General features: G+C 51.3%; 9 protein-coding genes and 1 pseudogene across 52 annotated transcripts in view; 4 read left to right on the forward strand and 6 right to left on the reverse strand.

Annotated features, from left to right (window-relative positions):
* The first annotated feature begins 671 nt into the window (after positions 1-671).
* On the forward strand, positions 672-11,831 carry GDPD2 (glycerophosphodiester phosphodiesterase domain containing 2). Of its 6 annotated transcripts, XM_054839919.1 has the most exons (16): positions 672-893; positions 3,042-3,190; positions 4,359-4,462; positions 4,536-4,629; positions 4,881-4,940; positions 5,307-5,405; positions 5,780-5,873; positions 6,291-6,436; positions 6,941-7,023; positions 7,576-7,726; positions 8,278-8,493; positions 9,332-9,483; positions 9,857-10,004; positions 10,241-10,323; positions 10,785-10,813; positions 11,110-11,831. In XM_054839919.1, exons 2-16 carry the CDS (start codon positions 3,077-3,079, stop codon positions 11,160-11,162), a joined length of 1,626 nt encoding a protein of 541 aa, XP_054695894.1. In that variant the 5' UTR covers positions 672-893; positions 3,042-3,076; the 3' UTR covers positions 11,163-11,831. The 6 variants fall into 6 exon arrangements, with proteins under 6 accessions (XP_054695894.1, XP_054695888.1, XP_054695893.1 ...); XM_054839913.1 differs by lacking the exon at positions 10,785-10,813; XM_054839918.1 differs by lacking the exon at positions 10,241-10,323.
* A 456-nt stretch (positions 11,832-12,287) lies between these two features.
* DLG3 (discs large MAGUK scaffold protein 3) lies at positions 12,288-95,271 on the forward strand. Of its 12 annotated transcripts, none has more exons than XM_054839894.1 (25): positions 12,288-12,501; positions 14,588-14,719; positions 21,879-22,027; positions 23,584-23,739; positions 51,361-51,414; positions 59,002-59,052; positions 63,288-63,412; positions 63,901-64,070; positions 64,443-64,579; positions 64,914-65,058; positions 65,192-65,351; positions 70,014-70,170; positions 70,657-70,759; positions 76,245-76,359; positions 79,883-80,059; positions 80,751-80,826; positions 81,437-81,536; positions 84,446-84,487; positions 85,191-85,241; positions 86,023-86,124; positions 86,317-86,489; positions 87,033-87,142; positions 88,074-88,165; positions 89,943-90,072; positions 95,137-95,271. In XM_054839894.1, the coding sequence occupies exons 1-24, from the start codon at positions 12,486-12,488 to the stop codon at positions 90,047-90,049; spliced, it is 2,700 nt and encodes an 899-aa protein (XP_054695869.1). In that variant the 5' UTR covers positions 12,288-12,485; the 3' UTR covers positions 90,050-90,072; positions 95,137-95,271. The 12 variants fall into 12 exon arrangements, with proteins under 12 accessions (XP_054695869.1, XP_054695868.1, XP_054695867.1 ...); XM_054839893.1 differs by lacking the exon at positions 95,137-95,271 and adding an exon at positions 90,172-92,605; XM_054839892.1 differs by lacking the exon at positions 95,137-95,271 and having other exon boundaries at positions 89,943-92,604.
* Positions 95,272-95,365: 94 nt separating this feature from the next.
* On the reverse strand, positions 95,366-134,376 carry TEX11 (testis expressed 11). 8 transcript variants are annotated; one of them, XM_054839906.1, is made up of 27 exons: positions 134,205-134,376; positions 133,896-134,104; positions 131,686-131,770; positions 130,384-130,463; positions 129,871-129,951; positions 129,669-129,788; positions 127,333-127,413; positions 124,735-124,820; positions 122,472-122,529; positions 121,575-121,670; positions 119,957-120,038; positions 118,210-118,288; positions 117,308-117,459; positions 116,365-116,450; positions 114,559-114,696; positions 111,643-111,728; positions 110,985-111,038; positions 110,173-110,213; positions 108,835-108,921; positions 107,136-107,206; positions 106,461-106,577; positions 105,497-105,569; positions 103,415-103,564; positions 102,354-102,462; positions 101,251-101,326; positions 99,292-99,456; positions 95,366-98,256 (listed from the first exon to the last, which is right to left on the reverse strand). In XM_054839906.1, exons 1-27 carry the CDS (start codon positions 134,233-134,235, stop codon positions 98,182-98,184), a joined length of 2,568 nt encoding a protein of 855 aa, XP_054695881.1. In that variant the 5' UTR covers positions 134,236-134,376; the 3' UTR covers positions 95,366-98,181. The 8 variants fall into 8 exon arrangements, with proteins under 8 accessions (XP_054695881.1, XP_054695880.1, XP_054695882.1 ...); XM_054839905.1 differs by having other exon boundaries at positions 101,206-101,326; XM_054839907.1 differs by lacking the exon at positions 129,669-129,788 and having other exon boundaries at positions 101,206-101,326.
* A 75-nt stretch (positions 134,377-134,451) lies between these two features.
* LOC129211992 (nuclear cap-binding protein subunit 2) lies at positions 134,452-137,936 on the forward strand. 2 transcript variants are annotated; one of them, XM_054839922.1, is made up of 4 exons: positions 134,452-134,654; positions 134,892-135,073; positions 135,899-136,037; positions 136,711-137,936. In XM_054839922.1, the coding sequence occupies exons 1-4, from the start codon at positions 134,568-134,570 to the stop codon at positions 136,807-136,809; spliced, it is 507 nt and encodes a 168-aa protein (XP_054695897.1). In that variant the 5' UTR covers positions 134,452-134,567; the 3' UTR covers positions 136,810-137,936. The 2 variants fall into 2 exon arrangements, with proteins under 2 accessions (XP_054695897.1, XP_054695896.1); XM_054839921.1 differs by having other exon boundaries at positions 134,516-134,654; positions 134,897-135,073.
* A 5,670-nt stretch (positions 137,937-143,606) lies between these two features.
* LOC129211901 (serine protease 23-like) lies at positions 143,607-144,334 on the reverse strand (annotated as a pseudogene).
* Positions 144,335-147,613: 3,279 nt separating this feature from the next.
* Positions 147,614-164,868, reverse strand: SLC7A3 (solute carrier family 7 member 3). Of its 13 annotated transcripts, none has more exons than XM_054838990.1 (17): positions 164,156-164,868; positions 163,961-164,080; positions 163,438-163,538; positions 161,349-162,315; positions 161,066-161,137; positions 155,022-159,168; positions 152,706-153,114; positions 152,364-152,522; positions 152,097-152,277; positions 151,883-151,995; positions 150,774-150,996; positions 150,443-150,582; positions 150,261-150,363; positions 149,747-149,958; positions 148,916-149,082; positions 148,545-148,653; positions 147,614-148,438 (listed from the first exon to the last, which is right to left on the reverse strand). In XM_054838990.1, the coding sequence occupies exons 7-17, from the start codon at positions 153,073-153,075 to the stop codon at positions 148,305-148,307; spliced, it is 1,911 nt and encodes a 636-aa protein (XP_054694965.1). In that variant the 5' UTR covers positions 153,076-153,114; positions 155,022-159,168; positions 161,066-161,137; positions 161,349-162,315; positions 163,438-163,538; positions 163,961-164,080; positions 164,156-164,868; the 3' UTR covers positions 147,614-148,304. The 13 variants fall into 13 exon arrangements, with proteins under 13 accessions (XP_054694965.1, XP_054694967.1, XP_054694969.1 ...); XM_054838992.1 differs by having other exon boundaries at positions 152,706-154,662; XM_054838994.1 differs by having other exon boundaries at positions 154,528-159,168.
* Positions 164,869-165,071: 203 nt separating this feature from the next.
* On the reverse strand, positions 165,072-169,965 carry SNX12 (sorting nexin 12). Of its 2 annotated transcripts, XM_054839003.1 has the most exons (4): positions 169,524-169,755; positions 167,651-167,746; positions 167,312-167,436; positions 165,072-166,860 (listed from the first exon to the last, which is right to left on the reverse strand). In XM_054839003.1, the coding sequence occupies exons 1-4, from the start codon at positions 169,686-169,688 to the stop codon at positions 166,758-166,760; spliced, it is 489 nt and encodes a 162-aa protein (XP_054694978.1). In that variant the 5' UTR covers positions 169,689-169,755; the 3' UTR covers positions 165,072-166,757. The 2 variants fall into 2 exon arrangements, with proteins under 2 accessions (XP_054694978.1, XP_054694979.1); XM_054839004.1 differs by having other exon boundaries at positions 165,072-167,436; positions 169,524-169,965.
* A 635-nt stretch (positions 169,966-170,600) lies between these two features.
* Positions 170,601-192,751, forward strand: FOXO4 (forkhead box O4). Of its 3 annotated transcripts, none has more exons than XR_008578962.1 (4): positions 170,601-171,139; positions 181,288-182,529; positions 183,686-183,755; positions 187,445-192,751. XR_008578962.1 is itself a non-coding variant. In XM_054839355.1 (3 exons), the coding sequence occupies exons 1-2, from the start codon at positions 170,738-170,740 to the stop codon at positions 182,509-182,511; spliced, it is 1,626 nt and encodes a 541-aa protein (XP_054695330.1). In that variant the 5' UTR covers positions 170,601-170,737; the 3' UTR covers positions 182,512-182,529; positions 187,445-192,751. The 3 variants fall into 3 exon arrangements, 1 of the variants encoding a protein (XP_054695330.1); XR_008578963.1 differs by lacking the exon at positions 187,445-192,751 and adding an exon at positions 185,010-185,060; XM_054839355.1 differs by lacking the exon at positions 183,686-183,755.
* A 4,168-nt stretch (positions 192,752-196,919) lies between these two features.
* Positions 196,920-204,674, reverse strand: LOC129211996 (sestrin-3-like). 4 transcript variants are annotated; one of them, XM_054839932.1, is made up of 9 exons: positions 204,516-204,666; positions 201,303-201,506; positions 200,919-201,101; positions 200,568-200,804; positions 200,370-200,481; positions 200,017-200,120; positions 199,407-199,597; positions 198,922-199,066; positions 196,920-198,372 (listed from the first exon to the last, which is right to left on the reverse strand). In XM_054839932.1, the coding sequence occupies exons 1-9, from the start codon at positions 204,579-204,581 to the stop codon at positions 198,283-198,285; spliced, it is 1,332 nt and encodes a 443-aa protein (XP_054695907.1). In that variant the 5' UTR covers positions 204,582-204,666; the 3' UTR covers positions 196,920-198,282. The 4 variants fall into 4 exon arrangements, with proteins under 4 accessions (XP_054695907.1, XP_054695905.1, XP_054695908.1 ...); XM_054839930.1 differs by having other exon boundaries at positions 200,002-200,120; XM_054839933.1 differs by lacking the exon at positions 204,516-204,666 and adding an exon at positions 204,043-204,252 and having other exon boundaries at positions 200,002-200,120.
* Positions 204,675-206,041: 1,367 nt separating this feature from the next.
* The window catches only part of IL2RG (interleukin 2 receptor subunit gamma), a 4,715-nt gene continuing 568 nt past the window's right edge, over positions 206,042-210,188 (reverse strand). The window contains exons 2-8 of one of the 2 annotated variants that reach the window (XM_054839998.1): positions 208,974-209,064; positions 208,543-208,727; positions 208,242-208,384; positions 207,970-208,132; positions 207,409-207,517; positions 207,253-207,337; positions 206,042-207,150 (exon numbers count right to left, since the gene is read on the reverse strand). In XM_054839998.1, the coding sequence (XP_054695973.1) occupies positions 206,947-207,150; positions 207,253-207,337; positions 207,409-207,517; positions 207,970-208,132; positions 208,242-208,384; positions 208,543-208,727; positions 208,974-209,064 (980 nt within the window). In that variant the 3' untranslated portion in view covers positions 206,042-206,946. Of the gene's footprint in view, positions 207,151-207,252; positions 207,338-207,408; positions 207,518-207,969; positions 208,136-208,241; positions 208,385-208,542; positions 208,728-208,973; positions 209,065-210,188 lie in introns of both variants that reach the window. The other variant, XM_054839997.1, reaches the window with a different exon arrangement.

A 210,188-nucleotide genomic window follows, 5' to 3' on the forward strand; every position in this document is an offset into this window, starting at 1 on the left:
TTGCAAGTGGCAGATCACATAAGTTCCCCAAGATCCCAGGCAATGATGGGGCAAGTCTCTGACATGGAAAGGTCCGAGTGCCCATCCTGTCTCACCAGGGGCTGCATCTCTGCTGAGACCTGGAGGGGAGGGTGGGGGGGTGCAGCTGTGCCATGCCACAGGGAGGGATCTGGGTAGATGGAGGGCATCGCCCCATCCATCTGCAGGTGGCATCAGGCCCCTGTCTTGGGGCCTCCTTTCATATGCTGCTTTAGCAAAGTTTGGATGCGTTGTCTCTCAAGCATTTCTCTTGGCTCAAGACAAGAAACCACTTTTACCTCTGTGCTTCTGCCTTCAAAGCATGCCCCAGTGAGTGTCAGCTGGGGCAGCTCTGGTGGCCTGGGATGCGTCCGTCCCAAGCTTCCTCTGCAAGGAAGGGAAAAGTCTTCCTTTGACAGAGGGGCTCCTACAGCCTGATGCACAAAGCTCTGCCTCCATCTGCCTCTCCTGCTCCTGGAGCCTTAATCTGTCTGGAGCGTGGGCGGCCTGCAAACTCCTCCGTGCTGCGGCGCATGACACCCCCCTGGGCCCCTTCTCCGCTTTCCCAGCGGCCGCGAAGCAGAGGCTGCACCGAGGTCAGCGGGGCACAAAGCCGGTAGCGAGGGCCCGCCCTGACCCTCGGCCCTGCCTGCTGTGCCCGTTGCGGGCAGCCCGCCTCTGCCGACCTGTGCAGACCTGCAGGCGGTATCGGCAGTCCTGCCCGGCCACAAACACACCCAGGAGGGTGTGAGCAGGCAGCAGAGGAGCAGAGCAGTGCTCTGCCGCGCAGGGACGCTCAGCTGAGAGCCCATCCCCAGCACTTACCTGGCCTGCCGGCGTCCCAGCTGCGGGAACCCGACGTCTGCTGGGAGCAGGTATTTTGCCCGCTTGGCTCGCTGCCCCGGGGTGGCAGCCCATGGTATGGGGATTCTGTCCCGTGCTGCCACAGGAGCTGTGGGAGAGCTGGCAGAGTGGCAAAGGGGGAGGTGATCATCTTGACCCTGCGTGCAGCTGCGGGGGGGAGGGAAAGGAGCTGCCCGCGCTGTTCCCACATTCCGGAGAGCGGGGATGGGGAGCCCAGGGCTGACTGCACAGGGGAGATGTGGGGTGTGAGGCTGGGAGTGGGGGGGTCTGAGGCAGGCTATGCTGCTCTTGCTGTTTTGGGGTCACCCTGTTCCCTATGCTGACCCAGGAGCTCTGCCCTCCCTCCTGTGGTGTCAGGGGACAGTGGGGCTGGGCATCAGCTCCTACTGACCTGCCCAGTGGCACACAGCCTGGGCTGGCTTGGCTCTGCAAGAGCAAGAGGCTCTTGCCCTGCCCATGGCCCTTTTTGTCCTGTGCTAGCACCTCCAGGGCACAAAGGTCCCTGCAGGGCTACAAGCACATGCTGCTATGTCAGTGACTGCAGCAATGGGTTTGTCACCCCTTCAAGCTGCCTGTGCCTCTCACACTAGGACCAGGGGTGTGTGGTGGGGATTGTTTGGTAGAAGCTGAAGGAGGGCTCCTTACGGACACCCAGGTCCTGCTGTGCAGCTCTCCCCTTTGGAGCTGGAGCAGAACCTGAGCAGGCTCTGCTATACGCCTAGTCCGGCTGTTTGGGACCTGTGTCCTGAACAGCTGTGTTGCACAATAACTACTGCTGCCACTGCTGCAGTCCCAATCTGAGCTGGGGAACAGGGTGGCATTTTTCCTCCAAATATCACCACTGGTGTAGATTTGCGGCCAGTCCTGGGCCACTGCTCTGCCAAACTCCAGTCTTGGCAGCAACAGCCTCTCGAAGCAGCTGAGTGCTGAAGTTTGGCTGGTGCCCACAACCACTCCTACTGTACTTTGTACCCTGCGTGGGAGCCAGCCAAGGGGGTGGTAGGGTTTCCCTGAGCAGCTGCTGGCACCAGTGCTCTGCCAGTGTGCTGGTGTGGCTGGCTGGAGCTGGGAGGGCCTGGGCTAGCTCTGTTCCCCCTCTCCAGGGCCCAGGTTGGGATGGGAAATGGCCCTGCTAGGCACACCCTTGCCCACAACATTGGAGAGGATGTGGCTGGGAGGATATGGTTGGCTAGCTCCCATGCCTGGCTCAGTGGTTGCAGTGAAATCAGAGTCTGGCTTAATCTGCAGGGTGATAGTGTTGCGTGGGGTGCCTGGCCTGTTGGGGAGGTTGGGATGAGGAGAAGCAGCAGCTCTGCAGCAGGACAAGCAGTAATAAACATGGGGTTTCTTGGGGTGGATAAAGGGAGACCTTGTTTGGGGCTGCCTGCTTCTTCCAGACAAGCACCAGGAATCTGAGAACCACAGCATAGTGTCCTGGCCCTCTCCCCTTCCCAGTGGTAGCCCTGTACCCAGCCTGGGTGTCCGCAACTGTAGCAATGGGTTTTCCCCCATAACTGCAGCTCTCCCCCTTCTTCCCCATAGTGCTTGGACCAAAAACCATCCAGCACCTGCTCAGCTGCAGTTCCTCCAGCTCCCTTGGAGACCCCTTGCTGTGCAAGCTGAGCTGGAGGGCTGCCAGGATGGTGCCACCTCAGCGAGGACCTGGGCTTAGGAGGGAGGATGGGGACTTCCCAGGCTGTTGCACGTACCTCCAGCAGGAGCCCTGGGTTGTGACATGGGGTTGCGTGGTCCTTGCAACTGGGCTGCTCCCCAGGGAGCCTGGGTGCAAGGTTGTGTCAAGCTGGCCGGCAAGGCTGCCAGCCCCTGGAGCCTGCACAGTGCTCCTGGCTCCCAGGCAGAGCGCTGAACTCTGGGCTGGGGTGCAGGCCCTGCTCCCTGCCAGCTCTGGGCTTGCTCTGGCTCATTGAGCAGAGGGTCCCAGGGCAGCCCGCTGAACAGGTTGGGATGCACCCTGTGCTCCTGCTTTCCCTGGCACCATGCCTTGCCTGGGGACACAGCCAGCAGCCCAGCTATGTCCCAGGGCTCTGGGCCAGCCGCTTGCCAGGATACCCAGGATGCTGCAGTGCCCCATCCCCACGGCGCAGGGGGTGGTGTGTGTTGGGAGATCTGTGCCAACACGCTGTGTGCATCCCCCACAGGACGCCTGACCTTTGGCCTGGGACAACCCAGCACTATGGCAGACCCCCCTGGCTGCTGCCACCCCTGTGCCACCTGCCTGCTCTGCCTTTACAGCTGCCACTGGATCACTGCCAAGAAGGAGAAGAGGAAGGGCCTGAGAACCACCAAGGTGATACCATGGGTGATGCCGAGCTGGGGCTGGCCAGTCCCTGCATGGGAGGCTCAGAGTGGTGGCTGGGATGGGGAAGGGTTCTGGCTGGGGGGCTCAGCCCATTGGGCTTCTGACCCCTTGCCACTGGTCCTGCTCCCCAGGGCTGAGCCCCAGGAGAGCTGGCATGCTACCTGGCACCCTCTCTGTCCAGGGACTGCCCTAGCCTGGAGCAGTTAGAAGGTGAGAGGGTGAGCTGTCTGTTCCCACTGGGTGACAAGAAGGTCAGAGCAGCATGCTGGCAGCAGCAAGGCTGAGCCATGACTGTCCCCTGCCCAGCCGAATGTGTATCTGTGGCAGGGCTCACGTGTGCCTGGAGCAGAGTGCTGTGCTCCCCAAGGGCTGAGCGTGGCAGGCAGGTCCCGGGGTGCTGAGTGCATGGCAAGGCACATGGGAGGCACAGTTTCTGAGCTGGGTGCGGCCCCTGCCAATGGGGTGATGGAAGGGGGTGTCCCCAGCAATTTGTAATCTGGGAGGGGTGAGGCCCTGAGATTCTCTGAGGTCTCCAACTCCCATGGGAGCGGCTGTGTCGCTGCTTGTCCTATCTTGCCTGGAATGTGCAAGCTGGTCCAGGCTGCCAGCTGTCCCACTCAGCACCTGTGGCACCCTTCACCTCCCTGTGTGTGTGGGGCTGGGGTCTAGAGACCCTGAAGTTGGACTTGGCGTCAGCTGGGCAGTCTGCAGGCTCACTGCTGCAATGGCAGCTCTGAGGCATAGCACCCCTCTCTGCCCAGCCTATAGAGATCACCCAGCTAGAAGGGAACAGGACCTCGCTGCCTGCCCCTTCCCACGTCCGAAGTCCCAGCCTGCTCCCAGGGGCTGCTGCATGGGAAAGGAGGCAGTCTTGCCACAGGGGCTGTCCTCTCCAGCCTGGCATAGGCAGCTTTTTAGCTTGTTGGAGGAGATGCTGGTCCATTTTCTTGTAACATAGGTCCAGCCAAAAGGCTCTCCAGGGGAGTTCTATTCCCACTCCACGGAGCAGCTCAGTGCCTGGGCCCATGAGGCCAGTGCCTGCTGTGACCCCCTGTGCACCCTGCTGCAGGCTGGGTGCTTCCCAGGGGTTTCAGCAACCCAGCCAGGGGCTAGGTGCCCTGCAGGTGTGGGTATAGCTGTCATCTTTGGCTTTCAGTGTGACTGCAGCTGGTTCCTTTTCCTCTTCTGCGTCTTCCTCTTCACACTGGTGTGGCTCTACTTTGCCATCATCATCCTCAATGATTTCCACAACTTCAATGAGTGAGTAGGATCCTGTGTCCAGCCTTGCTCCCCATGTGCCCCCTCCCCTTCTGACCATCCCCTTTGCTGGCAGGTTCATCTTCAAGCAGAGGAAGTTGTGGCTAGACTGGTCCCTGGTCCTGCTCATAGCTACGGCCATGCTGGTCACTTACTCAGCCACACTGCTGGTGAGCCTCACTGTTTCTACCTGGGTTAGTGGGGGTACGGAGCTGTGCTGAGCACAGGCTGGCTGCCGTGCCCTGTGCAGAGCCAGGTGGAGCCTGCAGCATCCAGCCTGCTGAAGCTGCGTCAGCCTGAGCATGGCCAGAGGCCCTGCCTGTGTTAGGGTGCCAGAGCTCCTGTGACTGAGTCCTGTGCTCTTAGGGGGCTGAGGTGTGGGGTACAGTCCAGCTCTGATATCTCCTTGTTCTTCTCACAGGTCCTTGCTTTGTGCTTGCAGCTCTGCGGCCAGCCCTTGAAGCTACACTGGTTGCACAAGGTGAGGGATTGGTGGTGCGGGGAGATGGTGGCTGGCCTGGCTGCCCTTGCACCTTGGGAAGCTGCAGCTAGCCTACTGGGGCAGTGTACAGCTGCTGTGATCCCACTGAGTGGCTGTGTGTCCCCACTGAGCTGGCCTGCAGCAGTTAGTCCCCCAGCTAGATGTCTCTGGGATGGGAAAATTCCCCTTGCTCAAAGCACGGGATACAGAGCTCAGCTGCAAACCCAAGTGGGTGAAGTGGGGTCTCAGGACTTGCAGGGACTCAGGAGGAAGGGATGAAGACTCTGCCTGCCCTGCCAGGGCAGAGACCAGCTGGCCTGCAGGATGCTGCATGCTCCCCTAACTGCCCTGTGCCCTGTCCCACAGACTCTGCTGATCTTAACTGCCCTGGTGGTGGCTGCAGCCTTCACAGGGCTGGGAATAAAGTGGGCGGAGGAGTGGAGAAGTGCACGTGTCTCCCTGCAGGTGAGTCACCTTGATACCAGAGACTCCTCCACTGTACCCAGTACCTGGCCTGTCGGGATGAGCTGAAGGGTGGTGACTGGAGACCCCAGCATGGCTCTGTACCATGGGGGTTAACTTCTGCTGCCTGTCCAGGCAAGGTGCTCCTCCTGCTCTTGCAGTCCTGCCTGGAGCAGCTGCAGTCAGGGTGATGAGTGGTGGCTGGACCAGAGCAGGGAGTCTGTTCAGTCCCCCTAGGAGCCTGTCCTTCCCTCCCTGGCACTGTGGCTCTTCCAGCAGTGCTGGCTGCAATGGCAGATCCCTGGCATTGGAGCATGTGGATTTTGGGGACAGGGGCTGGGCTGGTGCCAGCTGACACCCTGCCTTTGCCTCCCCAGGCAACAGGTCCCTTCCTGCACATTGGAATTGTGGGGGGAATGACGCTCCTCGCCTGGCCACTGGCCAGCTTCATCTACCATACCCGCAACACAGGTAATCCCCCTCTAAGGTCTCCACCTCCCCCCTCAGCTGGTGCCCTGCTCCCTACCACCCAACCGAGTGGCACTGGTGGCAGAGTGGTGCATGGAGAGCATCAGTGCCATAGGAACAGGTCCCCAGGACTGTCTGGTAGTAACACCTGTTCTTGGTTGCCCTTGGTGCAGCTTCAGCCCTCACTGCTTTGCAGCTGAAGGAGGGCTATGGATGGCAGACTAAGTCCTGCAGAAGTGTTGTATTGGGGTGCAAGGACATGTAGTGGGCCAAGAATAAATCTGCAGCGCTCCTTAGGCTGAGGATGCAATGCCTGACCTAAGGCAGTTAATGCCAGGTGAAGCAGCCTTGGCTTATTCCTAAAGGCCTGCACAATACTTCCTCTGTACCTCACCCCTCAATCTTTATCTCTGCCTGCAGGTCTCATGTTGTTTCTGCTGCTTGTGTACTGCATGGCGATGATTGCGCTGTATCTGGCTCCCCTGGGAATCACCTCCCCTTGCATCATGGAGGAGAACCAGTTGCCCCCCAAGCCAGCCCTGGTTGGCCACCGAGGAGCCCCCATGGTGAGCGACCAGCACTGGCAGCATCCTGCCATAGTAGTCAGGGTGGATGGGGCAGGCTGCTCCAGCAGCAAAAGCCAGACTGTGCCTAGCCGTGGGGCACCAGCATCAGACCCTTGCTGCTGCAGGCCTAGACGAGCTCTGGCCAGCCTAGTAGAGAGGGGTCCCCACACCAGCCACACAGCACGTGGCAGGAGGATGGGTGAGCACAGGGTGAGGAGGGTGGGCACAGCAGCCACAGGGCAGAGCTGCTTGCTGAATGCTGCTGGACCAGGAGCAGGCGATTCTCAGCAGAAAGCCTGGCTGTGTAATGTGGGCTGGGAAGCACGGGCTAGGCAGGCTCTGGCTGTCTGCACCCAGTCCTTTTCCATCCCCACTCTACCAGGGCCACTCATTGTGGGTGCCCTGGAGCACAGCCAAGCTGCTGAGTGCAGCCGGGCAAGGTGAATGCCTGCCTCCTGCCCCTTCCTGCCTGTGCCCTCTGCAGTAACACCATTCCTTTTCCAGCTGGCCCCCGAGAACACCATCATGTCACTGCACAAGGCAGTGGATTGTGATGTGCAAGTCTTTGAGACAGACGTCATGGTGAGGTAAAGGGGCAGCAGGGATTTGGAGGGAGGGTGGAAGGGGCCTGTGTATCCTGGGATGTCACCTCCCACATAGGGCATTCTGGAACACACCTGGAGGACTGCTATAGCCTGCATTTGGAGGCAGCTTTGTTCAAAGGGCTCTGCCATTCCCACCTTCCCAGTCTGGGACTGGCTCCAGCTTGGTATCCTAATGATCTGCAAGAGGTACTGGGTTTCTGTCCTCCCCATGCAGGTTGCCTTCCAGGGCATTAGGAGGGAGGCACCATCAGGGGAGGGGCACTGCTTGGAAAACAGACCCTGGCTCTAGTTCACCTCATGCAATCCTGCTGAGGGGACAGCTGTTGCAGTGAGCAAGGAACTACTTGGTTCCTGGCTTGGTCTCTAGGCACTCTGTGCTTTTTGGACACTCACCTTTGTCTGTAGAGGACCACAAGTAGGCATAAGGGTGGGGGTTACCCCAGCAGTGTGGCTGGGAGGGGGCAGAAATGCCAGGGCTGGGATAGGACAGAAACAGTTTGCAACACAGAGCTTCCCTCTCCGCTCTTTTGCCAGTGCTGATGGGGTCCCATTCCTCATGCATGATGAAGAACTCACCAGGACCACCAACGTGCAGGTTGTGTTCCCCAAGAGGACTGCCCTGAACAGCACTGCTTTCAACTGGACAGACCTCCAGAAGTTGGATGCTGGCAGCTGGTTCCTGGAGGTCAAGATGCCCCTGGGGTGTCTTGTCAGGGATGGGTGCATTTGTGGGTGAAGCATGAGCCCTGCCCTGGGGAAGGTTCCTTCTAGAACGCTGGTCCTGGCAGACACATGGCCAGGGTGCAGAAGCACTTCCATGCCTGCACAAATCTCTTGGGTGTGGTTATGCCCCAAGCTAGGGTTTGTTCTGACTCCTCAGCTGAGTCATGGAGGAGGCTGGTTTGAGGAGAGATGTCTCAGGCATTTGCTCTGAGCTGCACAGCCTGCCTGGGCTTGGAGGCAGCTGTGTCAAGGCTCTTCCCAAAGGGTGACTAACCAACTGCTGAGCTACTGTGAATGCCCACAGGTGTTTGGGCTGTTTGAACTGTGCTGTTAGTAGGGAGAAGGGTAGAGGTGCCCTGTGGATGTGCAGGCGAAGGATCCCTGTGCCTGTCCACACTGGAGAGCATGTGGAGAGGCCAATGTAGGAAACTGAGAGCCAGAGATGGGCACCCCTTTGGGAGGTGGAAGCTTATGGAGGTGTCTGCCTACGATGACTAACTCTCACCCTTGCAGCAGAGGCCATTTCCCACAGTGCAGAGTCTTTCTGCCAGCGATCGCAACCAGGTGACTGAACAGAGGATCCCATCACTGCAACAGGTGCTAGAGGCAGCCAAGCAGAGCAATATCTCCATTATGTTTGACCTCCGGCCTGAGAACCACAGTGACTACCAGAGCTTTGTCAATGCCACCCTGAAAGTGATCTTACAGTCAGGCATCCCACTACAACAGGTGAGATGGTCGCTGCCCCATCACCGCTGGGCCCTGCTGTCACACCCCTGCCATGGTGGGAGATGCCCTGCCAACCCCACTGAGCATCCTGCCACCCCATACACTACATCCCTGCTGGGGAACCCTGTCCAGGTGTGAGGTTCTCTAGCTGGAGAAGTTGCCAATAGTTAGGGGTTAATGCCTACAGCTTCAGACTCCTCCAAATACTCTGGTTTCCCAGCACTGGCCACCCTGGTGTGTAAATAGTGACTCAGTCTAAAGAGGGGACCAACAGGGCCAGGAACAGCAGGAAAACAATGCTCAGACTTCCACCTCTCCACGCTGTGCCACACCTCTCCCTGCAGCTCTTGGACTCCTTCTGCAATCTGCTGTGTTGTCTTTGCACTTCATCCAATCTCTGCAGCACAGGACATGTGCCGCCCTGAGGGGATAAATTAGCACCCAAATCACTTTCCCTTCTTGGCTTTTTGGGAATGCAGAGCAGGAGGGGACACAGCAAAGACTTGTACTGTAGTGCTGATCCAAGGTGCATTCTTGCTGCAGAGTTAAGTCCAAAAGGATGCACTGCTTGATCCCAGAAAGGACAACTGCTGCAGCTTTCTTAGGCTGGAACTGCTTTCTCCCCTTAGTGGGGTCTGTTGTGCTTACTTCTTGGCTGGGGAAAGCTCTTAGGAGACTGTCCTGGCTGAGATCCTCATGGAGGAGCTGAGCCTGGAGATGGGGGACAGGAAGCAGCTGTCGGAACAGGATGTGTGCCTGGATCTGCAAGGAAATATCAGAAGAGAGCAAGCTCCCTGGAGCACCTCTCCTCTGCATGTGCTCTCTGGCTTTTGCCTAGGTCCTCTGGCTGCCAGATGGGTTCAGGGAACAGGTCAAACAGCAAGCCCCAGGTGTTCAGCAAGTTTACGGCCGGAAGAGACTCCAGAATGAGAAGGAGCCACTGCTGCATGTCAATCTGCCTTACCAAGACATGAGCTCTGAGGAGATCAGGTGAGAGCCCTGTGCGCAGCAGCCTGGGAGCTGCGGGCTGTGGGGCCTGGGCATTGTCCCAATTCTGTCCTGGGGCCAGCAGAGGTGAGGTCCAGCTGAGGCTGAGTGCTGACACGCTGCTGGGAAGGGCAGAGTGTGTGCTACAGCCTTGCAGACAAGCATGCCTTACCAGGCAGAGCTAGTGCAGGGGATGGAGCTGGCTGCAGTCCTCTGCTTTGCCAGCAAATCTGCCCTGTGTCTGGCAGTCCAGACAGTTGCTCCATGTGGCTGCAAATGCTGGATCACATCCCAGATATACAGTCCTCTCTGGCTGTACACTGAGTGTGCCGGCACCCTGCTGTCTGCTGCTCTGACCACGGCTGTCCCTATGCAGGCAGTACCGCCAGGACAACATCTCTGTCAACTTGTACGTGGTGAACCAGCCCTGGCTGTTCTCCGTGCTGTGGTGCTCTGGGGTGAGCTCTGTCACCACCAACGCCTGCCAGGTGCTGAAGGAGATGAAACACCCTATCTGGCTGCTCGTAAGTGACCTCTCCATCCTTCACCCTGGCCCACAGCCCTGTGCCCCAGGCACTTGTGGGTCCTTTTCTGCAGCAGCCCTGGGCAGCCAGCTGCCTGGAGGGTGGCTTTTGCTCAGTGCTGCGCTGGCAGGGGAATATGTGACCCTGCAGAAGTGACTGCTGGCACAGCAGGCTGGGCTGTGCCACCAGCACACCAACCCTGGCTGGTGTTCATGGCTTGTCTTGTTGCCTTGCAGCCCAGCAGCACATACCTCATGATCTGGATTGTTGTAGACTGCGTGTCCTTCCTTGCCATCCTCTGGGCCTTCTTCTTGCTGAAGTACATTTGATCCCTTTCCTCCTCCTGGGGCAGGTCTGCTGGGGGAGGCTATAGTGTGCCCTGGGTGGCTGATACATACCCAAACCCAGTCTTATCTGCTGCCACCCCCCTCTGGACTCAGAACCTGGCAGGTCCTCTCCTGCTGGCTATGTGAGAGCAGTGTGTGGAGGCAGCTTTTATCACCAGATTGCAGCTAAAAATCTGGCCTGACCCTTCCTGGAGCTGCCGGATGCCTTAGTTCACACTTACTAGGTCATTCTGTACCCCAGGGCTTGGTGAACTGAGGCTGGGGGACCTTGCCCTTTGAGGCTGTTCCTTTACCAGTACTGCAGGCATGGAGAGCAGATCCCTGTGGGACTGTGTGCTGTGGGGCCCCACAGTCTCCTACAGTCTGGGAGCTATGGGGAGGGAAGGGGGAGGCCAGATTGACATGCTAACAGCAATCCTGTTCCATCTCCTAGGAAATGCTCCCAGAGAAGACGGCCCATGGGTGAGTGTGCACAGATGTGAGCTCCCCTCCCTTGGAGCCAGGTTGTGCCTGCAGGACTGTCTCTGACAGGCAGGCAGCTTTCTCTAGCCAAACATGACAGTGGTTTGGGATAGCCTAGGGAGGGAAGGGAATCCTGGCCCAGTGAGTTCCTGTCCTGCCCTTAGCAAACAGCCCTGTGGGACAGTGATGGGGAATCCCACATTCCCCAAGTCTCCTCAAACCTGCTTTTCAGGCTGCTCTGCCTGTTACTGCAGGATGGTGGCTGCCTTCTGTGACTGTTTTTTCTGTCTCCCCAGAGTTGGAGACGGACGTGCTGCTCACAAAGATCAACAGCTTGATGCAAGAGTGACCCCTCCGGCCTGCATCAGCCATGAAGAGGGGCAGCCAGAGCCCTGCACAGCTGAAGTGGGGACCACTCCTCAGGCCAGCTTCAAGGCTCCTTTCCTTTGCAGACTCCTTCCTGAGCTTCCTGTCCCCTATAGCCTTCCTGGCTCCTTTTGTGGTGCACAACTGCCCTCAGCTGAAAAGACCTGGAACTGGGTTCCCACTGGCAGTGAGGAACTAGAGCCTTTGCAGAGGTTTTGTGGGGCTGATTTGTGCCTGGGGGCTGAGTACTTAACCAGGAGTGCTGGGGCTAAGACCTTGCTGTGTGGTTTGGAGACTAGTGGGGATTTGAGTTGCTGTTTGGTGCAGGGGAAGGGCAGCCTCTGTCTGTCAGCAGCAGCTCTACAGCCAGTGATAGGAAACCTTGTTTAAAGTGCTGCTGCCCTGGGGGCTGCCCTGCCCCATGGCTTGAGGAATAGGAAAGGGGGTGCAGCGGGTGGTTTTTCACAAGATGGAGGGGGAGCTGAGCTTTTCCCACCCCCATGCTGGACACATGTCCTGCACCTTCAGCTGGCTTCATACTTGTGAGTCAGGGTGCTGGCACCTCATGCAGCAGTTAGTGCCTTTTGCTCTGGGGGGAAAGGGAGCAGGGGCTGGGGGTGGAAGGTGTCTGGGGCTGGCAGGACCATGGTCACACTCCTGTTGCTGTAAGGCTGCAGAGTTGTGCAAGGGAGGGGAGCGGTGGGACTCGGGTAGGTCTCTTTGCAACAGGGCCTTGAACTTGGAAAGGGGTATCGGGTCAGTTTTACTTGTTCCTACTTATTTATGTCAATAAATCAACGGAGCGGTAGACACACCCCGAAGGGGTGAGTTGGGCATAACTGCTTCCTCCCCCTTGCCCCTACCTTTGCTGCCTGGAGCGCTGCCGGATCCCGGGCAGGCGCAGCCCAGCCGGTAGCGGCCTGGGGCAGGCGGCGATCCGCGGCGCGTCCGTGCCATCTAGTGACAGCGTGGGGAAGTGGTGCCGGGGGCCGAGCGGCTCCTCCGGGCCGGGCCTTCCGCAGCGGGAGGGGGGGAGGGAGGGGAGGCCGAGCCGGGCGTGCCTGCCGGGGTTCACGGAGCGGAGTGCGCACGCAGAGCCGCCCCGGTAACCCGGCGGGCTACGAGCAGCCGTGCCCCGGGGTAAAGCAGCGGCTGCGCCCGGGTGCGCTCGCGGTGCCGGGGCGCTCCCGGAGGCGGTACCGGCGGGGGGCGGCTCCTCGGCCGGTTCCCGCGGGGCGGGGCGGGCGGCGGCTCGGCCGTTCGCGGGCTGGCACCGACTGGAGCGGCCGCCGGCCACGACGGAGCTATGATCCGACGGCAAGGTAAGGACCGCCCTGCCTGCAAAGCCAGGCACCGTGGCCCGCCGCGCTCAACAAGTGTCTGCCCTACCGGCACCGGGATTGCGCCCGGTGCCCCGCGCTCCTGCCGGGCAGCTCCCGCCCTCCTTCTCTTCCTCCCTCCCTGCCACGGGCCGGGGGGCCCTGTCCGGTGCACCCCCGGGGTTGAGACCTTAGGACCGGGTGCCCCGGCTTCGCACCCTCCCCGGGCTGTTGTGCCACCGTGGCTCGGAGTGGGTTGGGATGCTGTGCTTGCAGCACCCGTGAGTGCTGTGGGGAGGGCAGGTACAGGGATGTGGGCCCTGTAAGGAGGGATCTCTTGTCAGTAGGTCTTGCACCTTGGGGCATGGTGAGATGGGCCCCAGACACCACGTGCTCTTTCTTGGGTGCTGCAGGAAGGGTGCTCCAGTCTCTCCCCTGTGCTAGGGGCACAGCACTTACCTGGGTTTGGTGGTCCAGGGCCAGCACTCACCTGCTCCAGCTGGCCATCACCCAGTGCTGGCGGCCAGCAGCACAGGGGTCGGCGCCAGGGTGCGTGCTGCTGTTTCAGTGCAGGCTGGACTGCGGTGGGTTGTTCACACCAGGTTTGCAGTCTTTGTGTCCTGGTGTGGTGGCCCTGGTTCTCTACCTGCTTCTTTAGCTTCTGCTAAGGTCAGGAATGACCAGGCAAAGATGACTCAACCCCACTCACAGAATGCTGGGCAGCATCTGAAGCCACTTTCTGATCTTGCAGAAAAGGAAGCCCTTAGCAATAACACAGGGCTGGGATGCCCATAAAGCCCAATAAATCTGGAGCTTGCGGAAGTCCTTGCTTTTCCTGGAGACAGCATGGAGCCCAACCCTGTGCAGAACCTATTCACACTTCCCTAGGCTCCTTTCTCTGTTCTGCTCCCACAATGAGTCAGTGTGGGCTGGTAATGCAGGCAGGACCCCATTCCCCTTTCAGCCAAGGAGGAGCTGGGGGGAGCTGGCTGGGGGAGCTGGAACAGCAGGTGGCATGCACCCCAGCAGACACAGGCCCCCTTGTTTGATGACCTGAATTCCCTGCCGAGAGCCCTAGGATGAGCAGGGTCATCCTTTCTGCATGAGTTCCTGGGTTAAAAGATGAGTCCCCAACAGTGGCGGGATGGCTCCCCCACCTCCTCACAGAGACACTCTTTGTCTGCAAGCTACCTGAGTGACAAAGGGAAATATTCACTCAGGGCTGGGACGGGCTCAAGGTCCACAGGAGCTCCCCACCCGCCTGAGAGATGGCTTACATCTGGGGCTGGAGCTGGCAGCTCCGGGCATCTGCCCAGAGAAGCACGGAGGTGTCCTGGCACAGAGACATCACAGCTCCACTATTTTAGGTCCAAAGTTGTCTCACAGCTGTGGTGAGACCAGTCTTTAACCAAAGCATTGCTTCATGGCAGCCTCCAGCTCCCCTCCTGGCCAGCATCCCTCCTTCCTTGACCCCAAGGCATCACGTTCCTTTCCCACTGTGTCTCCTGCTGACCCAAGGCTGCTTGCTGCATGGAGCAATTCTTACGTTTCACCCTGTAGAAACCTAAGTTTTGCCACTCATGTAGCTGAGCTGTTTGCAATATCTTGCACTACATGAGTGTGGCTACACTCAGCTTTGCTGCAGTCATCTGGCCTCACATGGGAGACTGCAACTCCTGTGGTAGTACTCAAAGCCCTGTGCAGCTGGGACACGTCCAGCTCCTGAACAACTTCTCTGCCTGGGAGGCGGCAGAGGTCCTCATGCTGCCCAGTGCCACAGGGTTCGGAGATGAGTCAACCAGAGTTAACCCCTGATTTTCAGGGCCAAGGAGGGCCAGCAGACAGACACCTCCAGCCCCTGCCCGCCTCTCCACTGTGGCTCCTCTGCACCTTGCGGCAGGGTTAGCTCTTCCAGGTATGTGCAAGGAGTCTGCCTTTGTGGCTGTTAACTTAAAAATCCAGAGCTGGAAGGCAACTTGAGGCATTATCCAGGTGAGCTGTGGCTCCAAGGCTGCACTCGAGCCTTCCCTGATGATATCTGTCCATCCTTCAGTGTTAATGCTTTGTTACTCCTGTGTCATCTCTGCAGACACTGAACGGGCATTGGAAATTCTGACCAGATATCAAAGCACCCTGCGGTCCCCGGAGGAGCAGGAGCTAAAAGCCTCCATTGGAAAAGTCTCACGCATCTTTCAAAGTGAACTCTTCCAGGCTCTGCTGGGTAAGCCCCTGCCTTGTGATCCCTGGGGCATTGTAGTCAGTGGGCTCTCCTGGGGGCCTGATCCTGCACAGGTGCCTGGCACTGATCAGGCTGGGTGCATCCTGTGCAAACACATGGATGTCTGTAATGCCAGGGAGCTGGGCTGTCTTTCCCCTCCAGGGCTTGAACAGGAGATACCAAGGGTTGGGGCTACAGTCACTGGGTGTTTGTGATGTGAACAGGATTCCTCAATCGGGTGATTGTGGACAAGGGGTAAAGCCTTCTTCGTCAGATCTATCCAGCACCTGCTAAAGGATACTGCGATGTCATGAGCACCCTCTGTGCAGTGCAGGTGTGGTGTGTCTGCAGCCACTACTGGGTTTCCAGCTCTGCTGCCATACCAAGGACACCCCACCACGGGCCTTGCTCCTCCCTGTGCCTCTCAGCCTCACACAACCTGCTACTTTCTATTCCTGCTGCCAACCCAAAGGGAAACTAAATTTTTCTTTGAGAGATAATCCACACGTACCCAGCTCCTTTTGGAGTATCCTGGCCTTTCTTGCACTTAGACCCACGAGCACTTGCGAGTACCACACTGTGCGAGTGGCTCCATTTCACACAAGAAAAAGACTTGACAGCAAGGCTCATCTTGGAGCTGAGCACCAGAAAACGTTATTTTGAGCGTAGCGTAAAGTTCTTCATGTGGATTTAGACAAATACAGCTGGAGTCTCACCAAACTGCACAGCTTCTCTGTGCAAGATGCATGGCTATCTCACTGAACAAGGTAATTTGAAAATGCACTTTCTTTGCAAAGTATTTTTTTTTAGAAAAACAAGATTTGATGGTTTTGGACTCTGAAGTTGCTCGGCCTCATTCCCTGCCAGAGCAGACCAGATCCTGGCTGTGCGGGTTCACTTAGGGCACTAACTGTGGAGGTAATCCCCGAGAACCATTTGCAGAAGCTGCAGTGGGCCAAGAGGGGCAAGAGCTCCCACTCAGCTCCTCTCCTTAAGTCCTGCTTACTGTGGGCCTTGAGGCAGCATGCACAGCCCTGGCTGTTTCCATTCCTGGGTCTTCCAGGAGAGAAGCTGAGTTTCCCTGCTGGGAAGGAAGGGAAAGCACCCCAGAAGCTCTGCAACCCAGAGGAGGACCCGGACTCTGGGGTGCAGAGCTCCACACATGATCGCATGTGCCTCATTCTCGGTGCGTTTTGACCCATCACCATCACTCTCCTCTCTTGGCAGCTCTCGCCTTTGCTTCGTACCTCTGCAGCCAGAGACCCATTTCTGTGCCTGCAGAGCCCTGAGTTGCCAGAAGCTCCTCTGTGCTTCAGGTTATCCACTGAAAATTAAATACAATCATGGGATGAGTGGTGTGTCCTGAGCTATTTTATTATCTCCTTTCCTTGTTCTTGCTGTTGGACCATCACCCGGTGGTTTTCAGCCCCAGCACATTCTTGTGCAGGGCTTGCGCTGGGATGACTGTGCCATCAGCAGCAGAGACACATGGCAAGGGAGGGCGCCCTAGGGCAGGGGCCCCCATACTGAAAGGACCAGTCTGCATCTCCTTTCTTGCCTCTTCATTTATACAACCCGCTCTCAAAATGGTCCACAGCCCCATGCTGGAGGCAGTGGTGCCCAGTAGGGTTGTGATCACCTTGGCAAACCTGACACGAGGCCAACACCCCTGGCTGCTTTTGTGTGTTCCTCCAGGGGCTGTGCAAAGGCAGCGAAGCAGCTTTCCAAAAGGCCAGAGCTGTCAGTATTAGTGCAAAAGTGTTGTGGAGAGAGCGTAGCTGGAGAGAGCACATCTGCACGCACGCTGAGTTGGTTGCAGTTTGCGTGCTGGCACACGAACACTGCACAGACTTCCCAGCTCCCTGCTCTAAGCTATCTTGGTGTCAACGCTGGCATGAGGGAGTGTCGCTTGATTGCTGGTGACCTTTTCAACTAGTTTAACAGGATATTAGTTTCCCATGCCAGAGCTAGCTTTCTCTAGATGTGTTTACCTAACTAGGAATTTGCATTAATTACTTCCACCCCCGCCTGAGCCTGAGTTTGTGAATTTCTCTATCCCTGCACGGACATGTGTGATGCTGTGTCCGGCTGCGTGCTCGCTGTGCCTGCACACTGCCAGCACACACTAGGATTGCTTGGTTTCCACAGTCCAGACCCGCTGGAGCATGGTGACAGCTCTGGGAGGGTGGTGGAGCATTTCTATGTTATTTGCTTTTCACCTCCCCTTTTCCCAGTGGGCTGCTGTGTCTGAAGTTTGCTCAGAGTCACGGAGCTGGTTTGGAGTTTATTGGATGGAGGAGGATTTGCAGGAGAGCCATGGGTACGGCTTCCAGTGCAGAGGCTCCCATCTCACTGCCCCACACCATGCCAGACGCTTCTGGCTCTGGGGAGGTCTCAGCCTGCAGAGGTCCCTCCTCTTGCAGCCTTTCAGCAACATAGGCCTGCTTTTTTTTCAGCCCCTGGAGAACATGAATGCTTGAGCATGGTACATCCCTGTCCTCAGATCGCACGGTCCTACAGGTAATGCTCTCCTAAGACATGCATTGGTCAGCTTGAGTTTGAAGACTAAAATGCATTATGCCATAGTAGAGCTACCAGAAGTGCCAAACATCATGGCGTTTTCCAAGTTGGTCCACATGAAAAATGCCAGGGATATGGCTTTCCATATGCTTTTTTTTTTTTAAGAATAAGCTGTTTTGTGGACTCCAGAAGTCCCAGTTTGCCCACCTCTAAGGGAGGATCTGCTGGGATGTTCAGACAAAGCCTGTGTAGTGTCCAGGGCTGGATGTATCTGTCAGCATGAACATGCCCAGTGTTGCTCTGCACGTGCACCATTTTCTGCCAGACTCCTCTGAGCACAGCACAGCCCCTTAAATCCGTGTAACCACCATCCCAGACTCAACTCCCTCTCCCAGAGGCTGCCCGTGTACCAGGGCACACTGACTCTGCCTTGGTTGGTGCCATGGCTGGCTCAGCACAGTCCATCAATGCAGGAGCTGCTCCATGCTGGAATGCACCAACCTCTGCTCTGCCCAAAAGAAATTCCTTGGCGGTGCAGAGGGAAAACAGGCTGTGCTGGCTCCCTCTTCCTGGCCCCTCTCTCCCTGCGTCTGAGGCCGTGCAGCCAAGCGTGTGACTTGCAGGGAAACAGCCTGGCTCTCAAGGAGCCTGGGCTTGGGGACACTGTGGCTGGGCTGGGGCGATCATGGCCCTGCTTTCTCTCTGCTCCCTGGAGCCCCTGGGGAGGTGCTTGGCCTTGTCTTGTGCCACCGGGTAGGATGGGGCTCACATGGAGAAGCAGGTCCCTGACCTTTCCTTCCCGGAGCCGGGGCTGAAAGGGGCCATTGTGCCCTTTGCAGCGGGCAAAGCTGGGCAGACAGGCAGGGGTTTTGTGTGCTCAGCTACCCCAGCTGCCAGCAGCCCAAAGCGCTTCTCCTGAAAGCCCTCTGGGGCTTGGCTTCTCTCCCATGCCCAAGCAGTGGCTGGCACAGACCCCATTGAGGTCCTGTCATCTGCTCAGGCCCCCAACCCTCCCCTGCAGTTCCCCAAAAAAGGTTCCTCCTGGAGAGCCCTGCTGCTGCGGAGGCACAAGGAGAGGCAGGCCGTTGCTGACCCATGGTGTTCCCTGAGTGCAAAACTCCAACTGGGAACTCGGCTCGCCAGCAATGCTAGCTACTAGGGATCGCAGTCATGGCTTCACCAGGTGGCTGCAGGAGCCAGGGTGGAAAACTGGAGGAGTCTGGAGGATTCCCAGCCCTGAGGACTCCTCTTGTAAATTAGCCCTTATCCAAGGATGGAAACTAGTAGCTTGCTTGAAAGCTCTGCTGTGGCAGCCACAGGTGTGACTCTTCCCTACAGCAGTGGGGCTGTGGCTGGGAGGCTGGTGTGAGGCTGGAGTTTCTGCTTGGGGTAAATCTGCGGTGACACAGCTGATGACAGTGCACGCATCAGGGAAGAAATGTCATTTTCTGGAAGTGCACGTGCCAGCTGGCACAAGGGTGCAGCGTGAGCCCTTGGATCCTGGTGCTATAGAAATACTTAATGACATTTATTTGGCATATTGACCCCAGGAGGAAATTGTTAGACAAATTCTAATCTCTATAAATCTTTAGTTACTCTTCCTAATTAGATCCAGAGCAGATTTACACTGTCATCAAACAGAAATTGGGCTGTAAGAGAGAACATGCAGCATTATCTTTTTCTACCACAACGTCTTCTTACTGAGGCTTTTCAGGTAGTCCTGCTCTTAAAGTGCACAGGTGAAGCAGACTTGTCTGCAACTTTTGATGCCCATAAGAAACGAAGGAAACCAGCATATATTTAAATTATCTTTAATGCCACATGCACGTGTGTCCTAAAATGTACTCTTGTCACAGCCACACCCTTCGCTGCCTGAACTCCGCCCCCCAATCCTGAAACTCCTCTAATCCCTGGTGACAGCAACGATTCCTTCTCCTGGCAAGCGTCTAAAATGAGCTGAGGGTTTCAGAGGTGGAGAGTGGCTGCTTCAGAGGACAAGCTTCCTGCTCTGCAGGTGCCTTACCAGTTTGGCAGCCCAAGGCTATGTTTCTGCAGCAGATGAGTGATGAATGGGGACACCGGCAGCAGTGCACTCCCATGACAGAACTGTTCAAATCCTGTTTTCATTTTTTGCGAAGTTTTGTGCATTCCAAGCATAATCCACACAGCCAGCAGCCTTTGCCATCCCATTACGCAATGACTATTTTCATAACCAGAGGGAGAGATGTTTTTGCACAAAAACAAAGTCCCGTTTGTCTGGCTGTGCAATGACTGCTTGCCATGACCTCATGTCTCATTTGGGAGGGTTTTGGGGGCTGCCAGCAGCATGCTTAGCACCTGGGGAGCTGCAGAGGGGATGCCCCAGGTGTGGTGAGTGGATCTGGGGACTCTCACTCCTCCCGTCATTGCTGGCTGCCCCATTTCTCCCTGGGGCACAGGACAGAACCTGGCAATGATGCAGCACGAAGCAGCATCTCCAAAAGAGCCATCGACGCTGGGCAGTGGCATGGTGCTCCCTGGACTTGGGCAGCCGCACAGCCTGGCTGGGCTCCCTGTGGACACAAAGCTGCTCTGCCAGCAGCTGAGATTTATAGCAGCTTTCTCCCTGCAGCTGGGAGGTCACCTGGCCCCTAGGAGCTGGATGATGAGGTTCAATGCTGCTCCCATCTGCAACATGAGTGTGCTGCTGCGGTGCATGGGCATTAAGCACAGGGAGAGGATGGGGACTTGCGTCTGGGGGTGCAATGTTGCTTTGTGAAAGTCTCCCTGGGAAATAGCCTTGGGCAGTGCTCAGCATGTCCCTGCTTACACTGCCCATGGCTCACCAGATTTTCTTTGCAAATCTTTATAAAGTGGGCATTTAATACCCTGTGGTACCTCGGTGTGGCATAGTTTCAGGCAAGAAATCAGACACTGAAGGGCTGGCGCAGCTGCTTCATCCCTCAGCTCCCAGCGAGTGCCGGGGGAACGGCCACGGCTGCCTTGAGCTGAGACCCACCACTTGCCCTTGGAAGTTGCTCACAGAAGAGGGGCTCTCCAGCCTCCTCCACAGCAGATGCAGGTACAGAAAATGAACTCAAGTTCCTGCTGCAGCTTTCCCCACTCCGAGTGCTTATTTATGATGCTGTGACATTTTGGCCCTACCAATTCTGCCAGACTCCCTGTTTCCCAGGTGCTTGAAGGGATTTATTACTTTTTCATGCCTTTTGCAAGGCGTTTACCAGACTCTTTTGGCCGACCTTTTGGAGCTTTACCTTTAACCTGGCAGCATTTACCATCCTTCCTGGTTTTCTCATTTGGACACAGCTTTAGCTGTTTAAATTAATGTCTTCTGGCTTTTAGTAGCCTCCCTTCCCCTATGGTCCAGCCTTGCTTTCCTCCCTTTTGCGTTTACAGTATCCTCCAACCAGGCGCTATGCATTTACTCTGATGTCCCAGTGGGGTCTCTCTAAATATGCTCAACGCCTCCCACAAATGTTTTACCCTTTTTTTTACCCCTTTCAGTTTCTTCGTAAAAAAGCTTCTCACTTTTGATGTAGTTCCCTTTCTGAAATTAAACACTTCTGCAATGGGTATATTGGCTTTTGCTGCTCCTAAGGAGGTGTCTGACTTGGCTCTGGAGATGAGTTGGGGGCTGCTGGGGGCTGCCAGCTGTATGAGTGCACAGCAGCAGGTGCTTCCTTAGGGAGGAGCGAAGCCCACTGCAGCCCTGCTGCTCCCTGCAGTCCTCCATGTGTGACCGGGAGATGGCAAAATACTCCTGGCAGGGTTAGGAGAGGGTCTGGGCTCCCACAGCCTCTCTGGGGCTACCCCCAGGCAGCAGCTGCCATCAGGTCCCGCTGTCACCCCATAACTGTCTGTGGAGCAGTGAGGGCTGGGACACCCCATTCTCACGCCCCTCTCCTGAGCCACTATGATTTACAGCAGCAGACTCAGGTCTTTGGAGCCCAGAGTGAGGATCTGGCACTGCTTGTGGCAGTGTGCAGGTAGTATCATGCCAGGTGGGAAGAAGGAATGTATCAAGGAACGATCTGGAGATAAAAGCCATCAGTTTTAGACCTTGTACAGTGTGAGCCTGCTGTTCTACTGCCCTGTGCCCTCTCTGCCTCTCCCCATGGGAAGGAAGCCCCCCCCGTGGACCAGAGGTGCTGGGGAGCAGCGATGGGGAGGGAAAAGCTTGGCAGCATCAGGGCCGGTAGGCAGGCAGGGGCTACCTGGTGCTGGAGGCTTCTTGGAGCAGCAGGGACATGGGACCACACATGGGGCTGGCACACACTGGAGGAGAGAGGGATGGGGTGGGTTTATGATTGATGTGCTGAGCATGGTTTGCTCTTAGTCCATGTGAAACGTGTGGTCATTGCTCAGTGGAAATGCCTGTGCCTTCCACAGCCATGCTGAGCCAAGCACCCCATTACACCTCTTGCCTTGGGGGGTGGGGGGGCATGGTGGGCAGCACAGCAAGGGTGGGGAGCCAGCGGAGCCCTGTCCCAGCCCATCATCCAAGTGCCAGCCTCTCACAGAGGGCTCAGACTTACAATGCTCTGAGGGCAGAGCAGGTGGGCACAGGTGCTGCACCCCACGCAGGCCACTGGCATTGGGCTGCCTCCCCAGTCCTGTGGATGTTTCTGGCACTGTTTTGCAGATATACATGAATTCTACGATTTCACACTGCGCTCCGTACCCCTGCAGTCTCCCAGCCCAGACACATGTTGTGGCACATCCAGGCAGCAGCATGGGGCCAGTGAGCCCACGTCCACGGTCACACCCGGAAAGCCCCAAAACCTCTTTGAGGTAAGAGCTCTGGCATGATGCTGCGGGGCCAGATCCTGCATGCTCCTGCACCAAGGGGGAGGCAAGGGGCACAAGAGGCCGCTGGCCATTGCAGCCCAGCCAGTTTACACCAAAGGTGTTTCCATGCCTCCTCTGTCATAGCTTGTCTCATTAATGAGGCAATTTCTTTAGTTCATAAGTGTTAAATGCATTACTCCTAATGCAAATAACTTCAGCTCCAGCTCTGGTTCCTGCTCTGCTGTTGCAGCTGGATTAGTTGCTCCTGTCTGACGCTGTCTCCCGTGGAGACGTTTTGGCTCTCTGATCGAGCCACCTTGTGAGCTGCTTTTGATAAGTGAAGTAGGTTGAGTCTTTTAAGTTTCCCTTTTCAGGATTTTTTCCAGCTCTCAGATAACTTCTGTCTCTTTTATTTGCATTCTCTTTGATTTTCAACAGCCTTTTAAAAGATACGGCACCAGGTGGGGAGGCAGGAATTGGGCAGTAGGGTCTCAGATATCTCAAAGGCACCGAGGTAAATAACATTGCCTTGTGCCTTTGCAGGCCATCTTCCCATCCCTTTCTCAGTGCCTTGTGCCCTGCCAAAGGATGCTATGGGATCCCTCTGAACTGAGGATATAGGAACCTTTGTGCAGAAATGCGAAAATTCAGGGATTCCTCCTTTCAGTGAAATAATCCTATCAGATAAATACCATATTTCTGCCTCACGGACTGAAATGGCTTCCCATCATATACCTGTGAGGACACCAAATCTGAGTGGCACACAGGAACGATGGACCTGAACAATGTCTCCTAACGAGGAACACTTGAAAGGAGTTTGATGATCAAGAACAGGGGAGACAAAACTGCCCACAATCAGTGCAGGAGCTATCTGTATCCTTCTGATCAGGAACCATTTTAGTCCCATTTTTTCTTGACCCCGCTTACATTGGCAGTCCCTCTAGTTAAAGGCAAACCTGCAGATCTACTCTGTTTATGAATGAGTGTTTAGTAATGTTATACTGTAGGCAGTGGGATCCCACTTTGGTTTTTTGGGTCTCCTGTAGCCTTGATCCACCAACCTGCAAGCTCTGCTGGCAACAGCTGCCAGTCTCTGTGGCCAGTCCATGGGGCTCTGAGGAGATGAGACAGTCAATAAGGATATTTAAAGATAAATGTGGAAACAAGTGGGGAAACAGCTGTGGGCCTGGCACAGCTGGCATAAGAGGTGCTCCTGCTCCCCCCACAGTGCCCTGCACGCAGCAGGGGATGAGCAAAGCAGACAGTCTCAGGGCTTCCCTGCACTGAATGCAGCCCAAGGCCATTGATGCCACCAAATCCCTCCTCCTTTCTCCAAAAATTGTGTGTGAGGCATCTTGTGTTGCTGAAATGTGAAATGCAACAGGGAGCTGCCCATGGGGCCAGTGCCAGGGCAGGCTGTCATGGGCAGTGGGATGCTCATCAAAGACAGTATGAGCCCCCTGCATTGGGGAAGCTCATTTTGGCCCTTCCAGAAGTGGTGGGAGGGCCTGGAGGAAGCTGGCCTGCCCTACCTGCATGTACCGCCTGTCTCATTTCAGGATCCGTCCCAGGATGGTGAGCAGAGGCTTCCTGCAGGGGCTGGGGACAGCACACTGGGGACACCACCGCGCCTGGTGAGGGTGACAGCACGGACAATGGAGGCACCAGCCAGCGTCTGCAGCCTGGTGCTCGGCTCTCACAGCGCCCTGCCCCAGGTGAGCCTCCGTACACCCCACGCTGCATCCCACCCTGCCAGCCCAGCTGGTGGCTGGCACTGAGGGGACAGCACCATGGGGACAGGGACAGGGAGGTGTTTTCCTCCCCTGGGGCTGGCAGTGTTTCCTTATGGCTATTCTGATGATGCTCAGGATATGAAATCTAGCAGTCACCTGTTCCAGGGAATGGATGAAACCAAAATCATCCTCTTGCGTTAGCATTTACCATGGCCTGGTGTCAGTCTTCAGGGCTTGGAAGGCAGGTGGATATGGCGCAGAAATAAAGAAGCTGCGTGGAGCTGGAAATCCTCCCAGCCCCGTCCCTCTCGCCCCCAGTGCTGGCAAACTCCCACATTGCAGATTTCCGTATTTTTTTCTCTGAGCTCTTAAATGGCAGGTCCATTCCTCAGCTTACTGGGAGCTTTTCTCTGCTGTCTTATTTACCTGGAAACACCATCTATTTGCATGTGCATCGTAAATCTCAGCTTCCTCCTGATGCGAGTGCATTGTATAGGCTACACATTTGAGGGGAGTTTTAGGTACGAGTGAAGGGGAAAATACACTTTTGGGAGGGATGAAGTGGCCGGGATGAATGGAGCTCACCACAGACTGAAAATGTTGTTTTCTTTGGCATAGTTTGAAATAATGCTTGTTTGCTAAGACAAAGTCTTCTTCCAAAATATTCTAAATACAAATATTGCACTGCTTCTTTTCCCTCCTTTTCAAATGTTTCCCTTCTTATTCTTGACTGCAATAAAATGGGTAATGGCCCATTTTTTTCCCTTACTGTTTAATTTCTCTTTTTCCTTTTGGTACTCTCTACATTTTCAAACATTCACCAATTCTTTACCCATTTTGGAATGGCAGGACAGTGGTTTTCTGAACACAACAGGAGAATGAGCTCAGCTGCCAGTCTCTGTTCACCAGTGGGAGGGAACCATGACCACAGATGGGAGAGTCACAGGGCAAAACCCACGAAGGGTGAGAGCCTGATCAGTTGGGAACAGTAAGATTTTAAGGGATTTTCTTCCTAACTGTCCCAGGCTGTGGAGTGCGGCGGCTCTTGCATCCAGCCCCAAATGTCTGGCTGAGTTGCTATGTCTCCTTTAGCAGCAGCCACCTAGCTTTGATTTCAAGACTTCATGTGATTGGGAATCTGCTGTGTCCCTAGCCTGGCTGGCCTGATGGTTATTTATCTTTTCCATTAAAAATTTGCACTTTGCTCTTAGCCTGGATTTCTCTCGCTTTAGCTCCCAGCCCCAGGAAATTTTGCTGCCTTTGTTTGCTAGGATAAAGGACCGTGGCAATCAGAAATGTTCCCAACATGTAGGTATTTATAGATGCGTCTAAGTTCCCTCTTAACTTTCCCTTAGATAAACTAAACAGATTGGCTTCTTCACTTGCTCAGTGTGAGGCAGGTTGTTCCAGCCCTGAAATAATTCCTGTCATTCTTTTCTGAAGCTTTTTTTATTTTCAGCCTCCTCGTTTCCTAGCCTGTGTCAGTACTGGTCAGGAGCTGGTCCTCAGTGCCAGGCCCTGACACTTTTGGGGTCACCCATCCACAGGGACCACAGCTGCTGGCCCGGAGCAGGGCATCACTGCCCCAAGTGGGAGGGGGCAGTGGGGACCTGGGTGGGCAGGACAGGGTTCTAGGAGGGCTGTGCTCTGGCAGGGCTCTCTCATCTGCAGCCTCTTTAATCCCAGAGGATGGCTGCTTTCATCCCACAGCCTGGCCACAGGCAGAGCAGGGACCTGGAAAGGAAAATCTGTCAGGATGGTAGTGTCAGTGCTGGGCTTAGCCATGCCTGTAGTCCTCCCTGAAACTCTGCTTTCTGTGGAGAGCCAGCAGCTTTCCTGGAAACTGGGACCAAGCAGTACTCGAGAACTGCAGGCTCGAGAACTGCTCCTCTGCGGCAGCCCCTGTGCTGGGATACAGGGGCCTCTGACATGACGGTGAGCCTGTTCCCCAAGATGACATCTTCATCGCTGAACACAGGCCTTGCCCTGGCTGAGCGGGAGCATTTCCAGCAGTCCCCCATGCCAGCGATCCAGACCATGACAAGGGATCAGCCATGTGTGGGGGCAGACTGTGCTGATGGACTGCAGCGCGGGCCCTGCTTTGCGTCCCTTGCTCTTGCATGAAGGCACTGAGGACAGCTCAGCTCCTGCCCAGCATCGCCTCCTGTGTCAGTTCTCAACAGCCCCAATATGCAGGACAGCGTCAGGGCTGGATAACACCTACACACCCAGCTCCTGCCCACCTCCATGGTGACCTCTTGCTCCCCAGATTTTGGTGCATACTTTTTGGCATGTCCAACGTGGGTTTCAGTAAAACAATTGAGATGGCAAATGGCACTTGGAAGAACCAGGGAAGCTTTTATAATAGGTGATATTTAATGCTAGGGCAGGAGGGCACCAGCTGCAGGCCAGAGCAGATGCCCCCTGGTGCTATCAGCCCAGGAACAAGAGCTCTAGTGGACACTCTGCCACTGATAAAAAAGCAAGATGATGAACTGTCTTGTCCTGCCTGAAGTAAGTGCAATTCTCTTCTTGCATCTGTCAATGTAAACAAGTTTTCCGTTGTCCTGGCTTTGTCATCTCCCCTTCTTGCAGCTGTCCCCAGCAGTGATAGCAGAGCAAAAGCCACCATAATATGCTTTAGCCAGGAAGACGCATGAGAAATAAATTGCCTCTTCGCACAAATGCTTCCAGGAACAGGAAATTTTCTGTCTGCTGGCAAGGATGTGTGTGCACTCCAAGTAGCCCAGCAGTGTGCAAATGGCTGCTGCAAAGGAAGTGGGACTGGTAAATACAGCTGGAACATGTGCTTCCTGACGGTGAGGCTTAGTGGACTGAAACCATCCCTCCATGGGAGAGTGGATGTTCAGCCCTCAATGGAGCAAGAGCAAAGGGACTCAGCCAGCTGAAATGCCCTGTTGAGGCACTCAGAGGCACAATCTTGCCTGAGCTCTGGGGTTTGTGGGGTTTTATTTGCCAAATCCTCCATTTCAACCTTTCCCCAAGCCCCGTGGTTGCCTTAGCAGGGCTGCTCAGGGTTTGTGTGCATCTGCAGTGGGAAGACCCACGAGGATGCTCACATGGCCAGTGCTGCTTGCCTGCACTCACAAGCTGGCAGGAAGGCTGCTTCTCTCAGTAAATGCCGTTCTCATCCTCCATGCAGGGAGCAGAGAGCAGCCAGCTGTAAAGATAAATGAAAGAACAATGCCACTGATGAGCAGAAACTCTGCGCCTGTGAGGAAGTGTTGCTCTTCCCCTACCAACCTCTCCTGCCTCCCACATGGCTCTGCAGCCACTCTGACTTCATCCCTGTCATCTCGCCAGTGCTGTGCTGCCCCTCCCACAGTCACCTGCCTGTGCATCCCTCCCTCCCTCCTGCTTGCCAAGAGTTTCTTTGCTTCGCTGCCCAACGCCAGTGCTGCAGCTCTGTCCTTGCTCAGCCCAACAGCTGGCACTGAGCAACAGCAGGTCTTAACGTGATGGAGAGAGCAAGCAAGATCACTTCAGAGGACAGACATTCCGTGCATGCTCTGAAATCGCCAGTGAATCAGAAACCTCACTGGCAGGGGGTGCTGCTGCTCTCGTAGTCTGTGGGTGCGTGGGATGGCACTGAACGTGCCTGCAGCATGCCAGGTGCAGGCTGTGCTTTAAGTCTGCTGGGCTGAGGCCAAAAATGTCCCCTTCCCTCCCTGCGTCCCAGCGAGGACACAGCCCAGCTCTGCATAAATGCTGTGGCAGAGTGTTTGAAGCCCTCCCTGCTGCACTTGCTGCTGAAGAAGATGTGTCCATCTGCCCTATAACCCACAACTCAAGTGTCAAAAAGGTTTGTGGAGCTCCCCAGAGAATTTGGCAGAGAAAGGCAGGCTGTGCCGCCATTGTGGCAACCTGCTGTCTGCTTCCCCCATCCTTTTCTCGAGTGCTTTTTCCTCTTTCCCAGTTTGCCTTTGGCCAAAGAAAAGGGCATTCCCATGCTCTGTGTTTTGCCTGGCTGGAGCAGCTCTGGGCACTCGCAGCAGGTTGGGATGAGACTGGCGTGTGGTGGATGTTGCAGCTGCAGAAATGCCCACTGTGAGCTACCCACTCCCCCCTGCCTTGGCTGCAGCCCCCACTGCTCTTCATTTTCTCTGCAACATGAGAGGGGAAGCACCAAGTAGCCGTTTGCTATTACAAGGAGCATCGGGGAAATGAAGCAGGTCCCTGATGCAGGCGAATGTCTGACAATGAATGCAGTCTCCCCAAGAAGCCCCCCATGAGGTTGCTTGGTTGCATCTGCCCTGCTGTCCCCACCACCCCACTCTGTGGGATGGCTGGGGAGGCAGTTGAAGCCATCGCTGCAGGCCAGACTAGCCACTGCTTTATCTCAGCTTGAGCCCAGCAGCATCAGCCCTGGAACCCCAAAATCCTGGGAAGTGGCTAATGCTCAAGCAATGGGAGCAGAGTAGCAACCAGTTCCTGGAGGGACACACACCCCTCCCCCCCCATTGCATCCCCATGCGCCTTTGAGAGCATGTTTAATTTTAGGAGAAGCAGAGAAGAAAAGCAGCAACCCACAGCCCAGAGGCCCTGGCTGCTGTCCTGGCATCACCTGAGCCACTTTGCGCTTGGAGGTTGCTTCAGGGCTCTGCATTCAGATGCTCTCCAGCAGTTTTGTGTTTCAACATTGCAGATGCAGGCTTGAAAGCTAAAGCGCTGAAGCCGAGAGGGTGTCTGTCTGCAATAACACGCTCAGACTGAACATCAGCCCTGCACAGCATGGACACCTGGCTGGGCAGCCAGCTGCCTGTGTCCCAAGGATGCTGCTGCTCAAAGAGGGGTCAGCACAGGCTGTGTCAGTAAGAGCTGCCGCTTCAGTGGACGTTTTGGGGTTGAATGGCCTCAGTTTTACTAGAGGCTCTTGCTGTTCCTGCTTGTGGAGATAAATAAGGAGATGCTTAGACCTCAGTTCTCCCAGCTGAATATACAGCTTCAGCAAAGGATGAAGAAGTCAGTAGAGCCACGAGGCTGTCAAACCAAAGACTTATGCGTGGCCACCTGTTCCTACTCTATTTGAGGACTTTCTGTCTAAAGCCAGCAGCAAAAGGAAGATCCTTGGCAGACCTCAAGGCTTTTGTGGCTGTGCAGTGTAGGAAAGCCCTGCCAGACATAAGACTGTTGGTCTGTCCATCCATGTCATCATCACTGTTTTGAAGTTATTTTGTGATGGTGCAAGCGTGTGCAGCACTCCCCGCACAGTGGCAGAAAGGGGACAGTGAGGGGAGGCTTTGGGGAGTGTCCTGCAGATGGCCACTCTCCAGATTCATCCAGATGAGCCTGGAGTCCATCCATCCTCCATCCAGATTCATGCTCCAGCTTCGTTTGCCTCCATCTAGTGCACGTGTCTGCCCATCCCCAGGGAAGCACAGCTGCTGGAGTGGCTCGCACACTGAGATTCATGCTGATAGGTTTCATGCATAGCTCTGAAAGCAAGAACTGAGACCATTCACAGGCATCTCAGTGGGATGGGAACTGAACAGGGGCCAGCCCCATCAGTACCGGCCAGGAGCTCCGTGAGACACTGCGCTGTTCCAACTAGGTCTCTGTCTGCATTGCTCATCAAGTTTCCAAAATGAGCTGGTGCAGCCTCAGTGCAGAGTCCCCACAGCAGCACCCAGGTCCCTCCTTTCCTGCTTTGCCTTGTCGGGAGACTGACCACATTCTTTCTGCAACCAAAGTGAAGTGTTGGAGGCTGTCTCCCATAGCACAAACCAACCAGGGGCTCTCTCAAAGTGCAGAGCCTACATGCCTACAGCACAGGATGTGCCTCCCTGACCTCCACCCATCCAGACTCTGCTCCCTCTCACAGCCACCCCAGTATCTCGGGAGACTGAGGACAAATCTCCTGGGTGTGTTTCTGCAAAACAAACGGGCTCTCCTTGCCATTTTTTAAAGGAACAAGCCAAGCTTGAAGGCAGAGCCTGGCAGGCCAGCTGATTTCTACCTGCAGTGCTGGAGCTGGGGGAACATCACTGCATCTTAATGGCATCAGGCTGGACAGAAATCAGGATTCTGGTGGCAGAGGCAATACCAGCACTGTTATAAATAGAGCAGCCACAATAACAGCTCATGAAGGTTTTTAGTCTTAAAGATTTGGAGGATCAGCATCAAGCTACACTGAGAGACCCATTATCCATGGCATTGGTAGGAGCTAGGGGAATTGCAGGGGAAGGAGGACAGTGGATGAATGTGGCTTTGGGAATCATCCCTCTTGTGAAACCAAGTGTGAGCCCTTTGAAAGGTGCTCTCTGCTGTGTGCTACCTCCTCTTGCTTTGCTCTGCCTGCTCTGGGGGGTTAGACCATGTGTGGCTGCAGCAGTGTGAGCATTTCCAGCCAACCTTCATGCTGCAGGAAGCGAGGGTTTGCTGCAGGACAGCGCCCACCGGAGCCCTGCAGCCTGCAGGTACAAAGCACCTTGCAGGAGCCTTGCTGGCATACTCATAGACTGGTTTGTGTTGGAAGGGATCTTCAAAGATGATTTAGTTCCAACTCCCCTGCCGTGGGCAGGGACATCTTTCACTAGACCAGGTTGCTCAAAGCCCCATCCAACCTGACCTTGAATACTTCTAGGGATGGGGCATCCACAACTTCAAAATTGCACCTAAAAATTATTCCAAGTATTGAGACTCAGGCAAAGGCCTCCTGCGGTTTGTGGCCTAGATAGCTCTTGGGGCTGGCACCACTCAGGCACACCAGCATCTGTGCCCAAAGCACTGGCATGGAAAGCATCATGCCTGGCCAGCGTTGTTTCCCCAACCTCACAACCAGCTTCCCACCTGCATGTGTCCAGGAAACCTGGCAATGTCCTGCCAGGCTGTCCCCCCCTTTTAAGGGTATTTTTAGACCAGATTATTTTACAGCCCAGGCTACAGCAGACTGCGGGAGGAGCTGTGGCAGAGCAAGCAAGGGAGCACTGCATTGCGGTGCGAGGGGCAGACCCAGGCTGGTCCTGGAGCTGGATTCATTGCTGAAGCCAGGGGCAAGCTCTGGCCGCTGTTTCACAAGCATGTTGTAGTCCTATTGCTGCACTGTTCATTCCCACTCCCTTGGCACATACTGCACAGCTATTTCCCCTCTCTGCGGTGGTAGGTTTTGCATAGCTGAATCTCACAGGGTGTTTTTGCGGGGAGGTTTTGTAAGCTTTGGGGCTCTGCTGCTGTGGGAGCACTCCCACGTTACTGCTCTGGTTCAGAAAAAGAGCGTGGTGGTGAAACCGCTCTCCCAGCTGCCTGCTCTCACCAGACCATGGCTTGGTGGCAGAGCTCATGGCCTGGCTTCCTTTGGGGTGAAACTCAACCCACCTGTGTTCTCTGGCCCCCGTAGATGCCCAGTCCCTGGGACCCAACTATCCTTTGTCCAAACCAAGCCCTGAAGCCAGAGTGAGGTAAGCAGCACGTCATCCCTTGATGTCATCTGTCATCCAGGGCTTGCTTGCATTGCCAGTGTGCAACTCCTGAGGAACACAGGTGTAAAGGGTGAGCCTGTGCCCTGGGGGACACCTCCTCACCCCACGGCTGGGACCCAGTCACCTCGGGGCTTCTGAAACGGTTGTGTCTTCTTCCAGCATAGGGGCGGCAGAAGGGACGGGCGGGTGGCCACAGTGCGCCTTTAAGAGAGGTCCGTGAGCCGGCTGCGGCCTTGCAGCGCGCACGCTGATTGGCCGAGCGGCCGGTAGGCAGGCCGGGGGCGGGGACAGCCATTCAGGTATTTCGGAGCAGAACTTTCTCCCTTAAAGGAGACAGAGTAGAGGCAGCAGAGAGGGCAAGGGCTAGCCAGGTGGCCACCTCCCAACCACCGCGGGGGGCCGGGGCTCCCAGGGACACCAGCATTCATTTTTCTCCCCGAGGTTGTGCAGGTTCCCACACTGGAAAGCGTGTCCTGGGGCAGCACAGCCCAGATGAGGTGCCATTGTCCCCTTGAGCTACTGGCTGGGGGCAGTGGGAGTTGCTGAATGGGCTTTGCTCTGTCTGGAAGGGGCAGATTGGAGCAGGGCTGGCCAGGTGAGAGAGAGATGATGTGGATCCACAGAGCTTCCCTTCTTTTCCCCCCACATAGGGTAGGAATAATTGAGGGAAGGGTATCCCTGAGCCCTGGATGTGGGGAAAGGTCCTTCTGGGCAGGTGTGCGCTGCCCAGGGCAACCCCAGATCTAAGCAGAACAGTGCTGAGCCCTTGCAGCACTTTCAGAACCACATGTAGACCCACTCTGAGGGTAGGACTGGTTCCTGCAGAGGTGGCTTCTGGTGGGCAGCCCGTGAGAGCTGACTTGTGGGGTTTTGTGGCCTAAGGACATATCAGCTCGGGCAGGGCTGGCCAAATGTCCAACAACCTTCTACAGCACGAGTGGGGTGTGTTCAGCTGCCACTAAGTCTGAGTATGTAAGCACACCCAGGGACAGCTTGGTACTAGTGAAAGATGCAGCGAAACAGGATGTCTGGTGGCATCACACTGGGCACAACCAGCTGGAGATCAAGGTACAGGACCAAAAAAATATCAACCAATTCCCTTAAAGACATGAGACTTCGAATTACCTCACTCTGACTCTGGCTTGGAGTGGTGAAGTTGTGCCCTGATCACATTTTCAAACCTCCCTCTGCTCCATCAGGCTGTGAATGTGCTTTATTCTAAAGCAAATGAAGCACACACAAGGACTGGGCACCTACAAGGCACAACAGTGCTGTAATTGCCATGCCCATGCAGCAGCAAGGCTCTTCCTTTGCACTCAGGGAGGTGCCCCAGGAACGCAGCCCACGGCCAGCCCATGCTTCAAGTGCTCCAGCGCAAGGCAGAAGCCTCTCTGCCAGATGATGAGGAGAGTGCTGTGAGGCAGTCAGGAAATCTATAAAGGCTGCTGCAGTTGATTGCTATTAAATAGAGCCTCCAGGCTCTCCTTTACAGGGAGGGAGCCTGGGCTCTGCTGCAGGGACCTGTCTCAGGTCTCCATTGCTCCTCTCCCCCACCAGTGCAGCCATGAAAGGCATTTAGTTGGCCATAATTTCAATTGCAGAAAGCAGCCGTGGTGCTTATTGAAGACCCCTGTGCCATTGCTGCCACAAGTGAGGATATTGGAACTGTGGAGTGGCACTGGGCAACATATCAGGGATCATTAATAGAGTGAAAATGGTTTTTCCCTGGAGGAGAATAATTTCTTTAGCAACTGCCCTGAGAGCTATTGGTCCCTTGGTATACCTGGTTATTATTATCCCAGCTGCACATTTCCCAACATGAATTGCTGCTGGTGGCAGGGAGGAACAGTCTCAGCATGAGATATTTGTTATCCTGCTCCTTCCCACTCACCCGTGACTGTGCAAACCCTCCAATGCTCACAGGAACCGCCGGCCCCATTTGCCCACTTGCTGTGCAGCTGGCTCTGCAGAGTGCCTGTTCAAGTTTCATTTGACAAGCCCCAGACACAGCAAATTGCAAATCCCTGCTGGATGGGGGTCTATGGTAGTGCTAAGGAACTGACTGATGGACTGGGCTAAGCTCACTTGGTTCCTCCCTTTGTTGCTCATTTCCCAGTGGCTTGCTCCCCCCAACACACTTTTACCTCTCAGTGCTCCTTGCCCCCCATTCTCAGCTGGGTGGCTGCAGACCCTGCTGTGCTTTGGACATTGGATAGCTTTTTGCAGGTGATTGCAGTTGAGGGAGGTACCTCCCCCATGCAAAACTGTCCCCCACCTTATCCTCCAGCATTACGAAGATCACACGTTCTCCATCTGCACCCAGGCTCAGAGCTAACACATGACTTCAGTTCCTCTGGCAGGACCCAGCTACCACTTGGGCTAAAGGCAAGGAGCAGTGTGACAGTGCTTGCGTGACCATTGTCTCTGCTAGGAGCTGGCTGCCTTCAGCCTGCCCCGTCTTCCGCTCCTAGAAAGGTTGTAGGTGCAACAAAACCCCAGCTCCTCATCCTTCACACTTGCCTTTCTCTTCCTGCAGGACTTCATATGAGAGGAAGGAAGCAACAACAGTGGCTGAAATGCCAGCAATGCCAGATAAAACCTAGCTACGTGCCCCTTCGTGCCATGTAAATAACACCATCTCTGGGGATTTCTTGACACTTTGCTGAAATTAACACCTGTAAACAGAGCAGCTGCCAAAGCTGAATTTAAATGTTAGGCAGGCTTATGGTAGGAAGAGGGTAGAGGATGAGAGCTCTCTTAGTTTCCTTGAATTGCTTCCCTCCATGAAGGCATCTGCCTGGAAATCAACTCCCAGCCCCTTTAGCCCTGCTGAATGCCCACATCACTAGGGCAAGATGCCTACAGCTGCCTGAAGGCACTGGGCACTGTGCCTGCCCTGCCACACCCAGGTCTGGGCACCCCAGTGCAGGTGCCTGCACTGTTTGGGCTCCAGCAGTACCACTCCCAGTAGAGAAAATGCTTCCACTCACTGAAGCAAGCTTGAGAAGCGCAGGATGTGGATGCCCCTGGCCAGCTGGTCCTGGCCTCCTCTTGAGCTCAATAACCCTGCAGAGTGTTAGGGAGCATTGAAAGCAGGTGGCAGCAACCAGGGATTTTTTTTTTTTTCCTTTTAATTGTGGATAGCAGGCAGCACATGCAGTTCACTACAAATGAGTAAGAATTAAACAACTCTTGTGGCAGTTAAGTGGGACATGCAGGTTTTAAGAAGGGGAGCTGCAAGTGGGTAGGGAAAGGCTCCATCAGAACTGCAGTGGTTAAGGCTCAAGGCCCCTCCATTTGCAGGTGGTGATGAAGCACTAGCAGATAAGAGAGCTGGGGGAAGAAGCAGAAGGTCTTAGATTGTGGAGTCATCCCTGAGTTTGTGAGCTGACAAGCAGAATGGGTTGGAGCCAGTGATGCTGGCACTCTAGGGCTGGCAGCAAGGGTGTTTCCCATGTGCGGATGCCCATTGCATGCATGGCTGCCCCACCTGCAGGGCTGCTGGAGGCAAAGGAGAGGACCAGAGACCTTCCTCGTGGAGGACACACTTAAGTCTGCCATGGGGGGAAAAAATAAATTGAATGCTTCTCTTAATTGTTCACTCAGCTCCTTATTAAAGTATTTTCCCCTAACAGGTCTTGTCCTTTGCTTTTGCACTTCCCCCTAAGTGAATGCCCATGTCCCTGCCTGCCCCCACCACAGGACTGAGTGAAAGGAGGAGACATCTCTGGAGCAGGGCAGGTGCGAGCAGTTGGGGTTACAAACTCCTTGTGTACCCTTTCCCAGTGCTATCCTCCCATCCAAATCAGCCTCTTCCAGACATGGGTCTCCTGTCTGACCTTGACCCAAAGACGGCTTTGGTGGAGGCTCATGGTAGTGGAGGGGGCCTCACTGGGTGGCCAGTGGGGCTCTGCACACTGCATGGTCCCTGCAGCCAAACCGTGCCATCCTCAGGTGCGAACTGCAATGGAAGAGAGGTTTGCAGCTGGGCTGGAGCAGTAATTAGTTATGGTTGCATTACAGGTTCTGGGCACATCTCGTTGATGAAGTGATTCAGAGGTGCCACAGGGTGGGTAGCCAAGATGGACTTCATGACCTTTTACTCTCATGCAGGAGACACAGGCCACCAGCTTTCTTCTACAAGGCTTATTGCTCTGCTTTGGTGCAGCAGTCCCCTACCTCAGCTTCATTCCTGCCCCAGTCCCTCCCCTTGTTCCCACCTCTGCCCTCACTGCTGCAAGATGCCCTCTCCCCACAGATGAGATCCCCCAGATCCCTGGTCCACGCTGGCTGGTACAGGTACAGGTGGACCAGGAGGTACAGCATCTCCCCAGAGCACAGGGCTTGTCAGCCCAGCATCCTCCTGCAGGGCGAGCCCCATGTGCTCTGGGAGATGGCAGAAGGAGCAGTACAAGATGTGGAAATGATCTTAATTTCTTAGAGCCTGAAGTGTAAAGTTCTTTGTTAATGCCAACACTGCATGCTTTCCTTCCATGCACACAAACACAGTTTTTCATTCATTAAAGTAATTCTGAAAAAGTTTGCTTTGCATGCAGGCATCCAATCCTTCCTTGCCTTGTGAGCTCCTGGGGTCTGCAGTGTCTTGTGGGACTGAGCTCTGCAGGGCAGCAGCACTTTCTTATGTGTAGCTGTTGGCTTCATCTTGCTGCGTCTTTGGGTCAGTGCCACAGAGCACCCAGGTCCCATAACTGTTTGTCAGCGAGAGCCCCTGGGAGCAGCAGGGTGAGGCTCACCTGTGGAGCTGTTGCCGAGGGCTCAGCAGCAGTGCTGTGCTTGGCTGCTTGAGGCCAGCATGGTGGGGGCAGGCTCTCTAGACTCGCTTATCTGGGAACATTATGACTGTCCTAAGTGTGCAGCTGGGGAAATTTTCATGTAACATATCTGAGCCACAACACTGCTCCATGGCATTAAGCATGAAGCAGCACATGATCATAGCATCCATCCTGTGATGGAGGTAACCTGAGCAGCTCAGAGGCAATGAAGCACAGGCAGTGCTGGAGATGACAAGCTCTGCACCATGTGGTGGGGACCGTGGGGCTCGGGGACAACACGGATCCCAGTTATGGGGTGTCTTGTGCCCCCTTCCCTTTGCCCAGAAGCAACTATTTCACTTCACCACTTGGGAGCAAACACTGCAGGAGCACCTCTGTCTGCAGTGGTCAACTGCAGAAGTAATTCTGTATTGTGGTTTAACGAGCTTAAGAAACAAGAAGCAAGCAGGGGCATTCATCTGACCAGCCGTCACGCACTTCCTCTTCCCACGGCCTTGCTTGTGAGCAGGGCCATGTTGCGCCAGCTGCATGAGGCCAGCAGGAGCCTGCAGATCTTGCAGCCTCAATTGGGGTGTTGAACCACCTCATCTTGTGGCCCTCTCCTCCTTCTGTCTCATTCCTTTACCTGTGTCCTGAGGGACCCCTATTGCACACCTTTTATTGCTCTTCTACATATTTATATACCATTTCTTCAAATAATTCTTCACCCACCCTAATGTTTATTACAACCCTTAAGCATTAGGAGGCCAGGTTCAGGTTCTAACTGGTCAGATGTGGGTTTTTGTAATGCTTTTTGTTTCTACCCTTCAATTTGTGTGGGTGACTCTCTTCTGAACATCTTCTACCCTGGGACTTCTGTTGCAAGAGGTGAGGGACTGCCTGAGCTGCACTGGGAGCAGGGTCCTTGCCCTGCTGCACCAGCAGGCATTTCAGCTCTGCTTTTACCATCCCCTAATGGCAGTGGGCAGAAGGCCCAGGAAGGGCCCTTGGGGTTTCTACACCCCCAATGCACCCATGGCTCACGGGGCAATGGCAGCAACCCCAGGGTGCTGGGCTGGAGCGCATGGTAACATTTCCAGCAAAGCAGGGTGAAAGCTGACGTGGGGATGCAACAGAGAGATTGCTGCCAGGCTGGTGACCATGGTTCAGGTCTGGAAAAATGATTCCATACTCCAGCGCGGATCACAGCTGATGCGAAGTGAACACCTCTTGGTGTCAACCACAAAGCTGCATGGGCCGCCCACCACCATGCTGGGGCTAGAGGAATGGAGCTACACAAGAGCTGCCTGGTGCATCTGGGCATGGGGACGGGGTGAGGGCAGCTGCAGGAGCTGCACGAGGCTGTTGAGCAGAGGATTTCTGTTCCTACTGGATCCTGCTAGCGCAGGCTGCCGGGGAGCAGCAGGGGCCGCACGGGCACTCCCCGAGGCCCGCTGTTCGCAGGCGGCTTTCGGACCCGCTGCCCGGAAACTGCCCCGTCCAGTGGAGGCAAGCGCGGCCGCGGGGCACGGTGAGCGGCTCCCCCTCACCCCCCGCGCCTATCGGCGGGGCGGGACGCGGGGGCTCCGCCGGCGCGGATTGGCCGTCGGGGGGGGGGGGGAGGGGGGAGGAGACGGGGGATGCTTCGCGCCGCCGCAGGTGCCGCGCTCCGCGCTCCCGAGTCGCGCCGGACCGGGCTGAGCCGAGCCGGACCAGGCTGAGCAGCCCCATGCAGTGGAGCGGGATGGAGCCGCTGCCACGCGCCCCGCGCCGGGAGCGGCCCTGGGACTGAGCGGCGCTGCGGACGATGCCGCGGCGCGCCCCCGCGGACATCACCGCGCTGTAAGACCACCACGCACCCCCCCTTCCTCCTCCCGCTCCCGCCCGCGGGGCCGGGGGCGCCGAACGGGCGAGGAGGCGGCAGCGCGCCTTGCGTGGGGCGGGGGCCGCTGCCGCCCCCCGAGCATCCCTCCCTCCGCGCCGCCTCCCTCCCTCCCGCCCTCCCTCTCTGCCGGCTCTATGGTGTGAGGGCAGCGATGCACAAGCACCACCACTGCTGCAAGTGCCCCGAGTGCTACGAGGTGACGCGGATGGCGGCCCTGCGGCGCATGGAGCCCCCCTCCTACGGCGAGTGGCAGCACGAGCAGTACGGCTACGGCGGGTACGGCTCGCAGACCCTGCCCGCGCACGGGGGTGCCGCGCCCGCCGCCCGCGGCAAGGCCAAGCTGGGCCCCCCCGCCCGCGACCCCGCTGCGCTGAAGCCGCCGCCGCCGGGGAAGAGCGCACCCAAGGTGAACGGGAGCGGCCCGGGCTGGTGGCCCGAGTGCACGTGTTCGAGCCGCGACTGGTACGAGCAGGTACGGGCCAGCCCCGAGCAGCGGCTCCCCGGTGAGGGACGGAATGGGACGGGGCGGGCGGCTGATGGGTGTAACCTGGGGAGAGTGGCAGGGTCGTGGCAGGGTGCAGCGTTACCCCGGGGGTGGACTCTGGCGTTGTTGCGGTTGGCCATCATCGTTGCTCGGGCTGGCTGCCGGCGTCACTCAGGTTGGCATTGCTGTTGCTCAGTCTGGCCCCTGCGGTCCTGCCCAGCGTAGGAGCTCTGCATTGGAGCAGCCTCCCAGGGGCCAAGCTGGGCCAGCTGGGTATGGCTCAGCACAAGGTGGGCATCAGGTGTGATATTTTTTGGACACCCCACCCGAGGTCCTCGCCGCTTACAGTGCTGTTGCCTGAAGCGCCAGCATTGTGGAGGCCATCCCATCATACTGTGTTTAGCAGGCGTGGGGCATGCTGCCTGCTGAGCAGCCTCATGGGCTCGCGGTGCCGCTTGTCAACGCTCCGAAACTGGCACCTGCTCTCCATTGAGTTGTGGTTTCCTTGCTCTGCTGCTACGTCCCTGTTCCCCGAGATTATTACGTAACCCTGCTCTGGTCGCTGGCATGCTGTGTCCTTTCTGCCCCATTTCACTGCCTCCATTTCTTCCCACACACATTCATTTTATTAGTGTTCTCCTCCAGGACCCATTCTTAGGCTGTGTCTCTCTTTCTCCCCTAAATGGAGAGACCAGTCTTGTTTTGAACCGCAAGCCAGCTTAGAAAATGGTTGGAGCTGTTTGCAAAGCATTAAAATGGAGGCTAGACCCTGCCTGAAAAACAATTTACCCTGCTTTAGAGAAAGGCATTTCAATTTGCTGCTTCTGCCTCTTTCATTCATTATCTTCAAACCTCATATGATTTCTTATTGATCCTTCTAATTATTATTTCAAGACACTGTACCAGGCAGACACACGGGAATCAGTGGGAATTCTCTCCTCCTTTCCCCTTGGAAAACACAACCCTCTTCTTCCCTTCCCCTGTTTTTTCTTCATTACTCAGTCTGTAGCTCTGGTTGAAATAAATAAATTCAAAGCTGATATGCTCAGATGATGTTTATAGAAAGCACCCAAAACCCCAGCCACCTTCCTATCAGCCTGGTCCTGCTTTCTGCCTCTTTCTCTGCCACTCTTTGCATCAAAATCAGTCTCAGCTTGCTCTCGCCTGCTGATTCCTGGCAAGCATTCTTCCATCTTTCCTTTGCTATTGCTTTCCTTCCCCCCTATCCAGAGCAGCAAGCTCGGGGAGCTGGGTAGGAGCAGGGAATTGACGTATGTCTGGTCCCTACTTTCCACTCCTGCTTGCATGAAAGGTCCGGTCCAGGGTTCCTGGTAAGACAATTGCAAGCAGGCTGGGAAGGAAGCGATGCCAGCTGCATTGCTGCTGTGGCAGGCTGGGCAGGGGAGCCTTTCATGTTTTTGTGATGGTGGAAGAGAAATCATTGTCTCTTTGTGGTGCTGCCATGGAGCCCTGGGGCTTGGGCTGCTCTGAAAATCCACGTTGGGAATCTCTGCTCAGCCTTAGCCTTTTGGAAGATGAAAGAAAAAATAAAAATCAAAAGCTCCTCACGGCATTGCAAGTGACAGAGGATGCCAGTATGTGAGGCTACATGAGCATAGCGGGATTTGCATGTAGAATATGACGCGTGCAGTATGTGCCCTGCCTGTATCAGACCAGGCAGGATTGCTCCCTGGTGTGTAGCAAATGCAATGAGTAAAGCTTTGCAGCAAATACCTCAGCAATGCTCCCCTTCTGATCCAAGGGTGCAAAGTGCCTGAGCCATCAGGAATCCATGTTCTTCCCAGTCCAGTGGTGGACAGAGGGATGAAAGGTGCTAAAATGGAAACAGCTGGGCATGGCTTGTGCCCAGGCAGACGGGTTTGGCTCTGGGAGGCTGGGAGATGTCAGGCTCTGGGTAGATTTGGCTGGATGCTGCAGATGTAAAGCTGGTCTCTGTCCTCAAGAGCCTCGGCTAGAGGCAGGGCTGCCATTTTTCAGGGCTGCCCCTTTAAATGAGCTGCCTGTCCCTGGAAGCACTTCCAACAGCAGAGGTGGGAAGGGGTGTGCAGGCCAGGAGGCTTCCCCAGGAAAGCAGGAATCTGTTCACCTCCCAGAGAGCTTCACCACCTCTCAGTTAAGTCTTTTTTTCTCCACTTGCTTCTTCACACGAGCAGAGGAGAGTGCACGCCGCCTGTGTGCACTGGCGCGGCCGCGGATGCTCTGACATTGGAAACATGCTCACGACTGCATATGGTGGTATATGTTCTCTGACATCATGCGTACTCTCAGACCTTGTGCACAACTCCATGGCATGTGAGACGTGCCCACATGTGCTGCCCAACACACGGCACAGTCCCAACGTCAACCCGCACCTCCTCCCACTTCCAGTGCCCCATTGGTTCTCTTCTCCTGCCTCTCTCCTTCTCTAGGATGCAAATTAGCTTGCTCAGGCAATGCCAGTAACTGAGAACCCCTAATCCTGACCATACACGGGGAGGAAATATCTGAGTGCTGGGTTTCTCATTTCTTTTTTTCTGTCCCTCAGGGAAGGTCTGACCCTGTGACATAGTTCACCCGAGGTCCCTGGTGCCGGGCATGGTGGCCAGGGCAGGGCCCCCCTTGAGGGTCCCAAGGGTCTCACCAGTGTTTTCGTGTGCATTTGGGGTGGTTGGGGCACGGGCACCTCCTCTCATGGCTGGGGAAGGGGCCAGGAGCAGTTCAGGTCCCCAGCATGTGGTTGGGAAGTGCCCTCCACCCCCAGGGCTGCCCCAGGGTTGCTGGCCCTGCTTGTCCAGAAATGCAATGTCCTGCTGTCCCCCCTTCCTGTGGCCCCTTTCTCCCTCTTGAGGGGTCAGGGGGTGCAGGGAAGAGGTTAGAGCAGGATCACAATGAGTCCCTGACCACCTGCAAGTGCCTGGAGCATGCCAGGCTTGCATGGCCCTCACCCCCAGCAGAGGTGTTTCATGGCCAGGCAAGTGGAGGAGAGGGACAGGTCCTCCCTGATTGTCTTTGGCAGTGAGTGTTTCACTGAAGGCGATGTTTTTCCATGGACAAACATTGCTTGTTATTGTTCCTCCCATGCACTGGGGAATTACCTGAAGCTCTGGTGAGCACAGGGCAGCTTATCTTGGTGGAAGCACCAGCCTTCACCGAGCCTTCAGGTGCTGATGGATTTGGGGCCTCTGGCTCTTGGGGCATGGGTGACAGGGGGAGGAAAGAGCCTTGGGGAGGCTGTGGGGTTCAAGGCTGGGTTTCTGAGCAACGGGCCAGCATGGCTGGAAGGAAGGAGGGAGACCACCGAGGGGGCAGGCAGGAAGCCAAATGCAGGTTGCTTTGTGGGAAATGGCTGAAGCCCCAGATGTTCCCTGGGGAGGTGTGAGGGAGGGTGAGAGGAACGGGGTACTGGGGACACAGAGGCAATGGAGGTGGTGAGGTTGGCAGGGTGATGTTGCTATGGCTACTCCGGTGCTATTCATAGAAGAAATTAGCTAAATCTTTGCACTGGAAGGTGGAGGAGGAGAGAGGAGGAAGGAGTTCTCCGCATTTGGAGGGAAGGAGAGAAGCCAAAACAGGAAGGGGGGTGAAGTTTTCCTCCTTTGCTCTGTGCCTGTGCTGTGGAGGGGCATTTGGGGGAAGCACTGCTGCCTGACCTGCCCAGCCCAGCACTGACAGAGCACTGGAGGACACAGGCAGAGAGGAGCTGTCCCGCGGGAAAGCCTCCCCACAGAGTGTCCATGCAGAACCCCACGTGGCAGGACAAGCTCTGCATCGTTCCAGGAGCACAGGATACATTCTTTTAATTAAAAGACAACCAATCTGTGAAAGGTATTTTTGGCAACCTAAACCTAGATAAAACTGTAGTGAAAGGCCCTTCGCATCTGGCTCTATCGCTGAACGCGGTGCTTGTCTGTTCCTGACCCCATCCATCTGAGTGGCCCCTGACAGTCGCTGGTGGTCCCCCTGACCTCCCTCCACCTCCAGCATCTCTTTCAGCATGTCCTCCTGCCAGTTGGAGTCCCAGGAGGGTCTTCCCTCTCCACCACTCCTCATCACACTCCACTCCCTCATTGTGAGAGTTTGATTCCCATCCCACAGACCTGTTTGTCACCTCCTCACTCATGATGTGTAAATCTGTGTGTCTGTTCCTAATATATCTCCCTCCATCTGATTTCACCTCTCAGCGTGTTTCTTGGGTTTCTCTGTCTGGTGATCCTGCTGTCATCACCCAGTTGAGTTGCTAAAACCAGGCGCTGAGCTGCTGTCCTTCCCCCAAACCCAGCCTTGTGCCTGCTCTTGGCCCCTTGCCCCGTCGACCTGGGAGGCAGCTGGTATTTCTGATGGTCTTGACCTTCCTTTCCTGCTGCCTAGCTGGAACCGCTGGAACCAAGGCCCAGTTAATGCTTTATAAATTCATTCGCCCTCCCTGTGCGTCTCCTGGGGAAACTTATGCCCTAACACCCAGATGCCAAGTCAGCCAGTTCCCCTCTCCCACCCCAGGACCATCCCACGTCCTGCTGTCAGCCATCCTGTGGACTGGGCTGAGGAGGGTCAGATGTTCTCAGTGCTCTTTCCCAAAACATATTGAGTTCATTTAGGAGTGGACAGCTGAGGACGTTTGTCTCCTTGGTTTCTTTATTCACCTGTAAGAGTTTTCCCCCTTCCCCTGAGCACGTGAATCCCTCAGACAGGGGCTGTGCACTTGTGCTTGCTGACCCCTCTGACATGTCCCATTAATACAGTAAGGGATAACATTGGAATTAGAATGGGGAGTTGAAGGACTGAGCTTAGCTCCTCTTTGGGCAGATTACCAACTGTTGCCCAGATGTGCAGGTCGTGGCCTCAGAGCTGCACCTCACTGCTGGTTTTGTGGTGTCAAGCTGCCGGAGCGCCCTGGGAGCAGCACAGGGAGCGGCTCTGCAGCTGTTGTCCAAACTGGCCATAGCAGAGATGTAGCTGCTGCTGTAAAGGCAGTGTCTGAAGCCACATAGGTGGGAGAGACCCTATCAGCACAACAGGTGGAAGAAGAAGAAGAAAGTACTCACCAAAAATGGGAGGACATGGCCCTGCCACATTACCAGAGGAGGAGGAGGAGAGTGCATATGGTGAGGCAGCCAGGGCCAGGCATGGGCAGGTTTCATCAGGGGTGTAGCCAATGTGGAGGAGGTGACTCCTTGTGAAGAACCTGGGGGTGGCAGGAAGACTTTCAGCCTCCACCGTGACAGCACCTGCCCTCAACCCCTGCCAGAGGGATGCTCCCCACACCCCCATGGCTGTGCTTTCCACCTGACTCTTCCCCCATGGTTTTGGGTGTTACATGGCTGGGACCTGCCTGAGCCTCATCCTGACCAGTGCTGGGGATTTGGTGGGGATCTGCTGGCTGTCCTCAGGGTGTGCTCAAGGTAGGAGGATCCCACAGATGGTTGCATGAGAGGGAAACCCAGGGGATGGCTGTAACAGAGGTTCCATCCAGGTACCCTGGGTGTGGAGGTGGGTGGGAGGTGGATGGAAAGCAGAAGCCGTCACACTCCCTGGAGAGCTGCCTCTTTTGGGTAAGCTCCTCAGCATGTCGTATGCTGTGATGGGAGGAGAGGAGCTTCCACTCCTTCCTTAGCTTGCGGATGCTCATTTAGAGAGAGGAAGTCATTAAGACTAATCAGGCCATAATCAGCCACGGCCATGGCTGTCTGCTGGGTGCCCGCAGCGTACAACCCCAGGCAGGATGCTCTCTAAGGGGACTGTGGTTTCTGGGTCCTGGGAGAGAACAGGTCCAGCGCTGGTCTGCGCTGAGGCACAAGGAACTCAGTGTGGTTGGGGCGTGGGGACTCTGCCTGCCATTCCAAACCCTGTGTGCTGGCAGGAGGGGTGGTGTGTCTCTGGCTCAGAATCGCATCTGTGATTTGGGAATGGGCATAACCCTCGCTGTAAGGTTGTGCCAGTGCTGTGGGTGCAATGGGCTGTGCTAATGCTTGCAGCTGGTTTTAACACATGCAAAGATGGGATGATGCAGTGATCCCTCAAGGGCCCTCGTTGCAAATCCAACAATATACTATGAACATATAGCAGGGACTTGGAGATGAAAACTTTCACTACAGCATTTAACAAGTTCAGAATACCTGAAATTGAAATGAAGTTCACAGTTTAGTCTGCAGAAGCTCACTTGGACGGGGCTCACTGAAGGACTGCTTAGAGAGTGTAACTATTTTTGGAGACATGTGGTGCTCCAGAGTGCCCTGGACCAGGCCCTAAATACCCTTTTGTCACCTTCGTATTAATGGGAATCTAGTTTGAGGTTCTGTAGTTGGATCTTGGTTTGCTTTTGTCCCACAAAAACATGTTTCTTAACCCTTTGTAACTAGGTCTGCACTGGAATTGACTGAAGAGAAGAAAACAGGGTATTTGAATCCCAGGGACCAAAGAAATTTTTATTTTAACATCATCCCTTATTCACTCTTTTTTTCCCCCCTGTACATATGTATTTGTTTGAAAGGGGGGAAAAAAGCATGTGAGTCTTTCAGATGATAATAACTCTTCCTGTGAAAAAGGAATTATGTCAATTTTATTTGGTACCGCCAGGTCAGAGGGAAGCTACCGGAGCCCAGCACCTCTGCAAATTGGGTCACTTATTTTAGCAGGCTGAGCTTGGAACAGGATGTCTAACTTTCAAGTATGAACACACTGGCATTAATGGTTTCTAAATGGAAACTTAGACTTCACAGATCTTCTGTTTGAGGAAGATTTCTTCCTTCCCTGCTGGGTGAAGGCTTTTTCCAGTCCCTATTTAAGCTTATGCTTTTTAAAAAAAAAAAGGCACCAAAACAAAGATTAAACCTTCAGTAGCTGCTTGTATTTGTACTACATTTTGGGCACTTCAGTGGCTTTGCCAAAGATCTTTGTGACCAGGGACCTTTCAAGTCCCGCAATCCTCATTTCCGGATGGCTGTGGTGCTTTGAGCCAGTGCCAAGATGCAGTTGCGGGGCAGGGGCTCTGCTACCACAGCCCTGGAGCCTGCTTATGCTGCCGAAGCAACCCAACTCTGACAGAGGTGGCCTGGAGAGGAGGGATGCTCTTGCCCACAGGTCACCACGCTGGCTGGGAGCCAAGCACGGGGGCATGGGCAGCAGCTGGTGCCTGGCTAGCCAGCACCGATACAGGAGGTCTGGGCACACGTAAGCTCCATAGTTGGCCCCAGCATCATTTCCTACGTCGCTTATGCCACATTTTGAGCTGTGCAGAAGGAAGGCATGGGGTCAAGGTCAGCCTGTCATTCCCCTTTGTGCAGGCACACTGTCAGGTGGTGTGTGCCTCCCCCTGCCCAAACAGTGTCAGCCAACAGGGTCGCTCTTGCAGTGGGTGAGAAAAAAATGCAAAGAGAGTTCTTTTGTCCAGCCCAGTTAAAGGGAAGGGAGACTCATCTCTGGCCATTAAATTTTTCAGTCTCCAGAAGTTTCCAGCCTCCATTTTATCTTGGTTCCTTTCCCCATCCCAGCCCATGGGAGCCCTGAGGGATGCAGCTCTCCCTCGGGGCTCTGCAGCCCTCTGATGTTCCCAAGCACCCTTAGCTCTGGCCACCGTGTAAAGAGCTCGTGAAGGCAAAAAGAGGTGCTGTGAGAAGGAGACCAGCCTCTGGCAGCAGTGTGGTACCTCTTCCCTTGAGAAGGGAAGGGATGGATTTGTTATTGAGATGTAGGAAAAGCCCTGCATCTTGTGAGCCAGCTGGGAGCTAGGCTTCAGTCTGGGAAAGGATGTGCCATGCATTCTTTCTTAATGGGAGGTCTGTGAGCTGGCTTCCCTGGGTACAGCCAGGTGAAAGCTGAGGTGGTCAAGCCAGGGCTTGTCCCCTCCCTTGCCTCAGGCACAGGAAGCCTCAGCAGTGGGTTTCTGTCCTGCCTTGACCTCAGAAGTGCCCACAGGTTGCTGTGGAGGAGTTGTGTCATCGCAGGTGCTTTGGAAGGTGATGTTTTTGGCAGCTATATGTTGTGCTCTGGGTTGGTGCAGGAGGCAGCCCCAGTATTGGGAAAACCAGCATGTGTGCAAAGGGCAGGGAAGTCTGGCACAAAACAGATGAGTGTGTCGGTGCTTATCAGGGAGAGTGGTGGTGAGCACTGGCTTGCCATGTGTGCTGCACCAGCAGGACCTGGGCTCGCTCCTGTGAAACTAATTCATTAGCACAGTGCAAACCTGCTCCCTCCCCAGCAGTGGAAGCCTATCGGTGCCCAGGCATCCTGCAGCTAATCCCGCTGCCACAGCAGCATCACAGCAATCCTTGGCATCCCCAAGCTGGTACCTGTGTGTTCACAGCTAGCACCTGCCACAGAGCAACTGCTTTCATATCTGTAAATGCACAGCTTTCTCCATGGTTTAACACCCTTTAAAAAAAAAAAAAAAAAAAGAATCAAAGCAGATGGAGGCAGAGTACAAGCAACCCAGTGTGTCCACCCTGTTTTGATGCTTCTATTGGGCATCTCACCACTTGGCCTCTGCCCCTGAGACCTCTTAAAAAGATGTAAAGACTGAATTTCACTTATCTCCAGAGCCATTTCCTTTTGAGTGTTACTATTATACCTCAGATGGTATGAAGCAAAGGATATTAAAAGGCAGATTGACTTTTCAGTCTGATCCAATCTGGGAAAGTTGTAGAAATAAAGGAGTTAAGTTAGTACTTTGCTTCTCATGTGACACTTTTGCCCAGTGTCACAAATAGTTACCCTGTCTTGTGCATGCCTTAGTGTGTGACACATGCGGCACACCGGCCTCCCATGGAGACCAGCTCTGTGTGTTAGGCTTGGTATTTGTCAGCTCTGGAGGCTCCTGTTTGAGTCCTGTTGCTTATTAAGATGGAAATGGGTTTATATGTGGGCAGAATCCAGTTGCCATTGGGCTGGGACATCTGCAGCACATTTATTTTGTTTGGAGGATGTATGTAATTCCTGACCTCTGTGGGCTGGCCCTTGTGCCAGCTCTGTGGAGGATGTGAAGCTGTTGCAGAGCTTTGGGATTTCAGCTCTGGAAAGAATATTTTGAACTTTCAGTTCAGAGTCTCCCCACTTGGCTCACGTGTGCCAGCCCTGAGAGCAGTCCTTGGGGAAATGCCACAGGGCCAGGCTTGGCCCTTGAAAGCAAGCTAACAAACCTCCTCCATTTGCATTTAATTGCAGCTTTTCTTTTGGTTGGAAGTTTTGGAAAATCATCATGTTTTGCAATTCCTATCTTTGCCCCAGCAGATAATAGAAATGGAGGTGAAGGGCGATACCTATAGATGTTTGGGGCTTGGCCACCCCCCAAGTGACTGTGGCTGACCCCTGGGCTGCCGAGGCCAGTCACTCACCAGAAATACAGCCCAAAGAGCAGCGGTCCCTCTCAGATGACTGTCCAGAGGTGATACCTAAAGCTGTTTCTGAAAGGCCACATCCTGCCCCTGAGGTGTGTCCAAGCGCTGCCAATGGTCTTGCCGCTCCCTGCACATGCTGCAGTGGAATTGCTCCAGTGCAGGTGGGGCTGCAGGCTGTTGGGGAGGAAACATCCATCCTGCCCTGCAAACAGACCTGCAGCCTCCTCCTGGCTTTAGCCATGGAGACAGCTGCTGCCAGATGGGCTGTGGGCTCTCCCAGAGCCTCTGCAGGGAGCCAGCCCCTTGCTGGGGGCTGCACAGGGCAGGTTGCTGCTCCCTGCATTAGGACCTGGACTGTGGCTGCCACTGGGACTGTTGTGAGTGCTGGTGCCTCGACACAGGTGAATGTGAGGCTCTGCTTCTCTCAGCCCCCATGAGACCAGAGAGCTCTTGAATCCTGACCTCCAAACCTCCTCCCCCTTCACCACTATTTCCTTTGACTCCTGTTGCTGCCCAGATTTTCCCAACAGCTGTCCTCTGCCTCACTGGCTTTGTGCCTAGATCAACCTCTCCGCATCTGTGCAGTGACCCCCCCACTCACTCCCCAAGGTCCTCCCTGAGTCCCACCTTTCCTGCAACCTCCAGCCCCTAAGCCCAAGGATCTGTGCAGCCCCCTGTGCCTCTGCCTGATAGAGGGAATTTGGGACACCTTGGCTTTTGTGGTCCTGCTGCCATGGGGTGAGCACTGTAGGGCTTGGACATCTTCTCATTCCATTTGTAAACCCCTCAAGTGCAAACAGGGCTTGGTAAATAATAATAGTGTGATGAAGCAGTTTAGATGGAAGAGATCTGACAGCCCCCATTGAATGTGACCTGAATGCACAGCCCTGTTCCCTATCCTCTCTGCATGCAGCAACCCCCTGCTCCTTAGGCCATAAATTACTTACCATTCACTATAGAATTGGGGGCATGGTTAATTCACCAGCACGTTCCTGCTGCCCAGCAAAAAATGATGACATTCTCTCTTCTCCCCTGGCTAGCAGAGGGCTCGGTACATGTGCCTGCCTGACAGAGGGAGGAAGAGGCATTTTCAGGCCCTCTGCTTATTTCTGAGTCTTAGGTCTTGGCTAACTCTGCAGCAGAAGAGGCAAGGTACAAATGTTGGAATATTTGCAAGTGGAAGTCAGAGCTAATGTCCAAACACCTTTGTAGTAGCTGGAATAGCTGGCCACAGGAGGCAAGAGGGAATTTCCTGGTCTGAGTTCCTCCTGATCATGTGTGACTCTGTTTTAAGCAGCCACTCACATTCGACATCTCCTGGGTCCCATCTGGAGCCTGAGTGGGAAATTGTGCTCCTAGCAGTATTTGGAGATGTAAAAAATCACTGGTGTGGAATGGCTGCGAAGGATGCTCAGTGCACAGTGAACAGGCTAGACAAAATATGTCCTTAGGGCTCACCACAGTGTGAGTGAGGCAATGTGATGTGTGATTTGTGGGCTATTAGTAATTCAACAAAGAGACCACGGTGGGGCTCAATGGAGAACTCGGGCTGGGCCTGCAAAAGCGTCTATAACATTATCATGCAGAGTACTTCTCCCTGGGAGGGATCCAAAGCATCATTTGTGGAGTTGAATTCATGTCATAAATCATGGGGCACGTGACAGGCTACATTCACTTAGGCTGCCTCTTCTGCATCCTTCCTGGAAACTCATCTAATAAGAGCTGTTCTGTGGCACATGAAGGTTCAAATATCCATCGTTTCTTAATTGCTGGCAGTAGAAGTGCTTTTTTGCCTTGAAATGTGGAATCCCTTCCTAGAATCGCACTGGGGACTAATAAAAGCCAGTGCCAGGTTTAATATATGCTATCTCACAAATTATCTGGATTAAATACAAGTACTGTGTACTGCCAGAGAGGGGATATTCCCAGCTTAACATTGCTTCTGGGCCATGGATATCCCAAGACATTGGACCTGAAAATTGTGATTCTCTTATGTGTGTGGGAGGAGTTTGGCAGGAGTGCTTGAAAGTGGTCATATTTGCCTGAGCTGGAGAATTAATTGCTGTAAAAACTATGGTTTTTGCAACTAGTAGTTACGGCTGCAGGAAAGATCAGAAAGCATCTGAATAAATGAAATTAACTACCTCCTGCTCCATGTGAGAGCAGAACCTTTCAGGGCAAGATTTAAACCACATTCCTGTTGACCCCTAAACTCTCCCACCTATGAAATGAGCAGAGTGAACAGTCCAGAAATATGATCAACTGAAACAGGAGACAGTGGTGACAGCAATGATGGATTATGTGAGGACGTTGATCTTTGTTGTGGGTGTGTAAACTCAGAGGAGGGCAATGAGGAGGTAGCCTGCTCCTGCAAAAATATCAGACTCACAGAGACCATTGGGCTGTGCAATCCAACCACCCACGTTACTGAGCAGACAGTGGTTCCTGTTAATTGCTGCACTAGCCCACACCTTGACTTGCTTGCTCCTGACCCTGACTCTGATGTTTCTGATGCCCTAAGGCAGAGGGTTCACGACCCCGTGTAGCTCATGCCTCTTAGTGTTTCCCCATCTTGCTCTGGCTATTGTTCTCCACATGAACCTTGGAATGATGATGTGAAACCCAACTCAACCCTGACCTTCCAGATTTTGCACTACTTGCTTTTGCGTGTTGAGCCTTGTAATTACTCTTAAATTTTTCACTTTTTGCCACTTCTCCCTCACGCTCCCGCTCAGAGACAAACGCCTCCCCCAGCAGCCGCGCCGGCAGGGGTTGCTCCGGCGGGAAAGGGCTGCGCTGCGGCTCCGCGGGGCACCGCGCCTTCAGGAGGGTTGGGGCGCTGGACAGCTCCGGTGCTGTGGGACTCCGCGGGCGGTGTTCGGGGGCCCCGGCTGCCCCCGTCCCTCCGGCCGCCGGCGCTCCAGCTTCCCCTGTGCCCTTCTCCCAGGAGAGCCTCCCTCCCTTTAGGGCCTCGTCCCTGCCTTCTCCTGTTTACGCTTGCCCTCTGCGCGTGTGTCCCTCCTACGATGTGCAACGAGCTAATGGGCTGAGGGCAGCCCAGGAGGAGGGGGACCCGGAGAGAGGTTTATCAGGAGCCCTGCAAGAGAGGGGAGATGCATGTGGTGCTGTGGGGGATGAGCCAAGCATGCTGAGCAGAAGATTTACCCCAAGGGTAACAAGAATGAAGGACGAAACGCTGCCACCTCTCCAAGGGCATGGTGGTCCCATGCTTAGGAGGGGCAGCAGCAGCTGCTGGTATGTGCATGAAGGCCTCAGGGCTGATCTGCTGGCAATAGATCCCTCCCTCAGAAGGACTTCCTTCCCTACTCCTCCTATTTCCTAATCCCTCAGTAACATGGATTTCAAGTAAATTTTGGTGCTGGTGGGATTCTGGTCTGAGGCTGGCAGAGTTTCCAGTCTTCCCTGTCTCTTTCCCAGCAGCTGAAGCCATGGGGTGTTTGGGACACACCAGGCCTGAGGAGAGGACCAATGCCCAGAGCCATGCTGTGGCCCTGCTCTTGTCCCAGGGCTATTGGGTGCCCGGAGGAGGGACAAGAGCAGAGCCCTTCCTGAATTGCTCTCTTCTGCCTGGCCTGGAGGGTCAGTGGTGGTATGGCCAGGGGAGAGGCAGTGCACCACGAAGGACTTGGTTCATCGCTCAGCTCAGTGACATCCCACTTTTGTCTCCTCACAGGCCAACCCTGCTCCTATTATCGTGAACACAGACTCGCTGGAACAAGGGCTCTCTGTAAGTCTCCTGGGTTTGTTTCGCTTCCTTTGAACAAGCGGTGTGTTTTCCCTGTTTGGCTGTGCAGGAAAGGCTCCTCCAAGGAGGAGCCTAGTGAGGTGGCAGAGGAGCCTGGTACCTGCACCATGTCCCCATAGCACATCCCACTCCCAAACTTTGCTTGGGTGACGCTGAGCAGAGCCAAGGCTCGCAGCAAGCAATGCTGGGGGCTCCAGCACAGGGAGGGTACAAGGCAGGAGGCATTTGGAGGGGCACACTGTGAGGTAAGCAGGCATCAGAGGAGCAGGGGCAGCTGGGCTAGCTGTGTTCAGGGTTACCCCCACAGCCATTTCCTCAGCCTGCCATGCAGGGTGGCTGTGAGACTCTGCTGAGGCATCCCTTACCTTCCTGCACTGCCTTATCCCTCTTCAGCAGCCCCAGCCCCTCAGGAGGGAGGCAGGGCTCTTTGGGTGCTTGCTGGAGTCACACCCACTGGTCCTCAGGGCAGCAGGACCTATCAGTTACTGCTCCTCTCCCAGTGAAGGCTGCCAGCAGCTGAGCAGTGCTTGGTGACTGTTTGCAGCCACAGTGCATTTGGCACTCTTGGCCTAGTATAAAGATAATCTTCCTTGGTTTGTTGCAGAGAGGGTTTGCACGCTTCTGCATTCCTTCCCAGAACATTTGTTAATCCTTCCTGCTGGGGGGATGGAGGGAGCAGGGTGGCCAGTATGGATTTTTGCAGCACTTGCTCCATGCTTATGGGGTGCTCCCTTTTTTTCCCCAAAGGAAGCTCAGTTGATAACTTGCAAGGGCTGGATCCTTTGCACCTGATTGTCTTCTAATGCAGCAAATTTCAGCTGTCTTCCACATTAATGAAGCAGCATCAGGACTCAGAGCTGGGGTCGGTTTGTCTTTGCAGTCATGGTGGAGGGCTGCAGGTGACTTCTGGTGGTTGAACCTTCCTTGTAAAGAACTGCACATCTCAGCCTACAGACTGTGATGGGGTCAGTGTGCATCAGAGTTGTGCTGGGCTGGTTGGGCAGGGCTATAAAAAGGAAAGGAAGCCCAGCTGAGACCTCTGCAACCCTAGCTTTTTGGTTTAATTACGCCTTGGGTGCTGAACCAAACCCACTTGGCATTGGGGAGGAAGGTGTTGGTGCCTCCCTCAGCATGGTGGGCCTGGGTTCAGCAGCCTTGTATGAACGTGAGAGAAGAGAGTTGCTATCCCCAAAGGTTTTCTTCTCCAAATGCATGGCATGGCAGGATGTTTATGGGGTTGGAGGCTTCTTGCAGTGTGCTAGGCACCCCAGCTGCAGGGCAGTGCAGCCTGCTCTCTGTGCTCACCTGGCTGGTGCCATTCTACAGGGAACTGGAAAAAGGGTGATGTCTCCTGGAGGGGAAAGACACACTGCAAGTTTGAACTGGGGCAAGTGAGTGGTGTGCTGCAGGCAGGGCAGGGAGGTATTAATGGATGGAAAGATTGCTTTCGCATCTGTTTTGTACCCTCTCTCCCTTGGAGGAACATTGCCTACTTGCTATTGCAGCCACCAGTGCCACATACTTTGCCAGGCTCCAGCTGTGCCTGTCCCTCCTTGCTGTCTGTGTGCCCAAGGGCAGCGAGAGGTGAGCCCGAGGGCCAAAGACAGACTCTGTCACACCAGGCAGGCTCCCGAGCCCTGCAGAAGCCAGTAGCAGGGATCCCGCCCATGGCACTAGCTGCTGCCTCCTCCCACCACAGTGCACTCCATTTTCTTGCCCTCCTGGCTGCCTCCCCCAACTCCGTCTCATTAAATCCATATCCCTCCTGCCCCCTCTCCCTCCACCTTGTTAGCTCCATGTCCCTGTCCACCCCTTTGCCCTGTGCCTTGGCTGCAGCTCCTTCTTGCTCTGGATGAGAGCTCCCTTCCTGCAGCCCCTGGGGTGGGTTTGGCCAGGTTTTGGGTGCTGCTCTGCACCCCTGGCAGGCACCAGCATCAGCCTGGGGATGGCAGTCACCTACTCCATCCATCCATCCATCCAACCCCAGCAGCACATGCTGGGGGGGGCAACTGTCTTGCAGTGGTCAAAAGGAAGGGGCAGGTTGTGGCTGTCGTCTGCTGGGCTGAGTGGGGTCCACCAGCTCCATGCCCAGCCATGTGCCTCCTGCGGGGTGCCCGGAGGAGCCCGTGCCCAGGGCAAGGGAGACACTTCACTTTGATTCCTCCCAGCCTCCAGCCTGGAAACCCTCATGCCTTCCACTTCATGTCATACCAGCACAGAAATGAGCCCTGCTCCATCCTTTCCTTCTCCAGGATGCAGGGCTCCTCAGGCTCCAGGGAAGCCACCCCAAAACCTCCTGTTCAGCAGTTTCCCAGATCAGCAAAGGAGGCACACCAGGCACTTGCTGCAGAACAGCACACTGAAATGGCAAATCTGAAAGCATGGAGTTTTTTTTTTACAAACCCAAAAGCTGAAACCTGTTGGTACAGTATGTATTTGGAAGGGTTAACGTCACATATTCCAGTCTTTAATTACTTAACTATTCAATGCTTTCCTTAATGATAAACAGATGGATGTAGTCTAGTTCCTTCCTGTTTTAGCTCCATTGATTGCATTGGACTAGCTGCTGGGCTGAATTTGGCCCCGCCTGTTTATCAAGAAGTCTGCTCCACATTTCAATCTCTCTATCCACCCACCTCCATCCCCAAGAGCACCAGCAGCACTGTAAGGTATGAGCTGCAGCACCAGGTCCCACTCACCACTGGGGCCAGGGCTCAGCTCTGCTGCCTGCAACTTGTGCATAGCCCAGCACCCCCAGGGTGTAAAAACCCAAATAAATCCCTATAAAATTCTTGATATCTTAAAAGCATCCCTTGAAGCAAAAGGACAGGTGCTGGGGGGGATCACCTGTGCCAGCTCCAGGCTGATGCTCAGTTTCACCCCTTGGTGTATTTTGCCCAGCAGGTCCATAGCAGGGAGATGGAGCATCGGAAGCACAGTTTCCATGGTGGAGGAAATTTCCGAGGTCTCTGCAATTCAGAGCTCCCCCTCTGAAGCTGACACAACTTCTTGCTGCCCAGGGTGAATGGGAACTGCTGCCAGGCAGTCCTAAAGTGAGCAGGAAAGGTCACTCCAAAGTCTTTGAGGAGCTGAAGATTTCATAGCCTGGGTCCTTGAAGCCCTCCTGCCCCACTGCCCAGCAGTGAGGTGCCACCACCTCCTCAGTCTCTAAAAGCCAGGTCTGAGGGAGCCAAGTGCTTCCCAGGCCTGATCTCATCTAGTGAGTGCCACAGAAGCCCCGGGCTCTGCCACGAGTGAGTGCAGAGGCAACTTCTTTGTGCAGCACTGACTCTGCTGCCAGGGTCCCCAGCCGCAGTCATTGCGGGGTGGGGGGGCAGCAGAGATGTCCACCACGATCCGGTGCCTTTGAGCAGGGCAAAACTTGTTTTTAAGCCTGAAAAAAACAAAAAAAAAATCAAAACTAAACTGCCACCCTCACACTTTGGTCCCAAGCACTGGCGGTGTGACATCTCACTGCCAGTTCCCACAGACATCATGGCTGCGGAGGCCTCCCAGCTGGTGTGCTGGGGCTGTCAGGCTTCAAACCCCTTCCCTCTGCCCAAGCTCAGCAGGCTTATCCACATGGACCTCAGCAAAAGGCTGACCAGAAATATGGCATTTATTTACTCTGTGCACAAGGCCAACACCGTGGGCAACGCACGCAAGGGGGTTGAGGCCAGGGGTTAGCTGGAAGTGAGTCAGTAGGTCTTGGTGCTGTGGCAGGACGTATGAACGCAGGGAGGTGAAGGGAGGGAGCTCTTGACCTATTTTGTCTGGGCCCCCTGCCATGTGCAGGCAGGGAGAGCTCTCCTTTGCCAGCACTGCCGGTGCCCACGCCAGCGAGGAGGTGCCCATCACACCTGCTGCCCTGGCACAGGGCTGCTCTCCTTTCCCCTCACTGGGGCAGGTGTGAGGCATCACCAGATGCCCTCCACCCCTGGGTCCGGCAGGGACCTCTGAGGGCTGACCCTCCAGCCTTCAGACTCTCTTCATTATGTTGATAATAGTGCTCCACCACCAGGTCCCAGTGCCTGTCCTCACCACATCCTAACTACAAGATATGGGGTAGATCCTGCTCAGAAAGTGGTTGCGGGTAGTGATATCCTTCCTGCAGGTTATTTCTTCTTGTGGCCTGGTGGGCTAGTTGGGTTGGATTTGAGGAACCCCATCTTAGTCTTCTAAATTTGGCCTCCTTTTTTTATTTAAAAGAAAATCCTGACTCTCTAGCAAATTGCAAAGCATGTTCCATGTGCACTGGTGCAGTGTTGGCCGGCGGAGCCTGCAGACAGCTTGCAGTAGCTCTGGAAGGTGTGTGCTCTTCTGTTTATCAAATGAGTGTTAACTCTGCAGCCTTCTGTTGATGATTTAAATGTCATCATAGCTAACTATTTCCCTGCTGCTCAAAACACGAAAGGGAAGTGAAGGCCAGCAAAGGGGGCCTCTTGTTGAGCACTCAGGTGGGCTTGCTGCATGGGAAGGGCTTGGAAAAAAAATGCCCTTACTCTTGTCCATGAGAAATCAAATGATGCTTAGGATCAAGATACATGGGGAACAGCTAATTATCTCCTGGCACCCCAGTTAGCTCTGCAGGCGTTACATGGGGAGATGGCAGCAGGGTGGGGTGTGCTCTCCCTGGCCAGGGGCGACGGAGCTGAGCATCTCCTAACTGAGCCTGTAGCACTGAGACGGCCCCAAACAGGAGCTGGGGAGGAGTGCAGGGCACTGGCGAAAGATAGTGCCCTGTAGCAGAGCCAGGTCACGGCGGCTCCAGTGGGTGCTGCAGGGAGGTTTTGCCGTCAGTGAGTGACTGGTGTTTAATATTCCAACTCTGGAACGTTGCTTTGTTGGCTCGTTCCCTTGGTTACATGGTATATATTAAGTTTGCCATTTGGCCTCCTTATGCAATTAACTGGCATTCTGTTGCATGGATTTTGGAAACATAAGCAGAGCTAAAACTTCACGGTCAGGCCTGGCTGTCCCTGGCATGCCTGGCCAGAGCAGGCTGCTCCTAACACACGCCACGCCGGGTGAGTGCCAACATCGCTTACTTTCAGAGAGTGATGCAAAACACTGCTCAGCATTGGCAGCCCCAAGATTTGGGAAGCAGGGCTGCCCCAAACTCGCCTGCCTGGTAGCAGGGTGCCTGATGGGGTTGCATGCCAGGGTGTTTCTGTGCCTGAGGTGCTTACCAGCAGTGGCCACTTGCTTGGTGGGACTCACGCGCTGCTGGCTCTCTCCGCAGCTCACAGATTGTCAAAGATTTCTGCACATCCTCATCCTGTAGGTATGTATGTGCTGTTCCTCTGCAGCCGTGGGTGTGCATATGGCTGGCTGTGTGGCAACTGCGTTGAATGCCAAAGCAAAGAGGACAATGTGTGTAGTAGCGAAGGGTGCCAGGAATCCAAGTTGCTGGAAAGCCAGGGAGAGGCAACACTGCACCCCACGCCACTGGGCTACCAACTGCAGAGACGAGATGAGCCTGGAGGCTGCAGTGAGGGAGGCTGTGAGGGCGGCACGGGCCAGTGAGCTGGCTCCACTCGGGATTAGTCAGTACAGCAAGGAGGGAAACAACCCATGGCAGAGGGGGAGCCTGTAGTGAGGAAAGAAATGCCCCCCTGCCCACAGGAGCACGGTCCAGGGCAGTGTTGTGGCAGGAGGTGGCACTTAGCCACATGTCTGTCTCCCTCTGAGGCTGTCAGGGATCCTGCTGTGGGTTAACACCACTACTCCCAGTGCTTTTCTGCAGAGGGGTCCTGTTTGAGAGCTGACCAAAGCCTTTCCCAATATGCTGGGAAGATCAGAACATCCTAATATTGGAGCATCTGGATATTCCGACCCTAAACCATGCCCTGAAATCTTCCTGTGGCTGAGAGGCACCAGGCACAGAGCACATCCGAGGAGGGACAACCCTTTCAGCCCATGTTCCCTGGAACCCCCATAGTGTTTCTCTGCTCCAGACTCTCCCCAACCTCATCCTTCCTGAAGCATGGTACCCACAACACGGTGTGGGATTGCTTTGGCCTCAGCAGGGCTGAACCAGGCAGGGAATGAGGGGGTGTGTGTCGCAGGGGTCACAGCCCCATCCCAAATCCTGGCATGCAGAACTGCTTTTTCACCTGGGCACCTGATTATTCACACCTAGAAAACCTTCCATTTCTTCTTCCTACCTATAAATAGGGCCTCTTAACTGCCTCGCTGAATTTCCTTCCACGGTGTCAGATGATGGCTTTAGCATAAATGATCATTGCTGTCCCCTCCATCTCATGACACTGTGGGGTTTTGGAGGGTGGCTGGGCTGTGCCTCCGCAGGGGCAGATAGCAGAGAGCTGAGCAAGCAGGACACAACTGTTGTGCTGGTGCCACATGAGGGGACCTATGTCCAAATGAAGCCATGGCAGCTCTGGTTTGGGATACAGAGGGTATACAGGAAGTGGCTCCATATGATCTACAAGCCATCAATTAATGGTGGATGTAAATTCCACATGAGGAACCCTGCATGTTGTCCAGGGGTCCCAGACAGAGGCAGGGCTGCATGATGGGAGAGGCGTTTGCCTGCTGAGCCCTGGGTCCTGCCGCCTCTGCTGTGCCATGCAGATCTGCCTGCGTCCCATCCTTTGTTCCCCAGAGTGACTCAGATTCTGAGGTTGAGTCCAGTCCCCTCCCAAACTGTTGCTGTTGAGTGTAACAGCTCTGGATGTTCCAATAGCCAATTGCTTTGCAAACCTTGCTAAATTTTAGACCTTGGCAGCTGTTTATGGCCTGATCCTGATGACCTGGAGTGAAATTGCTGCCTTATTTTCCTGTGCATTGTTGCTTATGGGGAAAATGGAAGGTTTTGACCTGTATGTTTACCTTTCTTATTTTAGAACCTACAGTTGCATCCCTTTTGTTTCAAGCCATTACATTTCCCAGAGCTCTGCTTTGACGCTCTGTGTATGGGAGATTTTTAAGCGTGGGGATCAATATGGTGTACAGCATTGAGACAGGCTACACCATTTCTTTTATATAAGGGCATCACAATGTTTTCCCCTCTTATTGTGCCCTACACTCGCACCTTGTTTCCTTTGCACCCAACTAATTCAGTAGAATAAATTATTCTGAATTTCCCATTAACACAGTCATGCTACTGAAAGATTTAAAAGATATAAGCTCCTAAAGGTGTTTATTATGTTATTATGTACAAACATTTTTTTTCCTTTAAATGGACCAACCCCCTTTCTTTCCTTCCTGCAGCAGTGAATTCCTGAGGTTAATTACATGCTGCATAACAAAGGCTTTATTTCTTTTTGTGTCTTCAGTGCTGTTCCTTTTCATGGCTGGAGAAATGAGCCAGTAGAATAAAGCTTTGTGCTGAAGTGCATTAAAGTCAGTTGGCTTTGGCTCATGCCCAGAAAGAAAAGCAGTGCATGGTTTAATTCCAGGGTAGGCTCAAGCAATTGCATTTAAGGTTTTTACAGTGATGATGGCACAGCTTTTAGGTTGGATTCTCAATATTCAGCTATCAGGAGGGAAAAGCAAATCTCCCCAGGACTGGCACAGAGCCATAATGTGCTGTCTCCCTCTCCCCAGGTAAATGGCAGTGATGGGATGTTCAAATATGAGGAGATCGTCTTGGAAAGGGTAAGTACTCTTTACTCACCTGCCAGCAGCCTTTGCTACCTCTTCCCACTTGCCCTCCCACTGGTGCAGCCGGCACCCCCCGCATCCCCACACCAGCTGATGGGGAGAGGTTGGTCTCTGCTCCCTGCTCCCTCCAGAGGCTTTTGGGCATGTCATACTTGCCTTCCCCGCATGGCCTCTGTGACACAGGGAGAGGTGGGCTTGCTGCTCCCCACCCTGCAGACCCCTCCAGAAGGGAGAGAGGAGGGCTTCTCCCTTCCCTCCCTTGTTCACACCCTCGCCCCCACAAACCCACCAGTGCAGAGCCGGTGGGGAGGCTCTTTGTCACTGCCTTTGCCAGAAACTGGAGGTGCAGGGAGCTGTGCTTGTGCAGGCATGTGGGCAGGTGCACCCCACAGCTGGGCATGGGGAAATGATGCTGCCCTGCCACCAAACTCCCCATTGCTCTGGGGTACACAGCCCAGGGATGCTAAGCAGCAAGGACAAATTTTCTAGTAAACCAGACTGCAACAGGGGGAGTTTCTGCTCAAGCCTTTTCTTGTCTGTTGGCAATGCAGAGCTGATGGCGTGCACCACTGGCCGTAGCAAGAATTAACTCCTCCCACAGATGGGGTTTATCCAGGGGCAAGCCAGCACGGCACAGGGCAGGGAGAGCATGGTGGGTTGACCCTGGCTGGAGGCCAGGTGCCCACCAGAGCTGCTCTATCACTCCCCCTCCTTAACTAGATGGGAGAAAAGGTATAACGAAATGCTTGTGGATTGAGATAAGGACAGGGAGAGATCATTCACTAATTATCGTCATGAGCAAAACAGACTGAACTTAGAGAAAAATTCATCTAATTTATTATCAAGCAAAACAGAGTAGAGCAATGAGAAATAAAACCAAATCTTAACACACTTCCCCCCACCCCTCCCTTCTTCCTAGGCTTAACTTCGCTCCTGGTTTCTACCTCCTCCCCCTCAGCAGCACAAGGAGACAGGGAATGGGGGTTGTGGTCAGTTCATCACACATTGTTACTGCCGCTCCTTGCTCCTCAGGGGGAGGAGTCCTCACATTCTTCCCCTGCTCCAGTGTGGGGTTCCTCTCACAGGAGACAGTCCTCCATGAACCTCTCCAACATGAATCCTTCCCACAGGCTACAGTTCTTCACGAACTTCTCCAGCGTGGGTCTCTCCCACAGGGTGCAGACCTTCAGGAACAGACTGCTCCAGCGTGGCTCCCCCCCGGGGTCACAAGTCCTGCCAGCAAACCTGCTCTGGCGTGGGCTCCTCTCTCCACAAGTCCACAGGTCCTGCCAGGAGCCTGCTCCAGCACGGGCTTCCCATGGGGTCACAGCCTCCTTCAGGTGCCTCCACCTGCTCCAGCGTGGGGTCCTCCACGGGCTGCAGGTGGAATCTCTACACCCCCTCATCCTTCCTCCATGGGCTGCAGGGGGACAGCCTGCTTCACCATGGTCTTCACCACAGGCTGCAGGGGAATCTCTGCTCCACCACCAGGAGCACCTCCTCCCCCTCCTTCTTCACTGACCTTGGTGTCTGCAGAGTTTCTCACATCTTCTCACTCCTCTCTCTGGCTGCAAAAGCTCTCACTATGTTGTTTTTTTTCCCTTCTTAAATATGTTATCACAGAGGCGCTACCACTGTTGCTGATGGGCTCGGCCTTGGCCAGAGGCAGGTCCATCTTGGAGCCGGCTGGCATTGGCTCAGTCAGACACAGGGGAAGCTTCTAGCAGCTGCTCGCAGAAGCCACCCCTGTAGCCTCCCCCCTGCTACCAAAACCTTGCCACACAAACCCAATACAGAGAGCTTTCCCCTGGTATCCAGGGAGCAGCAGGGATGGAGAGGAAGTGGTAAAAGCTGGCCCAAGGTTTCCTCCAAGAAGCGGGCACAGCCCTCCTGATAGAGGATGACCAGAGCGGGAGGCTGCCTGCAGCACTCCATGGCACACCTTGCCTCCTCCTTGCTGCCGCACCGGTTGGCTCGGCCTCGCTGCGTGGCTGGCGTTGCAGGGGAAGATGCATCACTCATTATTCTGTTCCTCTCTGCCTTTAGTCATCTCCCTCCTCCCCTTGGCTCTGCATCATAGAGGTGGGTGTATGGAAGGTTATCTGGGGCTGCCGCCTCACCCACCGCTTCCCCGGCGTGCCTGACAAAACCAGCCTAGGGGATGCTTCCTTTTTGGGCTCAGCACTTCTCGCTGCAGGCCCAATTTAGAGGCAAAAGCCTTGTTTTCAGGGATTCTTTAGAGCATCCTCTGTCCTCAGCCCACAGCAGGAGCAGGGGGAGTATTGGCAGGGTTGCATGGAGAGGCAGCAGTCATTGCTGCCCCCGTTTCACAGGGCCTGGCAGTGATTCCCTCTCCAGCAGTGAGAAACCATGAGGGAGTTTCAGTGCTTAGCAGCCAACACCAGCATGGACCATACCCAGGTCCTTCCCTTTCACCTGGTCCCCAGTGGGATCCAACAGCCCCGTCTTACTGCAGGAGAATCACCCTGGTGCCTGCGGGTGAGGCTGTCCCCTTGCTGGGGTGTTTGGCTCCCAGAGATGACCTCAGTGTACCCCAAAATTGCTGGTCTGTCATTGTTATTAATCCTTGTCCTTGTTGTAAGGACAAGGGCAAATGCAGCAGTGTTTCGGGGGCAATAACTGAGGAACTGCTGTCTGTAGAGGGACATGGCTTTAGGTTTACCCACCATACACCATACCGCAGCAGGAATTGCCCCAGTGTCTATGTCAACCCCCATGCCAGCTAAGAAATCCCTTGAGCTCCATTTCAGGGTTTATCAAAATAAAAATAAACACCTCCTGGATCATTTCCATGTTTTGTAGCTAGCATCGAAGCACACCCTTCCATAGACAGGCGCAACAAATGGCTGGAGACCGTTTTGCACAGTCTTGCTTGCTTTGCTGGGGCCAGGCTGGGTCTCCAGTGACTGTAAGCAGCTTTTCTGAGCTGGGCACGGGGTAACCAGAATCCATCTTAGAGAAAGGAGAGCAGCCTCAGACCTTTCACCATTGAGTGCCTCCTTGTCACGTGCTGGCCAAATCCCAGCCGGCAGGAGAGTGTTGTGTAGTGAAAGTCATTGGTGGCTCCTGGAGATGCCATGTGCTGTGTCATGAGTGGCATGAAGTCAGAGTGGAGACCTCTGCGTCGCTGCAAGAGCTGATGCTGAGCCCATATTGCTGTGGGAAAAGTATGAGCCCCAGCCAGCTGCTAGTGCTAGATGATCCCAGGGACCCTGAGCTCCAGGGTGGCCTTCCTGGCCACAGGTTCCCCAGAAGGGCAGAGCTCCCCATCACCTAACGCTGAGTACTGGGGCCGTGAGCAGCCAGGAGAGAGCTTGGCCTGAGCCCATTTCTGTACAAGAGAGGCAGGCACGATATGATGTGACTAAGTGTCAGCTCTTCTGCATGAGAAAACAAGGCAAGGAGCCATCTGATTTTCAAGGCAGAGCAGAAAAACCAGGAATTGTCCACTTGCATCAAGCATGGAGCTGGAAGCAGCATCTGTGAGTGTGTCACTAATGGGGATCCTGCAAGCGGGGCCACGGCCACTCATCCTGGGATGCTGCCAGCATGGGGCTGGGGACACAGTACGGCCCCTGGATTCTCCCTGGGCAGACTTCAGCAGGACGAAAATCAAGTGATGCTCCAAGCATGTCTGGAAGGAAGAGGAGGCAGAACTGGAGACCCTGCTCCATCCTGACAGCCCCCTCCACCCAATCATGCAAATTTTGGCATCAGCACTGCTGGTCCTTGGGTTGGCTCCATGCTGGGGCTGCATCCCAGGGTGCAGAGGGCAGGGATGGGGTGCTGGTGACTGGCACAAACCCCACTGCTCCACACTGGCTGCAACATCGGTGTCTCCTCCTGGGAAGCAGCCAGCAAGGGGAGGTTTTCTCCGCCAAGGACCACCCCCTCTTCCCCAGCTTGCTGCCTGCCTCAGAGTCTTTTGGAGAAGACACAGTGGAGAGGGAGGTCCTCAGTGGCTCCCACTCTCCTCCTCCATCTGTTCGGTGCTCTGCGCTGCTGCATCAAGTGCCTCAGCTGATGAGCACCAGCCTCCCCTCCGGCCGCGCATCCCTCTGCCCCCTGAGCTGGGCACCCTGGGGTGCAACAGATGCTGTAAGGGCTCCTGCGTCCTGGGCAGCTGCAGCTGCGGGGGAACCACTTCGGGAGGGCCGGCAGCAAGCAGTTGCCCGCAGGAGAAAGATGCGGTGTTTGATTTCCCGCAGGGTAACTCTGGCCTCGGCTTCAGCATAGCGGGAGGAATCGACAACCCCCACGTTCCAGATGACCCAGGCATCTTCATCACCAAAATCATCCCTGGGGGAGCAGCAGCCATGGACGGCCGTCTGGGGTGAGTACAGGGCCAGGGAAGCAGCCCCATCAGGGTATCACCTGGAATCTCTTCAGGGACCCTCTAGGCTCCTGCCCCCCTCCTCTGCCATGGTTCCTGCCCCCTCCGGTCCCTTCCCCACAGCCAAGTCCCCTCAGTGCAGAGATGCCCATGGTCCCCTGCCACCAGCCTCCTGTCTGCAGCCACCCCTCCTACCCTCCCTGCACCAGGCTCTGGCTCCCATCCTTCCCCCTGCAGCCTGGGGTAGATCCAGCCTTTCCCCTCATCTCCCATCTCCACCAGGGTTGCGCTGTGGGGACAAGCCCGCTGCCTTCCCCCTTTGGGAGGGACCCTGCTCTCACCTTGGCAGGGCAGGATCTGGCCAGCTTGAGCAGCTCTCCTTCACACAAGGGTCTGCGCAGTCAGAGGAGGGTGGCAGAGGTGTCTAGAGGAGGGTTGCACAGGCTGGTGGTTCCCCAGGGGAGCTCACGGCCACCCTGTGCCCACAGGGTGAATGACTGCGTGCTGCGGGTGAACGATGTGGACGTCTCTGAGGTGGTGCACAGCAAAGCCGTGGAGGCCCTGAAGGAAGCGGGCCCTGTGGTGCGGCTCGTGGTGCGCCGCCGGCAGCCCCCACCAGAGACCATCATGGAGGTCAACCTGATGAAGGGCCCCAAAGGTGAACCCCTCATTCTGCTCACAGGACCAGGGTGCCCTGCTGCCCCACAAGATGGTGTGGGGTCACCCCTTGGTGTGGGATGCCACGAGGTGGAAGGCAGCATCATAGGGAATGTGGAATGTGAGGTGGCACTGCCACGGTGCAGGATGCCACGATGTGGCCCAGTAGTGTGGGATGCTATGGGGCATGGGGCGTGGGGCAGCCCCACAGCGTGCAGTGGCTGGGCTGTCCCCACACAGCAGCAGAGTGGCCCATTGCTGCCAGATTTGGGGCAGGCTGGGGAGCCCAGCGAGGCAGACAGGACCATGGTGCTAGCCCAGGGCTCCGTCTGTCTGTCCCTCACCCCTCACCTGCCTTCTCACTCCCCCTCAGGCCTGGGGTTCAGCATTGCAGGGGGCATTGGGAACCAGCACATCCCTGGGGACAACAGCATCTACATCACCAAGATCATCGAGGGAGGCGCTGCCCAGAAGGATGGGCGCCTGCAGATTGGGGACCGGCTGCTCGCGGTAAGCCCTATGCCCACAGCCAGCCATGAGGTGAAGCCGGGCAGTCTCCACCGTGCCACAGTGCCGATCCTGAACCCCAGCACCCCTCCCACTGGCAGCCCTGTGCCACTCCCTTGGGGTCCCCGCTGGAATGGTGCTTTGGGGGGGGGGGACAGGTGCAGTACCAGCTGCAGGCAGGAGGGCCAAACCCATGGAGATGGGACCCTGTCTCCAGAGCTACTGCAGCACCTACCCTGTGGGAAACCACTCCACTCTTGCAGGACTGCATTGGCCCCTGCCCTCCTGCCTGCCCTCCTGCCTGCATCTGTGTCACCCAGCCCCTTCCCTCTGGCAGGTGAATAACACAAACCTGCAGGATGTGCGGCACGAGGAGGCGGTGGCTGCCCTGAAGAACACGTCTGACATGGTGTACCTGAAAGTGGCCAAGCCCGGCAACATCCACCTCAATGACATGTATGCGCCCCCCGACTATGCCAGCAGTACGTACCGCTGTGAGCCACTGCAGGGCTGGGGGGGGCAGAGCATGCTGGGGTGGCGGGCAATGCTGGACTGGTCTCCATGTCCACGTTGCGGATGGATTTCTACTCCTGATGCCCTTTTCCTCCCCCGCAGCCTTCCCAGCCTTGGCTGACAACCACATAAGCCATAACTCCAGTCTGGGCTACTTGGGCAGCGTTGAGAGCAAGCCTGCCTACCCTGTCCCTCCCCAGGTGACTCCATCCAGGTATTCGCCCATCCCTCGGCATATGATTGGGGATGAGGACTTCACCAGGTGAGTACCAGGCATGAGCATCCCTAATCCCTGCTCCCTCTCCATCTCTCTCTTTCTCTCCCTGGCTGCTTGACCTCATCCCTGCTGCCGGTGCATAACCTTGCCCGAAAGCCCACTTGTAGGTGCATGGTGCAAAGCTTGGGGCCCCCACAGTGAGCTCTGTGTTCACTCTCCCTTGAGACCAGCCCTGCTGTGTCGTTCCCTGGCTTGCTGCATCCCCCCTTCTCCATTTCCCCTCCTGCTCCTCCATGAGCCTTACACATCTGCATTTCAGCTTCATTCGCTTACTTGCTTTACAATACCTGGAACATAAGGTGGTGTTCCCTGCCCTTACCGTGCCATCTGGTGCCAGCAGTGCCACAGGCTCCCAGGCTGCAAGGCGGCTGTTCCCGAGTGGAGCTGTGCTGAGGGTGAGAGGCCAGAGGGGGCACAACTCTGGGTACAAGTAGGGCTCCTCCTCCTGCGCTCCCCGAGCCCAGCATCCCAAACCACCTGCACCCGGGTGCCATTTCACCGGCTGCCAGCCCTGGGTTTGACAGCCTCCTGCACAGCCCTGGCACAGCCCCCTTTTCCTCACTAGCATCATTTACGCTGCAGAAGCGTAATAAAGGAAATAAAGAGGATCACAAAGGAGACATTGCTCTGAGCCTAAATACAGTGTAAAACATCTCCAAAGGACAGGAGCGAGACCTGGCTGGTTCTGCTCTGCTTGCCCGGGCTCAAGCTTTCCCTCTGCTTGCAACAGCCTCGGGGCCAGTGCTGAGCCTGCTCTGGGTTTGGTATCCCTAGCACCAGGGCTGCAGGGCTCAGGCTGTATTCTTAGGACTGACACTTGGGTTAGGCTTAGGGCTGGCTCTGCCATTAGGAGCAAGGTCGCAGGCTGGTTTCGGAGTTGCATTTGCAGTGGAAGATGCCGTAGCCTTGGCTGGGATTGTCCCGTTCTGCAGGGCACTGACGGATGCTGGAGCAGGAGACCCTGACTTGCCATCTGGCATCAGGTCCACTGTCCTCCCAGAGAGTGGCTGCACTCACCTTTGTCACAGGGATTACTCACTTCTTGGTGCTCGGCTGCAGCCAGGTGCCTCTGTGCACCATGACCTGTGCAGCACTGGCCTCCGCCCACGCCTCATCTCTCCCACCTGGTCTCAGCAGCAACGATGCCAGTTCTACAGCCTGTTCCTAGTGCTGCATCCTTGTCAGGCATAGAAACTCCTGTGCTGTCAGGGCACTGGGGGATGATGCCATACACAGGAGCAGTGCTTTCTGCCATTACATTCCACCACAAAAGGGACTTACTCCCAGTGCTTGGAAAATGCACCATCTGTCTCTCACCAGGGACCCTGGTGTCACCAGAGTGTCCCTTCCTACACGTGCCAACATCCTTATTTGCGGACCAGAGAGTGGAGAGAGCAGCCCAGCCCGGGCTGGACACAGCCCAGTGGCAACGACATGGCGATGTCTCAGCAGTGGCTCGGCAGTGGCCCTGGTGCAGTACATGCCAGTGGCCACTAGAGGATGGTGCTGCCTTGTGGAGGGCCCCACTCAGACACACCGGCACCACTTGGCCAGCGTCCCCAGCCACAGGCCCCTGCTCCCCACCAGATTTGCAGCCCGCAGTGGGCTCAGCACCTTCCTCAACCATCCCAGGGCAGCGCTGAAAACCTCATGTGCATCACCGACCCCCCCAGGACAGCTTCATCGCCACAGATCTGTTGGCTCATGCATCACCAAGACTGCAGTGGGACCAGCGTGGTCCAAATGCATCTTACTGGTGTGGGAAAGGGCAGCAACTCCCCTGAAAAAGCAGCTGTCTCCCAGGAGGCTCCTACCAGCCATTCCCCAGGAGAAGCAGAAGTCTTGGCCTGGATCCAGTATCAGTCTCTTTCCCTCCTGCAGGCACAAGTGCTGATGCAGATGTGGACGTGGCTCCAGTGACCCTCATGTCCTGCAGCACCCAGGGCCAGGGGACCAGAGCATCAGTTTTCCAATGAGCTCCACCACTACAACCCAGACATGGCACAGCCCCACAGGATCCACACAGTTCCTCTGTGCCAACGTCCCAGTGTTAATGCTGCAACATCCAGTGTGGGATCTGCCTGCAGGATCCATGTCCTGCCTCCCAGGATGAGGATGGAAGCAGAGAGTGTGCGTCATGACTGAGACCTGAGATGTACCTGTCTGGGCTTCATTTCCTCTTCTTGGTTCCTGTAGTGTCTCTCTACCTTCCACCAAACTGTCTGGTCTTCATGGGTGCTGGGGATGCTTCCCCCCAGGCCAAGTTGGGGTGGTGGTTCCTGCACTCTGCACAGGCAGCAGCAAAACCCAAGGGGCAGAGCAAGTTCATCAGCTGGTTGGAGACAGGGTTTTCTGACCCAGAAATCTGACCTATTTCTTCCCCTGGGAGAGCTCTAGCCCCAGGCATAGCTTTGCTGCAGAGGGGCTGATGCCTGCAGCCCTCCCTGCTCCCTCACAACCACCCCTGAGCTAAACGCTGGTGGCATCCTGAAGACTTGGGTTTGAGCCTCTTTTGACGCCAATGGCATTTCCATGGTGTTCCCCCAGTCTTATCCTGGTCCCAGTGCATCGCAGTCCTGTGCTACAGTCCAGCTGAATCCTGAGCCCCGCTTAGCTCAGAGCTCAAATGCATCCAAAGGCCATAAGGATAAAGCAGGTATTTTCTGGAGGTCACAAGGTAGATTCAGCCTCTGCCCCATCAGAAATGTGTAGCTGGAGTTACGACTCTGCTGCACCTCTGCGTTTGAAGGCAAGGGGTTGTGGTGATGCATGGTGTGTGGAGCTGCAGGCACAGGGAGTTGGGCTGCGAATTTGCCCTCACTTGAGTGCTCCCTCCAGCTGGGCTGTGCTGTCCATGCCTGCATGGGGCAGGAAGGAGTTAAGTCTGTAGGGTCTAGCAGAGCAAAGGTTTCATCCTTTCAGTGCTACCATAAAAAACCCTGTGTGTGGACTGGGGAAGACGCCGACCTGCAGCTGGCAAGAGGAAGAGACAGCACGGGACCACCACGGAGCATTCAGAACATTCCTGCCCCTTATGCCTCCTGGCCAGCACTGCCAGCAGAGTGTGCCACACCACAATGTTCACCATCAGTGTCTCATCGTCCATGTCCTATAGGGGACAGCCATCCCTGTCCCCTTCCAGGCAGCGGCGAGGCCACAGGAGCAAGTGTGACAAGAGGTAGGGGACCGGGATGCTGCTGTGCCTGGTGGGAGGTGCAGGGACAGGGAGAGGAGTGGCTGGGAGAGCCAGGAGGATTGGGCTGTGCTGAGCCTGGGGTCTGGGCTGGGCAAGAGCCCACCAAGACCTTCTTGCAAGGCATCCTGCACTTCTGTCTGTCCATCTCTTGCTCCTATTGCTCATTATAAGGTGGTTGCCTGGAGCTAAGTGACATTCAGTCCATCAGGACTCCCACATGGCGAAGGATGGTGGGAGACTTCCTGAGGCACTGGCATGTGTCCCCGGACGTAAATCCTGCTGCCTGCATCCGTGAAAGTACCAAAGCCTTACCCCAGCTGCCCAGGTGATGGCAGTGATGCTCCAGCCTGGCCCAGGGGGCTGAAAAAGATGTTTTCTTGCAAGAGAAGCCTGGGAGCATGCTGCCAGGCTGCAGGGCTTTGTGCTATCTGCTCAGCCAAACTTTATTCCTCTGGGTCCCCACTCTGCTCGTGCCACCTGAGCCCTGCTCCTTCCCTGGCTGCCAGCAACAGCCGGGGGGGCCAGCAGGGCCAGCCCCCCCGGTGTCCGAGGGTCCCCTTAGCACAAGTCTGCCAGCATTTTAGGGTCCACCGTGGGTGCCCTTGGGCAGTACCCTGTCTGCGGCTCCAGCATGTCTCCTACCATGTCCTGGAGATCTCCCTGTGCTCCCCAGCAGGTGCAGCATTGATCAGCCTGATGAGCTCACTGGCAGGTCCTCAGTCCTTACCCATACCCACTGAAACACCTGGGACTCAGCTGGTCACTGCAGCGGATATGCTGATGGTCCCCAGATGGTCCCCAGTGTCGTGTTGGCTGACAGTCACCACCAGCCTGTGCTAATTGTCTGGCATCATTTATTCTTTCTTATTTTAATCCAGTGCTTGAGCTGGGAGCTGCCGTTGTTCCCATCAGACTTGAGGTTTTTTTCCCAGACTAAAATTGATGCAGAATTTTTGCGATGCCAGGCAGTCTTTCTGCCTTTGCCTGCCTGTTGTTTGAGCTGTGAAAGAATTAAGTCATCATTGAAAAATTTAGGACTTCTGTTGAGCTGCGCATGGCCTGTGGTGTGGGGGTGTGTGGGGTTGCAGGCATGCTTGCCGTGCTGCACGGGTGCAGAGAGGCTTGATCCCCCTTTCCTGGCATGGCCGCAGCATCCTCAATGCCCAGGCTTGTGGCATCCAATGCCACCTCACAGTCCAATGTTTCTGTGCATGATTTCACAGCAGGATGCTCTGTCTCTGTCCATGCTCTGTCTCTTGCCACTCATGCAACTGCCTGCACCTCTCCCGGTTCATCAGTCTCCTCAGTGCCGAGGGCTGAGTCATGCCAGGTCATACTTGGGGTGACTCCAGACCCACCAGTGTGCTGGGAAGCCCAGGCACGGCCAACCCTGTCACCAGCTTCATTGCTCTTCATCCTGATGTCTCGCTGTCCCGTGTCTATCCTTCCAGGGAGCCCCGGAAAATCATCCTGCACAAAGGCTCCACTGGCCTAGGCTTCAACATCGTTGGAGGGGAAGATGGTGAGGGGATCTTTGTGTCCTTCATCCTGGCTGGAGGCCCTGCTGACCTCAGCGGGGAGCTGCGGAGGGGAGACCGCATCCTCTCAGTGAGTTGGCAGGGCTGCCCGCTGCCCTCCACAGCCTCTCAGAGCCCCGGCCGGGCACCCACAGCACACCTGTCCCCTGCCACCCGGGACACTGTTCAGCAAGGTCCATCCCCACTGCCAGTGTGGATGTGGTCCCTGGGTGCGTAGAATCGGAGCAGCAGCCTGCCCAGGATCTGCCCTGGATCGGAGCAGGGGCTGGCCGGGTCCTTGCCCGCCTGCCGGCAGAGGGCACCCTCGATGCCAGGGCTGGCCGGGGGCGGTTACCGGGGATGCCAGTACTAGAGATGCCGGTACTTGGGGTGCTGGTACTCCGCCCCAGGTGTGGTACCGGGGACACAGGGGCTGGGTGACGAGGCAGAGAGTGTGGGTACCGCATGTACCGGTACAGGGGCGGGGGCAGCGGTGCCGAGGGCCGGGGCGCAGGGCAGGCCCGGTCGGTGCGAGCCTCGGTCGGTGCGGTCCAGCGGAGCCGCTCTATCTCGACAGGTGAACGGCGTGAACCTCCGCAACGCCACTCACGAGCAGGCGGCGGCGGCGCTGAAGCGAGCGGGGCAGACGGTGACCATCATCGCGCAGTACCGACCCGAAGGTACCGCCACGGGGAACCGGGGGCGGGGCGTCGCCTGGCGCGCGGATCTGGAGGCCGGGGCTGGGGGCGGCCGGCGAGGCGCCGATTGGGACGGGGCGGGGCCCGGGGGGAGGGGCGGGCGCCTATTGGGCGGCGAGGCGGGGGGGCGGGGTGGTGGCGTCCCGCCGACGGTGCCTGCGCGGCTTTGTGTGCGGGCCGGGCGGCTCTGGGGCTGCAGTTGAGCTGCAGCCCCTCACTGGCCTGCAGGTGAGCGCGGCTCCGTCGACCTCGCCTGCACACACACACACCCCCCCCCCGACCTCGTGGCTGGCGCGGCGGCACGGGCCGGACCGGACCGGACCGGGCCGGGCCAGGCCAGGCCAGGCCAGGCCAGGTCGTCCCCTCGGGGCCTGGGCTGGCGGTGTGCCTCGCCGGGAGGTGGGTCATCTCCGGTGGGGGTGGGGGGTGGAGGTGTCTGTCTGCCGGAGGCGTCGCCTCGAGGCATCGGTCCGTGGAATCGGTCCGTGGAGTCCCGTGGGCCTTGCTTGGGGTCCTGGGGCTGAGGGGAGGCTCCGGAGGGGATCGCGAGTGCGGCGGTCGCCCCAGGACATGGTCGCCCCCCCCCCCCCAGGTGCGGTGGGCTCCAGCGACACACCTCTGCGACCGGCGGGCCAGGGGCTGGGAGCTGGTCCTGGGGTTGCTGCTGTGCTGTTACCGTGTCCCAAGCAGCACCATGCCAGGATGCAGCAATTCATGTCCCCTGATGAAGGTGTCTCCTGGGCCTCGCTGGTTTTCTCTCCCAGCAGCTCTGGTCCTCTCTGCTGAGGCTAGCATGCTGGCCCTCACCTGCCCTTCACCTTGTGCCTTGGTGGCATTGCTGGGCAGTGCCCTGCAGGTCCCTGTCCCCACCGTTCCTCCTCTATCCCATGGCAGAGACCATTGGGGCACAGAGCAGTTAGATCCACTCAGGGGTGTGCTGTGGGGTTTGTTTGTTTTGGCTTTTTTTTTCTTTCTTTCTTTCCAGGAAGCACTTAATGTTCTTATATTTCTGGCTCCCTTTGCCACTTGAGATTTGGCAAAGACACCAACCACAAGTGGTTCCTAAATGTCAGACAGGACAAAATGTTTTGAAACCCCTTTAGGGCAAGGCCAAAATTTCAGTGCTTTGTAGCCGGTGGCTTTCCGTGATAGCTCCTGGCACATGTGGGCAGCAGCATCTGGCACACAAGCTACAGATGTCCTGGGAGGCAGCATTGCTGCTGTGAAACACAGAGTGTTGTATCTTGGGAGTTGACCTCAGTGCTCCAGAGGCTTGAAGGCCTGGGAGCCCAGGAGAAAGATCTCCCTGGCATGAACCCCGGGTACAGGTGGGGCTGGGTGTCCTCAAGGGAATGTGTGCTCCCAACTGTTTACCTTTTCTGTGTGCATCATGGCTGTGGAAAGAGCAGGAAAGCTGGATCGTAGGATGCCCAAAGGAGGAGATGCTGGTGGAAAGGGGCTTTGAGAAGTTCCTCCCTGGTAGCAGAAGTGGAGGATGGCACCTTTCTCTCATATGTGAGCATGGGTAGGGCTTGCCCATAGGGTGCTGGATGAGTGCACACGTGCTCTGCATCTGACCTCACAGGAGCTCCAAGGGAGCAGAGAGGCTGCTTGCACAGGTCTTGGGGGGATGACGTGCCTTCCCTGTGGGGCACTGCCTGGCACTGGGAATTGAAAGAAGACAAAACCAGGGAAGGACAGAAAGAGGAGCTGCTGTCCTGCCTTTCTTCTGAGCACCTGCACCTGGCGCAGTGCCTCTGACCACTACTGCACTCCGTCGAGGAGGAGGTGGCTGCTCCCTATGATGGTGCCTCTGAGCTGTTTATGAGGTCCCTTCCCTTTGAGCACTTCTCCCCTTGACCTTTGCCTGCTGCTATCACCAGCGTCTGGGTTTGGCAATTCCCCTTCTTCATGCCTCACACAACAAAGCCTTGATATTCCTCACCTGAAAATACAAAAACTTGTGTGACAGCAGTTCTCTGAGCTGGCCGTTCAAAGGGAAGTGCCAAGGCTGCATGGTGACTTTTAAAAGCCTTCAAGCTTTCCCCATTGCTGTGCTCCCTTCTGCTTGCCTGGGCCTGTGGCACATGTGCCCTGTGCCGGGAGGTGTCTGTACTTTAACCCTGCATCTGCAAGGGGTGTGGGTTAGGGTGTTAAAATGCCAGGCTGGAGGGGAATGACGGACTGGGGGATAGTTTTTGCAGGTGGCTGGGTTGGAGCCTATCACTGAGCATCCCTGGGCTCTGCTGATGGCCTGGCCCTGGGCAGGCAGGTTTGCATGCCAGAGAGAGCAGGGCATGCACATGAGGCTTTATGTATGCTCAGGGAGTTGCTTTCCAAAGTAACCAATGCTTTCCCCTCTCTACCAGTGTCTTCTTTCCTTGCACTGTCTCCTGGTGCCCAGAAATCAACTGCAGACCTGCCATCTTTTTGGCTCCACAGGGTATACACACCACATGACCGTGTGCTGGTGCTGGGGATCCTTGGTGCAGGCAGGTGATCCCTGTCTGATCTTAATGGTCTGTGACCTGCACGTGCTCGGGCGTGCAGGGCCGTATCCCGTTCCTGGTGCTGAGTTCACCCCATGGTGCAGGATCAGGCCCAGCTCCAGGGGCACCCACACCTTGGGAAGGAAAAAGCGACGGGAGGGTGGAGCAGTGTTTTTATCGAGTTGCTGAGAGGGAATAGCAGCACTGCAGTGGCACTTGCAGCAAGAGGCACCAGGTCACCTGTTGTGTGTTTTTTCAGCCTTGATAAGCATGTCCTGAACATTTCCAGCACCTGGGTCCTGTGGGAATGCCAGGGAGGTGGGGATTAGCCATGGCTCAACTCCCTGCTGTGCTGTGGCGAAGTTTCCTGGGCAAGTTTTGGCTGCACAAGAGATCTCCTTCCAGGATATGGAGGCAAGGTGGCCATGGGGCAGGGCAGGAGCGTTGCTTGCTGGGGGTTATGTGCTGGTAATTGTCTCAGAGGCTGCTCCAGCATGCAGATAAGGGGGGGCTGGTGGCAGCTGGGAGCATCCTGTGCTCGCACCCAGGGTAGCCTTGTCTCCCCTGTGCTGAGAGGAAGGTGGCAAGTTTACTTTTGGGGCTGGCTGCTACTGTGCCCTGTGCCCTCCCACAGTCAGAGCAAGCATGGGTTGGTGGCTCCTTGGGAGACTTTCTGGGATGGGATTGCATTTGCACTCCAGGGGATAAAGCCAGCGCAGCCCCTGTGTCCTTCATAAGTTTGCTGCATCCAGCCTGGTTTGTGCTTCTTGTGCCATCAGGCTTTTCCCAGCCCCTCCAAGCAGTGTGGCCTCTCCAGCAAAATTTGGAAAGTCCATTTCCATGGAGTGCCCCGGATGAGGTGGGGGGTTTTGAGAGCTCTGCCCTCGGGTCGCGTGCAGGGGATGTGGTTGCTGGCAGGGCGGTGGCACCCAAAGGTTGCCCTCCCGACATCCCTGCCCTGATGCCAGTGGTGGCTAAACCTGCTTTTGGCCTTTGCCACCTGCCTGATCTGAGGTGGTGTGTCCTCCATGCTGGGCCTCTTGTGGAGAAGGGTGTCACAGCAGATGTGTGAGCCCACATGGTGGGGAGCAGCAGCCCTCTCAGTGCAGGGTGTGCAGAGAGTCTGTGACACTGACGGGGTTTGGGATGACTTGGGACTTTGGGACTTGGCTGGGGATGGGGGTTGTAGGACCCAGCTCAGTAGCTTTCCAGGGGAAATAGCCCTTCTGTACCAGAGAGGGTTTACGAAGCAGCTGTACCCACTTCAGACAGATGCTCCTCTGGGATGTAAGAGCCCATGGACATCCAGGGGCAGAATGGGCTGTGCCACAGATGCTGTGATCCACCCTGGTGTGGGGAAAGAGGTGTGGAGCGGGATGAAGTTCACCTCCCTCTGCTGGGAGCTCCATAAAACCTTGGTGCAGGTTGTCGAGTGCAAAAGTGCTGCTTTGGTGTCAGAATTCAGTTTTCTTGTAAAATAAGCTTTGCCCATGCTTGGCTGCTTCTGTTTCCCTCTGGTAGCATGAAGGCAGGCAGGGGCAGTGGGTGTCCCTTGGTGTGGGGCAGCTGGGGTTGGCGGGGGTCTGGTGACCTCTGCACTAAGCAGCTGACCCTGCCTGCTGTGTGGCACTTCTTGATGTCTCGCAGCAGGGAAAGGGGCTTCATGTGGAGTTTCTGTGTGCTGCTTGGCAGTTTTTGTGTGTATCACCTTTTCCTTCAGTCTTTAAGTAAAAATGCATCTTTGGCAGCTGAGTGCAGAAGGGGGATGCCCAGGCGGGTCTGGCTGCAGAATGAAGGACTGGAGAGTCAGGAAATGCTGCAGCTGCATAATCCCAGCCCCATGTGTGTCTGCACTGACAGTCACCTCTCCCCTTCACTGTGAGGGGCTGGCTGTCAACACAGCCCACGGTGCGTTTCTTAGCAGTGTGGTGTTCCCACCACCTCTGTGCCATGCAGCTCTGTAGGCCAGGCATCAGCCGGCACAATCCCCTTCACTGCTGAGGCTCTGCTCTGCAGTGAGCGCTTACCTCTGCTGCTCAGCTGCTGTGCTCCATTTCACAAAAAAACCCACCCCAAACCACATCTGAATTGCTGGGTTGTGGAGAAGGCTTTCTAGGCAAGACTTACAGCAGAGATGAGACTGGTCCCCTCTCACCGCGATGCGGGGATGTAACTGCAGGGTGTGCCCAGGGGACAAAATCAAGGGTACCAGGTGATAACTGCTGGGGTGGGTTGTGACAGTGCTGGCAGCTTCCCTGGTGCTGCAGTTGCTCACCACCCTGGGTAAGCAGGGCTGGTGCCTCCACCCTCTGCTTGCCGGCTCAACCTTTACACCCGGCTGAAGGTTGGGCTGGCGTGGCAGCAGGTGCTGGGGTGGTGGTTGCTCCTGTCCAGCTGCCCAGCAGGGAGGTGCCACTGGCTTCTGGAGGGTCCCCTGGCTCCTCCTGCAGGTCTCTGCTGCCAGGATGTAGGAAAGAAAGGTGAATTCCTCCTCCTTGCTCCCCTTCCATGGGCAGGGACAGCCATGCTTTACCTCCCCATGCCTGCAGGGGAGCGGTGGGTGGGGACCCTCTGATGATGCAGTCATGCCTTGCTGCTCCAGCCAGTGGGTGACGGTCTCCTGGAGGGGCTCTTGTTCTGTGCACATTTTGAACTGCTCTGTAGGTCAGTGGCTTGCTGAGCCCAGTTGTTCCTTTGCTGAGCTGCAGCTCAGGAGCTCCATGTACAGGGGTTTGGGGTGGGTATGGGAGCAGCCAGTGTCCTGCCTGCTCCAGGTACTGTGCCTGGACTCCGACAGGGTACTGTAGCCTCTTCAGCTTTGTCCTCTCTCATGTGCTGGCATGGACGAGCTCATGGGCAAGATGCCCCACAGACAGGCAGTCATTGCCTCTCTCAGTGCTTACCAATTGCACCTTGCTCAGTGCAGGGGGGTGGCTCAGGGGCAGCTCCTGCCTGCACTGACACCTATCTCCCTGCAGAGTACAGCCGCTTCGAGTCAAAGATCCACGACCTGAGAGAGCAGATGATGAACAGCAGCATGAGCTCTGGCTCCGGCTCGCTCCGTACAAGTGAGAAGAGATCTCTCTATGTCCGGTAAGGCTCAGTCTCTTCTGCCCCCTTCCTACAGGCAGCCAGAGGTGGGTAGGATGGGTATATCTCCACAGTATGGGATGCAGGGTGGGACGGTACACCTTGGGCCATTCAGCACCTCTGTGAACAGGTGTTTTGGAGGCCAGGGAAATGAGTGTGATAGATGCATCATGAAGTCCGGAGGGTCCAGCAGGGAGAGTGGTGCTTTTGCACTGGTTCGCTAGGGCTGACTGCTCCGCACTCCAGTGCGTCTTCCAAGGGCTGCTCTGCTTTGGAAAGTGCTGGTGCCAGCCCTGGGCTGGCCCGCTGGGAATCAGGGAAATGCCAGGCATCCAGCAGCACTCGGGGCAGCATTCAGGGCACTCTCCTTGAACCACTCCCTGCTAACAAGCTTCTCCATCTCGCCATTCCTGCAGCAGGATCTGGCTGGAGGGGAGATGAGCTCTTAGGAGGATTATTACTCTGAGCCCTCAATGCATTTTTGTTCCAGAGCCAGGCACAGGGCACACAGGGGTTAAGCAGCCATGCAGCTCTAACTGCTGCAAGTCCTGCACCACCAGGGCAGCCTCTGCTCGCTGCCTGCCTCCTGCCCACCACCGTGCGAGTGGGATGACAGCTAATGAGTAATTTAAACTTGGTAATTAAAATAATCGTGTAAATCCTTGCCCTGCACAGTCTGTTGCAGGTGGAGGCTGGCAGGAGCAGGGGTTGTTTCTCCTTCCCCATGGGAAGGATGACAAAGGCTGAGGCTGCATCAGCTGCGGTTTGCATCTCCCACTGAATGACTGCTCTGCGCAGAGGGGCTTCAGGCTGTTGCTGGACCCAGTGCAAACCCTGCCTTGCAGGAGGGGGGAGCTGCAGCTCTGGGTTCTTGCTTGATTTAGCATCTTGGGGCCCCGTGCTAGAGGTGTGAAATGAGCTAGGTGGCATGCTGAGTAAACATCATCTTGCTAGTCCTGCCCTTGCTCCCCTGCTGTCCCATAGATACTGTTGTGGGTGGACCAGGATTTAGGCTGGGTCCAGCTATAGTTGAGCCTGTGAATCTCCTGTTCCCTGAATGGATAGGTGCTGCACGTATCAGGGCATGCCTGCAAGGCAGAGAGCTCCCCACTGCCTCCAGGCCGCTTGTAGCATCTCGCATCTCTTGACGCATCCTTCCATGTGGTTTTGGTGGCCGCCGCAGCACTGTGTCCCCTCACATACACCCAGGTGGCTTCAGGTGGGAGCTGGGCAGTGCCTTGCTGAGAGGGTGATCCCAGGGGAGAGCTTTCCCTCAGCATGGCCCTTCCCGACCCTCCCTGGCTCTGGCAGCTGTGCACCCTGCAAACGTGCTTGCAAGAGCCACCAGGCACCTGGGCTGCCCCAGCCCTTCTGGGCGGGGTAGTTTCGAGTACAGTTTACCTGAAACCAGCTGAGCTGCTGCACTGCAGACAGGACATCAATTACAGAACTTGCTACCCAACTGCTTGAGTCAGCCCCGTGAAGCTGTGTTGCACCTCACGTGCTGTCAACAGGGCCAGAGCCAGGCACTCAAGTGCCTGCTGGAACCAATTTGGCGGTGCTGGTGCTCACCGTGTGTTTTGGAGCTTCAGCTGTGCAGCAGGGGCAAGGCAGGTTCACCTGCTGCCTGCCTGCCTGTGCTGCTGCAGGGCAAAGTCCACAGGCACTGGGGCGGGGATGGGGGTCAGGCAGGCGTTGTGCCTGGGCACCAGGAGGAGGCCGTGCCGAGTCCCTGGCACTGCTCCCTGCCCTCCAGCCAAACCATCTGCTCTCCTGGCTGCTCATGCTGTGTGCCTTGTGCCTCTGCTTCACAGGTGTCTGGCCCCTGCACAAATCTTGCTGTGCCTGCCCTGGGATGCCCATGGCTGCTGCAGTAGGAGGCAGGGAGCTGCGGCCTGCACCACTCTGCAGGGCAGGGTGTGGGCAGGATGCCCTGCAGCCTGCCTCGGTTTGGGAACCGGCCTGACCAGTTCCCCAGGGCCTTGGCTCCTGCTTTGCTTCCGGCACTACTGGCCTCGCAGGGGCCCGTCGGCCACGTGCAGCCTTATCTTTTGGCCAGGAGCTGCCTGTGAGGGTTGTTTGCAACCAGCCAAAGCACACCGTGCTGGTTTGCTGCTGGCTTTGGCATGCCGGGGGCCACGCTTGGGTGCAGAGAGACTGAGTACGAGAGCTGCCCCAGGCCTGAGCAAGCTAGGAAAGGGAGAGCAACCTGGTGGCTGGATGCATAGGGCTGCATCGGGTCTCATCCCAAAGAGCCCTCCCCAAGCCACAGGGCAGCCCCTCATTCTCCTCCTCCCCATTTGAGACCACCTGCTTTGACCCAGTCCAAAGTGACCCAAAAGGTTTCATGACCTGACACTCCCCTGGCAGGGAGCAGGGATCTGGCTGAAGAAGTGCCCTCCCAGCTCTGCTGCTCCACGGGGACTTTGCCACTGTGTGATTTCAGACCACCTTAGGAGTCTCTGCAGTGGAAAGGGGAAATGAACAGAGCAGAGAGTGTCTCTCCTGGTTGAGGAAGGCTTGTTAGTGCTAGAGTTAAACCAGCAGCCAGCCAGTGTTTGTAGTGCCAGGGCTTGTGTTGGGTTCAGTGTCAACGGGGCCAATGTCCCAGGAGTGAATACAGAGGTTGTGCTGCTGGCAGTGGTGCTTTTAGTGACTGTTCCCTTGGTTTGGTTTGTTGCAAAGTGGTGGCATGGTTTGAGATCTGAAATTAGTAGAATGACTTGCACGTGAAGCCACTGAGAGCAGCTTGTGGGAGAGCAGCTTGTGGGTACAGGCTGCAGTGCTGTGTGCAATAAAGTGTGAGCAGGAAGGGTGTTGGTGCTCCTCTAGTTTAAAAAAAAAATCTTTTCTGTAGCTGGTTCGTTTAATGTTGAAGATAATTTTAAACTAAATAAACTGTTCTCAGGGGAAGTATTTAGGAGTCTGAAAAGGATCAGCTGTGGAAGCAGATATATATACACTCAGATGTGTTGCTAATTCACAGGTTCTAGACTAATGTACTCCTGTACATAAATAAAGCGTGTGCTTAAAGTGCCCCAGGGTCTCTGCCTGTGCAACCGCCCACCAGCAGTGGAGCCTGGTGTTCTTCATCCCTATCCTTGGCCCTGCGGCCACTCGGGAGGGATGGTGGGGAGCAGCGCTGCACCCCAGCTCCCCACTGCCCTCCTGCATGCTGCTGCTTTCTTGAGGCCACATGAGCTTTGCCTGCTCACTAACCACATCTGCCTTCAATGCATCTGTGGTTCACGTGCCTCTCGCAGCTAAGGTCAAGAGCAAGTTGGTTTGGTCCAGCACTGTTATTCCTGTATTGTGCGCTTTGGGGCTTGTGTTGAGCCCGCCAGTGGGAGGGGTGTGCTGGTGGCTGCACGGCACCGCTTGCCTTGGCAGGAGGCTTCCCCAAAGTTTGGGTTTAAATCCTTCAAGGTGTGAAGGTGGCAGTGCCCCAGGAGGTCAGCAGTGCTGCTGCCCTCTCTGCCTGGCCACGCTTAGGAAAGGCATTGCTCTTCTCTCTGCTCCTCCGCAGAGCCCTCTTTGACTATGACCGGACCCGGGACAGTTGCTTGCCCAGCCAAGGGCTCAGCTTCTCCTACGGGGACATCCTGCACGTCATCAATGCCTCTGATGATGAGTGGTGGCAAGCCAGGCTTGTCACGCCCCACGGCGAGAGCGAGCAGATCGGGGTCATCCCCAGCAAGAAAAGGTGAGTGTCTGTCAGCAGGAGCTCTCATGTGTGGTGCCTCCTGGAGCTCCCCAGCCTCTGTGAGCCTTGCAGCCTTTGGGGTCTGCTCAGGATGGGATCTCCTTGTGGTCCCAGCCCACCTGCCCCTCTGTGGCTGTGCAGCATGAAGGGCACCACAGCTGCAAGCTGGGGCTGTGTGCAGGTCTCCCTAGGAGATATTCTCTAAAGTTGGGTGAGACTCCAGGTGAGCCCGGGAGTGCTCAGCCCCCTCTGTTGTCCCCGTGGGGATGGAGAGCCAGTCTGGGGCTCTTAAGTGAGAGCAGAGTCACAGCAGTGACTGTGGGCTGCTCTTTGTGTCCTCTTGACAACCTGCTTAGCTCTATGAGCCAGGTCCCATGAGATGGGAAGGCACAGAGAGCAGAGGAGCTGGCTGCTACTGCCTTCAGGTCAGTGGAGCCAGCCCCATCTCTGTCCTCCATCCCTCCCCTGCCAGGAAGGCTGGCTTGTCTCCTCTGCTGCTCCTGCAGACACTGGCCTCGGCCAGACCCCAGGCAGGCAGCTCCACCTCCATCCCTCTCTGGGAAGGAGCTGCCCTTTGCCAACAGGGCCACCACCCAAGGGTGCACGGAGCAGCCTGGGGAGCCATGTTGGTGGAACGGAGGGTGCATGCAACAGGACTAGCGGCTCTTTCTCCCCTTTAACCTCTGATCAGGGTGGAAAAGAAGGAGAGAGCGCGGTTGAAAACAGTGAAGTTCCACGCCAGGACTGGCATGATTGAGTCCAACAGGGTAAGTGCTGAGCTGGGGCTCAGTGGGGTGCTTGGAGCTGGTAGCTAGTGGGGGCAGGATGAGTCCCAGCAGCCAGAGCTCCCAGTGGTGTGGCTGGAGCAATCCCAAAGCAAAGAGCAGCGCAACTGGACCTGCCCCAGGCCCGCACCTGCTCGGTATGAATTCTCTGTGACTGTGCAGGGGGTTAGCAGAGGAACCCAGGATGGTGCAAAAGTTCTGGGGAAGGACCTCTGGTTGGAGTGGCGGGGGAGCAGAGCCCATCCCACTGCAACCTATGGCTGGGAGCTGATTGCAGGCAGCTCATGCAGGTGCAGGTAGCTGCCCTCACCCCTCCTGCAGAGCACTTAGCGAGTGGACAAGGAAGGGAGAACGTCGTGGCTACCCCTGCAGAGCTGCTGATTGCCCCATCAGCTTCCCGGCATCCCTGCCACGTGTTTTTTTTCCATGCTTAATTTTTTTCCTGCATTACAGTTTTCATGTAATCTCCATGATTTCATTTGAGGGTAACTGCCCTGATACAGCTCCTCATTGTCTCTTCATTTTAATTTTTCCCACGTGCATTAAACACCATTGTTTTTTCTGTCCTCCCTTCCATCTCCATGTTCTTCAGTTGATCAAAACGAAACATAAAAAGAGTTTCCGCCTCTCTCGAAAGTTTCCATTTTACAAGAGCAAAGAGAACCTGGTCCAGGAGAGCAGCGGACAGGAACGTAAGTAGCAGCTGGCCAGAGAGGGCAAGTGTGTGACCCTCAGGTCCCTTGCCTTGAGGGGAGAGATTTGGCACATTTCTGTAGCTGGGGTGCTGGCATCTGCCCACGTTCGGGTTTGTGCTCCACAGTTGTGCCAGTAGCTAGGGAGAAACCAGAGCTTGAAATGAAAGCAGTGGCTACAGGCTGGTGCTCTCTTTCTCTCTCTCATGTTCAATGTCTTCATCCTTTCATCCAGCTTTACACCCACCTGACACCCTGCTCTGCCTCCCCCTGCTCTCCCCTCTCTGCTGTGGGCTCTGCTCCCTCCGCCTGCCAAGGGCTGCTCCCCCCCAAGTGAGGGGCTGCAGAGCTTCTGTCCCCATCAGGACTGAGGGCCTGGGGAGGTCCCAGCTGCGTTTCTCATCTCCCCTAGAAGTGACTCACAGCTATGTATTCCCATCTGAGAGCCGTTCCCACAGGTTGAATCCTGTGGGCACAGGGGAGCTATGCCCTTGCTGGTGGAAGAGCCGCCCACCTGTGATGAGGCACATCTTTGGTAGTTTTGCAGACATTGCGGGGGTTCCAGTTCTCACATGCAGCACCCGGGGGCTCCCAGTGAAGGCAGGGCATTCAGCTTGTTGCCCCAAATCGTGATGTGGGCGGCAGTGGAGCTGCTTGCTGAACACAGCCCCGCCTCCTTCCAGATGCTAAACTGCATCCACTCCTTCGGCAAGTGTCCAGACAGAGAACCACAGTCCTCACACCTTTGGGAAGAGGAGGTGGGCAAAGCAGAGCAGTGTCTCTGCCCTGCTGACAGCACAGCAAGCAAATCCCGTCCTCTCCGGTGGCTCTCCTGGGTGTGATGCAGAGGCAGGAGGTTGATGCTGGGCTGCCCACATCCCTCTGCTGCCCATGCCAGGCTGATGCCAGCTTCTAGTGAGCTTAGCGACCAGCACAAGCCTCTGGCTTGTGATGAAGGTTGTCTGTGTGTCCAAGTATCTCTTATAGTGCCTGGACGTGGCTGGGCTCCAGTCAGCTCTGTGGTGGAGCTGGGGGCTTGCTGGGGCACTGTTCTTGGCCAGCCCTGCAGTGCAGTGACATATGGCATGGGAATGGGGCAGGCAGCGCTCTTCATCAGCCTATGTCACAGACCTGCAGCCAGCACCCTCCGCATGCTCTGCCACTGTCCATCCCAGCTTGCAGTGGAGGTCCTTCCCCCGTGTTTCCACATCCCGTGCAAGCCCTGGAGTGTGGGCAGCTAACACACATAAGTGGGGAAAATCATGCCCCCCTGCTACGAGTTAGAGGGCTGACTGTGTCATGTCTGCCCCCAGAGTGGCTGGGCTGTTCCAGGGCAGTACAGAACTGCTGCACCCTGCCAGTACACCCATGAGGCATCACAGAGAAACACCTCGGCCCTGCTTGCTAGCAGCTTGGGGCTAGAACCACTTGGTGCCAGCAGATGCTGCCATGGCTGCCCTGTGCTCCCCAGACCCAGGGTGGCCCTTGAGGACTCTTTGGCAAAGAGGATGAGCTCAATGGGGGTGTCCAGCTGCACAAGGCAAGACGTTGGCAGTGGGCTGATGGCGTCAGCTCTGAAAATACTTAACTTCACTTGCAGTTGCAGCTCTGGGCCGTTCTGCACTCCTGTCACTAATGCTGGTCTGGCTCTGTCTCCCCCATCCCTCTGACTGCCCTCTCCCGCACTCTCTTCTCTCCCTCTCTTCCCCTTGCTGTCTGTGAAATCAGGACTTCCCTGGGTTAAGTGACGATTATTATGGAGCAAAGAACCTGAGTAAGTTGAATTTTGATGTACATTGTTCACTTTCCATGGCTGGCATGCCTGCTGGCGCCTGGGGAATGGCTGGGCTCCAGCTGGGGCAGCTGCGCTTCTCTGGGTGTGGGGAAGGAGGAGCCCCGCGGGCGCTGCTCTTCTGCTGGGGAACGCCGCTTCTGCTGGCAGAGGCTGCTGGGCTTGAGGACATGTTGCTGCTGCACGTGGGAGGGGATGGGGAAAATTGCTTGGGGATGTTGGCTGTGCCCTAAGCGTGTCCAGCTGAGGGCTGCCCAGTGCACCTGGGGTGAGCTGCACCTCCTCATCCTTTTCTTCCTCATGCTCCTACCTGGGTTGGCTGCTGGTTTAGTGCTCAGAGACTCAGAGTCATTGCCAGTGCTGGTGGGAGGTGGCTGTGACCGTGACAAGTCCCCTCTGAGTGGGGCGGGTGACAGTGTTTTGAAGTGTTGCCACCTTCCTCTGGGACACCATGTACCCAGAGCTGCAAAACAACAATGGCGGAAGCGCCTCCTCGCCCCTCCTGGCTGCGAGTCCCCTGCCAAGCTCTGCAGCCCCCCTGACCAGTGCAGAACCCAACTGGGCACAAGCAGTGGCCAGCAAGCCCCTGTTGGGTGGTTGCAGCACTGCGATCAGCCTGAGCAAGCAAAGCCCCAAACTCTGTCCCATCCTGTCACTGTCTTGTCTCTGTGAGTCCCAGCCCCTCCCCAGAGGTAGGCCCCCCCCAGTCCCTGTGCTGGCATGGAGCCATGCCGTTCCATGCCCCCCATGTGCATGCTGCACCCGCTCCCCCTGCCAGCACCCTCCTCCCCATGCATTCCACCTTCCCTCCCTTGGCCTGGGAAGCCCAGTGCCTGCACATGCCTGCCCATGCCTGCCAGGCAGCCCCTTCCTGGCATCCCTGCCTTCTCCTAGGGTAGCCAAGCATCCCCCTGCATGTTCCTGGTTTCCCAGCAAAGGGCAAGGATGCTGTCCTGCCCATATGGCACAGGCTTGTCCCAGCGGGTGCTGGGGTGTGGGTTTTTTGGGAGGCCAGTGCTGCCCTGCCCTGGCCTAGTAGTGCTGGGTGACAGCCAGGGTGCCCCCGTGCCTTCCACCCATGTTCCTTCTAAAGGGGGTCTCTCTGGTTGCTTTGCAGAGGGCGTGACATCAAACACCAGTGACAGCGAGAGCAGTTCCAGTAAGTGCATCTCACCTGCTCTCCTACCTCTGTGCACGTGTGTGTGTGTGTGCATGTTTTGGCACTTCCATCTTGTCCCGGTGGTGGTTCTGTTTGGAGGCTGGTCCTGAGATGCTGCGGCCAGTTCTTTCCTCAGGGGTAAGAGGGAAGCAGGGGCTGGGGGGCAGGAGCAAGCCTGCCTGCTTCCTTGTTCTCTGTCCTGGCTGCAGGGCTCCGCTCCAAGGCTAGGTAGCAGGTTCCCAGTCCATGGTAGTCCCCCATCCTCAGTACCTGTTGCGGGAAGCAATGGCCAGAGACCGGGTCTGTAGCATAGGTGGCTCCTGGAGCCCAAGCCTGTACAAGAGCACAGGGGTCCAGCTGCAGTGAACGCTGTCTTTATCCCCAGTGAGTGCTCTAAATATCTGCAGCACATCTGCTGTCCACCCATCCTGAGGATGGTGTGTCTCAGTGGGCCCTGAGCCCACAGCAGCGGGGAGGGAAAGAGGCTTGACCTAGAGCTGGGACATGAATAATTAATGTGGATCAAGGGCTGGTAACTGCATGTCCGTGACACTTCACGTCAGCTGGTGGCATGATGAGGGCAGCCTGGAGGTGTCCCCAGGGCTATGGGAGGCTGGTGGGGGCAGGAGCCAGCCCCTTATGGGTGCAGAGAAGCTGGAGAGCTGCTGCAAGCACTTACTTGCCTCTCCCTGGTCTATTGCAGAAGGACAAGAGGACACCATCCTGTCGTACGAGCCGGTGACGCGGCAAGAAAGTAAGTCCTGCCACTGAGCTGCCCTGTGCCCACTCCAGCATGGGCACCTGTGTCCCTTGCACAGCCAGGGCAACCAATGTGCCATCCTGTGCCATATCAGCACAATGCCAGGCGAACACAAACGGAGCTTCTTGTCCGTTGCCTGCAGCAGGGGTGCCAGGCATGCACACCACCTCACAGGGCTTTCCCTGGCCTTGATCACCCCTTTTTAACCAACAGAAAAGACTTGTGACCTGGTCTGCAAGACCAAGGGAGAGATCCAGAGCTAAAATTAAGCTGGGCTTTAGTCCCCAGCTGAGGATGGGATTATCCCTCCCTGCCTCAGGCCGGGTCACTGCTGCAGAGCAGCCTCCCAGCCCTCAGCATTTAACCCTGCTTGATGCTCAATCCCTGCAGATCCTTTCACAGGCTGAATAGTCCCAGCCTCAGTGGTCTCTCCTTCCCAGAAGCTGGATCAGACTCTTAGGCTCCCATCACTCCCCCACCTCCGTGGCATCCTCACCCAGCTGTCTCAGTTGTCTGGCTCCTGCCCTGAGCAAGGGAGCAGCTTTGCTCATCTGCAACCCCAGAGACCTGCAGCACCTTCCCGGGGCTGATCAGATGGTGTCAGTCAGATGGGAAGGAGATGTGACCAGGAGGAGATAAACTTGCACAGAAGAGGCACCGTTGGGTGCCCATGTGAGCAGGAGCACACACTGCCAGCAGGGAGAGGGCAGGCTGATGCCAAAAGTGGCCATAGGGTCAGCTGCCTGCAGCCTCAGGTTGTGGCTCTTGTTCACAGTTCACTATGCGAGGCCAGTGATCATTCTGGGGCCAACAAAGGACCGAATTAATGATGACCTCATCTCCGAATTTCCACACAAGTTTGGTTCCTGCGTGCCACGTAAGTCCCAGCTGGCACTTGGTGCCCTTGCTGGAGGGAGGGGAGAGCAGTGGCTCTGCTACTTGCAGGGTCTAAGGGACCCCCGCCCCCTGCAGCATGGGGGGGAGCTGGGAACATGGGTGGGTTTTCTCCCTCCCAGGAGATTTGGTGTGCAGCACTCCGAGTTCATTCATGATGCCTGCTCTCCTTCAGACACTACCAGGCCTCGGCGTGAGAATGAGGTGGATGGACAAGACTACCACTTTGTCGTATCCCGCGAACAGATGGAGAAAGACATCCAGGACAACAAGTTCATAGAGGCTGGGCAGTTCAACGACAATCTCTACGGGACCAGCATTCAGTCAGTGCGGGCAGTGGCAGAGAGGGTGAGTGTCGGGTGGCATTCCTGGGACCAGGACACAGTTCCCCTCCTCTCATATTATTAACAAAGGACTGTAACCACATTAAATAAGCATGGAACAAGCCCCTCCTCCTTCCAGAGTCCTGCCAAGCCACATGGCTGCTTTCCTCAGCCGCAATACTCCACCTTGGTGTCATACCTCTGTCATCCAAACTCCACCTGAAAGCCCGGCACTGGCGGCACCAGCCTTGTGCTTGGGAGCTCACAGGGCAAAGGTGCCTGACTGCACTCCTTGAAGCAGTGGCATTTCCTCCACAGGAGTACTGCAGTGTACCAACGGCTTGTAAATTGTTTCACGTGTTCAGAGAAAGATTCCGTCACTTTGCATTGCTGCTGCCCTACCCTAAGCAGGCAGGAACATAAGGCCACTGGGACTTGGCTTGTGTCTCAGGACTGGTGTTGCATCTCTGTGGCTCCTCTCTTTTGTAAGCACATCTGTATAAGCAAGCTATTTTCTGCATGGCGTAGACTGTGTGGGTAGGTCTGATTCCAATTGTCTCCTTTCCAGGGGAAACACTGCATCCTGGATGTGTCTGGCAATGCTATCAAGAGGTTGCAACAAGCACAACTTTATCCCATTGCCATTTTCATCAAACCAAAATCCGTTGAAGCTCTCATGTAAGTGCAATGCCACATCTTCTGTGCCTCTCCAGGGCGAGCAGCTCTGGTGCGTCGGGGTATGTCTGCTGCCCTTGCCTTTTAGAAAGCAGTGGAGGTTGCTGCTGGTGCTGAACTTGTCCCTTGTTAAGAGGAGCAGGGCCCATGGATTGCTCCAGCTTAAAGCCCTTCATTCGCCCCAAAAAGGATTATCCATGGGAAATCTAAAAATGGTCCCTAATGTGCCTGATGTAACCTGCTCACCAGGGCCCTGAATCCAGCCAGGAGAGTTGCTGACAGCCTGTAGTGGTGGATCACAGCTGGACAGTGGCTGAGCCAGGACAGCTCTGGGGAGCAGAGAGGAGACATTTCCTTTGTGCCTAAGGAGGACCTTCTGCTTGTCCTGCTGCTCCTGGCCCTAGGGAGCGCAGGGTGGAAAGGATTTAAGAGCTGAACTTGCAACTCTTCCAAGCAGCAGCAGAGAATATTATCTGTGAGGAGATTCGGTAGCTAGAGATGGACTCTGAGATCAGAAGAGACTCTGCTGGCACCGAGGGGACTGGGAAAACCCTTTCTCAAGCCAGAAGGAGTCAAATTGTGTATTTGGATGTTGATGAAGATGAGGCAACCTAGGCAAGAAGGGTGATGACAGGCTCTGGAAAAGCAGGGAGACTTCTGCAGTGGTCTTGCAAATTCAGAGGTCTGGATTTGAGTCCACTTCTGTGCTATGGTGGGGGGGGGCCATTATGGGAAGAACTGTTGGAAGTTGAGATGAAGTGCCAAGGCATCAAAGGAGGTGTGGGGCAGGATCCTGCCTTTGAGAGCTGGGTCCTGCAGAGCTTCCTTTCCTGGTGTGCAGAGGCTTCCCAGGCACGTTGGTTCCACGGGGGATTTTTGCATCTGTTCGTTGCTAAGAGAAAGAGCTAAGTTTCTATTTTTTTGTACATGGCAGGGAGATGAACCGGAGACAGACGTACGAACAGGCCAATAAGGTCTTTGACAAAGCCATGAAACTTGAGCAAGAGTTTGGAGAGTATTTTACAGGTGAGTGTCCTGAACAGGCTTGTATCTGATTTATTTTATTTTTCCAGCTGGCAGCTGTGTCCTCTCTACCAGCACTGTCTTACTGCAGGGTCATGGGAAAAAGTCCAGCTTCATCGAAGCAAAAAGGAAATGGCACTTTGCCAGCAGGGCTCTGCAAAGGAACTGCTTCAAGATCAGTGGATAAGAGTAAACCAGCTCTGGAGAAGTAGACAAGTTGTCAGGCAGGATTTTCTGAGTTTGTGAAAGCTTATCACCAACTTTAATAATAATAAAAAAAGAAAAAATCTGCAGGCAGGGGAAACGTAGCATAGATTCAGGGTGCTACAAGGCTACAGGAAATAAAACTCCCTGCACAGGGGAAAGGGGAGTGTTTTCAAAAAGAGAAAAGAGTCATTTCAAAGAGGAAAGATAAAAAATTAGTGACCTAAATGGTGTAGACTATCCTGAGTTATTTCAAAACATCTCCCAGAAAAAAACTGGAAGTTTGGCTGGCTTCCGAAGTAGTCTTTGCTGAAGAGCCAGTCAGGGGATGCCTGGCACTTTGTGCCAGCAGAGATGAGCTGCTTGTGACACGGACATCCCTGTGCATTAAAGAACCAATGTTTGTAACGTTTAATTCTGGATAACCATGGACAGGCAAAAAGGCAGAGAAACTGGTCTTCTATCTTTCCTCCAGTGCAGTAACTGTTTCTCCTAAAGTTGAGGAGTGATAATCCTGCCAAACCCTGTATTACCCACCTAACAGCTACTGGGAAAAATCCCAAGCAGAATGTTTTCAAAAAATGGATCTCAGCTGAGGAAATGCATGGGTACAAACAGTGTAAAAGCTTTCCCCAGGCCTCCTGTCCCGGTCAGCAGTTCTAGAGCTGCCAGCTGCTCTTCCAGGAAAAGCACAAAGGAAGCACATACTGCAGTTTTGCCAGACCCTCAGCATGCAGTTGTGTCCTTGGACAGTGAGTTTGAAGTTGACCTGGGGAAGGAACACTCTTTGTTGAAACTCATTGTTGAAAGTGGGTAATGGGCAGAGAGATGGTCGCTGTAGCAAGTTCTGTGCCAGGAACGTCTAGTGAGGGAACAGAGATGCTGGAGGATGGTCCTGGCTGGGCTACAGAGGCAGGCTGAAATTACCAGAAAGCTTTGGCCCTCCATGTGCATCTTCCCCTGATGTAGGAAGCACAGTGAACTTCTTCATGTTGTGTCCATACTAAGCAGCAAGACTGTCGCTGGTCTTTGGGCGAGAGTTACTGCTGGGAGTGACAGCCATAAGCTGGTCTTTTCCAGCCTGACAGTGCTGCGATTCTCACCGCACAGCAGAGGACGCAACAAACATGAGGAGCCCTCAGCAGCCAACCAGAGGGGATGGACAAATACAGCACCTCAGGGTAGATGCTCAGTGCATACCAGCTAATCCGTATGAGGCCTTCCCATTCACTGCAGCAGTGCCGGGGCCAGCTGCCCATAGCCTTGGTGCAGTGGTGTGACACAGTTGGCAAAGCTGATTAGCAGCAGTTGTGGAGAACCTGGCTGGCATGTCACACATGTGAGGAGCTCTGCCAGCACGGGATCAGCTCTTGCTAATCCCCTTGGACATGCTGGGCTAACCCTCTGTGTCATCATGCACCTGTTACAGCTCCTTTGACATGGGTTGTTCATTAATTGTTGGCTGCACTACATCAGCCCCTTTGGTGCAGAGCAAAGGCCTTTCCTGAAGCTCATGGCAGGGGAAGGTACAGTGCTGCCTGCTGCTCAAAGTCTTGCTTGTTCTGTCCTCTTCCAGCCATCGTACAAGGAGACTCTCTTGAAGAGATTTACAGCAAAATCAAACAGATCATTGAGGACCAGTCCGGGCACTACATCTGGGTCCCATCCCCAGAGAAACTCTGAAGATGTCTCCCACCTGCTTTCCTGTGAGCAGAAGATCTCCGAAGTCCCACCCCACCCAAGCCCTCTGCCCGAGGTGGGGGGGGGGGGGGGGATGTGAAAACTATTCCTGCCCCCTTTTTTAGATCGTCGCAAAATTGAGTTTTCTAGTCCTGTTTCTTTTGTTGGGATGAACTCATCTCATCCATCACGTGACTGTTCCCACTGTTCCTGCATGGACCTTCCCACTGCTCCATTAGAGACAGATGAGAATCCATTCAAGGTCGTTTTTTTTATTATTATTATTATTGTTATTATTATTATTAACTAAACCAAGAATCAAGATGGGAGGAGGCAGCTAAGGACTAACGTAAGAAACAAGTGAAACAATGGACTCTGAGCACATGAGCTGGCATCAGAGCTCCAGGGGCATTTGTCCAAGTGTGACTGACTGTCTAGCAGCTCTGAACAGTGCAACAGAAAGGCAGCAGAAATAATTTTATTTATCTGTATATGTAATTTATATATAATATATAGAGAGATATTATATATATATTATATATATATGTATGTGGACTAGGAAACCTGAGGGACCTCTCTTAAAAGTATTGTATTGTTGCAAGGATCTTTCAGTTTCTCTGTCCCAACCACTGGGCGTAGGGAGTCCACTTGGGCAGGAAGAGCTCAAAACGGTACCAGGTGCATTGGAAGCATCTCCCCTCGGGGCCAGCCTCCTGCCAGCCACCCTGGGTCTATGAGCAGAGACTGGTACACTGCCTGTGCAGAATGAGCAAAGAGCAGCAGCTAATCTAAGTGAGGCTGGGAGACAGAGACTGAGCAGGAGGCTAGAGAGCAAGAGAATGGATGATACTACACATTAAATTGCACATTGTTTTACACACTACCTTATGTGTTTGCATGAGAGGTTTCCTCTTGGTTCTATTTTTTTAAGCTGATTTTAAACCAAAACCATATTGTGTTGCTGTGTTGGCGCTTTTTTTTTCCTTCATTATTTCACTTTTCTCGTTAATGAACTGAATGGGTATAAAATCCAGGGTTTTTTTAACTTAATTTTTAAGCTGGCTCTTTGTAAATAGAATCTAGATCTGCCATGTTTAGTGAGGACATACTCTACCAGCCACATGGAACAAATGTACTTGCTATCCTGTGTTGCTGTGGAAAACCTGGGATGTTGGGCTGGCCCTATACCTGTGGGTGCAGGTGAAATGAGCCATTCTAGTTTGTGGCAGCACGCTGGCATTCCCTTCTGCATTAGCCACTGGCAGGAAAAGCCCCTAGCTGTGCCTTGGATGGATGTTCACACTTTTCTAAATCAACTTCCACCCTCTCTTCCCTGCTCCATGCCAAATTCCTGGCTCTGCTGCATGCAGATGGTGGTTGTGGCCTTCCCAGGGGCAGAGCCATCCTTCCAGCACAGCAGGGACCACATCCGATACTCTGGGAACTTGAGCTTGGCACATGAATGTACAGCTGCCTCACCTGGTTCTGTCTCTGACATCTCTGCATAAATCTCTTTCTGAAATTTGGCTCTGCTCCCTCTCAAAGTCACCTTAGAAAACTGAATTGGGTGCCCTGTGCTCACAGGCCTGTGGGGCAGGGGGATGCAGAGCTGCACCTATCTGCTGTGCATTGGGAGTTTTCAAGTGAGGTAACTGTTGGTGCTGAGACATTTGGCCCTAAGCTGAGAAATGTCTCTTTGAGGACACTTTGGCTTCCACACTTGAATGGGGCTCTGTGGGAACAGATCCTTGTGTGAAGTGAGGGGAAATTTGCACAGTTTTTGAGAAGGAGCTATGTTGCTGGGTGCTCATAGTACAGGTAAAAGAACGCTCCCACCTTGCAAAGAACTGGCAAATGCTGTTTCTCAGAAACGGTGCCAAGCACCTGAACAAAGGAGGTCACTGTATGAGCACAAGCTGGTAAGTCCTGGCCCATTCTCCCTCCCTCTACTTTAGAGGGGTAAGTGAACACACGGGGTGCTGGTCCTGTTTCCTGAAGGTCATGGTTATTGGTGCGTCAGTCAGTCCATGGCATGCAGACACTATGGTTTTCATTGTGAATGAGAACTGTTGTAAGACTGCACGTGTACTGTTGGGTGAGAAGCTGTCTTTACTCATCCAGCATCACAAGGAGACCTGCAGGGACCAACCAGCTTCCTGGGACAGAAAGCAGCGCCGCAGAAAAGATGCGGCCGCTAGCATAGTGGAGGGCAGGAGGGATTCTGCTGTCAGTGAGACCTAAAGGAGAGAACTTTGGCAATGGATTCCCGTTTGGCATCTAGGCCCCTGCCCCACTGGTCTTGCTCCGGCTGCTTTAAACATTGGTTCCTGGAGAAGTGGAGTAAGTGAAACAAAGTTCTTAAGATGCTAGTCACATGTTCCTCTTTTGTTTCCCTTTTTTTTTCCCCCAATAGCCTGTTTCCCTCTCATCAAGTCACATGGAGAAAAAGATTATGTGCTCCATGACATAGCTGACAGTATCGAATCGATCATGACAACACTAGTTGGTTACCAGTGTTTCTTCCAAGGAGACATATATTTTTAATAAACAGAGAGTTGCAAAGAACTCTGTCTTTGAGACCTTCTTGTAGAGTCCGTCATTGTGTGCCAGATCTGTTTGGCACTGATCTTAACAACTGCTGATATGGTCTCGCCATGGCAAACTTGAGTGTTGACAGTGGTTTACAAAAAAAAAAAAAAAGCTTTTTTTAGTATAAGGTGGTCCCTGAGAACTTGCCTAACAAGAAAAAGGAAATTTAAAAGAAAAAAAAAAAAAAAGGAAGTGGCCTTATGTACAGCTGTAACCAGGCCACCAAAAAGCTCTTTTGGTTGGGTTGTTACAAAACAGGTTGACTCTGGTCTGGTGACCTGACACCATAAATGTGTTTTGGGTCTTGGCTTGAATTGTAGGGAGTTTGCTTTACAAGTGCAGATCAAATAATAGGGTTTATATGCTGCTACATAATTGTTCCTGTATCAGATATAAAGACAGCAAAGTAACTATATAGTTCAGCTAATATATAGCATCTTTTTACAGTTTAATATGCTGTTTATATAGAAAAGAAGAAAGAATTTGTAAAGACAACTAGTATCTTTTTCTAATACCTTTAAGTGCAGAAAACAGGAGTGTTCGCTTGAAGACAAATGTTGTTAATGGGGTATCACTATACATTCCTGCCTGAATCTGCTTTGTAATGTAGCTGAGCTAATTGAAAGGTGAGAGGATTTTGTTTTTTAAATCCTGAAATTTTTTTTTTCCTTTCAAACAGCACACAAGTAAAGTGAGATTTCAGGGGAGTGGGGGTATTGTACTGAGCACGAGCATACAGCTTGCAGACAGTTCACAGTTTATGAAACTCATTGGACAAATAATACAGTTTAGAAACTCCTTTAACTGATCAGATCAACAGTTGTCCATAAAACACTGTAAGATTAAACAGTTGCTAAGCAGATCTGATGTTAGCATTACCACTCCCAAAATGTCAGACTGTTTCCTTACATAGTGATGGATTTGGAATGATGAAATTGTTGAAGTTAAGCATCACAGGAACGTTGTCCGTTAATGGCTGCCATGGTAGCTGCCAGGCTTCTCCATCCAGTCCGCAAAGTTAGTTTCAGTAAGTCTGAGTTGCAGTAACTCTGAGATGCAGTATGTAGATCTGCAAACACTCGTGCCTAGACAATGCATGATGTGTCTTGAGTTGATGTGTCATCTTGATTGACAGTGAAACGTTAAGGTTCCAGTGGGGAGAGGAATGTGGGGTTACGTTCTCAAATCGTGCCACTGCTGTAAAGTAGAGACAACCACTGGAAGAGTAACCCACATGCTAAGAGAATGAGGGTGGTATGAAGGGAAAAAAGAAATTGCCCTTTTGAAGCTTTTTAACAAGCTATTTTTCTGGCTAAAGACAAATTGCTCTGCCTACCAGGACCTTAGCAAAGTCTTTCTGGACCTTACAATAGCAGAGCATTGTCCTGTTAATGGTCCTGCTCATTGTGAAATGTACAGAGGGGTGGTTCTTTTCCCTCCCAAGATGTCCTGCTACAGATGCCTGCACTAGGCATGAAACTAATCTGCCCTAAGACACTTCTAGAAAATTAGACCATAAGCTGCTTGTACTATAGAGAAACATGTCTATGCTTCTGTCTGCAGCTCTGGTTAACTGTCTTGGCCCTTGTTAAGCAGAGAGGCACAGAATCTGTGAGGCTACTATAAGAGGGGTTTTAAAGGAATAATAGTTTTCTCAAAATTTTTCTCCACATTGGTGCCTGAGATACAGGCACCTGGACAGCTGTCTTAGACGCAGCTTTTCTTGCTAATGATGCTTGGCAGCATAACCTTCAAGGATTGCTCTTCTCTGCTTTCCTCAAGCTGTCACAGCAGGATTCACTCCACTAAAGCATCTGCTGCAAAGCAGGTAAAGTTATCATGTTAAAGGCCTCTCTTTCCTTGAAGAATCCTTAGATACCCCCTGACCTTTAGTGTTTATTTATATCCCTTGCCTCCAAAATGAGGATCATGTTGTTTGACTTTAGGGTTTTTTAACCCTAAGGAAAAACATTGATTGTATGGGTCAGTCAGTGCAGCATGTTAATGGTGCAAGCACACAGGAGCACTGTGGAACTAGCAGTACCTTGCTGAGGCCACACTTGGCTCACCTACAGGGCTGGCAGTGGTATTTCCTCCCTTAGTTCCAGTGCACTACTTGACAAAAGCTTCTGCACAATCCTCTAATGAGCTTCAGCCCTCTTCCAATTATCTTGATTACTGTGATCACTTCAATTCTAAATGCCAGTAGCCAGACCAGCCCCTCTTGCTTCCTGCCTCTCCAGAATGCTCAGTGCAGCCACAATGGAGCCAGTGCTCCTCCTGCAGGTGCCTCTGGGTAAGAGGTGGCAGAAGGGGCTCCAGGACTCAGCAGCTATGGCTCTATCTTCTCTGCCCTGCTCCCCTCCCAGAATCCTCTCAGCAAGGACTTTTTTTTTCCTGGGCAGGTTCCCTGCAGCCACATTCCTAGGGGCTGGGTGGTAAAAGCACTCTCTCCCTAGACACATTCTCCAAGTCACACTGCATTTCCCTTGTTCCTCTAGGCTGTTGCTGCTCCCCAAACAGTTAAGAAATCAGCACATCAGGAAAAAAGACAGGCCATAAAATACAGGTGGGGGAAGTTTGTCAACTACTGCCCTAGAGTATACACTTATGTTCTCAGAAGCAAGGAGGAACCCTCCAGTCACAGAGCAAGTGTCCAGCACATGCTGTAGCTTCCACAATGATGTGTAAATCAGAAACTACTGCTGCAATGCCACCCTCTGGAGCAAACCATTACATCTGAGCATGAGCACCCAGACTCTAAGCTGAAACGATGAGCACCCAGACTCTAAGCTCCAACAAAACAGTGATCAATAAAAAGAGAAGACAGGGAAGAATGAGCAGCACTGATTTTTTTGTTTTTCCAGATCAGCTATTGTTGGCTTAAAAAGATTTATATCCCACAGTCATCCTAGCTGGGCTACTTAACCATCAAGCAACATTTAACCTAGGAAAATAAACACTGGACCAGCCTGCATCTACACTAGCAAACTCAGTGCACAAACATCTGCAAAGCAGAGTGACTGCACACAAACTACCTATTGGGAATGGTCACTGGAAATCCAGCTAATTAAGGTCTGATTCAACTAGGAGATGAATTCTTGCCCTATTTAAAGCCTATGGTAAATACTAAGCCTGGAATAAAATGTACAATGCAAAAATGTGCAGAGAAGAGGTGAGAAGTGCTATCAGCAGTCTGTACCTGATCTGGACTCCTTAGTAAAGTCTGTAGCATAGAAGAAATCAAACTGAGCATCTCCAAGGAAAAAATTCAAACAATTCTGGCTGTAGGCAAAAACACATTTAATGCTTGCTGCCTTCTATGGCTATATTTAATGACCTGCTACACTTACTAGGCAAACATGACCTTCTCATCTGGTACAGTGTGACACCTTTACCTGTTTATGTATTTGTGCAAGTCAGAACTGAGAACAGTAATTAAAACCAGCCTGGCAGGCACCAAGGAGATACTACAGGCAGCAATGGATGCCTTTGACTCTATCGTATCATTTACAGTCCCTGCATTAATGTGATGCAGTATGCATTTCCAAAACTGTTTGAGGCATGACTTTTTACGGGTTCAAAGGCATTTCTTAGTTAGCACATTGTGCATTAAAGATCTGAAAGCAGAAGCTCAAAGAGATCCAAATTAGACCTGGTGAACTGAGCACACTAGGTGCAGAATTTACTCTAAACAGGTCCATCCTCCTATGTCTGTCTCACAGGGGCCACCTGCGTCAGGCAGCCTGGGTGATTTTTCTGAATACCATAAACAGAATGCCACTGAAGTTCAGTGGAAGTGGCTTCCACTGCTTATGCTACCTCAGCCTGAAGAATAAAGGTTCTGTGGTAGACCTCGGGAATAAGAACACGTACATAACTTCCAGCTGAACATAAGTATTTTTACTTTCATCTTTGCATCCTGCTTGGCTATTTCCACAAAGGTACCTTCCTGTTCCTACCAATACATAGTTCTATCTAGCTGAGCCTGAAGAGTAAAAAGACACTTCACAACAAACTCTTTAGCAGGGGCACAGCTCAAGCAGCACCAGTCTCAGCTGTAGCATCCAGTATCTTGCTATCACTGGCACCAGATGCTATAAACTTCCCAATACTTCCCTGGTTGCCACCTTCAATATAATTCACTCCTTGAGAGAGTCCCATTCTCACATTATTATCCAGAGGCTGATACTAACCTGTACAGTACTGCAAAGCATCTAGTACTCAATGTTCCTACTTAATGCTGCTGTAAATGCCACACTGACTTACATGTCTGCATGTACCTGCCTTCAGGAAATGATCCTGTATCCAGCTGCACAACAGACATGAGGATGTGGCAGCTACGCTAAGGGCTGGTTTCTAGCTTCAGCCGCAGGATGCAAAGTGGTGCCTGGTGTGTACAAAAAACAGAAATCACTAATATTTGATTTACTCAGACTATGAAAAGACAACAGACATGGAGCATTGATAGAGACTGCAATGCAGCTGACTTTCATTACTACTTGGCCCTGACCACAGCACTAAGCACACTACTCAGCTCTTCTTCCAGAGCATATCAGGCTTTCAGAATGGACTATGACTAATGCAATTTCTTCTTTTCTGTAGTCACCATGCTGCTGTTAGCGGCCCTGTTCTCTATCTGAATAGGCTTTAATAATCTGGTTCCAAGTAAAATATATTTTTAAATTTTAACAACAACATTAATCTTCATCTCAAACCAGATGATTTTATAATGCTGTCCATCAGCCCTGCCTTCCATGTAATGTCTGTAAAGAATAAGCAGAAAAGCACTTTTAGCTTTCTAATAAGCAAACCAGAGGACCTGAAATGACTTACAGTGTTCCGTAGAGTGCCTGAATATCCTTTTAAAGGAACAGCAAAAGAATCCACTTGTAGGATGTATGCCCAGTTATAGGTTATGCAAATGTATGTGGTCTATCCAACAAAAGACACAATATATTGTCTTTACTTTGACCTGCCTTGTACCTGCTTCCCATAGTGCAGCAGCCCTAACTGAAAAGCAATCAGTATACATCTATCAGCTTTCGCTTTTTCTGTGAGCTAAATAGTACCTGCTTTTTTTTATTTTAACTAATTGTGAAACTGGCAAACAGCTCTGAATTCTTGTCCATACCGAAATGGACCAAAACCTAAACAATCTGATAAATATTTATGTAGCAAGGCAGCTATGACATCCAGAGAAGATGCCTAGTCTTAGAATACTTTTCTCATTGCCACTTACTACTAAAATCAGGTATTTAAACCAACCTGTTACACAACAGCAGACGCATCTCATGAAAAAGTTATGTATTAATTTCTAAGTGTTATATAGCTCCAGAGAATGAAAGTTATTCCCTAGAGGAAAACAATTACATTTATTCAATAAACACGTCCTAAAAAGTACATATCTTAATTGCCAGTAAGGAGGAGATCCTGGTTTCTTTTCCACTGCTCCCATGACCTTCACAGAGCTGACAGCCTCTTTCATTCAGCAGAATGTTTCCAAGAGAGACTGCTGTCCTCCTTTTTTGCAGTTGTGACTGTCATTATTCTTCTTCATTTGGAACAAATCCTTTTGCTCTGTCCAGTTTGTCCAGAACCTCACTGTAAAGGCCAATCATCTAGAGAATATAAGCACCACAGTTGTCAACAAGGATGGATAAAGTTCTATCATTCAACTAGATAATATAACAAAGTGACAGGGAATAGAAACAAGGGAATGGGTGGGAGACTACCACCAGTTTCTAAACGTAAAATTTCAAATTCATGTACAGATTTTACCAGAGATTTAAATACAGTGGTTTAAGAGAAAAAAAAAATAGTTCAATCAGTGCAACCTAACAAAGGTGGTTTTAATTATACTGACAAAGCACAGTTTATAGCTGGGTCTTACATCAGTGAATAAACATATTCACAGAATCACAGAATGGTTGAATTTGGAAGGGACTGATCTCAATTCTTATTGTCTTAACTGATGTACTTAAAATGGCATAAAAGTTGCAACCAGCTCTTGATTGCCCAGTTTGTGCATATGAGAATGAATGATGACTGCATACACCAGCCAGGCTGCACTGTGTTGCAATCAAGGTTGGAGCACCAGCCAAAAACTCTAGAGAGCAGCTTACTTGTGATAGAGTAAGAAAAAGTGTCATTGCTTTTTACAGAGAAACTAGCCCTGACATTTCTCCCTCACAAGAAGTGGCTAAGCTACACCTGAAAAGATAAGCTTTAATCATTTTATTCACATCAGCTTAACCCCTGTTTAGAAGGCATTAGATTATACTAGAAACCAAGCTTGAAAGTATTCATATAGCTGATTTAAGTAAACTGGTACAGCACCTTGACTTTAGTGAAAGCAGGCAAGGCACAAGGGTTCTCCCACGGCCACAAACAGTCAAAAGTTTATTTCCAATCAGCCATTTACACTATCCTTCCAGGAAAGGAAGGATACATTACTCTTTCTATTGTCTATCAAAACTTTTCTGGCCTCACTTTGAAAAAAATCTTTTCACATCAAGCTCCTCCAAAATATTTAGGCACCATGCTTCTTCTGATTTAAAGATCATCTGTAGTGGATCTTCTTCACCCAGATCCATATCTCAAATTCAGACCAGTCATCCAATCCCACATCCTCAAACCCATCTGCTTACACTTACATGGCCTTCATAGCTTTTCTTCAGAGATCCTAAGTGATTGAGGAAACGCATTCCTAATCCACACCACTGCTCAGCTTCCTTATATTTACCAACAGTATACTGAAATATTCCTGTATTCCAGGCTCTTATCATCAACCAAAGGATCTCCATCTCTGGGTAAGCATCCTGGAGTAGCAAACAAGAAACAGCAGCTCATCAGAAAATAGACTCTTCACTTTAATGCACTCTTGACTTGTCAAGTTTAGAGTTCAGTTTTAGAGTGGGCAAACAGTTGGATTTTTTTCTCCTAAGCAAAGGACAATTCCTTCAGAGCCATCCTGTACTTCATAGTTCATCTGCACTACTGTCAAACAGCTTGTTTCCAACATGGTCAAGTCACGTAGCAATTACCTAGTGGTAGGTCAGAAAATACAATTCTGTGGGACTGGGAATGATGCTAGAATGGAAGTATGCCTTCCAACAGTCTATCTGCAGACAGGCTGAACGTGCTGCTGCAGTACTTTCCAGTTTATCTAAACAGTACTGAATAGAAGGACATAGTTGCTCACTACAGATTAAAAGCAGCAGTTCTTATGTCTTCAGAAATTCTCTATGCACTGTGGCAATGGCTTGCCAGAATGAAAGCTGCCCTTACAACTGCAGAACAGAAGCCAGAGTACCCAAGAATACTTTGAACCTGGTGGGGAAATGATTCAGTCAGGGAAGGGAAGGACAAGAAATTATTTGCCATGCAAATCCTTAAGGTGAGGCTGGAAGGATTTCTTTTCCCTCTTTGATAGATACTTCTCATCCTAAGAGGGCCCAAAAGTGTATTTCTGAACTGCAGCATAGAAGGTATAAATCATGAATGGTGTACCAGCTTTCTAGACGATAATGTACCGCTTGATGCCCCAATGTCCTTCTCCTAGCATGGTACCAATTAGTACCTGCTGCCATGAGCAAGACTGCAAAAGAAGGCCTTCTAGTACTGTGATATTGTGCTGTTATGAGTATCAGTCCACATTAACATTTCATTTGTATCCCTCAACAAGAACGTTATAAAAGTTATAGATGAGAACTTCAGTGAAAGGCAGGCACGAATGTGGACACATTCTTTTTCGGGAAGTCAGGAACAGTGGATCTTTATGTCACATTTATGAAAGAAGAGACATTCAAACCTGACTAAAGAAACAGCCATGCAATGGAATGAAGCTATAGTATTGGTTTCATTAGTCCTGAGCAGAAATACTCCTGAACTGATTTTTACCTATGAAATTCTAAGAAGTGTCCGAGTTCCTCAGTACAACTGCCTTCACTGTACAGCACTATGCTTCAGACCTGAAAGGAGCAGCAGAAATGCTTACTGAAAGAAAAATTTTACTCTCCATATACCTGTCCTTACAGAAACAAGACACATGGTGCCAGAAGTACTGACAGCACAGGAATCTAGTTCTGGGTCATTTGGAATAAATAGTAGTGTAGTAAGTTCCCAAATACATTTAACAAAACAGAGCTGAGAAAAAAAAAAGCAAATCCAAATTTTAGCTGGCTTTAAACTGATCTGGAAAAGTAATCTGCACTTAAAAAAAACATATTCAGCGTAAGAATATAGAAAGTAAAAGAAAGATGGATGTTATAGCTCAAGATGTTTCTAAAATACGCACTGAAAATTTGGCCTTAAATGTCTCTAAAAAAGCCCTTACAAAATCCAGGGAAATTCATAATTCAGTCATAAATATCCAAGAGGCATTTCTTTTGAGGTAATTTCAGTCTATCTTTTACTGAAGAAGTCTTAGCTGCTCCACATCTAACACTATATAGTGTTCAGTCTACTAATTATTCTCAGTTTGATGATAATTTTTTTTAAATTATGATAATTTTTTTTAAAATGTGCTCAGGATCATCTCCAATCTCTTATTTTCCTGTTCAACTTACTATGCTGCTGACTACACTCAGAGCATCTTCAAAGTAGTTCCATACCTCCTGCAGTACACAGTCATCCAAGTCTGTTAATCCAGTTGGCAAAGACAGATTAATCAAACTATGTAAGCATTTGCTGAGAATTGAAACAGAGCAAAAGAGGAAACATTAATACTATGTGCAGAAACAGCTACTTTTTAGTATCAGCAGCACACTGACTTATGTCTCTATGATTGTCAGACAGCCACGTCCACCTTCGTACTTACTACACTCACATTCTTAGAGCAGAAACACACGTTTTCCTAGTATCAGATCTCATTCATACAAACTATGCAAAAAGAGAGCCAACAGCAGCAAGTACTTCATTATTTTCATTGCTGGGCTCTAAAGTAACACAGAAAGACAGACATAATATTTTCTAGGGTGCTACACATGACAGCAGGGAAAAAGTACCTTTTCTAACTTCACCAACAAGAACTAAGTAGTCAGCATCCTCAAAAAATCAGTAACAAATACATGGTTTCTGAAAACAGGTCTTTCTCCGTGTGAAGTGAGAAAGGCAATATTAACAGTTGCCTTTGCCCAGTGGTTACTGCAAGGAACTTGGAAAGGAGGAAAAAAATCCATTATGGGATACAAGTGAGAAAGGACACACACCAGGTTGTTTTTCAGATTCCATAAGGTACAGCTATTAGACAGTCAGTTACCCAGCAAAATAAATCGTGTATGACATCATATCACTAACTTATCACCAACATATCACTAAGTTATCACTAACTTAACTAACATTAACTAACTCATGGCTTTCTTCTCAGCCCTTAATTTCTCTTCACTTCATTGTCTTTGAAATACCTAGTTCACTACTGCAGGGTAACATTTGAAATTAACACCTTCCTCACAAGAGCAGCCAGAGACCTCTTCTGGATCCAATTTTCATTTTTCTTCCTCAATACATTCATTTATTTGAAATATAACTGTTTCAGAAAATATGCCAAGTAAACAAATTGCAGTTAACACATCTATTAGACAGTCATACTTGAGAGGTACATTGGTTGGCCAGCAAGAATTGGAACCTTGCACATAAGCTAAAATCCACTTTTTTCAAATTCTTTGTCAGCATTTCCAGTCACAGGCTGATGGCAAAGCTATGGGATTACACTAACCTAAATTTCACAGCATCAATGACAGTCTGCTTTCTGTGAAGATTTAATGCACTCTTGAGAGCCTTCTTACACAGTACAGGATACCGAGCTGGAGATTCCATTGCTAATGCTTAAAAGCAAGAAAAATAGAGAAGAAAGAAGAAATTACTCAGGCCAGACTTTAATCTCATTGGTCACTAAAATAAACTACAGCATGTTGCCAGACTCCTTGTGATAAACGACTGAAAAGAGACTTGCATAATGCCTGGGCTAGTCACTAGCTAGTGCTTCTCTATTACTTTCTTACTGTGCACATCATCAATGAGGACTACAAGACAGAAGCACAGTAGATTTCATAATTTACAAGTACTTTCACTGCTGTTTATTCCTGGTGCAGTAACCCAAACATAAGGGGTGGGGGGGGGAAGGTGCAGCGGTGTCTAAAGTAAAGAGTATAAAGAGTATTGTTTTGTCTCCTTGAACATGAAAATCTGCATGGAAAAATTAGGCAGGAATGGGATGTCAGTATGGTGTTTCCAAGCTCAGGTGTGTAGTCCCTCAAGACAACAGAATTTACTCATCTTCCTTGGATCCTAATCTAGATTCTCAAGAAGGCATGACTAGAACTTTGTGATGAAAGTATTGTACAGCATAGAGAAGTGCTATTTACAAATTAACTACACTAACTTGAAGTTGAAACTGCATTATCTACCCAAAGTCCAAATCCTAAAACTTCTGTACTGGGGCATGAATCAGCTAAGGTCATTCTCTGGCCTTTGCCAGTTTGGAGCTTATCTGAATAATCTTTTCCAGACTCACAACCTATACAAATGTCTCACGGTCTAGAAATGGAAGGACATCATAAATTTCTGGTTCACCATCCATGTAATATGGTATTTCAAAATACAGATCTCCTACTGTTGCTGAGATCCTAAGCATCTTTGCTTCAGGACAAAATATATATGGTTAGACCCTGCATGCTGCACAATACATTATAAACCTGGTCACCCAAATGAACATGAAAGAGCAACAGAAGCTGTTTTTCATGACTTGAACTATGAAAGTACAAATGCAGTCCTTACATGCAATGATTTCTAGTGTCTTGACCTCTATTTGTGGTTGTTCCCATACTGACTCCATAAGGTTGTGTAGTGTTGGATCATTCAGTTTGGATCTTGCTTCAAATTCATAAAGCAGCAACAATGTGTCTGTTGGGTCTTTACCAAAATCTCCTACAGAAGAGACAGAATTGCTTGTACGTAATGATTCACTTTCTTAAAGCCACATGGTGTACCATAAGGTACAAAGTTTGCTTCCAACAGGCAGGAAAACCATTAAGGTACTTAAGATTTAACAGTAGAGCAAGTGGAGCTCTGAAACAGTCTTGGACAGAAGCCTCAGATATGCAAAGCACCACCCCACTAATGACCATGCCTCTCCTCACCCCCCCCCCAAAAAAAAAAAAAAAATCTGGATTGTCTGTAATTGGCTAAAGTCATGCAACCCTCCTAGACAAGATAATAGCTATTAGTAAAGCCATTTTCATAGACAGGTAAAACACATAACAGAAGGCTACCAGCTCAGAAGGTCAACTTATGAAAGAAGTTATAATCAGCTTCAAAATTTTTCTATAGGACTTCATAGAATCATAGAATGGTTTGGGTTGGAAGGGACCTCAAAGATCATCTAGTTCCAAGCCCCCTGCCATGGGCAGGTACTAGACCAGGTTGCCCAAAGCCCCATCCAGCCTGGCCTTAAACACTTCCAGGGATGGAGTCTCCACAACCTCTCTGGGCAACCTGTTCCAGTGCCTCACCACTCTAACAGTAAAGAATTTCTTTCTAACATCTAATCTAAATCAACCCTCTTTTTGCTTAAACCCATTATCCCTTGTCCTATCACTATGGTCCCTAATGAACAGTCCCTTTCCTTCTTTGCTGTAGGCCCCCTTTAAGTACTGGAAGGCCACAATTAGGTCTTCCCAGAGCCTTCTCTTCTCCAGGTTGAACAATCCCAACTCAGCCTGTCCTCATAGGAGAGGTGCTCCAGCCCTCTTGGAGGGCAGGACTTGTCCTCTTTTCTGGTAGAAAAAACCTCAGGAAATCCTTAAACGCAGAAGAAGGGTGGGAGAACAGCAGAACTGTTAGGAAGGTGTAAGCCTGATACAAATGCCAAACAATCCTTTACTGAACTATCACAAAGACCTTTGTTTTTACATCTAAAAGACATTCTCAGCTTCCTCCAAGGCAACAGACTTGTCAACACATTGTCCAAGGTCTTGTGAAGAAGTGAAGGAAGCACCAGGCTACCATTCTACAAATGGTGAACTCCAGTATGTCCCTGTCCTGAGATAATCAACCCCTTGGGATTTTAAGAATGGAAAATTAAAAGGGAAGAAGTCTTCCTGAGTTATCTTGCCTTTGGTGCAAAATGGCAAAGAGAATTCCAAATCCAGGTCATATAATGAACCTTTCATTCTGAAATTTTAAGGTGAAAAAAACCCAGCGAGTATATATCTTGACAGAAGTTAAATACTAATGTATCTTACAATGGAAACTCCAGAGTGTCCCAAACCTATAACTGAAAAGAAATCAGACTACAGGCCAGATGAGGCGTATCTAAGGGAATTTTTCTACCAATATACTACCAAAAAAACGAAGCAGGCATCCTCTAGGCTAACAGTCACTCAGCATCTCAGCTGTCAGGTGAAAGCATGCCAAGTCTCCAGTAATATCTGATCCAAACTGACATGGAATAGTCCACGAACAAGAGGATAGGTTTTAGCACTTCAAAATATGGTAGCAGGACTTTCTGTATTCTGAAATACCTAATATGGGAAGAGGCTACTAAAACTATTAAAACAGTGCAAGAACAATCCCACTCTAAAGCAAATGTTAAGAAACTCAAAGCTTTTAAGACAGAACAGTCAACTAAACTTCACTCTGTAAGACTTCCATACTTCACAGCATCTATACAATAGAAAGCCTGCAATGACATACAAAAAAACCAGTAGTTGGTTTTGCCAATTCTTTTATCATATTGCCATATATCTGCTTCAACACTCTTCAGCTGAGACAGCAATTCCATATGCCCTGTATTTTTCATGAATACAGTGACTAAGTCTAAGAGTTACATGTGCTGAACAGACACATTTTGTAGCTTACCTGTTAATTTCAGAATTTTCCATACCTCCTTGCATGCCTGCAGATGTTGAAGGGCCCGAGTCAAAAGCTCCGTCTATTTTACAAAATGTAAGAAGTTCTTTTTGTCATAGTTTTAAAAGCAAAAGGAATATACCTGTCACAACTAACAGGATCTTTATACCTAACTATAAAATAAATTAAGAATCAGCCTAAATAGTACATCATCTACACCAGTTACTAGTTTTTGGGGTGGCTTTTTGTGGGGTTTTTTTTTCCTCTCTCTTTTTCAAAGACCTCCACATCCCAAAGTCTCTTCACACTGAACATTCTATTGGTCCAGAAAGAAAAGGATGCATTCATATGGGACATCATTTATTTTAGCTCCCAAACATAAAATAGTGCTATTGAGACTGACAAACCACTAAATCCCACAACACAAATTGCTGTGCATTGCTCTCCACAAAAGTAAGTTTCTACAACAATCACTGTACAGCAGACTTCTGTACTTCCTTCATAACCTCTGTACATTTTCCTTAATCTTCTTACCACAGTACCACAGTAAGTACAACATCCCAAAAAAGGATGTATGCATAAAAAACAAAAAAAAATTGTGAGCTTTATCACAAGCATACCGCTAACTACTTTCAGCAATGGCATAATCCTAAAGATGCAGTAATTATCTGCCTGACTAACCAGTGTTTAACAGCAGACTCCTTATATAATATAAGGTAGACTGAAATTTCTCTAAGAGAAGGTACTGCCATGACCCCTTGCTGATACAAATCTCTTCAAATCCACTGAAGTCAACAGAACTAATTTACGTAAATCCAACATTTACCATTCTCTGGAAAGCACTAGGTGCATTGATTCTAATTAACTATGAACGGTTCCCATGCTTACATTCTCAATATCCTGTTCTGACTGAAACAACTAAGACTTCAAAAGAAAAAAATGCTACACTGATACATACAGAGCAATGCCCTACCTGTTCAGAAGGCGTTACTTGTTGTCTCCCCAATTCCAGATCAACTGCTGCTGCCATTAACAGGCATGTCTTCCGAGCAATTAGAACAGCTTTGTCGGAAGGACAAAACTGGGACAACTGACACCAAAAACAGGAAAAGGTCATGAGAATTCTGCCCATATAAAACAATTTGCTCATGAACAAATGATTGCTGAGTCTTCTCTATAACACTTTTAGTAATCAGTCATGAATAGTATATACTCATATTGCAATTTTACTTGTACAATTACACAAGATTATTTAAATATAACATGTAAAGCAGTGTTGGAGTCCTCTCTCTACAAACACATACAAAACTGACAGTGTTGGTAGAAGTTCTGTGTGGAGATTAGGACTTGAGTACTTAACATGTTTGTATTAATGATACAGTTTCCAAACATCAGAATCCATTTATTTTAGAAAGTTCTCATTGAAGTCTAAGTTTCTTATGACATTTTTAAGCAACAGAATGTAAATGATGACAATAATGCTTACATTTTGTATTACAAGTCAGTCTCCTTCTGACAAAAGTGCTCCATCTTCAGAGCATACAAGCATGTCTCCAAGGAGATACCTGGTACATGAGTGTAACTTCTAACAGAACTAGACAGATGACAATATTCCTCAATCAGAGATACTATTAGCAAGAGTATGTACCTTGAAAGACAGTAGAAAAAAATCCCTCATCTTTTCAGGGCAGCTCCTGAACTGTACAGCTAAGTTCCAAGCTAACAAAGACATAAAATATGAAGACTAGAATAAAAATCTTCAATGTTACAGGTCTACCCATCTAATCTCTAGTAACCGGCAGTTCACATTCTACAATTCAATTTCTTAACCAAAATATCATCAGCAGGTCATTTAACAACAGCAAGAAATACTGTTATTAGTGATTTATTAAAATGGCTTATTCATGCTTTCAAATTTTGTCTTAATTTCATCACAACCAAGAATCCATTCTACCACATACCCTACTGACAAGAGAATAAATTGGAAGAAACATTTTCTGATGTTGGTAAAGAAAACTAGTAACTCAATAAAAGTGTTGAACAATATTCCCAAGACAATAAAAAAAAGAAAAAAAAACCCACAACATTTTGAAACATTTTCCATTTTACCCCAGCAGGGTCAAGTACGTGGCAATTAAAACACGTAATCCTGATTAGTAAATGGATGAGCCATCTAAAGACAATCTAATACTTTACTTATAAGAATCTGACCTAATTAAATGTTTAGATTATACTGTGACTTCACAGATTCTAATCTTCATGTTAATTTATTCCCTAGGACATGTTTGGTTTTTTTTAATCTCTGAATTGTTTATTCTGTGAGTGAGAATGCTGCCTTGAAAAGGTCATGGTCACCACAGACTCCATTCACACTCATTTCACTATATTTCACCTCCTCCACTTTTCTCCCCCCATTGCTACTCTTTATTGGAGCACGGCTACATTATAAGAATGTGTGCAAAAGTTCATCATGGCAGATGTCCTCTGTTAAGGACTATTTTCTCTCCTCCACGCTCTGGCAGAAGCAAAAATCTGAAACATTGCCTCAACCCATTACCCTACGCTTATATTTTTATTTATAGACAGCAAATGCACTGACTCCTTTACCAAAACACAGTACTGAAAACTACTAAATGAGGATCCAGAGACAAACTACAAATAGTGCTTAGGACAGCTCCATGGGAGCTGCAGTTCCCACTAGGAAACACTTTATCTATGATAATGTTTGCTGGTTAGATTTCAAGGCAAACTCCAGGACTGCTGATTTAAGGGACTAATAAAGACAGTCTATCCAGGTATCAGAAGTAAGCTCATCCTGCACCAATCACACCAGTACACTCATCTGAACTTCTTAATTTTTATTTTGCCTGCAGGAGAATATGCATATTCAGGACTGGCAGTAAGGGGTTTTTTTATTGTTCTTAGCAGGACTTTTTTCCCAGACATTGAAGAAAAACATTATTCTTTCTATTTTCCTGATCTTAAGTTTTACTTCTGTAACAGTCTCAGTAGTGAAGGGCTAAGAGAAAAATGGTGAACTCTGAAGAGTTGTATCATGGCCACATACAACAAACAATGCCTGTGGTGAATGGAATAATGTATCAGCTATCCCATCAAATAGCCTTGTGCAAGTATTTGTCTTGATAACTGACTTAAAACATGAGCCATATCAGATAGTGTCAGAATACAGAAAATGCAGCAGGAGAACTTTAAGACTAGTTAAGGCAGTGATTGCCAAAGGTTGCTGTTTATAAATCTGCTACATCTTTAAAAACTTCTTTCTTTCTTAAGGTCTGGCTAAGTGGAGGTAGAGGGGATTCAGTTTAGATTTCGAGAATGCAACCTACCAACTTTTCTAAACCAGTGAGCTTCAAGGATCCTCATGTCCCCTGTAAATTTCTCTTCTGTGAAAGACTCAGCAAGTCTCTTGTGAGCTGCAGAAAATGCATTGTTCAATACATAAGTAACGCTTTCTGAGCAGAATAAAAACATTTCCAAGTCTAATAACTATGCTACAAAACAGAGGTTTCCAAAGCTCCCATATAATTCCTGATGAAGACTTATTCTCACAACTCAAATCTAATATGCTTGACCAAAGAAGCTTATTAAAAAACCCCACAAACATCAAAAGGTGCCTCAACCAGCATTTTAGATAAGATATATAAGGCTGCCAACAAATACTGCCTCTTCAAAGTTTACTGACACTGAAGTCTAATGCAGAAGAGTTTTACTTAATTTCACAAAAAGTTGAAGGTTTTTAAATTTAGTAACAGGTTTGAGGCCTTTCTTCAAGGAACTTTTAATTAATTTAATTCTAGTCTTCATTATTTTCTAGCTGCAGTAAGAATGGCTAGTGTAGAAAAAGTTCTAGAATCACATTAACTTTCTTGTCCAAGATAAGAGAGGTAAAAAGAGATTTAGTGAAAATAAGCATTTCTTCTGATGGAGAAAAGTCCCTGTAAAACTCCTGTACCTTTTCCAACGCAAATAAGAGAACTCTTTTTCAAAGGACAGTACAACTTAAAGATGGGAACCAATTCTGACAAGCCTCTCCCATCTTTAAGCAATTTGCTATTACTCCTTGCAGTTTTCTAAGCCTTCTATGGCAAAAAAGTAGCATTAACTTAATTTAAAAAAATACTCCCTCTTAAACAGCTAGAAAAGCAAAGACCACCATTGGCATTTAATTAATGCCAGTAGAAAGTTACACCGTTAATTCAGTTTACAAAACCAAACTTCTTCTTTTGTGGCAGCCCTGCTACTAAAGATACGAACTTTATTCCTCCCAGTGAGGTGAGAGTACGAGACTGTCACTTGAGGCCAACCAAGCTGTGGCTTGTACACAAGTATCTGTTGTTTGCATGCATGGCCTTATGAAGGACTAAAGGAATACTGCCTAGAAGAAACTGCCCTTTTGTTTGAGAAAAGCTCTCAAGTACAGGCTTTACTAGAAACATTTTTTACAACCCAAGCCTGCAAGCTTTCCATAGCAAAAACCTGTAGCACTGAGATCCACCTTCACAACACTGTTGAATCTCCAGTTTTAATTTTCACTGATTTCAGTGGGAAGTTGAGAACCTCAACTGAAATAAGGAGTCCAAACATTTAGTTGGTATGGACCTAGTCATATCATAAAATGTTCACAGATGGAAGAACTACAAAGAATGTAAATTTAAAAAGCATACCCAAGGTCAAGTAAGTCAGGATTGAGTTGATATCTTCATGTCTAGAATGGAGGAAAAATTAAGTTTTAGAAAATGTTTGATTAACTTTCTTACAACAGAACACATTATTTATGTTGGAATACATCATCTCTGTAATATATATTTATATAATTATTTAATATAATATATAATCATTATGTAATATAATATATAATCATTCTTCCCCTGACAAACATCTTGGGCATTAGAAAATTCTAGCATTTGAAAATGCAGAAGGAATACTGAAGTCCTGCAAAAAGTTTTATTGATCTGCAGCAGAGAAGGTCGTTGTAGAAGTGCAGCTGGAGATTCTTCTCTGTTTTTGGGGCTGCAGGTTAAACTTCAAACCCCACTGACACTACATTTTCTTGATAGTCAAAATCCAGCAGTACAGTTCTCCTGCTTCTAAGCCAACACACGATTTGCAAAGAGGCTAGTCTTCAGCAAGGGAGGTCCCACTCTGAAGTTCTCACTCAGAACTTCTGGAAGATATCACATCCTAGTGTCAAAGAGGTTGCTTACCTCACATTCCCCATCAAAAATACCTGACAGTCTTATGCATTAATAAAAGAGGAAGGCAAAGAGCAAATATTTAAAGGAAAGGTTATACAAGTAGAAAAGATGTTACTATGTGATGTCATTAGGTCAAGTTGGGAAGTCATCTGGGTGGACTTTTTACTACCATAAAAACTAATGTCTTGATTATTCTGCAAGAAAATAAGCCCAGCAAGAAAATATTACATCATTTGTACAAGATATCCACCATAAGAAAATGGTTTTGCAAATGGACTCACCTTTTCTCTTCATCTTCTGCCATGACCTTTGACAACATAAGACGAACCAAACATCTAAATATGAGAAAAACAAGCAATGAAGAAACAATTTTTTTTTTCCAGTGTACTTTGTCCTCATTTTCCAGAAAGGATCCTACTTTTCTTCCTTATGCCAGTGTCAAACTGAGAATAAGATTATACTGTTTCCCACCCTATTGCCTTATTTTGTGTATCACTTTGTTAAATCAGGTAAGTAAATAAATGCGTTTTTAAAAAGGCTTTAAGCAGATATTGGAATAAATACATCTGTCTCACAATATTTGTTTTTATAAACATGATGGAATATTTCACTAAGAAGATACCACTCCATCAGAGGATACAAACAAACTGGTATTTTCACCAAATGTATTGTTGCAGTCTCATTAGAGTTGCTGTTGGTCATCTGTTCAAAGCACAATGTAATCATAAAATTCAGAGCAACCAATACTATTTGCTTGGGAGAGACTTGGAACATCTGTAGGTATTAAGACTTCAGGCTTGAGGTACATCTGCAGCACCAAAAAGACTGCGAATTAATCTTTCATCTACTCCGTTTTCCATCTTCCTCAATGTAATAAATTCTTTTTGAAAAAGAAACCAGAAAAAATTCTCTTTCCTTGTAAATATATTGAATTCTCACTTTAAAGCAGCAAATAATTGTCGGCAGTCTTGTAAACGTTCAGACAAATACTCCAAAGCTTTGATAGCCACAACTTGTTGTTCATTCTGAAAAGAAATTAAAACATGTTTTGTATAAACTGCACTACCTCAGTTGCCACAAAAAAACCCCATCACACCAAAAAACCCATCCAAAGCAACAGCATATTCCAAAAGTCTGCACAGCCTACTAGCAGGAAAAAGAACAAAGGACTCTGAACAGAAGAGCCTCAGAGTCAAGAGAAAACCATAACGAGTGATCATACAATTTCATGCACAAAGAGCCTATGGCAAGAACAGGATCAGCACAGGTTGGCAAGGCTTTCATGCCTTACAGTGCTATGAAAGCCCTGAAAGGCAACCAAAAGCCTCTTCTAACTATGCCAATGTAATCAGTCAGTTCAGACATCACTCAGGCTACCAACCAAGAGACAAACAGGAGCGACAAGTGACTTCTCAGTCTTTCATCACTGACTTACGAGTATTTTGTAAACAGGCTGCCCCTAGTACATCAAAGATCAAACCCCAGAGGCAGAAAAAGACATAACATTTTGCTAAGCACAATTTTACAGAAACACACCATGTAATTTCCAGATACCAACATGTGTAACTCAGAATCCTTTATTTTCCTGAAGAAATATTCAAAAACACAAACTGAAATCAATTTCTTCTTTGCATTACACAACACATTTGACTGAGACCTTGGTCACAAAAGCATGAAATACTTAGAGATGCAGGAAATACATAGAAATATTAAAAGTCGGCCAGGTTACAGCTATGATAGTTATGTCAGTAAAGCAAAGTAAAGACAACATTATCTGCTCTACCTCTAAAGCAATTTGGGCAGCTAAACTCAGGATGTTAGTGCCTGTATTTTCATCCACTCTCAGCTTGTCTTCATGTTGAGATGGCTTTTCTGCTAGCTTCCCTATTTCAATAACTGCTTCCACAGCTGAAATATACATAGGGGAAAATTATTTTTTTTTTTTTATAGAAGCAAGTGGAAGGTGGAAAGTTCTACTGTTTTAATGAGGCTTTAGAAATGACCTATGAAAGGCTGTATTTTTTTTAACATGAAAAACCAAGACAAGAAAATGTGACCATACCAGCATTTCTCCACAATTACACATTTCTTCCCAGAATGGTGCCAAAAGGCTTTCCAAGCTACTAATCTAAAGAAACAAGGATGCCATACAAATGAAACTCTCTCAGATCCTTAATTTTGTTCTGCTAAATAATTGTCACTGAAGACAGAAGACTTGCTCTAATACATTGTCTGTAATTCCAAACTTGCACAGCTTGGCTTATGCTAAGGGTGCTGCTGCTTTTATGTTCACACTGTGCTGTGATTCCCACTCTATATTATGTGAACGAATTATGCTGTCATTAAAAAGATGTATAGAGAACAATTAATTGGCACAGAACTTATCAGAAAATAAGCTTTGCATGTTACTCTGTATGCTAAGTAAGTATAGACTGTATTTCTCAATTACTTGAGCTAAGATTCTCATTAAAATATGAAATGGCAGAACGCATTATAAAGAAGAGTCTACACAGATATGTCATTCTGTAAGTCATCTCAGTAATTCATGTATTTTCTGGTAAATTCAGGCTCTACTTGTCCAGAGAAATTAAAAGCAGCAATAATGGTTCCATTAAGGTTCATTAAGCTCAGTATGCTTTTTTTATATTGTATACGCATACAAAAGAATATTATAAACAGTAAGTATACAATGATTCTTACCCTGGGATGCTGCTATAGCTTCTGCCCATGAGAAGATTAGAGACCTCCTAATCAGAAGCTCCATCCAGACAATATCAGATATGGCAACGGACTCCACATCTTAGATATTGTGTGCAAAAAGCATCCCACTCTGACAGTTTAAATCTATAGCCTGACAGTTTCAATGACTTTATAGACCCTTCTTCTAGCTTCCCTCTATTGTGTCTTTCACAAGATGAACAGTCCAAATCTGCTTAGTATTTTCTAATATATTTGACACTTGTGCTCCTTGTAGTGGACCCTTTATCTTTCAGATTCTACCTTTATCAGTATCCTTCTCCATCACTGCAATCTTATAGACGCTGAATTTAGTAAAGATGCTGTTTGGATCACACCTCTCTGCTGCTTTAACTGCCTCTCTAGCCTATTCACAGAAGAGATTGAAGGAAATCAGTACAATGACATCTTCAAAACAGTAATATAATGTGCAATATGATAGATCTAAAAAGATACACAAAATGTTGATGCTTACATTGTTGATATTTATAAAATTACTCAAGCAGTTTGGTTTGGCAACACCTTCCCTGGAAAGAAAAGTGACAAGAGCAGAAGATGGCACCAAAGGCTGACAATAACCAAACTGAGGAAAAAAGCCAATTCCTCAAAATTAGAGCTACAGAATCAGAAAGCAATAAAAGCCCTGGGAATGCTGAAAAATTACACTCCCTTCTGTCACTTTTAACTATGAAGTTTAACATCCCCAAACCAGAAGGCCCGGATAGGTAAAGCAGGTGCACTTCTCTGCAGAGGTGAGGGCTAACATACTATTGTGGGAAGTTCTAGTGAGACACATCAGGTATTTTTCCTGCCAGGGCTAATCTGTCTTGAAGAGAGGAGGACCTCTAATCTGAGAGGAAACCTGAAATACTGAGGCATGGTCACACAAATTGTGGACTATTTCCATCATTAGAATTATAGATGATACAAGAGTCCCACACAGCAGCTAAAATGATGAACAACATTTCTTCCAAATGATGCAAGATAGGCAAAGACAGTTCCCTCTCACAAAGCAGAAGAGGTACAATAACAAAGATTTAAATTTAGTCTCAATGACATAGCTACAAAAACAATACCAATGCAAATAGATAAATATGTATACATATATATTATATATACCTTGTCAACTTGTTTCAGATGAAGATAGCAAGAAGCCATATTCCTCTGCAGCTTAGCCAAGTTCTGATCTATCTGCCCAGGCGTGTAGAAGCTGACAGAATAATTGTACCAGTGAAGAGCTTCAGAATAGCTTTTTGCCTAGGAAACGCAAAAAAAAATTAAAAAAAATTTAAAAAATAAAAATAATTAAAAAATTAAAAAATTAAAAATAAAACCCTCCACCATATTTGGGTGATTAAACTATTTTCCCAAATTTAAAAAGAAAAATTAATAGGAAATGAAAGATTTAGATAATCAAGTATATTCTGGTGTAACCTTTCCCCCAGAAAAGCAACCATGCAGGTAATATTCATTAGGAGAACTGACACTACCTATTCCTACTCTTTCCTTATTCTTACAGCTATTATCAAAGACAGGACACTGGACTAGATGAGTCATTCATCTGACCCAGAAAGAACATTCTTATGACTAAATACAAAACAGAAATACTATTTCAAAAAACCTATCTCTTCATGATACAAAGCAACTGAAACTAGGAGAAAAAGACAAAAGTGTTTATCCCATTTAGACTGTGAACCTTGATGATATCAAGCTGAAGATGGTACTCCCAACTGTAGTTCCAATTTGGACAGAGAATTTATTTTAAAATGAGGAGGAAGGAAACTGTGTCATTAGCAAAATTCCCTCTTGACTAGTTGGGAAATATTAGTTGTCAAGCTTAGCATAATTGTTGGCATAACTAACTTAGCACAAGTTGCTATATTTGCCAAAACTGCAGGCCACAAGCAATGAACTTTCACTTAGATATATTGAACTTTTGCTGAATCCTTTCCTAATTAAGTAAAAGAAAGACCTAGAGCCGATTTAAGCTGGAAAATGAGACTACAACCATCAGCAGAGGCAGCAACCCTAGAGATGATAAGCAGCCCACCTAGAGAGAAAGGACCCAATGGAGAATGTGAAGACCCCAGATCCTAGTATTACTATTGGTCTGAACTACCATGTGAGAGGAGGGGAACTTAGATTGTAAGGGTATAATTGCCCAGGAATTTCTTTGCTCAGGGTCCCTTTGCAGAGGCACCCAGCTCAAACGGTTACAACTGCTGTTGTACCACCCAAATAAATTATCTCATGGGATTTAGAGCCTGAAACTGCCGTGAGAAACCTAGAGTGAAGAAACTTCCTTAACAGACTACACAGATGAGAGGCAATAAAATGGCATGTGTGTTTTTCTTGATTATATAAAGAAACAAGAATATGACAGAAATACAAGAGTAGAACATGGGCTCATCTTCCCCAAATACTGAAAGAATAAGAAAGTATCTGGTTTTGAATCACAGAACTTACATACTCTCACAGTACAAATGTATATGAACTAAGATACAATGTAAGCATTCAAAGCTACTTTATATAGCCTAAAAAGAAAATCAGTGTACAAATGATAACACTTCATGCTCCTTAAAGCAACAACTGACCATCAGAGGGTAGGAACTGTAAAACGAACAGCTCAGAGTGAAGAATATTTTCAGGTTTTTGTACCATTCCCAGGACAGAACCAGAATGATGGGCTCCACAAGTTCCTTGGCTGTTCCCACATACAAACCTTGAAAGGAGGCTACCTGAAACTTGATGTTGTAATGGAAAACAGCACCCATCTGGATGAAAATAAAACTAGTGCCAACTGGAACAGGGATCTTAGTAACAGCTTGCACTCTAACCAAAGATAGACACATACCAAAGAGGTCAGAAAAAGCAGATCTTCATTTTCACTGATACAAATAACAACACTACTGTTTGGTCCCAAACCTCATAATGTTTGGCAGCTCTGTCCCACAAGATGACGTGCAGCTGGTTTAAGGCTTCAGGCAACAGCTGTTTCCCAGTGTAATGACCTGAAAAGATATTGCAAATCATCACTTTACAAGAACTTAAAGCAGCACACTAAGATGCACTTAAGAACTATCTGAGAAAGACAGTCCCATAGCCTACAACAAAAAACACTGAGACAGCAATAGTTTCAGCCAGGACCCAGTGTTTTATATTCTGCTTCTGGGGAAAAAAAAACACCAAACAAAAACCAAAACCAAACACCACAACAACAAACAAAACAAAAGAAATCCAAACAAAAAACAACCAAAAGACCCCATCCCAAACAAAAAAAAAACCCCACCAAAACAGAAAAAACCCACACAAAAAACCAACCAACCAAAAAAAAACCCCACGGTGGGTAAGAGAATAAGTATTTTCATGCTTGAACAATGTAAATGTGGCTCTTGCACCTAGCTCAATGCTACATAAAATATGGTCTGCTTTCCAGCAGACCTGACAGTCAAAAAATACTACAGTGCTAGAGGTGCAACAGACCTGAAAAAAGAAACTGTCATTCAGCTGCTCAAACAAGGATATGTAAGCTGTTTTAATCAACAAACAAAAATGCATTGGGCTGGACGGAGAAAGTACTAACATTACACAGAACTTCTCATAAATGTTTCTAATCCTACATGTATCAGTCACACAGAGTCTACAGTAAGAAGGAAGAATTGTTCTAGCAAGTGGATTTAATCCTGAGCTTTATCATGACTGTCATTCATTATGAAAGTTGAGAGTTACCACACAGAAGAAACATAAGGGAAAACAGACACAAATAGAAAGAAAGAGGAGAATAAGCAAAAAAGTGAAAATCAGAATTGAAGACTTCAGCCAACTAAGTCTAGTTTTCAGTAAACAGAAGCAAAAGATGGATACAGACCTAAAATAATTTCTTCAACCTTTTGCTTAGCAAGCAGCTCTCTCCTATTCTGCAACAGGAACTCAATGTGGAGCAGGGTAATTTTTCCAAGGTCAGGTGAAGATTCAAATCGTTCAGGAACAGATTTCAGAAAATCTAAACCAATTGATTCCCTATTCACACAGAAGCATTTTTAAGAGACTGTACAAGAAGAGCTGTTAATTTTCCATTCTAAAGAATAACATATTCACACCGTACAGCATGTTTCTCATTAATACTGCTGGCACACTATCACACTGACAGAGTGAGTCAAGATACGTATGAATTTACTGCTTGTGCTAATAGGAAGTTACTACTGAATTAGCATATGCTGGTCCCACAGTATTCACAAGACAATTTACTCCTCAAAATGAAAGAGTAAGAATTTACTGCAAGGTAGAAGCATGTGCATAGGTAATTATGATGGTGCATTCAACAGTGTGAAATTCCATGCCTCGATTTTTTTGCAGTAACTTGTTCATCCTTATACTGTTTTTCACAAGAATGAGTCTAGGACTCCAAACTCTTTCATTCTGAGGGCTGGTTAATATGGAAAAAATATTTCAGTTAGGTAATTCCAGACTCATATATATATTATTCCAAATATATATTAACACTACATAGGGAGAATCTTAAGCATTCCAAAGTAAGGCTACAGCATTGCAAATTGCCACTCAACATTATTTCACACGCTGTTCTGCTGCTGCCATAATCTGTATCACCTTGCTATAGAAAAGACAGGCTCCCTCTCAAAACTGTTTAGCTACCTCTGTGAGTTTTTATTTAAAATAGAGCATTATTGTATAATAGATGTTCTTTACTTATAAAAGAACACCTACAAAGCCAAAATAGTGTGTTCACTCCACGTAGTGATGCTTTCATACCTTCCATGCTCCAGCAGCAGTTTGGCAGTATTCAAACAAAAGTCTAAAGACATTTCATGGTGCAAGAATTCTGCAACAGCTAGACAGAACACAATGCAGTTGAGATTATTTAGTCAACTTAGACACTTAACTGCTCAATTTACCATTTACCTCTGACAGCTTCTTTGAAAACAAAAGCCAATATAATAGTTCTAAAACAAAAAGAAGAATAAAACATGTCTATTGTGCTTTGACTTTCCTTTCACTGTACAATTAACGTAGTTCTACAAAAAGGGGACGGACTGATAGCCCTGGAATTCTAGCCCTCTGTCTCTTCAAACAGGAACAGCATAGGCATTAGTAGCACAAACTTTTGCCTCAAGCTGCTTTCCATCAAAATGACTCATTCTTATCCAACAGGAACCACTTAAGACTGAGGTCAGTGCTCAGGCTGTGTGGTGGTATCACACTGTAATGAGAACTACTTAAGCCTAATGCATTTTAGCATCAGCTGTTGAATTGACTGGTACTGGTAAGTAGGTACCACGTTTAGATGACTCAGATAAAGTTTAAAAATTGCTAGACTGTGCAGGATGGTTAATAACAAGATTCATACATTTGTAGCTTGGATTAGATCAGAGAAGGAACACATAGGGACGTGATTGTAACAGTTGTTAAAGCGAGCACTTCCAAGGCACCCGTGCACAAGTGCACAATACGAGATTTTAGTCAAATGCCTAAAACTTAGCAAGAACCTTCACTCAAAAGAAAGAGAGGTTGCAGTGCATGGATACAACACTCTTTTCTGCCAGCCATACACAAGACAGACATCCACTCATTAATAAACTTGCTTGAAAAACTGACTGGAGTCTTAGTGCTACTAAATATAAGCAGAGTGTGTTTTGATAGGGAACACTGTGGCTTCATAATTCAAACCGCAGAACAGAAGCCAACCTCTGCAATGGTAAGTTTTGAGTAACTGTCCACTTCAAAGCTGGTTAAAATTGCCCAGGAGCAACCTGAACTGGAGTTTCCATTCCTGCTAGTCTGGCAGCACTCAGCTCTCTGCAAGAAATTCCTCATCTCATCCTACATTTATTTCTCAGAGCATTCATTACACACTTGATACTTTCCAACCATGAAGAGTAGAAAGCCTTTCTTCCTTAAGACGTCATTATTTATGGAAATAAATTTCTCCTGATACTTTAACCTTTCTATATTAAAGTCCCCCAAAAATCTTTCTTCTCCTCTCAAGCCAATAGAAAAATCAGTTCTCTTCAACAAGTTTGAGGAACAAGGAGAAAAGAGTTTATGCCCTAGACAAGCCCCAGTTATAAACACAGGTTTATAACAACACACTGATCAGCACTTGATATCTCTTGGCCAAAATCTGCAAAATCACACCTTCATCCTTTTTGAGTAACCTTAGGCATATGTCTAAAATACACCATACCTTTATATTGCTATATTTTCACTGTCTTCATTCTAACAGGCTTCAGTGTCTTCTTCCTTCCCTGTTTCTAGCAAGACTATTTAAATTCTCAACAAAAATAAAATCATGCTTAATTCAAGCTTACATTAGCACCTGGGTAACTCCTCTGTGAACACTGACTGCTATGACTCCAAAACCAGAATGACATTTAGCTAATGAAGATTCCTCTAGAACAGATGAGAAGGGGATTTATTTTTTTCTATCTACAACTCAGGCCATCTTCTTGGATATGGAGTACTAACACCTTACTATGGAACCTATACAGAGCAGTGATACCTGAGTTGATATCTTCATCTGATGCTCCACTTCTAAGAAGAATTTTAACTTTCAAATAAAACCCTGCTGGATGCAAATTCTCCTGCACAATGTAAAACAATAGATTACTTGGACAGCTGTTTGTAGAACAGAACATTTATAACACAGACAAATATCAGGAAATCACATACACTCCACTGTCTTCTTCAGTTCCATTCTAATGATTGAAGCAATAGGTAGGCAACTGGTAGTATTTTCTTCTTAAATGCAACGTGCATCTTTATTACTTATACCGCCAAAAGACCATGAGGACAATGAAAGCAAGAGATACATGATTCTCATTTTGCTGTGGCCCATTTCCAAAACTTTTAAATAGAAGCTCAACAATACTGAAGGATAGAAACATTTCATGTTTTCCTCTGTGTGAATTGGCTGGATTACTCTAGAATTAATATGGGCAGAATTCATAGCAGCTTATAATAAGAAGAAATCTAGGAGAGAACAACAATGGGAGCAAATGGAAATAATGAAGACTCTATACTATAGCTCTCACTAAAACACTGCACATTTCAGACTCCAAAATAAAAATGTTATTCTAGTTTTCTATACCCACATACAATATCAAAATATAGATTATAAATCCTTTGCACCTCAAAATGTTTTGCAAAAGTAAATACAATAAAAACTGCAAAAGGCTTAGATACTGTAGTAGCATGTTACTTAAAGGATTAAAATGCACTGCCTTTTATCCTGACCTTGCGAGCACATGCATCATCATCTGTTTGAATGTTTTAACAGCAGGTACAAAACTGAATTTGAGCTTTCATTTAAAACAGGATTTTATACTTAAAATTTGTTTTGTATAAAAGAGATAATGGAAATTTAGAAACAGTCAACCAAAGACAAATATATTTTTTTCAAATTTAAGTTACTCTAAGTAACCTGAAAAGATAGAAGCACAAAATTCAAGTCTTTGTATGAGAAACAGAATTTGTACAAGAGCAAGAGATCTCACTGCAGTGACTGCTTAGAGATATATGAAATTTCTTCAGGGTAGCTGTTATGTTTATACAGCTCATTTTTAGGTTCCCAGAAGAAATACAGTGATGTTAATAAAGTGCAATAGCTAAATTAATTGTTTGAAATAAGACTGATGTAGCATGGCTACGCAGCTTTCAAAACTGAACTCTGGTGCTTGCTCAAATATTTGTACAGATAATTAGACGGGGACTCAAAATGTAGTATGGACACATCCATTATAACCCAAAGCAAGATAAAAGGTCTGGTACATAAAAAGCCAGCTGCTATAAATCTCAGATGTAAACCACACTGTAGTTTACTCTGTTTATGCCAGAATACGTGCCAGAAAAATTTCAGTCATATCATTATCAAAGGACCTCACTATTAAGAAATATGAGGCAGCAAGACAGCTCTACATCTACATGCAAAGAAGTATTTCTCTATAAAAAAGCTGAGAACACCAAAACATACTTATGAGTATGAAAACCAAAGCAAAGAGAACACACCTCCATCTGATGTCAAGGTTAACACACAGTGGTTAATGTGGTCCATATTATTATGTTAATAAATGCCTGAGTTTCAACTATTGCACACCATAAATACAGTAACACATTACTACCTGATTTGCCAAGCTTATAGCTTTCAATGCCTTGTCAAGATACAGATTGCAATCCCACTCAAAATAGGCTGTAGCTAACAATCGCAGCACTTTAGCCTGGAAAGAAAAACAAATTTGAAATTTAAATGCCATATGAAGAGCAGAAAAAAATAGCCATACATGAACATACATATGAATACAGAAGACTTTAAATGTAAGGTCATGAAAAATAAAGGCTCTTTGAGTCAAAAGAATGCCTGCCTGGTATCAGACATATAAAGTGACTGCTCAGTTCTGAAGCGTACCCAGTCTTCAGCACTGCAATTCACACAGGACGTGAATCAACTAGGGTTCAGAGGAGAACAGAAGGGTAGCAAGGAAAATCAGAGATCTGGACAAAACAGAATGAAAGAAGAAATTGAAGGAGCAGGAAGTACACATTTCATTGAGAGGAAAAAAAAAAAGGAACACAAAGACATACATGATAATGGCCTTCAAATATATAAATGATTTATATAAAAAGAGATTAAAATCTTCTCCATATCCACTGTGGATAGTAAAAGGAGACAGACAAACACCTATCAGAAATGACACAGATGTAACTGATGATGCCTTGAAAGAAGAGGGAGAAGGGAAGAAGAGATGGCCTTTCAGGGTCTACTTCAGCCCTATGTTCTACAATTTAATTTCTGTGAAACAGTAGATTCAAATGTGATTTAAGGGCACCCATCAGTGACTGAACTCTCAGAGTGACACTCAGAGCAAGTGAACTTGCAACTTTTCCAAACTTCTTAAACAGTACTAAAGAGGAGGCCAAAGAATCACTGGTCAGGTTTGGCACAGCAGAGGCAGACGATACAGTGGAGTCAGGTTAACAAAATCCTTTTATTTGTAAACAGCAATTTCTCTATTTCTTACCTGCATTTCTTTGCCAACAGAATATTTCTTGTCCATCTTCCCAATGTCATAACTCTGGCTATCAATTATAATTGAAAGTTAGAATTAAATGGGACGACAGAGATAAATTCAGTCAGTTGTCTAATATGTGCAACATTCCTATCCTTTCCTATCATACAGGTGTGGCTTATGTGAGAAGCTACTAGAAGCTTCCCCTGTGTCTGACAGGGCCAATGCCAACTGGCTCCAAGATGGACCCATCACTGGCCAAGGCTGAGCCAATCAACAACGGTGGCAGTGCCTCTGGGATAACACAGTTAAGAAGGGAAAAAAAACAACATAGTGAGAGCTTTTGCAGACAGAGAGAGGAGTGAGAAGATGTGAGAGAAACAACTTTGCAGACACCAAGGTCAGTGCAGAAGGAGGTGCTCCAAGCACCAGAGCAGATTCCCCTGCAGCCTGTGGTGAAGACCATAGTAAAGCAGTCCATGGAGGATGATGGTGGAGGACCCCACGCCAGAGCAGGTGGAGGCACCTGAAGGAGGCTGTGACCCCATGGGAAGCCCGTGCTGGAGCAGGCTCCTGGCAGGACCTGTGGACTTGTGGAGAGAGGAGTCCACGCCAGAGCAGGTTTGCTGGCAGGACTTGTGACCCCGGGGGGGACCCACGCTGGTGCAGTCTGCTCCTGAAGGTCTGCACCCCATGGAAGGGACCCATGCTGGAGAAGTTTGTGAAGAATTGTAGCTAGTGGGAAGGATTCACGTTGGAGAAGTTCATGGAGGACTGTCTCCTGTGAGAGGGACCCCACACTGGAGCAGGGGAAGAACGTGAGGAGTCCTTCCCCTGAGGAGCAAGGAGCAGCAGAGACACGTGATCCGCTGACCACAACCTCCATTCCCTGTCCCCCTGTGCCGATGGGAAGGAGGTAGAAACTGGGAGTAAAGTTAAGCCCAGAAAGAAGGGAGGGGCAGGGGGAGGTGTTTTAATATTTGGTTTTATTTCTCATTACTCTGTTTTGCTTGATAATAAATTAATTTTTTCCTAAGTCGAGTCTATTTTGCCCATGACGGTAATTGGTGAATGATCTCTCCCTGTCCTTATCTCAACCCACGAGCCTGGGGGACACCTGTCCAATTGAGGAGGGGAGTGATGGAACGGCTTTGGGGGGGCACCCGGCCTCTAGCCAAGGTTAAATCACCACAGTCATACACAAAAGTTATACATGACCTGGTCTCAAGATCACAGTAAATCAATAGCAGAAACAGAACCTATGAGTCATGCTTCCCCATTCTTTTTCTAAAAGTTAAATGACAGCACGAAGGATCACCCAAGAGAAAACACAATGGTAATTCCACAAAACTAGATTTGATTGCAAATGCTGTGAATGAAGAACTGTTAGAAAGAAAAACAGTAACTGGGCATTTCTTTCCTAATCTATTCTCAGCACAGGGAAATCTTAACCCACTAGATGGAGCTACATGTCTTTCTCCAGATAATTATTTGAACTTTGCAAAATTTATTTCCTCCTCTAATTTTGTCATAAGGAATCACTATTTAATTTTCCCACAAGAATAAAATATAAAATAATCTCCAGAGCACCAGCTGAAATTAATTCTAATCATTTCTACTAATCCTCTTTGACAACATATGCGACCATAACCATTCTGAATTTGATATGTTGCCTTTCATTTTCAGAAAAAGAAATAAAAACAAATTTTCTGAGCTGAAGCTGTGACCTTGGCATGAGGCTCTTCCCAATAGCCTTCATTTGTTCTTCCTTAGTAGTAAAATACTTATTTGGATACTACCCAAACCATCTCTTAACTATTCCTTTTTCACCTTGATGTTTGTGTCTTTCATCAGTCAAGGACTTGCTCTCAATGAAGCACCTCCTTTACAAGAAATTCAAATGCTGTTTAAAACAAATCCATTTAAAACCTGTCAGAAGAATTTGTCTACTCTTTTCCAAAGATTTCAAATCCCTTCACTATCATTTATGAATGGCAAAAGAACTGGGAACAGCATCCTCATAAGCTCTTTGGAAGAAGCGTCAGGGAGAGAATGGACAAGAACCATGGAAAGATGACTTTCGTTCTAATGACATAAAAATCAATGTGGAAAGCAGATAAATGTTAGGCAGAGTAAGACAGTCACTAAGTATCTGCTCAGCTAAAATCTCGTTCTCACATTTTTAATTTAATTTCTACTTTCCCTTGTTCCGCCCTCTCCTTCACAAGTATTTTTACATCTCAAACACAGGATTTTGTTTGCCTTTGCACGTTACCTGAGCCAGAAGGAGCTCTGTTCATACCTCTTCTGTTCATAGGTTTCCACTCCAAAATTGTAACAGAGGATTGACAGGTAACATGTCTGCAATAAAAGACTCCTGCTTCTATATTGTTCTTGCAGAAACATCATTACATCTATGGCACTCCAGTCTCAGGTTCTTTAAAACGCATTTTACTTTGAAGATATATCCACTGTTATCACTTCTGACCTTATACAAGGGGATATTTAACATGACTAAAATGGAATCATAATTGTCTGGGAAAGTGAAGCATCATTAACCAGTCCAGGACACGCAAAACAGTGGGATTCTTGAAACACATGAGGTAGAATAGTTCCTCAAGAAATCACAGTGAAAGCACTAGAACTGTGGAAAGTAAACAATATAAATTAAAACTTGAGAGGAAAAACTGGAATATTACAACTTTATTTTTAAAAATGACAAAAAAATTTTTACATAGTTAACTGAAGAGACTACCTCTTCCATGGTAGGCTTCTTCCCTGCATGCCTCTTTGGTGTTAAAAAAGGATTATCCACATCGCAAGTTTCAGGAGAAAACTGTTTTTGAACGCTTGGCTATTCACAGCGCTGTTGTTTTCTGCTTTATTAAGTCAGGCCTGACAATACCTGTTCGTAACAACTTGTCTTTCCTTTGAAATGATTTGCAGCCATCACATGTCATCCAAAGAAGAGACAGAAAGGTCATTTTATATGCTAAAAGGCTGCCAATATTTACATCCATTTTGCCTTTTCCAAGTATAAATATATTTCTTGCAAGTGACTAGAGATTTCAAATCCTCAGGCAAGAATGACAGAGGTAGCACAACATCTTGCTTCAAATTTATTATTTATCTCATTGCAATCCAGATACAAAAGCACAGATACAGAATGCAGGAACAAAAAACCCGATCAATCTCAGATGTGAAACCCTTATTTTTCATAAGTTCATTTCTGAACATTTTCTTTCCAGAACAGAAAGTTTACTGTACTGATAGGGCTTCATGCAAAGTGTTTAGCATAACACAGTAGGCATACTGTGACATACATCAGTCATTTACTCGCATGCTTAGAAAAGTAGTACTTCAAAGGATAATTAAAATACTATTTCAGTGAATGACTGTTCCAGGCATCAAATGTAACACTAAATATCCCCATAAACCTGGCACCTCTTTGAACAACAAGGGTTTGGAACAATTCTGGCATTTCACCCTCTAGGGCAAGAGTTCCTAGTTATGGTTCATAGTCCAATGATGATCCACGAGCTGCAAATCCTCTCCAGCTGATCTGTGGTACCATATATTACCATAATGCAATAATCTCCTTGTGATACCCTGCAAGTGCTCTCTAGTACAATGGGAACCTAGAAGAGTTAAGGACTGACAGCTACCTAGTGGTCCAAAAAGTCACTCAGCAATCACTAGCTCTTCCCTTTTTTCTCATTGTTTAAATACCACTCTTTAAACCAGAAGTAAATTGTATCTCTCATGATGAGTAACCTTTCCTTGTCTGCATCAGTGTTCCTGGTTTGTGAAGAGCATTCGTCATGAGAAGTTTAGTATTATTTAATGGAGGAGTTTAAGCAGAAATCATTAAATTCATTTAAAATGAAATGAGGAACAGTAATGCAAAGAACCCAGTGAACATTTTCAACAATTCACAGTGAAAACCTCTGCTCTTATGATTTAAATCAAAGCTAGACCCCTGTAACTGCCTTAGCCAGATGCACTGAACAAAGCCTTGCAGATCATAAAAAAACCAATTTAAAATTGGTTGGAGTTTAATTGATTAAAAACCCAATTAAACTCCAACCTTAATTCCCATATTTCCCTTTCAGAATTCACATCTACCCCTTTGAATTTTATTACCTGTACCACAGAGACAGGAACAAAATGTTTCCTAAATTTTGGGAAAATGTTAAAGTAAGTACATGAAAATAAGTGTGGGTAAGTTTATTCTGATATAAACATATTAGACTTTTATCGTTAAAAAAAAGCACTAGTCTGTATATGCTAAAGTTTGTTTTCTTTCGACATTTTGTGACATGAACTACAAAAAACAGTTTAGTACAATGGGAAGCCTCTAGCTTCATTGTAGAGCCCATAGCTCTACAGCTTCATGAAGATAAAGATTAGTACTGAGGGTAGTGATAGACTTGCGTATAAAAGCTTAGTGACTCAGCTCTTCTCTTGTCCCATCTGTTTCCAGACAAAAGTTCACATGGGTACAAATGAACAAGCAATATACAAGATATAAAATAGAGCTGGTTCTGTAGGAGAGTAGGTAGTATATTCAATGTAGAAATCTTTTTGCCTTGCTTGCTGATTTGTCTTCTCTCATTCTTTAGGAAGAGTTTATCATTCTATTTTGAATGATAAACTATGGGAAATGAGAAAAAAAAAAGTTTGAATAAAACCCCTACTTTTTTCATGCAAAATTGTTAGGGAGAAAATCTCAAAGAAGCGAAGAACCACAGAAGAGACACACAGCTCAGAGTACTTTTCAAAATGTTATATGGCATATGTCGTTCTTTAACATATAGAGAGGAAAGCAGATTTTCAAAGCTTGGAATGATAAAGAAGGGATGATTTCACTTACCTCTTTTGGCAATTTCATCAACATATCTTTGCAGCGCTGCACACATATCACCGCTTTCTGAAAATCCCCTTGAGCAACTGCCTAAGAAAGCAGTAGAGTATGCCAACAAACTGTTAATAAGCAACTTGTCTTAAAAATTCATTAAAAGACAGATTCTCTAAAACAGGACTTGGTGTTTTCACATTCAGTAAAGCCAAGTTTGGGATTAGGTATCTGTCCTTACAGTACTACAATAATTCTGTATATTTCTATATATTGCCATATGATAAAGACATCCAGAAAAAACCTGCAGTCCTTAGGTAGTGTGAAAAGGCCAGATGCATGGGACAAGTTCATTCAGATGTTAAGATGATAAAAAGGTTAAGCAACTCTTAAACCGCTTCTCCAACAATTTAAGGTCCTCTTTTGTCTCCATGATCAAATTAAAAATTTTGGCCACTGCTTTGGCCTGTTTAGGGAAGCTCTTCAGGATTTTGGATAGTACTCCCCTTCCAAATACTGAGGTCAGTGGTGTTATCAACGAATGCAGGCAACCACTGTTGAGGGATATTTGTTGTTTAATGTAAATAAGTAGGCTTTAATTAGAATAAATTACTTAGGATTATAATAGAGTGTGATTAGTGCTGTTTGCTTAGCTTTACTTAGCATGAGTGGCTGGATTTGCTGAGGCCTTTAGGCTGTGACAGAGGTATTTTTCTCAGTAATTTTCCTAGTAGTTTTCCTAACAGCTACTACAGTGCTATATTTAGTCTTTTAGTATGGGAAAGTATTTTGATATCACACTAATGTCTCAGTAGTGTTTCCCTCAGGTCTGGGACTCTTCAGTTCTCCATGTTCCACCAGCAAGGGCAGGTGCACAAGGAGTGTAAACCAAAGATATGGAAAATTTCCCTTTGGGGAAAACTGTGGAAACTGCAAGTCAACGAGGTAAGAGCCTGCCTGCCTGGACACAAAAGACGACTCCAATTAGATGTTAGAAGACCCCAGGCCAAAAATCACCATTGGACTAAAGAACACGTGGACAGTACATGAAGGGCACGTGAGGGGTGAGTGTATGGGACCCAAGGGTATAATTGCCCCGGGATTTCTTTGTTCTGGGTCCCTCTCTTTGGAGGCACCCAGCCCAGGCTGATCCTGCTGCTGCATCTTTCAATTAAAACTATTTCATAAAATCCGATGCATGACTCTGCTGCAGGAAGCCTAGGGTCAAGCCTGAAGAAGGAGGAAGCGTGCCCAAAAATAAGTGCGCGTGTGCATGCAACACCATGAATGGTAAGTGAATGCTCGGGCAGCAGCTACTCCTTTAACAACTACATTTTCTCATATTTACACTTATATGTCTGTGATAATCGACAGCATTGATAAAATACTCAGAAACTTCAGTCAATCACAACAATGCCCTACAAAACTCAGAATTTCTAAATTACATACTACAAATTGTTGTTGTTGTATTGTTGATCCCCCTAGAAAACCTTCAGCACTTTTTCAGACTCCTCTCATATTGCACTACGCTTTTCTTTTTACAGTTATCACCACAATTCTTACCTCATTGTATGATGCCAGAAAATACCAAATGTCATGGAATTCACTGTTTCCAGATCTTGTAATTTTATACTTATTTTCCCCACTGTTTAAAGCTTTTATATGTGAAAAGCAGCATGTATGAGGTCATGGAAGAGAGGGTATTGATATATAAAAAGATCTCTGTCTGATAGCATATACAATTAATAGCTTTGATGATGTTCATGAGTTTGCAGAGTCATGAAAGTTGTAAGTTACAGAGGACTTTGTGCCCATGGCTTATATCTACTTGTTAGATATGAACCTTGGCTGTTTGCAGCCAAGATGAATACTACCTTCATATACTTTCAATCAGTCTAGCTGCAAATAGTATCACAGTATGATGACTGTTCCAAAGTGACTAGTCTTGCTGTGTTCATGCTACACAAATGAAGTTCGGGGTACCCAGGCTCTACACTAGTCCTATCCCTCCTTCTTCAGTCAAGCACAAAACACCTTTGGACCTGACACATTTATGATTCAGAAAGGCAGCTGTTTATAAAACAGCCACACTAGCCAAATCACAGAGCAACAAATCTGAACTAGAAGATGTAAACACCACAGCAGAAATGACTGTGATAAATTAGGCAAATTAAAAATCATTAAGTGATTGCAACACTGACTGCAAACACGAGATGTGCTATCTTACATCTAAGTGAAGGAAATATATCCCCCAGCAAGTCTTAAATGCTAAGCATTCATACATTTAGTAAGTGGGTCAGAGTTTCCCTCTATACCTCTAGTGACTTATAAGGAAAACTGGGAAGAACACATACTGATTCAGCCTGATAAGAGAGTACTTTGAAGAGGTTCTTCTCCACATCAGCTTTGTGCACGTGAATATCTGCTTCACCATGGCTCCCCTTAAGTAACTTTGCATACAGTTTTTCTATACTCTGGAAAACAAAGCATAGGCATCGCCCACGGAACTTACAAATAGGTGTGCTTGTAAGAAATTAGAACTGGAAAGGAACTTACTGTCATGGCAATCTCTAGAAATCCATCAGCAAGACCAGCTTTTCCAATATCTATCCAGCCTTTCCCAGTTTTCATACACATCTGAAGGAAAAAATGTAAGTGCTTTGTGAAAACACAGTCATTTTCAAGAAAGGCAATGTGAGATCTCATCTTGTTGATGCACATATCTAACATATGAGAGGAGTATTTCAGCTCTTCAATTTCTGACAAGCATCTCTCATGTCTGAATGAAGACCTTAACACTTAGGTGCAGCATAAGACTTATGAATATGCTGGTCATATAACATTTTACCGTATGACAAAGATGTGATGCTAACCACATTGTCCAGAAATTCTTAACTGCACTGGCTCAACAAGGTATCCCTGTGATAATACAGGTCCCCCTTCAGCATGTGCATTCCCCAGAACTACAGGTATACTTCACTCCCTTTCCAAAATAGGAAGGGTAACAGGGTTTGAAGGTTTCCCTTGGTGATCAATTGTACTTCATTGCTCACCCACCATTAGCCTTACCAAAATCTGTCTTCGAATAGTTCCCTCCGGAGGATCACTGCCTTCACAAAGGCACACCAGTCTGCAAGCAACAAACCGTACTGCAAGAAAGCGGTGCAGACATTCATAAGTTCCCTTTTCTCTCTTGGGTTTTGGTTTTTTTTTTTTTTTTTTTTTTTTGGAAAGTCAGGCCCTGCCATATCTGAAAGACTTCCATTTTAAGTTAGAAGAGTAGAAAAATTTGAAAGCTTCAGGAGTCAAAGCAGTCTGAATTTTAGCCAAGCTGCTTAAAACTGCTTTTTAGGCAGTAAGGAAAAAAAAAAAGGATATTCTCATCAAAATACCTATTAAACACTTCAGAGAGAGTTTAAGTTAAATGGTATTCAAAGACATAATTACATTGCAGGTGCTTACAGTAACATGTCTTGAGAACCTCAAAATAGCCTTCAGCAAAACATGGAAATTAAATTTAATAACCTTTACATTTTCAAAGTAAAAAGCAAAAATATTTTCAGGCCTTCCTTACACATCAGGGATGGAAAAGACACCACTTAATGTATTTAAAATAGCCTCTCCCTGGCCCTTCAGCTGTGATATACAAGATCTGAGAACATTACGCTCTACAATTACTACTTATTTTGTGTAAACTTGCCCTTTTCCCTTTACCTGATATAATTTATACGATGCAGATTATACATAATTTTGACTATAATCCCTCAAGACAAAAATCTAGGCCAGATATTGCAATCCTGCAGAACCACATAAAGAACAGGTTGAGGGTAAAGAACAAAAGCTCACTTCTGCTTTCCCCCAGCCCTGCTCCTAGCTCTAAGCAGACCCAAAAGCCACGTACATGGCTAAAGCAGAGAAGTAAAAAGAGGATTTAGAGGTTTTTTGGTATGTACATTGTTTCTTTAATCTAACTCTCTCATCACTCTCACTTGATATAAATTAATTGACCAGTAGCCTAAAATTTACATCTATATTATTGCCATACATTTTTAGATTAAAACCGTAACATTAGAAGGCAAATTACAGCTTCCTTTGGTCCCATGACCTCTTTACTGATGCTCTGGCATGGAAGAGGGGAGTGATAAGAATGCCTACACTGATTCTGTGTCACAAGAGATCACTATTACACCAGGATGCTCCTTCCTGAACTGCTTATATAAGCCTGGCTGTGTATTTTCCTCTGTCTACACCCTATCTGCAAAGATCCAAACAAATCTACAACACTACATATATGCCTGTCAGGAGAGAGTTTTCCCTTTTCATGCTAGATCACACAAAACACATTTAGGAAGGTATAGAACACATACATACATTTAGCTCTTTGCTCATCATTGACAACAGAACCCGTGTGTTTGGTCACAGCCCAGTTCCACAGGCTTATTGCACCCTCTTCAACCTGAGTAGGAGAATTCCATTAGATTTAATTTTGTCCTAGATTTGGGTCATATTGAAATTTACTGCTGGAAAAGGAACCATCTTTCATGCGTATCACAGTAATGACCTGTCCACATGTTTGTGCAGCTTCCTTTTATGTTACAGTCAAGGGTGTGAGTTTTCCATTAAACTGTTATGTGATCCCACAGGGAGATCTGGGACAGTGACCTGAAAATAGGCATGCTGAATGGACCACATAGCATTTCTTCAGCTAAAAGTATGGATCATTCTTTTCTATAGATCCATTGTTTCAGAAAAATTATAAGCAGCTGGCAGGAAGCACATACTCTTTTCATAAGTATATTTCATAAGATATATTCAGTCTTATAAAAGATTTTCACATCTTCTAAAAACATGAGAGCACCTTTAAGATGAAGCAAGGTAAGAAAGAATATGACTATAAATCCAAGGCTGACAAAACCTGAAACTAAAAAGAACTAATTAATCATATGACCAATAGCACATATGTCACATCATCCATCAGTGCCTTGAGCTCCGCTTTGAAATTATGCATAGTAGCAAATTCTGATAGTGAAGTGGTGGACTTCAGAACATTCAAATATGTTCCTGAACAAATCCCATTAATCTTTCATATTACTGAAACGTCCTAACCTGTGTTTCCACCGAGTCCTTTTCCAAACTTAGCAAACCATGACCTCACTTACCCTATCAATCTGGGATGAATTTTTCTCACAAACACTCATAGATACAAAATTTGTGCAATAGGACATCGCCATATCCAAAATACAACTGATTCACTGGTAGCTTTCAGAATACATTATGTAAATTTTAAACAGATGTTGAAAAATTTGAAGGGATTAGAAAACAGCTGTAAGAATTGTATCAGGTTTGAAAACATACCTATAGTAAGGCTTCACCTCTTTCGCTTATCAAAAAGAAAACTAAGTATAATTTCTTTAAATACCTACACCAGGAAACTTCTCGTATTAGGAAAGAACAAAGGCTACTGACTACACAGTCTCGTTAAAAAGATGATGCAGTCCTACGAAAAGGCAATAAGCTCCTTTAAGAGCCCACTTTGAAGGGCTGTACTTTCCATCACTTCAAATCCTAGTTTCCAAGGCAGATCTTGCCTACAAATACACTCTGGCCTAACTAGAAGACATTTTATGGCCCCTTTATTGAAGGGATCAGATAACAAATTAATGATTTCTCCTTTCTTTAAAAATAATTTAGCCCGACTGATTCTGGAAGAATTGAAGGATATCAGTTTTATGGTCCTGTATTTCTTTACAGACTGCACTAAGCATAATTTCTGCTGTTATACCTGCTAATCTGTCTTGCTCCTTGTCACAAATTTAGGACTTTCAAAATCAGTCTTCCTTAGATAATAATTGCTGTAAGTTGTCTCTCTTCAAAATATAATTTTGTAGGAAAAGGTTGGACAATATCTCAGCTGGTCTTGTTTTTATTCCAGATTTACATATTTCTCATCAGACTTCTTTCTGAAAAATGCCTTTTAAAGTAGACATTTACTACTTTGTAAGTACCCCTCTAGAAGAAATACATGGAAAGAAAAAAAACCCCTAAAATTAAAAACATTATAAACAATAACCTAACTCACTTTTCTAATGTATGAAAATGAGTACTTCCCACTCTAATGTGAATGTACTGGGTTTATCAGGCAGTTAAAACAACATGCTTGCTTTTCTTCTTCCTCGAGTATCTGCTATCATTATCAGAATCCACATACCAGAAGAACCTCTCCTCTAACCCAGTACCAAGCTCTTAATGCATCAGCACTCTATGCTCACATTTTTACTTGAAATTACAATTAGATACTACTAGAAAGCTGAAATAATAAAAACCTTAACATTACTAAGATACCAGTAACTTTTGCCATTATGATGCACACTTTTACATTTAGGATCAACATTTTGCATTGACTTTTTAAATGTAACATTTTTCACTTTATTTTGGACTTTCACGCTATCAGGTTAGAAGATGAAAGAATAAACTGTTCTGTTTACATTCCAGTAACGCTTGAGTTAAACGATTAGCTTCACCACAAAAGATGGGAAGCAAGAGCACGTGCTCGGAGAGCTGCAGGAACCGCAGCCACCAACCTGGGTGAGAGCTGCTGTGTGGTGCGAAGCACATGAAAACCCTATTTCTTCAGGCGGGCTGGAGAGGGGCACCGGGCCGGGAAGCCGGGGGTCTACCTCAGTCGCCCTTTCATCCTCCTCAGAGATGCTCCCCGCCGCCTGGAAGAGCTCCTCGGTGAGGGCGGCGATGCGGGACGGGGCGTCCTCCCTCAACAGCTCCCGCACCAGCCCTGTAAGACAGGACGAGGGGGGCGTGATACAGCCCAACAACAGGCAACGGCTCCCAGGCGCTTAGCGGAAAAGGAGTCCTCGCCCCACGGCAGGCAGTACCTTCCATCACCACCAGTCGCGCTCCCGCCATGGCTGAAGCAGCCCCACAACGCCACCCCCGCGGTGTGAGGAAACCTGAGGCGAAAGAAAGACGCCTCGGTGCATGCGCACCGCCCGCCCTGCGCGCGCACCGCCGCGAAGCATGCCGGATTCTGCGCCACGGCCGCCCCAAACCCAGTGCTCCCGGCGGCTCCGCACGTCGATTGGCTGTCTGAAGCTACCGCCCCGCCTTCCCGCCCCGAGCGACAGGCGCCGGGGCCAATCGAACGGTACGGCGGATCGGCTCCCCCGTTTGCTGTCCGGTGGGCGCCGCGGCGGTTCTGGAAGGATCCCGGGAGCAGAGCCCGGCCAGGCGCAGGCGAGATGTCGGGGCTGCTCCACACCACGCTGAGCGGGCTCAACAGCGACTCCTACTGCGAGATTAGCCAGTACCGCGACCAGCACTTCCGGGTGCGCCCGACGGCCAGGCCTGAGGCGCGAGGGTGGGGGTGACGGGGCCCGGCCGAGGCGGAGGGGTGGAGCAGCGCCTGAGGGGGAGGGCTGTTGCCGGGGCAAGGCCGTGCGAGGAGTCGGCGAACGGGAGGGCACCACATCTCTGGGGCGGCGGGAGGTGCCCGTCAGGCCCTGGCGCCGGGAGTGGAGCGAGTAGGCGTGCTCACCTAGCTGCGTACTCCCCTCTGCCCTCAGGGTAGCAGGCAGCTGCAGGAGAAATCCCTGAAAATTTCCTCTACGCTGTATGTTGGCAACCTGTCCTTCTACACTACTGAGGAGCAGATCCAGGAGCTCTTCTCCAAGTGTGGAGATGTCAAGAGGATTGTCATGGGGCTGGACAAGATCAAGAAAACCCCCTGTGGTTTCTGCTTTGTTGAGTATCCTTTCTGGTTCCTGGCTACTGTCAGCCTGTGTGTGGTTGTCACCTTTAGTTCCTCCCTTTACAGCAAAATTAGCTGTACTGCTGTGGCAAACCTGAGAAGGAGTGATAGTGAAGTGCTTTCTATCACACGCTTGCCTTGCAACTTTCTACCTTGCTACTTCCCCACCACCACTTTAATTGAGAGACAGGCTGTACAGTGGTGCCACAGGTGAAAAGGGCTACTGCTGCTGTACTTTCTGGAGGTATCAGAGCTCCTTTAATTTGTTTATTTCTTTAATGATTTTAGGACCAGAATGAGAACTGTTACAGTTGTCGGGCTGAGCTCTTGCATGGCCAGAGCACATGTTCACTTTCTCACCTTAATTTCACACCTGAATGAAGTTGCAGAGTAACCCATGGCGGTATTCCCAAGCACAGGGTACACGCTTGTACAAGTTGTGCCATGAACTGTCTTTGCAAAGCTTTCCTGTGAGGCCTGCACATTTTGTTCAAATTCAGTCAAGCTTTATGTAGTATAAAAAGGCATATTACAGATTTGTTCCTCTTTCAGGGCTTTAATGTGTTTGTTTCATCTACTTGTGAAATAAGTGATCCAAAGCTACTTCCTGTCTGTGCAGGTACTGACATTAAAGTTCAGAATCCTTTCTGAGTGGGAGCTGGTTTTAGTCTGGACAGTCTTTGATTCCATAGAGAAGAGCAGGAAGAGTAAAAAGGCTGGAAGGAAAGGTTTTTCTGCTTCTCAAATACAATAGTTCTGTCTTTTTTTCTTCGCAGTACCGGACAAAATAGCACACTTAGTTCTCCTTATAGTATGCTTTAGATACTACACAAGAGCAGACGCTGAACATGCAATGCGATTTATCAATGGCACACGACTAGATGACCGCATCATTCGAACTGACTGGGATGCAGGGTTTAAGGAGGGACGACAGTATGGAAGAGGAAAGACTGGAGGACAGGTAAAGGCAATACCAGTTCATACTTTGAAATTGATCCCCCTAAGACTGTGTACTGCTTTGCTAGTTTTGTCTCATGCAGAACAATGTGTAGAGTGTAAAGACCTGATAATGAACTTCAGCCACTCCCCAGTTGCTTTGGTAACTGATGCCTAGTGTCAAAAGCTAGAAATAGAACTTAAGGCCATTTCTGTCTAGGATTCCAAACTTCCTGTAATGCAAACAGAATGTTCCCTAATCCAAGCTTGTGCCCTTAAAATCATGCAGAATTTGAATGGATGGGGGCAGTGTAGCTGCTAGGCCAATCTCAATGCAGCGGTTTGCCCTGGTGCAAAGGGAAGGTTCCTTTGCGGATTTCCAGGGCAGATGGGAGAAAATGTTCTGGAGGCCAAGCCTGGCAATTCAGAAAGCTGGACTGCAAAGCTGAATGAAAATATTTTGGGGTCTTCCTTGCTTCTTGTCTAAAAAGACCTCAGCCATCAGATATATCCTCATTTGTCATTTTCACCATCATTACCACCTTTCGATTATTTGAAGAGATTTCAAATGAATCAAAGTGCTTCTAACCTGATCTTCAGTTTCTCACCAACTGAGCAAGGAGGTGATGATGATTCTGAAGTCTAGCAGAAGACAGGCAGTGTGGGGTACTAATATCTGTGTTACTGCTGTGCCTCAGGTGCGAGATGAGTACCGAACAGACTACGATGTGGGAAGAGGTGGCTTCGGGAAGATCATTCAAATGCAGAAGGCAAATCATCAGCCTGCGATCTATTAATTGCTTCATGGGTCCTAGCTCATAGAGGGCTCTGTCCTTCCAGAGCTAGCCCTGTTCTCGCATTTTGGATTGGGGTAGGGAGTGAGATCCAAGTTCCAGCAAAAGGTGACCCTCCTTAAACTGTGGATATACATGTATTCATTCCCCCTTCCTTCTGGGCTAGAGAGGATGTTCTGTGCTGATACAGGACAACAAGGGAAAAAAAAAAAAAACAAACCAAAAACGGACAGCTCTGCAGGATTCTGGGTAAGCAGAAATGCAGCATGTCACACACACTTTGTGCTGTGACATACTCTTCACGTTGCAGCTAAGCAAGTGGCTTCCTCCAAGCTGCGACTGCAGCCGTGGTTGCTCTCAAATGGAACTTCTTAAAAACTTACCACCATCAGAGCCCTCCAGGTACCTGGGCACCTTGTGGGGATGCACAAGAGATTCGGGTTTCTAATTTACAACCTCATCTGCTTACAAAACAGTATTGCTGTTTGGATTAGAGAAGTGGAACAAAGTCTTATCATCCACTTGGAGGTGCTTGTCTGCATATCTAGCCCTTGGGTTGTTCAGGGCCTGCAGAGCATTTCTCTTTATGATCCCCCCAGTGCTGCCTGGCTTTTCAGAACCTCACTGTTTGGCGTGATTTTGTTAAAAAGTTTATTTTAATTTTTTAAATAAACAGTTGTATTGGGTCTGGCTGAGATGGAGTTAGTTTTCCCCCTAGCAGTCCTCATAGTGCTGTGCTTTGTATTGGTAGCTAGAAAGGTGTTGATAACACACCAGTGTTTCGGCGACTGCTGAGCAGTGCTCCCAAGGTGCTCTCTCCAACGTTTTACCCCCTTACCCAGTAGGCTGAGGGTGGGCAAGATCTTGGGAGAGGACAGAGCTGACCCAAGCTGACCAAAGGGATATTCTATAACATATAACATCTGCTCAGCAATAAAAGCTAAGAGAAAGGGAGGGACATTTGTTATTATGATGTTTGTCTTCTGGAGCAACCGCTACACCTACTGAAGCCCTACTTCCCAGGAAGTGGCTGGACATCACCTGCTGATGGGAAGTAGAGAAATCTTTTGTTTTCCTTTGCTTCCACACACAGCCTTGCTTTTGCATTATTAAACTGCCTTTATATTGACCCATGAGGTTTTTTCCATCTTATTTTCTCCCCCCTGTCCTGCCAAGGAGGGGAGTGATAGAGTTGCTTGGTGGGCACCTGGCACCCAGCCAAGGTCAACCCACCGCAGTCCTTGGTGCCCAGTGTGGGGCATGAGACAACGACAGTTTTGTATTGTGTGCTATAGAAATAGTAGTTATTAAGTAGCAAGCTTCTGTGCAGGTCACGGAGTTTTTTGGCTGTACTGCTTACCTCTATTTTGCTGAGCTTGGGAACATGCTAGTACAAACAATGGCTCTGTGCTTTGCCCCGGCATTGATGGCCTTGCTGTGGTGGAGAGCTGGGGGAGCTGTCTCATAGAGAGGATGAGAGAATACATCTTCCTTTTCTTACTCAGGATTGATGTCGATGGTTTTATTATGCAGGCTTCCAAGGTTCTTGCTCACCCTTACATGAGCAGTTTAATATTACTGATTAACACTGTTGGCATATTATGGGGTTTGTGGAATCTGGTGTCATCCTGGTGTAAGAGAAGACAACTTCTGGGTGAAGCAGTACAGAAATGTGCCCTGTGGTGGCCAGTCCCTGGGTGGCAGGGTGTGTGGAAGGATTTGGGCAGGTGCCTAGGGCAGTTATCACCTCCCATGGCCTGGGACTTTACACCTGAGCAGGCAAGTAACCCTGGCAAACTGATGCGTCACCTGACAGAAGGGTGCCTTGCCTACCCCAGTGAAAAGCAGCAGCTTCTAGCACTGTATTGGGGCATGGCCTGTGCCTACCAAGCCACAGTTCAGTACTATCAGAGGACTGTGGTTAAGGCAGGGACCCAAACCACTGAGAATACTTTGACTGAGACTAGGGTGCAACTAGATCTGAGGACATGATCATAGAGATCGGGACCCAAACAACAACAACTACAATTGCCCCAGTAGTGAAAAGGAAACAGTGGACATGGAGGTCAATGGGTCTGTATCGTTGATTGGTAAGGGAGGAGTAAGAAGAGGAAGGATTTGCTGAAGAAGCTGGTCCTTCGGGAAAGAAATTGGAGGAAGGAATGAGAGAATTCAGACAAGAAGTGGAAGCTACCCAGTCTCTGACCTCATCAGAACTTTGAGACATGCAGAAAGATTACATCCACCAGCCAGGTGAGTGGATTGCTGCCTGGCTGCTCTGACACTGGGATAATGGGGCCAACAGTCAGCAATTGGAAGGTAGGGAAGCCCAACAGCTGGGATCCCTTGCTAGAAACTGGGCAATTGAGAGAGGATTTGGAAAAGAGGCAGCGATTTGCAGTCTCTGGAGACAGCTCCTCTCAAGTGTGAGGGCAAGATAGCCATTCAAGGAAGATCTTGTGAACTCCCCAGGAAAGTGGACTACCGCAGATGTAGGCATCCAGTACCTGAGAGAATTAGTGCTGAAAGTCATCTGCAGTGATCTAGATGATGATGAGGTCTCCAAAGATCCAGAGGATGTCCTGTGCACACAAGCCATGTGGAAGAAGGTGATTCAAAGTGCCCCAGTGTGTATTCTAACAGCTTGGCAGTGATGTGTTGCCTGGATATGGATACACCAACTGTGGAGAGAGTGCTTTCTTGGCTCCAAAATGTTGAAGAAAATTGGTCCCTCCTCATCCCTACGGGCCAGTGCCTTGGCTGTCAGGGGCACCCCAAGAAGTCAGTCCCCTCCTGCCCCAGTCAGAGGGAAAGGGAGCCCCAGGCGCATGGCGCACTCTGGTTCTTCCTCTGTGACCAGGAGGGAGGAGTGGATTGGTGAACCCACCCTTAAGCTGGAAGCCCATGTATGCAAACTGAGAGGGAAGATGGCTGTTAAGAAGGGGCCACCCAAGAAGGTTGTCAGCATAGCTGCTATAGAGACACAAGAAGGCAATCAGCAATCTCCCAGATATAGAAGGACTGAGATTACCTCCCTTGATCCTGGTGAGGGGACTTCTGGTCTGACACTGAAAGGGTCAGACAGTGAATACTCTGACCAGGAACAGGAATAGAAGGTCCCTGCCTTCAGCCAGGGGAGGAGAGGGATGGCTGGGTATACTGGACTGTGTGGATTCGATGTCTCAGCACATCAGACCCACAGGCTTTGGTAGACACTGGTGCACAGTGTACACTGGTGCCATCAGGGTACAGGGGCACAGAACCCATCTGGATCTCTGGAGTGACAGGGGGATGCCAAGAATTGTCTGCGTTGGAGGCTGAAGTGAGCTTAAAAGGGGACAAATGGCAAAAGCACCCCATTGTGACTGGCCCAGAGGCTCCGTGCATCCTTGGCATGGTCTCTCTCAGGAGAGGGTACTTGAAGGACCCACAGGGTACCGATGGGCATTTGGCGTAGACACTGTGAACACAGAGAAGATCAAACAGCTATCTACCCAGCCTGACCTCTCAGAAGATCCCTTTGTTGTGAGATTGCTGCAAGTTGAAGAACAGCAGGTGCAAATTGCTACCTGGATAGTGCACCAGCGGCAATATCACATGAACCAAGACTCCCTGGCTCCCACGCATGAGCTGATTCATCAACTGGAAAGCCAAGGAGCGATCAGCAAGACTCACTCACCCTTTAATAGTCCCATATGGCCAGTGAAAAAGTCTGACGCAGGGTAGGGGTTAACAGTAGACTATCATGGCCTGAACGAAGCCATGCCACCACTGAGTGCTGCTGTACCAGACATGTTCTAACATGCTCCAGTATGAGCAAAGGCAGCCAAGTGCTATGCTACAATTGACATTGCCAATGCATTTTTTTCAGTTGCTTTGGTAGCAGAATGCAGGCCACACTTTGCTTTCACATGGACACAGTGGTGTCCAATACACCTGGAATCGACTGCCCCAGGGGTGAAAGCACAGCCCTACCATTTGTCATGGACTAATCAAAACTGCACTGGAAAAAGGGTGATGCCCCTGAACATCTGCAATACACCAGTCACATCATCACGTAGGGCAGCAAGGCAGAAAAATCATAGAATCATAGAATGGTTTGGGTTGGAAGGGACCTCAAAGATCCTCTAGTTCCAAGCCCCCTGCCGTGGGCAGGGACATCCTCCACTAGACCAGGTTGCCCAAAGCCTCATCCAACCTGGCCTTGAACACTTCCAGCGACGGAGTCTCCACAACCTCTCTGGGCAACCTGTTCCAGTGCCTCACCACTCTAACAGTAAAGAATTTCTTTCTAACATCTAAGCTAAATCGACCTCTTTTAGTTTAAACCCATTATCCCTTGTCCTATCACTACACTGATAAACAGTCCCTCTCCAGCTTTCCTGTAGGCCCCCTTCGGGTACCGGAAGGCTACAATTAGGTCTTCCCGGAGCCTTCTTTTCTCCAGGCTGAACAATCCCAACTCTCTCAGCCTGTCCTCATAGCAGAGCTGCTCCAGCCCTCTGATCAACTTCTTGGCCTCCTCTGGACTAGCTCCAACAGCTCCATGTCTTTCTTGTACTGGGGCCCCCAGAGCTGGATGCAGTACTCCAGGTGGGGTCTCGCAAGAGTGGAGTAGAGGGGCAGAATCAAGAAGTGTTTGAGAAGGGGAAAAGAGTAATTCAGATTTTTCTGAAAGCTGGCTTCGCCATAAAAGAGGCAAGGTCAAGGGACCTGCACAGGAGATCCAGTTCTTGGGAATAAAATGGCAGGATGGATGCCGTCATGGCCCTATGGATGTGATCAACACGGTGGCAACTGTGTCTCTACCAGCTAAAAAGAGGGAAATACTAGCTTTCCTAGGCTTTGTGGGATTCTGGAGAATGCATATTCCACGTTACAGTCAACTTGTGAGCCCTCTCTATTGAGTGACATGAAAGAAAAACTGTTTTTAGTGGGGCCTTGAGCTACAACAAGCCTTTGAGCATATCAAACAGGAGAGAGCTCATGACCCTGTTACTGGGTAGTGTTGATCACGCAACAAGCTCAACTGGGGAAACCCAGTAGCCTAGGAATCCTGGAAGAGATCATGGACTGGCCAGAAGGCAGAGATTTTGAAGCATTGCCTGAGGAGGTGGCTCATGCCCAAGAAGCACCATTGTATAATGCCTTATCAGAACATGAATATGCTTTCTTTACTGATGGATCCTGTCATGCTGTAGGAAATCACTGGAAATGGAAATCTGCTGTGTGGAGTCCCACACGACAAGTCACTGAATCCATTGAAGGAGAAGGTGAGTCAAGTCAGTTTGCAGAAGTGAAAGCCATCCAACTAGCCCTAGAGACTGCTAAACAAGAAAAGCAACCAGTACTCTATCTCTATACTGACTCCTGGATGGTGGCTAATGCCCAATGGGGAAGCAGCTCTGGAAGAAAACCAATTGGCAGCACAGGGGTAAACCCATCTGGGCTGCTGCATTGTGGCAGGACATCACTGCCTGGGAAGAAAACATTGCTCTAAAGGTACATCATGTAGATGCTCACATGCCCAAAAGCCGCACCACTGAAGAACATTGAAACAATGAACAAGCAGAGAAGGCTGTCAAAATTGAAGTAGTTCAGATGTACCTGGACTGGAAGCATAAGGGTGAGCTATTTGTAGCTTGATGGGCCCATGAAGTATCGGGACGTCTAGGGAGAGATGCAACTTACAAATAGGCTTATGATCAAGAGGTGGACCTGACCATGGAGGCCATCACACATGAATGGGAAACGTGCTGTGATTAAGCAAGCCACACGAGTAAAATCTCCCTGGAATAGAGGGCAGTGGTTGGGGTTGCAATATGGTGAGGCCTGGCAAATTGACTATATTGGACCACTGCCACAAACATGCCAAGGCAAGTGTACATACTCATCATGGTGAAAGCAACTACTAGTTGGCTGGAAACATACCCTGTAAACCATGCCACTGCCTGAAACACCATCCTAGGCCTTGAAAGGCAAATTTTGTGATGACATTGTACCCTAGAAAGAATTGAATCAGACAATTGGACTAATTTCCAAAATAACCTCATAAAATCCTGAGCCAAGAAACACGGCATTGAGTGGGTATATCACATCCCCTATCACCCACAAGCCTCTGCAAAGATTGAGAGATATAATGGACTGTTAAAGACTATGTTGAGAGCATTGGACAATGGGGCATGGAAGCACTAGGATGTAAATTGTCTGTCCTGGTCCTGCCCAGACAAAACCCCTACATACTGTGGGAGGAGATAAAGGTCCCTGTAGTGCACCTAGGGAAGTGGCTGGGGAAGGTGGTGTGGGTTGCTCCTCCAATGGGAAAAGGCAAACCCATTCATGGGATTGTTTTCACCCAAGGACCTGGGTGTACTTGGTGGGTATTGTGGAAGGATAGAGAGGCCTGTGTGCCTCAAGGAGATTTAACCTTGGGGGAAAAATAATCTGATATGAGTTGTATGTTGTAGGAAGTGATGTAGCAGGAACGACCAGCAGTTAACATGTTGGAAGCAGAGGCCACTTTCCCTGGCTGACAGCCAGGCTCTTTTTAGAAAGAACCCTGATGCTGAGTTCATGCCAGCATCAACCAAAGGAGCTTCCTGGGGAATCAGGACTTGGATTCCAGTAAGTTTCTTCTGGATCCCTTGTGATCTGTGGAGACATGATAGAGAATAGAATAAAGTGGAGCAGTTTTGCCAGGAAACACTGCTCCTCCTCAGGCTCCTCAGCCGCGCTCTCGCTCAGGAACACCACACACAAAGCCATCTGCACTGGGGAGGGGAAGAGGCAGGCTGCGGTTCTCATTCAGCGTGACAGCTTTTAGAATCCCCTTTGATCCAGTAACAAATTTGAGCAAACTTTAGAGCGGTCAGGCAAACAGCAGCATTATAGTTGTGGTGCTCCCCAGCCACTTCCAGCCAGTGATGCCCTGGAAGACCCTGATCACCTTCGTCTCCCATTTGTGTCATACAGGGTCCCACACTTTGCCATACACCCCAAAGCTTTGCATTGCATTGCTGGTAGATGATGTGGACCGTCTCATCTTCCATCCCACAGAAGTGGTAGACCAGCTCACCCAGCCAGTCACTGTCATACCCTGGGAAATTAATGCTCTTCCCAGCCATCTCCTCTGCTGCAGGAGCTGCCATCAGCTTCACGTGCAAGTGTCAGTGTGTTCTGCGTGCAGTCGTAGTCCACGCTGACAAGCTGGGGTCCCAGATCTAGCCCATGGGCACCTGCATGCACTGCATCTGAGCCCAGCACGTCGCCAGCCTCCGTGTCCCTGTCCTGTTGCCAGCCCCCTGTGCCGGTTTCAGGAAACCCACCTTGATCTTCTTGGCCCCCTTCATGTAGTCTTGCTGTCGTGAATTCAGTGGGAAACAGTGACGACATGCTGCTTGGACAACAAGAACCGCCCTTTGGCTAGTTGCAGTGTGGACCAGGAAACAAGAGTGGGAACCAGGTCACCAGCTGCAGCACTGGGAGGAAAGGAGAGCAAGAGAAGAGCAACCACCTGGCAGCAAGTCATTGTGCCAGACCTGCAAAGGCAAAGGAAGGAGAGCATTAAGCCTGCATTAGAGAGCTGGCCACCTGCTCAGGCTCAGAGCAGGGAGGATTATCAGATGCATGAAGCCTTGTGCCAGCTTAAGCTGTTACCACAGAAAGCAGAAGGGTTGGAACCTGCCTGGAGCCAGCTGAGTAAGGAGTGATAGGAATCTCACCCAACAGTGGCTTTGATCTCCTGGAGCTTTTCTGGACGGTGAGGCCCCTGCAGTGCAGCTGCAGAAATATCACAAGCTGATGAGTTTGCTCTATCATGCCAGTAACCCCATTTGCACCACAGTGGATTCCCTGGATTCCAGGGCTCGTGACCCGCTGATGGATGCATCCCACCGAGCAGCCGTTGCAGCTGTACTCCACCAGCTGGTCATCTGCAGGGAGGAGGATCTGAAGGTACCTGCTCACTGGTCCTACAGGGAAGAAGGCGGCACGTTAACTCCTCAGGTTGAAGTATTTGCTGTCACAGAGCAGTGCAGACCAGCCAGCCTATTTTAACTCCCAAATGGATCATTGTACCCAATTTAAAATTTAATCTGCTGCTACATCTCCAGGTGCCAGGGCCACTCCTGTTCTGGCCGGGGAGCAGTGCAGGGGGCAGGTTCTGCAGTGCCAGCAGTGCCTCCAGTGGCTCAGCAGCACAGCCCTCTAACTCCATCCTGCCCCGGGCCTGCATATCCATGTGCTCCTCTCAGCACCACCACCCCCCCAGCCTCTTCCTCTGCAAGCAGCTGGTGTGCAGAGAGAGCTGCTCGGACACTGCATCCCTCGAAGGCAGCCAGGGTCTGCAGTAGACACATGGCAGTGCATGCGGTTATGAAAGCCACAGGGGACTGGGTGGAGCCAGGCAGAGAGCTGGTGGCTCTCAGCCTCCCACCTTCACCCGCCAGTGCTGCATCCCCAGCATGGCCCACAGCCAGAGCTTGTCATCAGCCAGGCCTTCGCTGCAATGCTGCCCCAACTGGCTGCCCCCTCAGCATGGCTTGGGCCAAATGCAGCCAGAGCCAACAACCCTCCAGCTCTGCTTTAAATGCAAGGGGGATGGCAACAGGGAGATCACAAATCAAGCCCTGGCTGTAGCTCCCAGGGGGGCCTGCCTGAGTGCTCCCGCCAGCACTACAGCCAGCAAGATAGCACTGAAACAGGCGTCAGCCCTGCCTCCCCTGCCCATGCTCCTGCCCATGCTTGTTCCCAGTCTGCCCAGAACGCATGCAGCGGCAGAGGCACAAGCAGGGGAGCAGCTTCAGGCTTGTTTGGTTCCTTCCAAGGCTCTGACAGATGCTCTGCTGGGGCTGGAGCTGCCCCTGGGAGGCCCACAGTGGCGTGGCAGGCAGGAGCACAGCTTGTGCAACACATCCGGGTAGAAACTCCGCAGTTGGCAGGCAGGGCAAACCATAGTCAGCTGTGTGCAGGGCTGGGGACCAGGCCTCTCCATGGCAAAGCCAGGCTCTGTTTTTTGCTGCATTTTTCTCAAACCAGAAAATGGCCCCTTCCAGACTGGCACAGGAGGGGAAAGCCCACTGTGCAGCCCCCAACACCTGATAGCCTTCACCCAGAACGTGCTTCCCTCCCAGCCCCTCTCTGCACAATGGAGCCCCAGGTTGCTATCAGAATATCTCAGCAGGCCACATGCAGTCCAGTACAGCAGCAGTTATAGCGGTAGGAGCACTACAGGCTGCTCCCTTGTGCTGACAACATGCTGAGGCTCCAGCTGCGTGCCAACTGATGGACCGAGATGTACAGTGACGCCAGTGAGGCCCGGGAAAGGCAGAGATGCTCCCCGGCAGAGGATGTGGTGCCATCCCTGGCAGCTCTGGTAGTCCAGATGGGGCAGAAGGAGTGGTGGGCAGAGGGAGGCAGGGTCCCCTGTAGAGTGGGCACCCAGGGCTGGGGCAGCCACCCAAGACAGGCAACCAATGGCAGGGCGCCTGGCACAGGGCCTGGGCTGCTGCACTCCTGCACCCATGGCAGGATGGCACCAACCCACTGCACCGCACCACACTGGCATGGACTGGCAGCTGCCAGACTGCTGCTTCCCTGCCAGGCTGCCACGGTAGGAGCTGCCCAGGGCTTCCAGCACACCACTCCATGTCCAGAGTTCTGCCAGGCCCAATGGGTGCCCAGGATGGGATGCCGGTGGTCAGTGGGATGGCCTGGAGCCAGGCGTGGTCATGCCTGTGGGCACAGACTCATGCACAGCCATGGGCATGGACATGCACATGTGCACAGAGACACAGGCACAAAGGCAGGGGGGCTGCAGCAGTGCTGAGCCAGGGGGCGAGGGCTGTAGCCACATCACGGGCCCATTGCCTAGTAGGCTTGGGCAACAGCACCTGAACCCAGGTACGTGGGTGCTGGGTGAACGGCAGGCTCAGGGCTCACAGGGCCCCACGTACTGCCCCTGGCCAGAAGATACCCACCAGGTGGGGTGGTGGGACCCAGTGTGGCACACTGAGGCACTGGCATTACCAGGAGAGCTAGAAGCACCTGTGAGGAGCCAGTGCCCAGAGTCAGCTGTGCCCGAGTGCTGGAGCCTGAGGCTCTGGCAGGGCACCCCAGCCCGGGGCAGTGGGGCAGGCAGTGCCTGGTGTGGGGCCAGAACAGGTGCCACAGCCCTTTTTACTCCGGGCACAACCCTGGGGCAGGGCTCACAGCTCCAGCCCAGCGGAGTTCATGGTGTAGGGCCCTCACCACTGACCGTGCAGTAACGCTACTCCACTGCCAGTAAGCAGGGAGATGCAAAAACCACACAAGATCCATCTGCCCTAAATTATTTTGCAAAATAATCTCTCAGGGCTGATTTAGACCAGAACATAATCGGACATCATCTCACATGGATGCAGCCCAGCTCCTGGCCACGCTTCCTCTGCAGGCCATTGCTGGAGCCTCCACGAGGTATTTCCAAGGTCTGGAACCTGGTGACACATGCCCATGCAGCACAGGACCTGCAGGGCAGGGCCATGGCAGGCTGGTGTCCTGTACCCAGGTACCAGCAGCGCTGGGTTGAGCTGGCCTGGAGCACTGCTCCACGATTCCTGGCTCACTGTCCCAGGGGACAGTACAAGGGCTGGTGGCTCCAGCCAGCAGGTTTCAAGCAGGAAGCTCACCCAGCACAGTTGGCTGTGGCCAGGCCCTGCTCTGCCCTGGCACCAGCCTGGCACCCAGCCCAGTAGCACATTGGGTTCTGCCTGGGGGCCCATGACCACAGGGCATTAACACGAGATGTGGCAGGACCAACAGAGCCAAGCACTTAAAAAAACATTTAGTTTAATAGGTACAAAAGTCGACGTTAAAACACCAATTACACAAAGGCATATGAGGCTGGACACTGGTACCGCTACACTGTGGACATCTTCACAGACACCTGAAAGCTAGATGCTCACACCAAGCAGCATGGCCAGGCCAGCACAGGGCTCAGCATGGGATGCAAAACCCAGGCACAGAGGGTTTTGGCCAGCTGAGCTCCGTGCTGCTGGGGAGCACTTGACTGTTGGCAATACCAGAATAAGCTGCCCCAAGCCTCTTCGCACGATTCCGGCCGTGGCTGCCATGTACTCACTGGTGCTTAGAAAGCAGAGAGGAGGTGGTGACCACAGCCACATGGACAGACAGAACAAATACAGCTGCAGCATCGTGTGGGGACACCAGTGGGAGGGAAAGCAGCATTTCTGACAGCAGCTTCCATGGTGGGAGGGCTGTGCTGGTGTCATGGCCCCTTGGCAGGGTCAGGGGATGGCAGAGACCAGCCCCAGATCACCAGCACTCCCACTCACCCTGGGAACTCATCTCCGTGACCTCTGCTCTAAGAGGGGAAAGGGCAGCACACGACCCAGCTCCACAGTCCTGACTCTGGGACTCGCTCCCCATGGGAGAGGGGGGTGTACCATGTGGATCATCATCTTGTCCCCCAGCAGGAATACAGAGTGCTGGTGCCTGGTCCCTCAGACTGCAGCAGCCCCAGGGCCAAGGTCCAGTCCAGGGTGGTGCAGAGGCTTTTCTTCTGTGGCACAAGATTCCTCCGCGTTTTTCCCTTCCACGCTGTTCCGAATCCCGTAGCCAAAATAAATCATAAAACCTGCAGGACAGTTTCTACAATGAAGTGTGCAGCAGTGGGCTGCCGATGTAACAGCTCCTCAGGGGAGACCCTGCAGGCACTGCACTCCCCTCTGCAAGACACCTACCCACAGCCATCCAGATGGCAAACAGCACCCAGGTCGCAGCACTCAGCTGTACCATCAGCAGGATGTTAATGCAGATGCTGAAGATTGGCAGGAGTGGGAGGAAAGGTACCTGCGAGGGACAAGAGGTGCCATATCAGCTACACCTTGAGGGACCTGGCTGCTCCTGGCCACAGAGGGATCCTACCCCTGCCACAGCCCAGAGAGCACCCAGGTACTTCCACACTGGGGACCGCACCTCAGAGCGCCACATCTTGGGGCCCTGGGCTTTCCTGGACAGTGATTGCCCAGGAGTGAGCCCTGGCAGACCCTGCAATGGTCCTGCCAGGGGTCCGTGGAGGTGCAGACAGTGAGCTGCTGGGGGTTGCACTCACTTTGAAGTTCAACCGTGCATTGCTCTGCGGCTGCATCCAAACGATGATGGTGGGAATGAGCAGAGCCACGAGAAGCACCACCAGGGCCACAATCCATCCCACATTGGCATCCTTCAGTGCAGTTACCTTGAGGGTCAGGACCACGCAGATGACTGTGATCAGTGTGGCTGCAAAAGAGGGGACAGTTGGGGGGCTGCACAACATGTGGCCTCCTTGGGACTCCGAGCTTCACCAGCAGCTGGGCTGGGGCACCCACTCAGTCAGGTATGGGTCCAGCATGTGCTGTCTCCAACACCAACTCTGAAGCCTCAGGAAAGCGCTTTGCTGGGGGAACTCACCAGCCCAGCAAGCTGAGGGGATCCTGCACCTGGCTGAGCTCGAACCCAGCTCTGACACTTACCCAGACCTGGCCGAGTTGCCCCATTCTGGCTGCGCAATGAAGCTACTGATGGATGGATCAAACCTCACTGGCTGAGCCTGAGTGCTCTCAGGGGGCCGGGAACCACTCTTGCTGGGTGGCCATCCTGGGCCAAGTGTGTCACAGGGATCTCCTGTGACTACCCGCACATGCCTGGCTCAGCACCCACATCCTTCATCAGCCCTCATGCGCCCCAAGCCCCAGCTGTGCCCTGCACTTGGCACCCTGCTCAGGGCACCCACTGGCATTGCCAACAGCAGCTGGCAGCCTGTGCTGCCCAGCACCTCTCTGCTGCCCAGCACCTCTCCTCTGCCCAGCGTGTCCACTGTCCCTTCCTGGTTCTGCAGAGACGTGCCAAAACACTCTGGCCCCTGGCAGGAGGGGACATCACCCATGGGCTCCCGCTCACTCACCGATGACCGAGACACAGGCATAGACAATGCGCCCCGAGAGCATGGTGGGGGTGTCTGTGGGCGGGTTGAAGAGTGTTGCCAGGGACAGCATCTCTTTCTGCTGGGCGCTGGCAGCAGTGACAGTTGGGTTCATTATCACCCTCTCCTCCTCATTCCCGTTCAGCTCCAGCATTTCCATGGCCTTTGGGGAGTTCAGCTGCCCGGACTGGTACCTGAGTAGATGGGACAAGCTGCAGCAGAACCCGAAGAACTTCCCAGCCCAGGGGGACAGTGGGCAGCACTGTCATACCCTTCCCACTCCTCCAGCCCCATGTGCTGCTCTGGCAGCAGTACGACGATGGCCATGCCATGGATGTGCCCAGAGACACTGCAGGCTCTTCTGAGCAGCATCCATCTTGGGGACTTGATGCTTCCCTGGGCTGTGTACACCCAAGAAAAAGCTGTGGCCACAATCCTTGTGCTCAACACAAGGCACATCCACCCCTGGCACCGCCACGCGAGAGGAGGTACCCACCGGAGGATAAGCACGCACACTGCTACCAGGGAATAGGCCAGCAGTGTGCCGATCGACATGAGGTCCACCAGGTCCTTCAGGTCAAGCAGGAAGGCCAACATCGCTGCAACAAGGACATGTAGCATGAGCATGGCTCTGGACCACCATGGGGCTGAGTGTGAGGCAGCAGCTGGGAACCTTACCCGCAAGGAGCCCTGAGGTGATGGTGGCTGACAGAGGGGTCTTCGTGCGACTGTTGATGGTGGAGAGGAACTTGAAAAGCAGCCCATCCTCTGCCATGGCATAGATCACGCGGGGCATAGGGAACATAGAGCCCAGCAAGCTGCCGTGGGGAAGGACAGCTCAGAGCCTGCCAGGCAAACTGTCAACACCCACCACCCAAATGGGGATGGGACCAGCTCTGTGCCAGGAACAGGACAGCAGCTGGATGGGGCAAACCCCCAGTGCAGCTGGGACATGTGCTGCTGGACCCTGTGCCATGCCAGGCAGGGCCAGAGATGGAGCCAGTCCTACCTGGTGGAGAGGGCACAGAGTGAACCAACAGCAACAGCGTAACGGGCGGGCTCCCAGCCTACTGCCTTGAAAGCCTCGGGCAAGGGGCTCTCCTTGTTCAGGAGGAAGTAGGGCACCATGAGGGTCAGGGCTGCGGAGACCCCAAAATAAGCCACAAAGCAGATGAGGAGGGACACAATGATGCCAATGGGGATTGAACGCTGTGGGTTCCTGGCTTCCTCGCCTGTATGGAGACAAGAAGCAGTGTCCGACTTTCCATGGCAGTGTGGGGCTGGGCAGCAGCAGGCAGGGGCTGGTGGAGAGGAGAGGTCCCCAGCCGTGATGCTGCACTGGCAGAGGCTTTGGTACTGCTGAGAGCAGAGGCGCATGGCTGCAGCCCCAGCTTCCAGGCACGAAGCTGCCCAGCAGCTGGGTGTGCAGCCCCCTGGGCCATGCCAGCCCTCTGCCCCCACCAGCAGCTCCCGCTCCCAGCGGAGCCTGCTGAATGCAGATCCTCTGTGCATGTGGGCACAGCGATGCAGCCACCATGCCCTCTGCCCCCTGGCCTTTTCAAAGGCATGCTCTCCAGCTGCACCATGCTCCCTGGAAAGGGGCTTGGCAGCCGGCATAGGAAGGAAGGAGGCAGCTGCCAGGCAGGCCATGGGGGCGGGGAGGCACAAGCAGGGAGGTCAGGCAGAACAGGCTGTACCAGCCACCCACTAAGTAGATTCCTGGGGGAATGAGAGGAAATTAAGAGGGCTCCCTGTGCTCCAGAGAGCACTGGTTCTGCATTAACTCAGTCATTTAGAAAAACGTTGCTTGAGGCTGGAAAATAACCAGGAGGCACTAGCAATTCCCAGTGCTGTTGCAGCCTCAACTTGGCCACGGAAAGGCTCACACTGCCCTGGGAGCTGCCTGCACAGGCAGGGTGCAGCCCCACTCTCACCGCGCAGTGCGGGAAGCCCCTTTTCCTGGGGCAGGGCAGGCTGGGGTCAGAGCTGCCAGGGAAACCTCCAAGGAGCAGTGGGACAGGCTGTTTCCCATGCCACGGAGCATTCTCCCTGGCGAGTCCCAGCCAGCCGCCAGCTGTGCTGGGGAAATGCCCATGCCACCCTCACCCAAGACAGTACCTGTGGTGGCAATGCAGTCAAATCCCACGAAGGCGTAGAAACAGGTGGCAGCGCCGGTCAGGATCCCTTCCAGTCCAAAGGGGACGAACCCGCCAGAGCCAAAAGCTTTATTCCTGGAAAGGAGGGAAGAGAGCAGCTGCCGTGGGGTGCATGGACAGCAGGGCCGGTGCCAGCCCTGTGCCGGACCCTGGCCTGGCACAGTTACTCTCCTCACCTGACATCATCCAGTGGGTCCAGGTGTGAGAGGTTGATGTAGTCCTCCACCGAGAGCTGCCAGTTCTTGATGTCTCCCTTCACGAAGCCAGCAATTATGACGAAGCCCAGCACCATCAGGTTCACTGCGGTGAAGATTTTGTTCACGAGGACAGATTCGTTGACGCCGAAGGCCAGCAGTGCTGCAGGGATGGAAGAGGTGAGTGAGGAGCCGCTGGGCTCCCATGCCACCACCCACAGTGCCATGGAGCCACTCCTACGCACTCACCAGTGAGCAGCCCAATCAGGATCAGGGCAAAGAAGTCTGGGCGCTCAGCTAGCACCCCTGGTAGGTGCACTGTGGTCTTGTTCATGAAGAAGGTGGAGATGTGGTTGCCGATGATGTTGTCAAATGCTGCGCTCCAGGCTCGAGCCACGCTGGCCGTGCCTGATTGATGGCAAATCTGTGCATCAGTCCAAGCCAAGGGCAGAGCGGCACTGGTCACCCCCACCCCAGCACCCACCTCCCTGCTGACCCCACACCCCACTCCCGCAGCACCACACACTGTCCCCACGAGCAGTGCTGGAAGGACCCTGGGCACACATACCAGCACCCTGCCCAGCCCCATACCTATCACATAGGAGAGTATGAGGTTCCAACCAGTCGTGAAAGCCCAGATCTCACCAACGGTGACGTAGCTGTAGAGGTAGGCAGAGCCAGTCTTGGGGACGCGGGCCCCAAACTCTGCATAGCAGAGTCCGGCCAGTACCGATGAAAGAGCAGCCACCAGGAAGCAGAGAACAATGGAGGGACCAGCCATCTCCTTGGCCACCTCCCCAGCCAGCACGTACACGCCAGCCCCCAGCGTGCTGCCCACCCCCAGGGCTATGAGGTCCAGTGTGGAGAGGCAGCGAGCAAAACGCGTATCCTCAGAGCTCAGATCCACCACACGCCGGCGGATCAGCTTCTTCCCAACGCTGGTTATTCTTCCCCCAAACATCTTGTCCTCTCGTGGGTGGTGCTCAGCTGCTCAAAACCCCTGCAAGAGAAGGGACTCTAGGACCGTGAAGCTCCGTGTCCCGCAGGCAGCAGGACCGACACTGCAGAGAGCAGAGCAGGCAGCAACACCCACAGGAGCTGTGCCTGCTCCCAGCCAATCCATCAGCACCAAACCCCTGCCACGCTGGTGGGGCAGAGACCATGGCAGCTCCCTCCAAGGCACCGTGGGGCTGTGCATACTCCACCTGCACAGCCCCTGCACCAGGAGAGCGAGCCAGGGATGAGCCCAGCAAGTCCATGGTGGGAAAGGCTCTTTGAGTAAGCCCTGTGTAGTCCCCACCAGGGGGCCCTGGGCACATCCCAGAGCTTGCCTGCTGTCTCCCAGCAACTCTTCACTGATTTGGCAGCCTGGAGATCCCTCAGCCCAAACTTGACTGCTGGCGCATCAGAGGCCTGGCACATGGGCGTGCACAGCAGCGATGGCATGGAGACAAAGCATTCCTCCAGCGGAGGATTTGGCAGGCTGGGCTGACTCACTGGGACGGAGCCATTCCTCCTTTGCTCCCAGCATCTGCACTACACACACACACAGCATGGGCCCTCAGCGCACATCCCTCACGTGCCAATGGTGCTTGCTGAGCAGCCTGCACACTCTGCAGGCTGTAATCACCCTAAACATCAAACATCCCCACTCACCTTGCTCACAGCAGCCACCCATCCCCCAAAAGGTCTGGGAGACGAGCACCCTGTGGAGCAGGCAGCCGGCACAGGATGAGAGGAGCCACAAGAAAAGTGGCTCCCAATGCCCATGTCTGGCACCCCATGCCCAGCGTTGTACCACCCACCCATCAGCGCCTTCTCCCCTCTGGCTGCTCATTTCATTGGGGAACAAAACATGCTCCAGCCAGGCGCCTGGCGCAGCACCGATACCACGTTGCATGGATTAGTGTATGTACACACAAGGATAACTTTCTGACCCTTTTCCACTGAGCAGGATTACCACGGTTGCAGTGGCAGCCACCAGCTCAGCTGTACCCCATAACCATCAAACCAGCCTGTTTTTGGAGAAACCTCCTCCTGACTGGCATGTGCCACATTTGGCCTTGGCCCAAGAAGCCATCCCAGCCCAGGGCAGCCTCTGGGCCAGATTTCAATGGAACAAGTGCCCCAGCACCCTCCCCCATCCACTGCCCAGACAGCTCTGGCTGCCTTCCCCAACACTGCTCAATTGATCCAAGGACTTCTGATGCCCAACACAAGCTCTGCAAACTGCAAGCATGGGGCTGGCAGCAGAAACGTGCTCAGCCCCTATTCTCAGAGCAACAAAGAAAAAGGCGCCAAGCAGGAAGATGTGGGACAGTTTCCCGCACCTAGCCCCCACAGGCCCTGCTGCGCTGGGATTTGCCGCATCCAGTGAAAGGAACACGTTAAGCACCCAGACCCATACCAGCACCCGTCAGAGCTGGCCCAGGGAAAGCTGCTCAGGGGGACTGGCTCGCTCCGGGGAGGCTTAGCCCATGGCCGGAGAGGTATCTCGCAGAAAGCTACGCTGTCACGCTGGTGTTGGAGATGGATAGCACGCAGTGAGCTATGGGTGGGTAGAGGAGAAGCAACGTGTCGGGCGAGAGCTCCCACCGGTAGGAGCCTCCCGCTGCCCACTGCATCCTGCCGCGGCCCAGGGCCGTTGCCGGGGCCGTCAGCCCCCGCTCGAGACCCTCACCCCGTCTCCCGCGGGGGCATCTCCAGCCCTGGGGAGCCGCCAGCTAACGCCCCATCCCGCCGGGGAGCCCGGCGCTGTCCAGGGGACGTCAGGATCGGGACAGGGCGCCGCGGCAGGTGCCGGCCGCCGCCCGCACCAGCCCCACGTGCGGGCGACGGCTGATGCAAGCGCGACACTGGTTGCGCCAAGCCCCGCCCGGCCCGGCGGCGGCGCCCGCCGCGACTCACCGGCGGCGCGGCTCGTCTCGGTATGGCTGGGCTCGCTCCGGTGCGGTCCCGTTCAGTTCAGCTCCGCTCCGCTCGCCCCGGGACTGCCGGTGCCGCGACGGGGTTGAAGAGCACGCCGGATGCTAGACCGCAGCGCCCCGAGCCGAGCCCGGAAACAGGCACCGGCACTTGCCCCCCCGCCCCTGGGCGGTCCTCCCCGCAGACCCACCCCGCCGCCCCAGGGAAAGCGACGGGCGAGAGGGACCAGCCCCGCGGCCGGTGCGGGAAAGCTCGACCCCAGTTCCCCGCGCCCTGCCACCCTGCTCCCCGCCCCCCGATTTAAAAAAAAAATATAAATTCAAGTCATAAATGGCACCGGGGAGGGGGCCAGGCACGGCACGGCTCCCGGGAGTACGGCTGCTGCGGGCGGCAACGCCGAGCCTAGGGCAAGGGACTGTGCGGCCGGTGGCATCAGCCGTGCTTCCCCAGGAAACCCCATGGAGGAGGCGGCTAGGGGTCCCCCGAGCCCAGATATGCCTGGAAGGCAGAGCCTGCCCCGACCTCGCTCCGCCGGGGCACAGCGGGGAGGCCAGCCCTGCCACAGGGAGCACAGCCAGAGCTCAGCCCGAGACACGGAGGGGAGGCTCTGCCCCGACCCCCATGTGCTTCGCAGGGAGTAAGTTCCGGCCAACGCCAACACTGCTCCACTACAGTCTTCTCAACTCCGGGAGCAACAGGCAGCTCTAAGTGATGGGAAACACCAGTCTCAGGAGAACCATTTGGCAGTCGGCAAGGCAGCCTGGAGCGAGGCAAGAGCCAGCAGCCCTCTCTCCAGCACACAGGCTAGGACCAGTTGCCTAAAAACCTGTTCCTGATGCAATCCAGAGCTTGCATGTCATGAGCACCCATTCAAACAGGCAGCAATGCCGAAAGGAGAGCCAGCCCCTCCCTGGCATAGAATCATTGAATCATAGAATGGTTTGGGTTGGAAGGGACCTCAAAGATCCTCTAGTTCCAAGCCCCCTGCCGTGGGCAGGGACATCCTCCACTAGACCAGGTTGCCCAAAGCCTCATCCAACCTGGCCTTGAACACTTCCAGCGACGGAGTCTCCACAACCTCTCTGGGCAACCTGTTCCAGTGCCTCACCACTCTAACAGTAAAGAATTTCTTTCTAACATCTAAGCTAAATCGACCTCTTTTAGTTTAAACCCATTATCCCTTGTCCTATCACTACACTGATAAACAGTCCCTCTCCAGCTTTCCTGTAGGCCCCCTTCGGGTACCGGAAGGCTACAATTAGGTCTTCCTGGAGCCTTCTTTTCTCCAGGCTGAACAATCCCAACTCTCTCAGCCTGTCCTCATAGCAGAGCTGCTCCAGCCCTCCGATCAGCTTCTTGGCCTCCTCTGGACTAGCTCCAACAGCTCAATGTCCTTCTTGTACTGGGGCCCCCAGAGCTGGATGCAGTACTCCAGGTGGGGTCTCACAAGAGCGGAGCAGAGGGGCAGAATCACCTCCCTTGACCTGCTGGTCACACCATTTTTGATGCAGCCCAGGACACGGTTGGCTTTCTGGGCTAGAAGTGCGCACTGCCAGCTCATGTTGAGCTTTTCATCAATCAACACCCCCAAGTGGTCCTCCTTAGGGCTGCTCTCAATCCATTCTCCACCCAGCCTGTAGCTGTGCCTGGGATTGTGTCGACCCACGTGCAGGACCTTGCACTTGGCCTTGCTGAACTTCATGCGGTTCACACAGGCCCACCTCTCAAGCCTGTCAAGGTCCCTCTGGATGGCAGACAAGTCTCTGCTCCAGCACCACTGACGAGGATACTGAGGCAACAGGCTCCCAGCCATTTGCAGCAGAGCAGACAGAAGCACCTGGCAGGGTGCTGCAGGCCCTGCGCTAGGTGCCTGCCCACCCCACCTCCCCCGGGGCTGCACACACAAGGGCCAGGGAGACAAAAAGGCTTCCTGCTCCCTCCTGGGCTGCCTGTGGCACTGCAGGCAGCTCCATCGCTGAGGGTGCTCTTGGGCAAGACCAGCAGCACCATGGGCACAGCAGGACTCCAGGGGGAACACCCCAGCCCAGCCAAGCAGAGGCAGGGTACCCACAGCGGCAAGGGGGGGGATGACATCAAGACTCACCTATTCCCAGAAACTCTCTTGCAACCGCAGCTGTTGGGAGGCAGTTTTGGGCAGAGCCCAGCACCAGGGCACTGAACATGGCTCCAGCTTCCAGACCTCACACACACCTCCGCATCCATGTTCCCACTGCCTCATCCCCACCTCCCAGTCTACTGCTCTCCTCCCGTCCCATTCAGGGCTCTGATTCAGCAGCACAGGCCAAGGGCTGGGAGCAGGCGGAGGCACGGAGCAAGCCAAGCACACGTCCCAACAGGAGCAGCAGGAAGGCAGACAGTGGCAGGGAGCACAAAGCCAGTGCCAAGGAGGGTAGGATGTAGCTTCAGCCCCGAAAGGGGGCCAAAAAGCCCTGCAGAAGCAGATTTGAATCAGCCCTTGGAGCCCCATCACCTTCCACGACTGGAGCATAGAATCATAGAATATCTAAAGTTGGAAGGGACCCATAAGGATCATCGAACCCAACTCCCTGCACCTTGCAGGACTACCTAAAACTAAACCGTATGACTAAGAGCATTGTCCAGATGCACCTTGAACTCTGACAGGCTTGGTGCCATGACCACTTCCCTGAGGAGCTTGTTCCAGTGACTGACCACCCTTGCAGTGAAGAACCTTTTCCTAATGTCCAATCTGAACTTCCCCTGATGCAGCTCCATTCCATTTCCTCGTATCCTATTGCTGGTCACCAGAGAGAGGAGATCAGCAGCTCCCCCTCCACTGCCCCCCTTAAGGAAGTTGTAGACTGCAACAAGGTCACCCCTCAGCCTTCTCTTCTCTTAAGCTGAACAAACCAAGTGGCCTCAGCCGCTCCTCCTAAGTCTTGCCCTCAAGGCCTTTCACCATCTTGGTTGCCCTCCTCTGGACACACTCTAATTGTTTGATGTCCTTCTTATAGTGAGGCACCCAAAATTGCACACAGTACAGGCGTGGCTGCATCAGTTCAGTGTAGAGTGGGACAATCACCTCCATCAACCGGCTAGCGCTGCTATGCTTGATGCACCCCAGGATACTGTTGGCCTTTTTGGCTGCCAGGGCACACTGTTGACTCAACTTGCCATCAACCCAAACCTCTAGATCTCTTTCTGCAGGGCTGCTCTCCAGCCCCTCGTCCTGCAATTTGTGTGTATAACCAGGATTGCCCTGTCCCAGGTGGAGAATCTGGCTCTTGCTCTTGTTAAATTTCATACAATTGGTGATTGTCCAGCTGTCTAGTCTATCCAGATCTCTCTGTAAGGCCTCTCTACTGTCGAGGGAGTCCACAGCTCCTCCTAGTTTAGTATTGTCAGCAAACTTACTTAACATACATTTGATTCCTGCATCCAGATCATTATAAAAACATTAAAAAGCACTGGCCCTAAAACTGAGCCCTGGGGAACCCCACTGGTGACTGGTCACCAGCCTGATGTAACCCCATTTATTATACCCTTTGAGCCTGACCCATCAGCCAATTGCTCACCCAACATATTATGACTTGTCCAGCTGTGTGCTGGACAGCTTATCCAGAAGGACACTGTGAGAGACAGCATCAAAACCTTTGCTAAAATCCAAAACCACCACATCTGCTGGCTTCCTTTGGTCAACTAGATGGATGACCTTGTCATAAAAGGACTTTCCCCTCATGGACCTGTGCTGGCTATGACCAATGTCTGCATTGTCTCAAGTGTTTTTCCGTAACTCCCAGAATAACCTTCTCCATAATTTTACCAGGCACTGAAGCGAGACTGACAGGCTTGTAATTACCAGGGTCTTCCTTCCTACCCTTGAAAATTGGGACAATATTTACTAGCGTCCAGTTGACTGGGACCTCTCCAGACTCCCAGAACCATTGAGAAATAATGGAGAGAGGTCCCACGATGACATTGGCCAGCTCTTTCAGTACCCTGGGATGAATTCCATCGGGCCCCATAGACTTATGTGCATCCAGCTGGAGCAGCAAGTCTTGGACAAGTTTCATGGTCGGCTGGCAGTTTATCTTCCCCCCAGTCACGGTCTTCCAGCACAGGGCTCCAGGGGTCCCAGGGGCCATCATCGCTGTTCAAGACAGAGGCAAAGAAGGTATTAAACATCTTGGCTTTGTCTACATCTCTATTTGCGAGGTGAGCAACCTCATCAAGCAATGTTACCTCTGATTCTCCTTTTGCTATTAACATATTTTAAAAAGCCCATTTTGTTGTGCTTCACAGTGCTGGCCAGATTGAACTCTACTTGAGCTTTGGCCACACTAATTTTCTCCCTACAGTGGCAGACAGCATGTCTGTACCCCTCCCATGTCACCTGTCCTTGCTTCCAATGTCCGTACACTTTTCCATCTAAGTTCTAGAAAAAGGTCCCTGCTCAGCCAAGCTGGTCTTCTGCCCCACTTGCTTGACTTCTGACACTTTGGAATTGCCTGTACCTGCACTCTTAAGAGATGGCTCTTAAAAAGTGACCATATTCATGAACCCCAATACCTTCAAAAGTAGATTCCCTTAATAACTAGCTCCTTCAGTAGCCCAAAGTCTGCTCTCCCTTTACCCAGGGTTGACGTTTTGCTGCAGTTTTTCTCCTATCACCAACGATTTGAAACTCAGCTACTTCATGGTCACTGTGACCAAGACAGCCATCAATCACCACTTCGCCCACAAGTCCCTCTCTGTTTACAAACAATTCTAGCAGAACACCTTTCCTAGTCAGCTCCCTTAGTACCTGCACCAAGAAGTTATTTTCAACCTGTGTATACAGGGACACCCTCCCTCCCCGTCACACTGCACTAGAGTACTCCACTGCAGCTCACAGGCAAGCACTGGAGCTGCTTGCCACAGCAACTGAGTGGCAAGCAGGGCTGAGACACAGAGGACAGAGCATCCCTCTGCAGCCACCCCTGTGCACAGTCAAGGGCAGCCACCCCAAGAAGAGGTGCAGGCTGCCTGCACCACTCTGGGGCAGCCAGGAATGCCAGCCAGAGATAACAGGAAGTGGGAGCAGGCCAGCCTTCTCAGCCCAGCCTCCTCAGCCCAGCCTCAGGATGTTGCCAACACCAGACAGTGTGACTTTCTAGGGCCTCACCCAGACATGAGGCAGCACAACAAGGTGCCTACATCAACCTACCACAGAAACAAGGTAGCAGGGCAGGGCTTCCTGTGCTGGCAGGCAGGAACAGTGAGGGACTGAGTCCCAAGCACTGTGTCCCCACCACCTGCCCCCAGGCACTGACACAACCCACCAGCGAATAAAATGGTAAGTAACATCTAATGGTTGCAGAAGCCCAACATGCCATCAGCCAGCACTGGCTCTTCCCACGTCCAGCATGAAGGTAGTTTAAGGCAGAAACCTGGCCATACAGCTGCCTGCCACCACCACACATCCAAGCATCCCACCTGGAAGCAACAGGTTTGTCAGAAAGGCTACCCCAGAGCCACACTGTGCCTCTGTCCACCACCACTCACCTCCTCCACACAGCAAACTTCAAGTCTCTGGCTGAGCAGAACCAGCCACAGACCTGCCCTTTCTGCCCAGTCTTTTGGAGAACAGTGGGCAGCACCAGGCACTGGCCCTACCCCAGCAGATGGCAAGCGTTGCTGGGAAAAGACAACTTTATCTGAAATACAGGAATTAAAAAACTGATTCGTTCAAGAGCTCCACAAATATCACTGGCCCAGCAGCTCAGATGGCCGGACAAATGGCTATTGTGAGTCTGTCCCCACGTGCCAGCTGTCAGTCTCTCCCCAAGTCATCACATTCCTCCACTGCTGCATCTTCCAGACACATTCCTCAGGAGCAACAGCAACATCAAAGCACTGCTTCTCCTGGCACTCAGCACTGCCCCACGGGGAAGGCCACAAGCTGTGTCCCCTCCCCCTGGCAGCCCTCAGTTACACCAGCAAGGGACCACTGGAGCATCCCTGCAGCCTGCCTACGGGTGAGGGCTCACACCAGCGAGGGAACATACCTGCTGCTCTGAGCTGAGCCTGCAAGGAGGAGATCGTCTGGCGACCAGCTTCACACTGGGCAGTCTTGTCAGCTGCAGGCAGAAGGCAAGTAGGTGTGTGCTCAGCCCATCCTGAAGACCTCATTCCCAGACCCTCTGGGGCGGCAGCTGGGATCCTGCTCTACCCCCAAACAAGAAGCCAGCCCCATCCCCACAGAGCTGCAGGCCTTGAGCTCCAGGTACAAGGGGGTGTCATCTGGATTGTGGGTGTCCCACAGTCCCTAAAACAACCAGTGTCACATACCAAGCTCGCCCTTCACTTGCTCCAGCTTGTTCTTCACACACTTCAGCTCCTGGGACAGCTGATCACCTGCAGACTGGCAATAGCAGGGTGTTAAGTGTGATGCAGGGAGTGGTCACCCCCATGCAGTGACCTGCAGCCCAGCCCCTGCTGTAGAGGAGCAGCACCTCTGCAGGCAACACACACACACCAGCAGTTCTTCTGCTTGGGGCACCCTGCTCACCTCCCACAGCATGTCAGAACAGGGCCCCGTTTCAGCATTCACCCCTGCTTCAGGAGCGTGGCACTGTTCCAGCGCAGCCCAACCGACACCCCAAACCTAGCACCCCCAGGACCACTGCCAGGATGTGTTCATTGCAGCAGTGGTGCCTGGCAAAGGAGCCACTGTTCACTCGTCAGCGAGCAACTGCCAGTGCCCATGGGTCACAAGGATCCCTTTGGCAGGCTACTGCCACATAGCAAAGAGCCTTAAAACTGCTGGCAAATGCAAACATATTTTGCAGGTAGGAAACTTCACACCTTGGAGCCTCACCATGCTGCAGGCTCTGCTTGCCCCATCCTGGGGATACGTTCAACATGTCAGGAGGTATAAAAGTGACACCACAAGCCACAGGGGGTGTGAATGTTTCAAAAGCCCCTTAAAACTTAACAGGACAGAAGCCTGCAGTCCCCTGAGCACTGGACAGGTGGTAAAACCATGCAGCAAATGCACAAGGTCTTGTGTAAACTCCAGGGAAAGGCTAAAACAGCTCAGGTGCCAGCCCAGAAATTGGCAGCCTCGGGTCTCACCACCTTCCACCTCTGGCACAGCTGGCCCAAGCCACAGGCTGAACGGTGCTCCATGGTGCCAGGACACAGTTGGCTCTTACCTGCTCAGCGGGAACTGCATCCCTACACCCTGGAGATGGGCCAGGAACCAACTTACTGGAAAAGGAGGACCCCACACACACCCACATCTGGTCAGCCTTACCTGTGAAGAGAAGTGTCACCACTAGAAACCTGCCATCCCTGGGCCCTCTTCAACCAGGCTACAGAACTGCTCCAGACCAGGGGCAGAACCTGTCCAAGGGAGTCAGAGGTCTTCAAGCCCCTCCAGCCAAACAACTGCTGTTGGCCAAGCCTGTATGGGTGCTGCTGGAAGAAGGTGCTCTTGCACAGCCTGGCTTCCAGCAGCTCTGGGCTCCTGCTTGGACTCTGCTCACACAGGGAGGGCAGACAACTGCCCTAGGCAGCGCAGGGCTGTCCCAGCAGAGTGGGGACAGCCTCCTCGTTTCCTCTTCCTCTGCAGGGCCCAGGATTGCAGGCTGCTCAGCTGCAGTTCTTGGGAAGGGCAGCACACTCTGCCTGCACAGCAGGCCAGAGCACCCCCAGGCATGCCTGTTCAGTGAGGACCCTGCTGGAGAGCAGCACTGCCCAACAGCCCTAGGCAGCTGACCATGTTTCCCCATGCTCACCCTGACAAAAGGTGAGAACCCACCAGAGCCCAATGCAGAAACGTAGACTCTCCTTGCTGTGGTACACGCACAGGACACTTGGTTTTGAGCAGGCCTTTAGCAGTCAGGAGCCAAGAAAGCTCCAGAGGGGCTCCTCCCTGCAGGGTACCAAGCTCCAGCTCCCCACTCTTGCCTCCTCCATACTGCTCAGCTGCTCCCAAGACAGTCCCTGCTGCAACCAGCTGTTCTTTGCTCTCATCATTTTCCTTCAGCTCTTGGGTCCTATTGCACATCAGCTCCGGCATAGCTGATCCTGAAGTGGGGTCCAGGAAATAAAAGTGAAGTGCGTCAACCCCTGCTCAAAGAGTGCTCTAGAAGCACTGACCAGGGCCGCTCCCTGTCCTATGGACGAGCTAGAACACAAGATTTGTTCAGGCTCTTTGCTGGGTGCCTCTCCAGGGAAAGGAACTTCGCATAGTCTTACTGCTCCATGTTTCACTCCCCCTCCTCTGAGCTCAAGCATATGCTGCCCCCTCCTGTCTTTTCCCCAGCATCAGCCTTGACTCTGCAGCTGAGAGCTGAATGCTCTCCCCAGGTCAACAGCTCCTCCACCCCACAACACTGGAGCCTCCAGGGCTTCTGCCCAGATTCACCCTTACCGAGGCAAAAGCGCTTAGGGGAAGCCAGTTTTCTCAATGGTCACAGTCAGGAGCAAGAAGCCACAGTAGGAATTGCTGTGGAGAGCCTCCAGGAGGGCTGCCTGCAACACGCAAAATGCAGCTATGCAGCAGCTATGGTGGACAAACATTAGGCACAGAGGCTGCCACTTCAAAGCAGATACACCGTACCTCTGCTAAGGCAGCCCAAGGCTCAGCCAGGCTGCCTGTCCCGGGCTTATGGTCACCAGCACCTCCGCGACCCCACAAGACCATGGGGTGAGAGCTCCAAGCCAACAGGCTGCTAGCCCATGTTGGCAGGAGGCCAGAGAGCACTAAATTAATGCAGCACTTGGGGCATGAGCATATTTCCTGGACTCCTACCTGCACCACTTCCAGGGACTCCCCACTCTCTGTCCCTATCCCATGCTGCAGCCCAGGCCTTCTCCTTCTCCCTTCTAGCTGCAGCACCACTCCCCCCAAGCTTCCCCGCTTTACATAAGGCAACTGGCAGGTGTGGAATTACCTTCCATCTCTGTGTCTGGGAGGGTGCGTTTGGGAATAGCAGAACGTTGAGCCAGCTGCAAAGCCTCACTTGGATACTGAAGCCTGGACTTGGCAGCTAGCATCAGCTTCAGCTTGGTACCTGAGGAAGAGAGAGAGTTTTGCAGCCCGGGGAAGTAGTCGCTGTGCTGGGGCTCTCTCCAGCAACCCGGCTCACCTGGGGGCTGGGCGAGCCTCGTTCCCTGGGCACCGAGCCCCTTGCCGGCCTTGGGGAGCTCCAGACCGAGAGAGGCCCGTGCCCGGGAGAGACCCGAGCCTGCCGCAGCCTGGTGACCGAGCGGGGGTGGCCCGCGGGGCCTGGCCTGCCGCAGGGTGGCTGTCCGGCACCGCGCCGTGCTGCCTTATAGGACAGGGCCTGCAGGCGGGCGAGGCGGGAGCCGGGCCGCGCTGCGCCGGAGCAAGAGCCGGCGGCGGGCTGCGGGAGGCTCCAGGGCTCCCCACGGGTCGGGCCCGGAGCAGCCTCGCAGCCTTCCGTGCTCGGGCGGGCGGCGGGTGTGGCGCTGTCCGAGGCTCCCTCGTCGAGGGGAGGCGAGGCGCGCAGCGGCGTGGAGGTGATGGGCCCGGCGGCGTCGGGCTACAGGGCGCTGCGCTCCCCCGGGCCCCCCGAAGGCTCCGCCGCAGCGCCGAGGCGCAGGCGGGTGGCGTTGGCGCGACACTCCTCCTCGAAGAAGCCGAGGTAGAGCGGGGATAGCGGCGAGCACGGGCTGCCTACGTGCCGCAGCAGGTCGGGGCAGCCCAGCGAGCCTGAGCCCGCCGGCGGATGCTCCGGCCGCCACATCCCGCTGCCGCAAACCGCTCCCTCCTCAGCGCCGCCGCGTAGTGCCCCGTGTCGCAGAGGAGGCCCACCCGCACCCGTCCCGCCGCCACGCAGCGCCCCGTGTCGCCGAGGAGGCCCACCCGCACCCGTCCCGCCGCCGCGCAGCGCCCCCTGCCGCCGGGGAGGCCCACCCGCACCCGTCCCGCCGCCGCGCAGCGCCCCCTGCCGCGGGACATACGCGCCCACCACCCCCACCCGCGCCCCCTTCTGGTGCTTCCCCCGCCGCGCCCCGGCACCCCCTGGACGAGGCAGAGACTTGGCTTCACAGTGGTTTAATGCGAACGGAACCGGGACGTTACACTGGACAGAGTGGAGACAGCTGGGTGGATGGCAGCCCCGTAGCAGGACAGGCAGGAAGAAGGGGCTGCCGCAAGCAGGGGCCGGCAGGAGGACGGGGGCTGAGCCCCACTGCGGGCACAGCTGTCTCCACCAGCACCAGCCTCTCCCCTTCCCCACAGCCCTTCCCGGGCTGAGCCAGCCCCCAGAGTAGTTCCCTCCCTGTTTCAGTGACTTCTTCACCTTCCCCGAGGGCCACCTCTTGCCCAGCAGTGCCAGTCCCTCACCAGAAAACCGAGGAAAGATTAGGGAGGCCTCAGGGGACGTGCTTGGAAGGAACAGGAGGGCAGTCACTGCAGGCCTATGTTCTGAGAAAGTCTCAACTGTGCCACCACAAAGTGACCAAGCGCTTATGAACCAGCCAGTATCAGAGAAGCCCCCGAGCTAACGCCCAACTTCAATCATGACAGCTGTGGCAGCTGGAGGAGGCTCCAAAGGACAGTTCTGCTGCAGCAAGTCACAGCCTGGTGGTCCCCCTCAAGCTCTGAACACTTCCCTGACCAATCTTGTGTCCTCATTTCCACACTAGTAACTGCCTAGCTCACTGCAGAACAGGGGAGAACACACAAGAAGCCATTGTTACTTCTCCTACTTCATAAGCAAATGTCCAACCCAGGACTCATCATTTTCTACTGTCCTTTCTGGACAGGTGGCCTCACCCCAGGCACCACTGCTGGGCTCCTCCTGTGGCAGCCTTCACGGCCGCACAGCACAACAGCCCCCACCAGCCCTCCCCCACTCCTCAGCCAGACCTGTCTCCTCCCCTCTGCAGCTGGGGTGCAGGACAAGGTCACCAGAGCTCAGCCAAACAGGGTGCTGCTGGAAACACCACCACACCAGCCCACAGCAGAGCAAGCTCTGGCATTTTTTAAACCCTGGGCCAAGGCATCACAGCACACACTGCTACAGCCCAGGCTATCCCAGCTTCTATACACCAAACCGCCCCCGCAGAGCATCATGAGAGCACATATAATCGAAACCCCCCAAGCTGCCAGCAGCACTTTAGAAAGGAGGGGGTTAACATGAACACACCAAACAGGTCTGTAATGCAGGAGGCTGAGAGCAGGGTTAGAGTAGGTCTTGGGTCTCAGCACTTCCAGACAGTGAAGAATGGGGGTTTCATGCAGGGTGAATGGGGTGGACGAGAGACCAACACACCCAGGCACGTACTCACTGTTTTGGATAAGCCTTACTAAAACTCTAATACCTGATGCAATCACTGACCAACATAACTGCTATTCTTCAGAGCCTCCTGCAGAGATGCTTGGGGCTGCACAGACAGGGGAGTGAAGGTCATCTCATACCTTCCTGTACAGGGAGAGAGGCAGCTCCTACACCATAACGCGATAAGCACGTTCCTGCTCCACACCTATTCACATCTGCCCCTAGGTGCGGGACAACGCACCCGCGTAAATCTTCATACGTTTAGGCCAAGACCACAGCCCAGTAGAACAAGCTGCTGCCAGTTACAAAAGAGGAAAATATTGAACAAATTGGGAGGTTCAAGAGAGGAAAAGCTGGTTCAGAGAAGACCGATTTAGTGTAAAAATAAATGTCATTTTTGCAGGAGGGAGGGTGGAATGGAGGAAGACAGTGCCAGGTGCTCCTACTGACGCACTTTCCCTGGGATGTAATTCCTATCAATAGTCTCCTCTTGCAGGAACATATGTAAGCAGCGCTCATTCTGTGCCAGTGGGTGTCCAGCAATTCTGGAAGAAAATCAGATGTGGAGGTTAGCACAGCCACCACCAAGACCCCCACACCTCTGCTCCCTGTAGGGAATAAGGCAGACCTCCTTGTTAACAGGAGCCAGCTCCAAGCACACCCACACCAGGCTCAGGCCAAGGTCACAGCATCAGTGTGCAACAAAGCCAGCGGGCATGAGCATCCTGAACCAATGCTACCCTGTCAGTGGGCCTCTGCAGCACAGCTATTCTGCTAATATTTGCTTCACTCTCAGAAGAGCACACTGAACATAACCCACACTCAAGGCAGGACTTACTTCAGAACAGTGGTTTCATTACCCGGCTGCAGGCACCATCCTTTAGCACAGCACTTCTGTGCAGCAAATCAAGATTCCTTCCTGATCAATCCAGAGCCCTCTTCTACCAGAAATACCCAGGAAGGCAGCACACAGCAAACCCAGGACATCAAGCTTACTTGTTAATAAACTGTTCTAGTCCCTGTCTCCGCTCCTCAATGAAGGACTCCTCAAAGATGCCTTCGTCTCCTCGGAAGGGAAGCTGTCGTTTCAAAGCTTTTCCAGGCAGTGGTGGCACTACAATCTGAAAGCACAGAATCACCCTGTCAGCTGAATCACCTGCAAGCAGGCATCCTTTGCTCTTTGACACTCATCTCCAGTTCCATTACACGGATAGAGACCAAGCCCCAACAGCTGCCCATCACGACAGCCTCTCTTCTGGGCAGCTCAAGATTATCACTACAACTGTTCCCATACGTCCTGGTTTCATGAATAGCCAAGTCTGAGCCAGGCCTCACCTTACTGTCTCGTTCCAGCTCATTCTTCAGCCATTCAAAGTCGCTGTATCGTCTCCTCACACACGACTCCTTCAATTTGAAGATTGGGAGGTTTGTCTGTAATGAAGAGAAGTAGTTAATTTGCAGGTTGCTTTGAAAGCCAGATAGTATTTCGACACGTAATTGAAACCTGAAGCTGCATTTAGAAAAGCAAGCCCCCTGAGAAGGCAGCATCACAAGAACGCCCAGCTTCTTTATTTGGGACAGAGCACAAGCACCAAAGCCCTTCAGAATCAAGCAAGCACTTCCCAGGCTATTCAGAGCCAGCCACTGCCTTCCCCTCAAGCAGCTATTTCAGGAACACACTTACACTCCAGGGGCACATGCTGGAACCAGGGCTCACAATACAGAGAAGGCTGATTTTCTCCCCCTAAGTTCACTCCATTTTGAAGTGATCTACAACAAAACTTCGCAGCAGCCTGCAGAGCAAAAGAACCTCCAACCCAACACTGGTGTTTCCAAGGAAGAACTAAGGGAGGAAATTTTGTTCCAACAACTGCTCAAGGCCAGACATTATGCTACAATTTTCCCTCAGATCACCCCACCCTAACAGGCAAGCAGCTTTTTCATATCTGGCTTGTGACACTGGAGGAATGTGCAGCAAATCCCCACCCTTCTCCCCCACCACTAAAGACCGACAGCTACAGTAATTTCACTATTATCCTGTCAACACAGTCCAAAATGTTCAAGAAACTGAGCAGGCAAAACCTTCTGACAAGCAGCACCCAGATGAACACAGGTATTGCTGCAACATGTTTAACTATATTCTTATGAGGTCTGTGAAATAAAACCAGCTGCTTTCAAAGCATCTCTGTAAGACCTAGTTCCAGTGGGATTAAGAGGTTCTCATTGCCACCTGCCAGGCACCCTTTGGCAGGCTGATGGAAACCAAGCGTCAGAACAGAAAAAAAGCAAACACCTAATTCTTCTGAAAGGTGGTGGAGACTTAGCAGTTAAATCACACTATGAACAGAAGCCAACACCAGCACTGTAACATATGTTTCAGGAGAAGCTCAATTTTACTTCTTTCTGCTATCAGATGCAGAGCTGTGAAGAGGTCCCCAGTTCGGGTTGGTTAAGGCCCAGTGAAGAGAACTGCTCAGCCTGCTACACACACTCCTGGATCACAGGCTCTTTGTAAAATGATAAAGCTGACTCAGAAGGGGTAGGCAGACTGCACTGTGATCAGGTACCAAGATACCGCTGATAGCTTTTCTCCCCTGCTTGAGATAACCAGCCGCATGCAGTAATGCCCTACGCAGCAACCACTCAACGGTGCCCAAGTGCCAGGCCAAGGGCTCTAGAGAGCAGACAAGAACAGGAGCCTGTTGAGGCAGCACCCTCCTTGTCCTTGTGCGTACCAGCCCACGCCGGATACCGAAGGGCTCCGGCAAACCCACCATCTGTAAATGCTCTGACGTTGAGTCCTGGCCCGCCAGTGCCGCAGGCAAGCCCCTGCCCAGCACTGCCCGGCTTGGAGGGTAGGGACTCACCTCCTCGGCCCCCCATTGCCGCAGACAAACACACCCCCTGCCTGGCTGCCCCAAGCCCCAGGAGCTACGCCCGGACTGCACGAGTTCGCCCTGGCCGAGCTCCCTACACACACACCGCCGCTCCCTGTCCCGACCGCGCAGGCCGCGCTCGGCCAGAGCAGCGAGATCACCCCGGTCCTCCCCCGGCCACCCCGGCACCGCGCACCACGAGCTGCTGCCCCTCCTCGAGCCGTACACCCGGCCACCAGGCAGCCCAGCCCCGCACGAGCCCACACGGGGCTCCACGGCGGGCCCTGAGGCCTAGTCCCCCCCCCGGTCCGCAGGCCCCACGGGGGCCGCACCCGCATCCGGAGCTCGTAGCTGGTGTATCTGGCGCGGCCCATGCCCACGGTCTGCGGGTTAAAGATGTCGATCTCAAGAAAGTTGCTGGGCGGCCCGTACGCGTCCGTCAAGTCCTGCGGCTTGGTGTTCAGGCGCCGGGTATCCGCCACCGCCGCCTCCGACATGGTGGTGCCACCACCGCCCCGCCCGGCCCGCTGCCGCAGCCCGCCCCACCCGCGCACGACGCAACGTTGCCCGCCCGTCGCCTGCATAACGCGGAAGGTATCCAGGGTTCGGGGCCCCTCCGCCGCCACCACGCCCACGCACGCCACCGCCCCTGCCCGGCCGCCGCCTGCATAAGCGAAGTGGGTGTCCAGGGTAGGGGGCACGCCACGGTGCAGCCCCGGAACCTGCATGCTGGGCTCGCTCTCGACGCTGCGCCGCGCCGCTCCGCCTGTGCCGCCCCAGCCAAGCCCCGGTGGGACGATACAGAGCCCGAGGCTGAGTCCGCCGCGCTGGACGCCTGGGCTCGAAACCGGGGCGAGGGGCCGAAAAACGTGTATAGGGACTATGCCATACAGCGTCCTGGGTGGGGCCAGCCCCGGGCGCTGCATGGCGCAGGGAGTACCGGGACCCTGGAACCTGGTTGCTGCGGTTCTGACGAACGGACCGGGATGCGGGCCCGTCACGCCTTGCGCTGGAGCGTGTCCTGGAAACGAGCTCCTGTCCGTGACGGGGTGGCGCGAGGGAGCAGCACTCGCAGGCCCACACACCCGAGAGCGCAGCAGGGCGCCCTCTTGCGGGAGAAGGAGCTGTTCCCTCCGTGGGGCTTGCGGCGCGGCCTTGGCCGCGCGGGGTTATCGAACCTGTAGACCGCCTGGGTAGTGCGCGGGGCGGGTTATGTAAAGGCAGTACCCGCTGGGAGCTGTAGTCGTGCGGGCGCCACGCTCACCCATCGGAAACCCGCCCCGCCCCCGCCCCTCCGGCGCGAGGGACGCTGGGTATTGTAGTCCATCGACCTGGCCGAGCCGCTTTCCGCCGCCCCGCTGGGACTACCGCTCCCGGCGTGCCCCGCGCGCGCAGGCGCAGGGGGCGGCGCTGCTCTGGTAAACAGAGCGGCGCGGCGGCGACGGGGCCCAGGTCTCACAAAGGGGTGGTGGGCCGGGCCGATGCGTGGCGGCGGAGCGGCTCAGACCTGGTGGCGGCGGTGCCGCTGCTGCTGAGGCGGGCGCCCATGGCGGAGGCGGGCGGCGCCGCCGCAGCGGCGCCGGACATCGACCCCGACTTCGAGCCGCAGAGCCGGCCGCGCTCCTGCACCTGGCCGCTGCCGCGGCCTGAGCTGCCGGCGGCGCCAGCTGAGGCAGGCGGTGCGGCGGGCGCAGTGGACGAGGGCGCAGGTGGCGCGGCGGTGGGGCCCGGGCGGGCCGAGGGGGCGCGGGCGGGTGGCGCGGCGGCGCGGAAGGGCGGCTCCCGGCGCAACGCCTGGGGCAACCAGTCCTACGCCGAACTCATCAGCCAAGCCATCGAGAGCGCCCCCGAGAAGCGGCTCACGCTGGCGCAGATCTACGAGTGGATGGTCCGCTCCGTTCCCTACTTCAAGGACAAGGGTGACAGCAACAGCTCCGCCGGCTGGAAGGTGCGCGACGGGACGGGGCGGGAGGACGGGCCTGGCCTTCGGCGAGGCGCCCGCTGTGTGCTGGGGCAAGCTGTACGGCCAGGCGAGGAGCGGCTGCCTCAGACACCTTCCCGCTCCCGTGATGCCGAGCTGGTGCTGCCGCTTGCCCCGGCCAGCGGCCCTCCCCGCCGCCGCACAGCCTGTGCTCACCTGTTGCGACTTGTCCCCAGCCGGGCTCTGCACACTCGACATTGGTGCCAGCATCTAATCCCCATGCTACAGCGCGGCGGCCTGAGGTTCAGCTCTGCTGAAAGCCGCTTGGCTGGTGCAGGATTGTCTGCACGTGAGTGTGGGATAGGGTCCTCTCGGACCCAACCCAAATTCTAGTTTTGTGCAACTACAGCAGAGAAGAGTGGGCTTCTCTGGATGGATGGTTATGGCATGGCCCTGTGAGGCTGCTCCTTGTGCCCTTTATGCTTGGAAGTTTTCAGGAAGGGAGTGAGGGTCAGTTAAAAGGCTGTAGCTAAACTTGTGTGCAAGATGAAGCATCAGTTGAAGGGTTTTTAAATACAAGGCAGCAGTTCTTTGTCAGCTGACTGTTCTAAAGCTCAATATAAATAACTGTTTTATAGCAGGATTCTTGACTTTCAAGAGGCTCCCTTTAAAAAGAGTGCGGTGTCCCAGAGCAGTGCTGGTGCTGTGGCCACACAGGGACTAGGGACCTCTGCTGGAATTCAGAAAACAGAAAGCAATATACTGCTCCGAAGTCTCAACGTTGTCATCTTCTCTCACTCTGGAAACAGGCATGTGCAAAGCTCTATTAAAAGAGCTAAACTCTGTTTCCATCATCTGCAGGTGGCATTCTCTTTACTCAAATGAACTTCAGCAAAGAGAAGGGGAGGTGTGAGAGCTGGCTTGCGAGATAGTCCCTTGGGCTGTGCTGATATATCACAGTGGATACCATGGTGACTGGAGCCTAGAGAGTTCTATTGCTCTTCTTGCAGACTGGAGTTATACTTATGCCATGCTCGTTTGCAGTGTACATCTCTGTCTGTGGTGCTCGTTAGCAGTTCATCGATGCTGCAGTTCTGCAGCAGCTTGAGCCAGTGTAGTTTGGGGCTTCCATAACTCCAGCCGCGTGTTTCTCTGCCTGTGTGACCAAGCAGTAAGTCAGTACAGAGAATTAATTTGGAAGGAAAAAAAAAAAGCTTTTTCTGGTAGGTCAGCTTTCAGCTGGCTCAGCTCTCTGAAGTGGCACACCATGTGGCTGCATGAGTGTGAACATTAGCTCAAAAGAGGGCAGGAATGTGGTGAGAGGGACGCAGCTGTCACAGCTTAGGCTGGCACAGGTCGATACAAAACTTTTCACCTTTCCCATTTATCTAGCTCACTGAGTTCCCAGAGAGTGCACGTAGTTTGACTAAAATTGATTTTCCCTGCCCCCCTCCTTTGTGCAGATTGAATCCTCCTTATTAAGTTCTGATTTGGGACAGTGCTTGGATGCGTTTTCTTTCTCTTTGGAAGATTTGGTTTTAAATGCATCCCTAGATATCATGGGGAAGGTGGAATATAGAGAAGTGTCCTGCCAGACTGGATGCTGGAATAGGTAGACTTCTGGCTTGATTCAGTATGGCTGTTCTTTTGCTACATTCATTCATATGTAATGGGACTCTCAGTCTTTGGTTTTACTGTGTTTTAATCGTGGATCACTTTTGGGAAATCTACAGTTGGATTTAATTTGCAGAAAGGCAGAGATGAGAATTTGTGCACATACAAGGGTTGAGGTCCCTGCTCAGATGCTGTTGCTGTAGCTGTTCTGTGATGACTTTTCAGTGTGAAATTAGTTTGTAGTTTTTCAGCCTGGGAATGGACTAACTCAGGCTGGCTTTAATAGGGGGAGAGAACAGAAACTTCTTGCCAGGAAAGATGAGGGAGAGCAGAATGACAGCAGCTGTGGTGGGAATCAGCCTGCCTTATGATTAGGGTGGTTTAAAATACTTGACTTGAACCAGCAAGCAGGAAAACCATGATAGAAAAACTGTTTAAATGTCAGGGGAAATTATTTTAAAAATCTAAATTGTTTTCATTTTTAACAAATATTGTCAAAGTTTGGGTTGGTATGTAGAGAGTATGCAGTTAATCTTGCATGCCAAGGAGATGCAAAGGGGGCTGTGGTCTGTTCCCTCTGCTCCGTTTTCTTCCTTGTTCATTCTCTCAAATCCTGTTGGCAGAGCTTGGCAGGATGTGTGCCCCATCACGTGTGACCAGAGTTCTGACTTCTAGTCTTGCTTTATGTTAATGCACAGTTACATATATTTGCAAGAGGTTTTGTTTGTTTTACTTTAGTCTATTTGTATCAAGGTGTGTTAGATGAAGGCAGGTTAGACATTTACAGTTTTAAAGATGTGGAATCAATCAAATCAGTTCAATTTGATTTTGTGGACTTAGAGTAAATTTAATAGGTGCGTGTTTTATATTGAAGACAAACTGAATAAACAAAAGATATGTCTTCAGTTGAGGAATGGACCTGCCTGGTGGTTGTTTTTTTTTTGTTTTTACTGTTCCTTGTTATTTTTAGAGCTGTGAAGCTTCGCTTGCATCTTTTTTTTAATTTGTAAAGTAAAAGAAAAACTTCTTGAGTTGTCTTAGCTTTATTCATTTCTCAGTTTTGAACTGAATGAGTTTGGGTAAAGGAAACTAATGTGGAGCTACTGCTAAATGCTGATGTAGCATTTTGATGCCTGTTAAGATAGTACTACAGCTCCTACAGTTCTGGTATTTCTGTGTTGTTTGGGCAGACCCATACTGATAATGTCCTATTTGTACGTAGTGTAGTTTTAATAGAGAATTTTAAATGGGAAATTAAAAGAAATGTCTTTAAAAATTTTTTAAAATCTCCTTTAGTTAGTATAAACCCCATAAACTTATTGTTGATTCATAATTACTTTACAGCTGCCCTCCTCCACTATACAATTGGGGGAAATCTATCTGTTATAGACTGCCAGGGTGTAACCTCTGTGAATTCCTGAAGAATCTGTGTTTTCGAGGAAGGTGGTGTTTGCTGTTCTTGAATTGCTTCAAGCATTTTGTAAAGGACAGATTTGCTGGGTGTGCAGTCTGTCCTTTCCCTGCAGTAGTTCAGCTGGAGTTAAGAATTAACCAGCCTGAAAGGCAGAAGTGTCCTTGCAGGGGTGTGCCGTGGGACTTCTTTCTAATCTGCCCCTTGGTGCTCTGCAAGCTGCTCTGTGGATAACAGGATAATTCTTTCTGGCTTTGAGATTACTTGGAGGAGAGGAAGGTGTTGAGGGTTTTGAATAAAGTAGAAGTGCATAAACCCCACTGAAGCAGTTTGCACTGGTTGTTGCATTTCTCGCATCCATGAATGTGAGCAAGTTTGACACAGTGAGGAGCAATGTTAAGGACTAGTCTTTCTCACTGAAACATTCTGTGTATTCTCCCAAAGCTGTTGTCTTTACTTTTGTAGGAACACAATGAACTTTAAAATCATCCTTTTTACCCTCCAAAGACACTTCACTGAAGCAAAAATCAGACGTTTCCTACGTATGCAATGTAAAGAACGAATGAATAATTCTGCAGTATTGCATTAGTTATAGGAGGCTGAACTCACAGCTCTGCATTCTGGTACTTCACTTTGTTTCAAATGTGTACATGTATATACACATACACATGTGCAACAACTCAAGTAGCTGAGCTGAAACAGTGTCATCCTCATCCATCTGGAAACACAGCTAGCTCTTAATCTTTATTACAGTGGGCAGCATTTTACTTCAAACCCTTCCATTCCATGCTTGTGTTATATGTGTATTGCCCATAGGTGATGTTAACTGTTGACCAGATGGATCGGAAGACCTGGCTGAGGGCTCTCAGGTGCTCCCTTGCACGTACCCTGCAATTCAGTTTATGATGATAGAGTGACTTCACTGGCTTCCAGTGCCGTAGTGCTGGCTCTGAAGGTTCCCGGCCTCTCCCAGAGCTCAGCATGTCTGACCTCCTGGCAGAGCATGCACAGAGTTCCCTCAAGTTGGAACAGCTGCTCATCCTGTGGCCCTTTGAAGCTCCTCCATGAAAGAGTAAGAGGCCAGCAGGCAAAAGCAAGCCTGTCCATCTTCTGGATTATTTCTGCTGTGCTGCAGCTGGTAGGTTCTGCCAGGTTATCCTTACACCTTGCAGATAAATTCCAGTTTAGTGGATACAAAATTATTTGAACATTTGTTTTGGTAAATATGAAAAGTTTATTGTTCATTGGCATGTTGAATACTGTTCAGTCAGCTTTTGAGGTTTTTTTCTGTAGTCAGTTCTACAAAAAAAGCAATAGTCAGTTCTTAAAATAGTCACATTAGCTGTTTGCTTATATCCATCTTGCCTGTGCTGGGGTGTCCGTATCCTTGAAGATTTTTTTGGCTCAGACTTGTCAGAATCATAGCTTTTTAACATGGACAGGTAAGGATCCAAATCACTATCACAGGATTGCTTTTGAGTTTTGGTAAGGATAATTTCAAGATGATGATTTCAGAATACATTAATATTCCCTTTGTTCACTGTGGCATAACTGACTTGATGCCATAAAGGAAAAGGAAACATAAAACTCAGCATCTAAGCTCTGATCAAAGTATAATTCTGCCTGACCTTCAGCCTGGTGCAGGTTTGTGTATAGGAGAGGCTCAGTTTGGGGGTCTCTGTTGCACAAAGCCCTCGACCTCAGTCTCTGAAGAAAGAAGGCTACTTTCTGTTGACAGTGCTGAGAAAGCCCATAGTGTTTACTACTACGTTCATGTGCCTGAAATTATACATTTCCCTATTAAACCTTCTGACACTAAAATGAAGAATTGTGTGTTGCAAGTCAAATACGAATAGTGATGTCATTTCTGTCATTGTCGCTACTTAAATTAAGTCCAGTTAATCTTTAGTTGTGTCATAGGTGCTGCTTTCTCTTAAGTTGAGATTATTTTGGTTTCTTGGAAGTTGCTGCCCTGCAAGGGGAGGGAAGGTCTGGCTGTTCAAATCCAGAGTAGCTAGGGGTGGGTGGAAACTCCTGAACTCTTGCCATTACCTCTTATGCCCACAAATGCATTCATGTGGTGTTAGTGATGTGCTTAGTCCTGGCAGCAGGGAGATGTTCTCTGTCCCAGCTACTGACAACCTATCTGGGTTTCTTTAAAGCAGGGGGGAAAATAACGAACAGAAACTGTGCAACAGTTGTTGAGAGGCTGTAGTGAAGAGCGTAGCATGGAAACCTGAGGAGCACAAGTGGCTTTTGTCCATTGGTCTTTCTTTTAACAGAATCTTTTACCTTTTAATCCCATTAGTCCTTAAATGGTCTGGCCTAGTTGAGGGCCTGGTGAGGAAGGAGGAAGGCAGCTGGGCATGGCAGGGACAGGAGGATGGTGAAATGCTCGGCATGGAAAATGAGGCTAGTGGCAGTGTGTAGGATCAGGATGATGGTGTGAGTGTGGGATCACCTATGTTTCAGGTGGGATAAAACTTATTGACAAGTGGTCAACTGTGGTGAGGGCCCACCATTGCAATGTAGCAACATATACTTAACTCTTGTTAAAGTGACATTAACAGCCCCTTCTCCCAAACAAGGTATAATGCCCTGAATAAGTATGGAAGTGCAAGGTTTATTTTTTTCATTTGAAGCCTTATAGAGTGTAGGTGTCCCCCTCAAAAGTGGGGGAGAGCTTGTCTTTTGGTGAAAGTTCATCTCCCCCGTGCAATGCCAGTCAAATTACTTGAAGATTTTGCTGCTACTCCTTCCTGCTCCCTGCCAGTTTGTTCTGGAAAACTGCTTTGCTGAAAGATTATTCCTTGCAGCACGGCTTAATTTTTCAGGCAGTCCTTGGAGGAGGCTGCTCCTGGGCTTCTGGCATTACTCGTTCCAAGAAGTTTATTCTGCACTATCTAATCCCGAAGAGCTTTTGTTGTATGTGTCTGCCTGTCCTGGTAAACTTGCAAATAGCCTTACACTTGGCTTTTTAGAGAACTAGGATTTTCTTCTGGGCTCCCATTGAAAGATTACAGTAAGGAAAATGTTCTTCGTACAATACAACTCCCTGTCTGCCAAGCTTGATGTCTGTGCTCACGTGTGCCTTCTGGAAGGAGATTGCTGGGGAAATGTTTTAGCTCCCTGGCTCTGGAGCAGTTGTTGCTGGAGCATAACTTTGCAAAATCTCTGCAACTAAGAATTTTTCCTGAAGCCTTTGGAGTCAAGTGGCTGGGTGAGTGCTGAGACAGGCACTGACAGATGCATCAGGCGGGGCATTCTCCCCTTGTAGCATCCCAAGAATGCCATGGCAAATGATAATTCACCACAATTATAGGCCTGGCTTTGGAACATGGCCCTGTGCTGGGATGTGACCATGTTCTTTGTATGCTCCCAGGGCAGTGAGAGTGTATGACAGGCAGCTGCAGTGATTACGTTTTTTTCTTTTTTTTCTGTCACTCATTCTTTGAGAGACTTTTTGTTAAGAAATCCGGTGCTTCTGTGGTTTGTAGTAGAAAGTTGACATTTCCTGGGAGAGAACGGCCCTGGTCCTAGGGAGCAGTAATTGAAAACCCAGGCAAATGTGGGCAAGCACAAAATTTTCAAGGATAGCCACTGTTTCTTGTGTTTTTCTCAGCATAGCTTGTGCCTGACCCCAAGCACTCTGGTAGCACAGTTCATACACTATTGCTGCATGGATGAGCTCCTCCAGGCAGGGCAAAAGAACCGCCTTCTGCTTCTGTCATATCGGTGCTTAGAAGAAAGTACATCACAGGAGGGTGAGTTTAAGCTTGGTTTTAGTGTGAAGAACCTTAACATCTGAACAAACTATCCTAAGTGTTCTGACCTGCTCTGAGTAAGACTTCAGTTTTATGGTAGATAACCTCAATCTTAACTACAAAGCTGTATAGTCCCCTGAAAAAGCTGTCACTGGCATTGTGTCTTCTGTGTGACCTACTTGTGCATTTCCAAAGTATCTCAGTGTCTATGGCAGTTGTCCAGAAGGCTGACTGGGTGGGATAATTGCTTGGTTGTGCTGCTAGCTCCCGTGGCTAGTTCCTTGTCCTGAGACTGAAGCACTGTTTTGGTGCTGGGCAGGGTCCACAGCAGCATTGACACTGGTCTTGGGGCAGGCCTGGTATGATGGTGAGGAGTGTTCCTGTCCTTTAAATAGGGCTAGGAGATTTTATCAAAGAAGTTTTAATCTTGTGGTAACTGAGATGTAGGAAATAGTTTGTGTATGTTGCTAACCATCCTTCTATGGCTGGTCCATATATCCTAACTTGTACACACAGTGGTTGGGACCTAGTGTATGGTCCACCCTTCAGTGTATAATAAATGTCTCTAGCCAAACTTTAATTTTTTGCATAGTATTTGTCATTAGTTTCAGAATGGTTTTGTCTGAATGTGGTTTACAGGAATCATCTTTGATCTGTGATTGATTAGAGGCACAGACTGGTATTTTTTTCACCACAATACTTAACATACAGCCATAAGAACCTCCCTAAGATATCTGAATAAACAGCAATAACCACCCCTAACTAGTTGTTGAAGAGGTCCCTAAGGATTTGAAGGATTCCTGCCTGTGCCTCTTCCTTCAGGTCATGCTTTCTTATGGTCAAAGATGTTGCAAAGCCAAGATCTTGTCTGGATTGCAGGTGCTCAGACTAACTGGGATTCTCCCACGCTGCTGAAGTTGAGCATCTAAAAAGATGTCATCTATATGTTTCTGGTTTGAGTTGCTTAATGTCAAGAAAGGAAATACGTCAGGGTTGCCTGGGTGACTGCACTCTGTCACTTCCTCTCCTGTTGTGTTTGACCTGGAGCTCTGTGATTATTTTAGCATAATTGATTTGTCCCTCACTTTCTCAATGAGATTACAGGGTGCCCTCCATATATTAGGTGTATTAAATCATTCTAGCAGATGCATTCTTGTGTTGGGGAGCATGCAGTGTGAAGTGTGACTCTCCTGTGCTGTTATGTCAGTTTAGCAATAACATGTAAAAGCACTTTGAGACTGTTTTCATAAAAGGTACCAGGCTTCGCATATCTGTGTTCATATGAATCCTATTCTTATTCCAAGATGTCTTATTTCAAGCTGCTTTTCATCCAAAAAACTTGAAAACTAGTTACTAAAATTGTCACGTTACCCTACGTGGTGCTGATTTTCTTGAGGTTTCAGTGTTACTGAAATGCTTGTAGCAGCGCAGTGTGCTTTTACTGACACAGGAATTAAAACCTGGCTATAGCCATGCATGAGAAGAAAACAGAATATACTTAGTTGTGAAGTTTTGAAATACTGAACCTATTGGTTTAAAGTTCCATTTTTAGTAAATGAAGCTAAAAAAAAGGGTGGTTATGAGACTCCAAATGTATACTGTGCATACAAGCTACTGGGCCATTCCTGATGGCACTGGGTGTCACGTGTTCACAGATTACTTTCAGGAAAATAAATAAGAATTAGTGACAACTTAGTGGTTCTTATTGCTGCAGCAGTACACATTCAAAGTCATGCACATTTACCTGGGAAAAGGAGTGGATTCTTTGGAAATTAAAGCAGCAGCCTTCTAGGAGACAGGGTACCAGTCTGAATTACTTTTTTCGAGACTTGAAGGGAAAGAAAGCTTTGTTTAGAGAAGATGCCAGGCAGGAGTCTTATATAGCTATTAGTGTGAACAACTCAATAAAACTATGTAAGACACATGTTCCATTAGGCCCTGGCTCTGCAGTAACAAGTGCATTCCAAGTAAGAGCATATGTATCCTTAGATACCAACCACAACAAGCAGCCAGTCTTCTCCAAGTCCTCAACAGCCAAAGGTTAAAATGAAAGCTAATGCAGAACGATTCTCATATGTCCTTTCCTCTCCATGAAAACTTTCCACTTTGCCTGTATTGTTTATCTACATCTGCTTTGTTCTAGGATAGCACTTTTGGTGAGGTGGCCAAAATTAGCATGGTGAGGACTTATCTGAGAGGAAAAGGGTGGGAAGAGGGAAAACAGCAGGCAGGAAAGTACTGTGTTCAGAGGTGATGGGAAAGGATAATAAAAGCATGGTTAAATTTGTTAGAATTAAGAGAACATGCATGAAAGCTGAAGGCTGCTATTTACCTTTTCGTTTATAGGGAAAAGTTGCTCTTGAATGGCTGTTATGCTACCAGTGTAGCACCTGTTAATGATGTGACCATCTGAACAAATTAATGCAAATATCAAACAAATGCATGACACAGGCCTCAAGGGGAGTTTATGGAGGATCTGTTCAAAGAGATTATTGCTTGCTGATTCTAAAATACCAGGGAGTTTATCGGTTGCAGGATGAAAATTCAATTTGAGGATGCTATACAGATATGTTTGCTTGTAGTTTCCAGCAAAGCTGAACCAAAAGAAGGGACTTGGGAAAGGCAAGGAATGTGTGCCTTGCCAAACAGAAAAGAGGCTAAAACTGGCACGTATTATGCGTGAGTGCACTATCCCCTGAACATCTCATCCCATTAGAAACGCACACAGAGTAAAGTGTACTGCCTCCTTGCAGAGTGAGGTTGACAGACTGCAGGATTACTAGGACTCTTGTTCCACAAAGTTTCTTTCTTGTTTCTCAGGTTTGGGGATGAATGTGGTAATGGGCGTACTGAATTAGAAGTGTTTTGCCATTTCTCTTCACCTAGTCTATTTGATTCACTGCTATGCTGTGCTCAGATCCATCTGAAAGCTAGCCATATAAAAATCAAAAGATTCATCCAGGCTTATACTGTTTAATGGGGTTGGAAGAAGGGTGGGAGCAGCATTAGCTCAAATTCAGTTGGGCTCACGTTGAAGTTGCAAGCTGTATTTGGGAATTCGCTTACTTGCTCTGTAGTATGCTTAGTTTTTGCAGATTCTCTGTGGTCTTGACACACTAACTTTGTGTTAGTATTTTACTTGTTGGAAGCTGCTAGTTGTTATGGTAGTTTCAACCTTGGTGCTGCAGTGAAACATGGCAGTGCTTGCTAGTGCTGTCAGGCATGTTCAAGCAGAAATAGCAGGGTTTTGTGGGTAGGTCTTTGTTATAATTTTCTTCTCTGGATACTGTGTGAATGCGTTTATGCTTGTGAGGTTTCTAGGTAGGAGGTGTGTCCACTGTCAGGTCCTCATGTCTTGTTTGGGTTGTTTTGTCTTGTTTTTCCAGAACTCTATTAGACATAACCTGTCCCTGCACAGCAAGTTCATTAAAGTCCATAATGAAGCCACAGGGAAGAGCTCTTGGTGGATGCTTAATCCAGAGGGTGGTAAAAGTGGAAAAGCACCAAGAAGAAGAGCCGCTTCCATGGACAACAGCAGCAAACTTGCAAAAGTCAGAGGTAAAGCATCCAAAAAGAAGCCTCCTCTCCAGTCTGCTCCAGAATCCACTGCTGACAGTCCTAGCTCCCAATTCCCGAAGTGGCCAGGGAGCCCGTCCTCAAGAAGCAATGAGGACTCTGATGTGTGGAACACCTTCCGACCTCGAACCAGTTCCAATGCAAGCACCGTTAGTGCTAAGCTTTCTCCTATCCTGACGGAGCAGGATGACCTCCACGATGAAGAGCTGCTTCCTTCTCTAGTGTACTCCAGTGCATCCAGCAATGTTCCACCAACTGTGACTGAGGAGCTTGAGCTTATCGATGGGTTAAATTTGATGTCTCCCAGCTCATCTGTGTTATCTACCCAGCAATCTGTTTCGAGTGGTCAGATCCAGAGAGATTCCAGCTTTTCCTTGCAGAGCCCAAATGCAGCTGGTCAGACCACTACTTTTGGCAATTCCCTGTTTAACCCCATTGATATCTCACTGCAAAGTTCCATCAGCCATTTCTCTGCCCCTCACACCTTGGAAGTTCTTCTGACACCTGCTTCTCCACCTCCAAGGGATGTTATGTTGACTCCAGTGGATCCAGTTCTTCCGCAGACTGGTAACAGAATGAGCAGCCGAACTCTTCTGCTTCTAGGTGGACAAGCTGCCCAGAGTAAGATGAGCTCAGGCAATTCACGAGGAAAGTCTACAGAGCAGCAGGTAGAACCAGTCGGTGCCAGTGTTTTGCCATCAACGCTTCCCATAGTAACATCGCCTCAAAACACTGCCAGCATCGTCAGTTTGAAAGCTCCAGTTTCTGCAACAACTGCCCAGGCAGTCCAGCTGGGCAGTCCACTGCTTCTTTCTTCTGCTAGCCCTGCTCCTTTGGGATTGAACCAGGACAGGCTGCCCATTGACCTGGACCTTGACATGTACATGGAGAACCTTGAATGTGATATGGATTACATAATCAACAGTGAACTCATGGATGAAGAAGGATTGGACTTTAATTTTGAACCCATTCTGTCTACTCCCAGCTATCCCAGCACCTCGCAGGCCTCCAACCATACCTGGGTACCAAGTTAACTTCAGGAGCACAAAAAGGTGGGTGTAGTTATGTAAAGTTCAACAGCTCTATAGTGGGAACAGCCCTGTTTGTGATGGTTCCTGTGCCTAAGTCTGCAGCAGTTAAAGATACCTCTTTGGAAGTGCAGGTGCTCTTTGAGTAAAAGCTTCTGGGAGAGCCACATTCCTGTTTAGAAGGAGAAAAAAACTGTCTAAAGGTAGGTAGATTTAACTTATCAGGTAGTAAACTCATTTATGGAGTAGAACAGCAGCCTGAATGAAACTCCTGTTATCTCTTGTTACCATAGATAACTGTTGCAGGACATTGGTCTCTGCCATGCAATGCCTATAGCTCTGAAGTTGACATGAGAGCATATACTGATTCCATAAATGAAGACATGATCCTCTATATACAGAACAGTTGAACTGAGCCAAGCACACACTGTGTTTCTATTCAGGTTATTATCATCCTTGCAAAATTTTCTAGAATGTGCAGTTGCAAAGCACGTCTGTGTCATGACTGTCTGCTTTGTTGTGTGTGTAGCAGGACACAATCACTCTCAGTTATCAGACCTTCTGCCCTTCCGTTTTCTGGGATAGTGTCTGTAAAGTCTGGTAAGCTGGTTCATCAGCATTAACTACCAAATTGCTTATGTACCATTATTGGAATGGGAAACAGGAGTTTGCAGTGTGGATGGAGATGGAAGGAGGAATGATGCAGGCCCACGCACAGTGAAGCTGCCTCTTCATATTGGCACAAAAATTTCTAGAGTCACTTTGACAAATAGTGTATGTGAGAGCAAAAATTAAAAATGTCTTATTCTCTGAGGCTGTGACACCCTAATTTGAAGCCCTTTAACCACTGATGCAGTTGAAGAATTAGAGAAATGGAACTTGAAGGCATACTTCACACTTGGAGCTCAGGTAGCTAACAGAAAATAGACAGTTTCTTTGATGGACTGGAGCATAGGCTGGATATTCGTTGGCAAGTGGAAGCCTTGCCAAGAGTATGTCCTGTTTAGGAGGCAGATAATGGTATTTGTAAGTGTTGCGCATTCAACCCCTAATACTGGCCGGCTGAGCAGGCAGAAGGGCAAATTGCAGATACTGCTTCAGTTGTGGAAAGCTCTTGAGCTTCCAAATGATGGAGACTGAGTGAAATTATCATGTACTTGACCTTAATACTCTTTCCTAGGCACCTGAGTAACCTGGAGGTAGTTTGGACTAGGTGACCTCTGGAAGCCCGTTTCAACCTAAATTTTCAGGTGATTGCTGCTGCTGTTCGTGCTAGAGACCTGATATTAAATATTTTTCTGCTCTGCCCCAGTACAGCCATTCTAGACAGGCGTCTTGGGTCTAGACAAAGTGAAATGCTGTCCTTTGAGCTGTTGGTACTTAAAACCTGTGAACATACTGATACACCACTATATATTCTATTTAAAAAGTTAGTATAACTCCCTCTTACTCCAAGTTCCACCACACTGCTTAGAATTTAATTTATTAGTAACGTTCTTCTGTCTGTAGTTAACATCTCTTTGCTGTAGAGAGAGGATCAATCAAGCTTTTCTGTTCCATTATGGGCCTTTTAGTCTTGTGCATTTGTTAACTGTGCTCTTGCTGAATTGGCTGTCTTAAATTGAATATCCTAACTTCAGGTGGAATATGGAAACTCAGTTTTGATTTAAAAGACAAATTTGGTTGACAAAACATTGGCATCCTTCATCCATGTTAGGACCGTTTGCAAGTTAGTGACAGAGGGTGTGGCCTTCTGAGGAGTGTTTCCGCTGGGTATTGTTCTGAGCTTTTGTGGTTTTGGTGGTTTGGTTTTGGTTTTGTTTGGTTGTTTTTTGGGGGCTTTTGATGGTTTGTTGGGGTTTTTTGTTTGGTTTTGTTATTCCATGCTAGGGCAGACCATCATATTTGGGGAATACATTGACTTTTCAGGGATGAAATATTTTTCACAGGAGTGCTCTTAAAAGATGCAAGCTGTCCTGTGGTCCTGGGTGTGTTAATTACCTGGGCTGGATAGACAAGACCTCTGTCTCCAGAATACTAGGCATAGATTTTACTTTTTTTTTAAGAGTGTAGAGCAGAGAAGTTGAGGGAATATTTATCAAAGGGTAGGGCCTAGTACTGGTGAAGATGTGCCTGTAATCAAATGCTTAAGAGGGAGAACGTGAGCTCTTAACAGTATGGTTATATCCTTATTCCATATTGTTATTCCATACTTGGCATGTGACTTGCTTAATCAAAGCAGATGAGCTCTCTGATGTTAAAAACTCTGGATTTGCTTTGTTCCATGTGTGAAGTTGAAGTGATACTTTCTGGGAAATGTGCTGGACACATGCTCACTAAGAAAGGAGTGAGATCTGGAACAAGTTCTGAAACAGTATTGTGTTTCAGCAGAAAGCATAGTTCCTGCGTGCTGCTAGTGAACAGTTCTTAACAGCAGTACTGCACTTAGAGAAGTGACACCCTGATCAGTGTGCTTCGTTTCAAGCCTTTTATTCCGTCCTTAGGTTGGTTGCTTCTTCTGAGCTTTGCAAAGCTTTTCAGTTTTGCCTGTATCCTGGAATCCATGGAGTGGGAGGAAAGGGAGCTCTTTCCCCAAAGGAGAGCAAGTGTTGTGTAAAATGCTGCCAAGACAGAGAGGTGAGTCAGGTTTCTAAGAAAGGGGAAACAAGGTGCACATGGAGAGAAATAAGAGCCTTCTTGGAGGCCAGGAAGGACCCTGGGAAAAGAAGGCAGAATGTTTTCTCAAATTTACAAGTTCCAAAGCCAAGTGAGCTGCAGACATCAGTGTCTGTGAGGAAGTCAAGATTGTGTCATCTCTCCCTTCTCTGAATCTGTTACTGCAGTGAGTTATTAGGGTCCCTGTTTGGAAATCACTGTTCAGGGAAACCACAGCTGCCACTATATGCTATTCCAGTGTGCCAGGCTTTTTTCCTTTCCTATCCTTTCTGAGTGTGGCTTTTTCCATGTTAAATTCACATTGGCAAAAGCTACTTTTAAGTGATTGCTAACCTAAAGCTGTCCTTCTGAGTAGTTACTGTGGGCTTAACCTGTAGCCTTTTCTGGGTCAGCTATGGGTGTAACACTGAGCAAAAACTGTTCATCAATAAACGCCAGTGATTACACTCTGTGATTTGCATAGCCAGAATGAAACTGGAGCTGGGAAAATATTTCTCTTTTTAGGCAAGAGAAGACTTTAGGAATAAGTACTTAGTCTCTCTGCAGCACTTGGGAAGACACAAGCTAGTTGATGTTATCCATGGTGCTCAAAGCTGACATGACTTTATCCTCTACTTGCAAGTTAAATGCTAAAGAGCTTGTCCACAGCTTCACCAGGAGTCTATTGGAACCCCGTGTCTCTTTACTTGGAGATTACAGATCAAACATGGAAATTTTGCCCCTGCCCAGCAGCAATGCAACATCCACAAACCTTGCTGTTGGCCACAGAGGAAGAAAGTCAGCGTGTGAATACTCTCCTTGACTAGGAAAAATATAAATTCTACAATTTCAGCTGCTGTTGTTCACTAGCTGCAGCTCAGTTGTAAGCCTGCCATTCACTGGTTAAGGCACTGGATGTGCAAACCATATAGAGTGCCTTATGGGAGGCTTAGTGAGCAAGGTCATGGAAAAATGGTAGCCGCAGCTGGAATTAGACCGTGGCATGCAGATGCTCAATCACAGGCAACCATTATTGCTTTCAGTGCTTAATGCAAGCGTTCTCCATTCTGGTTGCGGGAAGTGTGGGTGGCCACCCAGGTGTCTCTGAGCAGCTCAGGGACTTTGGGCTTGCTCATCTACCTCTATGTTAGGTATTTCTGCAGGCCAGTAGGAGGAATACCTGGGAATAGAATTGCCTCTTTTGTACAGTGGTACGGTTTGTGCCTCATTGACAAATGTAAAGTCCATCCACTCTTCTGGTGGACATTAGTTAATGATCTTTAGTTGTTCAGTTAAATTCCCTATAGCTTCACAGCCTGGAGAACTCTATCCCTTGCCCAGCATGGTCTGGACTTACTGTTTTCTTGCTATGCTCTATCTAATTCCCTTTGGTCCAAACACTCTATTTTTGTCTACCAGAACATTAATAAATGAATAAACCCTCCATCAACTTGCAGTTTCCCAAAGTAGCCTGTTGCTCTGGCTTCTGTTTTAAGCTACTATCTTTTCTTGTTCAGGGCTGATTCACTCTAGTAGCTTCTTTCCCTTTCCACGAGTTTATTTAATGCTCACTATTACTGAATGCAACTGATTGGATGCCCTACGTTCATCTTGCTATTCTACCTTCCAAAGTGGATCATAGACCTATGGTGGAGGTTTTATGTCAGTGTCTTAAGTCTGCTTAGATCTGTTCCAAGGCTTGGTTGAACAACTTGTGGCAGTTTAATTGTGGTGAGGCAGAAGACCCCAGAAATGATCTTTAGACTTGTGGGGAAATGAGATATCTAGAAATGTTTAATTATTTGTAGGTAGATACAGGATATCTTTAAATGGGTGAGCATAAACAGTTTTAGCATGTGATCTTTAAAAATCCCTTTTTTAGTCTTTTCCCTACCAATTGATATTTGTTGTTGCTTAAGGTGAAGAGTAATTTTCCTCTTCCTTGCTGTTTTCCTGCAATGCTTCTGGTGTTAGCCGAGTCTTCCTTTAAATTGCCTTATCTTGCAGAGCTTTGGTGCCATCTGCTTACAGGAGGAGTACTTACTTTTGACCTTTGTGCTTTTATTCTGTCTTTGTCTCAGTCATAATCTGAAGCTTGGAGCTGAGCAGTCCTCCCACTTGACTCTCCATTGATCAAGGTCTCTTGTGATCTTTGTTCCTTGCTGGAAGGTGATGTCCTTTGAGCAGCAGGGGCTGATTGATAGTAATTAACTCCTTATCTATGCATTGAGGATTCTCATTGAAGCTGAGATGTAACCATTCACTCTATTTTTGTTCTTCCTAGCATCCTTCAGGTTTTGAACATCGGGTTCTGACTTCACTTCCCACCCCTGGCAGAGAAAAGAATGGAGCACGTTGGATTCGGTTTCCCTGCACACCACGCCTTGGGCAGAAGGGGCTGCCCACCTAGGAAGGAGGGGCAACCTGCATCTGGCTGCAACAGGAAGAGTTTAAAGATAATTGTGTTATGTGCCATGGCTCTTCCTACAAACCTGACTCTGCCTTGGATCATCTGAAGAAACCTGGGCTGTACATGTCCAAAGAGAAGCCCTGGTAAAAAAACCTCGGCTAGAAGACTCTGTGCCAGACAATAGCATTTTCCCATGTGAAGAGTTGGGTTTGCTGGAGGAATCTCTCAATGGCTATCCTCCCTCTGCTATGGCAGAAAGTCTCCCAGTGCCTCAGACTGGTGGAGGGCTGGCTCTGCTCTCACTTAGCTTGCCCTGTGGGGCAAAGTAGTTGGACATTTTCATTAAGCTGTCAGATGTGCACTTGGTATCCCACAGACTTGCAGAGGAATTGGAAGGAGCTTGTTGGTGGAAACCCTGTGGGAAAAGGGTGCGCCATTTCAGGGGATGGCTTCAGCATGCCCATCTCTGGAGCACCCATCGTCATTCTGCAGGGAAGGATGGTGGTCATGATGTAGAAAGCTTCCTCTTGTCCACCTGAGTGGAACGGGAGAACATTTGAGTTTTTCACTGTGCCAACTGAGCCCCACTGAATCAGAGCATGTTTTGAGAAGTCCCTATGCTGTTCTCAGCACTCTTCTGATACACCAGGCTGCTGTAAAATAAGCACAGTTGCTGATAGCTGTTTTGGGGACATGTAAACATGATTTTGGGTTTGTTTCTGATCTGTCTTGCTGCAGCAGAGAAGTGGAAAGCCTGGGTGTGGCCTTAACAGAGCCCTGGTTGCTTTTCAGAAGGGCATTTTCTATAGATGAAATATTTTTTTACTAATCTGGGAACTTTCTACAGTGAATATGAAGCAAATGTTAAGTGTGTCCCCATTAGGTGTATTAGGCATCTCTCCCTCAGAGGAGGTACCAGTGACAGACTTTTTCCAAGCTGTATTGGGAACAAACACAGTTGATGTTTGATAATGTGTATGATTGAGGGGAAAGGATTGGCAGGTCCCCGTGGTTTCAAACCACGTTGGGGAAGAGTTGTACATTATTGTAATCTATATGTAAGAGTAGCTGCAAATTACATAGAAGCTTTTCTAAACCTTTTTAAATATATATTATATATTTTAATTGAAAATGAGATTATTGGATAAAAAAAAAGAACCCACATTTGCTACATCTGTCCCCTTGATACTAGATAACACTACAGTATGGGAGAGGACAGGCCTAAGGCATTTTGGGCCAAGAAGCCGAAGATGTCATTGGAAAAGTGGGAAGGGCACCACTGGGGAATGGCTGCTCTCCCTAGAACAGGCTGAAGGTGCCTATGTGGCATGGCATTCAGCCACAGCTGCTCCGTCTCTCCTCGACTGGGCACTCCCGCCAAGCCAAGAGGACAATGTTACGGAATGCTAATCATTAACAGCGCACTCACTCTCAGCTAATCCCTTAAGTAGCTGGACTGCAGCTGATACATAAGACAGATTTCCTAGTCTGCTAAGAAGATGGTGTAGACTGGATCATGCTAGATTGGCTGACACTGTGGGTAGTCCTTATGGAGGGCATGATCAGTTGTATTTGGTAGCTTGCTTTTTGGTTTCCGAAGGTTTTTGTTTTCTTGCTGAAGTTTCTGCTACTGCTGGGGAACCTGAAGCCTGTAGGCACATCCTTGGGGATATGCCTGAGATCCTGCCCTGTCTCTTTGTTCTTGCAGGACAGAAGATAGGAGTCAAGAGGTTAGTTCAGAGCAAATGCTGGCATGTTCCTGTCACGTTTTTGGTGTTTGCAGTGGCAGGATCTGTGGGAGACATAGCGCTTTCCTGGTGTTCTGGTAGGCTTGATCTGGTAGAAAGCCTCTTCAGTTCTTTCTGAAGGTGGTGTTGGCTTCTGTTCAGAGGTTTGTATCATGCAGTGTAATGAGCCATACTGTTTACCACCTTGTCGGCTCTGTTTTCATGGATTTCATTTCATTTTCATTTGAGTGGAGATTGGAACAGGAGTGGTTTGTCAGATTGCCTGCAACAAGGAGTCTTCAACAGTCGTATTTTAGCATGCTCTGGCATCAGTCTTCGAATAGTTTGATAACCTTTGCTTTGAAGGCTGTCTTCATGGCAGACCTCAGGGTGATATGTTTCAAATTTACCCACAATCTGTATGTGTAGCCACATCTCATGGTAACAAACAAAAGGGCAGATGCTAAGCAGGGATCCCAGTCTTGCAGACTTGGATGCACATTCTTGCTGCAGTTAGTTCATTACACAAATGGATAGATACCCTTTTCACAAACACCTAATGGTATATGTCACAAGCGAGAATTGGCCATTCTGGGTTGTAGTTAATACATCTGGCAGGGTTTGTGTTGTTTGGCACATAATATGCCACTTTGTTAGCTTGGGCCTTGAGGGGACGTGAATCCCATGATTTCCAGAGCAAGTTGACTGGCTGCCCATGCCTCACAGCCATGTATCAAAGAACAAGACACTGGTATGTGTGGTCATGTTGTATGTGAATCTCTAGCTCACCTCTCATGAAAAAACAGAGCCCAAAATAATAGGAAGTACAATAATTAGTAACTGGTGCTTCAGACCTGCAAATCCATGGTGAGCTGTTTCTGGCTGGGTTGGTCTGTGGGTAAGAAGTGCTGTCTTCAGGCTGTTCCAAGATGTCCCCTAGGTGTGACAGCACTGGGGACGTGGCCTGATCTCTGGCTGCAGAGAGCCTGGCCCCCTGAGCACTCGAGTAGTGCCCCGGGAAGATCTGATGTACTCTCAGCTAGTATGCATCCTCACCCTGTTCCAGCTGAAGGAACAGAGCACCTATCTTTTTTCTCTCTCTCTTTTTTTTTTTTTTTTTTTTTTTTTACATACTCCCAGGCCAGACTCCTGGGGAATTGACTGTTCTGGAGACAGGAGCACCTCTGGCTGGAGTCCTGCTGTACCGGTATACTGACAGTGATGTCTCTGTCTTGTGGCGGTCCACGCAGGTGCTCTCTGTCTCCTCAATGCAACAGAAGCTGGCAGTGGTTAAAGAGGCCTGAGAGAGCACTAGTGCTGAAGATGGTGTTCAGAAGACTAATGGTACTCTGGGAGGGCTCAGTAAACCATGAATGTAATGTTGTAGGCTCAGGCAGGCAACTTAGCTTCTCGTTTGTGTGTGTAGCAGGATAATTTGGATCATGGGCACGGAGGGCAGGGATGCAGAGAATTCAGGAGTTCTCTAGCCCCTTCTCAAATAACTTTCTTTTCATAAACCTTGAGTTTTCTAGCCAGGGATATTTCCTTCCAGGACACAGGAGACTTTAAAGTTCCTAAACTGCTGCTTGCTGAAAGGTTGTACCTGGCAGGGGGTTGCTCAATACTTGTCCAATTTTTTGTATTTTTGCCCAAAGATTTTGCTACTGACTGCTGCTGGATTCAGGATAGTGTCTTGGTGGTTTTTTGTTCTGCGTTAGCCCTGCGGGCCCTGTATGTGTGGGCTAATTTTTGCTCTAATGAAGGATTGGGCTGGGATTTTGAGAGCAGCTGTGAGCTGGGTAGGGAGGGGATGGGCCAGAGACATGGGGAGTGATGTTCCTGGATAAGTGCCTGAGGGGAGTGGGCAAGGAACTCTTGGCATGAAGCCTTAGATTGCACTGTATGCGTTTTCCTTGTCCTCAAGGACTGTGGGAGGTTACCTTGGGGTAACAAGTCTCTTCATCTCCAGAGGATCAAATGCCATCTTTCACAGCATGAGGCCACCATGCAGCTCTGGGCTGCAAAGGATTCAGGTTACTAGGCCCATGGAGCCTAGTAGGAGGCAGACTTGCTGCTTTTATTTACGCCTGGGTTTAGCAAATTTTGAGCCTTCTTTATAACTTAAGCATATTTTACTATACTCCCAGCTTCCTGTGAGAGCTTGGAATATTGAAAGCTTCTTGAAGCCCTTAATTTTCCTTGTTGGTGTGTCTTAAAAACATGTCATGCCCTACTCTGTGCAGCTTTAAAAACAGCTGTCAAATTATCGTGGTGAGAGGAATGAAAGCAGTGGGAGTGTTCCAGAGCCCGGGTATATTCATAAATGAGGCTCATATTAGAAGCAAGTAGCACTAATCAGCTTTTCCAAAGGAAATGCCTAGAAAGCTTTTATGTAGATCATCATATGTTAATTTTCTTACTTAGTTGCTTATTTATAGCCACACTCAAATGCATCAGGGCTAGCCTTGCTCCAGGAATGAGAAACCTGTGCCTGGTGCCATGGGTAGGAGTGCCTTGGGAGTAGTGTCCTGGACTGTCAGCAAAATAATGTGCAAGTTTGGACCCATTGTCAAAACAAACAAAAATCCCACAACCAAACAAAAAAAAACCAAACCACAAAACAAATCAATCAACTCTGGGACATGAGCATGAACAGGGATAGCTTAGGGTTTGCCTCAGTTGCATGTTTTAACAAAGAACATGTTCTGATTAATGTGGGGAAAAGCAAGCAAGAGGTGACTCCTGAAGCCTGAAACATCTGTCCATGTGAAAGCTCGGCAGCATGTGGTAACTCATCACCACAGTTGCTCACCTTTCAAGAAAGGGATCCCCTCTCTTCAGTAGCCTTTATGTCTCCTTGCCCCCCAATGTGTCTGTAGTCGATGGATAACAATCTCTGATGGAATCAAAATTGCATCTGATAACATGCTGTAAAGCAGAGAAAAGGCAGCAGAAGCTGAAGGTGAAAGAGCTGATGGTGTTGCATTTATGGTTCTCTGGCTGAGGCAAGCGTTATGGTGTGTGGTAGAAGGGGATGTTCATGGCTGGTGCTGTTGTGCTCGGTGTGGTGCTCCCCAAGGTGTCTTGAGATAGGTCACTTCTCCTGAAAGGAGCCTTCTTCATAAGGCAGTGGGGATGGTTCTATGAAATGATGCTTCCAGCACAGTGGAGTCTTCACCTGGTGTGATCCCAGGAAGGGTTTCTGCATTGCTAGCACAGATGTCTGCTGCATACAGGGCAGGCATCACTAGCTGACATAGTTTCCACCCCATCCCCTCTGCAATCTTTCACCCATTTCTCACAATTTTTTTACATAGTCTCTGCTTTTGTTTGCTCTCTGTAGCAGTGTAACTTCTGAACCATTACAGGCTCTTTGTTACCATCTGTGCTAGCAAGACTGTAGAATGTACTAGACTAGGGGGGAGTGGTTGACAAATAAAAACCTATAATCCTCTGCTGTGTGTCTCATGCAGTTTGTTCTGTTTCCCTGGTGAGGACCACGTTGGGTTTTTTTTCCTTGCCCTTGGCTTCTTTCCTCTGCCCTCCTCACCTGTTAAGGCAACCCCTTAACTGGCCAGAGGTGGAAGGGTTACAGTGTGACAGCCCATAAAGGCTCCAGTGTGTAGAGCCCCTTGTTACAATGTGCTGTCAGTGTGTGGGGACCCATGGGGTTGCCAAGCCCTAAAACTGATCCTGGGGAGTTTTAACTTTTGCAGGACTAGTCTAGAGTCATCCTAGCCCCTTCATTCCTTACCCTTCTAGACCTAAATGTAGAAGATTTATTTTATATAGCTATGTTCTTTGAGTGTCAGCAACTCCACCAGTTAACTCTAGGAATAGAGAGATGGATTTGCTGCCACTGTCTTTCAGCCACCCCATCTACAAGCAGATGCTGACACTTAATTAGGACAGGTGATCATGTGAGTGAGCTTTTATCTTTGCTTGCATACCCCAAATTCTCCATCAGAAACAGGAAGGTTACTACAGCTGGTGAGTGTTTCCTGATATTAGAAGATAATGGCTTGGAGCTGCCCATCAAAGGGGACATGAATGTCAGCGGGGAAGCCAGGAGCTGGTCATTCCTAGGGGCTGCTCAGAGGGGTGCAAGTGGGTAAGAGGCCTCTCTGGGTAGGAGAAGGCTTCAGCTAGGTACCTGAAGGGGGAGGTGCCCTTCTTTGACATAAGGCAAGTACGAATGCAGATACAGTCTGAGCCAGTGAAGCAGTTTGTGAGGAACATGGTGGAGCCCTTCAATCAAATCCAGCAGGTCTGCCCTCTCAAGCTGGGATGAGGCTGGAGAATGTGCTGTCCCTCTCTGCCCTGGGGGTGCTCTGTGCACTGCAGCTCAGGAGAGGTCTTGCAGAAGATGAGGCCTGTTCGGAGCTTCAGTCAGAGCTTTGGAGTGGAGGCAGGTAAGGAGATCAGAGAGAAATGGGGGAAGGAGTGTAGAGCATGGATTCTGCTGGCTTGGTGAGACACATGGAGAGCAAGTCAGAGATGTTTTTAAAACTACTGAGGAGGAAGTCTCATTCATGAAATTGCATAGTATGTGTACAGCCAGAAAACTTGCATTCAAAGCCTTGGATACTCAGCATTCATTAATATCTGATAAAGAATACCATTGAAAAATAATGGTGTTAAAACAGTTAATGCAAATTAGGCTCCTGCTTCAAGATTTAAGCCAATCTCTAAAAACAGGGGATTAAGAGATGATCCTTAGGGGAACTGTCTGTCCCTCATCTGTTCCTTGGACACTTCTTAGGGCTTCTTGCAAATGTATAATGGTAGGTGCTGTTGGAGAAACAAAATGCCCAGGGTGGATTTTGCAGTTGTTGATTGGATCAGAGTGGATGTGTTCAAAACTTGACATAGAGCAGGGGACCATGCATTCCCCCCCAGTAGATGTTAATACTTTATGCTGATCTTAAGCATTGTCTAAGAGAGCAAAGCACAGAGTAGATGCCAGGCTGGGACCTAGATGCCTTGGCTCAGGGTTGCTTTTGATGTGTGTGTGACACCATGTGCAGTAGTTGCAGAGAGCCCTGCTGTGTTCTAACAGCTATGTGGGTTCAGTGCACCTTGTTTGCAGTAAATCAGCCTTTCTTGCAGCCTTGGAGACCTCATAGCTCTCTCAGGTTGTCACCATAAACATTTTGGCCTATGGAGTAGTTGCCTGCAGAGCAGCAGCACCTGAAGCCAGTGCAAGAACTTCACTAGCCTTTCCGCTCAGCTTATTTTCTGGCCAGAGACCTGCTTTGCTCCAGATGCTTGCTGAACACTTCTCTTGTGCCACTGGTGATGGGACCACATGTGAAAGCACAGCGGGGAAGTCTGTTGCTGTACCTCACATGTCTTTTGTGATGGAGTAGCTGGTGCATGGGGAATGCAGGCTGGGGAATGGTGAGATGGTAGGGTGCACGCTGCCCACTCTATAGTTGTCCTGGCAGGACAGGTCCCCACTTTCCATGTACTACTTTTTTCCCCCTCCACTGCTGTGGTAAGACCAGCAGCCATAGGCCTGGCTTTTAATGGGTTGGTTGTAGGAGCTGTGACAGTAACCATTGCTGCAGAGTAGCTTGCTGTTCTCTGCAGGCTAGGACACACCATTCCTCCTACCATGCAGCTTGGGGACTGCTTGATTGTTACAAAAGCAGTCCTTGCTGCACCTGCCAGCACGCCTTTCTGCTGCAGGCTGTTGCAAGAAACTCAGTGACTGCTTTCGACATGTGCCTGCATCTTACCCTCAGTGATTCCAGGTAAGGTCACAGTGGCCTGGCTCCCACGTGGGTGTGCTGGACATCCTGGAGGGTTCCTGCAGAGGAGAGGTACCCTGGGCTCTGGCAGTTCTCTTCCAGCCACAGAGCAATAAAGAGGAATATCCTAGTCCAAGCAGATGAAGGTTGCAGAGGGCACCAGGGCAGAGTTCTAAGCATTGAAGTTGCCACACTTGTGGCATGTTGTGTGGCTTAGAGGCATCTGCTTACCTCAAATGGTGTAGTGCCTGTGCTGCCCTTCCCAGGAAGCCTCAAAGCCTGGGTTTCAGTGAGTGCAACAGCTTCACAGCCTGGCTGGGCACAGGAGAGGAGCAGGGGGGTTGATAAGGTGAATGACCAGCTCATGGGTTTCAAAAGCTAAGCTGTAGTTACTGCCCTGAAGTTTCTGGTCAACAAGACCCTTACAGGCTTCTCCAGTGACACAATCCCCCATATTTGAGTTACCTGCTACAAGACCTTGGGACATGATAGTAACTTTGCTGGCTCTGCAGGGATGGAAGTATATCGTTGCTCCATCTCTTGCTTTCTAGCTCTGAGATCATGTGGGGATGTTTTCTTCTTGTCAGGGAGCTGAGGCTGGCAGTCTACCCTGGCTTTGCCAGCAGCTGTGCTTGTTTCTGGTCAGGGTTGACAGCCCATGGAGCCCTTCGTCTTACTGCTGTGACTGGTGCTTGTTCTATGAGCTGGAGCAAGCAGCAGCTGCCCTGGCTCCTGCAAAGCCAGATATTTGTGCACAAATGGAGAGATGGGGGGGAAAGGGAACCTGCTTCACATCTCCTGGGAGGGCAGCCCTTTGTCCCCAGCCAGTGCCCTGCTGTCACTGCCTTCTCCCTTCTATCTCCCCAGCAGCACAAAGTGATGATGGTTGGTGACGATGCTGCTGCTGGCAGCATGCTGGGAGCCAGCCCCAGGCTGTGTGGAGTTGTGGATGTGCTGCTTGCTTTGGGAGTGATGAGTCCTGTTGAGAACTGGCTCCTACAGCTCATCCCAGCCCTGCAGGGGACAGAGCTGCTTTTGCAGGGGCAGGGGGAAGGCTGGCAAAACAGCTGGCAGGCAGCCAGGCTGCTACAGTTAATCAGAGCGTTATGCCTGATGATGAGCAGGACATCCAGCTGCCCCAATCTGCGCCCAGCCCTTGCTGGGGCTAAATGATGATAGAGCAGTGCCTGTCCCAGTACTGTCGAGCCAAGCCTGGTGACACCCGTGCCAGCATCAGTCATCATGACACCAGTACTGACTCAGCCAGTACTGATCAGCACCAGTTGTCCTAGCATTTTACTGCCAAGATACCAGCTTAGCCCAGTGCAAGCCAGCCCAGCTGTAACACATGTTCCTCCAGCTCATGCTGCAGGGAGGGTACCTGCAGCATGGCTGGGGAAAAGACTGGTCCTGGTTTCTGCCCTTGCTCACCAAGCACCTGCTTGTGAGTGTGAGCAAAATGTTTCTCTCTCAGCTGCATAAGCAGCACCCACACCTCACCTACCCACAGCCAGGTACCAACCAGCCAGCTCCTTCCTCTGGCACCTTCCTCCTTGCCAGAGCTCTGCAGCCCCTTGAAAACCTTCCCTCTTTTCCCATTGAGCATGCAATGCTGTGGGAGTTGCTCATCTGAGCACGAGAAAAGGACATAGCTGAGCTGAACAGGACAGGTCCAGTTTCAGTGACCAGCTGCTAGCCCTGGACCAGAACTGTCAGTGCAGAACCCCACCATGGCTAGGAACATGGGGTTTCCCAGAGCTGGAACCATCTTGGGGCTGCTGTCAGCCAGGCACTGCTGTCTGGCCTTCAGAGCAGCTGTGTAAGTTTGGATCCCCTTCCCAACATCTGGCAGAAATAAAGCATACATCCATGTCAAACATAATATATTTATAGCAAAAATAGGCTTTTTCTTTAGCTTCCATACACGAGGTTTTCTCCCCGTACATTTATGCAGTAAACAGGTTGACTGAAGCAGTGTGCGCTGGGCTGACTCAACAGCTGCCCTTGCTTCAGGCTTCCACTTATCACAGATGGCCTCACTCCCCTTTTGTGGCTACTCCCTGGAGCCTGTGCCAGATCCCTTGTACCTCCCCAGCTAGGGGCTGTGACACGGGCAGGAGGCAGTCCTGGGACGGGGGGAGTTGTGGTGCATGTTCCTGCCTGCCAGGCAGAGGGCAAGGCTGGTACACTGGCTGCCTCTGTTCAAATGGGGACAGCCCAGGGAGTCTCCCCCAGCCCCCTTCAAGGAGAAGCTTCCTGTAGGTCACCTGTGCCAACCACGGGCTCCTCTACCATGCTGTTAAGCAGCAAGTGACTAGGCACAGGACCTGAGCCCTCTCATGGTGGTAAGAAGATACAAGCCACTTTAACTCAACAAGCCTCCCTTGTTCCTCCTGCCCCCTCTGCTGATGGGAGGCAGAGAAGGGGCTTTGGGGCAAACTTCCTGAGGACTGCCCAAAGTCCCCTGCAGAAACCTCCAGAGCCTGAACACTGTCGGAGAAGACAGAACACTAGGGCACCTTGCCAGCAAGAACTTCACAGTTTGGAGTTCACCTGGGTCATCGCTTGTTCATCCCAGAGGGGTTTGGCACACAGACCTAGAGGGAAGGACATGTAGGCAGCAAGCACATCCCTTTCCTGTCACGGCTGGGGAAGGGCCCTCTCTCAGACCCAGTGCTCCTCCCTGTCTGACTGTGTCTGACCATGCAACTTGGGACATTGCAACGCACCCATGAGCTGCCTGTGCTGTTCCCAAGCAAGATATATCACCCCAATGAGGCCAGGTGCCAAGGGGTGGTTTGCAAGCAGGGCAGCTGCTGCAGCACAGGGAAGGAAGCCGGCTCTCCCTTCTGTCCTCCCTGTGGTAGCTGAGGCTCCCACAGCACCCAGACAAGGAGCTTCTGCTCATGGGAGAGCATCCCTCTAAACTGGCCCCAGTCCTCTCCTGCCTCCCTCTCCCCCCACGTCTTTTGCAGTCCTCCTTGGACACGTTCAAGTCTCTAGCATCACACTGACATCTCAGCAGCACGGACTTGCATCACAGTTTGGTAATTGCACATAATGGGCCACTCAGCGAGCCCCACAAGGGCAGGGACGGGGAGGGTAAGGAACAAGACAGTCAAGTAAACTAAATTGAGTAATCCCTTGCTGTCCATCCCAGCATGATGGGTCACCCACGAGTCCAGGGAGAGAGGATGCTCCCCAGCCCTGCCACAGCACAGCTCCCCACCATCTAGGAGATCATGTACTGGGTGATGGCCTGCAATGCGTACAGCAGCTCTGCCTGCATTCGGGCTTCCAGGATGAGCAGGTTCACGTGGACCTAAGGGAGAAGCAATAGAGGTTCAGGAAGCCACAGTGTGCTGCGGGCAGCAGTGCAAGCAAGTGCCTACCCAGGCTAGTGAGTCTTTTGGCATGAAACAAAATACCACCAGTTTTTCCACAGCACAGACAGGGGCCCTTTTCCTCTCCTCCCAGTTCTGCAGGCTGTGGTTGCCTCCCAGAGCCACATGCTGGGGAGTGCCCAGCACACTTGGCACCAGCATGCTAGGCTGGCACCGGCATGGTCCTTGCCACCCACAGCAGCTGCTCCTGCAAGTTATGGCTGGACCAAGGGCTCACCTGGAGGCGCTCACCAATGGGGTAATGGCCTTGGAGATCCCCACGCTGCTGATGGCTCGTGTTATCTCACTGTGGGCAGTCCCATGCCACGCTAAACCCAACTCCTTACAAACAGCCAGTTTCCATTCACCCCCCCACCTGCCTCAGACTGGTTTGGTGGCTCAAAAACACCCGAAACACCCCAGCCTGCAGCCCCTGCCTGTTCCTGGCCCCACCACAGCCAGTCAGAGCCAGGGGCCAACTGTCCCACCTTTTCACTGTGCTTGAACTGCTTCCAGAACCTGTCAAACATTTCTGAGTTTGTCTTCTCTGGGTAGCAGGTTACAGTTTTAATGTAAACTTTGAGCATTCGCTCCAGGAGCTGATTCACTTCTGCATAGTCGTAGTCATCGTACCTGCAGGGAGCACAGGGACGAGTCACAGCCAGCACCATGTCCCTACGAAGCACCCTGCCCGTGGTCTGCCTGGGGCACAGCACAGCTGCAGGGCAGGGGGACACATGGCAGCTGCCACCAGGCGCTAAAGCCCTGTCCCTGAAGTGCCCTGCCCTGGCCAGAGAAGCTGAGCATATCTTCCCTGCCTGGCCCAACATCCAGGCAGGCAATTCACCTGTGCCTCTTCTCCAAGCCCATCTGCAAGACAGCCTGAGTGCCCTACCCTCCTCCTGCCTGGGTCAGTTTGGTTTTCTCCCCTAATGCCATGGGGGAGAACCCCTAATGAGGCTGGTTTCCCTACCTAATGCCAAACATGCAGTGGATGTAGTTCCAGACACCCCGCTTGAAGACAGAGGGTTCACAGCCCTGCCGCTTGGCCATGGCACTGCTTTGCAGACCATCCACCATCCGAAACTTCTCATCCAGGAGATGCCCGATGTCAGAATAGAGCCGGTTGACCAGCGAGAAGCCATGGTCTTCCCAAGAGTAATCCTGTTGAACACAGCAAGAGGCTTTTGCAACTGCAAAAAGGATCCCAGGGCATTTCCCAAAGGAAGGGCTGGAGAGCTCAGGACGCTGCAGAATTCAATAGGTTTTGCTCTGGGGGTGGCTCTGCCACAAGCCACACCATCCCTCATGAGGCAGCTTTTGAATTATTTTGACCCTTGCCTCTGTGCGGGTGATGTGACAGCCCACAGAAGTCACCTCCCTCTCCCCAACCCTGGTGAGGCAGGTCACTTCTTCAGAGCTGAGCTTCCCCACTTAGGCATATTGCAAAAGCAGCTGCGCCAGATCCAGGCTGCGTGGGCACCCCTGCGACTGTTGGCTCCCCACCAGGAGCAGAGAGGAGAGGTGGCAGCCTGGGCTGCTGCCCACCAAGAGAGCAGGAACCTCACCTGGACTCTGAATACCTGCGTCTGATCCTCGTTGCGCCGGGCAAAGTCCTGGTATCCAAAGTCAGGGTCTTGCATGTAGCATGCAAGGTTGGTGGCACTGGTGACTTCCCCATTGGTATCTGTGAGAGGGAAGAGCCCCACAGATGGGTCACAGTGATGCTCAGGTGCCCTGTTCCCAGCTGCAGCAGGTGTCAAAAGCCAGGCCTTGGGAAGCACCACTGCCTTCTTCCCCCTCGGCAAGCATCCCAGGAGTCCCTCTTCAAACCGTACATCACAGAAAAATTTAAGTATAGACATGGGGGAGCAGCACCCAGGTATGCCATATGAACTCCCATCCTGCACACCCACCTCTGCTCCCTGCCCCTCACCTTCCTCTCGGTCCTGCTGCAGCAGCCTCGTCTCCTCCCTGCCCTCAGTCTCCACATGGATCCGCTGCATGCATTCCCGGAGGGAATCCAGCTCCATGCAGGAGTCCAGGGACTGCATAGACACAGGCTCGGGGTGAGGGCAGTGGTCCCAGCTGCACCCCGCCCTGTCCCCCCATGGACCCACCCTCAGGGGCTCACCCGCTTGCGGTTGATGCACAGCAGCTCCTGGCTGCAGCCACTGCTGGTGGTGGCTTCACAGAAGCACTGGTTCCCGGGCGACAAGAGCTTCAGTGAGCCTCGGCCCCCTGACCCCTCGTCCTGCTCGCAGCCGCAGCCGAAGACAAAGCTAGCGAGCGCGTGGCAGTGTGCCAGGAGGACAACGGCGTGCACCAGCTCTGCCAGTGACCAGCTCCACTCACTAATTTTCAGCAGCTTCTGCAGGACATGGACAGACCAGTGATGTGATGTGGGCAGGGTGCTGGCACCCCCTGGGGATGCTGCTGCCCTTGCTACCACCCTGGTCCCTGGCTGATAGCCCCCTGCCAATACCTCAATGTGCTCCTTGGTGATGAGCCATGGACGGTGTGCCAGGATCTTGTTGATCTCATTGAGATTGCGGAGTTTGGGTGGGATGAAGTCGAGGCCACGCAGCCACTGGGGATCGCCCCCTGCTCGCAGGAACTGCAACACGTGCAGGTTCACCAGGTACCGGCACTGGTGCCGGGCGGCTGCCTGCAAGAGCAGCACGTCAGCATCCCCACACCACACTGGCAGGACAGGCATCCTGGGACCCCATGCCCACCTCCAGGATGTTGTGATTTTGGCCTCTGCAGAGAAGCCTGTGGCAGAGACTGTCTGGTAGAGGGAGAGCAGGGAGCGTCATGGGGCTGAGCAAGCCCCCCATCCCCTCCAGCAGCTTGCTGTGGGGCTCACCATGATGGCGATGTAGTGCCGGCAGTCAAAGGGCAGCGGGCCGTCCATGTGCATCAGGTAGTGCTGCGTCTTGAGGAAGCTGTCGAGGTACTGCGGGTGGTAGCCCATCTGCTGGGTCACTGCCTCCAGCCACCCCCGGCTCGCCAGCACCTTCACGAAGAAGAACTGGGGGCGCTCAGGGTCACTGCCGGACATCTTCACTACCTGCGGGGAACATGCTCTGCTTAGCTCTCCCCAAAGCAGCCCCTTCTGCAGCAGCCCACCCCAGCCAAGCCTGGGTTCTGCAAGGGGCTGGGATCCCCTCTCCTGACTTGGTGCTCCCAGAGGGACACCATCAGGTCAGAAGCCACCACAGAGGGCTCAGGCTCAGGTGGGGGAGCTGGGCAGAGCACTGCTTGGCAGGGTCACTGCTAGTGGGAGGACAGGCTGCAAGAAACACAGGTTGGTCTCTGCCCGTGAGACGGCATTGCCTCGTGAGCAGAATCAAAGGGCAAACTAGGAGTGATGTTTCCTTGCAGCCTTAGAGGCAAATGCGAGGCCAGAGCAGGAGAAACGTGACAGATCAAAGACCTTCCAGAATAGAGCACTCCATCAGCCTTACTGCCAGGCTCCTGCATGGCCAGCACCAAGCCCTCCTGGCCAGCACTGCGATGGGGGTAGAGCTGTGGAGCCAGCTGAACTGCTCCCAGGCTCCTGCCCCAGCAAGCCAAGGGGCAAGCAATGTCCTGGCACGCATCACACAGTCAGGAGCATGCAGAGGGGCCCAGAGGTCTCCCAACACACTGCCCAAAGAGACAGCATGGGAGCAGGTCCTGCAGCACATGGGTACATGGCACAGCTGGCACTGGGAGCACCCACCAGTGAAAACACAAGCAACTCGGTAAGGGGGGTCCATACATCCCCAGCAGCGCCCACCCCAGCCCTGCACCGGTACCCCAGCTGAGCACAGCCCCAAGCCACACTGTTCCTGTCCCTCCCAAGAGGGCAGGGATGTGCAAAAGGCACCCAGCCAGCTGCTGCACCCCAACAGCCCCGTTGCCACACCTCCCACCTGACAGCAGGGTCTGCACCCGCAACCCACCCACACCAAGGCATGGGCACTGGCAGGCGCTAACCCTTGTCACACAGAAAGTCACAGCTCCCACTTGGAAGCCCAGGCAGCACCTTCAGATGCAAAGGGCGCGCCTCCCATCCCAGGCTCAAATTGAAATCTCCCCTGGGAACAACTGGCCCCACTGACACTGCCATTCATCTTCCTCCCACTCAACTCTCCCACGCAGTCACCCAAAGGCTGATGACCAGGGCACGGCAACCATGGTAGCATGGCAGCAAAACAGGAGCACATCTACAAACCAGCCCCTGCTCCACCATGACCCTGGGTTGTCACTGCTGGCTAGGACACACGCACACCCCTTCTCTTGCAGAAGAACCCCAATGCCCTGTGCACCTCACTTTGCCAGCAGCTATCTTGCCAATCAGAGAGCTACATCAGGCCTTAATTTCTGCAGCAGCTCAGCGTGCTGCCACGAGGCAACCCGGAGGATCAAGGCAGCGCTGGCAGGGACAGCAAAGCCATGCGGCGCAAAGCAGAGCACCCCAGGGTGAGGAGGAGGCAGAGTGGAGCTGAGCCTGTGCAGTTGCACCCGCACAGGCAGCACAGGAAGCAGCTCTGGCTATTTTCTACCATCCTGCGCTTCTGATGAACACACCATCGCTCAGGTGTCAAGAGATTTACTTGATGCCATTTGGAGCTTCTTCACTTTTGGCTAAAGGGGTCCAAAAAAGAACCCAAACCCCAAATTAAAATGGGGAGGCATAACGAGCACTGGCTTCTCTGTCCCACTAGACAAGGTGCAAACCAGAAGTGACCTGCAAAAGTCCCCCACAAAGTCCCTCTGCTTGGGGAAATGAGCTGCCTTGAGGACACCATGGGCTACTGCCACTGGTCTCCTTCTGGTAGGCAGATGTGGAGGAGCCAGGGGCCCTTCCACTCCCCCCAGGGAAAGGTGGTCGCCAGCAAGGAGCCATGCAACCAGGCCATGGCTCAGCCTCTGGGGCTGCCAGCTGTCCTCACTCTGCAAGTTCAGGTGACAATGGACTGAGGCACCAGGCAGACATGGGTTGGAAGGGGAGGATGAAGGAAGGTGCAGGGCAGCCCCCCCACCTTGACCCTTGTCCCCCAGCCAGGCTCTCCTGCCTGCTCCCCATGGCACCAGCTCAACCCAGGGTCTCTCCTGCCGGCACCACCAGCCACATTCCCCCCCCCCGCCTTGCCTCCCCAGCCTCTCACATTGCCCCCAGTGCCACCTTCCTCCCCCTCCCGGGCCATAACCCTCCTCCCCTATGCCCACTCACAGCCCTGGGCAGTGGAAGCATCACCTCCCTACCCGGGGAGTCTTTCGTGTGTCCAAGCCCCCTGAACCCCAATAGGGACCCCGTACCCACCACCAGCCTCATCCCCTCCCTGCCCGGGCAGATGCTGCTGGGGGAACGATGCCCCGGCGCTGCCCGGCCAGCCAATCGCTGGGCAGCAGTTTGCATGTAAAGCAGGCTGGAGGATGGAGCAGCCCAGCCGGTCCTGCGAGCGGGAGCAAGCCCGGGCAGCGCCAGGAACCGCGGGAGAGGAGCCGGGGACCCCCGCCTCGCCCCCCGCCCGGCTGGGCAAGACTTCACGGTGTGAACCCCGCCACCCCCCGGGGCTCCATCCCTCCGCGAGGAGAGACCGCGGCTCTGCCAGTACCGGTGGCTCCGCGGGTGATGCTCGCTAGGGACGCGGGCGCGACGAACGCCTCTCGCCCGGCCCCCCACCCCGGTTATCGAGGGGACGGGGGAAGTGCTAGTGCCCGCGGCAGGGGTCCCCACGAAGGTGCCGGGCCCAGTGCCGGCGGCCGGTAACCCGCGCCCCATTGTGCGGGCGGCAGCGGCGGCAGCGCCCCCGGTGCGCGGCGCAGGCAGTGCAGGCGGAGAGAGAAAAACAAGTTTGATTGGCAGTGATGGAGGCACGGCGCATCCCGCACAAAAGGGGACGACGACGGCACGGCCGCACCGGTACCGGGCCACTGACCACCGCATCGGGAGAGCGCGGCCCCGCACACCGCCGGCGGGCGACGGGAATGCCCTCGCCTGCTGGTGCCGCAGCAGGGCCGGTGGCGGCGAGCAGCGCCGAGCCCCGTGCTCCGGTACGGGCTCCGGGGACTGTGGGGCGGGTCCTACCTGCCCCGGCAGCCGCTGGTACCGGCTTCCTCGGGGGTGCTCCACGCTCTGGGGACATACGATCATGCTGAGCCCGTGCCGTGCACAATACCAGCAGCCGACACCGGCAACACTGAGCCGGGCTCAGCGGCAGCCCGAGCCGCTGGGGGCGTGCCCGTCGCTCCACCTCCGCCAACCACCGCCGCGAGGGGGAGGACCCGCCAGCGCCTCGCCCCTAATGGGCCGCGAGGGGGCGATAGCCCGGCGCACCGGGTGGGCAGGTGTGGAAAGTTACCCGTCCGTCAAGCGCCGAGGCCCCGCCCACCCCGGCCAGGGGGCGGGGCAGGATGTGCCTGTCGCTGGGGGGCGCTGCGGGGCCGCGGGGGAGGTGTGTCCCCGTGTCCCCTTGCCCTCGTTCCCCGCCTGGGCCGCCGCCCGCCCACCCCGGCCAGGCCCTCCCCGGCCCCAGTGATGGCCACAGCCCCGGGCAGTGCATGGTGGGGACCGCCCCAGCCTTTATTGAACCTAAACACTGCCTGTCCCGCTGGTCTGGCCCCTGCCATCCTCTAGACGGTGAAGCTGCCTTGTGCCAGGTCCTCTCCATCCCCGCTGTGCCTGGGCCTTGCCCTGACACCTTCCCCTGCGAGGAGAGGCATGGCACTAGGGGCTGTGGTGAGGGGAAGGAGGGGCATGGGGGACAACTGAGCACAAGGATGTGGGCACAGGGGCAGTGGGGCACAAGGACAGAGCTTGAGGGTAGTGGAGGACAGAGCATGAGGGTGATGGGGTGTGGGGACAGCAGCCTCGGGGACAGGGAAGTGGGCCATAAGGGTGATGACGTGGGGACAGCAGACATAGGGCTGGGGCAGTGGGGCATGAGGGTGGTGAGCATGGAGACAGCAGACATGGGGATAGGACAGCTCCTGCCATGAGCTGCATGCCCATGAGGTGCTGGAGTATCCACAAGGTGCTGGAGGCCACAGGGGTAGGAAGGTCGCCTGGGCAGGGCTGGCCTGTGGCTGAGTGTTCCCATCCCCAGGGCATAGGTGGCTTTGGTGAAGGTGGGCAAGGCCACACCAGCTGCCCTGGAGGCCACCCCACCAGCAGCCCCTTACTGCTCCTTGGCATCGCACTGTGGAGGACAGTGTTTCCATGTCAGACATCTACCCCTCCTCTGGCATCTTTGGGGCGCTGGTCTGTCTCCTGTGCAGGTGCTCACCCTGCAGTTGCAGGGCCTCTGCTACCAGAAATGGGGCTGGGGGCTCCACTGCAGCTCCTGGCCCCAGTGCTGGGCCCCCATGCTTGTGCCCACCCACCTAGCTGCTCCCCATCCCCATCTGCTCACCCACCTGTCAGCACCAGGCTGGGGTGCTCCAGGAGGAACATGAAGGACCAGCATGAGTGCTCTTCCTCAGTCCCTGTGGGATGGCCCTGCGGTCACTCCTGCCCACTGTGCCCCACTGTCCTGTGCGCTGCCAGGACCCCCAGGGATCGGGGGCTCCAGTTGCCTGGACACCTCCCAGGCACTCCAAACTCCACCCTGCACACACAGTAGCAGAGCTTTATTGCAGTAGTAAACCCAGGGCACAAGCAAAGGAGCAGTGAGGCCCCAGGGGGACAGCCAGGCTCACCTGGTGTCCCCAGGGCAGCAGCCCTCGGGGCCAGGGGTGGCACGGTGGCTTGGTCCCTCTGGCCCTTGGTGCTCCTCAGCCCTGGGCTCCCAGTCGGTCAGCCAGTGGCTCCTCCCTGCTTGGCTACAGCTGGGCTTGGCATCAGCTAGTGTCGGGCCCCTGGGCTGCCCCCTCACCTGGACACGTCCCTGGGTATGCTTGTGGGCACCTCAGAACAGGAAGGGGTCTTGGCAAGCCCCCACCAGCTCCAATGCGCCCAGTGCAGGGACTCATGGGATAGCAGTTTGAGAGCCCAGCAGTCCTCCCACAGCTCTGTTCCACCATGGCAACTCCGTGAGGGATCCTGCGCATGGCAGGGCTCATGGTGGGATGTCACCCTGCCCTCCTGGATGCCCCCAAGGACAGGGCAGTTGCTGAGCACACAGTGCATTGCACCCAGTGTGCTGCAATGCACCCAGAGCAGCACCCAGTGCACCCAATGCATCACATAGAGCACCCAGTGCAACAAACAGTGCACCCAGACTGCTACGCACTGCACCCTGTGCACTGCCCAGTGCACCCATTGCACCACATGGTGCACCCAGCGCACTGAGCACTGCACCCGGTGCACCATCCAGTGCACCCAGCACACTGCACTCACATAGCACCCTGCAGTGCAGTACAGCCGCTATGTTGCTGTGGCAGGGAGCAGGGCTGGGGGTCTCAGACATTTGGCAGAGACGGGGTGGGAGTGGGGAGCGAGGCCCATGGGGCGGCAAGGTTTCAGGCAGCGGGGGTGCGGAGCGTGCGGAGCATGCAGGGCACAGGGGTGCAGCAGTGCATCACACTCCCATGAAGCTGTTCTTGTAGGGGCTGGGCTTGCGGGGGGCAGCTGGGGCCCTGGGTATCAGTGACGGTGGGTGGTTGCTGCCCTCCCTGAGGGGCTCGTAGCTCTCCTTGGGGGGCAGCTCACTCACGTAGCAGATGTTCTCGCTGTAGTTGGGCTTGAAGCTCTCCATGACATCTTTGGGGACGCCAGCCCATTCCTCCGGGGAGCAGAACAGGGTGAGAGGAGACACCACCCAGCTCAGCCCCAACCCCATGGGGTGGAGGTGACCCTGGGGCAGGGCTGCTCGCAGCCACCTTACCTGGAAGTTGCCCTTGTGGGTGATGAAGAGCTCATCAAAGTTTTTGCTGGGGTTGGGGATTCGGGGCATGAGGATGACCCACACCCTGTGTGGGGAAGATGTGTCAGAGAGGAAAGGCCCCAATGCTGCTGCCCCCCACCAGCCCCCCACATTCACCTTTCCATGCGCACTAGCAGGATGACGAGGACCAGTAAGAGCAGGCAGGAGGCAACGGGGATCAAGACTGTGTGGATCCAGAACCAGTGCGGCTGCTCCTCCACTGTGCCTGGAAAGAGCCAGGGTGACACGGACCCCCGACTGGTGCACTGCCACGGGCAGTGGGGTGGGCATGCCATTGGCTTTTCATGGGTGGCCATGGGAGCTCAGCATCATCAAGCCGGGAGCAGAGGATAGAGAAGGGGCCCATCCCCAAGTCCTGCCACACTGTCACCACAACTGGCTGATGACCCTGTCCTGGACTGGCTGTGCCAGAGCAGCCATCCAGGGCTAAGAAACCTCTGGCAAAAGTCAGCAGGTCCCACTGGCAGGGGGTGTTTGGCTTCCAGAAGTGCAAAGGACACAGGGGTCGCGGCCGCTGCCTACACCCCAGGTGCCCAGACAGGTTTCCCCCCTACAGCTGCTGCCTCGGGCAAGTTTTCTACTTCCTTGGCCATCCCTCACCTGCTGAGCACCACCATGTCCCACCTATTCTGTCCCACCGCAGCCCCCGTGACCTACCCTTGCTTGTAGCATTGCTGCCCCAGACCACGGGGACACTCCACTCACTCCAGAGCTGGGTGCTGCCACAGTAGATGTTGATCTTGCTGCGCACATAGAAGGTGTAGTACTTCTCATAATCTACGCTGGGGAAGGAGAAGACGTCTCCTTTCACCGGGTGCACCTGCTGAGAGACATGGGCCATGCAATGAGGCCCAGCACTGCCATGGAGGCTGGTGCATGGCTTGTCCCCAGGCACAGCTGCAGGGGTGCTGCATCTGGGGGGCTCTCACCGTCCAGCTGGTGTCCTTGTTGCTCTTGTACTTGACAGCATGCTCCAGGCAATGGGCTTTGGGGTACGGGGAGGTCCAGGTCAGCTGCAGCTGGTTGTTGCTCATGTTGCGGATGGTCAGGTTGACAGGCGCGTCTGGTTTCACTGCAAGGCACGGGTGATGCCTGGTGAGTGCCGTCCTCATGCCCTGGTGGCCCTGCCACCAGCTGGGACATGATGGGACAGCCCTGGGGACCCACAGCCCCACTCCTGCCTTGCAGCAACCCCACAGAGGACAGTGGGTGCCCCCCACTATTCCATACCCAGGTCCTGCAGCTCCATATGCTCACTGCGGATCTCCAGGGTCCTGCCACCAAGGCTGGCATTGATGAGAACATGGAAAGCCTGGAACTGGATGATCTCGCTCTGGTGGAAGCGGCAGCCGATGCTGATGCCCCGGTCCTGCAGGTAGTGCTTGCACTCCACCACGGGGGGCTTGTTCTCATACCTGTGCCGCAGCAGGTTACCAGGGCTCCATGCCCTGGTAACGCAGCATGCCGCAGCCCTCCCCAGGACCCCTCTCCCTGTAACATCCCATCCTGCTTGCCCAAGAGATAGAGCATCCCTCCACCATGGGCTCGGGGAAGAGGAGCAGGCTGGTGCTGGGACCAGCAATGTTGGCAGTAGCCCCTCATGCAGAGATCCATGGATGGACACCCTGCTGTGGGGCTGGCTGTGGGGCAGGGGCACCTACCAGTAGTAGAGGGAGTAGTTGGTCGTGAGCATCTCTCTACTCCCCCACATGCAGGTCATGTACTCCTCGTTGAAGAGGACACACTCCACTCCTACAAGGGACAGACACCACTGGGCACTGTGGTGATGGGCAGCTGTGCCAGGGCCCAGGGATGCACTGGTGAAACACAGCACCTCCCAGGGGTCCCTGCACATCCCCGTCAGCCTTCCTCTGTGTGCCCAGCTCCTCCCGGCAGAGCTGCAATGCAGCCTGCCTGAAATGTTGGGCTCCCACCACCCCGTTCACACATGCTGTGTCAGTGATGCCTGGGCTGCCACAGCCCCACATCTTCCTCCAAAGGACTGCTGGCCAAGCAGCTGTCCCTCCCGCATCCGTGCCATCCTCTCCTCTCACTCCAGACATGCTGTTTAACCCTGATTCCTCCATCCACTCCTGTTAGTCACCCCATGGCCACTGTTTGCAGTCCCTGGCATTGTAACACAGGATAGAACACACACACACACACACACACCCCCGCCAACCGTTTTTGCTTGTCCCATGAGAAAATTGTGGGTTTTCCAGGATTTGTGCCTGATGTCTCCATCCTGGGTAAATTCATCTCACTGTTACCCTTTTGGGTGCTTGCAGGTGCCCATGTGTCCCTGTGTCTGAGAGATGGTGGCTATGCTGGGCTGTTCTTCCCACCACAGCCCCTCCACCACAGGGCCAGGGGCCAAGCCCTGGCGGTTTGATCTCTGCAGGAAACACCGCTGAGCCCCAGGAGGCTGAGCAGTTGCTCCAGGTGCCCACGCTGGCTCCCCTGCCCCCTCCTTCCGCCATGCTGTGCCAGAAACAGTCCTGCCCACGCAGCTGGAGGCCACATCCTGGGCTGGCTGGGGGCTGCAGGGCCACCGGACCAGTGCCAGTCCCCACTTCAGTTATCACGCAGAAGTCTGCTCTGGTGGCTGTGGGAACGGCTCACTGTGGGACGAGCTCCTTTGATGGACTGAGGCACCTTGCAGAGCCCTTGCAAGTGCCAAACCAGCTGCTGGTGGCTGAGAGCTGTCCTGGAGGCTCCCAGAAAATGGAATTTTCTCCCCTAAAAATCAGGCAACGGGACACCTGGTCCCTTCCGAGGTTCAAACCCATCAGCCAGCACTGCGGGGCAGAAGAGAGCCGAGCTTTCCTGGGTTGTAATGTAACGCGACAGAGCAAACAGGCACTGTGCTCTGGCTG

Source organism: Grus americana, chromosome 12 (assembly GCF_028858705.1).
Source record: "Grus americana isolate bGruAme1 chromosome 12, bGruAme1.mat, whole genome shotgun sequence".
NCBI lineage: Eukaryota > Metazoa > Chordata > Aves > Gruiformes > Gruidae > Grus > Grus americana.

Excerpts from the sequence above, each read along its gene's own strand:
- GDPD2 (XM_054839913.1), top strand. The coding sequence starts at position 3,077 with ATGGCAGACCCCCCTGGCTGCTGCCACCCCTGTGCCACCTGCCTGCTC. Across the intron at positions 4,941-5,306 it reads AGCTACACTGGTTGCACAAG|ACTCTGCTGATCTTAACTGC; the intron begins GTGAGGGATTGG and ends CCTGTCCCACAG. Across the intron at positions 9,484-9,856 it reads ATGAGCTCTGAGGAGATCAG|GCAGTACCGCCAGGACAACA; the intron begins GTGAGAGCCCTG and ends GTCCCTATGCAG.
- DLG3 (XM_054839894.1), top strand. Across the intron at positions 64,071-64,442 it reads CCTGATGAAGGGCCCCAAAG|GCCTGGGGTTCAGCATTGCA; the intron begins GTGAACCCCTCA and ends ACTCCCCCTCAG. Across the intron at positions 80,827-81,436 it reads GCATGATTGAGTCCAACAGG|TTGATCAAAACGAAACATAA; the intron begins GTAAGTGCTGAG and ends CATGTTCTTCAG.
- TEX11 (XM_054839905.1), bottom strand. The coding sequence starts at position 134,235 with ATGGCGGGAGCGCGACTGGTGGTGATGGAAG. Across the intron at positions 127,414-129,668 it reads TCTCTTATCAGGCTGAATCA|GCAGTTGCTCAAGGGGATTT; the intron begins GTATGTGTTCTT and ends CTGCTTTCTTAG. Across the intron at positions 117,460-118,209 it reads CTGCTGCTGGAGCATGGAAG|GGAATCAATTGGTTTAGATT; the intron begins GTATGAAAGCAT and ends CTGTGTGAATAG.
- LOC129211992 (XM_054839922.1), top strand. The coding sequence starts at position 134,568 with ATGTCGGGGCTGCTCCACACCACGCTGAGCGGGCTCAACAGCGACTCC. Across the intron at positions 134,655-134,891 it reads ACCGCGACCAGCACTTCCGG|GGTAGCAGGCAGCTGCAGGA; the intron begins GTGCGCCCGACG and ends CTCTGCCCTCAG. Across the intron at positions 135,074-135,898 it reads TGTGGTTTCTGCTTTGTTGA|ATACTACACAAGAGCAGACG; the intron begins GTATCCTTTCTG and ends AGTATGCTTTAG.
- SLC7A3 (XM_054838996.1), bottom strand. The coding sequence starts at position 153,075 with ATGTTTGGGGGAAGAATAACCAGCGTTGGGAAGAAGCTGATCCGCCGG. Across the intron at positions 152,278-152,363 it reads CCTGATTGGGCTGCTCACTG|CACTGCTGGCCTTCGGCGTC; the intron begins GTGAGTGCGTAG and ends CCATCCCTGCAG. Across the intron at positions 148,654-148,915 it reads ATGCACGGTTGAACTTCAAA|GTACCTTTCCTCCCACTCCT; the intron begins GTGAGTGCAACC and ends TGTCCCTCGCAG.
- SNX12 (XM_054839004.1), bottom strand. The coding sequence starts at position 169,919 with ATGCAGGTTCCGGGGCTGCACCGTGGCGTGCCCCCTACCCTGGACACC. Across the intron at positions 167,747-169,523 it reads GCTACGAGCTCCGGATGCGG|ACAAACCTCCCAATCTTCAA; the intron begins GTGCGGCCCCCG and ends TCTTCATTACAG. Across the intron at positions 167,437-167,650 it reads AGCTGGAACGAGACAGTAAG|ATTGTAGTGCCACCACTGCC; the intron begins GTGAGGCCTGGC and ends CTGTGCTTTCAG.
- FOXO4 (XM_054839355.1), top strand. The coding sequence starts at position 170,738 with ATGGCGGAGGCGGGCGGCGCCGCCGCAGCGGCGCCGGACATCGACCCC. Across the intron at positions 171,140-181,287 it reads ACAGCTCCGCCGGCTGGAAG|AACTCTATTAGACATAACCT; the intron begins GTGCGCGACGGG and ends TTGTTTTTCCAG.
- LOC129211996 (XM_054839929.1), bottom strand. The coding sequence starts at position 204,581 with ATGATCGTATGTCCCCAGAGCGTGGAGCACCCCCGAGGAAGCCGGTAC. Across the intron at positions 201,507-204,515 it reads ACCAGCGGCTGCCGGGGCAG|GTAGTGAAGATGTCCGGCAG; the intron begins GTAGGACCCGCC and ends TGTTCCCCGCAG. Across the intron at positions 200,121-200,369 it reads GCAGCAGGACCGAGAGGAAG|ATACCAATGGGGAAGTCACC; the intron begins GTGAGGGGCAGG and ends TCCCTCTCACAG.